General features: G+C 46.9%; 6 protein-coding genes, 1 long non-coding RNA gene and 2 pseudogenes across 16 annotated transcripts; 4 read left to right on the forward strand and 5 right to left on the reverse strand.

The window, feature by feature from the left end:
• The first annotated feature begins 23,049 nt into the window (after window positions 1–23,049).
• LOC138087712 (NADH dehydrogenase [ubiquinone] 1 beta subcomplex subunit 11, mitochondrial pseudogene) lies at window positions 23,050–23,510 on the forward strand (annotated as a pseudogene).
• A 35,155-nt stretch (window positions 23,511–58,665) lies between these two features.
• Window positions 58,666–106,598, forward strand: WDR48 (WD repeat domain 48). Of its 3 annotated transcripts, XM_068982588.1 has the most exons (19): window positions 58,666–58,700; window positions 72,234–72,374; window positions 74,424–74,502; window positions 75,236–75,318; window positions 75,437–75,566; window positions 77,627–77,715; window positions 78,112–78,213; window positions 84,185–84,409; window positions 86,093–86,167; window positions 87,878–87,980; window positions 89,770–89,867; window positions 94,080–94,187; window positions 94,505–94,601; window positions 96,684–96,779; window positions 98,882–98,987; window positions 99,927–100,014; window positions 102,373–102,449; window positions 103,861–104,053; window positions 104,635–106,598. In XM_068982588.1, the coding sequence occupies exons 3-19, from the start codon at window positions 74,445–74,447 to the stop codon at window positions 104,728–104,730; spliced, it is 1,824 nt and encodes a 607-aa protein (XP_068838689.1). In that variant the 5' UTR covers window positions 58,666–58,700; window positions 72,234–72,374; window positions 74,424–74,444; the 3' UTR covers window positions 104,731–106,598. The 3 variants fall into 3 exon arrangements, with proteins under 3 accessions (XP_068838689.1, XP_068838687.1, XP_068838688.1); XM_068982586.1 differs by lacking the exon at window positions 58,666–58,700 and having other exon boundaries at window positions 72,353–72,374; window positions 74,428–74,502; XM_068982587.1 differs by lacking the exons at window positions 58,666–58,700; window positions 74,424–74,502 and having other exon boundaries at window positions 72,353–72,374.
• Window positions 105,972–117,693, reverse strand: GORASP1 (golgi reassembly stacking protein 1). Of its 5 annotated transcripts, none has more exons than XM_068982590.1 (9): window positions 117,580–117,693; window positions 113,333–113,413; window positions 112,589–112,792; window positions 111,023–111,109; window positions 110,799–110,888; window positions 110,341–110,484; window positions 109,509–109,659; window positions 108,954–109,106; window positions 105,972–108,715 (listed from the first exon to the last, which is right to left on the reverse strand). In XM_068982590.1, the coding sequence occupies exons 1-9, from the start codon at window positions 117,640–117,642 to the stop codon at window positions 108,453–108,455; spliced, it is 1,236 nt and encodes a 411-aa protein (XP_068838691.1). In that variant the 5' UTR covers window positions 117,643–117,693; the 3' UTR covers window positions 105,972–108,452. The 5 variants fall into 5 exon arrangements, with proteins under 5 accessions (XP_068838691.1, XP_068838690.1, XP_068838693.1 ...); XM_068982589.1 differs by having other exon boundaries at window positions 110,341–110,533; window positions 110,758–110,888; XM_068982592.1 differs by lacking the exon at window positions 110,799–110,888.
• A 166-nt stretch (window positions 117,694–117,859) lies between these two features.
• Window positions 117,860–150,772, forward strand: TTC21A (tetratricopeptide repeat domain 21A). Of its 2 annotated transcripts, XM_068981970.1 has the most exons (29): window positions 117,860–117,971; window positions 119,283–119,412; window positions 120,201–120,311; window positions 120,968–121,134; window positions 122,789–122,911; window positions 126,380–126,537; window positions 130,290–130,374; window positions 132,443–132,541; window positions 133,655–133,847; window positions 137,200–137,297; window positions 137,457–137,657; window positions 138,569–138,698; window positions 140,406–140,563; window positions 140,770–140,985; window positions 141,886–142,124; window positions 143,071–143,143; window positions 143,256–143,366; window positions 143,672–143,810; window positions 143,989–144,092; window positions 145,519–145,707; window positions 146,577–146,687; window positions 147,393–147,474; window positions 148,222–148,372; window positions 148,808–148,969; window positions 149,099–149,291; window positions 149,377–149,601; window positions 150,078–150,198; window positions 150,368–150,435; window positions 150,644–150,772. In XM_068981970.1, the coding sequence occupies exons 1-29, from the start codon at window positions 117,945–117,947 to the stop codon at window positions 150,719–150,721; spliced, it is 3,942 nt and encodes a 1,313-aa protein (XP_068838071.1). In that variant the 5' UTR covers window positions 117,860–117,944; the 3' UTR covers window positions 150,722–150,772. The 2 variants fall into 2 exon arrangements, with proteins under 2 accessions (XP_068838071.1, XP_068838072.1); XM_068981971.1 differs by lacking the exon at window positions 122,789–122,911.
• Window positions 150,773–153,886: 3,114 nt separating this feature from the next.
• CSRNP1 (cysteine and serine rich nuclear protein 1) lies at window positions 153,887–167,355 on the reverse strand. 3 transcript variants are annotated; one of them, XM_068982352.1, is made up of 5 exons: window positions 167,273–167,355; window positions 159,578–159,825; window positions 156,889–157,148; window positions 156,095–156,409; window positions 153,887–155,999 (listed from the first exon to the last, which is right to left on the reverse strand). In XM_068982352.1, exons 2-5 carry the CDS (start codon window positions 159,786–159,788, stop codon window positions 155,019–155,021), a joined length of 1,767 nt encoding a protein of 588 aa, XP_068838453.1. In that variant the 5' UTR covers window positions 159,789–159,825; window positions 167,273–167,355; the 3' UTR covers window positions 153,887–155,018. The 3 variants fall into 3 exon arrangements, with proteins under 3 accessions (XP_068838453.1, XP_068838452.1, XP_068838451.1); XM_068982351.1 differs by lacking the exon at window positions 167,273–167,355 and adding an exon at window positions 166,095–166,229; XM_068982350.1 differs by lacking the exon at window positions 167,273–167,355 and adding an exon at window positions 160,074–160,093.
• A 1,640-nt stretch (window positions 167,356–168,995) lies between these two features.
• On the forward strand, window positions 168,996–172,773 carry LOC138087007 (uncharacterized). The gene is made up of 3 exons (XR_011145469.1): window positions 168,996–169,032; window positions 172,281–172,346; window positions 172,692–172,773. It is a non-coding gene; the product is annotated as an uncharacterized lncRNA (long non-coding RNA).
• Window positions 172,774–183,730: 10,957 nt separating this feature from the next.
• On the reverse strand, window positions 183,731–189,190 carry XIRP1 (xin actin binding repeat containing 1). Its single transcript, XM_068983073.1, has one exon. The coding sequence runs from the start codon at window positions 189,188–189,190 to the stop codon at window positions 183,731–183,733; it is 5,460 nt and encodes a 1,819-aa protein (XP_068839174.1).
• Window positions 189,191–248,109: 58,919 nt separating this feature from the next.
• Window positions 248,110–249,186, reverse strand: CX3CR1 (C-X3-C motif chemokine receptor 1). The gene has a single exon (XM_068983194.1). The coding sequence runs from the start codon at window positions 249,184–249,186 to the stop codon at window positions 248,110–248,112; it is 1,077 nt and encodes a 358-aa protein (XP_068839295.1).
• A 32,127-nt stretch (window positions 249,187–281,313) lies between these two features.
• On the reverse strand, window positions 281,314–282,225 carry LOC138087536 (alpha-N-acetylgalactosaminide alpha-2,6-sialyltransferase 6 pseudogene; annotated as a pseudogene).
• Between the last annotated feature and the right edge of the window lie 3,285 nt (window positions 282,226–285,510).

Consider the following 285,510-nt stretch of genomic DNA (forward strand, 5'->3'; position numbering starts at 1 on the left):
GATTCTGCCCTCCACTCATTCAGGGTCAAGCTCGTAATAGATGTGCCCAGATGATGGAACTGGCCACACTATTTAAATTACTCTCTCTTCTCTCCCTGTCCCTCCACTCCTCTCCCCGTCTATTTCTCCCCTCTCTTCTCTCTCATAAATGTGTATAGTTGAATTTATATAAATGAAGTAAGCATATATGATACTCTACTGAATTTAGCTCTAGAGCTCATAAAAGACATTTAAGACAAGCATAAAGTCCTTTGCCGTAAATATATGAATTTTACTTGATCCTATAATATGGCTGAGCCAGGTAAAGACACTTGATGACAAAAACTAGACTTTATGCTAAGTTGCAGCAAGAAATACAGCGGAGGGCTCTTGACATGATAATGAGATAATAATAATAATGACATAATAATAAATAACAAATGAAACTGACAACCCCCTGAAACTGCACACATCAAAATTTGTTACAGACGATGTAATAACTAAAGAACTACATCTTAAAGGTAACACTGGGAGGAGGGGGGAAGTATGAAACCATTAGGGAAAATGTAATCAGAAGAATTTTCTGACCAACAATAATAAATATGTATAAATTAGCATTTGCATCTATAGAGGATGATTTCTCATGAGCTTTGGAAAATAACCTGGATATAATGACACGTATTCAAGAGCTGTTCAACACAAGTTTTAGATTCAAATCTTAAGCCACAATTATTTTGGCATTCTTCTTTTAAATAACAACAATTAAACTAAACTGTCTAAAGAAGAAAAAAAAAGGTAACACTGAAAACCACAAAAACTGACCCAGGAAAAAAGAAGAGTTTATAAAAATTATCGACTCAAATCTGATAAAATAAAATCACATGCAGTAAAATTTTCTTATTAACTGAAAAAAATTGATGGACGAATCAAATACTCTCTCTTTAACAGAAGTAGACTCAGGAAAACTGGACTGTAGAAACAGAGGCTACAATGCAAAATTAATTAAGGTAATGAATTAATAAAATCAATATGGCACAAATTATAAATGATAAAATTTGGAAATATTCAAATACAAAAATATTTACTTCTGAAAATTTCTGTACAGAAAATAATTTCATTGCATAGAAAATTCATTAAAGAATTAATTTGTGTATGTGTTAGTTGCTCAGTAGTGTCCAACTCTTTACGACCCTGTGGACTGCAGCCCTCCAGGCTCGTCTGTCCATGCGATTTTCCAGGCAAGAATACTGGAGTGGGTTGCCATTTCCTTCTCCAGAGGATCTTCCTGACCCAGGGATCAAACTCGGGTCTTCTGCATTGCAGGCAGATTCTTTACCATCTGAGCCACCAGGGAAGCCCACAAAGAATTAAATTAGCTAAGTGAAATTTTTTCCTAAGCCTCATTAATACTCAAGCATGGAGGCAAATTTTTCTAGCATTAAATGATTCGTTACCCAAAAAATTGAGTATATGTTCCCAAACAGCAAAAAGAGAATCAAAAAATGGAGGATGCATGGGCTCCAAGGTATACTGTACCCAACCCAAGAGTGCAATAAAACTATTCCAGGATATCTGTACCTCAGTGGTCTTTATCCAATGAGAATTAGAAATCAGAGCACCATAAGAAAAAGTCTTCAAGAATAAAGAATAAATTCTCTCTAACAAAAATATATGATTAAGAAACTGGCTTATTAGTAAGTAAGAAAAGAAAGATAATTAGAAATTTCATGAAAATAAAATGTTCTTCAAAAAGTCATGTTTTACACATGAGGACAACTAAATGATCTGAGCAGCCAACAGATTATAAGGATAGGGGAAAAAAAGAGAGTCCATGTGACCTGACACTTAGAACATTCTCCTTCATGCAGCAGAAGGTCAGTGATATCAGAGTCCACCCCCTTCTTTAAGGGTCCAAAAATAGTACTTGGTTTTAGAGACTTGTAGCTACAAAAATCATTATATCATATTAGTTTTTTTTTATTTTTAGCAATCATCTGATACATAAAGAAAAATTAATTATAATTACAGGATAGACTTCAAAATGTTATAAATGTTATAAAATAATGTTACAAGCTGAAGTTGGAGAGAAAAGATGAAGGGAAGCTCAGAGGCACCAACTTCCTCATCCTAAACACTTAAGAGAATTAAGACATTCTATGGAAGGTCAATGCATCAAGCAGTACAAGTCTATCTCTTAAAATTACACAGGAAATTAAGCGTAAAACCAAATTAGAAATACAGGGAACAAAAACTGGAAGAAACCATGAGAAAGGCAGAAGGGTTACTGTAAGGAGTTAAATCCTTCATCGCACACAGTCACAATTCAATAATTTTTACTTAAACTTGATCAATCAAGAAGTAGACATATAAGAGAATTATTTAGAGTTAAGTGAGACAGTGACCAGAAGACTGAAAAAAAACTGAAATGGTTAAAAGTAAACTAGATATATAGGTTAAGGTGGAAACATTTCACTTTTCATGTTCAATCCTTCCCAACATTTCCTCCTCCAGAAGTATTTGAGTTATATGCATGCATGTGACTTTCATAGGATTGAAAAAAGATTGTAAAAATTCTTCAAGGGCTCAAAACATTCTCTAATTCAAAATAGAGAGTCAAAGTATCAGGTATAAAGACAGGCTCTAAATCTCCTAGAGTCAGAAAGGAAGCAAGCTTAATCTCAATTTATAGTCCTAAACCAGGAGACTGTGTGAATTATGATTTGACACAAGGCAATCCTGGAGACTGGGAGCCCCGTGAGAATGCTCTGCCAGACCCCCATCAGGTGATAGGCTAAACTGGCCAGTGAGGTGGGGAGCCGTTTGTCAGGGCCTCTGAGGGCCTGTCTGGGCTCAACAGGCTCATGGGCCCACTCCCACCAAATAGACAGAAACAAACACTCACCTAGGAAGGAGGGCAAAGGCCTCACTTCCGTTAAGCAGAGGCCCTAAATTCATCAGGAATCCGCTCTTTGTTAAGTAGCTCCAGACCTTAATTCAAATCTATAGCTTTATAGAGTTATTTAGATCTGAATTCCAATTGTTTGTTCACTCATGTGCTGGGTCTTACAAGCCCCCAGGGTCTTACAATGGTGTGGGGAATCAAGTAAGTCAAGCACGAAGGATGAAGCCACACAATGAGTGCGGCTGCAGCAGATGAAGCACCAGGGGCTTTGGGAGCCCAGAGGAAGGCAGGCATGGTTATTAAGGCTAGAAGTCAGAAGAGTATGGTGTGAAAGCACTGAGGATAGCAAAAGGCTTTTCTTTCTTGTTTATGATTTTACCTATAATTACAACAGCTACATAATCTTACTGTGCTGGCCATCTTAGTTTGCTCTACAGGTCTCTCCCCATCCTTTCCCACCCTACTCAATGTCCATGAGCTGATCTACATGGAACCCCCTTACTGGGGTCCCTTGAACTCTGGCTTCTGGTTGAGCTTGGCCACCAGCAAGAGACGCAGAGAATGGGGAGAATGGGGTCAGGGATTTCTTTCCCAACTCTCTTCCTGATGGCAGCATGTGGCACAGTTCCTGTCAGCTTCCCTTCTGGTTCTATCCACACAGCTTCACTTACAGTTCTATAGCACATTCCCCTTCCCCATCAGATGTAGAATATAATGTCACCCTACTCTCAACACACCTGAGAACAGCACTGTAACGTGTTTCTGTTACTGTAACTCTGTCTGAACTTTTATAAAATGTCTCTTCAATAAAACATCCTCGAAAATGCCCAGTTTGAATGTGCCATCTGTTTCCTGCTAGGGCTTGGGCTGATAGAATCATCCATTAAAGAAAATTTAGAAAACAAGGAAATGATCCCTCACAAACCAAAGCTACTGACCGCATGCAAGTTTTAACAGTTGGGGGGGATTTCTTTTCTGTAGTCTTCTTGTGGATATATTTACATAGCGCTCATTGCGATACATACGCCATTTCACCCTGTGAATTTTTCAATTTACATGACATTTCAAACATTTTCATAATGATAGATGTCATTTAATGATGTCTATCTTGTTCCAGGCAAAATTATTATCTCATTTAATCCTCAGAGCAATCTGATGAGATAAATATTATCCTTGGGGGATTTCTGAAAGGAAATATTCATCTGGAATTAAGCCGAATCCCTCTCTTAAGAGACAGAGATTTTAACCTTACATCTTCCTTTGACTAGTGTTTCTTGCTAGTTTTCTCTAGGAGCTCGACCCTCACACTTTTCCCTAATCAGTGAGAGGAAGTCACAAAAGGATTGCAGCTGTACAGCCAGAACCTTTTGGCATGGATCTGGTCCACACAATCTAAAATGCCAAAGGTCCACCCTGAGGTTAATAAGAGTCTGAGCCATGGGCTAAGCACTGTCAAACACTTTAAATGGATTATCTCTCATAATTTCCCAAAAGAGCTACAGGGTAGATATTATTATATCATCCACATTTTACAAAAGAAAACAGGGCTTAGAGAAATGGAGATACTTGCCTATGATCCCATAAGTGCTGGAGAATCTCAATTCATGCAATTCTACCTATCTGCCTACTTTGTTATACTTAAGCTAAGACATTCCAAGAAGGTGACAGAAGGAAGTCAGGAGAAAAAAGCCACACAGCTTCCAGCTGAGCTGGGTGGATGGCACCCTCACTGTGTGTGACGTTCTTTCCTGAACATCAGCCTCACTGCTACCATTCACATGTCACTCCCACAGGCATCCCACAGGTCCCACCATGACACCCTCCCACTCACCCAAGCCCGAGAGTCCAATGGTGACTATGCTCTACAGGATGCCCTTTCATCCATTTTGGGTGGTGGTCCCCATAACAAGTTCCAACTTTTGTGATGCATAAGTCATATTCATTAATGCGGGTTTCAAGAATATATACATAATCTTCCTCCTTCATAGATCCCATAAGAAGATCAGAAAGAAAGCGAACATGTACAGACTTTAACACAATTTGATCTCCATCCAAAGCCAATCCCAAGCTAGGTACTAGCTCTTCTAAAAAACAAAACAAAACAAAACAAAACACCCTCATGTATATCAATTTCTGATTAAGTTAACTGGCCACAGGGAATTCAGAAAATGTTTGGAGGATTTGCACCATAGCCTCAGATGGAGACCAAGACTTGAACACATCATTTCTAGAAAAGCCCAGTTTCTGACTCAAAGTCCAGGGTTGCCAGCACCTACCAGGCCAGCCAGCTGACCATCTCCTACCCCATGCCCTCTCAGAGCACTTGAAAGGAGGAAAATCACCTGATGGACCCTATTGCCTAAGCCGTGTATCCTGGTACCTGGTCTCTGCCTCTGATTTGAGCAGGAAAATGTTACAAAAGACCCGTACTTCACCCTGATGAAAAAAACAGCAAGTTCCATAGTGGCAGGTCCAGCCTTGAAAGGACAGAAGAACAGGGCTGCTCCCAGCCCGGAAGACTTACCTTCCTCCTGGTAAGGTAGCTCCAGGCAGCAGCTCCCGTGGCACCTCTTGAAGCTCTCCACAGAGCAAGTCTCTCACAGAGTCCAAGCTCCTGCTCCTGACAGTTGAAGCCCTTCTGGGAGGGGCGGCTCCAAAGCTGGGTGGAGAGCATAGAGGAAGGCAAATGGGAAGTGAGCCAAAGTGATTTTAAAGAATCGTGTAGGAAACCCTGTAACCGGAGAAGTGACTGAGATGATACTTACATTTATACTTTGGAAGCATCTGCCTTTAATCAGTGCTTAATCTAACTCTGCAGAAAGCATCATTAATAAAGAAACAGGTTGTTTTTTTTCTTTGGCCTCATCCAAGTGGGTGAGAAAATACAGAAAACTCTGTCTGAAAAGCCATGCTGTTTCTGCATTCAGCTTAGCTTGCAGATCAGCTAACTTGGGGCCGTAGGGTCTCATCTCCCAGAACCTACCAAGGTCCACAATGTGAAACTGTTCACAGGGCACCCATTCGGCTCCTCGAACTTTCTCTTCTCTTGTGCCATCAACACTGGGGTTCAGAACTATGAAAATACATGCTTGCTTATGTATTTATCATAAGGGACACCAATAAGACCCCTTGGCCACCAAAGCAACTCCACAATGGACCTGTCACCAAACTCAAACTCTCCCATGTAGGCTTCTGTTTTGTTAATTCTTGGGGGAAAATGAAATCCTGCTGGGAAGTGTCATACCATAAGCTATTTTCAGCGATTGTTACCTTTCAGAGGCCAGCTGACAGCCAACTGAGGTTAAGGACACAATATGAGTGTTTATAAGGAAGCAGGAGGTAGGAAGCAATTGTTTAAAGGAGTGTTGGATTGGAATCACAGGCAGATTTTTCATCCTGCCAGAAGAGGCACTGAATTCTGGTCAGAAGAACTAGACTCTACTATTCAAAGCTGTGTGATATTGGACAGATCACTCAATTGCTCTGAGTCCTTATTTTCTCCCTATAAAATGGGATAATCGTCCAAATCTTCTTAGCCTCAGGAAGCAAATGTGATTGTATCTGTGAAAACACTTTGCAAACACTAGATATAAGTATCTTAATTTAAGAGAGAACAGTCCTGGTTGTTTTTCTCCCCCTACTGCCTCAGCACCTAGACCCCATGGAGAGGATGAAATTGCACATGTGGGATGAGATTAGCACCGGGCCTGGCACAGTGTATATGATCGTTGTAAACCCTTGTCTGATTTTAGGGTGACTCTCAGAGTAAGAGAAGATCAAAGAATAAGAGAAGCGCTCAGAGTTAACGAGCATTTTTACATGGATAGAAATGTGCGCATTTGAAGAGGTAAAGGAGGCCTGTAAATCCATTATCTTAAGAGGCCCTGGCCTTTTTAATATAAACTCTTTGCAAATATTATTTTCCTAAGCTATTAAGTCAGATTCAGACTTCCCTGAATCTGAAGTTTCAAAGAATCTTTCTAGCTCCATCTTCAAGGAAGTGAAAATTATTCCAGGGGTAAGGACTTAATTGACTAAGAGAACTACACAAACACAGGCCGCCCAAGTAGCATGCGGCCTGCATTCAGGACTTCCCCCAGACTCACCTTCCCCGTGGGGACCTTAGGGAAGACAAACATGCATTTGAAAAATTGAGCAGAGGGACTTCCCTGATGGTCCAGTGGTTGAGACCTCACACTTCCTTGTAACATGAGATGCCAATGCAAGAGCACTCACATTTGCATACCTCGAACCATATCGCATCATCACCTCCCTCAAGTGCTAGTAGGCAGCAAGACCTTGCCAGTTTCAGTCCCACCATCTGATAAGGTGATCCACTTCAGCATCAGTGGTAAAGTATGGTGCATCAGTTTTAGCAGCAACCATGCCTCCCATCTGCTGATTTTGCAAAGATGACATTGAACCTCCACTATTTCAGAGTACTTGGAAATACTATAATGAGATGTGGGCCCTTGAGCAGTCTGCAGTCTCTTTATGAGAAAGAGACTTCATGTGTACAAAGAACTACAAAACAAGAATAGGAACATCAAAGGTCAGCAAGCAAGATGCAAACAAAGAACTTCAAAGCATAGAACAGAGAGCTACTCATTCTAGGAAGGCTTCTAAGAAGAGGTGGGATTTGAACAGAAGCTCAGAAAATGAGTAAGAATGGGCTTTTCGGGAAAAGCATAAGCCATGTCACACCATCCTGGAAGGACAAGACTGTGTAGAGAATCTCAAGTGGTTCCATGGGGATAGCTGAGGGGGAGGCTGAGATGAAGGGAAGCTTTGCATGGCCTTGCACACCAATTCAATATTGCCAAGCTTGAACAGGAACTTGTACTAGCCAAAGGCACAACTCTGGCACTGTCTTATGCTTCTGATTATTTTATGTATAACCACCAAGTCCTTTGTTTCCCTAATGTGCACCACTGCTATCTCACTGACAATAAGATATCCATGTAAATGAGTGATGCTGACAGTGTGATGTCCAGCACAGCAGAAGGTGAGAGCAGTCAAAGGGAACAGAATATTTTGTGGGGAAACTTAAAATGAGCAAACCAAGGAGAACTGGTTGTGACTAATTCTGGGGACACATGTCTGAGGAAGTCCAGAATCCATTTCCAAGGATGTACTTGCCTTTAAGGTCCTAAGGGAGATTCCCAGATATATCCCTACAGAAAACATGCTTGTTGAGGACATAGTTTCATGATCTTATTCACTGTTATGGCCATATTCTTATAACTTTATATATTTACTAGGTGCTTAATAATTATTTGCAAATGAATAAAAGAAGTATCAACCTCACAGTCCTTTCTGAAACCCAGTGCAGGCTCCTCAGTCTTATCTATCTGGCTCTGATGTGTCCGGCTCTGTACGATCTTGCTCTTCCTTTCTAGCCTTCATTTCCAGAGGTAAAGCCCTTCTAACCTCTCACTGGACTGTCACAACAGCCTTCCCAATGAACAGTCTGCCCCTGCCCTTTCCTGGGAGACTGCCCCATGCACTGACCACTGCTGCTCCAGCCATATCCCTCTTCTTTGCCCCCTGCCTCACCCAGAGTATTGCTAAAGCTGCCCTCCTCTTGCCTTTCTTCTTGCCCCTTCCCCCAGTCCCTCCATTTCTCAATTCCTGCTGCTTCCATGAAGTTTTCATGACCATGCGATCCCTCTGTGAGCTTCCTCTACATGATTCGCCATCAATATCCCAATAGCACAGTACATCACTTTGTGATTGGCTCCACATCATTTCAAGATTATTTTAGATACTACCTTTGTGTTTTAGTTTGTTTTCGTTCCTCCAAAAGCATTAGACAAGTCCTTCAGTGAAAGTTTGTTTGGGAGGTGGATCACAGGAAACAGGCATGAGGGAAAGAGAAACGGAAGGCTCAGAAGGAGGAAAAGCCAATAAAGGGTGTACACTTCAGCTGACATGGCAGATTGGAGGCTCAGCCTCTCTCAGGAGTTTCTGAGGAAATGCAGAATTTATTTGAGAATTATGAAGCTGGGCATTTGTCCTCTGGCTTATATCCCTTAGTGGCTGAGGGTTGCCCACAGGGACATTATGATAATCAGCCTCCAAAATGGCCTCAGTGACCCTTACCTCTGATATTCACATTCTTACGTGGTCCTATCCCAAATTGAGCAGGTATAACCAACATGATATTGCAGAAGTGACAATGTGTAATTTCTGAGTCTCAATCACAAAAGGCAATGTGGCTTCTCCCTGTTCTCTTGGATTGCCCCTCTGCAGGGAGCCAACAGCCACCGTGCTGTGAAGACACTCAATCAGCCCTGTGGAGACTCCACATGGGAAGGAACTGAGGTGTCTTGCCAATAACCGGCACCAACTTATCAGCCATGAGAGTAAGCCATCTTGGAAGTAGATCCTTCAGGCTCCATTGAGGTTAATTTCTCTCTGACCTCCAGTCTCTGGGTTATGCTTGCTCATGGGCTGAGAGAGCTCCTGTGGCAAACCACTGAGACAGAGAAGCCAAAAGAAGCAAGACAGAGCATGGAGGTGGGATGCTGTTAGAGCACAGGAGCTGTCCACCACATACTAGCTGAAATCGGAGGTAGTCTGAGGGAGTGTAGCATGGGTACCGAGAGCATATGCTAGGCTTGAAAACTTGCCAAAAGATGGTTCCTGTGTATTCTTCTGTCACATCCACAAGGTTTGCCAAATGGTTACATACATGTAGGTTGTGAGCAAGGCTTCAATGTCCAGCTCATGAGATCTCCTGCAACAAAACAGCAAAAACTACTCCATCCTCTAACTCCTATTATTCACTTCTTGTACCTATATTTAGCACTTAGCTCACTGCTTCCATTTTCTGATATGCATTATTGAAGATTATTTTGGTTGCAAGTAAGGAAATCCTAACCCTAGTATATTGTATAAGCAAAAAAGAGAGAAATAGATTTTATTGGTAAGGAATGGGAATGTCATACAGAATCTAAGGGAAGAGAAGCTACTGACTTTCCTGGAATAGAACCACAGAATGAAGACCTGCAGGATATTCAGGAGGTTCTGCTTCTCCTCATCTCTTGGTTCTGTTGCTGTTCCCCAGGCTCTTTGCTCTCCTATCTTACTGTACACTGGCTTCCTCTGGTCCTAGCTGAGTTGACAGAAAATGTTGTTGTTCAATCACTAAGTCAAATCCGTCCTTTTGCGACCCCATGAACTGCAGCACGCCAGGCTCCTCTGTCCTCCACTATCTCCTGGAGTTTACTCAAAATTCATGTCCATTGAGTGAGTGATGCTATCTAACCATCTCATCCTCTGCTGTCCCCTTCTCCTTTGGTCTTCAGTTTTTCCAAGCATTGGGGTATTTTCCAATGAGTCGGCTCTTCACATCAGGTGGCCAGAGTATTGCAGCTTCAGCTTCAGCATCAGTCCTTCCAATGAATATTCAGAGTTGATTTCCTTTAGGATTGGCTGATTTGAGCTTCTTGCTGTCTAAGGGACTCTAAAGAGTCTTCTCCAGCACCACAATTTAAAAGCATCATTTCTTCTGTACTCAGCCTTCTGAGTCCAGCTCTCACATCTGTACATGACTACCAGAAAAACCATACCTTTGAATAAATGGACCTTTGTCAGCAAAGTGATGTCTCTGCTTTTTAAAATGCTGTCTAGGTTTGTCACAGTTTTTCTTCCAAGGAGCACATGTCTTAATTTCATGGCTGTAGTAACTATCCGCAATGATTTTGGAGCCCAAGAAAATAAAACTCTGTCACTCTTTCCACTTTTTCCCCGTCTATCTCCATAAAGTGATGGGGCTGGATACCATGATATTTTTTGAATGCTGAGTTTTAAGCCAGCTTTTTCACTCTCCTCTTTCACCCTCATCAAGAGGCTCTTTAGCTCCTCTTCACTTTCTGCCGTTAAAGTAGTATCATCTGCATATCTGAAGTTGTTGGTATTTCTCCTGGCAATCTTGATTCCAGTTTGTGCTTCATCCAGCCTGGCATTTCACATGATGTACTAAACATTTAAGTTAAATAAGAAGAGTGACAATAATACAGCCTGTCATACTCCTTTCCCAATTTGGAACCAGTCAGTTGTTCCATGTCCGGTTTCTAACTGTTGCTTCTTTCTTGACCCTCATACAGGCTTCTAAGGAGACAAGTAGGAGGTCTGGTATTCCCTTCTCTTTAAGAATTTTCCACAGTTTGTGGAAACTGAGCCACACAAAGGCTTTTGTGCAGTCAGTGAAGCAGAAGTAGATGCTTTTCTGGAATTCCCTTGCTTTCTCCATGATCCAAAGAATGTTGACAATTTGATCTCTGGTTCCTTTGCCTTTTCTAAACCCAGCCTGTACATCTGGAAGTTCTCAGTTCACATGGTTCTGAAGCCTAGCTTGAAGGATTTTGAGCATAACCTTGCTAGCATGTGAGATGAGTGCAACCATATGGTAATTGGAACATTCTTTGGCATTGCCCTTCTTTGGGATTGAAATGAGAACTAACTTTTTCCAGTCCTGTGGCCACTGCTGAGTTTTCCAAATTTGCTGACATATTAAGTGAAGCACTTTAACAGCATCATCTTTTAGGATTTTAAAAAGCTTAGCTGGAATTCCATTACTTCCGCTGACTATGTTCATAGCAATGCTCCCTAAGCCTCACTTGACTTCACACTCCAGGATGTCCAGGTCTAGGTGAGTGACCACACCATTGTGGTTATCCAGGTCATTAAAACCTTTTTTGTATAGTTCTTCTGTGTATTCTTACCACCTCTTCTTAAACTCTTCTGCTTCTCTTAGGTCCTTACCATTATTGTCCTTTATCGTGCCCATCCTTGCATGAAATGTTCCCTTGATATCTCCAATTATCTTGAAGAGATCTGTGGTCTTTCCCATTTTGCTGTTTTCCTCTATCTCTTTGCATGTGATTGATTATGTTCTTTGCAGCCAAAGATGGAGAAGGTCTACATAGTCAGAAAAAAAAAAAAAAAAAAACAGACCTGGGCTGACCGTGGCTCAGATCATGAGCTCCTTATTGAAAAATTCAGGCTTAAACCGAAGAAAGTATGGAAAACCACTAGATCACTCAGGTACGATCTAAATCAAATCCTTATAATAATTATGTGATCAATCTCTTTGTAAAATTTCTCTGAGCCTCAGTTCCTTCACCCATAAACACCTGGGTATACAGTGATAACACTTACTGTACAGGAACCCATGAAATTTAAATGACTGGGGATAACCCTTTGCAGGGTACAAGCTAAAATAAATGTTTGTGGCTGAGGCAAGAGGCAGTGTTTACATACGTGACCTTCCACTGTGTACCAGGTTCCTGCCCCTCACATGGATACAAATACACACACATTTCAAACTCTTTATACTCACCATACTCCCAGTTACATTTAAGCCCCAGGAGGTAGTAGCTACTGAGGACTGCTGACTTAATTGTGCAGGAGGGAGGAAGAAGAGGTGGTGGCAAGGAAGGAGGGAAGGAACAAGGCAGGCAGATAGGCATGCTGCCAGCCTGAGGCTGGGATAGGTGGCCAAGTCTATATGGAAGCCCAGTGAAGGGACTGGCTGGAAGTCAAAAAGGATATAATTAACTTAAGAATTGCAATAAACTTGTAGCCACACTTAATAGGTTTCAAATATTTTCTCAATTTACCCTGGCTTCATTCTTCTCAGTTTGGTCTTGTTAGGGAGGAAGGGAAGAAAAAAGGCTAGGAAAAGTCTTAAAGTGACAGCACCATCAAGCTTGTAAAAGGGAAGGACAGGTCTAGGCTTTGAACAAAAGCTCAGTGGCCTGCATGGCATCAGATATCTGCACAGTCACTCCTTGGGGATTACAGAGGAAAGGAACTGAGCTGCAGCAACAGGAAGAGACACAGCTGACCTGACTGTGAGGCTGCCTTCCCAACCCTCTCCCTTACCATCCTCCCTTCCTTCCCCCACCCCACAACCCCTTCCCATCATCCCTGGAAGGCTGAAGGTGGTCCAGGGGCTGTAGTTCAGTATCCCTGAGATGACACTTCAGCGACTAGGCATAAAGTGGATGTTGGTATTTCTAGAGCAAATTTAAAGACATCTGGAAATGAATTCACAGTGTATATAGAAGAGAGACAATATCCACTGAGGCTTAAGTTCAGAAACAGAATGACTGTCACAGGAGAAGGAGGAAGACCTTCCTCCTCAGTTTACCACGTGGCCTCGGGTCAACTGTTTCATGTCAAAATCTAAACTGCAGGAGACTCAGTTCTCTTTCTAAAATCCCAAGCACAGAAGCTCACTGGCTACCTCTGTATAAAGTGGCCCAACCAAACTCCCCAGGCATGCTTGACCCTGTGGCCGTCCGTTACCATGAAAAGAACGTGTTCTTTGATTGGACCACAGACGTTAGCTGCCTGTATGTACCTCTCTGTGACCTGTATCCAATCCTACTGCCCCTCATTTCCGGCCCTGAGGATCTCCGTTGGCCTTCTCCGACTCCACTGGACTCAATTCTTTCTATCAACTAAATTTCCTATCTTACCTCTCAGGAATGGCAAATTTCTTTTGATGCCTTGAGCATAACAGTTTCAAAGATGTCCCCCTCTTTTTTTAACGTGCATGCCCTTGGGGTCTCACCCTTTATCTCAAGCAATTTTTCTGATTATTTTTTTAAACAAATAATATGCCATCCCCAGAAGACATTTTAGTAAAGAAGTATGTCTCCACCTCATTGGATTGCCATCATTTGGAATTAAAGACAACATTGTCTTATTTTGCTTGCTCTCAATTTCATAAATTAAAATGAAATCTTAGGGAATATTTATCCCCCCTAAGGTCTAATTTTTAAGACATTTTAGCCTGGAGATACTTTGAAGTAAGCATGTGAGGACAGGTTCCTAGATGCCTAGACAGTCAGACCATGGGGTCCCTACGTCTTCTCCTTCCAGGATGATCAGTGCCCTGGGCAGTCAAACCTGTTAGCACTTCGGCTCCTTGGGAGGCCAGTAAGACTCCTTGCCCAATATACTGATTCCTTCTGAGCAGGGGTTAGAGCACTGGGCTGGGCACTCCCAGACCATGGGACCCTCAACATGCCTCCAGAGCCCTGGGACCTTGCTCGAGAGGAGGGTGCTCCCTCAGACCCGCCAAAGGTCTAGGCTTCCCATCCTTAGTCCCATCTTCCACCATCAGGGAGCCAAACAGACCTCAGGTAGGGACAGATCTGCTCTCAGGGCCTCTGTCAGGGGCCTACGGTTTCACAGCCTCAGTGACTCAAAGCTATGGCCCCTGCTGCCCCAGCTCTGTTATTACCACCCTAGCCCCAAGTCCAGAAACACAAGTGTCTCATAGAGTTCCTGAGAGCCAAGGTGTTCATTCCTCAGCATACTCACTCACTCAAATACATATACACAGCCAAACAGAGCACAGCCATGAAAGTAAATAGACCAAGAAAACCTAAGACTTCACAGGGGCCACTGTCTGATTTATTCTGTAAGGGGCTCTCTACACCCCAGAAACCACAGGGTTAAGAAAAAGAGGCTCACAGACCAGGTGATTTCATAGAAGAGACCAACTAGCAAGCAGGCAGACAAAAGACCAAGCACTAGGCTGGTTAAGGTTCACCTCCCTGACCTCACCTCACCTGCCCTCACCCTGGTTTTTGCCCAAATCCATACCTGTGCCCACCTCCAGCCCCTGTGTGAGCTGCCCTCTCCTCTACTTTCTCACCAAATCCACACCAACATTCAGAACTGGTTTCAGTCCTTTCCTCCAGGGAGCTTTCCTTATAGCAAGGCCTTACTTGGCTGACACTGACAAATTCTGTCCCCTCCTCTGACCACTTCATGTTGGGTGAGCCTCACCCCACCCCAGTTAGGTTGAAAGCCAGTCCAGGGCGATGTCTGTATCCTTTTCCCTTGCATCTCTCAGCACCCAGCCTGGAGTTCATGCTCACATATTAACACCCAAGTTCTCTATTAAATGGGACAAGGATGCTAGATGACAGGTGGCTCAGCTGCTTCCAGAAAGACACTGGTGCTTCAGAGCTCAAGGCAGGAGGAGGGAGGGAGAGTGGGAGGGAGGGAGGAAAAGCATGCACTAAAAGCTTATGGAATACACTAAAGAGCTGAGCATCAGAACAAAGACTCATTTAAAAGGGCAAAGGAAACACGAGATGGCTGTTAATGGTGAACTGAATATGATAAATTATTACTTAAATCACTTGGTTTCACTCCTTGTTGTTATGCACAGTTAATTGGAGGAAACAAAATGCTGGGCCTGAGATGGGGAGGGGAGGTGGGAGTAGTCTCCAGCTTGTAGCTTCCCCAGGACCACAGAGCCATCATGCAGCGATGACATGCAGAGATGACTGGGCCAACTTCCCTCCCCAGCATCCCTCAGTGGCCGGGTCCCATCACCCACACTCTGAGGCTCCTTTGGCTCAGGCAGTTGGCAGCCAGGTGGCTAAGAAAGAGAGTCAGAGGGCTGGGCCGAGTGACAGGAAATCACTTGATGATGCCCTGGGCTCTGAACACTAACCTTGCCCCTGCTGGGCCCCACTCAGACATCTTGCACCCTGAAGAAAGCCCGGTGGCCTCAATAGCAGATTTAATTGCTATTCAAGCACCTGGATTTTGATTCTTTTTTTCTTATGTTTCTATTCTATTCATTATATTTCTGAGTTCTATTCATTACATTCCTGAGCTCCTATGAAATTATAAAGCACTTAGACCCAGAAATGAGTAAGACATAACTTCTACCTTCACTCATTTGGGAGTGCAGATACAAGCATATTGAACTCATTGTGGACTGCACAGACAAAAAAAAAAAAATTTCTAACACTTAAGACAAAGAATGTGTTAGAGTCTGGGAATAAATTAATAATTGCATAGAGAAAGGGAGAAGAGACAGACGATGTAAATCTAACACCAAAATCAAAGAAAGAAATTTAGAAATATACAGATCTGCCATAGAACAGAATTTCACAAGTAATGCTTATATGACAATTACTAGCAAGGCCTAGAAAGTTATAGTTACATGATATGGCAGACAGTGCTCAAAGGTGGAAATTTACATCTATAAGACAATTTAACAAACATAATGCTGTGCTTAGTCACTCAGTCATGTCCGACTTTTTGCAACCCCATGGACTGCAGCCCTCCAGGCTCCTCTGTCCACAGGGACTCTCCAGGCAAGAATACTGGAGTGGGTTGCCATGCCTTTCTCCAGGGGATCTTCCCAACCCTGGAATTGAACCCGGGTCTCCTGCACTGCAAGCGGATTCTTTACCAGCTGAGCTATCAGGGTTAGCAAAGGATATTTTTATGTTACAGAAAAAAAAGGAGTTGTAAGACATAGCACAGGTGTTAAGTTTGAAGACTATGTTCTTTTTCCTAATTTAAATTTATATTTATGTTTAAACACTATTCTCATCCTTCAGTTTTATCACAAGAAAAAGTTAGTTGCTATACACCTTTCCATGAAACTTTGTGTAAATAAATATAATCTCAAGAAAAAAAAATTTTTCACAAGCCTGTTAATTAGAGGCTCACAGGTTCTATTTGAAGTCAGGAGTCACTACTAAAAATATATATGTGTGTGTATATATATATATATATATATATATATATATATATATATATATAAAATGGTTTTTATATAAAGAAAATGTGAAGCTTGAAGAGGACTCTGGAATGACATAGAGAGGTAAATACTCTATAATTTTGCAACTGAAACAACGAAAATACTAGAAAAATATTAAAAGATGAAAAAATAAAATATTTAAAAATTCTGCTACTGCTAAGTTGCTTCAGTCATGTCCAACTCTGTGTGCCCCCACAGACGGCAGCCCACCAGGCTCCACCGTCCCTGGGATTCTCCAGACAAGAACACTGGAGTGGGCTGCCATTTCCTTCTCCAGTGCATGAAAGTGAAAAGTGAAAGTGAAGTCACTGAGTCGCATCCAGCTCTCAGCGACCCCATGGACTGCAGCCTACCAGGCTCCTCCATCCATGGGATTTTCCAGGCAAGAGTACTGGAGTGGGGTGCCATTGCCTTCTCCGAGGATGCTAGAAATAAAGAGAAAACAAACTCCTGGATGAAAGAGAGTGTTGGAATGACCTTTATTTAAAGGACCTTTGCCACATCCTCAAGACCATAATTATGCTGCCTTTTAAATGGCTGCACAGAGTGTGGAGCAGGACAGACAGTCTGGAGGTCTCTAAAGTGGGATATTTAAGAGGAGTCCACTGTGTAAAACTGAAGCACCAAAGAGCTACACCCACAAAGTAAGGTGAACAAGAAATAAAACTGCCTCTTGAAGCAGGCTAGCAAAAACAACACAAATTGCTTCTGGAGATGTTTCACTCTGATCCAGGTATTAAGCAATTCCCACAAATAAAGTTTTAATAGAAATTAGCAGTTCACAATCAAAATCACAAACATCAAAAGAAGTAAGTCACTGTCAATGAGACCCAGACAAAGCAATGGACAATACAAAGATTTTAGGTAGCAGAATTATCACACAGAAAATTTAAGAACCAACAGGGAAAAAAATATCAGGAAACAAGAGACTGTAAAGAATGATCTTGGCAAAATTTTAAATGAACAAAATAGAATGGCTACAAATTAAAATATTTAGCAACCACAAGTAGAAATGCAGTATGCAAGTTAAACAGCAGATTAGACACATAGGCAGAGAAAATTTTAAAGCTGGAAGATACATAGAAAGAACTTAAACCAAAATGCAGCAAAAAACACAAAATTATGCAAAATAAGTAAGAAGGGTTGGGAAACATGGAGGACAGACCAAGAAAGCCTAATGTAAGTCCAATTAAATGGGCATCTAAGAATACACAGAAGAACTGTACAAAAAAGATCTTCATGACCAAGATAATCATGATGGTGTGATCACTCACCTAGAGCCGGACATGCTAGAATGTGAAGTCAAGTGGGCTTTAGGAAGCATCACTAATAACAAAGCTGGTGGAGGTGATGGAATTCCAGCTGAGCTATTTCAAATCCTAAAAGATGATGTTGTGAAAGTGCTGCACTCAATATGCCAGTATATTCGGAAAACTCGGCAGTGGCCATAGGACTGGAAAATGTCAGTTTTCATTCCGAACCCAAAGAAAGGCAGTGCTAAAGAATGCTCAAACTACCATACAATTGCACTAATCTCACACGCTAGTAAAGTAATGCTCAAAATTCTCCAAGATAGGCTTCAGCAGTATGTGAACCATGAATTTCCAGATGTTCAAGCTGGTTTTAGAAAAGGCAGAGGAACCAGAGATCAAATTGCCAACATCCATTGAATCATCAAAAAAGCAAGAGAGTTCCAGAAAAACATCCATTTCTGCTTTATTGACTATACCAAAGCCTTTGACTGTGTGGATCACAATAAACTGTGGAAAATTCTGAAAGAGTTGGGAATACCAGACCACCTGACCTACCTCTTGAGAAATCTGAATGCAGGTCAAGAAGCAACAGTTAGAACTGGACATAGAACAACAGATTGGTTCCAAATAGGAAAAGGAGTATGTCAAGGCTGTATATTGTCACCCTGCTTATTTAACTTATATGCAGGGTACATCATGAGAAACACTGGGCTGGATTAAGCACAAGCTGGAATCAAGATTGCTGGGAGAAATATCAATAACCTCAGATATGCAGATGACACTACCCTGATGGCAGAAAGTGAAGAACTAAAGAGCCTCTTGATGAAAGTGAAATAGGAGAGTGAAGCTGGCTTAAAGCTCAACATTCAGAAAACTAAGATCATGGCATCTGGTCCTATCACTTCATGGCAAATAGAGGGGGAAACAGTGGCTGACTTTATTTTGGGGGGCTCCAAAATCACTGCAGATGGTGACTGCACCCATGAAATTAAAAGACGCATACTCCTTGGAAGGAAAGTTATGACCAACCTAGACAGCATATTAAAAAAGCAGAGACATTACTTTGCCAACAAAGGTCCGTCTAGTCAAAGCTATGGTTTTTCCAGTGGTCACGTATGGATGTGAGAGTTGGACTATAAGGAAAGCTGAGCACTGAAGAACTGATGCTTTTGAACTGTGGTGTTGGAGAAGACTCTTGAGAGTCCCTTGGACTGCAAAGAGATCCAACCAGTCCATCCTAAAGGAGATCAGTCCTGGGTGTTCACTGGAAGAACTGATGTTGAAGATGAAACTCCAATACTTTGGCCACCTGATGCGAAGAGCTGACTCATTTGAAAAGACCCTGATGCTGGGAAAGATTGAGGGCAGGAGGAGAAGGGGATAACAGAGGATGAGATGGTTGGATGGCATCACCAACTCAATGGACATGAGTTTGGGTAGACTTTGGGAGTTGGTGATGGACAGGGAGGCCTGGCGTGTTGCAGTCCATGGGGTCGCAAAGAGTCGGACATGACTGAGCAACTAAACTGAACTTATTTCCATATCTTGGCTATTGTAAATAAAAATATATCATCTTTTAGGCATAAAGTTGCATATTGTTAAGTATTTACATTTTTGTGAGACCAATCTGGAGAACTCTTTTCATCGTGTAAAACTGAAATTCTATACCCATTAAACAACTCAGTATTCTATCCTTCCCCTGGCCCTGGCCATTCAACTTTCTCTTTCTGAATTCACTATTCACAGGTACCTTATATAAGTGGAATAATAAAATATTTGTCGTTTTGTGACTGGCTTATTTCATTTTGCATATTCTTCAACAGGAGCTTCCCAGGTGGTGCAAGGGGGTAAAGAACCACCTGGCAATGCAGAAGACACAGGAGACACTGCTTCAATCCCTGAGTTGGGAAGATTCCCTGGAGGAGGGCATGGCAATCCACTCCAGTATTTTTGCCTAGAGAATCCCATGGACAGAGGAACCTGGTGGACTATTTCGCAGTCATAAAAAAGAGTAAGATTCTGCTATTGCAACAACATGAATAGATCTTGAAGGTATTATCTTCTAGTGAAAAAGATCAGATGGAGAAAGAAAAATTTCATATGATTTCATTCATATGTGGAATCTAAGAAAAAAAAACAAATAAAATAAAACTTGTAGATATAGAGAACATATTAGTAGTAACCTGACACCACCCTTACGGCAGAAAGTGGAGAACTAAAGAGGCTCTTGATAAAAGTGAAAGAGGAGAGTGAAAAAGTTGGCTTAAAATTTTTTCAGCATTCAGAAAACTAAGATCATGGTATCCGGTCCCATCACTTCATGGCAAATAGATGGGGAAACAATGGAAACAGTGACAGACTGTTTTTTAGGGGGCTCCAAAATCACTGCAGATGGTGACTGTAGTCATGAAATTAAAAGACGCTTGCTCCTTGGAATAAAGCTATGACCAACCTACATAGCATATTAAAAAGCAGAGATATCACTTTGCCGACAAAGGTCCATCTAGTCAAGGCTATGGTTTTTCCAGTAGTCATGTACAGATGTGAGAGTTGGACTATAAAGAAAGCTGAGCACCAAAGAATTGATGCTTTTGAACTGTGGTGTTGGAGAAGATTCTTTAGAGTCCCTTGGACTACAAGGAGATCCAACCAGTCCATCCTAAAGGAAATTGGTCCTGAATATTCATTGGAAGGACTGATGCTGAAGCTGAAACTCCAATATTTTGGCCACCTGATGCAAAGAACTGACTCATTTGAAAAGACCCTGATGCTGGGAAAGATTGAAGGTGCGGGGAGAAGGGGACAACAGAGGATGAGAAGGTTGTATGGCATCACCGATGTGATGTACATGAGTTTGAGTAAGCTCTGGGAGTTGATGATGGATGGGGGAAGCCTGGTATGCTGTAGTCCATGGCGCTCAAAGAGTCGGACACAACTGAGCGACTGAACTGAACTGAGAGGAAGGGGTATAATGAATAAAAGGGGTGAACTGTATGGTGATGGATGGTAACTAGACTTGTGATCAGCATCCACACTCCTTCCATGAGAGTTGATTCTGCTCCATGTTTGCAATTCTTGCCATTTCTGCCTACCACCTGTATGACTATTACTATTTTTATTTAAATCAAGTCAATTTTTAATTTTAAATATATATATATTTTAAATCTTTACACATTAAAAATTAATAATACTTGCCATAAATAGAAAGTAATCTTTAAAGCAATACAGCGAAGACAACATGATGTGATTAGATTTTAAACATGATAAGCAACATGATAAAGACAAGCCTCTTACCGTGGCTCACAGACCCAGAATGGTCTGGCCCTACCCACTCCAGCTGCCTGTTCCTTCTTTCTTCCCCTTGCCTTTTCCACTCCGGCCACAACAGCTTTCTTTCTGTCCTTAGTGCTCTCAATTCCTCCTGTGGCCACAAGGTATTTGCGCATGCTGTCCTCTCTGATGCCCCCTAGACCCTCTTCCTCAGCCTCTTTGCTCACTTAAACTCCTTCCAGCTTTTCAAATATCAGTGCAAGAAATTTTCTTACTTCATCAGTTCAGTTCAATTCATTTCAGTCGCTCAGTCGTGTCCGACTCTTTGCGACCCCATGAATCGCAGCACGCCAGGCCTCCCTGTCCATCACCAACTCCCAGAGTTCACTCAAACTCATATCCATCAAGTCAGTGATGCCATCCAACCATCTCATCCTCTGTTGTCCCCTTCTCCTCCTGCCCCCAATCCCTCCCAGCATCAGAGTCTTTTCCAGTGAGTCAACTCTTCCCATGAGGTGGCCAAAGTACTGGAGCTTCAGCTTCAGCATCATCCCTCCAAAGAAATCCCAGGGCTGATCTCCTTCAGAATGGACTGGTTGGATCTCCTTGCAGTCCAAGGGACTCTCAAGAGTCTTCTCCAACACCACAGTTCAAAAGCATCAATTCTTCGGTGCTCAGCTTTCTTCACAGTCCAACTCTCACATCCACACATGACCACAGGAAAAACCATAGCCTTGACTAGATGGACCTTTGTTGGCAAAGTAATGTCTCTGCTTTTCAATATGCTATCTAAGTTGGTCATAACTTTTCTTCATAGACCTCCCTGTTTGGGCCAGATTCTCCCACTCTCAGGCCTTAGAGTACCATAAGTCTCCCCTTAGCACTTTTTCCAAGGGCAGTTTTCCATTCATTCAAAGGATAGATTAACATCTGTCTTTTCCTCTGGATTCCATAAATCCCACCACAGCTATGACCACTCCTGGTTTTGCTTACCAGTGAATTTTCAGAAAGGTGCATGTTACATTGTAGGCACTCAATGGTATTTGTTGAGCAAATGAGTGGATGAATGAATGAGTGAATGCATGCTACTTGGATTTTTGAGATACAGTTCCTTGTAGGTGTAACTTTTCCTCCTTCAACTTGTTTCCAGTTTGGTAATGAGGCATGGGAGACACTGCAAGCTTTCTCCAGTGAGGACAGAACTGCTTCCTGGGACCACAGAGGCACAGCAGGGTATATGGCTCACAACTTTTGAGAATCAGAGCTTTCTGAACCTTATAGTCCTCCAGACACTGCTATTTCCATGTCCATTTTCTGCAAACCTCTGCCATGTCATTCACATGAGACCATGGCAGGCAGGGACTTCAACACATAAAAATAAATATATACCTAATAAAGTTTTAAATGGACTTCCATGAATCTTTCAATCTTCACCCTTCAGAAGAAGGCACATCTCTTTGCCAATTCTGCAAACTGTTCCTCCAAAATCTCTTCTAACTGTTTCTCCATCTCCATTGCTAGCCCTGCTCTCATCCTCTGGCATTTGGACCATCACAATAGATCCCTCCAGCCCTTGTCTTCTGTAGTCAATCTCTACACCATCAAAAAATCATATATGGGCAGGTTGCTTCTTAGCTGAGAAAGCCAAAATCTCCCAATTCCCTACAAAATTCTTCAAGAACTCCCCAGCAAACATTTCAGATCCTCCTCAGCCTGGCCCTAACCTCACCATTCAGCCTCTTTCCTTAACAAGAAAGCTATACTGTGGTCACTCTGAGATTTGACCCAGGCCTGCAGCATGCCAGTAGCCTACTTCCAGAAGCAAAGTGGTTTTTAAAACATCTTTCCAGGAAAGGAAGTTAATGGGTGAGCAGTGCAACAAAATACCCAGAATCAGTGCAAGCAACTGTGTACAGTGATCTCAGTCATTAGCAGAAGTCAGGAGTGATAGCTACTACACAGGCGCCCAGGCAGGTCACTTCCCTCTCAAAGTATGCAGTATGGAGACTACAGATAGAACACCATAAGAAAGGCAAGAGGGAGAACGATCTGTTATGGCAGCTGGGATGTTGGGTTTGTGCGGCCGCCGCCTTTTGGCAGTAGTGGCGACACAAGGGCTCCCGGCTGCCCATGTTCACTGGGAATCCAGCTCCTCCAGGGCTGTGATCGCCCTGTCCACTCTGGCGGGAAAGCGGCCATCAGAACCGACTTTACGCTGGCAGGAGGACCCAGAACCCGAGGACAAAAACCTCTATGAGAACAACCCAGACTCCACGGTTATGACAAAGACCCTGCTGTGGACGTCTGGAACATGCGGGTTGTTGTCTTCTGGTTCACCATCATCTTGGTCCTTGGCAGCACCTTTGTGGCTAATCTGCCTGACTGCAGGATGCAGGAGAGGGCCCGCCGGGAAGCTGAGAGGCTTGTGAAATACCGAGAGGCCCATGGCCTCCCCATCATGGAATCCAACTGCTTTGACCCCAGCAAGATCCAGCTGCCAGAGGATGAGGACTAACTGGTTGCCAAAAGGGCCATGAAAAGCACCACGTTCTCTACCATGCCCGCCATTCTGCCCTCTCCTCAGAGCCCCTAATTAAAGGGACTGAAAGTGGGGAAAAAAAAAAAAAAGAAAGGCAAGAGGATAAAGAGAAACATGTGAGAGGCTTCAAGTGTTTCTGAAGGCAAGAGACTTGGGAGATTTTTCAAGTTTCCAGTAGGTGGCTGTGTCTAGCAGGAAGGAGCTCATGGATGAGTCAAGTCAGACCCAGAATCTTGTCCTCAGCTTTAATGGATCAGAAATAGCTCATCTATTTAACAAAATAGATTAACAGGATTTCAGGGAAGCCAAATTAATAACCAGAACTTTACTCACTAGGGGTGGAAGTGAACCAAAGGGGATCAGGTAGTTGAAACATTTTTTTTATATAACCAAAATCTATATGAAGCCTGACATTTCTGATGCAGTACAGAGGTGGTTTACCTAGAACCCAGGGAGAGATATGCCAGAATGTCAGACACAGTGCCTTACTCTCTTGGCTGCAGCTGAACAACCTTGGAACGGTTTGTCGCCAGTCTTCCTTTGTCTGCCCTCTCTGTGGACTTCCATCCTTCTGCCTACATCTGTTTTTGTACGTCATAGTTTCCAAGGTTACAGTTCATTTTATGTGGCTTCTTATCTTCCTCATTTGGAAAAACCCTAATTTCATCAACTTCAAGGCTTCTCTGGGGTTGGACTTTCCATCTATTATGGAAATTCTTATTATCCAGGAATGTCACTTCCTGACCTGACGACAAATGCAAAGAGTGCAATCATCTCCCCTTGCACTTTAATTACGTTTCCAAGAAGCAGTTCAGAAAAACAGACCTGGAAAATGGCTTGAAGCTGGCTCCAGCAGGAAGTAGAGCTCTGTCAGCTGAGAAGGACTGAAAAAGCAGGAATCCTGGAAGCCAGGGGGAGCCAGCGCCTCCTGTGCTGGGCCCTGGGGCCATGTCCTTAGAGACCGGCCTGCAGTTTGTCTTCTGCCCTCTTCATCTGTGGCCTCTGGAAAAGGCAGCAGGCCATCTGACTTTGACAGGTTTTGAGGTCAAATGCCACAGTGGCAGTGCCAAGACAAAAGAGGGGGTAACAGAGCAACCCACAGGGAGAATTCCAGTCCAAAACCCAGGAGGGACGGAGAAGTGGCCCCATTCAACCTCAGACGTTCAAGTGAGGGCGATGAATCTGACAGGAAAGGTGAGGCAGTATTAACTCAGAGCCATGAGAACAAGCACAATTCAAAACTAGAGACTGAGGCCAGCACTGGGCCCTGTTTAGAGTTATTAGGGCCCCAAAGTCAAGTGCAGAGAAGGCAATGGCAACCCACTCCAGTGTTCTTGCCTGGAGAATCCCAGCGATGGGGGAGCCTGGTGGGCTGCCGTCTATGGGGTCTCACAGAGTTGGACACAGCTGAAGTGACTTGGCAGCAGTAGCAAAGTCAAGTGCTCATGAAGAAATGGTAGTCCTGTTGCCTGTTCTGTCGGGATCACACCTGGATCAGCTCAGGGTGCAGAATTCCTGGAACCTTTAATAAGTGTAAACAACATTTTCCACAGAGCAAGAGGAAATTAGCTTCACTCTCAACAAAGTGCGTAAATTGTCCTGGCCCATGAAGCATCGTTTTTCTTAATGGTTTAATGGTCCTGGGTAAACAGTAGGTGAGCCCTTGACTTAAAGGGAAAAGTCTGACTATGTATAATACAGGCCCTTGGAGTTAATAAAAGGGGTGGGGAGCTGATTCAAAGCTGCTATTCCTACCTGAACTTAAAGGCAGATGAAAGAACCTTGTGGATTGTTCTACTGGAACAAACTTAAAGAAAGGTTTCATTTATCAAGGGAATCAGCAGAAATACTGCGGCATTGATTTCTTTCATCAGTGTCTTATAGTTTTCTGTATACAGGTCTTTTGTCTTCTTCAATTCAGTTCAGTTCAGTTGCTCAGTCATGTTCGACTCTTTGCAACCCCATGGACTGCTGCACACCAGCCTTCCCTGTCCATCACCAACTCCCAGAGCTTACTCAAACTCATGTCCATCACGTTGGTGATGCCATCTAGCCATCTCATCCTCTGTCATCCCCTTCTCCTCCCACCTTTAATCTTTCCCAGCATCAGGGTCTTTTCCAATGAGTCACTTCTTTGCATCAGGTGGCCACAGTATTGGAGATTTAGCTTCAGCATCAATCCTTCCAATGATTATTCAGGACCAATTTCCTTTAGGATGGACAAGTTGAATCTCCTTGCAGTCCAAGGGACTCTCAAGAGTCTTCTCCAACACCACAGTTCAAAAGCATCAATTCTTCGGTGCTCAGCTTTCGTTATAGTCCAATTCTCACATCCATACTTGACCACTGGAAAAACCATAGCTTTGACTAGATGGATATTTGCTGGTAAAGTAATGTCTCTGCTTTTTAATTTGCTGTCTAGGTTGGTCATAGCTTTTCTTCCAAGGAGTAAGCGTTTTTTAGTTTCATGGCTGCAGTCACCATCTGCAGTGATTTTGGAGCCCAAAAAAATAGTCTCTCACTGTTTCCATTGTTTCCCCATCTGTTTGCCATGAAGTGATAGGACCAGATGGCATGATCTTAGTTTTCTGAATGTTGAGTTTTAAGCCAACTTTTTCACTCTCCTCTTTCACTTTTATCAACAGGCTCTTTAGTTCTTCTTCGCTTTCTGCCATAAGGGTGGTGTCATCTGCGTATCTGAGGTTATTGATATTTCTCCCAGCAATCTTGATTCCAGCTTGTGCTTCATCCAGCCAGCATTTTGCATGATGTACTCTACATATAAGTTAAATAAGCAGGGTGACAATATACAGCCTTGACATACTCTTTTCCCAGTTTGGAACCAGTCTGTTGTTCCATGTCCAGTTCTAAGTGTTGCTTCTTGATCTGCATACAGATTTCTCAGGAGACAGGTCAGGTGGTCTAATATTCCCATCTCTTTAAGAATTTTCCACAGTTTGTTGTGATCTACACAGTCAAAGGCTTTGGTGTAGTCAATAAAGCAAAAGTAGATGTTTTTCTGGAATTCTCTTGATTTTTTTGATGATCCAGTGTATGTTGTGGAGAAGGAAATGGCAACCCACTCCAGTATTCTTGCCTGGAGAATCCCAGAGACAGAGGAGTCTGGTAGGCTGCCATCTATAGGGTCGCACAGAGTCAGACTGAAGCAACTTAGCAGCAGCAGCAGCAGTATATGTTGGCAATTTGATCTCTTGTCCCTCTGCCTTATCTAAATCCAGCTTGAACATCTGGAAGTTCACAGTTCAAGTTCTGTTGAAGCCTGACTTGGAGAATTTTGAGCATTACTTTGCTTGCATGTGAGATGAGTATAATTGTGTGGTAGTTTGAACATTCTTTGGCATTGCCTTGTCTTCTTAGATAGGTTTATTCCTAGGTATTTCATTCTTTTTGTTGCAATGGTAAATGGGGTTGATCCCTTAATTTCTCTTTCTGATTTTTCATTGTTAGTATATAGGAATGCAAGTTATTTCTGTGTATTGATTTTGTATCCTGCAACTTTACTAAATTCACTGATTAGCTCTAGCAATTTTCTGATAGTATCTTTAGGGTTTTCTACATACAGTATCATGTGATCTACGAATAGTGAGAGTTTTACTTCTTCCTTACCAATCTGGATTCCTTTTCTTTCTTTCTCTTCTCTGACTGCTGTAGCTCTTTTGTCCCACTTCTTTTGTTTGTGGTACCCGAGCAGCTCTTGTAGCCTATGGGTCTGTGCCCCCTGGATTAGATGGTGTCAGTGATTTCTCCTCAATCTTGAGAGTTGCTGTTCTTTGCTCCATGTCACCCTGCCCAGAGTGGTCAGGGCATTCACCAACATTTAGGTCTCAAGCAAAGGGTCCAGGATGTTGGGCTCCCCCAGTTGAAGACTTCTAAGAAGCAGGAACATTGGGGATGGTCATTGTTCATGAATGGTCATTGTGTTCAGTAAGGTCATTGTGCCCTATGACATCGAGTTTCAGTGGACACTGGGCCCTCTGCCCTCCCTGTGCCAGGGGCTTGAGTCTACTTGAATGGAGAAAGGAAATAATGGAGACATGAACAAGGAAATTCTGAAACCCCCAGGGATGGTGCCAGGACAAACAAGGACTCACTCATCCTAGGAGCTAGACAAGGTAATTACTTAACCTCTCTGTGCCTCAATTTCCTCACCTATAAGTTAAAAATAGCTCCTACCTCTCTGGAGGATTGTGAGAAACACAGTAAGAAGCCCTCTGGGTTACTAAGGACTCTATGATGTAGTCCTTTGGCCATCATGACTCACCACTGGTTTCAGGAAAGAACAATCTATCTTTATTTAAAAAACAAAACCTGGAGAAGCAAGTGGCAACCCATTCCAGTATTCTCGCCTGGAAAAGTCCATGGACAGAGGAGCCTGGAGGGCTGCAGTCCATAAGGTTACATGACTGAGCACACATGCATGCATGAGGGTGGAGGGAGATGGGTTAGTAGCAATAAACTGGTAGAACTAAAAAAAAAAAAAACAAAACACTTTCCACTTAAGCTAAGCTTGTATTGAATTTTACCCACCAGAAAGTTAGACAGAAATTACTTAGAGATAAAATTCCACATTAGAAGTCTTTCAGTTCTACATGCTTTTTCAAATGTTCTCTTTCTAAATGGTCCTCTGGTGAAGATAATGATTGGTTCATTGATTTGTTCCCAGGAGAACTGGGTAAAATGAAGTCCTGTTCATCACATTTTTAATTATTTTTTGTCTGATTACTTTGGAAATGCTTCTATACCAGTTATCCTTCTCCAAGCTCTCCCTCTTTACCCTCGCCTATGATCCCTCCTCAACTCTCAGGCCATAGGAGGAATCATAGAGTGGTATTGCTCTATGAGGTCCATTTCAGTAAGATTTCTCTCAGACCACACTCTCCAAGTTGGTTTTACTCTTTTTTCAACTGAGGTCCCTCTACTGGGCCAGGTGGTATGTCCATCTGGAGACCAGTATATTCAGAGCTGCCTGTTATACGCCTCTTCTTGGCTCTTCAACATTGTCTTCAGTCAAATGAACCTCCCCTCAACCTCCATCTTCCCATAATTGCTATCTTTTAATTAATTAATTTACTTATTTGAGAGCTGTGCTGGGTTTTCCTCGCTGCTTATGAACTTTCTCTAGTTGCAGCGAGCAGGGGCTATTCTTCAATGTGGTGCACAGGCTTCTCATTGTGGAGGCTTCTCTTATTGTGGAGCACAGGCTGTAGGCATGTGAGCTTCAGTAGTTATGGCACATGAGCTTAGTGGTTGAAGCTTGTGGGCTCTATAGCACTAGCTTCAGCAGTTCTGGTGTGTGGGCTTAGTTGCTCCATGGCTTGCAGAATCTTCCTGGACCAGGGATCAAACCCACATTCCATGCATTGGCAGATGGATTCTTTTCTGCTGCACCACCAGGGAAGTCCCCATAACTGCTATTTTAAATAGGAAAAAGTTGGTTCCTGCTGCTTGCAACCTAAGAACCCTAGTTCCAATACAGTACCTCAGTGGTGAGAACAAGGGAATAAATGTTAAAAGGGAAGTGTTTATATCTGAATTTCAAAATGGTGACAGCAGAGCATTAAACCAAGGATGACGCCTCCTAGATGAAGGTTCCAGTGTGACTGTACAGATCGCACACACGTGAAGCCAGGCCTGTCTGCCTGTTACTTCCCCTGAGTGTACAGCCCCAATGCCTGCCATTGACATTTATGTGGCCAGTCTCCCTATATGTCCCCTCCAGCCCTGGGCAGAGCCACACATGACCCCAAAGAAACAATATTTTTCCTTGCTCATCTTACTGTCTCTCTCTCTCTTACTCTCTGAGCCTAGGAAATTTGATCTTCCCACCATCACCACACACCCCCATCCAGGCATATGTTCTGGTCTCCATCCTCAATGTTTCTGGCCTATTTTATGCCTCCTCTGAACAGTTATCTTCCTGTCTTGGGCAGCAGTGGTATCCTTGCAGCTCATGCATGACCTCTTAAATCACCGTCCAGTCTTTTCCTGTCTTGGGTGATCCTCACACACTCCTCTCACCTTAGCCTACCCCTACTCCATCTCTCACCATCGTTCTCAGGGCCTTGCCCCATTTTTCTTTCTGTTGTCATCAAGTTTCCGCCACACACGAGTTCTGCCTGCATCCTGGCAATATTTCAATCCCTTATCATAATCCTGTACACAGCTGTATAGGACAGCTATATTTTAAAGATATTTTATACAAAAAGATACATATGCCCCTTTGTTCAAAGCAGCACTATTCACAATAGGCAAGACATGGAAACAGCCTAACTGTCCACTGACAGATGAATGGATAAAGAAGATGTGGTACGTATATACAATGGATATTACTCAGCCACAAAAAATAGTGAAATAATGCCTCTTGCAGCATGATGGATGGACCTACAGATTTCTATACTAAGTGAAGTCAGTCAGAAAGATTAAAAAAAAAATACCCTATGATATCACTTACATGTGGACTCTAGAATATAGCACAAACAAACCTATCTCCTAAACAGAAACAGACTCACAAACATATAGAACAGACTTATGGTTGCCAAGGGAAGGGTTAAGGGCAGGATGAACTGGGAGTTTGGGGAGTTAGTAGATCATTGACTCAAAGGACATGAGTTTGAGCAAAGTCTGGGAGATAGTGAAGGGCAGGGAAGCCTGGTGTGCTGCAGTACATGGGGTTGCAAAGAGTTGGAACCAACACCAAAAACACCAAAAAAATGCCAACTATTGTATATAGAATGGATAAACAACAAGGTCCTACTATATAGCACAGGGATCTATATTTAATGTCCTGAGATAAACCATAATGGAAAAGAATATAAAAAAGAATGTATATCTGTATATAACTGAATCACTTTGCTGTACAGCAGAAATGAACACAACCTCAGAAATCAACTATACTTCAATAAAAAAATTTTAGAAGATATTTTACAAGTGACAAAAGATACCTAAGTGTTTATTTTATAATAAATATCTTTATCAATGAGAAAACAGAAATTTGGATGGGTGAGATAACCTTTTCCAAGGTCACACAGCTAGTTAGTGGCAAAGCCAAGGCAGGATGTTAGCACCTGCTGACTTCACAAACAACTTATATGTCATTAGGGATTCATGGAGTCATAAAGGAATGAGGACATAAAGGAATAAGACAATGTTGTGGTTTTCAAAAACAACAGCTACATATTCTTCAGCACTAGTAGGAAGTAGGGTCTGTGTTCCTTCCCTTATGACTGCTTTGACCAACAGACTGGAGTGGAAGAGATATTAGGTCTTCAGAGGTCTGCCTGGGGATTTCCCTGTTGGTCCAGTGGCTAAGACTCTGTGCTCCCAATGCAGGGGGCCTGGGTTTGATCCCTAGTCAGCGAACTAGATCCCACATGCCCCAACTAAGAGTTTGAATGCTGCAACTAAAGATTTCACATGCCACACTAAAACCCACCACAGCCAAATAAATAAAATTTGGATTCCCCCTCCCCCCAAAAAATCAAATATAAAAAATAAAAGATCTGCCTGGTTCTCTTGGGAGGTTCATTCTGGGGAAAGTCAGCCTCCATAGAGGAGTATCAAATACCCTAGGACTGTCTTGCTAGGGAAGACGCAAGAGGTGCACTGGTCTACAGCCCCAGCTGAGTTCCCAACTGACAGCCAGCATCAGCTAATGGCCATGTGATGAGCAATCCTGAATGTCCAGCCACTTGAACCCTCAGAAGACTCTAGCCTCCAGCTGTGAAGTGACTCCCTGCTATATGTCTTCCCAGCTGAGGCCCCAGACATCATGGAACAGACAAGCCATCCTCAGTGTTGCCCTGCCTGAATTCCTGATCCACACACTCTGTGAACATAATAAAATGGTTTTTGGAAGACAGTTTTGGGGTGATTTGCTATGTAGCAGTAAATGGAACAGACACATACAACTCGTGCATCTGTCCAGTGATATTTAAGTCATTAATTTCACATGACTTCCTCTAACAGCTTTTCAGAATTCTCTTAGCAGGCACTGAGAAGGTGCCACTTTCGGGGAATGTGCTTAGAGAGAACAGAGCTCCCCCGCCTCCTCATCCATACTCCTCACTCCAGTGAGGTCTGCTTTCTGAAAGTAGAAAGGCAGGGGTATTAACTCCAGTGTCATGTTAACCTCTCTTTAGTTCCATTCCTCCTCTCTCGAGAGATGGAGGGTAATTCATGGATCTGCTGGGCGACCCAGGAAAGCGAAGCTGTGAATCTGCTCTAGGAATGCTTCGGTGTACTCTAAGGATAATCATGGAGGCCACCTCTGAAGGCCTAGCCTGCTTCCCTCTCTGCCCACTCCAGAGCCCCTCCTTCTGCCTTCATGTCTGGTAGATACTGTCTGACCCTGCTGAAATAACTTTCTCAGCCCAAGCTATTAGCTCTACAGAGCCTCACACAGCTGCCATCCTTCCCTTCTTGTTTGCACCTTTCCAATAAAAGCACTGCCTCTTTTGATTACAGGAGAATTCTCCACTCTAATTGACTTCCAGGCATTAAAGTTTTACTGAGATGATCTCAGAGGCTCCCTGGGGAGAGGAGAAGTGCCGAGCATCACCGCCCTTAGGGCCCTGATGCTAGCAGAGAGCTTCTAAAACCGTATGCTCTAAATTTTGGCAAGACACCTTCTGGTGAATATAAAGAGCAGCTCAAAGCAATGGCAGCTGGGTCCCAAGGTCCCTGACTTCTCACTGACCTCTGCGACAGCTGGCAGAGTATGACACAGACCTGGAGATCCTCACACCTGTATCCCTGTCTACCTCTGTTCATGGGGGTGCCTCTGCAGAGACACAGAGAAGTGGGAGGTGTGGCGACTGCCCTAGACAGGTCAGCAACACACAGGCACACATGACCCATGCTGAGACAATGCGAGGCAATATAATTAGGTGCCAGATTCAGTGGCATCATCATCACTAAAAGAGGTAAGTTTGGGGAGGAGACAGAAGCAGGAATTAAGGATGATTGAGGAAGGTTTCCTAACAGAAAGGAAAAAAAATGTTAGGCCTTTGAGAACAATGGTAATAGTGAACACCTATAAATTACTTGTGTGTGTGTGCACGCTCAGTCATGTCTGACCCTTTGTGACACCATGAATTGTAGCCCACCAGGCTCCTCTGTCCACGGAATTCTCCAGGCAAGAACACTGGAGTGGGTAACCATTTCCTCCTTCAGGGGATCTTTCCAACCCAGGGATCGAACTCGAGTCTCTTGTGTCTCCTGCATTGGCAGGCAGATTCTCTACCACAGTGCCACTACTTGTTTGGTGCCAAATCCTGCCACGTGGACTTCAACATATTTATTTCTTGTAACAACCTTTTGAGACAGATTCTGGTTTTAATGACTTTTCTTAAACTTTTTTTTCTTTTTTTTAATGTGGGCCATTTTTAAAGTCTTTATTGAATTTGTTACAATACTGCTTCTGTTTTACTTTTGGGTTTTTTGACCACAAGGTATGTGGGATTCTAGCAACCCAATCAGGGATTGACTGCATGGAAAGCAAAGTCTCAACCACTGGACCACCAGGGAAGTCCCTAAGGCCCTTTTAATAGATTGGAAAATCATGGCATGGAAAGCCCAAGTAACTCAGCTAGAGTCAGAACTAGTAAACAAGAGAGCCAGACTGTAGAACCAGACACTCTGACTGAGATCCTGTGTTTTTCTGTACTGTGCTGCCTTTCAAGGCATTTGCATCAGGACAAAGAAGAAGAGAAAGGCCTTCCAAGCAGGAAACACTATAGACTAAAAGGCACAGAGTTGGGACTGTGCTCTCTGTCCAATGGCCAACTAGCTCCTGGGGAAAAAAAAAGAAATAAATCACATATGTGGTTTTTATATGCTTAGAAAATTTCTGGAATAACAGCCAAAAAATTTAACAGTGATTACCTCTTAGAAATGGAAACAGAGCAGAGGGCAGAAATGGGGAAATAGTTCTTACTTTTTATTTTATACTCTCCAAATGTTAGAAAATTTTGCCTCACTTAGACAATTCCATACTGTTTTGTAAAAAAAAAAAAAAAGAAGAACAAAAGAGACTCTTCTCGCATTGGCCCCACAATTCCTCTAGGGAGTAGCCGCTAAGAGAAAAAGCAGACGAAGTCAGAGCCAGTCCCTGGGCTATCGGAGTGTGCTCGGAAGATATGCCTCTGCATCCTGCCCTCCACCCAGAGGGAGGTGTGGACCTACCCTCCTGCAGTAAGAGGGTCCATCCAACAGGCCCAGGATCCCAGGCTCCCCCCAACCCTCTTCTCTCGTCTCTGAGCTTCCCTGGCTTTCCACTCATCACCACGTGTTTGCAGAGATCCCCAAGAAAGCTGCAGACCCATGTTTTGCCATTTTATTAAATTGAGGACTTTTAAAAATTGAGAAATTCCATATAAACATCAAGATTTCTTTCTTCTTTTGACCAAACCAGAAGATCTGGAAACTATAGGCCTGTTTTCTCACTGGGCTCCTTGAAGCTGAGTTGAGGCTGCTGTCCCTTTTGAAATGACACAAGCTGTTTGCCTCTGTCTTTGTTGTTGTTGTTCAGTTGCTAAGTCATGTCTGACTCTTTGCAACCCAATGAACTGCAGTGGACCATAGAGAAGGCTGAGTGCCAAAGCTTCCCTGTCCTTCACCATCGTCCAGAGTTTGCTCAAACTCATGTCCATTGAGTCAGTGATGCTATCTAACTATCTTATCCTCTGCTGACCTGCTCTCCTCTTGTACCCAATGTTTCCCAGCATCAGGGTCTTTTCCAAACGAGTCAGCTCTTCACGTCAGGTGGCCAAAGTATTAGGATCAGTCCTTCCAGTGAATATTCAGGGTTTATTCCCTTTAGAATGGACTGGTTTGATTTCCTGGCTGTCCAAGGGACTCTCAAGAGTCTTCTCCAGCACCACAGTTCAAAAGCATCAATTCTTTGGCACTCAGCCTTCTTTATGGTCCAATTTTCACATCTGTGCATGACTATGGGAAAAAACAGCTTTGACTATATGGACGTTTGTCAGCAAAGGTATATCTCTGCTTTTTAATATGCTATCTAGGTTTGTCATAGCTTACCTTCCAAGGAGCAAGCATCTTTTAATTTTATGGCTGAAGTCACCATCTGCAGTGATTTTGGAGCCCAAGAAAAAAAAAATCTGTTACAGCTTCCATTTATTCCCCATCTATTTGCCATGAAGTGATGGGACTGGATGCCATGATCTTAGCTTTTTGAATGTTGAGTTTTAAGCCAGCTTTTTCATTATCCTCTTTCACCTTCATCAAGAGGCTCTTTAGTTCCTCTTCACTTTCTGCCATAAGGGTGGTGTCATCTGCATATCTGAGGTTGTTGATATTTCTCCTGACAATCTTGATTTCAGCTTGTGCTTCATCCAGCCCAGCATTTCACATGATGTACTCTGAATATAAGTTAAATAAGCAGGGTGACAATATACTCCTTGATGTACTCCTTTCCCAATTTTGAACCAGTCCATAGTTCCATGTCTATATCTAACTGTTGCTTTCTGTCCTGCATGTAGGTTTCACAGGAGACAGGTAAGGTGGTCTGGTATTCCCATCTCTTTAAGAATTTTCTACAGTTTGTTGTGATCCACACTGTCAAAGGCTTTAGCATAGTCAATGAAGCAGAAGAGCTCTTTTGGAATTCCCTTGGTTTTTCCATGGGCTTACCTGGTAGCTCAGATGGTAAAGAATCCACCTGCAATGCAGGAGACCTGGGTTCGCTTCCTGGGTTGGGAAGATAGCCTGGAGGACTACATGGCAACCCACTCCACAAGTGATGGCAATTTGATCTCTGGTTCCTCTTTACCACTCCCTATATTCTCACATATAAGTCCACTGTCATTTATATGCATCCATACAATTGCTTTCTTGTAAGTGACAAGCTCCCTCAGGTACATCCCCTGCTCGGTCCTGGTAAGCAGCCAGATTTGCAGTCTGTAGTTTAGATTGCAAAATAATTTCCAGTTATTTCACAGTTCTGTTCCCCCCAAGATCCTTTAGTGCAGGAACCAAGTTCAACACAGCTTTTTCATTTCAAACATCCTCTCACAGTGAAGATCTCATTTCCTTTGACAGCCTGATGAACTGATACATCATAGTTAAGATACAGAATAAAGACCTGGATTGCAATCCATCCAAAACTGGCTGTAACCAAATCATTCATGCACCTCAATGCTCAATCCTCAAGAATGGGTTGTGATTTTATGCCTGGAAACATGGACAGAAACACACTGCTCTCCCCTCAGCCTGTAGTTTTACTAAAAGTAAAACTTTTATACTTTTTATAAAAGTAATCTTTATAGACAACCTGTATTGCTCTGGCTGATCTTTCTTCCCTCCTTGACAATCAACTTCCGATCACATCACTCTCCTGCTTGTACTTACTGCATGAATGATACAATGAAAAAAAGGAATCCCTTCACTTTCTATTTGATAGAAGATAAAAGTGAAAAAATAGTGGGGAAAAAAGTGAAAAAAAATACCTTTCCTGTCATGCTAAAATTCTTTCACACCTTTAACCTAACTTAATCCTTACAAAAACCATAAAAGCAGGATTTTCTGGTTTTAAAAATGGGCTTCCCCCTCCCTTAGAATTGACTCACTTTATAAAATTTTTTTAATTTATCATTTTTTTTAATGTGGCTATTCTGCTATAAAGGAAGGATGAGCAGCCAGTTATATCAGCAGCTGAATTTCTCATAGACCCCAGAGAGCGGCTTCTGTGAGCCAGTCCAGCACTTCCATGATTCAAGTCTGGAGCAAGTAGATGTAGCTGTCATGGGGAAACCTCACTCCTCTTGGAGAAAGGAACAAGGCCAATGATCTGGACCCAGGTTTGCAATCCTCACTAACCAAAACGCAGCACACCTAGAATGTCTTCATGCCTAGGGACCCTATAAGCTCTTCAATTCAGTTCACTCAGTTATGTCCGACTCTTTGTAACCCCATGGACTGCAGCATGCTGGGCTTCCCTGTCCTACACCATCTCCTGGAGCTAACTCAAACTCATGTCCATTGAATTGGTGATGCCATCCAACCGTCTCATCGTCTGTCATCCCCTCCTCCCACCTTCAATCCTTCCCAGCATCAGGGTCTTTTCCAATGAGTCAGCTCTTCACATCGGGTGGCCAAAGTATTGGTTTCAGTTTCAGCATCAGTCCTTTCAATGAACATTCAGGACTGATTTCCTTTAGGATGGACTGGTTGGATCTCTTGCTGTCCAAGAGACTCTCAGGAGTCTTCTCCAACACCACAGTTCAAAAGCATCAATTCTTCGGTGCTTAGCTCTCACAATAGTCCAACTCTCACATCCATACATGACTATTGAAAAAACCATAGCTTTGACTAGATGGAGCTTTGTCCGCAAAGTAATGTCTCTGCTTTTTAATATGCTGTCTAGGTTGATCATAGCTTTTCTTCCAAAGATGGGCACAATAAAGGACAGAAATGATATGGACCTAACAGAAGCAGAAGATATTAAGAAGAGGTGGCAAGAATATACAGAAGAACTATATAAAAAGGATCTTCATGAGCCAGATAATCACGACAGTGTGACCACTTACCCAGAGCCAGGCATCCTGGAATGTGAAGTCAAGTGGGCCTTAGGAAACATCACTATGAACAAAGCCAGTGGAGGTGATGGAATTCCAGTTGAGCTATTTCAAATCCTAAAAGATAATGCTGTGAAAGTGCTGCACTCAATATGCCAGCAAATTTGGAAAACTCAGCAGTGGCCACAGGACTGGAAAAGGTCAGTTTTCATTCCAATCCCAAAGAAAGGCAATGCCAAAGAATGCTCAAACTACTGCACAATTGAACTCATCTCACACGCTAGCAAAGTAATGCTCAAAATTCTTCAAGCCAGGCTTCAATACATGAACTGTGAACTTCCAGATGTTCAAGCTGGTTTTAGAAAAGGCAAAGGAACCAGAGATCAAATTGCCAACATCCATTAGATCATCAAAAAAGCAAGAGAATTCCAGAAAAACATCTATTTCTGCTTTATTGACTATGCCAAAGCCTTTGATTGTGTGGATCACAACAGACTGTGAAAAATTCTTAAAGACATGGGAACACCAGACCACCTGACCTGCCTTCGAGAAATCTGAATGCAGGTCAAGAAGCAAGTTAGAACTGAACATGGAACAACAGACTGGTTCCAAATTGGGAAAGGATTACGTCAAGGCTATATATTGTCACCGTGCTTATTTAACTTATATGCAGAGTACATCATGAGAAATGCTGGACTGGATGAAGCACAAGCTGGAATCAAGATTGCTGGGAGAAACATCAATAACCTCAGATATGGGCACAAAGCTCTTACAAAATAGAATTAAGGAGTTTTTAGAAAAAAGTTTCTGAGGATAATTAGTCCTAGGGAGAGGTTACTTTAAGAGAATTCACTTAAATGGGAAGCAACATTTTAGAGCGATGAGTGTGTGTAGGGGTGTGTGAATTGGGGCTTCAGCTCAAAAGGAACTAAAAATCATGACAGTAAATTTATTTTATTTTATATTTAATCACATTTTGATCATATCAGCAAAAAATAGACTAATTCTTAAAACACAAAAATGAATCAAGACTTGTTTGGGGCATGTTTTTTCTGGAAAAATATTATATGACAGCAAAATATGACATCAATCATTTCTTACTTGACTTTCACAGAAAGGCTTTTTAAAAGAGAAATTTTGTAAAATAGTCAAGGGCTTCATCACTTTTTCCCAGGACCTCTCCAGATCCTTTGAATTTCCAATCATCTCCTACTGAAGCATTATCTTCATTGATTCACTCTTTTTCAGTTGTAACCAAACTCTGCCAGACTCTCATTTCTTGGAGGTTTTCCAGCAATTATTCAATCAGTCCTCCATCATCACTTTCTTTATCTTAGTGAAACCCTGCAAACCCTCTTTTGCAAGATTGGCAATTTTCACTTTGCAGCTGGTACGCACAGTAAACACGGTGACATTCTGACACTAACGCTGGGTGTGGGGTAGAGGCTATGTGAAGCCAGAAGGAGGTGTGAATGGCGACTAGCTTTTTAAAGATCGAATTGTTCGTGAACATTTCCTGTTGGGATGACCTTTATTTCCCAACTTGTAATTATGGGTATTCCAATAGTAAGAACTCTGATAATGAAGTTCCCTTGCACTTAAAACACACATTAACATTGCAGGTTCAGGTGAAAGGACTCCACTAGGAAAAGTGTGATGAGTCTACTACTGGTCAAGGTGGTCAACTGTAAACTGTGTGATGCTGGCTGAGGGAATGACTAAGGGCCCTCCAGGCTCTGGCTTCCAGACCCAGTGTGTTTAAACCCTAAAGGTGTAGTCAACAGCTAAAGCTAAAATAACTGAAAAGAAACACAAATATCTGCTTTGTGACTACTGCCACCTACTGAAATTAAGCTTCATTTCCAATTTTATCTCTATTACTATCATCAACACTACAACTGACCCTAGGGAGCAGCACATTGCAGTCTATCACTTGGATAGGTTAGCTTAGCTCGAGATCTCTTCAAGAAAATTAGAGATACCAAGGGAACATTTCATGCAAAGATGGGCTTGATAAAGGACAGAAATGGTATGGACCTAACAGAAGCAGAAGATATTAAGAAGAGGTGGCAAGAATACACAGAACTGTACAAAAAAGATCTTCACGACCCAGATAATCCCCATGGTGTGATCACTCACCTAAAGCCAGACATCCTGGAATGTGAAGTCAAGTGGGCCTTAGAAAGCATCACTACAAACAAAGCTAGTGGAGGTGACGGAATTCCAGTTGAGCTATTTCAAATCCTGAAAGATGATGCTGTGAAAGTGCTACACTCAATATGCCAGCAAATTTTGAAAACTCAGCAGTGGCCACAGGACTGGAAAAGGTCAGTTTTCATTCCAATCCCAAAGAAAGGCAATGCCAAAGAATGCTCATGTTCAGTTCAGTTCAGTCGCTCAGTCGTGTCTGACTCTTTACGACCCCATGAATCACAGCACGCCAGGCCTCCCTGTCCATCACCAGCTCCTGGAGTTCAGACTCACGTCCATCAAGTCCGTGATGCCATCCAGCCATCTCATCCTCTGTCGTACCCTTCTCCTCCTGCCCCCAATCCCTCCCAGCATCAGAGTCTTTTCCAATGAGTCAACTCTTCGCATGAGGTGGCCAAAGTACTGGAGTTTCAGCTTCAGCATCATTCCCTCCAAAGAAATCCCAGGGCTGATCTCCTTCCGAATGGACTGTTTGGATCTCCTTGCAGTCCAGGGGACTCTCAAGAGTCTTCTCCAACAGTTCAAAAAAAGAATGCTCAAACTACTGCACAATTGCACTCATCTCGCACGCTAGAAAAGTAATGCTCAAAATTCTCCAAGCCAGGCTTCAGCAATACGTGAACTGTGAACTTCCAGATGTTCAAGCTGGTCTTAGAAAAGGCAGAGGAACCAGAGATCAAATTGCCAACATCCACTGGATCATCGAAAAGGCAAGAGAGTTCCAGAAAAACATCTATTTCTGCTTTATTGACTATGCCAAAGCCTTTGACTATGTGGATCACAATAAACTGTGGAAAATTCTGAAAAAGATGGGAATGCCAGACCACCTGACCTGCCTCTTGAAAAATCTGTATGCAGGTCAGGAAGCAACAGTTAGAATTGGACATGGAACAACAGACTGGTTCCAAATAGGAAAAGGAGTATGTCAAGGCTGTATATTGTCACCCTGCTTATTTAACTTCTATGCAGAGTACATCATGAGAAACCCTGGGCTGGAAGAAGCACAAGCTGGAATCAAGATTGCTGGGAGAAATATCAATAACCTCAGACATGCAGATGACACCACCCTTATAGCAGAAAGTGAAGAGGAACTAAAAAGCCTCTTGATGAAAGTGAAAGTGGAGAGTGAAAAAGTTGGCTTAAAGCTCAACATTCAGAAAACGAAGATCATGACATCTGGTCCCATCACTTCATGGGAAATAGATGGGGAAATAGTGGAAACAGTGTCAGACTTTATTTTTTTGGGCTCCAAAATCACTGCAGATGGTGACTGCAGCCATGAAATTAAAAGACACTTACTACCTGGAAGGAAAGTTATGACCAACCTAGATAGCATATTGAAAAGCAGAGACATTACTTTGCCAACAAAGGTCCATCTAGTCAAGGCTATGGTTTTTCCAGTAGTCATGTATGGATGTGAGAGTTGGACTGTGAAGAAAGCTGAGTGCCGAAGAATTGATGCTTTTGAACTGTGGTGTTGGAGAAGACTCTTGAGAGTCCCATGGACTGCAAGGAGATCCAACCAGTCCATTCTGAAGGAGATCACCCCTGGGATTTCTTTGGAAGGATTGATGCTAAAGCTGAAACTCCAGTACTTTGGCCACCTCATGCGAAGAGTTGACTCATTGGAAAAGACTCTGATGCTGGGAGGGATTGGGGGCAGGAGAAGGGTACGACAGAGGATGAGATGGCTGGATGGCATCACTGACTCGATGGACGTGAGTCTGAGTGAACTCCAGGAGCTGGTGATGGACAGGGAGGCCTGGCGTGTTGTGATTCATGGGGTCGCAAAGAGTCAGACACGACTGAGCGACTGAAGTGAACTGAACTGAAAGAGATCTTCTTTACATATAGGAGCTAAAGAGAAGTTCTGCAAGGTCGGGCAAGGTTTAAAATCTCTTCCTCCTATTGGGAGTCTGTTGGGAGATTCTGGATTTGCATCTGGTTTGGTCTGGACTGGGTGAAGTTTGGCTCTACAAGTCTTCCAATCGTGTGTAGTAATTGGGAAATTCATTCTTGGAATATGGTTCATTCTTTCATGTCTGACTTTGCACATAGTCAGACACTGACTTTGCACAGTTCGTTATACTGTTCTCCCTCGAGATCAAAACCCAACGTCCCTTCTAGAAAGGCTTTTTTAACCTCCCCAAAGCTTTTGTCCCTTTCCTCTGTGTTTCAGGTAAGTTTTACTCAGTTCTTTACAACACTTATCATGTGCAACTTAATTATTTAATAGCTCATTTCTTCCTCTAGACTAAAGCTTTTCAGGTATAACTGCTATTTATCTTGTTAGTATGTGTTTCTTTAACTAGTATATTGAAGATACTCACTAAACATTTTTTAAGTGAATGAATAAATACTATGATCATGCCAAATGGCTCGAGGTTGCATCAGCCTCCGAAACTTGGGAGTTTTGTTTGTCTGTTTGCTTTTGTTGAAGTATAGTTGATTTACAGCGTTGTGTTAATTTCTGCTGTCCAGCAAAGTGATTCAGTTATACATATATATATATATTCTTTTTTTTAATTGGAGGATAATTCATTTACAATGCTGCATTGCCTTCTGCTGAACACCAGTATGAATCAGCTATAAGTTTACATATATCTCCTCCCTTGTGAGCCTCCCTCCCACCAATCTTTTTCATATTCTTTTCCATTATGATTTATTACGGGATATTGACTATACTTCCCTGTGCTATACAGCAGGACCCTGTTGTTTTGGTGGAACTCTTTTGACTCTTTGAACTCTAATCGTGTAATTCTGTTAATAGAATTTAACATGTAAACAGCTAATTCTGTTAAAGGCAAAAGCTGAAAATAGAAAAAAGATAATACAGGTAGAAGTTTTAGTATTTTTTTTCCTGACCTCTAGTTTGAAAACCTTAACAATAAGCTCCTGCAGCAACAGCAGGACCTGTGCCCCTGGAGCCCAACACAGAGTCTGGGATGTGAATGTAAAGTTTTAGGAAATGAATGAAGAGAAATAGATAAAAACAAGTTACCTTAAGATAAGGTCTTTCAAGTTATCTTACTATTTGACCCCTATCATAGAGATATGATCTAATTTGTTTAGGACTGACATGGAGCTAGACAAGTTATTTCCATATCTTTCATATCAATTTTTCTGTGGAAGAAAAGAATGAAATCTAGAAAACTGGCCTTGATTTGTTCATAAGAGATAGTTTAATCTTACACATCAGAGACCACCATCACAGTTAAGTTGGGATTTTACATTTTGATTTGAGAAGTAGAAGATTATAAAATGCTGGTTTTCAACTGGGGGAGGGAATGGAAGAGAATCACAAGGGTAGAAATGCTGAGGAAGGGTACCCATAGTTTGAAGAAAAACTACCGTTCATTTAAGAACCACTAACATTTATAGGAAGCAGTGAAAATAGAGTCAAGAGGGTGGTTTGTGGTGGCTTGCCACTTACTCACCTAACCAAGTCATTTGGTCTCAATTTCCTGTTAAATGCAGAGGGCTGCTCTTGATGGTCACTAAGATTCAATTAGGTCTAAAAATTATTGTATGTTCTACCAGTATCCTAAATGGCAAAGTAGGTCAGACTGATCTAGACAAGGAAACATTTTTATCTTTAAAATAGAAATAAAAACATTTTGGAAAAGAAAATAATATTTGGTTTGGGCTTTGAAATTTACCAATTAAGTACTATATAACTCTATTTTTGAGTAAAATCAGTGTACTGGATACAGTTCCTTTACATGAAAATACCATGGTGTTTTTATCAAGGCTCTTTGCCAATAGCTTCTCTATTTCATAAATTCTATTTAAGATGCTGTTTTCTCTTTCTGATCTCTGCGTGGCTAGGAAAAAAGAAGGTATGCTTAAGTAATAAGTGATGATACTCATCTCTTACTTTTTCTCATGTTCATTTCTATGGTCTACCGCAATTATGTTTCTTTCCTGAGGATGGCTAAAAATGTACCTGCAGCAAGAGCCTGTAAATCCAAAGTAAATGCTTGATTAGCTGCAATTAGGGGCTTATAAAAATAAATACCAGGTGATAGTTTGCACTATTCATCAAAGAGCATTAATGGAGGAAAGGGATAGCATACTTTTTTCTCTTTTTAAAAATAACCAAATGAGGAAAAGTCATCTTAGAGAAAGCCCCCTTAAATAGACTGCATCATTAATAGTCTTCTAATCCTTTTCCTGGAGCTATAGCAAACAAGTGATCCAGAGACACATTTCAAAGTCTTGGCACCCACACAATCTTTCACCTACATAAAAGTCTGTATGTGCCATAGCTATCTAGGGAGGAGACACAGCCCCTGCCAGAGATGATGCCCAGAGCAGAGAGGAAGGAATTCCTTGGCTTCTTCCTTTCCTTTTTTCTCTAGACTCTTGGTAGTGCTGAAACCGACCAAAGGCTGACAAGAGTTTGGAAAATGTGGGCTCCAGGAGGCAATCCCAGTCAACCAGGGCACCGCATGAACAAGCACAGAATCAGCATCGTCCCCACACCCACCCTTATGCTACTCAGCATTCATTCCCATCCTTTAACCCATTCTTAACTCTCTGAAATGACATCATGCTTGTACCTAACACAGAATGGTAGCATAAGTGCCTGACATTAGGCTTTTGACTGTTCAGGCATCCATTTCAAAAGATAACTTAAACAAGCATGTTCAGTTCAGTTCAGTCGCTCAGTCGTGTCTGACTCTTTGCAACCCCATGAATTGCAGCACGCCAAGTTACCAGTTGTATAACACAGCTACTGGCAAATAAGGAATTAGGGTACCACCACCAACGCAGCTTCTTTCAGAAAGCCCTCAGTAACCTAGATAACTGACCACTTGAGCAACCCCACTTCTTCCCCTTGCCTGTATCCCAATTCCCACTTTTACGCTTTAAAGAGCAAATCCATGACAACACTGTAAATTGCCTATCCGCCAATAAAAATTTTTTAAAGTACAAAAAAATTTAAAGGGGGGCACAGTGCGACAGAGGATGAGATGGTTGGATGGCATCACCAACTCAATGGTATAAGTCTGAATAAGCTCCAGGAATTGGTGATTGACAGGGAAGCCTGGTATGCGCAGTGCATGGGGTTGCCAAGAGTCACAGGTGACTGAGCAACTGAACTGAACTGACAGTTCCTGAGGCAAAGAACTGTGTTCCTCCTTTGCCTGGCAAAGAAACAAAGCTACTCTTTCCTTCTCCAAAAAAAAAAAAAAGAAATAATAATGGGGAACCCGTGAAACCCTAATAAAGGGATAATATTCACAAGTGGAAGTTGGAGTACTTTTTTTCTCGACCACCACTTTGAAAACCTTAACAATAAACTCCTGCATTAATAGCCCAGTGCACTGGGCATTAATTCTTTTGAGGTATTCCTTTCCCTGGCCTCGGGTTATTTTCTCACATCTGATCAGTATTCCTGGGACTATTTGAGGAAAACCCTCTATAGGCTCCAGGTTTCTCTCTGAGTGCAATTCTCTCCTCTTGGGAAGCCTACCCTAAGCACTCTTGCTATCTTATTCTCCTCCAGATTCTCAGCTCCTCCTCAACTCAAGGAGTCCCCAGGCTCTGCCTGGTTCACTTCTTATACCAACACCTGGAAATTCTCTCAAGGAAGGGGTCAATTCCTGTTTCTCATCAGGGATCACTGTCCTCTGTTGCCTGATACTGAGTGTCTTAAAAACCACTGTTTAATGTTTTGTCTGTTTTTTACTTGTCCTAGATGCGAGGTTAAATCCATTTCCTGTTATTTCATCTTGACCTGAATTGGAAATCCTCTCTGTTGTCATTTGTCTCAGTTTCTTATTTCCATTGCCTGAGCTTAATTTGTTCTTTTTCTAACCTTCTGAGTAGAATGTTTAACTCATATAACATCACTCTGATTTATAATGATATTCTTTTTTATCACAGCTTTAGCCATAATTCATAAATTTTGCCATATAGAGTTTCTCTTATTATTGCTTTCATTCTCTCTGTAGAGAAAAATTTTAAATCCCCAAATGGTTGGGGTATTTATTGTTGGATCATTTACACCATTGTTATTATTAACATGTGGTTTTCCCACATTATGATTAAAGGCTGTGGGGAAGCATATCCCATGGTGGTTAGCAACTTGCATTCTTGAGTCAGAAGGCTGGAGTTTAAATTCCTCTCTTTTTTCTGCCTATATGACCTCGGGCAGAGTATTTAACCTAAGGCTCAATTTCTACATTTGCAAAATTGAGATAATGATAACACCTATCTCAGATGGTTGCCCTAAGCATTAAATTATAATTGAATCCACGTGCCAATGCAGGAGATGCAAGAGATGTGGGTTCAATTCCTGGGTTGGGAAGATCTCTTGGAGAAGAAAATGGCAACCCACTCCAGTGTTCTTGCCTGGAGAATCCCAGGGATGGGGGAGCCTGGTGGGCTGCTGTCAATGGGGTCGCACAGAGTCAGACACGACTGAAGCGACTTAGCAGCAGCAGCAGCAGAGTATTTAATCTAAGGCTCAATTTCTTCATTTGTAAAATTGAAATAATGGTAACACCTATCTCAGATGGTTGCCCTGAGCATTAAATTATAATAATTGAATCCACCTGCCAATGCAGGAGATGCAAGAGATGTGGGTTCAATTCCTGGGTTGGGAAGATCTCTCGGAGAAGGAAATGGCAACCCACTCCAGTATTCCTGCCTGGAAAATTCCGTGGACTGGCAGGCTACAGTCCATAGGGTCACAAAGAGTCGGACACAACTGAACAACAAAGCACACACACACAATTCAGGTAAAAACTTTAGCACATAGTAAACATTCAACAAATCTTGGTTAATTTCTGTCTGGGGGAGTTTATAGAAGGTCCTTTGTGGTCAGCTTTTAAAGTTTAAGTGGCACTGGCAAGAATTAAAAAATTATGTTCTCTGTACGCATAAAATTCATTATGGCAGCACATGCTCTCGATCCCAACTCCCTAAGCCCTTGGTCCTCTCTGCAGCTGTAGGGGACAGTAAGCTGACAGTCCCTTCAAGGATCTATGCATCTCTGCTTCTCTACTTGAAGGTACTCAGCAGGGTTTGGGACCTAAAAGCCCTCAGAGAATGTTCTCAACCAGTTAGGGATAGGTAAAATTGGACAAGTACCTTATTTTTGCTGTCCTGGAAGAATCCCCAGAGTAACTGAGCTTCAGTTACCCATGGGACAACTTACTCGTTTATGAATCCTGGCTGGGGTTTTCCTCCTTCTTGTTTTACCATCTTTGCTCTTTTTCTTGTGTTCCTGAGATTACTTCCTAAATAAACCAACTACACTAAGACCTCACATAGAATCTATCTTCTGCTGGACATGAACTAACATAGATACATATGTATTAGATTATCCTATTAATTGTATTGCTCACGACCTCTAAGGAATGGTTCTCAAATCTCATTTCATATTATAATCAAGTGGAGAAAAAAAGGTTTCTAGGGACTGTCAAAAACATCCAGATTTAGTAAAGAGAGACTTTATTCAAAAGGATTACTGGGTTAAAGCTCAGGGAACTTGGGAGAGACTCTTAACCAAAGTTTGGCTAACAAGCATTTTGTTCTGATTGGTCAACAGGGACAAGCAGTCCAGTTAATCATTTATGAAGTCAAGAATGGGAATTTAGAGGCTAGTCTTGTCATAGGTAAACAAGAAGGATGCATGAGTCTTACCTAAGTCATATGGAAGAAAATGCTTCTTTGCAGTCTTTTCCAGAACACAAAAGAGGCTCCGTCACACAGAACACACATGTGTGTACGTGTGTGTGTAGGTTTAACTATCCCTGTTTTCCATGAGTACATGGTCCAGGTAAAATTTAACATTTTCAGGATAAAGCCTGGACTTCAATACTTTCTAGAAGCTCCCTAGGTAATGTATGGATTTCAATAAGAGACTTGAAAGACACATCAACTAATCAAAATGCATGGACTTTATTCAAATCCTAATTCAAACAAAACTATTTGTAAAAATGACTTTTATAAAACAATTGGGAATTTTAATACTGAATCTTTGATGAAGTAATTACTGCTATTTTTAGGTAGTATAATGATATTGTACCTATGAATTTTTAATTTTTTTAAAAAGTGATATTGGCATTTTGGTTATTTTTTTTAAAGATCTCATATTTTAGAGATACTGCTTGTAGGAAGTGTTTATAGATCAAATGATACAGTTTCTGGGATTTGCTTCAGTATAATATAGAAGACATTACTTTGCCAACAAAGGTCTGTTTAGTCAAGGCTATGGTTTTTCCAGTGGTCATGTGTGGATGGGAGAGTTGGACTGTGAAGAAAGCTGAATGCTGAAGAATTGATGCTTTTGAACTGTGGTGTTGGAGAAGACTCTTGAGAGTCCCTTGGACTGCAAGGAGATCCAACCAGTCCACCCTAAAAGAGATCAGCCCTGGGTGTTCTTTGGAAGGAATGATGCTAAAGCTGAAACTCCAGTACTTTGGCCACCTCATGCGAAGAGTTGACTCATTGGAAAAGACTCTGATGCTGGGAGGGATTGGGGGCAGGAGGAGAAGGGTACGACAGAGGATGAGATGGCTGGATGGCATCACCGACTCCGATGGACGTGAGTTTGAGTGAACTCCGGGAGATGGTGATGGACAGGGAGGCCTGGTGTGCTGTGATTCATGGGGTCGCAAAGACTCAGACACGACTGAGCGACTGAACTGAACTAAACTGAATATAGAAGGGGAGAAAGGGGGTAGGGAAAGTTGGCCAGGAATTGGTAAATGTCAAAGTTGGGTGGTGGGTCACAAGAGTTCATTAGCAAAGGCTTTCCTAAGGAAGTTCCTCAGAGAAGGGAATGGCAACCCACTCCAGTACTCTTGCCTGGAAAATCCCATGGATGGAGGAGCCTGGTAGGCTGCAGTCCATGGGGTCGCGAAGAGTCAGACACAACTGAGCAACTTCACTTTCACTTTTCACTTTCAAGCATTGGAGAAGGAAATGGCAACCCACTCCAGCATTCTTGCCTGGAGAATCCCAGGGATGGGGGAGCCTGGTGGGCTGCCGTCTATGGGGTCGCACAGAGTTGGACATGACTGAAGCAACTTAGCAGCAGCAGCAGCAGCAAGTTCCTTGGGCTTTCCAGGTGGTGCTAGTGATAAGGAATCCACCTGCCAATGCAAGAGATGCAGGTTGGATCCCTGGGTCAGGAAGAGCCCCTGGAGTAGGAAGTGGCAACCCTTCCTACTCCTGTATTCTTGCTTGGAAAATTCCATGGATATGGGAGCTCGGAGGGCTACCATCCATGGGGCTGCAAAGAGTCAGATATAACTGAGCAACTGAGCACATACACTGAAGGAAGCTCCCTAACTGACTTTAATAGGCAGCCCATGTTGAAAACTGCTATTATTATAAGCCTTACTTATTTTTCTGTCTACTCAACTGCCAAGACTGAAAGAGGTTTGTTAAGGGCTCTGTTCCCATGGCTATTGTATTTCTATCAGTTTCTCCTTGTATTTTACGCAATGCTTCATTTATATAATTCAGTGTTTTATTAGTTGTCTCAGTAAGGTTTATGAACCTTAGGAAAGGTTCCTTTTCCTTGGGAAAAAAATGCTCATGGCAAAAGTAAAGGAAAAAAACTCAAGCAGTATAAAAAGGTATATACAATAAAAACTAGATTTCTCTTTCATCTCAGATTCCCAACTTCCAGTCCCTCTCTAGAGTGTCAGACACAATTATTAGTCTCCTCTGTCTCTATCAAGGAATAGTCAATATATATGTGAACACACATATGTATACATGTACACATACTTGGACTTCCCTGGTGGCTCAGACAGTAAAGCATCTGTCTACAATGCAGGAGACCTGGGTTTGATCCCTGGGTTGGGAAGATCGCCTGAAGAAGGAAATGGCAATCCCCTCCAGGACTATTGCCTGGAAAATCCCATGGACAGAGGAGCCTAGTAGGCTACAGTCCATGGGGTCGCAAAGAGTCAGACACGACTGAGTGACTTCACTTTCACTTTCACTTCACACATACTTGGAAGGTAGCTATGCTCACCGCTATATCACCAATGCCATACTTAGGTACATATACTTGAATGTCATGTATATGTATGTATATATATACACACTCTCAGTCCTGGGCTTCCCTGGTGGCTCAGATGGTAAAGAATCCTCTTGCAATGCGGAAGACCTGGGTTTGATGCCTGGGTTGGGAAGATCCCCTGGAGGAGGGCATGGCAAACCCACTCCAGTATTTCTGCCTGGAGAATCCCCACGGACGAAGGCACCTGGCAGGCTACAGTCCATGGGTTACAAAGAGTCGGACATGACTGAACAACTAAGCACACACATACACAAATAACATTGGGACCACAGGATTTTACACTCTGTTTGACTTGCATTTATCACTTAAATCTTGCACAGAAAATGGCTTCAGTGGAAAACTATGCACTGTGGTCAACCTTGCAGCATTACTGATCTTGTTTCTATGAGAGCTATTTTACCACTCTGTAAATTACAGATAACTGATAACAAGGCAAAATAACTCCTGCCTATAGACACGCAAGTCAATTCTGTCAGGTGCAGGGACAACCCCCCTACACACACACCTGTTGAAATCCAGTTTATCCCTCATTTGCACATCCATTTCAACCTTCCTTTATTGCATATGAATCTTTGCTTCTTGACTTCTCCTTTGAACCAGTTATGACATCTGCCTAGCCCTCCTCTGTACAAAGTCTTTCCCTGTCCCTATTTCTTGTTAGCAGGAAAAATGCTTCAGTCTCCAAGTCTTCCCCAAGTTCCAAAAAGCTGGCTCAAGCAGTTAATGATTTGGAAAAGAGAGTCACAGGACTCCTGGTTCCTTCAAAGAAATATAGATAACAATCTGATCCATATCTTTGAGCTGTTCTGCAGAAACTAAGACCCTCACCCAGATGAGGATGGGGACTACATGCTGATCACAAGCACTAGAACTCAGACTGACTGGAACCAGAATACTGAGATTCCTGAAACATCATCCTGTTACCTTGCCACCAACCAGTCAAAAGAAGGTCCACGATCTAATCAGGCATCTCACCACCCTCTCCCCTAACAGTGTCTTTTAAACCTCTTGCCTAGAAGTCACTGGGAAGTTCAGGTCTTTTGAGTGCAAGCAGCCCATTCACCTTGCTTGGCCGTTGCAATAAACCTTTCTCTGCTCTGAAAATCAACTTTTTGGTTTGTTTGACCTCAATATGTGCTAGACACATGAACTTAAGTTCAGACAAGACTGCCTTCATTTTGAGCAAAATTAAATCTTAAGCATTTGTTAATTTTACGTCTGTATGAGAGTCATGGTTTTCCTTCCTTTTTTTTTTTTTTGAGAATTATCCTCTAACAGTGTTTCGCAAATAGGCTGAACATACAACTCTGGAATTTGAGGAAAACCCAACTATATTTTTGTCTCTCATTGTCCAGTGTGTGTAACTGTCTGGATGCATCAACTCATTTAACCTGTCCCAGTCATCTGCTTCAACAATATTCTTGTACTTGTATTTTTAAGTTAAATGTAATTACATTTGTAAGATGAATTTCTAGAAGAGAAACTGCAAAGTCACTCTCCAAAGAGATTAAACCAATTTACCCTCCCACAGAAGAGTATATAAAATGATGGGTTTTCCACATTCTCTAAACACAGTACATTATCAAACTTTTAGATCTTTTCCAGTCTGGTAGGTGAAAAATGTAGTCTTACTTAAATATATATGTCCGTCATTGTGAATGAGATTAAACACATTTTCATACAATGTAAGCCATTAATTTTCTTTTTCTGTAAGCCGCCTATCTATGCCCTTTGCTCATTTTTTCCATTGCATATTGATATTGTTCATATTAACTTGTAAGCTTGGTATTTTAAGGAAATTGGTCCTTTGTCATGTGTGTTGCATTGCGGTGCTGGGGTACTATGAAGAGATGGAGCAAAACAAGCATACTACGAATCAGTGGATTGAGAATATAGCTACATCTAGAAAGGCTGCAAATCTCTTATCTCCTCCAGCCCTTCAGAAGTGACTGAGCTGTTACCTTCTCATTCACAACCGCTCAGCAATGAAGATCTAATTGAAGTGCAAGAAAAAAGGTGCACTGAAAAGTTACCATGGAAACTGCCCCTCCCACAGCATTTACCATTCAAAGGCTTCTGCAGGCATTCATGTACAACAAATTAGCAAAGAAAGATTTCCAGACTCACGACCCTAATTTTGAATGCAGTTTAAAGGTGTTTGGAGGCACAAAGAATACCTGTGGTTTCTATAAGGAGATTACCAGGAAAAGAATTGTCTTGGGTTCAGCTTCTGTGGACTATAATTTGTTGAGACATTAGAGGGTATTTTGTTTTTGCTGCAATTTTCCCTCCTTCCCCCACCTTCTCTGCTGATGGTTGCCAGTTCATAGTGCTTGCTGATCTCAGGAGTGGTTTATAATACCAGGCCTGAAGTTTAACAATTCCCTCTTGTCTTGCCTTTAGTGAAAGCCCAAGCTCACTGAAGAGGTTAAGCTGTGAATCCAGGTGGGAAATGGTGTGCAGAGGAAAAATCCACACTCTCTGTGGGGCAGAGAAGGCAATGAAAGCTGGAAGAGAGGTTGCACAAGGAGTAAAGACCTGTGCATTCATGCTCAGGCACTTCAGTTACGCCTGACTCTTTGCAACCCTATGGACTGTAGCCCGCCAGGCTCCTCTCGTCCATGGGATTCTCCAGGCAAGAGTACTGGAGTGGGTTGCTGTGTCCCGCTCCAGGGGATCTTCCCAACCCAGGAATCAAACCATGTCTCCTGCATCTCCTGCATTGCGGGTGGCCTATTTACCGCTGAGCCACCCGGGAAGCCCTGAAGACCTGTGACCAACGTTGAAAGTATCCTGGTTGGTGTGAGATTCTGGGCAATGATGGCTGGGTATCTTAGGTGGATAGGGCCCTGGGCACTGGGATTTCTAGCTATAACAAAAAAACCTATTTAGTCCCAATGCAGGAAAAGAACAGAGGCCTGGACACTTTCAAAGGACACTGGGCATTTCAGCTCTAATCATTGTGGCCTGAGGATTGTTGGTGCCTCCCCATATATGACTCCTGGTCATTTGTAAGTGACCTAATGCTGGATCAGGGAGGCAGGGGAGGCTTAACAAGGACTGAGGTTGATTTTTTTTCTGTCATTTTGGCCGTCTGGGACCTCAGAACTATAAATAATTTCAATAATCTAATTTGATACACTTATATATCAGAATTTTGGAGTAAGATTCACATCCACTGTACTTTTTTGGACTAGGATTTTAAGAAGCCTTAGCCAGTTTAGTTACTGTACAAAAATCCCACCACAAAAAAAGCATATTTGTGATGTAGTTTTAATTTTTTTGTTCACTTAAGAAATACATATAACTGCATAAATTTTGCTTTATTTCCTTTTATTCTAACAATAAATTTTTTTATGGGCGTGAACAGGCTTTCTGAAAATGTACTTTGATTATGACTTTTTATCAGTAGGAAATGTGTATCATGGATTTTAAGGTCTGACTTGTCACATTAAAGCCAGAGAGATTTAAAATCAGGGATGGCCTGGATGGTTCTCTGCTGCCCTCCAGTGGGAAAGCCAGACGAGGGCAAACATTTTTGGAAAGGAGACTGGTTTCTATTTCTAATATTGGCATGTTAAAATATAGACAGAAAAGAGAAGAAGAAAACTAAAAGATACTTTTTTCCTAGTGTGTTTAGAAATAAGTTAATGTTGAATAATGAGCTACTTTAGTACCATGGCTTCTAAGACTAATTAAAACAGGATTTGCTGACAATCTACAATCTAACCTACAACTTTTGAAATAAACCTACAACTTCTGACATAACTACTGTAAACATTCTGAGTCTCTATGTTTACTTATATAATATCATTTCACTTATGGATATGTGTTTAATTACGACCTTGTAGTCTATCATGACACCCTATTTCTTTAGGAAAGCATTCTTTTAAAGAATCATTAAACAATTATAAGGAAATAATGAAACTTCTCACTTTCTCCATGAATCTGGTTGATATAATGACAGGCTTACATTAAAAAGTTTATTAGGTACTTCTGCATTAACTGCATGAGGGTTGAAGTTCTAGTCTTTTTAAAATTCATCTTTAAAATATCCACATTAAAGCAATAAGCACTAGCAGACAATATTAGCTGCAAACCAAGGCACTCATGATTGTGTAGCTTTAAACAAGTTTTCAAAACACATTAATTCCTCTAAAACACTTAAAACAAAAAACAAGAAAACATTCATGTTTGTCTCCTGATGACGGCAAGAAGTCTAGGGTATGGTTTAAAGACATACCTGGTCACCTTCACTTCCTTCAGTAAATGGATTATGGAGCCAGAAAACAGGCATTTAAGCATGTGGACAAATATGTAAAAAGGCCTTATCATTTCATGAATCTTTTTCCGGGCTGTTGAAAATAAGAAAGTAGATAAGAACAAAAGATTATAGTTCAAGCTTGTTTGAAAATTTTAAAAAGTGATAGAGCCTACAGTACATAAAAATCTATCCTAGGAAATTACAACACTTTGGTAATGTTATTATAACACTTTGGCATAGTTTCCCGAGCAGTATACCTAAAGTATACTGAATATTTCCTACCTACCAGGTACTGTGTAAAGATTATTTCATAAGAACTATATGAAATAGTACTGCTGTTATTCCACTTAACAGATTTTTTAAAAACTGAAGATGTAAGAAGTTAATTAACTTGCTCAAGTAACGACAGAGGGAAGGGTCACCCTCCAGAGCAAGATTTAACAACTGTGGTTTATTTGGAAATAGAACCCTTCTAGAACTCTTTTACTCTTTTTTAATGGATTGTATTTTAATTTAATACACAGGTAGATTTTTTTTCAGGATGTTAAAGTTTTCATGTTGTCTGGGAGTTTAAACCGAGGTCTCAAAATCTAAGAACAGTAATAGTAGGTGTCAAGTCTTCTTACATTTTGTATAAAGGTACCAATCTCCCTATGTATAAAATTCTGAGATTGATAAGGGAATTCTGCCATGATAAGCCTCCTGAGAGTTATACAAGAGAAGACAAAGAATTAAATGGAGAGTGATGAAGCTCATGGTGAATATATCTTTGTAAAGTTGTGAAAGTTCTGTGACACTTCCCCTCCTCATGGAGAAGGGAGAGTAATTAGTTATCTATTGCTGCATAACAAATTATCCCACAACAACAAATATTTATTATCTCACAGAGTTTCTGTAGCGGGAAGAACTTGGGCATTTAGCTGAATAGTGCTGGCTCAGAAATTCTCATCAAGTTGCAGTCAAGATGTCCTCTGATTAATCAAGCTGAGTTCCCATGCACACACTCTTGCTACAAGATGTCTAGAAAAACTGAGTAACTGTCTTTCTCACTTTCTGTAAGCAGTGCTCACTACCACTAAGACACACAGTGGGGAATTTCTCAGACACAGAACGAAAACTCAAATGATGGACAGCAGAAAATAAAGCCACAAAACTATCAAATGTAAAGTCATCACTTTGGCTGCCCTACACCAAATAACCATTGCTTTCAATGATTATACTTCAAAAAAGGTTGCTATTTAAAATACTGCAACTATTCTTTACACAGTCAAGGATGCACTCACTCTGTCACTCTTCAAGAGTCAACCCAATGTTTCATCAGTTACGACATCCACTTCTAAGTCTAGAACCTCTAGTTGCTATCTATTCCTCTACACTTTACTAAATAATGAAGTTTACCAACGATACCACACCTCATATATAATATTGAAGTAAAGGGTAAAGAAAGAAAAGTTAAAACACATAACAGTATACATCAAGGACTTCTCCTGTAGTCCAAAGGTTAAGACTCTACCTTCCAATGCAGGGAACACGGATTCCATCCCTGACCAGGGGACTAAGATCCTACCTGCAGCAGAATCCAGCCAAAAATAAATTTTATTTAAAAAGTATACATCATACACCAAGAAAGGAAATGAAAGATAACTGCTCTTGTTTCTTCCCCTGACTATGAGAACTTCATTTTTCTTTATGACTTTCTTTTTCCACCAGCCATTCTACTTTTCCTTTACCTTCAACCAATACCTTGATTTCTAAGAGATCTGAGTCTTTGATGGACCTATCTGTTTTATACCAGCAAACCTATTTTTGCTTCATGATCAAGATTAATTACTGCCACCAAAACCCTGAACTTGTTCTTCTCCTTCTCTTGCCTATTCAGTGACACAAGACATGTAAAATGATTAGGTGGCTGTCCCAGCTCCAAATCAATGGAACCATTGTTCAGTCTTGTTGGAAAAAGTCCTTTCTTTGGTTAAAAAAACAAAAGAAAACAAAACAAACAAACAAACAAAAACCCTAAACCAGCTTATACCCTCAGAGAATGGCAGTTAAAAAAAAATTGTAATTGGGGTCCATTAGATATAACATCTCTTTGTTCTTAAACCCACTAATTTTGCCTTTGGAAATGTAGTGGTTTTAAAACATATCCACAGATTCCTTGACATTTCTTCCATTTAAAAAAGGAGTCTCCAAGAAGCTCAAATCAGTGCTCATGACACCCTAGAGGAGCAGGATGGGGTAGGAGGTGGAAGAAAGGTTCAGGAGAGAGGGGACATATTTATACCTATGGCTGATCCATGTTGAAGTGTGGCAGAAACAAACATAATATTGTACAACAATTATCCTTCAATTTAAAATAAATGAATTAAATTAAAAAAAATTTTTTTAGATATAAACAGCCTTAGCAACTAAGTTCTATGAACCAAATGTGGTTTGAAGTCACTATAGTGGAATAAGGACTTCCACTGTTAGTTTAGAAAAGGCATTACAGTTCCTACCTGGATTTCTCTCTCTTGGGATGCTTGCCCTTGGAATCCAGCTACTATGTTGTGAGAAACCAAACAGCACTATGGAAAGGCCATGAGTAGGTGTTCTGGCCACAGATTCAGCATCAGTCACCAGACATGGAGTGGGCCTTTAGATGATTCCAGCTCCCAACTTATTGCTGCCCCAACTGGCATCAAGTAGAGAATGGAACACAGATAAGCTGTCTCCACTGAGCTCAACAAAAGTTACAAATCACAAATCTGTAAGCAAAGTAAATTTGAAGATGCTTTAAACAACTAAGTTTTAGGGTAGTTATACAGAAATAGATAACAAGAACAAGAAAAAAGAGTATCAAACATTGGACACTAGTTCAAAGCATAAACTTCATCCTATAACACAGCATCAGAAAGGGTTGCTTCCCAGAAAGCACCATAACTAGGTCTTCAGTAAGACAAGCATATTTAAACTTAAAGTAAGTGTATTTCAGATAGGACAAACAAGTATCGCTTCCTCAATGGTGGGGAGGGCCAATGAAATCCACTTGCCTCCAAGTGGACTGGTCTTCCTGGAGCATGAGGTCTATCACCACCTCAGGACTGGTCTCTGCTGCTAGCAAACTGAACACTCAGCAGTGGCTCGGTGATCCCATGCATAGCTCTAACCTTGTCATCACTGCCATTTCATTCATGAGAAGCATGAACAACCACTGAGCCTGGAAAAGGAGGCTAAGTTTCATCCACAAAGTGGTTCATTTCATCCAGATGATTCTTAACATTCATTCTGTAAAGTCCATCACCATATTCCTTCCCAAGTCTTCCTTGTTATCAGTTCTCCAATCATGCTCTTTTCATGTCCTTGACCAACTAACTGGCCAAATAATTAGCCTTGTACAATGACTTATTACCTAAGACTTAGAGTGAGTATCAGAATTCCCTCAGGTCAAATCTTCAGTCAGAAAGGTCTAACTGTCCCAGAATAAGAGATGCTTTACACCAGACACTAGTGTGAGGCCCAGTTGCTTCAGGATTTGGAACTTTATGGTCACTGTAAACAATTTTAAATAGTGTATTTCTTTGCCTTCTTATGACAATTTCTCTCTTGTTTTTCAGCCTCCTGGCTTGCAGAATCTTAGTTCCCCACCAGGGATCAAACCTTGGCCTCAGCAGTGAAAGCCCTGAGTCCCAACCACTGGACCAGATTGAGGCCTACCTGCCCCAAGGCCTGCACCACAGAAGCAGAGCCCAGAGCCAAGGTCACCGCAGAAGCTGACCGAGCCCTTTGTAACTACTGCCAAAAGCTGCTGATAATCACTAACAAGCTTCCTGACTCCCAATTAGGCAAAGATGCCCATTTGAGTAAATACTCTATAGCGCCCCAACCAACCACCTAATAACTCCAACCATCCAGCAGGACTTTTGTCTTGAGTGTATAAAAATTAGCTATTAACCCACAAAAACTGCCAGCATTCCCTGGTCTGTCAGGAGGTCAGCCCCTCTGCACTCACAGTCCCTATGTTATCTCTGTTCTTTGTTCTTAACAAATTCACTCTCTTCCTGAAATGCTCTATGTCTGGAAATTCTTTTCCAACCATTGCTCAGACTGCCTCAACAGACCACCACGGAATTCCCTCTCTCTTATTTAATCAGGTACTTGGAGCCTCCTGAAGATGGGACGACCCTCTTTGCCAAACCTTCTACTTCACCTCCTTTCAGAGCAGTTTATAATTCTCCGTCCTTTTAGGTACTTCATGGTAAATATACCGGATCCCCTAGCTGCCAACAAACGTTTGAAACGGGTAGGTGCTACTACTGCTAAGTCACTTCAGTCGTGTCCAACTTTGAGCGACCCCAGAGACGGCAGGCCACCAGGCTCCCCCGTCCCTGGGATTCTCCAGGCAAGGACACTGGCTGCTGCTGCTGCTAAGTCGCTTCAGTCGTGTCCGAATCTGTGTGACCCCAGAGACGGCAGCCCACCAGGCTCCCCCGTCCCTGGGATTCTCCAGGCTAGAACACTGCAGTGGGTTGCCATTTCCTTCTCCAATGCACGAAAGTGAAAAGTGAAAGTGAAGTCGCTCAGTCGTGTCCGACCCTCAGCCACCCCATGGACTGCAGCGTTCCAGGCTCCTCCGTCCCTGGGATTTTCCAGGCAAGAGTACTGGAGTGGGGTGCCCTTGCCTCCTCCGTGAAAGGGGTAGAGGTGCCATCAAAGGCCCCATTTCCAGCATTAATTCTGTCAGCATTTTTCTTCTACTTGGGCCTGAGGAGGCACTAGAGAACAGTGCAAGCCGGAGTGCAGGCCCACAGAGAGCCAGTTTCGGATAGCTTCCTCAGCTCACAAAATGACTCTCTCTCCGGCAGCATTATATGCACGCAACAGTTTTTAAGTGTTTCTCTCATACCACAGGACCGCCACTGGGACACCAGCCTCAGCTACAAGCAGCCCTTGAGGTGAACACCACCAGCCAGGCCTCGAGAAGAGGCGGGAAGAGGCGGGACATCCGCCCGGTACTTGCCACTTCCGGAAGTGACGTAGGACTGTCAACATGCAAGATGGCGGCCCATCACCGGCAGAACACGGCAGGGCGGAGGAAAGTGCAGGTAGGAAAGGCTAGCTCGTTGACCTCCCGGGCGTGGCTGGCAGCCCCGGTCCCACATCCAGCAAGCAGATGCCTCGGGCCGCGGTCGGCCAGGGTAGCGGCTTGGGGCAAGCAGGACGGGGCGCGGCTGGCGGCGAGGGGTGGGGCCGCGGCGCTAACGGCTTGAAGAAGGGGCGGGGGGCGGCCGGCTGGACCCGCGAAGGCCCAGTCCCGGGATCCTTGGACGCGCAGTTGGGAGCTCGGTGTTGTAGGTCATCCGCTGTCTCTTAGGCTAGTGCTTGTGGTGTCGGGCTGGGCTTGTTCCCCGCCCACCTGCTTCCCCCTTCCCTCGTCTGGTCTCCCAAGCCCTGTGCCCAGCGGCGTCGGAGCGGAGGCCTTGGGACTGTTGCCCGCCGGACGGGCAGCTGAGTGAGTGGGCCCGTGCGGGGGCGTGGCGTGGCTGCTGAGCCCTGCCCGGTTTTTGAGAAGGTTCTGCACTTGGGAACCCCCAGCCGCCTTTTATGCGTGAACCTTCTCCCCCGCGAGGTGGAAACGACGTGGGAGTGTGCCGGTGTTTGTGGGAGAATTGTAATTTTCATTGTTTTGGAATTTAATAATTTCACCGTTTCTTCATCTTTAGTGTGCAATGCATCCTTGAATTTTTCTCTCTCTCTAACGTATAATATTATTTAGAAGCAAAGAGTTACCTAAGCCTCCCGTGTGTGCTTTATGCCTTCATGAGTACAGTGTTGTTTTGGGTACTTTTGAGTTATTGCTACCTATTGTTTTCGACGACCTGAGGAGTAAAAGCCTTATTACAGGTGTTTACCTGCAGTTCAGTTCAGCTCAGTCCTGTCCGACTCTGCGACCCCCTGAACCGCAGCATGCCAGGCCTCCTTGTCCATCACCAACTCCCGGAGTCCACCCAGACCCATGTCCATTGAGTCGGTGATGCCATCCAGCCACATCCAACCATCTCATCCTCTGTCGTCCCCTTCTCCTTCTGCCCTCAATCTTTCCCAGCATCAGGGTCTTTTCAAATGAGTCAGCTCTTTGCATCAGGTGGCCAGAATACTGGAGTTGCAGCTTCAAAATCAGTATTACTGATTACCTGCAGTATGTTGTTTGTAATGGGGATAGTATGGTGCACTTACTCGTTAAACATTTACTGAACCTTAGTTTGGACCCCAAAATGTGTAAAGAATTGAAAGAGTGCAGGAATAAGTAGCACCCAAGCTTTCTTTATAAAACGCAGTCGTGTATGTAGTGCTACATATAAGTCAGTGAATATTTGGTAATCTGGACAAGGGATTCCTGCATTGAGGTAAGCCCAGGAAATGGCTGTTGGCCATAAAATCTTCTGACCAGTTCACTTCTTTCTTTTATTGATCTCATTGATCAAGTACAGTGTCCTCAGCACTCATTAGATGTTTGTTGAATTGAGTGACATTAACAAGAATCTAAAATAGCATACCCTGTAAGGTGATTTTTAAGTGCATAAGGCAGGTGGTGAGAATGTATGCTCCTGACTAAAACGTGAGCTTACTTATAACTTAATTGTTTTCTGGTGTTTAGAAAACTTTCCTTACTGCCCTAAGGTAGGGCAGTGCTGCCCTACATTCCTTAGGGTAGTAAGGAGAGTTAATCAAGGGTCTTAGTTTCTTGGATTTAGACTTAAAAGGTAATATAAAACTACAGGATGGGGAAAGTATAAGTTAGCTGCAGCATGTGTGGTAAAACTGAATGTTTTAATAAGCTGAATATGAGCCATTGTATGCAGAATGAGGGAGAATGATCAGAGTGCAAAACTGGAACTTGGGAATCAGTACTTAGCGCTTTGTTCTTAATAGGTATAGCAGTCAGATTGGTGAAGTGACTTGAAACTGATTCCTAGGAAGAGCATTCAAAAGAACTTTCTACTATCAGTTGGCTGCCGAGAAAATTCAGTGAGTCTTGTTTCAGAATTTGTCCCTAAGGTATAGAACCAATATGAGAAGGCGCAGAGAAGGATTTTAATGTAAATACAAGGGTGAACTTTCGATCATGAAAGTGTTTTTTAAACCAGTGCATGTTCGTTGCAAAACAAAACAAAAGCCACAAACAGTACAAAAGTATAAATGATTATTGTGCTCCACTCTTCACAGAAAACTGTTTTGGAGAGTGTGAGATATAATCTAGGCCCAGGGTTTTTCACTCTGAGTGCTATTGACCTCCTGGGCCAGATAATTCTTGATTGTGGGAGGGCTGTTGTTTTGCATCATCCTGCCTTCCCACTAGACACTGGCACCTTCCCAGCTGTGACAACCAAAACTGACTCTAGTCATTTTCAGATGTCCTCTGGAGGACAGAGCTGTTGGTTGAGAATTGTGTTCCATACTTCTTCGTAAATGTGTACTCAGCTTAGGTGGTTTTTTTTCACTCTAACATGGAGTCATGGTATTCACTGCTTTGTCTTTTGCTGCTTGTTCAAAACTTTAAATACGCATTCCCTTTATTCAGCGATTCCTTGTCTGAAAAATTGTTTTATGAAAGTACATATGCATCTATCTTTTGTCATGCGAGGATGTTTGTTATAGAATGCTGTCCTTGTGAAAAACAAAAATCAGAATGTCTATCAGTAGTCAATTGGCAGATAAGTTAGATACTTTCGTATAGTAGATTACTTTGCAATTAGAAAGATAGGCTAGATTTATATTAAAGAAAAGATGTCCAGAGGTAAGAATAGGAAATCAACATAGCATGGTCCCATTTCCACACAGGAAATAATGCATTTTCAAAGTCTGCAAGGATATTAACAGTGATTATCTCTGGGATATTAGATTATGTGATTATTGGTAAGGCAGGAAACAAGATACCTTTTACCTTAACATATATGAACCTTTTTATTTTTTAACATTTTTATGATATTCTTTGCTCTTAAAAAAAAAAAACTTTCCATTTTGGAAAATACATATATGGCTACAGAAATATTTTTTGCCTCTTGGCTCTCTTTCTTCTACCAAGAGGCAGTAGCCCCAAGCTCCATTATCAAATAGTAGGCCAGAAAGAACCATTGAGACTTATAATATTGATAAATAACCAATGGAGAAGGGCCCAGACATACTGCTTATCAATTATAGACATAGTGAAGAGTGAGCACAAGTCCTACTCTCTTCAGCTTCTGAGGAAGCTGGAGGTGAGTATGAGGAGCAGGGGTGGATTTGTGATTGTCTGAAACATGAGCAGACAAATGTGTGAATTCAGATATATGATGGAGCTTCCAGTAATCAATGTCAAAGCAAATCTTTTCAGTCCCTAGTGTTCCCTTTAATGTTAGGATTTTCCAGCAGCACGGGTCAGTTGGTTGGCTCTCTGTCTCCATCTTCCCTTGTGGCTCTTTCCTTATTTGCTTCAGAGCTCTTGGCACGACGTTCAACAAAAGTTACCAGTATTCCTGGTATAGGAGCAGTAACCGTGCCCCAGTACTCATTGTTGGTTCAAGAATATACATACTTGGTCTTTCATAACCAGAGGAATTTTTTTTTTTTTTTGGTTGGAAATGACCCTCAATCCAACATAACCAGGTTCACATAGTAAACTTATGTGTTGACTTATGTAAATGATAACTCAAGAGGTGGTGCTAGTTTCATGGAAATCTTGAACCAGTAGGCTCTCTGTGACCCTAACCTGAGAAGTGATGTATAATCAGCTTTAACCTTAGGCTGCCTACAGGTTTGGGTTTCCCAGGTGGCTGAGTGGTGAAGAATCCACATGCCAATGCAGAAGACGAGGGTTTGATCCCTGGGTTGGAAAGATTCCCTGGAGGAGGAAATGGCAGCCTACTCCTGTATTCTTGCCTAGAAAATCCCATGGACAGAGGAGCCTGGTGATCTCCATGGGGTCCCAAAGAGCCGGCACAACTGAGCACTCAGGCGCACCTACTCGTTGTCCTTACTGTTTCCACACTCCTGGATCAGGCCTTCCCTCTTGGTCCATGGTGGCCACTCCTGTCCTGACTTCATGTCCTTTCACCATCCTATCCACAGAACAGAAAGTCTCTTAAATACTCTCTGCAGTTTCTCCTAAGATGCACTTGCCTTGAGGAAAACATTGAAAAGAAGCGGCGGATAGAGAGGCCACCAACAAATGTCTTTTCTACCAATACTAACCCCCTTTCCCTGTCAAATATTTAGTTGTGCTAGACCTAGTAAGAGCTCAGCATTATCTTTACACCTGATTCTGAGCCCCAATTCTGGGTTGTTTAATTTTCGAGACTTTCTTAAGGTTGTAGAATGATGGCAAATCCTAGTTTCTCAAGGAAAGACCCTTATAAATTAGCCATATGTCCAAGGTGAGTTACTTTTTATATAGGATAGGTAATAAAAATTTCAGTGCCAGTATGACATCCAGTAGAACAGAGGTCAGTAAACTTTTTCTGTGAAGAGCCAGATATTAATATTTTAGGCTTTATAGGCCTAAAATATGAAGAAAGCAGTGGCACCCCACTCCAGTACTCTTGCCTGGAAAATCCCATGGATGGAGGAGCCTGGTGGGCTGCAGTCCATGGGGTCGCTAAGAGTTGGGCACGACTGAGCATCTTCACTTTCACTTTTATGCACTGGAGAAGGAAATGGCAACCCACTCCAGTGTTCTTGCCTGGAGGATCCCAGGGACAGGAGAGCCTGGTGGGCTGCCGTCTGTGGGGTTGCACAGAGTTGGACACAACTGAAGTGACTTAGCAGTGACTTAGCAAGCTTAAAATATGCAGGTGTCATAACCGCTCAACTCTGCCATTATAACATGAAAACGGCAATAGAACACTACCCAAAGGAGTAGGTTTGGCTATGCTCCAAAAAAACTTTGTTTTCAAAACAGGCTTTGGCCTGGATTTGGCCCTTAGGTGGTTTTTTGCTAACCTCAGTAGGAGCGTTTTACTAACTCATGACTAGAAGTTAGGCTAGAAAATGTCCTATTTATATTTGCAAGACTGAGTTTTAGAATACTTCTTAAAATCAACACTCTTGAAACATAGATACAAGCAGAAAATTGTGGTCCACAAGATTGAACAGGAAAAACACATGTAAGAGTTATTCATATTCGGCCGATTTGGGGGCCAGATTTAGCCTGAGAGCTGGAAGTAGCCTTAAGCAAAAGAGCTGTGTGGTTCCATTTATAAGGTGTTGTAGAACAGGCAAAACTAATCTCTGGTGAAAAAAGTCAGTTCTAGGTTGTCTGGGAGTTGGGTGTCGAGGTTGAGAAGAGGATGAGGGAACTTTCTAGTGTGGTGATGTATATATCTTGGTAGGGTTTTGTACTATACAGGCGTATTAATTTGTTCAGAAGTATTTTTGTATACTTCAGGTTTGTCCATTTCACTGAATGTAACTTTTACGTTCAAAAAATCCATAAATGAATAATGAACTCTGGTAGATGATACACATTTAGGAAGAATCGTTATTGATGATGTGCAACTTAATGTGAAAGCTATCGAAAAATAACGTGTCAAATGGATGGCTGGGTACGAGATAAAACAAATATAGAAAATGTTAGTTGTAAAATATGTCTGTGTTGGTATATCGATGTTTGCTGTGTCATTCCTTCAACTTTTATATATGCTCTAAATTTTTTCATAATATTACATTGAGGCGAAAATAATCTTTAAATGTCAAAAATGGTTAGATAGTGAAAAGCAGCAGAGGAGGGGACGTGAAATCTTGTTTGTGGTGGTCAGAGAAGGCCTTACTGAGCAGCTAACTTTTGTTTAAGTATCTGAAGGAAATGAGATTTGCTACCTGGGAGAAGAGCATTCCAGTGAGAATATCAAATGCATAGGTCCTAAGGTAGGAAAGTAGCTGGCCTATTTGCAGAATAATAAATTTGCCATTGTGACTGCCACGGAGGGAAAAAGGAGAAGAGGAGTTAGAGCCAAAATCAGAGAGGTGACTGCTGGCCCGGTCATGCAGAGAACTTGCAGGCCGTGGTTGGGGCTTTGACTTTTAGGTGAGGTAGGAAGCATTTGATGGATTTATAGCAGAAGAAGTGTGTTTTCTTACGATTATCTGACTGCCGGTGAACAAGGGTAGAGAAGAGAAATCAGTAGCTGTTTAAGATATCCAGGTGCTATGTGATAGTGGCTCCACCCAGTATGATGAGAAGTGGTTGAATTCTGGATGACAAAACTTGCTGGCAGGATGTGAGATGAGAGAAGTTGAAGTAAGGCTAGCACTAAGGTTTCGTGCCTGAGCAGCTGGAAGAATGGAGTTGCCATTAACTTCATCAGTGAGGAAGTCACAGGAAAAGCTCCTTTGGAGAGGACTGTGATGAGCTCAATTTGAAACATGCAATGATTAAAGGTGTCTGTTAGACATGCAAGTAGAAATGAGTTAATGACACCTCAGGAAAGCCTGGGGAATAGCCCAGAGTGTCCTCTTTGTGAGCCTGAAATGCTTTTAGGTCTCCTTTCTTTTCTTAAAAATACTGGGATTTAGTACTCATTCTGTAATATGTCCACATTTATTTTCATACAAAAAAAAATTTGTTTAGTTACTATAGTAACAGAATCCGCTCCCCTTCCACCCCCAAATGCCCATGCTCTAATCCCTGGAATTTGGGAATATGTTATGGTTACATGATAAAAAAGGATTTTGCAAATGTAATTAAGGTTACAGACCTTAAAATAGGAGGATTATCCTGGATTATCCCAGTGGGCCCAGTCTAATCATGTGAACTCTTAAAAAGCAGAGAACTTTCTTTGCTGGAGGCAGAAGTCAGAGAGAGATGAGGTGTGAGAGGGCCCTTCTGTTGCAGGAGAGGGCACATAAAAAGCATGAGAAGGGTTACAGGCAGCCTCCAGGAGCAAGCGTGGATCCTTGGCTAAAAGCCAGCAAGGAAACAGGGCCCTCCAGCCTACATCTCCAGGGAGCTGAATTCAGCCACTGAATGAGCTTGGAAGCAGGCTTTCCTAGTGTAACCTACCTGGAGATTGCTGCTGTGGGAATACCCTGTTTTCTTCCTGTCAGTCCTTTTAACTCTCTCTTCCAAATATATGCTTCCTACTGAAGGGCTGGCCTCCCATCCCTTGTAGAGTTCTTAAATCTCCTTCCTTTTTTTTTTTTTCTTTTCTTTTTTTTAAGTCAATCAAGACAGATATATGCTCATCTTCTCTGCCTTTGCCTGTACTCTTGACTTTGCCTAAATGAAGTTTTTCTGGGACTTCATTCACTCATTTATTGCTTCTGTCTCCAGAATTTTGTACTTTTCTTTTTCTTTTACTTCCATCTCTTCTGCCTGCAAAGCTTGCCTATATCTTGAAAAGAAAAAGCCTCACTTAACTTGCTGAAACTGTCTTTCTCTCACTAGAATGTTCTTCCCCCATTAGAATGAAAGTTCCAGGAGGGCTTCTGTGCTCAGTACTGTATCCTCAGCTGCTCTATCCTAACTACTCTATCCTTTATTTTATTTTATTTTATTTTTTGTACTCCATCCTTTAGAATAGAGCCTGGCAGCTGATGGATGCTTAAATCAGTATTTGTTGGAAGACTTGAATCCTGTTTTTCTTCTGTCTACAGCCAATATTTTTTGTCTTTAACAACAAGTTTTACATATCATTGTTTGTAGTTCTTTCTTTCATGACTACATGGAATGAATGGACCGTAATTGATCTAGTCATTTCCTTACTGAAGATACTGTTTCTGTTTTGTCTACCATACTAAAATTTACTAAAAAAAAAATTAATAGCAGAGTTATGAAATAGTAAAGGAAATCTTACAAAAGTAAGTAAAAAGACAGATAATATAGGATGCATAAAAGATGAATGGTCAGTTTCAAAGTTCGAAACATCTGACTGATGAAGTTTATGAAGGAGCAAAGAAAACAGAGATAGTTATTGACAAATTTATATAAGACGATTTCCTAGAGCTAAAAATGTCTAGATTGAAAGGGTTTTTCAAAATACATAGCAAAATTAATGATAAAAGGACCAAAAATGATCTTGATTAAAAAAAAAATAATAATAATAATAATACCCCACCAAGTGAAAAGAGAGATCCTAAAATCTTGGAGTGTTCAGGTTGTGGTACCAGAGAGAATGAAAATGAGATCACCTTAAAGTTAAATGAAACAGTGGCATTGAATTTAGTGGCAGCACTGAATGCTAGAGGAAGTTAGAGTAGCATCAGCTTCTCTTCAGCATCAACAACTGACTTTTTCCTACATGGACTTTTTTATCCTGCCAAATCAAATGTAAAAATAAGGACCTTTTCAGACATTCAACGGCTAAGTCGCCTCCCATGTACCTTTTTCTGTATTAGTTTCTTAAGGCCCTGGAGATGTACTTCTGGGAAAGTGAACAAAGAAAGGAGACACTGAAATTCAGGAAACAGTGGCTCTAACTCAGAAAAGCAGGAAAGGGAAGCACTGGAGGTGACAACTGTATCAGCAGACTGAGAGGGCAGCCAGGCCAGATTGAAGCGAGACTGTGGGGAGAGGGTGGGGGAAGCCTTCTGGGAAAGAGGGTGTTAAAGGTGGGTTCTTGCTGGGTAGAACCAGCAGTTAAAGAAAATTGAAGTTAAAGCAGTGGAAACCACTGAAGGAAAGGAGGAACTCTAGGGAAAATGAAGAACTCTCTGAGGAAGGAAATGTATTTATAATATAGTACTTGGCTAGTGAGTAGACATCAGTTACAGTCCAACAGTGTTGCACTGATTATTTATTCAACTCAAATTAATGGTGGATCTATCTATATTGCAAGAGCAGAAGGAAGAAGTATTGGGGGAAGTTCCAGAGCTACATCCTGATCTACCATGGCTTGAATAAATAGGCAGTGTCTAAAATGGATAAGTCAGAAAGTTGTAGGATAAGCACAGTATTTCAAGAAATGGCAGTAGCTATCTAACAGAAACAACCAAAAGTTGAAATTAATTACCTCTGAATATTAAGACTGGATGTGGGGAGTCTTACCCAAACAACAGGGAGACGGTTTTTCATTATTGTCTTTCAGTACTATTTGATTTTCTGAATACAGGCAAGAATTAGTTGGATAAGAATTGTTATACATTCAAAAAACTAAGTAATATATGCCTGTTATAAAACATTTATACTAAACTAAAAAGGCATGAGTGAATGACAGTCACAGTAGTTCCATTTCTCAGAAGTAACTACTGGTCGTTTTCTATATGCATAGCCTTCTAAACTTGTGTGTTTATTTATAAACATATATTGAATATTCTGCAACATTTTTACAGTAATGATTATTATACACTAATATGTTGGGCCATGCGTGTGTCGCTTAAATATATCATGGTTTTCTTTGTGTGTCATTCAGTCTAGAGTGCACCACTGTTTTTAATGATTAAATAGTGTTCACTTTTATAGATGCCAGAATTTATCCAACTTGGAGACTTCTAGTTCTTCACTGTTTTTAATCACACGTCTATAATAGATGCCCTTAAAGAGGTTGGCCCGGGCTTGTTGTGTTAAGAATTCCTTTCCAGCTGGGACGAGGACCTGACAGCCATGGGGTTATTCTCTGACTCTTTCCCACTGGGCCAATCAGATCGTCTCCCAGAAATCTGAAAATAAAAATTCATACATGCTCTTCCATCTCCATTAAAGGAAGTGTGCTGAGAAACGGAGGTGAGGGGCCTTGAAGGCCCAGAGAAAGACACCTCAGGAGAGACTGACACTCACACTGAAGCCAACTTGCTTCCTGATGGTTTTTCAATATCTAATTCATGCAGCAAACATTGGTGAAATGCCTTTTATATGCCAAATACTTAAGGATACAGTGATGGGAGAAACAAGGTAGACAAGTTCCTTGCCCTCTTGTAGCTTTTTTCTAATGGAGAAGATATGGCAAAAAATACAAATATGCCACATGGTAAGAACTGCCAAGTAAGTAGAGGAAGTGATAGGGGAAGGAAATCAAGGAAAGCCTTTTAGAGATTACTTTTCTGGGAGGGCTTCCCTGGTGACTCAGTGATAAAAGAATCCACCTGCAATGCAGGAGAACCGGTTCAATCCCTGGGTTGGGAAGATCCCCTGGAGAAGGAAATGGCAGTCCACTGCAGCATTCTTGCCTGGGAAATCCCATGGACAGAGGAGCCTGGAAGGCTACAGTCCGTGGGGTCGCATAGAGTTGGATATGACTGAGCGACTAAACAACAGCAGCTTTTCTGCCAAGACCTGGCGAGTGACACGTAAGCCAGACAAGGTAAAAGCTAGGAAAAGAGTGTTGTTTTGGACATGAGAAATGAGACATGGGAAATCGTGGCACATGGAGAAGTAAATCTGAAGGCCCTAGGATGAGAAAGAGCTTGCTGTGTTTGAGGAACAGGGAAGGAATTTGGTGTGGTGGTTGTGCAAGAGCGTGGGGGGACTTAGTTTGAGGTGAGTGTGAAGATGCAGGGGAGAACCAAAGCATGTGAGGAATTTGGACTCGACTTTAAATGCAGTGAAAAGCTTCAGTAGAGAAGTGCCATGATTTTATTTTTAAAACGTCTCTTATGAGTCATGACTGTATTTCCTGCCCTTGGGCTCTGTTAGATATTGTTGTTAAATTCATCTTGAATTCTCTTTTAAAAAAAAAAAACTTAAGCTGGTTTGAGTAGATTTCAGTTACAGTTACTTGCACCCAAAAGGCTGGGTTAAGACATCTTCCTTGTCTTTGCGTATACAACCCTGACCCATTTCACAGCTTTCGTTATTTTTGTTTGTTGGCTGTTTTCTTTGCTTTTTAAAAAATTTCCTCTTTGTGACCTTCCTTGGTCTTTCTCCTGGAGAGTCTGACTTTTTATTATTGTTATCTAAGGAATCTTTGTATGTTGTCAAGAGTAAACTTTTGTCTTTTGTATTCATTTTCCCCCCAGTTAAGTGTTTGCCTTGTAACTTTGTTCCTGTTAATTTTTGACGCTCAGAACTTCATTTTGTTTTAAATAACAGCTTTAGTAAGATAAAATTCACATGAATTTACCTTCTAAAGTATACAACTCACTGATTCTTAATATATTCACAAAGTAAATTGATCACTTAATTCCAGAACACCTTCATCCTGAAAAAGAAATCCTGTACCCAATAGTAGTCATTCCCCGTCCTCCTCTCATCCAAGCCCCTGGAAACCGTTAATCTACTTTCTGTCTCTCTGGATTTATGGAACCTATTCTGGACGTTTCATGTAAATAAATTCATAAAATTTGTGGCCTTGGCATAATGTCTTTGTCATAGCATATTTCAGTACTTCACTCCTTTTTTATAGTTAAGTAACATTACATTGTGTGGACATACCACATTCTGTTTATCCTTTGTCAGTTGATGAGCATTTGGGTTATTTCCATTTGTTGGCTATTGCGTTTAATGCTGCTGTGAACATTTGTCTGTACAGAAAGTTTTGGCTTGTAGTTTGGTTTGGATCAGTGTTCCTCTTTTCTTTTGCAAAGAGTGCCATCTTTCTAAAGTATTTTCATGATTAGATTATTAAATTTCAATCTTTAGTCCTTATGAAAATTCATTTTGGTTTAAGATTTAGAAAAAGAATATTATTTTTCCCAATAGATGTTCCTAGATTATTTAGGTCTAACTGGTCTGTTGTTCATCTTTTTCTCAAGTGCACACAGGACCTAATTGATAATTTATTAAATAATTTATCCTGCCCCCATTGGTTCAAAATCTGTTTATATCAAAATTAAAAGTGTATAATGGGAAAATATGTTTCTGAATTTTTTTTTTATTCCATTGATCCTTTAATGTCATATTGTGGTCTTCCTTTGTAGTTCTGGTAGCTTTGTAATACCTTTTAAGATCTTTAAAGAGTATATTTTCATTTTCAAAAGTGACATGGTTAGCCCCTCAAGGCATTGGTGCTATATATTAATACTTTTGTCAACTTCTAGGAAAAAAATCCAGTGAACTCTGACCACAATCAGGTTAAAGTCACAAGGTTAGGAAAAAATTGTTTATTTTGAATCACCCGGAGCTACAATACAGCATGTCTCCTTTATTCAGATGTTTCTTTTATGTACCTTATCCTGTGGATTGAGCCTCCCTGGTGGCTCAGACAGTAAAGAATCTGCCTGCAATGCAGGAGACCTGGGTTTGATGCCTGGGTTGGAAAGATCCCCTGGAGGAGGGCTTGGCAACCCACTCCAATATTCTGGCCTGGAGAATCCCATGGACAGAGGAGTCTGGTGGGCTACAGTCCTTGGGGTCGCAAAGAATCAGACACAGCTAAGCCCAGCACAGCATGTATCTTCTTTGCAAAATGAATTTCTAGATATTTATTTTTGTTGCTGTTGTAAGTGAAGTTCCCTGCCCCGTTTATATCCTTACTGGTTATTTCATTAATACAAAGTTTTGCTTTTGGCTGTCACCCAGTTTGTTGAGTTTTTCTTAATTGTACTGGCTTTTGGTTGGTTCTCTTGGGTTTTCTCGTGGAGCAGAGTGTTATTGTTACCAACAATAATAAAGTCGGGGAAAGTAGTCTGAAGGAAAAAGTTTAGTGTGTTAATGGAGAGCAAAACCTTATTTTTGCTTAGCAGGTCAGAGAAGGCCTTTTTGAGGAAGCATCATTTCCACAGAAATCTTAAGACTGCAATGGTAGTCAGCCAGACAGTGGGAGGAAGAGCTTGTAGGCAGAGGGGATCAGCACGTGTGCCGTCTGGAGGAACAATGTGTGTGGGGCATGGGAGCGGTGAGCAAGGGTGAGGGCTGGAGAGGTGCTTGAGAACTTCAGACCCAATCCTGAGTCTAGTGGAGTAAGCACCCAGAGAGGTTTCTGAACGGAAAAATGTTCACATTTTTTAAAAAGACATTTCTGTCTACATGTTTTAAAGAGTCAACCAGTTACCATATGTAAAATAGATAGCCAATGGGAATTTGCTGTATGACTCAGGGAACTCCAACTGGGGCTCTGTAACAACCTAGAGGGGTGGGATGGGGAGGGAGGTTCTTGAGTGAGGGGATATAGGTATGCCTGTGGCTGATTTGTGTTGGTCTTTGGCGGAAACCAACACTGTACTGTAAAGCAATTATCCTTCAATTAAAATAAATAAATTTAATTATGTATAAAGAAGATTCATCCAGCTGCTTTGTGGAAAATGGATTAAAGACAAACAGGGTAGGAAAGGAGTCAAGTTAGGAGGCATTTGCAGTATTTAGCCTCAGACTTGCTTATCTTGGTCTAAACTAATGTCACTCTTCTCTGCTCAGCCCTTCCGTCTCTATGTTGTTGTTTAGTTGCCAAGTCGTGTCCGATTCTTTGAGACCCCATGGGCTGTAGCCCTCTATGCTCCTCTGTCCGTGGGATTTCCCAAGTCAGAATTCTGGAGTGGGTTGCCATATCCTTTTCCAGGGGATCTTCCCGACCCAGGGATTGAACCCGCGACTCCAGCATTGCAGGAGGATTCTTTACCACTGAGCGTCTGGGGGAGCCTTCAGTCTCTATAGAATAAAATAAAAATTTTATCGAATTGGGAAATAAGTTTTATATTAGAAGTTTGAATTTCAGATTGGCCACTAGAAGGCTACATTTTATAATCACATGTCTTATAGCTTCATAAACAGCCAATCTTGATGTATTTGTCAGGTTTCCTATGTTATTCGAGATGAAGTGGAGAAGTACAACCGAAATGGGGTCAATGCCCTGCAGCTGGACCCAGCACTTAACAGACTTTTCACGGCCGGTCGAGACTCCATCATAAGAATATGGAGTGTCAATCAGCACAAGGTAAGGCAGGGATTGAGTTTATATTTTCAATCTATGCTCAGTAAATTTTGGTCTGTCTAATATGGTGCCTTTCACAGTTTCAGATTTAATCTCTTTGAGCACTCAGTTATTTGGTACACTCTATAAATAAAGACATTGCAACCAGAATTCAGTAAGCCTCTGAGAAAAACACCCCAGGGGAGTTTTAGAAGTGTTTTAGCTAAGGCAAGGACTCCATAAACTAGGTTTGTGATAACAGCTCTTTGCTGCAAAGGAGCTTAGAGATTTTTCTGGTAGGGGAATTCTTTTCAGGAATTTATTTTTCTGTTTTAAATATGTTCCCAAAAAGCTTTCTTGGCATCCCTTTTCAGTGCTACTAAAAAAAAGATTGAATATGCTTTTACATTTATAATTAACCTTGAACAAATATTTTCTTCATTTAAAAGTGATTAGGGTGGGGATTTCCCTGGCCATCCAGTGGTTAAAATGCCACACTCCCAATGTGTGTGTGAGGGGGATTCAATCCCCAGTTGGGGGAACTAAGATCTTTCATGGTGACAGTACAGCCAAAAAAAAATGTGGTTACTATACCCACAAAGACCCACAGGGTCTTACTATATAGCATAAAGTTGATGTAAAAATATGAAAACAGAAAACAGGACTTAGTGATATGTCAAGATAAGGCCCCAGTCAGATGGAAAGGCGCTCTTTTTGTATTTTGTGTGAATGCCTATATTATGAATAACATAGAAAGGAAGATTCCAGGAAGAAGGAGGAGCATTTCTTGAACTCCTAGCATTGTACCAGAGCAGTTTCCCAGATTATTTCTCACAATAATCCTTCAAGGCAGATCCACTTTCCCCTTATGATGGGAAAACAGGCTAAGAGAAACCATGGTTGAATAACTGGTTCATGACAGAGAGTTAGAGCCCAATCTAACCTTGAAACCCCGAGGTTAGACTTTGTCATTTTAAAAGGCTGTGTGTTTTATCAAGCTCTGCGAGTCTGATATTCCATCTGAAAAAGAACAACTACTTTGCACAGTTTGGATAGTTTCTTTAAATGGACTTTGGCCCAGTGAGTTTTGAATTCTTTGATCAGTGTAAATAGTGGAGGTCCCATATTAAAAACATAGAAAATAAGAAAGTTGTGGCTCTGAAGTGCTTTTCAGAACCTACTTTTGAATTGGAATGTCACCTTCCTAGAGATTTACAACATTTCAAACAAATTAAGGAAAACACAAGAATTAACCAGGAAGAGTTAGAAAGCTGCCTCTTCAGCGCTCAGACGTCTCTCTCTGGTTCTCATTTTATGACAAGATTGAATAGCATCAGCTCTCAAATAGACTTGTAGAGAGCTATTCTCTTTGCCCATGAAGCATCTTGAACTTGCCTGTCTTAGATATAGGGTGTAACTAAATACTCTTCTTTAAAAGGCCTCTCCTGGTAATTGAGCCAAGGGAGAGCAGTAGAAAAATCTTGAGTTACTGAATTGAAATGGTGATCCTTGAGCCATTGGCTTCCATTTCTTCTCTGAAGGACTGTAGATTCTGTGAGGAAATGTTCAGTTCACAGGTAAAAACAACAGCAGGAAGCTAAGAGCGGAAGTGGACATCTTCGTCTGCCATCCGGCTAGGCTTCTAACCACTCTGAGCAGCTGCTTTTCTGTCCCCGCTGTCTGCTTTGAGCCTTCACCGCTGCTGAGGCAGATCCCCCCAGATCTGGTCATGTCTAATCCTTTATAGTGAAGGCCTTCCCATTGCACTCGTGTCTCACGCAGTGCCTAGCCCAGGCCTCGTTGCCTTCCCTAACTTCAGGGCATTTGTCCTGGAACCCGAGGCTTATGTCAGTAGTAAAACTGTTCTAAAAGAAAACTTCTGTTTATATCTGCCATATGGAAGCGTCAGTCATTTGGTGAAATTCTACTCTGAATTCAGCTGTAAATTTGAAGACCTTAGAGAAGTGTGTCACATTAATTGAAGAATCTAAACATAATCGTGTTTTTGTGATATATTTATGACATATTTTATCCTCTAATATACTAAAAGACATTTTTATCTTGTAATTTCAGCAAGATCCATATATAGCATCTATGGAACACCATACTGATTGGGTGAATGACATTGTACTCTGTTGTAATGGGAAAACATGTAAGTATTTCTTTGGATTGTTGAGCTTCTGGATGATTTTAATTCATTTATTTTTCTCTTTATTTTATTTTTTCATTGTTATGTAAGCCTCTTTCTTGAAGTGTAACATACATACAGAAAAGTACACATATCCTGAGAGTACAGCTCAATAAAATTTTACAAAGTGAACACCCATATCAAGAAACAGATTACCGAGATCCCTCTTAGGCCACCCTTCCAGGCACTGTCCCTGTTCCAGGATAACTGCTCTCGTGTCCTCTAAGCACTGTTGATTAGTTTGCCTGCATTGTCACTGTATATAAATAGACTCAGGCGATATGTATTTTTCTTTTAACCTGATTAGTCTCTTTTTGTTCACTTTATGGTAAGATCCATTTCTTGGTTTTGCAGTCTGTCTTAGAGAAATTTTTTGTAGTCAAATTAGTTGCACCTTCAGCTGGAACATTGAAGAGTTTGTCTTGCTTATTTAAAAAAATATTTGAGACAAAATATAAAAAGTTCTAAAAAGAACTTTTAGATACATAAGTGTATGTGTGAGTATGTGAATGTTAAGATGTTTGAATTAACATTAGGAATATTATAAATATTCAACATACATAAATATTCAAATATTTATGTATGAACATTTTGTATATATGAAAGTTTGAGACAGTGTTAATTTTTTTAAGTTAACTCTTTAAAATGGTGTTAAAACACACTACTAAGGGGTTTGTTCATTCTTTGCCTCTTCTAGTAATATCTGCTTCTTCTGATACAACAGTAAAAGTATGGAACGCACATAAGGGATTTTGCATGTCAACATTAAGGACGCATAAGGTAAGACAACTAACACAGTTTCAGTGTCTTTAGTGCAGTACTAGGATCTCAGTACTTTATATGGCTCATTTGCTTATTGGTCTACAGAGTAGATCATAATATATATGTTTTGTTACAGGATTATGTAAAGGCCTTAGCGTATGCCAAGGATAAGGAACTCGTAGCATCAGCTGGATTGGACCGACAAATATTCCTTTGGGATGTGAATACTCTAACAGCACTGACTGCCTCAAATAACACCGTCACAAGTAAGGTGTTTGAAAATTTTTCTTTGAAAGTGATCCAAGTTGACATAAATAAAGAATGGTTTATAAAACAAATTTGATAAGTTTGCATCAAGACAGTGGTTCTGCCTGTAGCGTTCTAGTCCCTGAGAGTGTGATTAGAAGTTAGTTCCTCACTGTGGTCTAAAAATGGTAACTTCTCCAGGTGTAACCTGGCCATTTTTGTATGTAGCATGTTAGCTCCCTAGCTAACATATAAGCTTCCAGAGCGCAGAAGTGTCTGTCTTATTACTTTTTATTAATATATCCTACAGCTTTACCTGGCCCAGGGCCACACTCTAGGCAGATATTACTGATGAAAGTAGTGACTACCTGGCCAAAAGTAGGCAACTCTTGACTTTTAGAAGTGTTGTGCTTAGTTGTGTCCGACTCCTCTCTGTGTCCCCTGGAGAATCCCAGGGATAGGGGAGCCTGGTGGGCTGCCATCTATGGGGTCGCACAGAGTCAGAGATGACTGAAGTGACTTAGCAGCAGTAGCAGCAGGCTCCTCTGTCCATGAGACTTTCCAGGCAAGAATCCTGGAGTGGGTTGCCATTTTCCTACCCCAGGAAAAGTGTTACTGGATATTAACAGCCTTCAAGTTAATAACCACATAGGAAAATACCCAAAGGAAAGAAAGAGGGCTTTTAGTGCCAATACTGTAGGACCCTTTCAGAGCAGCTTTAAGAATTCAACCAATTCCAGAAGAGTGCAGGAAGGCTGACCCTAGCTTCTAGAGACAATTCAGAAACCTTCACAGCGAGTTAATAGCATGGATGGGCTTATCAACAAAGATCTCAGTTACCCAGTTAGACCCAGACAGGTTAGACTTGAGTCCTAGGAGCATATTTTTGGCTAAGCCTGGCTTAGAAGATCTGTGTTCATGATGTGGGCCTGAACTATCTGGATCCCTGCATGACAGATCCAGTTTGTCATGACTGTGTAATACTCATGTTGACATAGCTAGCAATTCTAATGTAATCTAGTATGTGTCAAGAAGAGCAGGTTGGGAGACTGGTGTTTATAATTTCTTAAATATTATTTTGCCCTTTTTTCTCAGGAAATATGTAAAGGTTTAAACACTATTCTTCCCTTGTTCTCTGTGATTAATGTACACAGTCTCAGGGATTCAGCAGCTGGTCCCTACTGGGGCTGTCATAATGCATCATTTAATTCTCTCTAATGTAAGGCCTGCCTGAAAGAGACACTAACAAGAGGGAATGAAGCCAAAAAAAGAGGATTGTCTCAAGGTCAGAGATGAGGCTTAGTGGTATAGATTCAGCAACAAGTATATTCTACTTAGAACTGTTTAGAGAGGATATCAGACACACTTTTTATCATTATGGAAATAATGATAATAGCTAACATTTATTGAGCATTCAATAGAAGCAGTTACTTTTCTAAATACTTTATATGTATTTATTCCTTTACTCACAATCAGTATTTTTGTTTATACTTATTCCTGTTGTAAAGTTGGAATCATACTGTATGGACAGTTTTATGTATGTGCTTCAGTGGTATTGACTTCTGAATCAGAGAGCATGAATGCAATTCTTGCCACATAGTGGCTAATTTCCTTCCAGAAGAGTTGTACCAAATTATCCTTCCACAGGTAATGTATGAGAGTGCCATTTCAACTATGTTTTTTGAGAACCAAGTATATTGCCTTGTTTTTTACTGATTTTGTCAGTGAAAATAGTATTTTGTTTTGATTTGTGTTTTCTGGTAAAAATGAGTTTAGCTATAGTTTTCATTTTTATTGGCTCATGTGTATCTTTGAAAATGTTACGTGAATAGCTTTTTAAGTGGCAGTTCAGTTCAATTTAGTAAATATTTATTGAGCATTTGTGTATGCTCAAATCCAGAAGGGATGTAAATTTTAATAGTATTATTTAGAACTATCTCCATAATAGGTAAATTTCTCTTCCTTAAGAGTCCTCATAAAGATAAGATTTTCTAAATCAAATAATTAAACTTGCAGTTTGTGCTGTCTAGCTACTAAACAGTTGATGATTTTAACCTTTAGCTCTATTTATCCTTAATAGCTTCTTCTTTAAGTGGGAACAAAGATTCCATTTATAGCCTGGCAATGAATCAACTGGGAACAATCATTGTATCAGGGTCCACTGAGAAGGTAAGGGGGAACTTAAAGGGTATATTTTAACACTAGAAAACAAAGAAACCAAAATAATTTGATCTTTGTAATTACAAAATATATAGACAGTGGTTTTGCCTGGTGGATACTAAAAATAAAGGCTTTATTTGAACAAATAAGGGTATAACTATATAATTACTGTCATGTGTGTGGTGCCAGGGTTGGAGGGTGAAGTGGGGAGGCCTGTGCATTTTTTTTTTTTACATTAAAGAGGCTTCCTCCCGCTTAAAAAATTTGGGAGCCTTGGACACTGGAACACTGTCTGTTGGCTGAAGTAATACTACCATCACAGAACTTAGTGGTTACCATTTGATTTATAGAATCCATCTACTATTTAAATTTGATCATTTGTATGATACGTTGTATGATTCACAGGTTTTGAGAGTATGGGATCCGAGAACATGTGCAAAACTAATGAAGCTAAAAGGGCACACAGATAATGTTAAAGCATTGCTGTTGAACAGAGATGGCACACAGGTATGCAGTTAACACGAGCATTTACCTACTGACCTTGTCAGAAATTTCATACAGCAGAAGCTCCCCCACTTGCTATATTGTTGCATAGTTGGTTTAAACCAAAAGCTACACACATTATAAACTGTGGTCTCAAATCCTTAAAATACTCAGTTGTGCATATAATAATCCACATTTTGAAATTATCTTGTTTGCATAACTTTTAAAGAAAGGCCAAGCAAAGGATATCCTAAGAATAATTCTCCTGCAGGTGAGCATACACAATTATGTATAGACTAAAATAAGGGCTTCCCAGGTGGCTCAGTGGTAAAGGATTGCTTGCCAATGCGGGAACTACAGGAGACGTGGGTTTGATCCTTGAGTCGGAAAGATCTCCTGGAGGAGAAAATGGCAACCCACTCCAGTATTCTTGCCTGGAAAATCCCATGGATAGAGGAACCTGGCAGGCTGCTGTCTGAGGTCTCAAAAAGTCAGACAGAACTGAGCATCCATCCATAAATACACACATATATATAGGCTAAAATAATTTAAAATGCTTTCTTTTTTGAAGCAGAAGGAATCTTTGGTATTGAGTGCTTTCTGGCAGTGGAAAATATCCTCACAGTGGGTCTGGTTTCTTAGGCAGATCTTGTCAGTTGACTATGTAGATATGGACTGTAGTTTTGTTATCTAACATAGAACTTAAAGTCAGCATTTCAAAGAAAAACATTTTGGTAATGTTTGAACAGGTATTAATATTCAGCCACATAATTTGTGAATTATAAATCACAATTCTATCTGTTCTATAGCAGTAGAAAAGTGATCTTTCATAATATAGACAGTAAAAAACAAAAATGAGCACCGTTTTATGTTATGACACACCTCTCCCGGGTACTGCTGCCGTTTTTTTCATAGGCAGGGATCATTGGAATTGATTGTGATGGGGCTGGAAAAGGGAGAGTACGAATGTGACTGGATGAGAAACACCATCGGTCCATTACGCCCATGAAATAACATCAGGGAAGTTGCCTCATCCATGAATCAGTGAAGCCTTTGTTTCCAGAGGTGAAAGGAAAGTTGAAAAACTGGCCAAGGGAAGGAAATCACTTTTCAGAACCAGGTAGAGAGGCTGGAAGATGCCCATAGAGGTCTTTGGAGACATGGAAGGATCTTGATACTCATGTATGTGTGTCCTTGAGCAGAGAACTCTTCTTTACCTGTCCTTAGTTTTCTTGTCTGCAAAGTGGGAATCATAGTCTTTAGTTAGTATAGTTGGTGAGAAAAGTAGAAATAATAGGTACGTTCTTGTCTGCAAACCATGGCATTTTCTAGGACTCTTGAGTTTCTTTGTAGTAGCATTTTCACTTGAGTCTAAAAAGCCCAGTGCAGTCAGCTCCTCACTGTTTTGCAGTAGCTGCTAGGTGGCACTTGATATGGTTGTCCAAGCCTTCTTCTGTTAGCTTTGTCCAGGGTCAAACTGGATTGTATGGGCTCCATGGGACTGCCCTTAACTAGAGGCGGTAGACTAGATGGTTTTCAGAAGGGGGCTCTGGGCCTGGTGGACTTCCTGAGATCTCCTCCTTTCTGCTTCACTCCATGCCTTGTTTCTTCTGTAGATAATTATGAATGTGCTTTTAACTAAAACGATAAAAGTAGCATCAGTTCAGTTCAGTCACTCAGTTGTGTCCGACTCTTTGCAGCTCCATGGACTGCAGCACACCAGGCCTCCTTGTCCATCACCAACTCCCGGGCTTTACTCAAACTCATGTCTATCACATCAGTGATGCCATCCAACCATCTCATCCTCTGTTGTCCCCTTCTCCCACCTTCAGTCTTTCCCAGCATCAAGCTCTTCAGATGAGTCAGTTCTTCGCATGAAGTGGCCAAAGTATTGGAGTTTCAGCTTCAGCATCAGTCCTTCCAATGAATACTCAGGACTGATCTCCTTTAGGATGGACAGGTTGCATCTCCTTGCAGTCGAAGGGACTCTCTGGACTCTCAAGTCTCCTCCAACACCATAGTTCAAAAGCATCAATTCTTCGGTGCTCAGCTGTCTTTATAGTCCAACTCTCACATCCATACATGACTATTGGAAAAACCATAGCTTTGACTAGATAGACCTTTGTTGGTAAAGTAATGTCTCTGCTTTTTAATATGCTGTCTAGGTTTGTCATAGCTTTTCTACCAAGGAGCAAGCGTCTTTTAATTTCATGGCTGCAGTCACCATCTCCAGTGATTTTGGAGCCCAAGAAAATAAAATCTGTCACTGTTTCCATTGTTTCCCCATCTGTTTGCCACGAAGTGATGGGACCAGAGGCCATGATCTTCGTTTTCTGAATGTTGAGGTTTAAGCCAACTTTTTCACTCTCCTCTTTCACTTTCATCAACAGGCTCTTTAGTTCTTCTTCGCTTTCTGCTATAAGGGTGGTGTCATCTTTGTATCTGAGGTTATTGATATTTCTCCCAGAAATCTTGATTCCAGCTTGTGCTTCATCCTGCCAGCATTTTGCATGATGTACTCTACATATAAGTTAAATAAGCAAGGTGACAGTATACAGCCTTGACATATTCCTTCCCTATTTGGAAGCAATCTATTGTTCCATGTCCAGTTCTAACTGTTGCTTCCTGACCTGCATACAGATTTCTTAGGAGACAGGTCAGGTGGTCTGGTATTTCCACCTCTTTAAGAATTTTCCACAGTTTGTTGTGATCCACATAGTCAAGGGCTTTGGCATAAGTCAATAAAGCAGAAGTAGATGTTTTCCTGGCACTCTCTTGGTTTTTCGATGATCCAGCGGATGTTGACAATCTGACCTCTGGTTCCTCTACCTTTTCTGTATTCACCTGGAACATCTGTTCACAGTTCACATACTGTTGAAGCCTGGCTTGGAGAATTGTGAGCATTACTTTACTGGCGTGTGAGATGAGTGCAGTTGTGTGTCAGTTTGAGCATTCTTTGGGATTGGAATGAAAACTGACCTTTTCCAGTCCTGTGGCCACTGCTCAGTTTTCCAAATATGCTGGCATATGCAGCATCATCTTTTAGGATTTGAAATAGCTCAACTGGAATTCCATCACCTCCACTAGCTTTGTTTATAGTGATGCTTCCTAAGACCCACTTGACTTCACATTCCAGGATGTCTGGCTCTAGGTGAGTGATCACACCATTGTGATTATCTGGGTCATGCAGATCTTTTTTGTATAGTTTTTCTGTGTATTATTCCTCCTCTTCTTAATATCTTCTGCTTCTGTTAGGTCCATACCATTTCTGTCCTTTATTGTGCCCATCTTTGCATGAAATGTTCAGTTGGTAACTAATTTTCTTGAAGAGATCTCTAGTCTTTCCCATTCTATTCTTTTCCTCTATTTCTTTGCATTGGTATCTCAGAAAGGCTTTCTTATTTATGGTTATAAATGCACTTCACCTCAAGTCAGCTTCCCTTACTGAAAGCACAGATGGTGATATGGTACTACTTTAAAAGCTGCCTGTCTGCCTTAGAGTGCAGAATTAAGCCAGTAGTTTTTCTCCTCTAGTTCTCCCTTTATCCATTTTCCTTATTGGCAATGAGAAACTAAATGTAAATTTAGCCACCAACAACATGGCATCTTTACATTAGGGAATTGATCAAGAAAACACCTAGAATAGCCACTTATCTGGCAAAAAGAGAGAAGGGAAAAGAAACGTTAACTTGCTGATTCTTGAACTCTTGCAACATGGAAGAGAAGGTTATTGGTTACTGGACCAGAGTATATATTAAATCCTGTAGAGTTGCCCTGCAGCTTCTCATGTAGGGTCCCTGGTGGCGTAAGTCAGGGACTTGTGATGATACGTATAGTAGGCCAATGAATCCCATCAGTGTCAGCCTATTGCCGCACTTCCTTTGTTGTCATAGGATATTTAGCAAATCTTACTATTTGAGGTCTCTCTTCACTAAAGTTTTGATTGGTGCCAGCATTCCTGGGCCAAGCCAGCTGACTTTGTATTCCTTGCACTTGCTCAGTCAGTTGCTTGAGGAGACTGGGGCAAGCTGCTATCTTGTTCTGAGGTGGTCATGTCCTTGTGTGTCACTCACAGGATTTTCCTTGCTGATACAAATCTTGCTGAACCTAACCTATAGGCCCAGGGGCTCCTTGAGCATTAGGCCACTGCTTGCTCCTGACTTGCCCACTGGGCTGCTCTCTTTTGGCAGTTACAACTGTGTATAAGTGACCATCCCAGAAACACCGTGTGTTGATCAACAGCAGTCTTGCCGCAGTACACTGATACTTCTCATCTCTATTGGCAAAAGCACAGAGCACCTGATCAGGCTATAGGATCTGATCCCCTGAGTCTGACTTAGCAGAGCCACTTGGGGCATTCTGTCCTAGTCCCAGAAACCACCTCGATGAAGGGGTCTTCATGTTTATCCAGTGGAAGGTTGGGGTCAGTGGGAAATGTTTAGATGAACCCTCTAGGTCCTAAAGGACACCAGGCACTAGAATTCCTGTAAAATAGGCATATCTTCTAACCATACTGCTGAATACTACAAACTCATTTGCCAGCTTGGTGCTTTAAAAGTGATTGCTGTCTATTTGGGGGCCTGCTTTTTAACAGTCTTAGAATACTGATTACTATCAAAGATTATTTTATATTCTATATCTGGGTGGATGTAGAACTCTAATATACTCTGTGTTTCCTCAGCTGCTTTCAGCTGTGCATTCTTGGTTTGGAATTTACCTTTTTACTGTTGTAAGTTACCCAGCCTGTGAGGACTTCCAACCCATCACCTTTGCCTTCCTTATCCTAAAGTTGTCAGACCTTATTCCCTGTAGATCTGTGGCCTAGGAGCTGAGTGATCACAGCTTCGCTAACAGCTTCGCCACCTCAGTGAAGCACCTCATCCTGGAGTGGGGGACTCCTCCCTGCCTGCCCCCCATTACACTGCCACAGTGCTCCTACACACGTGATGAAGGTCTCCTAACAGCCTTACTGCTGACAGTCTCTTTACTGGTTAGTCTCTGGGTTCTCTTGCAAACTAGTTATAATCAATGATTCAAACACTGATGCTCCTGACAGCTTATGGGGGAGTCTGTTAGTAAGATGTTTGTTTAATTAAACATGCCAGCGTTCAGAAAGCCTTTCGAGTCACAGACCAGGCCAGTTAATCCTTAATATTCCTGAAGGCCTCACCTGTTCAAACACTATCCAGGTCTCCCAGCCCACAACTATCTTCTCTTCTTTGAAGTTCTTTGCCTGCTTGATTTCACATACCAGCACCAGCAGTTGCTTTCTCCTCAGGGCTATTTTTTCCCCAGAAAAATAAGCTTTTCTCCCTTTCCTCAGGTGACCACAGTAACTGGTAGAGAATACCAGGCATGCTGAATGCAAATGTGGGGTGGCTGGTTCTCCCTGTTTCTGTCACACTCCGTGTGCTCAGCTCTGATAAGAGTACCAGCAATTCGCATGCAGTTGAGCCTTCAGAAATGTCAGAATTGCCAACGTTAACTCTGAATGGGGAGGGTTTTGTGGCAAGCTGAATTTTGCATTTGAGTCTTGTCAGTAAAATCCAGGAGACCTGGCAAGTCATCATGAATCCAGAGCAGTGAGGGAGAGGACAAAACAGAGCTGTGACCCAGGGCTCTGGGCTAGTGCAATGCTTGTCAAACTTGGCGTACCAGACAGAATGACCTGGAGAGCCTGTCAAAACACAGATTGCTGCCCCCACCAGAGTTTCTGCCTCACTGGGTGTGGAATGGGACACAAGATGGTGATGCTGCAGGGGGCCAGGTACCAAGGAAGCTTTCCTCAGAGGGTTCCCTACTTGAGCCTGTGTTGTTGCCTTTGGTCATCCCAGCCTGTGATGGATGCTTATCAGAAGTCTTTTATCAGAGGCAGGAATGCAGGTTATTAGAGACACATTTTGACAATACAGAGTCAGGAGAGAAGCCAAGAGCAGAGCACAAGAAAGCAGAATCTTTTTGGCAGGTTTCTAACCTTAGCTTTCTCCATCCCCAGTGCCTTTCCGGCAGTTCAGATGGGACAATCCGCCTTTGGTCCCTTGGCCAGCAGAGATGTATAGCAACGTATCGAGTGCATGATGAAGGTGTGTGGGCTCTGCAGGTCAACGATGCCTTCACACACGTGTATTCTGGAGGAAGGGACAGGAAGATTTATTGCACAGACCTAAGAAACCCTGATATTCGGGTCCTAATTTGTGAAGAAAAAGCGCCAGTTCTCAAGGTATGTCATATGTTTTAGTTTTATGATTTAGATTGTTACATGCGCTAGCCAAATACATCAAAATCAATATTAAAACCTGAGTCACCTGTTAGGTTGTGAAAAAGATACTTCTTAGCCAACCGTAGAAGAAATGGTGACTTCCTGGGAACATCAGGGGTGGATGACTGTCACACTGGCGAATCCTGTGAACTGACCCACAGTGCTCCTGGGCTCTGCTGGCTTTCCTAACCTGTCCTTAGAGGAGGAATAGAGGAGTTCAGGTATCTGTGAGTGGACAGCAAAGCAGAAATGTGTCCAGTGTGTCACGTGGGGAATGTTGAGTGCTCCTGAAGAAGGGGGAGAGGCAGGTTCAAATTGCAAACCATCACTGGCTCAGAATAGTCCTGGGAGGTGGGTACTTGAGAAGCCATCTGTGTTGACACCTGCTAAAAGTGAAGTCTAGCCTGAAAAAATGGACAGTCATCATTGACAAGGTGTTCAGTCTCACTGATATTCACAGAATTGCACATTAAAACGATGGTGAGGAGATTTCCAGATTTAAAATGGAGGCATAAAGACAGCACTCTCCCCCTCTGCCAAGCACCCTCCCCCCCCCCCCCCCCGGCCAATCCCTTCTCAGAGATCATCTGAAAACAGAACTTCAAATAGCCATCATCTGCAAAACGAAGTGACATCTGACACTCAGACCACAGTATAGGAGGAAGAGCTGAGACAGACTACAGGTCAGATGAGACACTTGAGAGGATGCCTGTGGTCTGAGAGCTCACGTAATACTGGCCAAGTACAGTTCGTTAAAGCAGATGCCACAGCCTAATGGACAGAAGCCATAATCCTTTAGAGAAGCAAGAGAGTTGAGGCCAAAGTCACAGAGACACAGCATGTGTGCAGGAAGCACGCTGATGGGGAGAGACAGGTGTGGAGGGGAAACTGCACTGCAAGGCCTGCAGCTGCCAGGATCTCTGGGCCGTGGAGAAAAAGACGAGGGATTTAGCCCAGGCATAAACGTAAGGAGCATCAGTCTGAACTAAAGAGGATTCCTGGTTGCCAGTGTTCCAGCCCTGTCCTCATGTCTCAAAACCTGCAGTTTCCTGGTGCAGGAAGAAGAGTGGGCAGATCACATTATTTGCATAATGTGTGCATAGGTGTGTATTTATTTTCATATGTGCAGTATTTTAAAAATACGGGAAGAGACAGTAAACGGTCCCCACTGTGCAGACTGTTTCTGGTGCGGAGTAGGCATGGTGCATGGCAGGAGTAGCGTTTACTTTCACTGTCTCATTAGAACGGTTATTTTGTTTCTTGCTACACTCATTTCCAAAGAAAAAAGAAACTTATTTTCTTGTTATTAAGAACATAAAAAGAGAAGAGTGGTAAAACCAGGAAGGAAGGGTAAGTCATCCTTTTCACTGTTCCCATTTAGAAGCCTTAAATTAACCACACTTGAAACTTGAAGCCCTCGTTTTTAGTAAGATGTCACCCCATTCCCCTTATGTAGGGCTCTAAATTCCATTATCAGAGAGACCCTTTCATTCTTCTGTGCATCCCTGGCTTTTAACACATGCCTGTGGTATCATCACCATACAGTATTGAATGGAGGAGTTGGTATTTAATACTGTTTAGCTGGTCCTGGCGGTTCGGAAGAATCAATATTCCATACAGCGGTATTTTTGTGCCTTGTTTCAGATGGAACTTGACAGATCAGCTGACCCCCCTCCTGCAATTTGGGTTGCAACAACAAAGTCTACAGTAAATAAATGGGTAAGTGAGCCACTGTACCAAATGCTGGCAAAGTAACAAATGCTCAGTGTGAGCATGACTGTCAGTCAATTCAGTCACTCAGTCAAGTCTGACTCTTTGCAACCCCATGGACTGCAGCACACCCGGCTTCCCTGTCCATCACCAACTCCCAGAGCTTACTCAAACTCATATCCATCGAGTCAGTGACGCCATCCAATCATCTCATCCTCCGTCGTCCCTGTCTCCTCCTGCCTTCAATCTTGCCCAGCTTCAGGGTCTTTTCTAAGGAGTTAGCGCTTCACATCAGGTGGCCAAAGTTTTGGAGCTTCAGCTTCAGCAGCAGTCCTTCCAATGAATGTTTAAGACTGATTTTTTTTAGGATGGACTGGTTTGATCTGGAGGGACTCTCAAGAGTCTTCTCCAACACCACAGTTCAAAAGCATCAATTCTTCGGTGCTCAGCTTTCTTTATGGTCCAACTCTCATATCCATATATGACTACTGGAAAAACCATAGCTACTGGAAAAACCATAGCTTTGACTAGACAGACCTTTGTCAGCAAAGTAACGTCTCTGCTTTTTAATATGCTGTCTAGGTTTATATTGGAGAGGGAAATGGCAACCCACTCCAGTGTTCTTGCCTGGAGAGTCCCAGAGACGGGGGAGCCTGCTGGGCTGCCGTCTCTGGGGTCACACAGAGTCGGACATGACTGAAGCAACTTAGCAGCAGCAGCAGGTTTGTCATGGTGTTTCTTCCAAGGAGCAAGCATCTTTTAATTTCATGGCTGCAGTCACCATCTGCAGTGATTTTGGACCCCAAGAAAATAAAATCTGTCACTGTTTCCATTGTTTCCCCATCTATTTGGCATGAAGTGATGGGACCGGATGCCATGACTTTCAGTAGCAGGACAAAAATCCAAAATTTAGACAGTGGCAAAAATCTGAACACCCCTGTGAATGCAGGTGTGATCCTAAGGATTGTATAAAAATTAAGGTCATAGTCAAAATACAGCTTCTGCCCTCTTTGTTAGGAGCCAGGATATACATTTAATGTGTATGCATAGGCGCTGTGCCCTGACACAGCCAGTAAAGGTCACTACAACTTCTGACCTTACGGACGTGTACTTCAAGAGAGGCAGTCCAAGTACCAGTGCAGCAGGGAAGCTCATTACAGTTCTGTTTCCCTAAACATAAGAGAAAGCAGAATTGTTTTTTCAAATTCATTTCCTTTTTCTTCATAGCATAAAGAACAAGGATCGAAATAAAGGGTAAGCAGAGTGAAGTAAAAAAAGTACTTTTAATTAAGATTTAAGAATAAATAGTTAAGTTTTAAATTAAGATGTCCATTTTCTTGCTTACCAGACTGTTTGTGGATAACAAAAGAGAAAGTGTTTGCCTTTATTCTTATTTTATATGTAGGTCAGGTCATATTTCTTTGTACTTATAAAAAAAAACATATATCTTGTCTAAGTTTCTTTGTGCCAATTTGAGATCAACATAGCTTTACCCAGAAGAGTGCCTAGTGTTCTCTCCAAAAAGACAACTCTCCCTTCTTAATTTTCGTTTTGTATTTTTTTACTCACAGTAGATAAGAGTACTTTGTGTCTAAGTATTTTTTGGTTGATGTTATTGTTGGGTTTTTCTCATTTGCTCTTTGTTTTTCTTGGCACTTTAAACCTATTGAAAAGCTTATAAAGTATAAAATGATTAAATAATGAATTTTATTCCTTTAGACATTGAAGGGAATTCATAATTTCAGAGCCTCTGGAGATTATGACAATGACTGTACAAATCCTATAACACCTCTTTGTACACAACCTGACCAGGTTATTAAAGGTAAGTAAGGCTATTGGAAGGTATTATACCTTTTATTGAGGTTAACCATAGTCACTAAGCGGAGAAGGCAATGGCACCCCACTCCAGTACTTTTGCCTGGAAAATCCCATGGACAGAGGAGCCTGGTGGGCTGCAGTCTGTGGGGTTGCTAGGAGTTGGACACGACTGAGCGACTTCATTTTCACTTTTCACTTTCATGCATTGGAGAAGGAAATGGCAACCCACTCCAGTGTTCTTGCCTGGAGAATCCCAGGGACGGGGGAGCCTGGTGGGCTGCCGTCTCTGGGGTCGCAGAGAGTCAGACATGACTGAAGCGACTTAGCAGCAGCAGCATAGTCACTAAGAAATTGACAAAAATAAAGGAAATGACTTTCCTTTAAATGTAGTTCTGATGTCAAGAAAAGGCTAATCGTATATTGACTTATTTTTAATAAAAGAAAAAATGTTTTTTAAATGCTATTTCGGTTCAGTTCAGTCGCTCAGTCTGACTCTTTGCGACCCCATGAATCGCAGCATGCCAGGCCTCCTGTCCATCACCAACTCCCAGAGTTGACTCAGACTCACGTCCATCGAGTCAGTGATGCCATCCAGCCATCTCATCCTCTGTCGTCCCCTTCTCCTCCTGCCCCCAATCCCTCCCAGCATCAGAGTCTTTTCCAATGAGTCAACTCTTCGCATGAGGTGGCCAAAGTACTGGAGTTTCAGCTTTAGCATCATTCCTTCCAAAGAAATCCCAGGGCTGATCTCCTTCAGAATGGACTGATTGGATCTCCTTGCAGTCCAAGGGACTCTCAAGAGTCTTCTCCAACACCACAGTTCAAAAGCATCAATTCTTCGGTGCTCAGCCTTCTTCACAGTCCAACTCTCACATCCATACATGACCACTGGAAAAACCATAGCCTTGACTAGACGGACCTTTGTTGGCAAAGTAATGTCTCTGCTTTTGAATATGCTGTCTAGGTTGGTCATAACTTTTCTTCCAAGGAGTAAGCGTCTTTTAATTTCATGGCTGCAGTCACCATCTGCAGTGATTTTGGAGCCCCCCAAAATAAAGTCTGACACTGTTTCCACTGTTTCCCCATCTATTTCCCATGAAGTGATGGGACCGGATGCCATGATCTTCGTTTTCTGAATGTTGAGCTTTAAGCCAACTTTCTCACTCTCCTCTAGTGACTTTAAAAATTGGGCTTTCTTGAATTCATCTTTTCGCCAAGCATTAGACTAATAATCATGGTATTGGTGAAGCCAACAGCCGCTCTGTAAAAGATACAATGTTGTTTTTGGCACAAGCCAGAATGGGTCAGATCTGGCCTCTGGATTCTACATTCTACAACTGGAAGTGGCAGCTCTGATTTCAAGGTCAGAGTTTGGGGCTAGGGTTAGATGTCCCTGCCGCTACCATTAGGATAGGATCTTCATTCAGGAGGCATAAAAGAGAAGTAAGATAGGAAGCAAACGTTAGTAAGAGATGAAACTAATTCAGAGATGTCCTGTCGTCATTTTGACTTGTTCCCAGTGGGTAAAAAAAATTGTTAAGGTGTTTGCTCTGTAACAGTTTTCCACTAGTAGTCCCTTGACGTGAATAAAGAGTCTTTTCATCTATAATCTATACTTAAAATCAGACAGTTTTTCTTTGGTTAGCTTTAAATTGCCTTAGACATAATTATATGGTCTCCTTTCTGGGGGCTACTGTGATTTACACTTTGTTACATGTCACTTAACATCATTGCTGTACTGTGAATTTAAATACAGGATTGTTTTACTAATTGTGTGGATTTTTTCCCTTTAGGGGGTGCTAGTATTATTCAGTGTCACATTCTTAATGATAAGAGACATATATTAACCAAAGATACCAATAATAACGTGGCATATTGGGATGTCTTGAAGGTGAGTATCTTTGTAATTTAATATAGGTTACTGGATTCTATATTCTGTATTTTTTATTGTAGTTTGTATGTATATGTGTATATGTTGTTTGTATGTGTGTGTGTGTATATATAAAATAACCAAGATAATAAATATATAAATAAAGATTTAGGTACAGCCTTATTTTGGAGTATATATTCTCATGTGAATATTAGATAAGGCCATAGTTAATCTTTTTAAGTACCCAGAATTTGAATGGAACCATTTTCTCTGTTTAGTGTATTACCAACTGTGTTATGCTGCCTTCCCTGAAAATGAATACTTCAGAGTTCCATATCCTTGATGCTCTTGGCATTTGGGGCCCAAAAAATCTGTTGCAGGACTGAGAGGGAGGATCTGTCCTTGTGTTGTAGGGTGCTTAGGAGCATCCCTCATCCTCTACTCAGTAGGTGCCAGTAACCGCCTTCATCCCCATCCCCCATTTCAGTTGTGACGACCAAAAATGCCTCTAGACATTGCCAGGTGTTCAGAGGGTGGGAGGAAGAAGAAGGATGCAGACTCGCCCTAGGTTGAGAACCACTGGAGTACACAGAATAATTTTGACCATTTCTTAGGATTTATAGCCATCTCTGTGAGCATCAGTTATGACTTTGAGTCATGTTACAGTGAATTTTTGGGTAATTGAGATGTATTAAGCTGTCCAGCCACATTCTAAATAGCACTAAAGAATTTATAGATAAATTGAACTTTGCTTTTAGGATCCTGACAAATGGCCCTTCTTAGTGTTGTTGGGATATTTGTTCTACAAATATTTCTGGATTAAATGAATACTCAGTTCAGTTCAACACAGTGCAAAGAACTGTGTTGAGGGTCATAAATGATGAAAAATGATCCCTTCTGGTTGGAGGGACAGCAGAACGCAGGATGGCCTGCAAACAAACGTGGTTACTTACAGCTGGAAAACCAGGAGGACTCCACGTGGAGAGATCACTGGAGCAGGGCCTTGAAGGCTTCCAGCAGATGGATTGTGGGAGGGCACCTGGCATTCAGGGCCAGGTGAGCAGTTTTGTATAATTGGAGATCTAAGTGAATATAAAGGAGTAGTAGGGGTTTAAGGTGGAGAAGGCAGTGGCACCCCACTCCAGTACTCTTGCCTGGAAAATACCGTGGACAGGGGAACCTGGTGGGCTGCAGTCCATGGGGTCGCTAAGAGTCGGACACGACTGAGCGACTTCACTTTCACTTTTCACTTTCATGCATTGGAGAAGGAAATGGTAACCCACTCCAATGTTCTTGCCTGGAGAATCCCAGGGACGGAGGAGCCTGGTGGGCTGCCATCTCTGGAGTCGCACAGAGTCGGACACGACTGAGGCGACTTAGCAGCAGCAGCAGCAGCAGCAAGGGTTTAAAGACGAAAAGTGAGATTTATTTCCCACAGAGTCATGAGTTGTGGCTCCAGACTTGGCCAGTTTTTTTTTTAGCACTTACTAAAGATTCTTTTTTTTTTTTTACTAAAGATTTAGATGAGTTTAGAGCAGCTGAACTGTCTAACCAGCTGAAGTCCTGGTAGAGTCCTGCTCTCTGAATGGGAGGTGGTTCTACTCAAATGGGGCCCTATGCTGACATGCACCATCACTGCCATTTTTGTGTCCCTGGCAGTGTCCCATATCCAGATATTAGATCTTGAGGTTTTAAGATCGAGTGATCAGGCAAAATAGACATGACATTAAATAAAGGTATGGAAATCAAGAGTGCTTTTAGGACCATAGGCTCAAGAGTTGAACAGAGCTGCATTCTGACCTTGGCTCTGCCACCTGCCAGCCAAATGATCTCCAGAATATTCTTACCTTTGTCTTTATTCCTAAAATCTGGGTCTTACCTATTTCTTGGTAATATCAAGGGGATGTTTGAGAAGTATTTATTGTAATGACTGACACATTATAGTTAGGAGGTTGTTGCACTAATACGGTGAAATATCATATTCCTCTAGAGTAGGGTGGGAACAAGCAGGGGTTAAAAAAAATAGAATAATTAGATATTTAGGCCTGTGGATAAGAGTGATGCTTTCTTGATGGCTCAGTGGGTAAAGAGTCCGCCTTCAGTGCAGGAGACACATAGGTGCGGGTTCGATCCCTGGGTCAGGAAGATCGCCTAGAGGAGGAGATGGCAACCCACTCCAATATTCTTGCCTGAAAAATCCCATGGACAGAGGAGCCTGGTGGGCTTCAGTCCAAGGGGTTGCACAGAGTCAGACATGACTGAGCGACTACACACACAGGAAGAAAGGGAAGGGCCAGAGATGGGTGCTCGGCTTCCGGATTAGTGTGGAAGTGTTACAGGGAGCATAAGAGGAAAAAGGTCACTGGGGGAAAGGGACATGGTGAGAAAGTAACAGATCTGAGTTTCTGTGGGATGTCTGGGTAGAGATGTTTGCTGGGCAGAGAGCTGTACAACCTAATGTACATATGAGAAAGCTGGGCTGGAGAAATGGGCTCGGCTGTCATCGTCTGTGGATTATAATTGGATCCATGAGAAGGTCAGTTTCCAAGAGATACATCTATACTGAAAATGGAAGAAACCAAATCATCTCCATTTCAAGAATTTTTAGAAAAAGAAGCCAAAAAGATGTGTAACAAAAAAGGGGTAAGAACGCTCAGAGCCAGTGGCAGCTCAAGGGCTAATTGTCTCAGAAGGGAGCTTGTGGTAAGCTGAGCTCGCCTGCTGAGAGTTTGCGTGAGATAACAGAATGGAGTATACATGTGGGTCTAGTCAGTGAAGAGGATGGTGTCTGGGAAGAACAGTTCCTGCCAGATGGAGGGGGTTGACTAGTGTTCGGGAGGTGAAGAAACAGTATTTGAATAGAGGCAATCTTTGATGATGTTTGACTGGTGAGATAGGCAGAAGAGGCAGTGACGAGAAGATTTAGAGGTGAAAAGGTCAAGGGAGGGTTTTGTTTGGGTGTTAAGGTATTTTTAAGATGGGAGAAATTTGATCATGGTTCACTGTTTATGGGGAAAGCCAGTAAGACATGAGAGGGTAGACGATGGTACAAGGCCCCCAAGACGCAAGAGATCAGGCGGTCCAGGTCCAGCAAGAAGAGGCACCTTTTTCCTTGCACCAGGAAGAACAGTAGCAGAAAGTTAAGGGAATTTTGTTGAGGCTTCTCTTTTTTAAGGAGTAGAGGTCAGAGTCATCTGCTGAGGGCAGTAAGAGGTGGTGGTGGCAAGGTCAGAAATATGAGGAAAGGAGAGATTTAAAAAGGATGTCGTGGGAAACTGTGGAAACAAGTTCCAGGTAGCATGAGTAACTGTCCCATTTATAGTAGGAATACTGTCAAGGATTCCAGAGGCCGCGATGACCTGCCTGTGTGTTGTCCACGTGAATGTTGATGTTGTCCAGGAAACAAGCAAGATCACAAGATGGGTTGCAAGACGTTGAGCCAGGCTCAAGTTGCCAGTGAATGAGGGACAGTAAACACAGAGGTTACTAGATGGCAGTGAGGAAAAGGGGGTACAGTTTACTGCAGCTAAATGATAATGGGCTCAAAGAAAGAGTTTTTACACAGTCATGGTGGAATCATAGTCTCTATATGCCATTAGGGAGTTATGGGATATAGAAGAAGACATGGAGTAGTCACCCTTTGAGAAGATGGCTGGTGAGTTGGGACCCTCAGGAACGAGCCAGGTTGCTGTTAGCAAGAAGAGGTAGAGGGAACATTCTGTCATGTGGTTCAGAATTGAGATGAGCTGATGGGAAATGCTCCATGGCACCAGATGAAGTTTGGAACATACTTTTGGGGAGCATATGTATTTAGGGAATGAATAAAAAAGGGTAACTTAAGATTGCTGCCTATATTATACCTGTTATCTGAAGGTAGCTTCATAGCTCTCCTAAAGTGTTTACAAACTGCTTTTTGTTCCTTCAAGATTTTTTTCCCCTTCTTTTGACATTGGTTACAGATAACTGTGGTGGTATGTTATATCAATATCAGCAAAATTAAATTACAGTTTCAAAAAAAAGAACATTTTGTGGTTCTTAAATTTAAAATTTTACTAAGAGGTAGTTATTTAAAGGTAAACGCCTTAAGATAAAAATGTTTGGTGACGTTCTTTCTGAAACATATTTTAATCTCCATTTTATTTAGGCAAATGTGTAAAATTTGAGTAACTAAGTCAGTCAAATCAATTGACCACTTAATAGTAATAATTATCATACTTTCTTTTTGATGTATAGGCATGTAAAGTTGAAGATTTGGGCAAAGTGGATTTTGAAGATGAAATTAAGAAAAGATTTAAGATGGTATATGTACCAAATTGGTTCTCAGTAGACTTAAAAACAGGGGTAAGTTAGCAGTTGATATTTGTGCAATTTGGGATAGTTGAAAATTTCCTGTATAGCTGAGAATTAAGTATTATTAGTTTTGGAGTCCTGTGTTTTTACGTTTGAAAGGAGAAGGTTTTATGCAGTTTAAATGCCTTTTCATATCCCAGTATATTAAATTGTAGTTGCATTGAATCACACGAAACACATTTTGATTTTGATTCTGAATCTGTGGCTTAGCACTGTAGTCAAATAGTGCAAATAAATAAGGATTTAGAGACTTACTTGAAGAGTGTATTCAAATAGAATGCCACTAAGCAATTTTTCTCTTTTGACAGATGTTGACAATTACTTTGGATGAGAGTGACTGCTTTGCTGCTTGGGTTTCTGCAAAAGATGCTGGCTTCAGCAGCCCTGATGGGTCGGATCCAAAACGTGAGTTTGTGTCCTTCCTTCCCCGCCTCCTTCCGAAAGAGTAGGTAGATCTGTGCTGTTTTTTTGCTTTATGCTCATCTTTCTTGTTTACAATATTTGGGTTTTTAAAAAATTATTTTTCAAGAAATCTATATTATTCTCTCATATGGAAATGGAAAATATTCCATTTTAAGTGTTTTGGGATCTTGAGTTTTCTCACAATGTACGACTTATCTTTAACAATTAAACACGCAGCATACTCTCTACCCTTAAAACATTCTGGAAATCTGTTAGGTAAGGATAACTGAAGCTAGGAAACAGTTTTCCCCCCTCCAATCAGAGAATTACTGAAGTATAATTGACATATCATATGTTGGTTTCAGATGTACAGGATAATGATTCAGTATTTGTATATATTGCAAAATAATCACAACAGTAAATCTAGTTAGTAGTTAACATCTGTTGCCATGTATAGAAGTTTTTTCTCTTGAGACTTTTTAAGATCTACTCTCTTAGCAACTCTAAAATGTGCAATGCAGTATTAGTAAATATAGTCACCATGCCGTAGGTCACATCCCCGTGACGAATATCTTTTATAACTGGAGTTCATACTTTTTGACTCCCTTCACCCACTTTGCCCATTCCGTTACGCCTACCCCTCAACATCCGGCAACCACCAGTCTGTTCTTTGTTTCTATGAGCTCTGGGGTTTTTTGCTTTTTTGGTTTCAGATTCCACGTGTAAGTGAGATCATATGGCTTTTGTCTGTGTCTGACATATTTCGCTTAACCTTATGGCCTTCAGGGTTCATCCTTGTTGTCACAAATGGCAAGACTTCATTTTCTTTATGACTGAATAATATTTCTTTGTGTGTATATCACATTTTCTTTATCCATTCATCCATCAGTGGACAATGAGGTTTTCTGTAAATAGCACTGCAATGAACATGGGGGTGCATATATCTTTTTAAATGAGTGTTATCCCTTTCTTCAGATAAATTCTCGGAAGTAGCATACTAGATATGATAGTTTTGTTTTTGAGGGACCGCCATGCTGTTTTCCACGGTGTCTGCACCAACTTAGGTCCCGTCAGTAGTGCGCAGGGGTTCCTGTTTCTCCTCATACTGTCAGACATTTGTTGTTTATCATCTTTTTGATTAACAGCCATCCTCACAGGTGTGAGGTGATAGCTCATTGTGGTTTTGATTTGCCTTTCCCTGGTGATTAGTGATGTTGAGCATGTTTTCATGTACCTGTTGGCCATCTGTATGTCTTCTTTGGAAAAATGTCTATTCAGCTCTTCTGCCCAATTTTTTGGTCAGATTTTTCCATTTTTTTGCTATTGAGTTGTATGAATTTTTTATATATTTTGGATATTAACCCATTTCAGATAAATAATTTGCAAATATTTTCTCCTGTTACGTAGGTTGCCTTTTCATTTTGTTGATGATTTCCTTTGCTCTGTAAAAGCTTGTTAGTTTGATATAGTTCCACTTACTTACTTTTGCCTTCATTGCCTTTGCTTTTGGTGTAAGTTCCAAAAAAAATCATCCACCAATATCATTGTCAGCAAGCTTATTGCCTGTGTTTTCTTCTGGGAGTATTGTGGTTTCAAGTCTTACATTCATCTTTTTAGTCCCTGTTGAGGTAATTTTTGTGTATGTTGAGAAGAGACTTATCTTCATAAGAGTCTATTATATTTTATTAATTATATCTTTGATCAGTATTCTTCTAAGATTGTAGCCTGTAGAAATAACTGATATATATACAAAATATAGTGGCTTTATATGGAAATAGCCCTTTAAAGAATACAATTTCTGTTGTTGTTTATTCATTTTCAAAGAACAGCTATATCTGAATAACCAAATAGAATATCTGTTTGCTTGATATTATCACTGCTTTAAACATTGTAAGATGAAATTTTAATAGACTTTGTGAAATACGTAAAGTCTTGCTTTTAGACATCCTTGGCATTGGGTTAAGAATGTAACATCAGAATATGTGGAAGCTTTTCATTTTTATTGCTTTCTCTCTATTTTTAAGTTAAAACTAATGTTTCTCTTTTCTGTTTTTTTTGTTTCTATTTTAATTGACTCTCTTGCAGTGAACTTAGGAGGACTTTTACTCCAGGCACTCCTAGAATATTGGCCTAGGACACATGTGAATCCAATAGATGAAGAAGAAAATGAAGTAAATCATGGTTCGTATTTTTATATTAGGATAATTGGTTTTAAAATTACTCTGAAGTTAAGGATATTTAGATTGTTATCCTGAGAATTTTTAAAAAAAATTTTTTTAAGCATTTGCTAAAGTATGACATAATAAATAGTTGGGGTATGCTCAATTTATTGCCCTCCCTTCTACATAAAGAACGTCCATCCAGTCTTAACTGAGATATCGAAGAACTTTTAATTAATGAGACTACGCAAGGTATATGGAATCAATCCTGTGTATTCAGGTGACCTTTGTCCTTGAAAGTAGGCAGCTTAGCAGGTTCATTCTAACAGTATTTCTCAAGGTATCCGTGGACCTGCTGGATTTACCTCCAAAGCTAGCTATTTAGCTGCATTGGAAAGCCAGGTTTGTTGTTGTGAGGCATGCCTCACATTGGCCTGAAAGGTAGATATTCCCTAGTCTGATGATCTACCTGATATTGGCTCAAAAAACCAGCTCCCAATTCAGAAGTGCCAGGGTAAGTGACTGAGTATGTGTAAAGAATTAATGTCACTGAGGACATTCCAAAGCTGTGTGTGCCACAGGCAGCAGCAGTAACTCACTGTGCAGCCCGGGAGAATTTGGAACATATGAGTTTGGCTCAGTCTGATTAAAGAAAGGAGGGGAAAAACTTAAAATATCACAGCTGATACATAACCTTGAGTCCCCCCACTGAGGACTTGCTCTGCTAAAGATTCTCTGAAGATTGCCTATTTGTGGTGGTCAGCAGTGATGAAGCCCTCCTGCCAGAGAGTTTGTTGTGGCTGACTGATTCATCCAGAATAATTTTTGGAGTTTAAATCTGTTTTGCAATGATGGCATGCCTCTCTGTAAGCCAGTGTCCTGATGTCCCTGTCTAAGAGAGAGCACTGACCCCACACATGATGGCGTTTCTTCTGTCACCTGGCTCGCTTCATTCCCCTTCTGAATTGTACAGTGAACTGTGAGCCAGAGTCAGTGGAAAGATCTGCTCACAGGGTCGAGAAAGCTAGGTTCTGCTATGGGCTCTGCCGTTTTATCAGCTGTGTAGCTGTGGGCATGCCATTTCCTGTTCTTGACTTGTCTTTCTCCATCTATAACCTGACGGTGCCCTCGGAGGCCCAAGGAGCCAATAAAGACCAAGTAATCAAAACAAAGGGCCACAGGCAGCATCTCTTGAAGGCAGACTTCGGTTGGGGGAGTAAAGAATAAGTCACAGGAAACGTCAAATCATCCTTAAAATCAAATTGGCATAGTGAAGGCAGGGCAGGACTGAGCCAAGCTCAGGACACGGCACGCACTACCTGGCTGGTAATCCTGCTGGACCTGCACGACACACAGTGGACCCTCAAGCTGCTTGGGTTATACGAGGTGGGCAGCTCGAGTATTCGGAGGCCTATAGAGAGTTGTGAGGATAATAGAGATAGATGGACATGGATCCCTCCATTCAGGGACTAGCATTCTGGTTGGACAAAGCACCGCTTACATCTGCATTGTGTGATCAGAGTTGGTGCTGTGAGAGAGTGCTGTTGGGTTGCAGAGGGCGAGATTGCTTCCAGATTCCTTCAGAAAGTAGTTATGAACAAGGGGGAGTCAGCTGCAGAGAGCTGACTGAAATAAAATCTGACTAAAATGAAATCTGCAGAGAGCAATAAAAATGAGTTTATGACCTCTTTGAGATTTTGTTTTTCACTAATACCATTAGTTGTGGCTGCCATTAAATATAAACTTTTTTTCTGATACAAATTTCTCTGTGCTTGGTGTTTTACCAATCCCCACCCCACCAGCACCAAAGAAAAGAGCAGATCATCATTTATAGACTGTTCTAGACTTCCCTGTGGCTGAAGTAGATGGTTGTTTTTGTTTTAAATCTCAAACATTAATCTCCTCTAAAATGTAATCATTTCTCATGAGGTATATCGCACATTGCCGTATTTCTTATTTTCAGGAACTTCACTTTGTTTTTTACCTTTATTTCCATCTCTAGCTGACTTACAGGACTTTTTGACTTAAAAGTCTTGCAATGGTTGGGTCCTGTGGAAACAAAACGTTTAGAATCCATGTTGTTAGCGCTGACTGGATACTGACGCCATCTGTGTCTTTTCCTAGTAAATGGGGAGCAGGAGAACCGAGTACAGAAAGGAAATGGCTACTTTCAAGTGCCCCCACACACCCCTGTGATCTTTGGTGAAGCTGGAGGTCGCACCCTCTTCAGGTATGGGTAAGAAGGGCTAAGAGTGCACCCTGTTTGCCCTGAAGTTTTGATTCAAGCAAATGTCTATTAATTTCTAGGGCTGTCTGGGTTTTGGTTTTTCACCTCCCTGAAATAGTTAAGTGTCTGATGCTGTTAGACCCCATCTTAATTGAGAGCTGAGCCTCTAGTGGTAAAATGAGGTTGATAGCTTGTGCAGGTTGATAACCTTGCCTCAAGGCAGCTTCTTAGCAGTTTCTGCAGGAAGTGCTTTTTCTCACTTAACCAGCCAGACTGTCAGGGACAGATGACTTCACCAGAAGTCCCCACCCACAGGACAACATCTGAGTAGATAACTTCCCTCAGACCAGGCCAGGGGAGATGGACTGGGCTGCTCCTGGGAACTGTCATGCCCAACAATGGCTCGACCTGAGGCGCAAGGCAGTCCTTCGTGAGGGCCTACAGGCAAGTGCTAGGCTGGCTTCACCTCCAAGTTGCCAGCCAAGGCCCAGGAAATGTCATGGGAGAAAGCCATGGGCCAGAAGTAAGAAAGCTATTTGTCTTGCCCTTGAGAGCAGAATTCTCTTCCTTGATGGTGATTTCCTGAGAGTGTGGTCACTGAAAACCTCCTGACCCCATGTTGTGCATGGACCGCCGTGCACTGTAGCTCTGCTGAGCGACCTCAAGTGCCTTGCCTACACCCAGCTTCCTGTCCTCACCCAGGGGCCCCAACAGGCAGCCACAGTGTCCGTCTGGCCTCGAATCTGGGAGCCTGAGTTTGACAGCTTGCTTTCACTCTTAGCAGAGTGAGTCATTCTGCCTGCCTTCTACTTTATTTCCTTAGCTGTCAGTTGGGGGTGATCCTGAATGAACTCTATAAGCTCCCTCCCTCTAACATTTAATGACAGTGATATTGGGATCCGTGCTTATTTTGTCACTTACCACATGATGGATTATGTTTAGGCTGCTCTGCCGAGATTCTGGGGGTGAGACTGAGTCCATGCTTCTTAATGAGACGGTGCCACAATGGGTAATTGACATCACTGTGGATGTAAGTGTCCTCCACTCCCACTTTGTCCTCTTATTTTTTTCCAAATCATGAAGAAAATTTACTGTATTAAATTGTATAATCTTTGATTGAAACTAGACTGCCAAGTGGAATCCTCTTCTGCTTCTGTGCAGTTCCAAAGCTGCAGAGAAATATTATAATTATGTCTCTTTCTATCTTTATTTTTAATATATAAAATGTGCTTATCAAAGAAAATAATAAATGAATAAGGTGAAATTCCCATCCTTTTCCAAACACTGTCTTCCATTCACTTCCTGTTCTTCTTCCCAGAGGTAGTAAATATTAATAGCTTAATGCCTTCAGGACCTTCTTCTGTGCATACACAAGTATGTATTTGTGTCTATATATGTGTGTCTAGATATATGTGATCCATATATAGATCATTTTATTTTGCACAGAATCTGCTGTTCTGTACTGTTCTACAACTTGGGTGTGTTTTTTTGTTTTGTTTTTCACTTAAAAATATATTTTGGACATTTTTTTCATATTAGTGTATGGATCACTTCTTTTTAATGACTGCATAGTATTTTGTTGTATAAATGTACCATGGTTTATTTAGCCAGTCCCTATTAATGAACATTTAGGTTGTACCCAATGTTTTCTGTTAAAAACAATGCTTCAGTGAACATCCTTGTATATATATCTTTGTGTACTTTTTAGGGTAAATTCCTAGAAGTGGAATTGCTGGATCAAAGGGTATGCACATTTTAAATTTCAATGGATACTGCCAAATTGCACTCCACTAAGGGTATACCAGTTTACACTCTCACCAACAGTGTGTGAGTGCCCAGAACCCCGCACCCTCACCAATGCTGGATACTTAGAATCTTTGCTGAAAGATAGACATATTATCTCATTGTTCTAAATTTTTTTAACTTACAGTGAGGTTAAGCATCTTTTCATAGTGGCCATTTTTATTTCTTCTGTAAGTTGCCTGTTTGTATTCTTTACTCGACTTTCTGTTGGGTTATTTGTCTTTCTTATTGACTTGTAATAGTTCTTCATACTGAATATTAACCCTTTGACCATTCTCTTGACTCTTGATTGAATTTTTGCTTTGCTCATGATGTCCTTTGGCAGGCAAAAAGTTTTAATTTTTATATGACCAGATTAATCCTTTACGGCTGTGAGTTTCATGTCTTGCTTAGGTATTTTGCACTCCAGAGTAGCAAAAATATTTTCTTGTGTTCTCTTCTAGTATGTTTATGATAATAGTTTGTATCTAGATCATTAAAGTATTAGAATTTATTCTATTTGGTGAATTTATTCTGTTTGGTGTGAAGTGAGGTAAGATGCTAACTTTCTCCAAATGGGTAGCCAGTGTGTCAGCACAATTTATTGAATCATTTAAACTTTTCCTACTAATTTGAAATGCTGTTTTATCATATACTAAATTTCTATACACACATAGGTCTGTTTCTAGTTATGTGCTATTGACCAATTTTATGTCTATTTAAAGCCTCATGAAAAGAGATTTAATCTCTAGAACCTTCTAGAAAATTTGTTTTCTGTCCCGGATAAACTTCCAAGAACTTAAAGCCAGTCTGACACCTGATGGATATTCCAGTCTTCTCTAAATTTGAGCTCCCCATGAACCACTACTTCCTTTGAGTGTGAAACTCACTCGGATGCATTGCTGACTTTAGGCCTGTGGCTTATTCCCTGGAGGAAACATCCAAAGAGGATATGACATGGAGGCTCAAAGGGGATTAATCCCCATAGCAAAGATGACCAGTTAATTTTATCCTTTATCTAAGTGTATGGTTTACATCATATGGACATCTAGGTGGTTGGCTGAACTTTCCACTCTTATTTGAAACCTCAGACAGACCTCACTCTGATGTCAGAGGTAAAGCAAGTTAGGAGGACTTGATTGACCTTTAGAGGTGGATAATGGACCTTACCAGCATAGAGTGTATGGTTTTGCTCAAAAGTGAATGTTGTGGGTTTCTCTCAAGACACTTAAATTTTTGTTCTGGCATTTGAATGTAGACTTGAGATTTTGGTTTGTATGGCTTAAAGGATTAAAATAAAGTTTGTTTCCCTTTAATACCTTGAATTATTATTTGAGAAGAGCCATGCTGCCATTTTATATTGCTACTGACACTGCATATAATTTGTCTTTATATATGTTTTATTACAAAATTAAACTTTATACTTTTCTGATACCCTTTCTCTAAGGCTGACATAATTTGAGAGCTTACTATAAATTTCATAGAAAGTCACTTCTAAATGTACAGTAGCAATTAACTTATGAATCATGTTTTCACAAATATTGACATCATTTTAGTTTATCAATTAATAGAAACTATTTTACTTTTTTCACTTTTAATATTTCAGAAAAATATGCCCAAATTCAACAAAATTCCTTTCTACCTCCAACCTCATGCATCTTCAGGAGCAAAAACCTTAAAAAAGTAAGTAAATGGAGTGTCGTGCAATACTTTGATCTGATTAATTACCAGAGACTTTTTTATTCCTTATGATTACATTCATAGCACAGGAGGCAAGTACTAGATCTCAGGCTATTCCATAAAACTGAAGTCTTATACAATTTAACCATTTACAAAGCATGGGCTTCCCTGGCAGCTCAGCTGATTAAAGAATCCACTTGTGATGCAGGAGAGCCTGGTTTGATTCCTGAGTCGGGAAGATCCACTGGAGAAGGGATAGGCTACCCACTCTAGTATTCTTGAGCTTCCCAGGTGGCTCAGCTGGTAAAGACTCCACCTGCAATCCGTGAAAGCTGGGTTTGATCCCTGGGTTGGATTTAATTAATTTAATTATTTGTTAGGATTACATTTAGAGCACAGAAGGCAAGTACTAGATCTTAGGCTAATTTCATAATATTGAAAGTTTATATAATTTAACTGTTTACAGAGTACCTACTGTGGCCTTGCAGATGTTCAAAATAAGACATGGATTTTGTCTCTTGCCATATTCATAGTTTAGGACACAATCTGTATATAATAACTGCTTTTATGGATCCTTAGAGAAAGACAAGTGTAGGGGAAAGAAATAAATCTATGACTATAGCTTTCCAGAAAGGTTTCTTGAAGGACATGGAATTTGAGCTGGACATGTAAGGTTGGTCAAAAGAAAGATATTTCAGGTCCAGGAATCGTTTGATCAGGGATGTGGAAGTAGGAGGTCACACACACACACACGCACGCACACACGCACGCACGCACGCATGATGATCTTAAAGCAAGTTCTGGATAGCACTTCAGCAGTGTTTAATGATTGAAGTTCAAGATGGCTTTTAAAGTATGAGCCTGAGCTACTTGATTTGACCATTATTAACTGATGTCAGAGATACAGAAGTAGGTTTGGGGATAAGGAAGTTGCTGAATCTAGTTTTGGACATGTAGAGTTTGCAATGCCTTTGGGACATTGGCGGGAGCTATTGGGTTGGTGGGTTTGGAGATCAGACAGGCAGTTGAAACTCAGAGTCTTGACTATAGGAGGAAGCCCTGGGAGAAATGGGTACATCCATCATCGGAGCCTAATAAGCAACAGGGGCTGCCTTCCCTTTCAGGAGCATTCAGTTTGCCCATGCTCTGGGAAAGTCTTTAAGGGAATAGAACCTAGAAGGCTACTCTTTATGTATATAATCTCACTTATTTGCACATAATCTGTTTTAGGAGAGGACACTATAAGAAATCTGTTGGGAATTCTGAAAATGGATTAAAGCAATGCCTGAGAACATGTATTGGTTTATGTTTCTGTGGTATGATTTAGCCTTATCAGATGTTAATCACCAAAGAAAATGGGAGAGAGAATATCCAGTGATTTCCTGATGTCACCATCTGCCCTTGCCTTTTTCAGGGACCGACTTTCTGCTAGTGACATGCTTCAAGTCCGGAAAGTAATGGAACACGTCTATGAGAAAATCATCAACTTGGATAATGAGTCTCAAACCACTAGCTCTTCTAATAATGAAAAACCAGGAGAACAGGAGAAAGAGGAGGATATTGCTGTATTGGCAGAGGAGAAAATTGAGCTTTTGTGCCAGGACCAGGTAAATGGATTGAGGACACCGCCCCCTTGTTTCCAGTGCTGGTGCTCAGACTTTGCTAATGTGGTAGGATTGTGGTTTCCAGATCTGTTGCCTTGCGGGGGTCGGGGGAGGGCTTCTGCTTTTAGAGAGACCGTAAGGAGTGCCGGGTCTCCCACCCATTTGTGAGGCCCTTAGCTTCCATTTACCCTGGGGGCAGTTTTCAGGAAAGGAACAGGAGATTGAAACGTACGCGCAGACAGATGTGGATGTGCTGGTGGATTTTTTTTTCTGAAAAGGAAGCCACATGCTCATCTTGATGTGCAGAGCAGCATCTGCTGTGTTAGTTTAAGATCTGAAGAGGAGGTGAGTGGAGCATCTGTGGAAATGCTGTAAATGAGGATTCACTCGAGGCATTTCTTCAGAAGAACGGCTCACCGTGTTGAGTCTGCCCTAGCCACACGAGTTGCACGTCTCCCGTGCCCAGATTCATGCCTGCATGCAGCAAGAGCAGGCCACCAAGCATGGGCAAGGAGAGTTCGGCATTAGCAATAACAGCATAAGGTACTGGATGCCTTTTTCATTATTTATTTTTTGCTGTTCAGGTTTTGGATCCAAATATGGACCTTCGGACAGTGAAACACTTCATATGGAAGAGTGGTGGTGACCTCACCCTCCATTACCGTCAGAAGTCCACGTGAAGGGCGGGCCAGCACTCCTGGGTATTCATTTACTGACCTTCCTCTATGGCCCCAAGAGTAGTCCTAGGAAGCCCAGAGCCCCAGTGGGAACAAGACTTCTAACGACTGATTTGGTATGGACCGAGATTATCTTTCCATTGAAGTGACTAATCAAGATGTAATATAGAAACCAGTCTCCATGTGTAGATTAAGCTGTCCCCAGCGAGGCAGAGTGCCAGAGAAGAGCCCCAAGCAGGCTGTGTGTTGCGAGATGTACTGAGGACTGAAGAGAGGCCAGCACAGATTTTGCTTCCTCCTCTTGTTTCAAAGGACCTTATCTTGATCTGTTAGCACTTGTCAAAGACACATGGTAGGGCCACGTCTGTCACTGTGTTCCAACTCCAATCCCATACACTCGGGAGCTTTTCTAAGTACATTCCATCTACGCAGTACCTATGAAGGCTTTTTCCAAGTTTGTCATTAAAAAAAAAAAGTTGTTTTCACCATTTAAGACAGTTATTTTTAATAGGAATTGGCTGTTGCACAATTCAAGAGCCAGCCCATTTCATAATAGATGATTACTGTTGGGCTTGTTTTTAATACTGCATCTCAGATGTGTTGTAGGCAGATCTGTCGAAACCCCAGGTGCTGGGTCACAGTGCTTGGACTGCCAGCCTGGAGTGCGGCCAGCCCGTGCCCAGCTAGGACGCCTGGACTGCGCGGCGGCCGCAAGGAGGTGCAGCTCTCTCACGCCTTCCTCCACTGTGTTTTCTTTATGGGCAAAACCAAGTGACACCACAGGGTCTTGCCCCGGGTGAGCAGCATGACACCATCAAAACTAAAGACCATGATGAGATCCTGACTTCATTTCAATGCTACCTAATATTTCTGGTGTCAGAGTAAAAGGGTGTCGTAAGGAGTTAATTTGATATTCATGTCCTGGAAGTACACGTTTTTCCAGTTTTATATGCAGGGGTGTTGTACCTGTATCCAGATTTCTTTTCACTGTTCTTTCTAACAATCTAAAGCTTTCATAGAATCATTTGGATCTTGTACAGAATATAACTTATTGGGGATAAACGCTTCCAACTTTTGGCAGAAAAAAACATACTTTGGATCCTCCCCAAGGTCATTTGTACTCGGAATAGAACAATGGTCCACCCTTATAAAACTACATAAGACAAGCCTCCTGTGTGAAGCCAGAAGCACAAGTGCCTTCAGAGGGCAGTTTATTCCAGTCCAGTTGCCTCCCCAGCTTGTGTGTGGCCCATCCCTATAATAGCAGGGACTGTGGAGGGGGTGGGGAAGTTTTCTTTTCTATATCTTCACAGGTTCAGCAGGAGGCAGCTGATGGGCCTGGGTCCAGACTTAACCATTTGAGATACTCTGATCCGCACAACTGTAGAGACAGGGTTCACTCACTGCTGGTCAGCCTCCTTTGGAAAGTGGAGCGGTCATTGCCTCCAGCACTTTGAAGAAGTGAGCAAAGACACGCCACGTTTCCAATGAGTCTGTCTCCCTTATGCAGAGAGCAACGGCTTTTTTAAAAACAAAAATCCTTTCTATCTTGAATACAACGGTGCACTTTCGGTGCACATTTTTTAGCAATAGTTGTGAATTAATGGCTAAAAGAAAAAAAAAAAAACTCATTTCCCAGCCCTCAGCTTTGTTTGCACGAAGGGCCCTTGGGCTGAAGGAATGGGTCTCGCTGGGCCATGCTGCCCCGTGTGCTGAGTCCTGAGGGGCGGCTGTGCTCCCTTCCCATCTTAGATCTGACCCCTCTGCCCCAGCATGGTTGTGTTTTTTTGTTGTTCCAGTCAAACCTGTAATAGTTTCCAGAAGATTTGACAGTCTGCAATGCCAAAAGGGTAAAAATCTGTATTTCACAGTTGTATAGAATAAAGGCTTTAGTTAAATTATTTCAAAGTGTATAGTACACATTTATTTCCACTTGTCATTTTCCTTCATAGCAGATTACAGAGAAAGTAAGAAACTTGTGGTTTTGTGTTTACCCTGGAAATAATTAGCACTGATACTATTTTATCCCCCAGTTTGGGGAAGGGAGCGTGTTAACGTGAGGGTGGGAAGAACCAGGTCCCTTGGGTGAGGGTGACCCTGGGTCAGGCCACCAGGTTAGTGAAGGGAAACTGGCTTCAGAACAGGCCTGGCATGATTCTGCTTCCTGGATTCCTGCAGGCAGACACTGGGCTCCCAGACAACCCAGGAACCAGGTTCTGGCACTGGCTCTGGACACAGTGCCTCCCTATTCTGCAGGCTTATCAGGTGCTCTGGTAGACCTGACAAAGCTTTGCTTTTTACATGCAGTCACAGTGCAGGAAACTCGAAGTGGTTGCTGATATGGGGCCCTCCCTCCATATCTTTGGTCTCTGCCCCCCAGAGCAGACTCCCTCCATATCTTTGGTCTGGGCCCCTCTATGAGCCTAACAGAGCTCTGAATTCCCTGTAAGGGCACACACTCCAAATCAAATGGTAAAGGTGGGACTTTCAACTGGACTGAGGCTAGACGGCCAGGCCGGAGGCAGCTTTCATGGTAATCAGCAAGGGCTGTGGGAAGGTGAGGGACTCTGGCCAGAGAGGAGAGGACAAGTGATAAGGATCACCCCTCCACGGAGCCCTCCTCGTGCTGTGGGACCTAGGCAGAGCAAGACACACAACCCAGTCTCAGCCTCCTGAGGCACTGGGGGAGAGGGGAACAGCCCTCTCCTGTACTGTGGGAAGTAGCAGCGGGCCCTGACTCACTCTTGTCCGGGCGCCTCATCCCTGCTTGGGGTGGGAGCTGTGTGTAAAGTGCTCCAGGTGGGAGGACGGGCTCTGAGAGCCTGCCTAGGATGGTGAACTTGAATTTGTTAACTATCATTCACCTCTAGGGTGGCTAGATGACTCGTATATTTAAAAGAGGTGGTTGTAAAAGTTTGGGAGCTGACAGGTGTCCCAGCTGGTTACGCTAGGTCCGCGGGATGTAGATGCTGGGCAAGCATCACGCCCCAAGCACAGGTGAGTCTCTGCTGTGGGGCCCAGGATTTCCAACCCTCCCTCAGGAGAAGGGGCCAGGTTCACTGGACTCTGTGGTCAGCCTGAGCCAACTGTGCAGACGAGCACAGGGGAAGACGGCAAAGGGGGCGGCAGGGGTCCCCAGGGCTTGGGGGGTGCCCTCCATTACAGATAGGCTGTCAGTAATGGAAAGAATCGAGGCAAGCCCCTGGAACGATTGGACAACCACTCTACAGCGACCCCTTCTCCCTCACCCCGTCTTCACACCTGCTGGTGCCTGGACTCTGCTGCCTGCCGTGCGGCCACAGTGACTGGAGCAGGAACACGCAGTGGGCCCAAGGCCCGAAGATGCCCTTCCCCAAGGCCCACAGCCTCTACCGATGGAAGCTCCATGCCCGACCCAAGCAGCAGAGTCCTCTCCTCCCCCAGCTTCTGGAAAACTGAATCTGGTGCTGTTCCCAGGCCCCTGCTACGCCAAAAGTACTTGTTTGAGATTCTTAGACAAGTGCCCAATTCCCCAAAGCCAGGACCACCAGGCAGAATGACTGCTGGCAGGTTTTCTCTTGGAGACCAGTAGGGTCTGAGTGGACACAAAAGCCCCCGCATTGGCAAAAGACACTGCACAGCCCTCGGCCTCAGCCCAGGAAGCACTAACTCAGGCCACCCAACACAGCACGGCCTGAGCTGCCTCCCACTGCCAGGCCTCGTGAGACGCCGTCAGAGGGCCTGGTTCACAGCCCAGAGTGGTCAGGAGTGGAGAGGGCCTGACTAGGAGCAGCCCCAGCCTCCACCCCGCAGTCTGGGCTCTCTGGGCTTGCTGGCTCCTCCTCCGCCTGGGCTTCGAGCAGCTCAGCAGACAGCCCATCTTCAGGTGAGGCGGTAGAAGTGAGGCTGTCGGGAAGGGTCAGCTGAGGCAGGTGGTCTGGCTGGGCCTGGGCGCTGGGGCTGTCTGGGAAGGAGACCTCAAACTCGGACCCAGACCAGGTGGCCTCACCTGAAACACACAGGGTGGAGGTGAGGAGGCCCACAGAACCAGGGCCAGTGTGGCCTGGGGCAGTCACCCCACTGACCCCCAGCTCCCACCCCCCCGGGTTGACGGGATGGGAGCGCCGGCGTACGAGCGCCTTGATGTGGCTGCCCTCCCCCACAGGCAAGCCTCTAACCCGGCTAAGAGACTCAGGGCCGCCTTCGCCACAACCCAGGGTCCCCCCGCAGAGGCGCCAGCCCCTCACCACCACGCTCGTGAGAACCGCTGCTGGAGCAGACATCCTCCAGCCCTGAGGCAGAGACCGCAGGGGGATTCATCTCTGTGGAAGAGGGCAGGCCAGGCCAGACACTGGCGTTGCTGCTGTCTAAGAGGGAGAGGCCAGACACGTCCAGGAAGCCTGGGAGAGACACACGATTCTCTGTTGGCACAGAACCCTGACCGCTGGAAGGCCAGCGCCTCAGGCTCACTGTGCCCAGTCTCTGGGGCATCTGGCCTGGCCTGAGAGTGAAGCCTCGGCTGTTTGTGAAGCCCCCAGCCAGCCCCAGAGGCTCCCCACAGCTGCTTTCTGAGGAAAGAAAGGGGACTGGGGTGGGTGATCACAGGAATAGCCAGCCCAGTGACAGAGGGCCCGGGCCCTGCCCTGTGCCCAGTGTGCTGTGTGACCTTGAGCAGGCCCCCTCTCGCCTCTGGAAGGCAGCCTCCCCATCCGCACGCTGATCACATCGTCTGCGACTAGCCCGGCAGGTACGAGATAGCTGCCAATGCCCAGCCCTCAGCTTGCTCTCAGCCTGCTCTGTACCTGGGTCCATGACTCGCTGCAGTGGAGGCGGAGGCTGCAGAGGAATCTCCATGGAACGGGGCGGGTCTCCAAGGTCTTGAGTGCCCTGGCCAGGACTTTCAGGCCCAGGGGGCTGTTCCTCCGTGGAGGAGTCAGGTGCCTGCAGCAAGGCCTAAGGGGAGCCAGGGGAAAAGAGGCATCAGAGGGCCCTGTCAGGACAGGGCTAGTCCAGCCCAACCCCTAGCCCACACCTACCCCAGGAGCACCACTCAGCTCACAGGAGCAAAGAGCCTTGGGGGTCTATTGCTTGCTCCACAGCAGATGTGCAGTCAGGCAAGAGGGGCCCAGCTGGCCTCCCCTGAGGTGCCAACATGGACTTGGGGTCCCCTTCCCACTCTGCTGAGCAGCCCTGTCTGTGACCCCCTGGCATAGTCCATGCCTGGAGAGTAGTCCCCGAGTGCCCGCATGCAGACCCCAGGCACCAGCCTGATGCCCAGAGGCACTTGGACGAGACACACAGTCCCTGGCCTAACTTTCCAATAGACTCAGGGAGGCACAAGACAAGGCCCTGCCCACCCCGAGCCTCAGTTTCCCAGTCGTGAAATGAAAATGACAACCAGTGCCTCGCACTCCCCTCACCTGCAGACCCAAGTAGCAGGAAAACCGACGCAGGTTGCACGGTCCCAGGACCGGCCCCATCTGCTCCCCCTGGGTCCCACAGGCCAGGGGGCTTCCCAAGGGCTCCACAGATAGGCTCCCGGTGAGGACAGCCCCAGTCTCCTTTCCCAGCTGCAGGCCCCTCTGCCCACGTGAAACTCCCTTCTTGCCCAGCTGGCCAGTGCTCCCCACGTACCTCCACGTAGTCACCCTGTTTGGAGCCTGTCTCCAGGCCAAAAGGGGCAGGAGAGTCCTGGGGGCCGGGTCCAGGCGGTGGGGCACCAGGTGGTGGGGCACTGGGTGGTGGGCCACCAGGCGGCTTCTTGTGGTGGCTGGGGGGCTGGGTTGGGATCCGGTGCAGATACCCGTAACCAATACCACACCCCAGGCTGCCAAAGGTCAGAAACGCCTTCCTGGGCTTGTCCCACAGTCCTTTCTACCCCTGCCACCCCCACCTGCCAGCAATGAGAGGGTCTCCTAGAGGAACATCAGCCTCAGGACCCCAGGGCCCAGGGCCCAGCCCTCCAACCCCACCGTGGGACTCAAGGTCCATGCCCACTGGCCAGGCGCCCCCCAGAGCCCCACCCCGCAGCCCTCCAATCCCAGGAAGTACCTGCCCTCTCCACCCCAGGCTGCATTCGGGGTGACAGTCACCTCCCGGCAGGAGTCAGACTCAGAATTGTAAACCATCAGCTTCAAGGGCTTCCCCTCGTGGGACTCGATGAGCGAGAAGAAGTCCTCGGACTACGACAGACACACAGCGCCTAAGCCCTGTTCCCACTCTGGGATGGGAAGCCTCACAAGACAAGACACTTCTCACGGACAGCACCCTATCCAGGGGGCCGGGGGAGCGGGGAGGAAAGGCCGCCCTTCCTCACCTCCTGGAGGATCTGGTCTGAGCCCACGACGTAGTCTGTGTAGGGGCGCAGGCCTGCGAGGGCGGCAGGTGAAGAGGGTTCCACATCCTGAGGAAAAAGAATCACGAATTATCCAACTGTCAGCCTTGCTACTGGGGGGCAGCGGGTGGACAGCTGTGTCTTCAGGTGGTGAGTAGTATACCTGTCCTCCGTCCCCAGGCCAAGACCTCAAGCCGCCCCGCCACGCACCGCCCAGCCCCTTGTTCCCCTGCCTCCCCCAGTCCACAGTCTGCCCAGCAGAGGGCAGCACTGCGTCACGGCTCACCTTACAGCTCCCGCATCTGACCACCCGAACCAACTCCAGCCTCCCCCCGCTGCTAGCTGGGGTGCTGAAGACAGATACTTTACTCCTCTGCCCCAGTTTCCCCACAGTTAAAAGTAGGATATATAGTACTTAGGCAAAAGGTTGCTGAGAAGACCAAAAAAAAAAATACATGTACAGAATGAAAACCACACCTTGTCCCACAGTAAACGCCCCACTTTATTGCTGTTACTGCTGCAGGCATAGGGCTGAAAACCTCAGGGTAGGGGGGAGGTTAAAGGCAAGGGTGGTGAGAAGCAGGTGCAAGGATTGCCTTCTCCCTTGGAAAGCTCCACTGCCCCCTCCCACTCTCCCAAGAAACGTGGAAGGATTTGCATCACCACCCCCGCATTGCACTCATGGACAAACTGAGTAAGGCCAGCTGAAAAGGTTGAGAAGACTCCCGCAAGGAGTCAGGGAGCAACAGAACCAACTAGAAACTAAATCAGCCCGTTCCTAGCTCAGGGCTCCTTCCATCCATCAAGCTGCAGGACTGCGCATTCGAGAACCTGGGCACAATCAGTGACTGTGCATGTTACGTGTGCATGTATGTCTCTGAACGAACACTAACAGCAACAGCTGTGACAACTCAGGCACAGAGATTCACTAAGGTTCAGACCCCAGGCACCAGTCGAGTGCCCGAAGGGGCTCTCAGGGGACCTGCCCCAAAAAACATATTACTGGTACACCCTAGAGTATACCAGAAAAAAACACCCTTTTTAGATAAGGACTAAAGCAGCAGCAGGATTTCCCAGGTGGCACAGCGGTAAAGAATCTGCCTGCCAACGCAGGAGACACAGGTTCAGTCCCGGGGTAGGGAAGATCCCCTGGAAGAGGGCATGGCAGCTCACTCCGGTGTTCTTGCCTGGAGAATCCCATGGACAGAGGAGTCTGGTGGGCTACAGTCAACGGGGTTGCAGAATCAGACACGACTTAGCCACTGAACAATGCAAAGCAGTAATAGCAGCATTCTGGCAGCACAACCACCCTTCCAGCAGATGGCGGCCCCATCTTTCCAAAGAAGAAAGCAAGGTCTAGCGTGTAAGAAATCCCCCAAAGTCAGAGGTCCCTGCTCAGGGGATGAGGAGTTCCCCTCTCTGGGACCCTGGATCAGGGAGCCCACACCCTGCCCTCAGAACCCCCTGACAGGCCCACTGGCTGCTGGCCTTTCCTAGGGGGTCTCCCCACACCCACCCCCAGGGACCCCCCGCCACGCCTCCACTCACCAGCACGTGCCACACGTGCTCGCTGGCGCGGCGGCAGCTGCAGAAGCGGACGCTGGCACCCAGCAGGCCCTGGCCGCCCCACATGTTGCTGGGGACCACTTCCACCTCACGCACTCTCATGGTCTTCATGCTGAACACCTCCAGCTTCACAGGCTTCTCCACGTTGGCCCTCAGCAGGGCCTTGAGCGTGTCATTCTCCTTGTTCTGCAAGGGCAGGAGGGCTGACCCCTGGAGCCCCCCGCCAACGCCCAGCCAGACGCCCCAGACAAGTCTGGCTCTGATATAGGGCGAGGGCCCTGGTGGCCAGCTGCCCCCAAGAGACCTGGTGCAGGGCTGGGTCCACAGGTCAGGGCTGGGCCTGCAGCCACTGGACCCCCAGCATCCCTAAGCCCTGCTAAACCTTCCTCCCTCGGGGCCCCCAGAAAACACCACAAAGTAAGCAAAGAGCCCCCTGAGTCCAGAGCACTGCTGCACGGCCCACTCTGAGAGGCCCCTTCCAGAGCCCTCACCCCTCTGGGCAGGCCTGGAGGCTTTGTGGACAGTGCCAGGAGTCCCCCTGCCTCCGGCCCACCCCAGAGGGACCAAGGGCTAAACTCCAGGCAGGGCCCCCATCAGGCTCACTGTTGCCCTGGAAGAAGGGGAGATGGGGTTTGGTCTCCAGGGCTGGGGTTCCCAAGTGACAGCAGGATGAACGGACGGGCAGATACACACACACACATGGCAGAGGCAGGAGGGGGGCCTCACCAGTCTTGAGTGCCCGATGGTGATGATGAAGTCGAAGTAGGGCTCCAGGCCTGCCTGCTGGGCAGGGGAGTTCTCCTGCACCTGTGCAGCACAGAGGCTACGGTCACTGCGCTGACCCCAGGGCTCTCCCAGAAACCCCCAGCCCTCAGTTCTAGAAACCGCCCCACTCCCCCTGTCCCAGAGAGGACACAGACCCCAGCGTGAACTGGGCCAGGCGGGCCGCACATGGGCACAGCCAAGGCTGACGCCATCCTCTCTCACTGCTTTCCTGGGCTTATGTTTTCCTCTTTTAGAAAACGACTCTTTTCAGGTCGTGATCCACAGACTACGCCTCCAGACAGCCTCACAGAAAGAGCCCAGGGCAGGAGGCCACAGGGAGGCTGGGTGACTCAGACGCTGCCCCAGAGGCCTGCGCTGGGGCCACTGGAGAGCCAGAAAGGTTTACCAGAAAGGTTCAGATGTGGACAGGAACGGAGTGCCCTGGGGTCGTGCCCAGAAAGACAGGAGTGGGGAAGGCAGCCTGCGGCCAGATCCAGAGGGCCCCTGCCCTGTGGTGACAGATCCAGGCAGGGTTGAGGAGGGCTGGTGGAGGAGAACAGACCCCGGGGTCGGGCATGAGCCTGAGCCAGGAAGCCTGGTGAGCAGCACACAGTTCCCTTTGCCATCCAACCTCCCCACAGCACACCAGCCCCTCCAGCAGCGAGTCCCAGCCCGAGGCTGACCCTGTGCTGCCTCGCACTCCCAGACTCCCCACAGTCTCCAAAAACACAACAGCCAGGCTTGCCGCTCTGGTGGAAATCCGTCTCAAAGGCACCATTCACAGAGCCTCGCTCAGACAATGCAGCCTTTATCCCCAGTTTTGGACCGCAGGTGGGCCGCAGGCCCTCCAGCCTTTGGCTGTGAGCACTTGAAGCCCAGTGTCAACCAGGCCCCCAAGCCCTGGGACTCAGGTGGCCTCAGGTTCTGGATGCCTGCTTGAGGGGAAGGCCCCGTGGCTTCTGCCACTCCCCAGGCCCTCCAATCGCACCGTCCCCAGACTGAAGGAACCCTCAGCGCTGAGGCTGTGGATCCAGGCCAGTTTGCCCCTGGGATTAGGGCTCCCTCCTCACAGCAGTACCAACAGAGCCTCTCCTTGCCACTTCTAGAAGCTGCCACAGCTTCTACTGAGAATGAGCCCAGAAACCCAACTCCACCCTAGTTGGCCTTGCCCAGAGGGCTGCTCCTGGGAGCCTGCTTCGCCATCCCTTCAGGGGAAAGTCTGGGAAGAGGTAGCTTTTCAGCAGAGGGCAGTTCATCCAGGAAAGCTGCTCCTCCCTGCTGTGGGCCACTCCACCCCACTTCTGCCGGGTAAGGCCCTGGCTCCAGAGCAGGCTGGTCGCCCTGTACCCTCCTCCACCCAATGTCAGCTGCTCTCCGTCATCAATGAGGCCCCGAGGCTCAGGCCCCCAGTGCGCAGGCTCTCCTCCCAGCCCACCCTGCGCCTCCACCTCCTCACTCCTGTGGCCTTGCCCTTGGTCTGGTGGCACTTCCCCTGCCTCTGCCCTGGGCCTTGCCGTCGCCCACTATGGCTCCACAGCAGAAAGCATCTGGGATGCTGCCCGCCGCACCTCCAGTCCCGCAGCAAGTGCCCCCCTCTGTCTGGCTTTCTCCGGGGGTTCCTGACACCCCCAACCCCACCGCCCTACATGTGTGCTGCTTTCCTAACCCACTCCCCAACTCCCATCAGCGCACCTAGAGCAGTTAACCGCACGATGGCAGCTTACACCTTCTGAGGACTGGCTGGGTGCCAGGCAAGTGCACAACCTGCTTCTCCCGTCTCACTAACCCCAACTGACAGCGGAGGAAAAGCACTCAGTTATTCAACAACTGCCTGACCCCAGGAAATCCGACCCAGAGCTTGTTCCTGCCCACAGCCCTGTAACAGCTCGCCGAAGGCAGCGACTTCTCCACCGTGCTCTGCATATGTGGGAAGGCCAATAGTCAGAGAAAGCAGCCCAGTTGTTCTTTGTCTGGTTTTCTTTTTACTATTAAGGAGGCAACATGACACTTCTACTTAAAACCTCCTGATGGTACCATACCTCACCATTAAATCCTAAATCCCCAGGACAACACACAAGGCCCCACGCAATGTGGCCTCATCCTTTCCCTCACAAGGGCCTGGCCATTCAAGCACACCAGTCCCAGCTCCTCACTGCTGAAGCTCAGTAAGCATAATCCTACCTCAGCGTCTCCCTTCGCCCTGAACGCTCTTCCCCCACATATCTATGTGTGTGTGTGTATATATATATATATATATATATACACACATATATATATAAAACAGGAAAAAACTTACCGTGGAACTATTAAAGACCAATGATTTGAAGAAGGAAAGAAAATGATCAAGCAGATTAAAAAGCTATGTAGGGGTAGTTAATTGCAAGAGTGACCAGATAAACTTCACTTAGCCTACTGTCCACTCCTTATTTCTGAGTGTCGGCTCAAACGTGACTTGATCAGAGGCCTTTCCTGACCCCTCTATCCAAAACAGCACCCACTCATCACTCTGGACCCCTTACCCTGCTTTATTTTTCTCTCTAGCAATGGTCACCACCTACCATACATTTCCATTTCTAGGCTGCTCCCTTCTCTCCTGGCTGGCACCCAAATGTAAACTCCATAAGAAAAGGGACAATGTCTCTTCTGCTCACTGCTTCATCTCCAGTGCCCGGAAATCTACATGCCATAGCGTATGTGCTCAAAGTCACTGTTTTTGGCTCTAAGGCTATACTGTACAACACAGGGCACATAGCAAATATTTTTATATAATAACTATAAATAGAGCACAGCCTTTTAAAATTGTGTATCTCTGTATTGTATGCATATGTAAAATTGTACATCAACTATACTTCAATTAAAAAAATAAAGCTGCATGTATGAAATGAAAAAAATAAATGTTTTGTAAATGAAGACCCAGTTCCTCAAACTATCCACTCTGTCCCTCTCCAACCGGCCCTTCTTGTCTTCACTCCTAGCATCCAACCCCACCCCCTGTCAACAGCCTTAATTTGCTTTCCATCAAACCTGTTGGAAGACCCTTCTGGCTGCATGAATTTCACTGTCGACTTTTTCTGCTTGGTACCACATCATGGTGTCCACTTGGGAAAGCCCATCAGCAAGCACAAATCCTGTTACCTCCGGGTCCTGGAGCCATCCTGCCTTTCCTTTTAGCAAATCTCTTCTTTGGTCCCCACTCTTATTCCCCAACCCTCCGCCGCCTCGTTGTCAACACAGCCTCCTATGATAACAGTAAAGACCACTCAAAAGTAAGGCGTCAAACTGACAAGCTACGCCCATCTCTGCAGCCATCCACCTGCGCACAAGCCAAAAGGGAGTCTGGCCCACCTGCGCTCCGGAGACAAGAGACCCGCCTGCCCCTCTCACCTCTGTTACAGCCCCGCCCTCTCCGAGGTACTAATCACCCCAGATCTCCATCTGGCCGCGGACCCCTCTCCCCGCTTTCAGGCCCTGGAACTCACTCCATCTCTCCACTGTCCTCGCGACTGCTCATCAGGCTTCTTTGTGGCAACACGGATGACACACTCTCTGCTGCGGCCCTACGGCGCTTCTCCGCGGTGTTCCACTTGGGGACCCTCCCCCTGCAGCAAATCTATCCCCGAGCCCTCTGCCGCATTCTCTCTGCTCTCCCGCTCCCACTTTCCCTGTCTGGTTCTCACTGGTCTTCGACCTCTCGAAGCCTTTCGACCCCGAGAAGCGTGGGATGAGAGCCAGTGGACTCCCCGGCAGTTGGCGACCCCCTGGATCCAAGAGCGCAGACGGCCGGGGACTGGGCTTAGCTGGCTCTTTCCTCAGGCCCAACATGGAGCGCAGTGCACAACAGGCGATCACAAGTGTGTTCATACAAGTGCACAATTTCTTCCTGACTGAACCTGGCGCGCTCACTCTCCCCCTGGGAGAAGTGCCATTCCGGAGCGGCCCGACTCCACCAGGAAACTCTCCCGCTTCCTGCAGAGCTGGCACTTGGGGCTGGCGCCGGGCCGACCGCGGCCGCAGGCGGGCCGGGACCCAGGGGTGCCACGGCGCCTTCTCTCGGCGACGGCTCCCACCGGGAAGGGGTACCACCCTCCCCCGGGAGGCCACCCAGCGCCGAGACCCCGCGGCTGCCGCCTCCGGGCCGGCGATCCGGCGTTCCCGAGCGTCGGAGCGGGTGCCGCGCCAAGCCCTCCGGCGCCGCAGGGGCGACTCACCCCGTGCAGGTGGAAGCCCTCGGCGCCGCCCGCGGGCTGCTCGGCGCTGGCGCCCAGGCCCATGGCCACGGTCAGCTCGGGCGACAGTGCCCGGGGACCGCGACGCCTACCCGGGAGGCCCAACCAGGCGCCCCCAGCGCGGACTCGCCCTCTCGGCGCTCGACTACCCGCGCCTTGTCACGTGGGCGCATGGCCACGCCCACCCCTAACTCTGACGCCCTTAGAGAGCAGCCAGCTGCTCCGTTTCCAAGGACGCGCAGGCCTCCGACTTCCGGCCGCGAGAGGCGTACCCAGGACCCTGACTTGAGAATCTGACTCCCGGCGGCACCACGAGACCCCGACTCTAGAGCCGCGGGCGTCCAGAGATGAGCAGCAATGACTCCTCCCTTACGGTGCGTGACCCGGGCACTGCTCCCTCCGGGACTCCTCCTCTGGCCCATCAGCCCCGCGACCTGCATCTCCCCTGTTACTTCTCTGACCGCCACCCGGCTTTCGCTGTCCCCGGCCTCTCCAGACGGTCTTGGTGCCTTCTCGCCTCTCTTTCCGTGGCGAGCACATCCTGTCTAGTGTTCTCTGTGTACCCTGAGCCCCTAGCCATCATCCCCACCCAGTCTTATCTCCGAGCTCCCCCAAACCAAAGCATAAAAATCCATCACCTTGCCATTATCCGACCCCCACCCTCGGCTCCAACCGCCTGGGCCTCTTCTGTGTCTTTCACCCTAGTGGATGGCACCACCGTTTGACGCCCGCAGCCGCTACTCTTCCCCATACCTATCTCCAGCTCCTGTCTATCAGCGGAAAATATCAGCTCCTTATTTTATCTCCTAGCCCAGTATCACCACCATCTCTCCCCCTCTGGGCACCTGCAACAGTCCCCCTCCCAGCTGGTTTCTCTATTTCATCTCTTCTCAGCAGTGTCCCTACCTCCACCACCACCAACAGCAGCTACCCCAACACACACACACACACACAGAGACACACACACACGAGCCAGAGAGGTTTTTGCAAAAACACACATCTGAACACTTTCCCTACCCCCCCCACCACGCACACCCCCACCCCCACCCCATGCATAAAACCATTCCAGCTGCTTCCTATTACCCTCAGGATGATGTCTGAGCTCTTTCATATAGCCCACAAGGCTGTTTACAATCCAACCGCATCTATCCCCAACCCCAGCACCCACAAACCTTAGGGGAAGTGAGACTTCACTTTGAAATCTCAGCCTCTCTTATTGCATGACGTTTGTCAAGCCACAGCCTCCATGGGCTTTGGCTTCCTTAATTGTGAAGAATATGGAGAGAATAATGCATAAGATAATAGGCGTAAAGCCCTTGATCCCCTTCACCACAGGTGGTTAGCCCACAATAACTTGCAGTTCTAACTATTGGTGTTGTGATCCTTATTACTGGTCCTCCTTCTTCCCCCTTATTCCCTTCATAAGGCAAAACCTGAGCTGAATTTCTCATCAACTTTTGAACCAGAGTCTGTGGTTAATTCCAAAACAAGCCATGTCCAAACTCTTTCCTAAGGAAACGGTATGGAGCTGTTTCTGTGGCTGGGGAGGAACAAGATGAGGCCAGAATATTCTTTCCCTTCTCTTTACAGAACTGGAGGAGGAGCAGGGGATAGGGGAGGGAGAAGATCAGAACAGAAGCAGAAAGGGGCCCAAGACTATTGCGATTTTGCCTTCCTCCTCACAGGCTGAGATCATTTACTACAGCAAAGAAAAGTACTTCCGCCACGTGCAGCAGGCCGCAGCTGTGGGCCTGGAAAAATTCAACAATGACCCGGTGCTGCAGTTCTTTAAAGCCTATGGAGCCCTCAGGGAAGGTGAGGACCCATCAGTGTTGCCTCCTGACCTTAGGCACTCACCCAGCACTAACGCACTGGCTCCACCTGGATGCCTGCTTCTACCCCAGTCATGTTCCCCTTGAAACAGTCTTACAGAGTGGCTAGACTTCCAGGATAATCCACAGAAATCTGTGTAATCTATATCTAGTTGACTTGGGAGACCTGAGAGCTCACTCCCCCTGTTCTGCACCTCAGTTTCCCTGTCTATGAAATGAGTTGGGGAGCAGGGAGAAATGACCACAGGATTATTGAACCAACCCCAGGCTTGATTACTGAACCAACTTCAGGTAATGCAGGAAAAGGAGGAAGTGGTAGGTGTGGACACAGTCATGTGTGGGACAGAAGCAGAGAGAGGAGTAGGGCCCCTGCAGCACCAATCCACTGACATTCAGAAGGTGGTCCTGGGCCGCCCATGGCCAGTGTCAGTGGACATGGAAGGATAAATATCATCAGTGGCTCTGGGGTTATATTTTATAGCTAGCTGGGAATGCACAGAGGTCCTTCTTCAGAACCAATACAGGGTATCCTTGCAAGTACTCACAGGAAGATCTCTCAGCTCCAAGTCCTCCATCCCCTGGCCACACGAACCATGGTGCCAGCAGTCCTTTCAGGAAGCTTCAGTCTTCAGGGAACTTGGGCCATTACGGACCTATGGACCAGTTAGTCCAAGCCTTGGGTCAGATCGCACCAAGCCCTGAGTCAGCCCTGGGTCTGCTGTGGAGCCTCCTGCCCTCTGAGCATAATAACCACGTGGGCTCTCTTCACAGAGCACATCCAGGATGCCATTGGCAGCCTGGAGAGCATCCGGAATCACCCAGACGTGTCCCTGTGCTCCATCATGGCCCTCATTTATGCTCACAAGTGCTGCGAAACCATTGGTGAGTGCAGGCGTGCTCAGCCAAGCCTGGCCCAGTGGGGAAAAGAGAGCCCTGCTTCAGACACTGCCCCTCTTGGGCGGCTGCAGGAAGTGTGTGCACCTGTGGCCTCAGATGCTATGAGGAGTGGCTGCCAGTGCCATCCCCACAGAGACCTCAGAGAAGACCCCAGGCCCAGGCCCAGTTGAATGGGAGCCACAGGCAGAACGCCTGACAGTGGGAGGGGTCCTCCTTTCACATCCCAAGAACTGGGGAGACACCCTGCTTGGCTTTGCCAAGATCTTGTCAAGAAAAACCAAGCCAAAATAAAAAATTTCTACCCCTAAATCTCCACCTCTCTAGGGTCAGGGAGAGATTCCACAAAACTACGTACAAACTATTTCCCCATCTGGAATGGACTATGGGCCTGAGGTGGGAGATTCCGGTTTGATCTGTCTGCCCAGAAAACTCCTGGGCACAGAGGAGAAAAGACACATCTCAACCAGCAAACCCAAGTCCAGGGCTGGGCCTCTCCTGTGGCCTGGCGTGGCTGGTTCCCAGGCCCTGGGCTGCCGTGTGGTCAGCTGCATGTGTTGTGGGAGGCTCAGAGTGTCCAGGGGAAGGACCAGACAGACCTCCCCATCCTAACTTGCCCTCTTCCCCCTCTCACGAATTCCCAGACCGAGAAGCAATTCAGGAGCTTGAGAGCAGCCTGAAGGAAGTCCGCAAGACAGCCAGTGGGACTGCCCTCTACTATGCTGGACTCTTCCTCTGGCTCATGGGCCGCCACGACAAGGCCAAGGAGTACATTGACCGCACGTTGAAGGTTTCCAGCAGCTCCAGAGAGGTACAGGCCCCTGGCATCGTGGGGGCAACAGCCAAAGAAAGCAGCATCCAAACACGTCATACAGAGTGGCTCTGACTCCCATAGAGGGCACTAGGGCTGGGGGAGGGTCACACCCAGGCACCAACAAGGCCCATGCTGGCTCAGGGTTTAGCCGACTACAAACTGGACTTTGTCCATAGAGTCCAATCTGCAGATAGGTGTTTTATGGCCTGTGCTATATAGTTTTAAAATCTTGAATTAGTTGCTAGCATTTCGAAATCAGAACATTTTTACCTAAAAGTCCCAGATTTCTTGGTTCTTTTGAAAAACTAGATGAGCTGGCTTCACTGGGCCTGCACTCCCTCCGTGCAGAGATCTGCTCGGTGTCTCTGCTCGGCTCACACAGTAGATCTCACCTGTGGTGGTCTCATGGGCTGAAGGACTGTAGAATTGGAAGCCTCAGTCTAGGCCGTGCATCTCAGCAGGGCGTGTATCACCCCCAGCCCCCCAGTCAGTCAATCAGTTCAGTCGCAGACTCTTTGCGACCCCGTGAACTGCAGCACGCCAGGACTCCCTGCCCATCACCAACTCCCGGAGTTTACCCAAACTCATGTCCATTGAGTCGGTGATGCCATCCAGCCATCTCATCCTCTGTTGTCCCCTTCTCCTCCAGTCCTCAATCTTTCCCAGCATCAGGGTCTTTTCAAGGGGGCGGAAATTGCTTCTTGAAGGAGAGGGTGAAAAATCTCATTGATTGGATGTAAAACACAAATATACGCACAGAACGTAAAATCAGTCAGTGTACACGTGATACTTAATTCTCTTGGAGGGGCAGAGAATGACTAGGTGGGAAACGTCTAAAAAGGCTCCTTTGTTGTTGTTCCGTTGCTCAGTCGTGTCCAACTCTTTGCGACCCCATGCACTGTAGCTCACCAGGCGCCTCTATCCATGGGATTCTCCAGGCAGAAATACTGGAGTGGGTAGCCATTTCCTTCTCCAGGGGAAAAAGGCTCATTAGAAGGGCAATAATGGAAAAGAATTGAGAAACCTTCTCTAGGCCATGAGTGGTGCTTTGGGACAGGGTCTTCCAGGTGCCCCTCTGATCTTGCCTCCCAGGCCTGGCCTGCCACACGTGCCGGGCAAGGTGGGGTAAAGGCTGGAGAGGAGCCGGCAAGGCCCATGAACTCAGAGTGGCCACCCGCCCACTCAGAAGGCATTCCCAGCTTTCCGTCCAGGCCAAGCCCTTACGCTGGTCTAAGGAGCAGAGGCAGCAGGAGTGGTCCCGCCATGGTACTCTGACCCCAGTGTAAACAGACAGTGACAACACAGGGCAAGAGAACCATGGGGGTTACAGCGAGAGCCTCACCCCAGCCTGCAGGGTCAAGGAAGGTCTCCTATGGGACGGGCCTCCTCCACTGAGTTTTAAAGACTGGGGGCGGTTAACCAGGTGAAGGGACCTGGTTAGGGGGTGCATGCTGGGAAGGGCTTTCCAGGTGAAGGAACAAGAGGTAGGAAGGCCCGCGAGAGAGAGCAGGGCTGCCCTGGGATCTGGGAGCAGCGGTGCCTGGCAGGCCTCAGAAAATGGAGTGACAAAGGGGGACGTGGGGCAGGAGAGGCAGTCGAATGGAGGCGATGCAGGAGCGAGGACTTACCTTTCCCCTTGTTCTCATGCCAGGCCCATGTGCTCAGAGGCTGGGTGGACCTCAGCTCAGACAAACCCCACACGGTGAAGAAGTCCATCAAGTACCTGGAGCATGGCATCCAGGACACCAGAGACGTCCTGGGGCTGATGGGAAAGGTAGGCAGTGGGGAGGCGAGGGGCGGGAATGTCCCCAGCCAGGGGCCTCCATCTCTAGGGCCCCACCTGGTGGATGAAGAGCAGAGTCCCGGAGAGGGCCAGGGCCACAGAGCAGCGCTGGGCCCGCCCCAGTCCTTCCTGTCTGAGTTTCTGTCTGTCTCCTGCCTAAGATCTCCTCAGGACCTATGCTCTCTGGGCTCTGGTGGGCTTTTTTCTCTCTATCCCTTTTTTTTTCACCCACTGTCCCTTTTCTCTACGTTTTCCTTTCTCATCTCACCTGTTAAACTCACTCACATGGTCATAAGAGAAAGAAGGTATGTGTTTTGTATTTTCTGATCTTAAATTGGTGCCTTTTTCTGATGTGACCCTCGCTGAATCAATCTATGAGAGGAAAAATCATCCTCTTACCTGCTTCTGTTTGTATATACCTATCTTATAAAATGAATACGTTTGCACGCATGCTCAGTCGTGTCCGATTCTTGCAACCCCGTGGACTGTAGTCTGCCAGGCTCCTCTCTCCATGGAATTTCCCAGGCAAGAATACCAAAGTGGGTTGCCATTTCCTCCTGCAGGGGACCTTCCCAGCCCAGGGATCGAACCCACATCTCTGGTGTCTTCTGCATTGACAGACAGATTTTTTTTTACCACTAGCGCCACCTGAAATGAATGCGTGCTCATTGAAAAACCAGAAGTCTAAAAAAGTCAAAATGGCCTCCTTTTAGACCTGCCACCCCCAAACAACCCACGGCAATATTTTAGGGCCGTGTCTCCTCGTCTCTCTGCTGCGCGTTGTTTCAGGGTGCACCTTCAGTGGTTCGTAGGGGAGCAGAAGCCATGAGGTTATCACACAGGAGGATTATCAGGTTGTGCCCTCAGAACCGACATGTGTAAGGAAAGGGAAAGAAGGAGGAGGGAGGGCTTGGACTGTGCAGCAGCGCTAGTGGCAGCCTCAGCCAGCTCTGCTTGGAACTGTGGAGCTGGGGTGGCCCTGCCCTGACCCCCTCCCTGACAAGATGTTGGCTGTAGGCTGCCCCTCGGGGATGGGGGCAACCTGGTACTTGGGGGCTCCCTGAAGCCACAGGGGAGCCCAGGAGGGAGGCTCCTCCAAGAGATATCAACAGCCACTCCCACCCCCTGGTCCTGAAGGGGGTCACACACAGCACCTGCTACAGGACAGCAGACAGGGGGATTTCCTATGGTTATTATCATAGGGCACCTTGCCATTTGGTCTCTTCATGTAGGGTTGTGTCATAAGCACATGTCGTTTTGACATAAAGTCAGGCCACGACTGCGTGGACCTAATATAATTTGCCAGCTTTGCCTCCTAGTGTTTGTATATTAAGGTTGTTTTTAGTTGTACATGTAGAAAGAAAGCTTCAGTGAACACGTCTATACGTAAGTTTTTATTTAGAATACTCCTCTTCTTGTTTTCAGTAAGTCTTAATGGAAGGTGGCCGTAGGCCAAAGCCAGCCTTTTGGAGTCCAGTTTCAAGCCTTTGGGAAGCATTGCCCTCTGCCCCTTCAGGCATGTGTCATGACTTGCCCAGGAGAGCTAGTGGCTGGCGCCTGCAGAGACCGTGACCCCAGCCTGGTGAGCCTTAACAGAGGAAAAGTCCCACAGACTTGATATGTGGGAAGAGGGTTACCTGCAAACTGTTGCCGACCCGCGGCGGCGGCACGGGCCACAGTGAGCAGTTTTCAGCAGTGAATTTTAGGAAAGTGAATGGGAAATGATGGGCCTTATCTGGAAATTGAAAGTGCTGAACCTCCCCACTAGGGGGTGCCATCCCATGACTTTGTCCCAGGCCTGCAGGGGCTCAGCTATCTCAGCTATCTCCTGTAGTCCCTGCCTTGTTCAGTTGCTCAGTCGTGTCCATCTCTTTGCGATCCCATGGATTGCAGCACGCCAGACTTCCCTGTCCTTCACCATCTCTCAGAGCTTGCTCAAACTCAGGTCCATTGAACTGGTGATTCAATCCAACCATCTCATCCTCTGTTGTCCCTTTCTCCTCCTGCCTTCAATTTTTCCCAGCATCTGGGAAATGAGTCAGCTCATTTGCATCACGTGGCCAAAGTATTGGCGCTTCAGCTTCAGCATCAGTCCTTACAATGAATATTCAGGACTGATTTCCTTTAGGATTGACTGGTTTGATCTCCTTGCAGTCCAAAGGACTCTCAAAGAGTCTTACCCAACACCACAGTTTGAAAGCATCAGTTCTTCAGCGCTCAGCCTTCTTTATGGCCCAACTCTCACATCCACACATGACTACTGGAAAAACCATACCTTTGATGAGATGGATCTTTGTTGGCAAAGTAATGTCTCTGCTTGTTAATATGCTGTCTAGGTTTGTCATAGCTTTTCTTCCAAGGAACAAGCATCTTTTCATTTTGTGGCTGCAGTCACCATCTTCTGGAGCCCAAGAAAATTAAGTCTGTCACTGTTTCCATTGTTTCACCATCTATTTGGCATGAAGTGATGGGACCAGATGCCATGATCTTGGTTTTTTGTATGTTGAGTTTTAAGCCAGCTTTTTCACTCTCCTCTTTCGCCTTCATCAAGAGGCTCTTTAATTCCTCTTTGCTTTCTGCTATAAGGGTGGTGTCATCTGCATATCTGAGGTTATTGATATTTCTCCCAGTTGATATTTCTGGCAATCTTGATTCCAACTTTTGCTTCATCCAGCCCAATATTTCTCATGATGTACTCTGCATATAAGTTAAACAAGCAGGGTGACAATATACAGCCCTAACGTACTCCTTTCCCAATTTGGAACCAGTCTGTTGTTCCATGTCTAGTTCTAACTGTTGCTTCTTGACGTGCATACAGGTTTCACAGGAGGAAGGTAAGGTGGTCTGGTATTCCCATCTCTTGAAGAATTGTCCATAGTTTGTTGTGATCCACATAGTCAAAGGCTTTAGCATAGTCAGTGAAGCAGAAGTAGATGTTTTTCTGGAATTCTCTGGCTTCTATGAACCAATGCATGTTGGCAATTTGATCTCTGGTTCCTCTGCCTTTTCTAAATCCACCTTGTGCAACTGGAAGTTCTCAGTTCCCATACTATTGAAACCTAGTTTGCAGGATTTTGAGCATTACTTTGCTAGCATGTGAAATGAGTGCAATTGTACAATAGTTTGAACATTCTTTGGCATTGCTCTTCTTTGGAATTGAAATGTAAATTGACCTTTTCAAGTCGTGTGGCCACTGCTGAGTTTTCCAAATTTGCTGGCATATTGAGTGCAGCACTTTAACAGCATCATCTTTTAGGATTTGAAATAACTCAGCTGGAATTCCATTCCCCTGCCTTGCCTGTCAGAAAACCCCAAGACTGCTGTGGACCCGATTTGTCACTCTGAATGATGGCTCCCACCCACGTGTCAGGCTCTGCTCCTGTCTTGGTGGGGACACTGACACCCACCGCTCATTTTTGGTGGGCACTGATGAAGGCTCTTCTGTTTGGCTTTCAACAGGTGATGTACTTCACGATGCTGCAGAACTACTCGGGGGCCCTTGAGGTGGTAAACCAGATCACCGTCACCTGCGGGAGCTTCCTGCCCGCTTTGGTCCTAAAGATGCAGCTGTTCCTGGCTCGGCAGGACTGGGAGCAGACGGTCGAAATGGGACACAGGTGAGGGGGCGCTGACCTGATGCTTCCTTCCTTTGCTGGTTCAGTTCAGTTGTCGCTCAGTCGTGTCTGACTCTTTGCGACCTCATGAACCACAGCATGCCAGGCCTCCCTGTCCATCACCAACTCCCGGAGTCCACCCAAACCCATGTCCATTGAGTCGGTTATGCCTTCCAACCATCTCATCCTCTGTTGTCCCCTTCTCCTCCCACCTTCAATCCCTCCCAGCATCAGGGTCTTTTCAGATGAATCAGCTCTTCGCATCAGGTGGCCAAAGTATTGGAGTTTCAGCTTCAGCATCAGTCCCTCCAATGAATATTCAGAACTGATCTCCTTTAGGATAGACTGGTTGCATCTCCTTGCAGTCCAAGGGACTCTCAAGGGTCTTCTCCAACACCACAGTTCAAAAGCATCAATTTTTCGGTGCTCAGCTTTCTTTATAGTCCAACTCTCACATCCATACATGACCACTGGAAAAACCACAGCCTTGACTAGACTTCCTTTGCCAGTGGAGGGGACTAATTGGTCCCCTCTTACACAGTGGCAGGGTGGGAGATACTATGTGTTTGATGGAACAAGCCATAAAAGTCAGCATTGTCAGTGGGAGTTATGAATAGTGATATGGTCACATTGAGGGTTGGGGAGCAGAGGGAGGTTGGACGTGAACTAGGCACTCACTTGTCATAGCAGGAAGCCAGCAGTGGAGGCCTATGGTGGGAAGATCAAGAAACAGGCCTCTTGGGGCTTCCCTGGTGGTCCACTGGTTAAGACTTTGCCTTTCAGTGCAGGGTGTACGGGTTCGATCCCTGGTCAGGGAACTAGATCCCACATGCCTTGTGGCCAAGAAACCAAAAAACGTGGAACAGATCAGTACTGTAGCAGATTCAATAAAGACATTAAAAATGGTCTACATCAAAAAAAAAATCTTTAAAAAAAAAATTGGAAAAGAAATAGCCCTATCCAGTGATCTAAGTATAGTGTTTAGGAGAGAGACAGAACTACCAAAGGAACCCAAGGCAACAAGAGTTAGAGGTAAACAGCAGTTATGTCTGAGGAGTAGGCAGGGAGGGAAGAAAAAAGGCAGAAAGGGACTATTGTAGTATGTAATTTTTAAAACTGTGGGTGATAAAGGCCATTGCCTGAGAGAAGACTTTAGTAGCAAGCTGAGTGCACCAGGAAGACAGCAGAGGGAGGATTCAGGAGTTATGGGGACTTGCGGAAGCCCAGTTCCAGGTAGAGGGTGATCCTGAAGCACTCTCACTGTGAACAGAGATAAAGATGGCTTCAGGGGAGGGATGTTTGATGGAGGGTTTTCGAAAATGGAATTTTCCAGATAACTGAAGCTTATCTCTTTAAACTCTACCGCTTTAACCATTTTTATCACAGTAATCATAAAACATATAGTACTAATTTTCTTCCTAAAAAGAGTTCATGGACTGTTTTTCCCTGAGTGATCATGAGTCACCAGTACAGTTCAGTTTAATTCAATTGCCCAGTCGTGTCTGAGTCTGTGCGACCCCGTGGACTGCAGCACGCCAGGCCTCCCTGTCCATCTCCAACTCTCAGAGCCTGCTCAAACCCATGTCCATCGAGTTGGTGATGCCATCCGACCATCTATCTCATCCTCTGTCGTCCCCTTCTCCTCCTCCCTTCAGTCTTTCCCAGCATCAGGGTCTTTTCAAATGAGTCAGCTCTTCGCATCAGGTGGCCAAAGTATTGGGAGTTTCAGCTTCAGCATCAGTCCTTCTAATGAACATTCAGGACTGATTTCCTTTAGGATGGACTGGTTTGATCTCCTTGCAGTCCAAATTGTCTGTGTGTGTGAGGGGGTGGAATACAAACATACCTTTTCCTTCCCTATGGAAGGGTGCTAACTGGAATCGGAGTCTCATACAGAGGCCCTGGTAGGAAACTGGAAGTGATTCCAGCCTGTGCCAGGCCTGGGCTGGCCCTCCACGGCCTCTCTCACAGCTGGCTGGTGTCCTGGGCAGGAACTTCTGGATTAAGAGCTTGCTTTGGAGGCTCCACTTTGGGCCCACAGGATACCTGGAAGCCCGTATGTTTCATTAGTTTCATGTAGTTGATAGTGTCAACATTAGAATGAATTACAGAGTTGTAACCACTGGAGCACCAGGGCAGTCCCTCCCCTATTGCTCTTTAAGTTTCTGCTCTCTGTAGATGTTTTTCTCTTTCCAGCCCTAATATTGTTCATTTTTTCCTTCTCTTTTAGTTCTCTCCACCAACGTTAAAATAATGTGTTTCTTCCATTAGTCTTGTTAAACAACCAGCTTTGAGTTTTGTTGAGGCTATGATATCCTTGTTTCCTAACTGATTAATTCTGCTGTTTATTATTTCCCGCTAACTACCTTCTGTGGAGGTACTCTGTTGTTATTGTCTAACTCTTGAGTTGGATGCCTGGCCATTCTAAATCTTCTTTTAGAAGATAAGCATTTAAGTCTATAGACGTCCCTTGAGGTACCATTTAACAGTGTCTACACATCTGGATATTTCAGTAGTATCTTCAGTATCATTTGGTTCTGCGACTTCTCTAACATTGGTTCTGATTCGTTTTTAGTCCATACGTCATTTTAAAAGTGTTTTTTTTTTAATTTCTAAATTATGAAATTCACAGTGCCTTCAAAATCATCATAAATGCCTAGAACTCTTTGCATGTTGACTCTGCCTAGTTGTGTTGAAAGTTGATATGTCAATTAGAGGAATTGTTAAGCAGAAGGACCATTCCCTAATCCGGCTGAAAAATATGAAATTTCCTATAAAGAAACAAAATAGTGAAAATTCCAGGGAATTCCCTGGTGGCTCAGTGGTAAAGAATCTGCCAGCCAGTGCAGGAGACATGAGTTCGATCCCTGGTCCAGGAAGATCCCACATGCCCCACAGCAGCTAAGCCCGTGCACCGCAAGCTCTGAGCCTGTGTTCTAGAGCTCCCCACCCCCAACTACTGAAGCCCGAGTGCTCCAGAGCCCATGCTCTGCAACAGAAGAAGCCACCACGATGAGGAGCCCACACACCACAACTAGAGAGTGGCCTGTGCTCGCCACAACTAGGGAAAAGCCCCTGTGGCAACAAAGACCCAGCACAGTCAAAAATAAATAAATAACTAAAAAAAAGAAAACTCTGTAGTGTGGTCAGGAGCCGCGCCTCCCCAGTGACACATGATGGAAACCAAAATTTCCATTGTACAGCTGCAGACTTGACCCCCTGCCCCCTGACCCTGGTACCACAGTCATGCCTATGTAATTTGGGATATAAATAGGTTTCTGTCATGAAGACACCCCCAAATAAGGGACTTAACATGAAAGGTTATTCCTCTCTCAGGGAAAAGTTTGGATGGTGGGCCAAGACAAGGATGACAGCTTAACTCTCTAGGGCCCCACGCCCCCTTCTCCCTACTGTCCTATTCCTAGGATGTGGCTCACATGGCCCACGTTCCAGCCAGCAAGAAGGAGGAAAGAGAATAAATGGAAGTCATGCAGTAGGGATACCGCTGGATATACCCTGGGTACTTTCACTTGCATCCTATTGGTCAGAACTTAGTCACATGGTCACACATGAGCTGCAGAGGGAAGCTGGGAAATGTAGTGTTTATCGCAGTAGCCACATGCCCCAGCAGTTCAGCAGGTTCTATTAAAAGAAGGGGAGGATAGATGTTAGGAGACAATCACAAGATGCCACCACACCATCCTAACCTTGCCTCTGAACTCTCTCAATTCACAAGGGTCCTCTTCCTGTTTCAGAATCCTCGAAAAAGACCAAAGCAATATCGATGCTTGTCAAATTCTAGCTGTGCATGAGCTCGCAAGAGAAGGAAACATGACTGTGGTGAGTTCTTTCAAGACTCAGAAGTTGAACCTTGAAACCAACCCAGCCAAGGAGGTACCCTTCACAGCACCTCCACCCCCAAGGCCTTGGAGGGGGCTCCCTGGGACTCAGCTCCCTACGCCCATCCACACCCTCGGGGCTCTGGTTTGGTCTTTGAGCCACACAGTTCCAAAGGCTGGCAGTGAGGCTGATACACTGCTCTGGTTCTGCCTCATGTTCCCTGTGCGACCCAGGCAGGTGTCGCCACCTGGATGAGCCCCAAGATGCTCATCTGTGAAAATGGAGCTAATTCCACCCACTCTGTATGGTTGTTATAAGGTCCAATTACAGGACACGTAGGACGACTGGGAACAGTGCCCAGTGCGCTACAATAACTTGCTCCATTTCAACTGATGGAAGTCATGATTGTGGTTTGCTGCTGGTTTGGGTTTTGTTTTTGTTTTTGCCACGCTGCCTGGCTCGCGGGATCTTAGTTTTGTGACCACGGATTGAACCCAAGCCCACAGCAGGGAAAGTGCTGAGTCCTAACCACTGGACCACCAAGGAATTCCCATGGTTGTGTTCATGTTTCGGGAAATGCCTTTTTTTAAGGGAATGGTTAGCATTGTTCAGATATTGACCAGGCAGTACCTGGCCCCATGGGCTTCCCAGGTTGCCCAGTGGTAAAGAATCCACTTGTCAATGCAGGAGACATGGGTTTGGTCTCTGGGTCCCCTGGGTCAGGAAGGTCCCCTGGGGGAGTAAATGGCAACCCACTCCAGTATGAGAATCACATGGACAGAGGAGCATGGCTGGCTACAGTCTGTGGGGTCACAAAGAGTCAGACACAACTGAGCAACTTAGCATGCACCTGGCCATCAACTTGCTCCTAAGACTTGTAGTTTTCCAGAGAAACTCCAAAGAGTCCTCAGATGCAGTCAGAAGCACCTCTAATTCCTAATGAAAACCTCCATGCCCAGACACGTTCTTATTTTCAAAAAGAGTTTGTGTCTTCAGTGAAAACCCTGCCTTCTTAATAAAGACTGCTTCTGCGGAGAGTGTGACCAGTCAAGAGGCCCTAAGGGGTCATGGCAAGAAAAGGAAGTTTCTGGTTCCTTTTGCCCAGCTCTGAGGTTATGGATTTTATAGAGTGGGGTGAGGTGGAGGGCATGGTCTGTATTTGGTAGGAACCCTCAAAAAGGGCCCTAGCCCTGTCTCTGGTTAGAAACAAGGGAATAGGCCTGTCCTCAGCTCCCTGAGAACCTGGAGCCCTGAGCAAGCCTCCCAAGGGCCTGGCCTCATGGTTAGGCCCAAGGGCAGTTAGCATTTAATGCCCCTCCTTTGCCCCCATCTCAAACCCTGGGATCTGCCCCTCACCCCAGCCCAGGCTGCATAGTCCTAAGCTTGCAGAGAAGGTCACCCCACCCCATATTCTCTCCTGGTACTTCTTTGCAGCTGTGGACTAAGAACTCCCTACCCTACATAGTGAATGGGCAGAAGAGTCCACGAAAGAACACAGGCTTTGGACTCAGTCAGCCATCTAGATGGCTGAGTAACCTTGGTCAGATGAACTTAACCTTTCTGACCCTTAGTCTGCTAGACTGGAAAAGTCAGTTACACTGACTGTCAGAGTCCCTGGGAGGGTTCACTGGAATGACAGAGAGGGATCAATGTGGTGACTCAGGTCAAAATGGAACAGAAGTTTGGGGCCAGAGACCCACCCTGACGGTTTGCTCCTGGGCCAGCCCAGGTGGTTTGGAACTGGCCTGGGCGGGAGTGGGGGGGACTGCTGTGTGTGCATCATACAGCTGGCTTCTGGCACTGTTTGGGGCCGTCTCAAAGGGCAGCTGCTCTTCCCAAATTCGTGAATAAAGGGGCAGTGCCAGCTCTGGGGAGAAAGCCCCTGCGGGCCCCCAAAGTGGTACTGAAGCCTGGGCACACCCAAGGCCAGTTAACTGAATCTCTGGCATTGGTGCGGAGGCCCAATTGTGTTTAAGATCTCTCAGCTGGTGCTCCGGGCAGCCACCCTTGAGAACCTTTGCCCCACTCCCCTTTTACCTACTGCCTTTGACGTGTTCTGTTCTTGCAGGCTGCCGAGCACGTTAGGAATCTGATTAAGGCACTGGAAACAAGAGAGCCCCAAAATCCAAGCCTCCATCTTAAGAAAATTCTTGTGGTGAGCAGACTGGTAAGAAAGCCCCTCCCTGGTTTCTGAGCTAGCGCATCTTGTCTTATTCCCAGGGGAGATCGGTGGTTCCCCCAGAAGCCCCCTCAGGACCCCGCCCCACCCTCTCCGGCTTAAACTTGGTCTCTCAGTCTAGAGGGCCAGGCCCTGGGGCCCCTGCCTGCCTCCATCCTACCACGGTATCAGGTGGCCTCTGTCTCCTGTGCCCACATGCCCTTCAGAGATGCTGTGAAGACCACGGAAGTGAGATCTGGAAGTGCTTTCAGAGTGGGAGGCGCCCTGTTTGGGGAAAGAGGGCAGCAACACAGCTGTGGAAGAGCAGGGTGCTGGAGCCCCCGACTCCCATATTCTTTTTGTGAAAGAGTCCCAGGGAGGCTGCCTGCCTAACCCTCTCTGACGCCAGGCTCAGTGCAAACAGAGCAGGCTGCCAAACAGCCTGTCTCTGTCACAACCTTCAGCCCCAGAGCAAAATTTACTAGAAGGAGGACTTCCCAGGTGCTGGCATGGCTAAGACTCTACTCTCCCAATGCAGGAGGCCCGGGTTCCATCCCAGGTCAGGGAACTATATCCCACAGGCTGCAACTAAGAGTTCACATGCCACAGCTAGAGATCCTGTGTGCCCCAACTAAGAAAAGAAAGATTTACCATAAGGAATTGTCATAAGGGCAGGGGCAGCTCTGGGGAGTCGAATTCCACTGGGATACCCTCTCTCCCTCCACCTCTGTGTCTGATTCTCTCTGCTCATTCTCCACGCACAGCAGGCAATGGGGCTGCTCACAGCCCTCAGGGCCACTTCCCATCAGTGCGACACCAAGAGTTCCCCTCATGCAGCTTCAGTTTGTGAAGAACCTCCTGGTGACTTGTTGGACCAGTGACGATGGCCAGACACGGGGCTGGGTCCCTTCGAGGGCTCCATGCCTGGAGGCGGGTCCACACATGTGGCCACCGGGGTGGGGGGGATTCTTTGCGAGCTGGACAGCTACCTGGACACACGGTACTTCTGGGGCTCTCCTGAACACCCCCGAGTCCTGCCAAAGTGTCCCCCATTTGCAACATGGCCTTGTTGAGGCAGGTTGGAGTGACTGGTTTCCCCGTCCCTGTGTCTGTTCCTTCCAGTGTGGGAGGCACCAGGGGATTCTGCAGCTGGTGTGTAGCTTCATTGAACGGACCTTCATGGCCACGTCCTCCGACGCCCACATGGCCACCGAGCTGGGCTACCTCTTCATCCTGCAGGACCAAGTGAAGGAGGCATCTCTGTGGTACTCAAAGGCCATGAAGCTGGACGAGAGCAGCGTGGCTGCCTTGACAGGTCTGTGCAGGCTGGGCAGGGAGCGGGGCGGCAGGCTGGGGGGTGGAAGCCAAGCAGGGTGACCTCCATGAATCCAGAAGAGAGGGGTTGGCAAGCATTCTTCCCAGATGGTATGTGAGTTTGGGGGTACATTGTAGGATGGGGTGCCTTTCGAGGCATCTACATATATAGATGCAAGAGGCACAGGAATTCTTGAAAGCAGTCAAAGCCATTCTCATCTCCTTCAGACCTCTGATAGCCACACTCTGCTTGACATGCTGGGTCAGCCCTGCCTCCTCTCAGGCCCCACCAGGCCAGCGGCCCCCCTGCCCCACAGCCGCTCACCTCACCTCTGTGGACCCTTCCTCTTCAGGCCCCCATGCTGAAAGGCCCCCAGAGTGAGTAGTTTTGAGAGTTTTGCTTCCTCATGTGTCCCAGGGCTTCCCTCCCACTTTATACAAATGTCAAGTGAATTTTCCAAAGCCCAGTTTTCATTTTTACACAAAGCTCTCAAATCTGTGGTCTCTAGCGAATCCTGAGACAGAGGTATTTGATTTTAGTGGAGGCAGCCTGGTGATCAGTGCTCCAGGCAAGCCAGCTTCCTGCCCCGGCTCTGAGGAGTTGTGTCTTTTGGGGGCAAAGTCACTTCTCGCTAAACTCTAGGTGCATCTGTGTGGCACAGTCAAAAAACAATCCAAGTGTTTAGTCTTGATTTCTGTTTCAATGCATCAGGCTGACTCCTCAGTCATCGCTTCTTCCTCCCTCCCCAAAACCCCCCCAAAGTCACAGGCAACATTTTAAAAAGATGGTGAGTCCCCGTAGCAGCCCCAGAAACAGGGTAAGGTGCCTTTGGTAGACCAGGAACTCTGAAGAACTTCACATTTCTAGAAGTTATTAAGCAAATTGCATTCAATCTGGAAGCTCTGAGCAAGTCTAGAAACCTATAAGCCAACATGGGCAGAGATGGGGCAGCTAAAGAAATGAGTAGATCAGCTTTCCCCAGAGGGCTCTAGGAAAAAGGAAAATTAAAAAAAACACACACAAGCTTGGGGTCCCCAGAGGCTGGGAGCAAAATATATCATGGGGTCATCATCAAGATAACAGGAGGGTTATTGGAAGCCCAAGAATGGGATCAAGGAGACTCTTAGCAAGGGTGGGACAGGACAGAGCAAAACAAAGCCCCCCATGATGTCCCACCACCAGCAGGGACATGAAGGGCAAAAAACTTGAATGCCCAACACACAGGCAAAATTCCCTGAAACGTTCCTCCACCAGTCTGAGTCCTTGCCCACTTCCTCAGTTCAAGGGAGAGCCCCTGCTGGTCAGCCAGCAGGGAAGCCCACACACTCCAGCCAAGCCTGAGTCTACACACATGTGTCCTTGACTCATCCGTCTTACCTGGCCCGTCCGGGAAAATCAGGGGCCTTAGCAATTTAAGACATCTGCCCCGGTTGCTAATAGTCATCACTCTAGTCCATTTATAAATCTGCTAGCAGTTTGGAAGAGGGGCCAAGTGAAACATGCAAAGCAGTGGCCCTCTGAGGAACAAAGTTAAGGCCAGATACAGAAAAGACTTTGTCCCCAAAACACCTCCTGTGTTGGCTGACTCTAGAGTCTATTAGGTCCGTGAGTAAAGAACATGCCACTAGGAAAAAAATACAGATAACAAAAAAAGAGTTGCTGAAAATTAAAAATATGATTTTTGCAAAGTAAAAATGTCCATAGATGAGCCAAATAGTGGGACGGATATGACTGAAAACCAAGATGGTGGTGAGGAAGACAGTCAGAAATAAATGTACCCAAATGGTCAAGGAATAAATTGTAAAAAAAAGAAGAGTAGGAACAGAAGGGATTTGTCCTCCCAACATCAAAACACATCAAAACAAGAGTAGTTAAGGATCTCCTTGGTGGCTCAGTTGTAAATAATCCACCTGCCAATGCAGGAGACACAGGTTCGATCCCTGATCCAGGAAAACCCTGCGTGCCTCGGAGCAGCTAAGCTCGTGCACCACAGCATTGGGCCTGTGCTCTAGAGCCTGCGAGCCACTTCCTGAAGCCTGTGTGCACTAGAGCCCATGCTCTGCAACAAGAGAAGCCACCACAGTGAGAAACCAGGGCACCGCAGCTATAGAAAATCCCACAGCAGCAGACACAGAACAGCCAAAATATATATATATTTTTTTAAAAAAGAGAAGTCCGTTTGAGGCCATTCCTGGAATACACAAAACAGATCAACAGGATAGAAACAAGCCTTATGATAAAAATGACATTTCAAACCAATAGAGTTTCAATAACTCGTGGTCGAATACCTGACTATTCTTTATGAAAAAAAATAAAGGTAAATGCCCATTTCACATTATCCTCAAAAATAAATTCTAGATGACTTAGATATTTAAACATAAAAGTTAAATTGGACTTGGGTTGCCCAGGGAATTCTAAGCATAACTACAAACTCAGAAGTTCTAAAGGAAAATATTTGACCAATTTATGTAAAAATTTAAAACTACTGGATGGCAAAAAGGCAGAGGGAAAATAGTTAAAAGGTAAAAGGCAAACTAATGGAAAATGTTGGTAACAAGGATTATATATGAAGAGAATAGAGAGCAATAAAAATCCATCCAAAGAAAAACAGGAAAAAGCTATAAACAGGAAAGTTACAGTAGAAAAGGCCACTAAATATATAAAAAGATGTCCATTCTCCCTAAAAAATTTTTTTTAAAAAGTAAATTAAAACATGTTATTCACTCTTTAGCACGGTAAAGAGTAAATAAAGCATGTTTGTGAGGTCGTGGGGAAAGAAAAAAATACTTCCAAATTCTTGACAGTAATATTAATTCAAATATCCTTGGAGGGCAAGCTGGCCTTATCTATCAAGGTTTTAGATGTACATGCCCTTTGACATCATCTCTACATAAGGAGTTAGAACCCACAAAAAATGTAGACCATGGCATTGTAATATTTAAACACTGAAAACCAACGAAATGTGAAACGAGGAGTCCTTTGATAGTGCAGTAGTTAAATAAATGGTTACATCGGCAGTGAAATATATGTCACCATTGAAGAGAATGGGGTAATTTATATGAACGGATGGAAAAATACACTGTCCACTAATAACATGCAAATACTTTGCAAGATGTTTGAAGAAATACAGTCCAATCTGTTCATATTGATTCTCTCTAGAGAAAGACACGCTGAAAGCAGAATGTGAGCTGGGGATGTTTTCCTTGCCCTACGATTTGAACGCTTCCCCATGAGCACATACCACTCTTTGAGCTTATGAAGACACGGGAAAGGGTCCCTGCTGTCCACTGTCCCTTGGCCTGCTGGCTCTGCCACAGAGCTGGCTGTTCATCCCATTTCTGTCCCCTCCCAGGGATCATCTGGTGCCAGATCTTAGATGGCCACCTGGAGGAGGCCGAACACCAGCTGGAATTCCTGAAGGAGGTGCAGCAGTCCCTGGGGAAGTCCGAGGTCAGAGCTCTGTGGGGGCCGAGGCTGTCCTGGGATCCTGCCCCCGCCACACCCCCTCCCTTTTCCCACCCCCAGTTGCCCCTTGGACTTCCGCTGCTCCTTGGCCGTCCATCTCTGCCTAGTGGGCACTGCCTCCAAGACCCGAGCCTGCTCCCACAGGTGCTGGTTTTCCTCCAAGCCCTCCTGGCGTCCAAGAAGCATAGAGGGGAGCAGGAGGCCACGACACTGCTAAAGGAGGCCGCCGAGCTGCACTTCTCCAGCATGCAGGCCCTCCCCATGAGCTCCGAATACTTGGAACGGCTCGACCCCACCTTCCTGGTCTGCATTGCCAAGGAGTACCTGGTCTTTTGCCCTAAGCAGGTTAGAGGAGGGCGCTTCTTCATGGGGCGGGCAGTGGGGGTTGGACTGGTGAACAGGTCTGGGCAGAGGCAGGACCTACCTGGCCAGTCACTAGGTTGCCTGAGCCTCGGGCAGTCGGGGAGCCCAGTGCTTTTCACATTTGCACGTGCAACATGCCAGTCACCCAGGAAGTGGGGCACAAGCCCTGCGTCTCCCAGGTGATGCTCATGCTGCTGGTCCAGGGACTGCGCGTGAGGAGCGGGGCACTGGCCTCTGTTCATCCCAGGGAGGAACTGGGCTCCCTCTCCTCCCAATGTCTTCTAAGAAGTATTTTGGTCTTTTCTTGTTTGTCCGGCCTTCCCAGACAATTGAGATTCCCTGTGGGCAAGAATTGTATCTTACATGCCTTAATATCCCCCAAGTGCCTCGTAATGCCATCCCACAAATATCTACTGAGGGTACCACCATAAGCCAGATGCCATGCTTGATGGGGGGCTCAGAGGTGAACAAATAAAGTCCCCATTCTCCGCTCTTGGACAGAGTAGTACAGAGTGGATGGTAAATATGTGTGTGAAACATGAAAGTGTTAGTTACTCAGTCATGTCTGACCCTTTGCTACCCCATGGACTGTAGCCCACCAAGCTCCTCTGTCTATGGGATTCTCTTGGCAAGAATACTGGGGTGGGCTGCCATTCCCTTCTCCAGGGGATCTTCCTAACCCAGGGAATTGAACCTGGATCTCCTGCGTTGCAAGCAGATTCTTTACCATCTGAGCTACCAGGGTAAAATAAAGTAAATAAAAATGAGCAAAGTAACTACAGTAAGTAAAAATAAAGTAGGATAAAGTAAAACACATGTGGAATAAAATCCCTTCACTGAGAGTGTTTTCTGAGTGCTCCAGGAGAATAGGGCAAACCTTTGTGTTCCTGCAGCCCCGGTCTCCAGGCCAGATCGTGTCTCCTCTTCTTAAGCAAGTCGCTGCGATCCTCAATCCTGTGGTCAAGGTGGCACCAGCCCTGACTGAGCCGCTGTATGTGATGGCCCAGGTCAAGTATCTCTCAGGTGAGCCAGTGCGTCCCTGCGGCTGGCGGGGAGCCCCGGGTGAGTGTCTGCAGGCTCCCTGCCTGGGATGCTCCACACACACACCTTCACCCTCAGTCACCAGGTGTGCCCACTGTCCCCAGCCTCCAACACCCCTGACTGCTCACCAGCAGGGGTCTCTCCCAGCCTCCCTTTTGCTGATTGCTTGCTTGATCTGTACCAGCTGACAGTCACTGAACCCGACGATGCACCAGCACTGCTCTGATCCTAGGGGACAGCAGTGCTCAGAACAAGAGAAACTCCACCCTGGAGTTTGTGTTCTGGTAAGGGTACGTGGACATAAAGCGCAGTGTTATTGTTAGGACATGACCGTGCGATGGAGAAAATGAAAGCCAGGGAGGGGATGTAGGGGTGGCAGTTCTTAAAAGGCAGTCAGGAAGGCCCCGAGGGAGGCCTGGAGAGCCTCATGGGCCAGAACAGTCCCCATCCAGCCTCTCCTAAATCAACTCCTGGATCCTAGAGAAAGAGGGAAGGATGGGGAGAACCCTTGGTGGGGGCCTGTTGTGCTCTCGGAAGTCTTTGCTCCCCATGACCTTTCACCCCCATCAGCTTGAAAGTCAAGCTGATCTCTGGTGTCCAGAGGCTTCAGAATGCCACAGCACGTCTGTGTGCTCTGCATTATATGGGTTGCACTCTGCCTAGAGCTCCTGGTCTTCATCCTCAGTCCTCCCAGTGTTCATCAGAGTGCCAGGTTTACCCACTGCTCCAAGGTCTCCTGGGTACAAGGTGAGGGCAGGCCCTCCCTCCCCTGCCAAACACACACACACACACACACACACACAAGGATGCTGGCAGATACCAGCGCTTTAGGGACAAAGCAAGGTCTCCAGCTGCTCAGGTTGTCATGGTGACACCTTCATATTTCTGCAGCACAACTGAAGGCTCAGGGAGTTTGGGACCCGGAAGCAAGTGCTCTCCACCCACTGGTTGATGGACCCCAAGCAGGAGCTGTTGGGGGACCTGGCAGCAGAGGAAGGAGGGTCTCCCACCAGCTCTCTATACCCTGCCCCTGAGTTGCCACTGCCTCCCACTTAGGGTCAGCCTGGCACAGGAAGGCCTCTGGGCCCCAACGTGCCAAGGCATTCAGAGCGCAGTCTCAGGAGCCCACGGCCCTGGACATAAATACTGACTTTGTCCCTTCAGAGCTGAGTGACTTAGATCACTAAAGTTCCAGTCCTGCATCTGAAAGACAGGCATGATAATACCAACTTGGTGGGGGAGGGGGGTGGGGGCAGACATTAAACCAGCCTTTCTAAAGTACTTTGCCTGTGTTGGCACAGAGTGGGTGCTTCTCAGGTTGTGGCTGTCATGGTTGCGGCTATTATTAGGTTTTGTTCTGCTCTTAGGTATGGAAATTGAGACTTCAGTGTTCCCCTGAGCCTCCAGACGGAGCAGTGAAGTGACTTAGCCATCTCCCTGAGGGTACAGAGGGAAGGGAGGTGTCACACCAAGGTTTGCATCTCCTGGCTGTTGTCTGGGTCAAGGCAAAAACTAATACTAGTTCTAATTTTAGGAAGAGACCTCTGAGTCAAGCTGAACAGACACGGGATAAAAATGCCCAGCATATTTCTGGGAAACAGGACACGTAAAATTCCTTCTGACTTTACGTGGTGGGTCCTGAGAGTCCCCAAGGATCCCTGGATGTAGGGATTTGTTTCCTGTTTCTAGGGGAGTTAGAGCATGCCCAGAGCACCCTGCAGCGTTGCCTGGAGTTGGACCCCACCTCCGTGGACGCCTACCTCCTCATGGCTCAGATCTACCTGGCTCAGGGCAACTTTGCCATGTGTTCCCACTCCTTGGAGCTGGGCGTCAGCCACAACTTCCAGGTGGGGTCCCCGATGCCCTGTCGCTGCTCAGCATCCTACAGCCCCACTAGCTTCAGCCCCTACTCGCCTTGGGAGAATAGCCCCAGGAGCTGCCAGAATCCCTCAGCCCCTTCTGCTGGCCCAAAGGCAGGGACTGGCTCCGTGGGATCCTGTGGCTTTCTCCCCTCCGGGAGCTGGAGCCCCATACTCTGCTGACGTTCCTCTAGGTCCGAGACCACCCCCTTTACCACTTCATCAAGGCCAAGGCCCTCAACAAGTCTGGGGACTATCCAGAAGCCATAAAGGCACTGAAGATGATCATAAAATTACCAACTCTGAGGACGGAAGAGAACAAGAAGTTCCGTGGGCCCTGCGTGCGCCCCAGTGAGCGGGTGTCCATCTTACTGGAGCTGGCAGATGCCCTCCGGATGAATGGGGAGCTGGTGAGAAATGCCTTGCTCTGTTCTCTTGCTGCTGGCGCATGCTGGAGGGCCAGGGTAGGCCTGGGAACCAGGCTCTTTGATTCTGGCTGATGTTTCCTTGCACTCTAGTTTAGCTTTTATTCATTTGGGAGTATCCCTCTCCCCTACTTTAAAGGCTTCAGTGGCTCCCACACCCTCAAGATAAACTCCAAACGCTCCTGAGTCCTGCATGATCTGTCCCCTGCCAACCTCACTGTCCCCAGAAGGATGTCAGGGAGGCAGAGCACAAGGCCCGCCAGGGCCACCACACGTGGTTGTGCAGTTGGGCAGTGCACCTCTCCAGTGGATGCCGCTTACATCACCTTGGAGTTTTGCAGTGAGCAACCTGCTCAGCTGTATGGGGCGGCCCTGGGACCTTGGAAGGTCTGGCTGGGCAAAGGCATAAAGGACCAAAATGGGCAAAGAGAGTAACTTTGTTAGAATAATCAAGAGTACAAATGCAATGAAGATACAATTCAAATATACCCTTATGTGCCCAATTCCATGGATAGGGAAGCCTGGCAGGCTACAGACCATGGGGTCGCAGAGTCAGACGCAACTGAGTGCCTAACACTAACTAACCATAACACAAAAATACCTTTGACTGAAAGCAGGAAGGTATAAGGAGATGCGTCCATAGGTCTCTCATAGGAAGAAATTACCTTCAGACTTTGAGGCGCTCAGGAACAAGTTCTCACAGTCAGAGATTTCATGTCCCCCAGCTGGCCCTGCCCTCCAGGAACAGTGGCCCTCAACCCTGAGAGGCTCTCTCTCTCTGTCTCCTTCCTGCCACTCTAAAGTGAGGATGGGCCATCCTCTCCCTGGCTTCCAGGTATGGTGGGTGAGAGCAAATGGAAGGTCTGTTGGGTTTCCTTGTCTTAGCACGAGGCCACCAAGGTCATGCAGGACGCCATCAACGAGTTCAGTGGCACGCCGGAGGAAATGCGCGTCACCATCGCCAACGTGGACTTGGCCCTGAGCAAGGGCAACGTGGACCTGGCGCTGAGTGTGTTGCAGAGCATCACGCCCAAGCAGCCCTGCTACATGGACGCCAAGGAGAAGATGGCCAGCATCTACCTGCAGACCCACAAGGACGCCCGCCTCTATATCGGGTGCTACCGGTGAGCCCCGGGCGGCGCACTGACCGCCCCGGTCCCAGTGGCGTGTCAGGAGTGTTTTCTCCAGATCGTCTTCTTTGCCCCAAGGCTTCACAACGTGTTCTCAGAGTGTGTTTGACAAAAGTAGGGAATTTCCCCTGGTGAGAATCTGAGTGTGATCCATCGGTCAGTCAGGCCAACCTGCTGCTGAGTTGTAAGGACACAGGAGTGAGTCTTCCCTGAGTTCTGCTTGCCCCTCATTATGGTTCACATCCTGGTGGGAACCATGGTTCTGCCCCAGCCCCTGGCGTGGGGAAATTTCCATGGGGAAATGTTCAGCGGCTTGGATGTAACCAATGTGAGTGAAGGAGGATGGAGAGCCGGGATTGGGAGCCCTCAGCAATTTTCTGTACAATTAGACGTTGGGACCTCAAGGGTACCTTTCCTGTTCCCTTCCTCCAAGACTCCATCTAGGCAATTCGGGAGGAAGGGGAGGTGATGCCACGAGCAGTGAGAAACCAATAAACAGTGAGATGACATGGTCTCATTGAAGGTTTAGAAAAAGTAGGCTGGGACTTCCCTGGTGGTTCAGTGGTTAAGACTCAGTGCTTCCAATGCAGGGCCCAGTGGGTTCAATCCCTGGTCAGGGAATTAAGATCCCCACATGCCATGTGAGGCTTGGCTGGGGAAAAAAAAAAAAAAAACAGGCTGCCTCATGAAGAAGGTTCTAGGCATTTGGGGTGGAGGCCAGAGGAGTGGGTGGAAGTCCTGGCCATGGTCCAGATAACAGACGAGGAGAGCCTGAACCAAGGGAGCTAGCACCACGTCCCATCTGAGCTGAGAAGCACTGGGTGGTGAATAAGTGGGTGAATGTATGGGTGTCGGACAGAATGAGGGAGAAAGAGAAGAGACGGATCCAGGAATAGGAAGGATGCACAGAGCTGAGCTAAGGTTTTGGTTACTTTTGCAGGGAGCTCTGTGAACATCTGCCTGGCTCCCATACCAGTCTGCTTCTGGGTAATGCTTTCATGAACATTCAGGAGGTGAGTGAAGGTGTCGTGACCTCACTAAGTGGCTGCACCCCGCACCCACCCTGTCCAATCTCGCTTCTCCAGTAAGGGAGAAGAGAGAGATGGCAGACACTTTCCCCACCAGCCAGAGAAGGCCCTGGAGGTCTACGACGAGGCCTACAGAAAGAACCCACATGACGCGTCCCTGATCAGCCGGATTGGGCAGGCTTATGTGAAGACCCACCAGTACACCAAGGTCAGGCCATGCTGGGGTAGGAAGGGGCAGGGAGGGCCAGCCCAGCAGGGGAGATGGAGGAGGCGAGGGGAGACCCCCCTGAACAGGGTGCCAAGGAGAGGGCTCAGCAACTCCCCACCACCCCCTAACACCTGCTGAGGCTGAGGCTCGAGCCCTGTGCCAGGCAGGAGGCCATTGCATCTGAGGCTTCTGTGTTCTGGAGGGGTACACAGGCATGGTGACTGCATGGTTGGGGGGAGGGGCACAGTGTGAGGTGCCCACGTGCAAACTCAGACCTGATGCCCCTATTTCCTGTGTGCACGAAGGCAATTAATTATTATGAGGCCGCCCAGAAGATTAGCGGACAGGACTTTGTGTGCTGCGATCTGGCCGAACTGCTCCTGAAGTTAAAGAAGTTCAACAAAGCAGAAAAAGTTTTGAAGCAGGCACTGGATCATGACTTTGGTGAGTGCACCCCAACTGTCTTCCCTAGCCTGCCTTCGAGCAGACATACTCCCTCTTCTCCTGCAGGATGGGGCAGGGGACAGGCACTGGCTGGGGCTCTGAACCCAGCCCCCATCCTCCCCCAACCCCCCAACTCCCCAGGGGCCAGGAAACACTACTTTGAGTTTCCATTTTGCAGTCAAAGACATCCCATCCATGATGAATGATGTCAAGTGCTTACTTTCGCTGGCCAAGGTTTACAAGAGTCATAAAAAAGAAGATGTGACGGAAACTTTGAACAAGGTAATTGACAAGTAGACTCAAGCTGTCTATCTGCCATTTCCTGATGGAAGCTGAAGATAGGACTGCAGGTCTGGAAGGCTCCAGGCCTGGTCCTCTAAAGAGGATCTAGGTTACACCTCTGACATCCACCTTCCATTTATGCCCCCACCCTTGCTCTTTTATTGATTGTGCACGGATGTGCTCAAAACCCGCCTGGGCTGGACTGGAGAAGGCAGGGAGGAAGACAGTGCCTTTGTCCTCAAGGATGCTTGTGCTGTTATTAATAGACAATGCCAGCAGCTCTCATGCATTGAACGCTCTGTGCTGAGTTCTGTACTAGGCTTTTTGCCTTATTTAATTCTCACAGTAGCCCTTTGAGCTAAGCACTGTGACATTCCTGTTTAACAGATAAGGCTCAAAGAGGTTAAGAAATGTACCCAAAGTCACACTGCTAGTAAGTGGTGGAGCTGAGATTTGAACCAGCTGTGGGCCGTCCCAACCCATAGTCTCCTGCTGGGAGTGCTGTGTGCTCGCCAAGTCGCTTCATTCGCGTCCGCCTCTTTGCAACCCTCTGGACCATAGCCCACCAGGCTCCTCTGTCCATGGGATTTTCTAGGCAACGATAGTGGAGTGGGTTGCATGCCCTCCTCCAGGGGATCTTCCCAACGTAGGGATTGAACCTGCATCTCTTACGTCTGCTGCGCTGGCAGGCAGGTTCTTTACCACTAGCACCACTGAGAAGCCCCTGCTAGGAGACTCCTAGCCATTTTTTTGCTTCCTCTTCACTCTTCGTACCCAAGGGTGTGGCCTGGCACTTGCCCCTGGGGCATGTCTCTGTGGTTGTAGACTATCTCTGACTGCTTGATGTGACTTATCCTCGGGGTTTCCCACTGGATTTCCATTCCTCAGTCTGGCCTTCAGGGAACCCAGGGCTGATCTGTGCCCACTACCCACTGGCCTCATTGTTTCCTCTGGCCCCAGTGCTCTCTGGCTACTCACTTAATCACTGTTATGTCGTGGCTATTTGTGGGGGCTGCCTCAAATTCCCAGCAGGACACTTCAAAACAAATGCACCCAACAAAACCCAGCCTGTGCTGAACACCTACTGTGTGCCTGCTCTGGCCTATTGGACAGCTGAGGTAGAGCAGACACAGCAAGTGCCAGATGTGATGGAAACAGGTGAATGAGCAGAGGACAGTGGAGTGTTTTGTTGTTTGAGAGCCTTTGCTCCTGCTCCTGCCCCCGCGGCAGTGCCAGTTTGCCTCCTGGGTACTCAGCCAGCAGCCTTGCCTGTCCAGAGTGACCCAGATTTGCTCAAGGGGAGCTGAGATGCCCTTGCTTAGACAGCTAGCTCTGAGATGAGAGCTTGGAGGCTTGCTGTGAATTGGCCTGAGACCTGGCACGTCAGGCTCTGGGTTGCTCACGCGGAGTTTCCTGGTTTCCCTAGGCCATGGACCTCCAGTCTCGGATCTTGAAGCGTGTTCCCCTGGAGCAACCGGAAATGATCCCCTCCCAGAAGCAACTGGCAGCCTCCATCTGCATCCAGTTTGGGGAATACTACCTGGCAGAGAAGGAGTATGCCAAGGCAGTGCAGTCTTATAAAGATGCCCTCTCCTACACGCCTATTGACAATAAGGTGGGGTCCTTGGAGTGAGATCCTTGTCCTTGCCTTGAGACACAAAGCCTTGCAGAGCTCCCTGACTATGGATGGAGGCTGGTTCCTTCTCTGTGGTTCCCTGCAAAGGGCACAGACCCCTGGTGTAGGCAGGCCTGCCTGCTGATCCCAGGGCCCTCACCCACTGCAGCCCTTGGTGGCAAGTGTAGCATTTTCAGGTCCCCCTTGCAGGTGGGGAGAGGACATTGTGGCTGCCAGGGGCTTTTCTGGGCATAAAGCCCAGGCTAAGCTTGCAGGGAGGTTTAGGGTCATGTGAGAGGCATGGCTGCAGGTAGGAAATGGTGGCTGGTGTTCACTCGAGCAGAGGAGATGAAGAGCTTAGTGACAGACCCATTCATTTATTTAACGTGTTCTCATTTAACAAATTCCCAATATGTGCAAGCCAGGTACTGGGCCAGGACTTAGAGACACATTGGGGCAAGACAAGGTCCCTGCCCCGGGCACTGGGTACAGACAAGTACATAGGCAGTTCTAACAGCATGTGATACCCACAGAGGGGTCAGGACACTTGCGAACTCAGATGAGGGGTACCTGTTCCAGAGCCTGGGGCGCAGAGGGCTTCTCAGAGGAGACGAGATCAGAGCCGAAGCCGAAGGATCAATATGAGCTCAGTGGGCCCTGCCTCTCAGCGGTTAGTTAGGAAAAGTCATGACAGTACAGTACTGGGTGGGAGAGGGGGAGAGCCAGAGACATCATCCCAGCGGGTCAGAGACGTGCTTTCATGCTTTGAAGGCAGAGCTGACAGAGCGTGGGCGTGCGAGGACGAGGCCTGGGTGCCCGAGCCTTCCCATGACGCGCGGTGGTTGCTCACCGTCTCGGGGCCTGTCCAGGTGGCGCTGGAGCTGGCGAGGCTCTACCTGCTGCAGGGACAGCTGGACCTGTGTGAGCAACACTGCGCCGGCCTCCTGCAGACTGAGAAGGACCACGAGACAGCCGCCGTGGTGAGAGGCTGCGGCCCGGGCCCCCATGGCCACGGGGTGGGAAGCTGTGGCCTGGGCCCCTATGGCCACGGGGCGGGAGGCTGCAGACCGAGCCCCCACAGCCACAGGGTTGGCTGCTTCCTAGCCCAGTGACCCGCTCCGCGGGGCTGTGGGGCAGCAGGGGATTCAGCACTGGATCCATCACCCCGGACGGGAGGGGTGGGCTGGCAGCAGGGGGCAGCAGCGTCTTCCCTCCCAGGCCACATCCGAGGGGAGAGGGTGAGGCTCATTCACTCCAGGGGAAACCACACCCACTGGTAAAGGCCAGGCGAGGACAGGTTCCTGGGGCTTCTGGAAGTATGAGGAAACAGCTCTCCCCAGTCCTACCCTCTCTGCCCTGTCACCCAGACCACCTCCAGGGCTGTCTCCAGCAGAGGTGGGCAACCCCCATTCCACGCCGCTGCCCACATCTGGCAGTTCTCAGACATGGGTGGAGGGGCTGGCCCCGCGGTGTCCACCCTCGGCTTTTCCTGCCTCCTTCCATCCTCACGCCCACCCCTCTCCCCAGGCTGTCCCACCTCCTGTGGGACCTTCTCCCAGTGCCCAGAGACGCTCCCTAGGAAGTTCTTTCCTGCCTCCCCTCCTTTCCCGTCCCCCCCTTCCCACCATAGCCTCCCCTCCGTGCCCATGCAAGCTGCTATCCTAGCATCGTGTGCATTCTGACAGGTGATGGCCGACCTGATGTTTAGAAGACAGAAATACGAAGCTGCCATCGACCTCTACCACCAAGTCCTGGAGAAAGCACCAGGTAATTAACTGGCTGCATCAAGCCTGCCCACCATGAGTGCCTCTGGCAGTTCCCACCCAGCAAGGTCTGCTCTCGCCCAGAAGGGTGGGCCCTCTCCCCTCCTTCCTGACCGGGCAGAGGAAGCCCCTTCCTCTCTGATTGTTCCCAGAGAGGCAGGAAACTGATAAAGTCCCAGTGGAACGTGCTGGCCCTTTCCCAGTCCAAGGGGCCAGTTCCTGGTCTCAGGCAGGGCAGTGCTTGGTCCTGCCTGTCTGTCCCCAAACCCCAGACACCTCCCCTTGGGAGGTCACAGTCTCCTGGAGGTGGCTAGAAATTCTCCCCTGAAAATGTAGCTCTCTTCCCACTCACTGTACCATAAAACCACCCTGCCTTGCTGAGGAAGGGGCCAGACATGAATAAGAGGCTTAGGCTAGAGCTCCAGCCAGGCCCATGTCAGTGACCCAGAGGCCCAGCAGATCACAGCTATTAGGAATGCAGGTCTTGGAGCCAGACCTTCTAGGTCTAAATCCTGGTCTTCCACTTACCTGATGTGTAACCTTTGGCAGATTACTCAAATTCTTTGTGCCTCAGTCTCCTCATCTATAAAATGGGGGCAATAAGAGTGACTACTTCATTGTGTCTCAGTGGAGCTGCTGGGGTGGCCATGTTCAGCCCAGACCAATAGTATCTCCTGGTCCTCTCTGCTTCCCCCTACCTGATTCAGCTACTGGTTATCACAGCCTGGAGGTTTCTGCTCTCTTATTTTAGACAATTTTCCCGTATTGAACAAACTAATCGATCTGCTACGAAGAAGTGGCAAACTTGAGGACGCCCCAGCCTTCTTTGAATTGGCCAAGAAGATGTCCAGCCGGGTGCCTTTGGAGCCAGGGTTCAATTACTGCAGAGGCATCTACTGCTGGTGGGTTGGGGTGGGTGTCTTGGCAGGTGTGTGTACGTGTGTTTAGTCACTCAGTCATGTCTGACTCTTTGCAACCCCATGGACTGTAGCCCACCAGAGCCTCTGTCCATGGGATTCTCCAGGCAAGAATACTGGAGTGAGTTGCCATTTCCTTCTCCGGGGATCTTCCTGACCCAGGGATTGAATCCAGGTCTCCTGCATTGCAGGCAGATTTTCTACCATCTGAACCACTAGAATGTAGGAGGCTCTCCCCAACAGACATGCTGGGCTTTTTTGCCAGGGAAGCTGAAGCTCAGCTTCCACATCGGGAAATGGGGAGACCAGAGATCCTGCCCTTGCTTTGCGCAGATTCTCGGAGTGACCCCTGAGTGTTCCTGTTCTCCCTGGGCCTCAGTGACTTTATCTGATTCTTGGGGTTACTCTTCTCCACTACAGGCACATAGGACAGCCCAACGAAGCCCTGAAGTTCCTAAACAAAGCGCGCAAGGACCGCGCTTGGGGCCAGAGCGCCACCTACCACATGGTGCAGATCTGTCTGAACCCAGACAACGAGATCGTGGGCGGAGAGGCTTTCCAGAACCTGGTGACTGAGAGCAAGTGAGGGCCCAGATGGCTGGGGATAGGGAGGGAAGGCAGGGAGAGCCCTCAGCCTCTGGATTGAGGTCTGGTGAGGGCCTCGTGGGCAGGCCAGGCCAGCACCCTCATGCTCAGCCTCAACGCCCGCAGCCTCACCAGCAGGAAGGAGTTGGAGCAACATGGCGTGCGCACCGCCGAGAAGCTGCTGCAGGAGTTCTACCCACACTCGGCCGGGGGCCATACCCAGCTGCGGCTTCTGCAGAGCCTGTGCCTGCTGGCGACCAGGGAGAAGGCCAACGTGGAGGTGGCCCTGAGCACCTTCGTTGAGATGGCGCAGGCTGAGGTGCGCTGGCTCCCGGGATGGGCGGGCGGGCGGCATGTTGAGGCGGAGGGCCGGGCGCCAAGATGCCTGCTTCCCGCCTGCACAGAAGGACAGCGTCCCCGCCCTGCTGGCCATGGCGCAGGCCTGCTCCCTGCTGAAGCAGATCCCCAAGGCACGCACGCAGCTGAAGCGCCTGGCCAAGGCCCCGTGGGCACTGGCTGAGGCCGATGACCTGGAGAGGAGCTGGCTCCTGCTGGCCGATATCTACTGCCAGGGCGGCAAGTTTGACCTGGCCTCGGAGCTGCTGCAGCGCTGCGTGAAATACAACAAGGCGAGGGGTGCATCGCCGTTGGGGCTGTTGTGGGGGTGGTGTGTGTGTGAGAGGCACTGGGGCTTTGTGGGCAGAGATGCAGGGATAGCAATGAGATGAGAAGAGGCAGGACAGGAGGGGTCCCGTGGACCACAGAGCAGGACGGGAAAGCAAGGCAAGAGGAAGCCAACAGGGTCAAGCCACCTGCAACAGGGACGCAGAATGGGGAGGAGAGATGAGAAGGTTCAGGAAATGGAAGGGTGGCATGCAAGGAGGGTTTGGTTGGGTCAGCAGGGGCCTTGGCAGGTCAGAGCAGGAGGGCTGTGAAGGCAGGGGTCATTCTGGTGTAGGAATAGCTGAGAAGAGGGCACCCAGTCCACCCTCTTGCCAGGGCAGGAGGTACTGCCGGAGTCCCTGAGTGGTTTGGGTTACTTCACCCACTGCCCAGCCCTTGCCCCAACTGGGTCCCACGCTGCTCTGACCGGCTTTCCCTGCAGTCCTGCTGTAAGGCCTACGAATACATGGGCTTCATCATGGAGAGGGAGCAGTCATACAAGGACGCAGCCACCAACTACGAGCTGGCCTGGAAGTACAGCCATTACACCAGCCCTGCCATCGGTACAGCAGTCGGGCAGGCACGCGTGCATGGAGGAGGGACCAGGGCCGGGGGACCACCCTCCCAACCCCACAGCACAGGGCCTGTGATCTGTTTGTGGTGGGGAACCAGAGGGGTTCTCGGGTTATCAGAGTGCCACCCACTGTCTTTATCCTCCCTACACCTGGACAGGCTTCAGGCTCGCTTTCAACTACTTGAAAGACAGGAGATTCGTGGAAGCCATCGATGTCTGCCGTGATGTGAGCCCCTGACAGTGGTGGGAAGGGGCGGGGGGAGCCACTGCAGTCAGCCGTGATGTGACCCCTGACAGTGGGGGACAGGGCGGGGGAAGCCCCTAAAGTCTGCCGTGATATGAGCCCCTGACAGTGGGGGGATGGGGCGAGGGGGCTTGGTGCAGTGGCAGGGAGCCCTGTCTGGTGTCTCATACCCCTTCTTTCTCTGTCCCAGGTCCTCAGGGAACACCCCAACTACCCTAAAATCAGAGAAGAAATTTTGGAAAAGGCCCAAGTGTCTCTGAGGCCCTAGCTGTGGTCAGTGGGAACCAGGGAGGGTGGAAACTCTCAACCTACAGAAGTTTCATGGAGGGGGGGTAGGGAAGTGGGTCAATGGAGAAGAGAGTCAGAAAATAACATACTCTTCCCCATTTCTGTGTGTGTGTGTGTTTGTGATTTGAATCAAGCCTAATCTGGTCTAAAGGACATCCCAAAGCTTTAGGTTTTTAAGGCGCAAGGAGCAATTTGACTCTGAAGAAGAAAGATGTCAACCAGCTTAGCTTCCCCCTGGGTTCACTGGGCGACTTCTAATGGACCCCACTTTTATCCCAGACTTTCAGGGGCCAAAAGGGAACAAAGAGGTGGTTCAAAAAATACCCTACAGCTCCTTTAATATTTTTCGGTCAGCCCATACCAGCCTCCCCTCTCCTCTGTGGTCCCCAGAGTCCTGAATTACAGAAGCAACCGCTCCTCCCTACCAAGCCACCCACTGGCAGGGTCCCACACAGGCCCTCTCTGTCCATACATTCTGCCTTCTCCTCAAGGCTTCAGCAGGCCTCTGCTGGTCCTTACCAATTTGGGAGTTTGGGACAGACCTCATCACTCTTGCTTCGGGCAGGAAAAATACATCCCAAGAAAAACTAGATCTGCGCTTCAGCTTCAGTAAAAGACAGTGGCCAACTAATTCATCTTCCAGGAACCCTTTAACACCCAAGGGGACAAAAGCAGGGGTCTCTTTGCAGATGAATAATGTTAACTGTAGCTGGCAAGAGGGTGACAGAGGTCACCTTTGCTATGCTCCCAGTACTTCTCTGCCTGTTTTTCAGGATGGCAGTAAAGGGCCAGGCTCACCGCAGGGGAAGGAGCTCTGAACTGAAGTCAGGAGGCCTAGAATCTCCCCGTGTGACCTTCCCCTCTGGGTATGTGTCCCCATCTGTGGCAGGAAATTAGACTAGATCTCTGTGTTCTCAAATCACGGTGCAAATCCGTGCCAACGATATACAGCAAACATCTGAAAGTTTCATAACTGGGCTTAAATATCATCCTTATATAATAGAGAAAAATAGCACACGAACTCATGAATTTGTAAGTACTGTTACATAGACTACTTCTCACTTTTAAGCATATTGATATAATCGATAACAAGTAGAATATTTCATGGGCTTCCCTGGTGGCTCAGTGGTAAAGAATCCACCTGCCAGTGCAGGAGACACAGGTTCAATCCCTGGGTCGGGAAGATCCCCTGGAGGAGGAAATGGCAACCTACTCCAGTATTCTTGCCTGGGAAATCCCATGGACAGAGGAGCCTGATAGGATACAGTCCTTAGGGTTGCAAAGAGTCAGACCTGACTGACGAAACAACAACAAAATATACTTAGTATGAGTAGAACACAGATACGGCATAGTTTTTAAGCTGTCCAGTGACTAAGGTTTGGGAACAGTGAACAGGTCAGGGTCCCTTCTAGAACAGCCTAAGTCATCCCTCATGACTGCGAGCCTTGTTTTTATAACATACTGATGATCACGTGCATGGCCTTTTGGTATGAGTCAATGGTCTGGAACACCTTCCCCAGGTTACCACCATCATTCCATATGGGAAGCCAGGTGCCTTTATTATGATCTGTTTTACAAGCTAGTTTCTAGGGGTGGATTATGTTGAGAGGTACCCCCCTGTGGCCCTAGCTGGGAAATGGGTGGCTTAGTCCAACCATGGGCTGTGGCCATGGGATAGGAACCTGCAGAGGCTTCCAACCAGAGTATTGGAGCTGTGGGGAGCTGCCACCCAGACCCCCAGGCTGGTCCAAGCACAGCCTCAGCACCATTGGAGAGACCCAGGTTTTGGATCATGCACACTGGAGCAATCACAAGCGCGTCGGGCTTCCAGGGTACACAAGGTAACTTAATGAACTAGGGTACTCCACCCTGAGATGCCTAAGACCTGGCTGTCCCTCCCTAAGCTGGTTCTGGGGACAGGTGGCCCCACTGCAGGCCAGACTCCAAACCATGAGTTCTCTAATGGCCACCCCACTGAAGATAGGACTGCGTGACCATGTCCACACATCCTGAGGCAAGAGATACATACCTAGAGGGTCACACAACTGGCAGAAGAGGAGGATAAAACCTACAGAAAGAGAGGCAGACACTTGAAAACAGAATCGGAAGTCACAAATATGCACCAGAGACTTGCACATTCCAGGCGCTCCTGTGAGCACCGGTTTATGCATGAACTGAAGAAGCTTGTGAGGTGAGTAACGTTACTATTTAGACAGTTCAGGAGACATCCAGGCACACAGACAGGAAGTAATTTGCATGTCACCTCACTAGTTAGTATAACAGCAGGGTTTCAAACCCTGGCACTTGGGGTCCATAGTCTTAACCTGTAAGCCATAGAGAGGAAATAAGGGGAGCCCAACACAGGCCAGAGGCAGAGGATGAGAGCAAGAAAAAGGAAACCCAAGTCAGGTCTCTTTGGTGCCCCCTCCTAGCACTTACATGTTGTTGTTCAGCCGCTAGGTCCAACTCTTTGTGGCCCCATGGACTGCAGCACGCTAGGCTCCTCTGTCCAGCTCTTGTATAAATCATCATTATTCCTAGAGCTGAGGTCAGCCTTGCTCCTCCAGCCCCCAGACTGGGGCTCCTTGGGGCAGGGTGCAGCCTGCTCATCTGGCCTTTGGCCTGGGCTTCCAGGGACAGGTCAGACAGGTCTGGCTGGTGCAGATGGGTGTTTTGCAGCTTCCGGTGCTCAAGTCCCTGGGGACCTCTGCCACTTAGTCCCACACAGGGCCTGCGCCAGCCACATCCCACTACCCACCCTCACCTAGAGTGGATGACTTCACCCTCAGGGCCTGGCCGCAGCCTGGTGTGGGCGAGTGTCTGTCCCCAAGCAGACAGCCTGGTCCCCAAAGACTGCTCTGCTGCTGCTCCCCACCACCACCCAGGGGACCCCTCAGACGGTTTCATCTGCCTGGCCAGCCTCTTCTAGCTAGCTTTCCATCTCTGAGTTGACTGGCTGGCCTGGAAAGAGGGCCTGTGTGTCCCCCATGTCTGTCCCCGATGCAGCCTCCGTGTGCATACTGCTGGGCAGGGCCTGTCTCCCTCACCATCTCCTGTGTACCTGTACTCCCAGCTCCACAAATGCAGACCACGCTGTTAAAAATAGAGCCTCTTTATTGGTACCTATAAGCTCAGGTACAAGGTGTTCCCACAAGCTCGCAGGCTGGCAAGGCCTCCTGGGCAGGAGGGCAGGCCCAGAACCTGGGCTTCTTGGCACAGACACAGAGGAAAAATGAATAAATTATAGTTCTAATACTTGGGGACAATACAGAAATTATGATGCAAAATCCAACATCAGCAAACAAAGGGCATGAAAGCCATAAGGAGCCCCCCTTGCCCTTGGCCAACTGGCCGTAGGGTGTGGGCAGGTGGACCAGGCTGGGGTGCAGTGCCCGGAAAGTCCTGAGTGGTCCAGGGCCTACTGTGGGCCCTGAGGGAGCCCCTTACCCTCTCTGGGCCTCCTGCTTCCCCCTCCTACATTTATAGCCTTGGAATAAAAGCTGCGGCCTTTGCCGGGGGAGGGGGAGAGATGGGCAGAGGACAGGAAGGAGGGGGGGATGTGTGGAGCAGAACAGGGTTTTGATCACGGTTGATCAGCCCAGCCCAGCCCAGCCCCTGCCCCTACTTGCTTAGCCATCCAGAGCAGGGCTGCTGCACGTTAGACAGAGGGCGCAAACCCATGCCTGGTCTACACCGAAGCCCCAGCAAGGGCATGGTTGCAGGACTATCAGGCAAAGGGACTTTGTGGGTGGTGGGGAGGGTCCTGTGCCCCATCCCCGACCCCAGTATTGCTTGCCAGCCACCTAGTCTCCAAATAAATTATAGGAAATAAATTATAGTCTTCACAGTCCAGAGGATCCAGTCACCCATGAGTCTAGAACTCAGAGTGGCAGAAGAAACCATAAAAGGTGGCTGATTTCAGCCTAGTGTGGCTGTCTTCGGGCTTAGGAACATCATACAAGATGGAAAAGGAGTCTGCAAAGCTCCAGGGAAGCCACATTTCTTCCCACTCCTGGCATGCGCCATGGATGTGGAAGAGAAGGTGTGGGCGTAGGGGGACCAGGCAACTGAAAGGGGAAGTACGACCCCCACCCCCACTTCAGCATAGAAAATTACAAAAATAAATAAGTCAATCCAGAGTGTTGCATGAAAATTAGTAGGAGTGCCCACATGGGAGCCAGCCAACAGGGGACCATTACATACAGACCTTGGGGAGCCCCCAAATTACAACAAAGCAGCAACAGGGTTCTTGGGGCCGGGAAAAGGCACCCTAACCCTCACACAGGCACAGGTTCCACCAGTGATGCCGGGGTGGTGTCCTCAAACAACTGGCCGTCCACAAAGGGAGCCAGGGCCTCGGCAGCGGGCTCAGTCAAGCCCATGATGGACTCCAGGAAGCAAGTGCTGGCGTCCGCAGGGGGAGAGAAGGCAGGCAAAGTGAAGTGTGGCACCTCAAGGTGGTCCAGGCTGTCAGACACCTTCCGGGAGGTGTAATGGGGCCCCAGACTATAGTCTGGCAGGGCCTGGAGCAGCTCGAAGGAGTCACAAGAGGACAAGCTGAGGTCCACTGAGCTGCTCTGGCCAGCGTCCGTGCTGGCTGGCACCAAGGGGCCAGGGAGGCTGCCCTCGCCCAAGCCTTCAAGGCCACTATTGAGGAAGCAGCTGGCATCCAGGTTGGCGTTTTCATCCAGGATGCCTGACGTGAGGCTAGAACTGGAATAGCTGTGGGTCCAGCTGGCCAGGCCAGTGAGGTCACCAGTACCAAATATGTCAGCTGGGTGGAAGCAGCTGAGATTGTCCAGGCCGCCCACACCTCCATCCTCCTCCTCCTCCTCGCGTCCACCTAGTTCAGAGTCACTGAAGCTCAGGATACGAGCCAGGCCATCATCATCCACACCAGGCTGGAAGCCAGGGCTGGGCAGGGCCAGGTGGGCAGGGTCATCCGGGGCTTCGCTGGTGCCTGAGGCTGTGGACGAATCGGTCATGTCGCTGCTGCAGCTGTTGTCTCCCAGTTCACTGCTCACAGGGGGCTTGGCTAGGGGGAACGCAGAGGCCAGGACCTGCTCGCCCAGGCTGGGAGCGCCACCCTGGGCCGGGGCCTCCAGCTCCCCGAGGCTCTCGGCCCCCTGCTCGAGCTGCAGGCGGGTGAGCGTGTGAATGAAATGGGTCTGAACTCGAGCCTGATTAAATTCCACACGGCCCTTCGGATTCTCACAGCCCTCCCTGCAGCAACCACAGGGGAACGCTGTGTGATCCATCTGTAAAGAAAACAGAGGTGCCAGTGAGGATCCGGTGGAACACGGAGAAGTCCCTGACCCAGGCTTGCCTTCCCAGCCCTGCCGAGCCCCAGTACCTGGCACTTGATGCCCGCCAGGCTGCAGCTACAGGTCTCAGGATCACAGACCCTGTCGCAGCGACAGCCGCAGTCCTCCCGGGACTGGCGCAGGGCCTGCAGCTCTCGCTTCTCCTCGCGATCGATCCTCCGCACGCCTGAGGCCCGCAGCAGAGCCCGTCGCTTCCGGGCCGGGAAGGGCTGGAGGAAGGTCATTTCCTCCAACCGGCCGCCTGCCACTGCCAGTGCCAAGTCCTCCTCCACAGAGGCGTCATCGATGGTGTCCACAGTGAGCGGCAGGCCGGCCTCTGTCTTGGGCACCCCAGTCTCCGAAAGCTGTGTCCAGGGGAATGAGGAGGGACGTGAGAGGCTGACATGACCCCACAGCTTCGGTCACTTAATAAATGCCCCCAAGTATTTATTCTGGGCTGGGCATTGTGGATGCCGTAGTGAATGGGACAGCCAAGAACACGCCCTCAGGCCATTCAGAAAGAGGTCTATTTGCCTCATTCCCCACTTCATGGACAAACCCCTTCCCCGAGACAGACAGATACACTGACGCCACCATGTCCCATCTACTCCACCTCCCCAGTAAGGTCAGGCAGATTGAGGCTCCACGCCCCCTGGCCCTGCAATAGGAGCCCTTCTATACCCATCTGCCTCCAGAAAATACGGCAGCAGACTCTCATCAAACCAGTCAGCCCCATGGGCCTCCCAATCCAGAAGTAAGATGGCAACCACCATGACCCTTATCCCCCCAAGGCTAGGAGTTTACAGCAGCCCGAGGGCAAGGGCCACGGAGAGAGTCTCCCCACCTTCCATCTCAGCGCCTCCAGCTTCTCCTCCTTCAAGCGTAGGCGCAGCTTCTCTTGCCGTGCCCGGGCTTGCTCCTGGGTAAACTCGGCCAGGGAGAAGCGGCGGCAGGCACTGTGGCGGGAGGCCATACCCAGGGTGCAGCCGCCACGGCTGGGCACGCTGGTGAAGCCCTGGCACCGCGGGAAGTAGAAGACGGTGATGCCATCGAAGGCCACTCGGCCTCGGCGCTTCCGGGGAGCCCGCTTCAGAATGGACAGGGCTGGAAGACAGGCAGGGGAGGGGCAGGCGTTAGTTCTCCGTGAAGCAGGGCCTAACCCCCAGGAAGTGATGCTGAACTACCTCTGCTCACAACCCTCGCACCCCACCCAGAAGAGAAATGGATCTGAGTTTAGGAGCCAGCCTGGCTGACGCTGGTGCTGGTAAGAGTCCAGCGTCACCCTGTGTCGACACTGGCTCGTTATTTACTAGTCCAAATGAGAGCATGTGTCAAGATTAAACGTCTTTCCCATCTTTAGAAGCCATTTACAGGTCCCCTTTTTTGGGGGAGTGTGGGGGTTGCTGTGCTGCAAGGCATGCAGGATCTTAGCCCCAGACCAGGGATCGAACGTGTGCCCCTGCAGTGGAAGCTCAGAGTTTTTACCACTGGACCACCACGGAAGTCCCTCTATAGTTCTTAAAGTATTGATTTGTAGGAGCTTTGTATATATATTAGACATTAATCACCAGTCTAACCTATCTGTACAAATATTTTAGTTCTTTATTTTTACTTGTGGGGTTTTACAAAATAATTTCTAAAGTTTATGAAATCAAAAGTATATTGACCTTTTCCCTTATCACTTCTGCATTTTGCAACAAGCTCAGAAAGGTCTGCTGCTGCTGCTGCTAAATCGCTTCAGTTGTGTCCGACTCTGTGCGACCCCACAGATGGCAGCCCACCAGGCTCCCCCATCCCTGGGGATTCTCCAGGCAAGAACACTGGAGTGGGTTGCCATTTCCTTCTCCAACGCATGAAAGTGAAAAGTGAAAGTGAAGTCGCTTAGTCGTGTCCGACTCTTCATGACCCCATGAACTGTAGCCCACCAGGCTCCTCCCCCCATGGGATTTTCCAGGCAAGAGTACTGGAGTGGGGTGCCATTGCCTTCTCCGCAGAAAGGTCTACTACCCTTTATAAGTTATTAAGTATGTCAATTAGTAAGCTATGTATTGGCATATTCAATACATATATTTGTATACTACTGATTTTATTAGTTTGAACCATAAGAAGTTACCATAAAATAATTAAACCTTGGCGATGCTGTATATTTTGACTTAATATATTAATTTTGTACCAAGCTACCTGAGGGAATTCCCTAATAGGTTTTCTATATACCTGTTCTTGAATTTATCATGTAGTCGACCACCTGCAAATCATGGCAATTTTGCCTGTTCTAATCAAGTGCATTTAATTATCTTTTTTCTTTGCTAACTGAATTGGCTAGCACTTCCTGAATGATGTTAACAAACAGTGGTGACAGACAGTGCCCCCAGCTGGCTCCTGACTTAGTGGGACTGTTTCCAGTGTTTCCTCAGCAATCCTAATACCAGGTTTTGGGTTGAAACATGTATTTTTTATCATTTAGGGTAGAATTTACTTATTCTTATCACACTAAGGGTCTTATCTAGAAGAAATATTGTTGCTGTAGTTGTTGTTCAGTCACTAAGCCGTGTCCAGCTCTCTGCAACTCCATGGACTGCAATATGCCAAGCTCCCCTGTCCTCTTACCTCCCGGAGTTTGCTCAAATTCATGTCCACTGACTCAGTGATGCTATCTAACCATCTCATCCTCTGCTATCCTCTTCTCCTTTTGCCAGAAGGAATATTACATGTTATCAAACAGCAGCTCTCATATTTTTCCTCCTCTGACATAGTCATTTGGTAAATTTATATGAATAGATTTTACAGTATTAAACCATCCTTGTATTTCTACAGTAAACCCACAGTACTTTAGTTAATGTACTATTAGACTGTATCTGCTAAAAATTGTACTTTTTCATGTATAATGCACAGCTCTGCATATAGTCCATAAATAGACATATCTATGGCATTAAGACATCATGGTGGGATCATCAGAGAAAAAATGCCTGCATGTGCTCCCTGGTGTTGAGGGGGTGCAATAATGAAAAATGAGGTGGAGAAACACTCTAGGGCCTCTTTGTCAGTTTGAAATCAGAATCATGAAAACTTAAAACTAACTGGGGGAAAAAACCTTCTCACTGCATTCAAGCAAAGCCAAACAGCATTTTGCCAGGTGAGGGACCGGCCCGACAGGCCCCGCAGCACAGAAGCATGGGGTGTGGGACTTGGGCAGGGCAGCTGGTAGAGGACAGGGAGCCAGTTGGGAGAAACGAAACTGGAAATGAGGGGCAGAGCTGGGCGGGAAGGCCCCGGGGCCACCAAGGAGCCCTGCCCTGAACGTGATGACTCCAAGCTGGAGAGTCCCAAGGTCAAAGGTGAATGTCGCTGGAGCCGGCATTCCCGAGTGACCTCTGTAGGACAGGAAGTGGACGAGCTGGGGAGCCAAGCAGGGAAGCTGAAGCCGGGGGGACACAACCTCCAGAGGCCGGGACGACTTCATCAGGGCCCCCCCCCATTTCATCTTGAGGAAGGAGAGAGGGGTGCGATGGGGTTCCCAGGGCAGAGAGACTCACGAGTGAAGCTTCGGGGGCCACAGATGTCACGGTCAGGCAAGGACAGCTGATCCCAAGGGTTCTCCTCATCCAAGTCCCAGGCCGGGGAGACCGAGGAGCTGGGGGAGCAGGAGGGGGAGCGGTGGCCCGAGGAGGACAAGGAGGAGGACGAGCAGAGCGAGGACGAGTCCTCATCCAGCTGGTCAAACTTCCGCTTTAGCAGCCCGGTCATGGTGTCGAGGGTGCTCTGGGGCCCTGGCACAGCCGGCCTGGAATGAGAACGGGAGAGCTCTAGGTGGCAGGCCTGAGGGCAGGAGGTGGGCAACCCAGGCCCAGTCATTGCCTCTCCCACCACCCCCCCAAGGATGCCCAGGACTCCAGGGGCTGCCTTGCACTGGATGGAGGTTTGAACCCTCACCCTGGCACTTGCAGACTTGCACCACCACCGTTTTCCCACTACTTACTGTAACCCACCTACACACACGCACACACCAGACCAACAGATGGGCCGACAGACCTCAGCCTGGCCTCGCTCATTCCCCTGCAGGAATCCCGGGGGCTGACTCACTGGCTGGGTGATTCACACGGCTGCATCTGTGTGCCTTTGTGTGTGTGAGGCCGGGTGCATGCTGACAGCCTGCATGGCCCTCGTAGTGGCTGCTTCCTCCTCCTCCCTCCTAGCACACCCACAGACACGCCGCCCTGCACACACTGGTGACAGGCCCTTGCTCAGGGCCAGGCTGACCAGGGCACTCCGGGGAACAGGCTGGCTTGGACACCACCCCGGATTTCCAACACACAACTTTCCCATGATGGAGCTGCTCAGACTTTCCCTTAGAAACCCCCGCCCACAGGAGAAGTCCCCTGCCTCCAGGCCTGACTGTGGGACCAGAGCCACCTGGGCTTCGTGGCTCTTTAATATCTCCTGTTTGATCTTCAAAATTCACCTTCATCTGGCCTTCCGCTCCAATTTCTAACCCTGTTTGAATTAACTTTCAAGGGAAAGTATGCTCTCCCCTTAAAAAACAAAAACCCTCTTGGAGTGCAACTGACCAGCCACGCTGAGGTTCCATGTTCCTCCTGTCTGCAGTCAGGTGACCTGGAGCACCCCAGGACACACCGTTTGCTGTGTCTCCCCTTTAAGGGTCTCAGCCCTCCTCAGTAGAACAACCAGAGGTTCTCACAGCCTGGCTGGCCTCACCCAAGGGAAGGGGACTTGGGGTTCCTCCTCCTAACAGCCTCTTCCACTGTTCGAGAATCCCCAAAGGACTCGGTCCTTAGGGCTGAGCCCAGCTACCCAGAGCACTCAGGGCTGGGCCCCAGGAGGCCACCAGGAGGAAGGGGAAACGGCGCGGAGGGCCCCGTGCTGGGAGCCCCTCCCCCACTGCAGCACAGGAAGCGAGAGTGAACAGGAAAAGCCAACCAGAAGGCTGGCAATCTCCCCTGCTCAGGTGTCCTTTCGAAACACCCCTTGGCCTAGCCTCCCACGAAGTCCCTGGATCCCAGACTTAGGCGGTGTGCTGTCAAACCAACTTACTGGGTAAAATTCATCCCAGGGACAGCCTCTCCTCACAGGCACCAGAGCAGCAAGAGAAGCTCCACGACTTGCCAACCCTCCAACAATGCTGAGCCCAGGGGAAGAGGACGCACAGGTGTTTCCGGGGGTTTCTCAGCAGATAGTTTCTCAGGCCTGGCACCCCCCCACCTCTCCCAGGGTCAAACCACAAACAAAAACAACCCAGCTCTCAGCTGACCTGAAGACTCTCCCAGGAGATGGGGGAACTCATGGCCCAGAGGTAGATGTATGCACACACGTGTGCACACACACACACACACTAGTGCACGTGCAGAGCCCAGAGGCACCCAGACACAGAAACACACGACAAACCACACCCAAGGATCTTGTCCTTATCACAACCCCACTGGGAGATCCCGTCTCTTCCCCAACTCCAGATGCTGCCTAAAGGGTGCTGAATGTCTTCCCAGTCACACACCTAAGCCAAAGACTCCCTCAAGCCAAATGCTCACTTGGTCTCTGCCTGGCCACCCCTTAGAAACGTAAAATTCTGCAGGCCCCATATCGAACCCCTTGTCTCTATTCCCCACCTCCCCACGCCATCTGTTCCTCTTCCTGTGTTCCCTATCTTAGTAACAGCACTGCCACCCACCCAGTTACTCAAGCCAGAAACCTGCAGTCATCCTCAACTCCTTCCTGCCGTCCTCCATCCACATCCAGTCGCCCAGTCCTGCAAGTACACATTAGCTCACTCGGTCCACACAAGGCCAGGCACCGACACAGCAGGCATCACAGAGGCTGCCTGGAAGTGTGAAGAGAACCTCGGCTCCAGAACCATACTGCTCACATCTGAACCCTGGCGTGGCTTAGTTGGCTGGGTGATGTTGGGCAAGTTCCTTAACTTCTCTGGGTTTTCAATTTGTCTTACAACCGAATAGGGTTGGGATGTTTACGTGAATCAATCCATGTCAGGTTCTTAGAACAGTGGTAAATGCTTGCTGAATGTGTCATTCTACACCGGGGGAAACGAGCTCCTGGATACACACGACACAGATGGTTCTCACTGATAGCATGGTGAGTGACAGAAGCCAGACACACGATTACATGTGAATGAAGCTGAAGAAAGGGCAAACCCAATCGGTGATGACAAAAGTCAGAATCATGATTACCCAGGGGGTGGAAAAGGGCATCAGCTGGAGACAGTCATGAGGGAATTTTCCCAGGGCCGGGAGGGGGTAGTAGTGTCTGGAAATGTTCTGTGTTGTCTGGGTGGTGGTTCCACAGGTGTCTAAAACATCTCACTGCACACATAAGATTCATCTACTTTGTGCATCTTACACACGTCGCCTTCAGTTCTGAAAGTCTGTCGCCCTTACGTCTCTGTCCCACTGATACTGTGGGCATCTCCTGCCCTCTCCTTGCAGCCACTCTTTACCCTGCAGCTAGAATGATCTTATTACACCATCTCCCTGCAGAGAATCATTCCCGAAGGGGCACCCCTTTAGGATCAAGTCCACAATTCCAAGAGGCTGAAGTATGCCTAGCCCCCAGACTCATCATGCAAGACTCTTCCCACCCCCTTCACTTTATACTCCAGCTGAACTTGCAGTTGCCCCAACAGGCATGACCTTCTCACTCCTGGCCTTTGCCCAAGTTGGAACCCAGCCTCACTCCCCTTAAGAAGTCATCTCCCAGAGGGCCTCCCTGACACCCTTCCTCCTCCCCACTACATGCCTCTCTGGGCCTCCGTGAGCCATGGGATTCCCCCATCACAGCCCTTACGGCTCCTTCCCGTGACCGCCCCACTGCTCATCTCCCTTGCGCCGGGCTGAAGGCCTCTCTGCTGGTCCGCACTGTGCCTGTGCCTGTGCCGGGAGTAGTCTGGCACAGAGAAGGCTCCTGAGGACCATCGGAGGTAGGCAGGCTGGCGCTGCAGTACACACAGAGGGACGATCTAGGCACATGGGGTTTCTGGGGGCCACTGGTCAGTGTGCCCTTCTCCTGCTCGGGTCACAGCTAGTTGGGGCAGGGATGAGGGCGGACATGCCCATCCCCCAGCCTGTGCCTGAGGGTTTAGCAAGAATAGCACCCAGGAGGGGGTAGCTCTGAGGGCAGGAAAAGGAAGCTCTGGCGAGTGCCAACACAGGCATCTCAGGAGGTTCCCCAATAGTAAACAAGCAGGAGTGTTAGGGAAGCCCGTTCAAGCCAGACACCCTGGCTCTGGCTCAGGGATGTCTACAGAATGGGAGCTTAAGGGGAGAGGGTTGTAAACTCCAGGGACGCAGACGGGGACACAGGGGAGCCATGGCCACGACGCACCTCCTAGAGAGGAGCACCTAGCGAAATCTGCAGACCTGGCAATGGGGACTCACGTCCTCCCTGACCCGGCGTGGCGGCGAGGAGGAGCCCCTGGATCTTGTGCTTGGCAGCCCCACCTGGGAATCCAAAGGCTGAGAGAGGCAGAGGCAGATGAGACCAAAAGACTCAGCCAGAGACAAGGAGAGGCCAAGTCAGAAAAGGAATGAAAGATAGTGGAAGAGTCCAAGAAAAGTGTCAGACAGTGAGTCAGAGGGTGGGGGAGGGGCCCTCCACAGCTACCCAGGAATCAAGATCCCTACCGACCGTGGCACTGTTCCCAGGGTGAGCACAGCCCCCTCCAAGGGTCCTGGAGGAAGGAAAAGCAATTCCCAGGAGCTGGCCCAGACAGAAATACCACACCCCCGAGGAGCCCCGGAGACAGGCCCTGAATCAAAGAGAACCAGGCTTCTTCCGGGATCTGCCTGGGCCCTGAGAATCAGGCCCTCCCTGCTGTCACCACTCACAGGAGCTGACAGTCCAGGACGAGGAGGGGGGGTGCCTCCCTCCCTCCTCGCCACAATTATCTACATACTCAGGCCACACTGTGTGAACTGAGGGAAGGCCACCTCACCCTGGATACCAAGCAAACAAAGGCTGTTTAAGGAGCGGGAATCCCCAGGCCTCTGAAAAGTCACACCAACTCCTCTTCGACCTCAGCAGTCCCAATGCCCCAGTCCCATGTCAGAGCTGGTATTGGAAAAGGGGCACCTTCAGCTGCCTCCACCCTCTGTCAGGAATCTGAAGAATGTGTCTTTTAACCTCAGAGCCCAAGGCCTTGGCCAGGCCAGGCCAGCTCTCCCCAATACCTGGGGTCATATGACCCCAGGCCCCCAGAAACTACTTCTTGGGAGAAGAGGAGGACACCTTTGAGCACCTCACACCCCCATGGGTATTGGCTAGAACAGCCATGGCAGCCTAGAGGGGGCAAGCAGAAGGCCCTGGTACATCCCCACCCCTCCCAACCCATCCCCCAGGGGGAGAGGACAGTTCCTCAGCCTTGGCCTCCAGGGCCTGGCACTGGGGAGGCGGCGCCAAACGTTTGCTGGCTACATGAGGCAACTGCTCCTGCAGAAGGGAAATTGCACCTGACAGAGACTGCTTCCTCCACCTAAGTAAGGCCCCCTTCACTGCCATTCACTCATTCATTCATTCATTCATTCTTTCTTTCAACAAATATTTATTGAGTGCCTATGACATGCCAAGCACTGTGTCACGCACGGGGAATACAGGGAGCAAGACACAGACAATAGTGCCCCCCTGGAAGCTTTGAGTTTACTAGGGAATAGAATAATGAGTTATGAACCCTGTTGAGTGCTGGAATGGAGGGCAGGAAGGGGTACAGCTGGGAGTGAAGACAGGAAAGGGTGGGATGGAGTAAAAGTTCCAGAGAGAGAGGGGGGCACAGGAACCCTGAGGGACTTGAGGAGCAAGAGGCAGAGAGATGGAGGGGACAGGGCTGCCTGGGAGGGGACTTTGGGAGCCAGGGCTGACAGAGCAGGCTTTAGCCTAAGGGCACAGGAAGCCACTGAAGGGTTGAAGTAGGGAGTGACAGTAGCAGATTTGCATTTTAAAAAGATGGCTCAGCACGAGACTGGAGGGGGTGGGACAGGAGGGGGTGTGACGGGTTGGCCGGAGCTGCCAGAGGTGGGTGAGAGTAGACAAGCCAAAGGCTTAGGAGAAAGGGGAAGGGACCCTGGTGACTTCTGGAGGTGGGGACCAGAAAAGGCAGTGATGTTGAGGATTTGGGAATAAGGGATGAGCTCTGCTCGAGAGGGCTGTGAGACATCTGAGTGGAGGTGTCGGGTGGGCAGTGGAGCCAGGGAAGGACCCTCTTGTGTCAGGAGTGTGGGCTGTGTGTGTGACGCGCTGGGGAGCCGGAGTGACTAAGTGTGTGACGGCTGCCACACTTAGTGGTGTGGGCATCTCAACAGTGTCCTGCCAGTGGAAGGGCCCCCGGGGAGGGGAAACTGAGGACCAGGAGGAAGTAGGTGCTGGGGAGGGAGACTTGCGTGGGAGAAGCCTACGTGTGCCCGAGGGTGCCCGCGGCTAGCTGCGCCCATGACTCACAGCGGTGGCCTCTGCGTGTGACGGTGACTGACAAACAGGTGAGCGTACGACACAATCCCTTCTCCTCCCCCTCCCCCCCTGCCGGGGTCCGTGACTCACGGAGCCTCATTCCTCGATCATCCCTCCAACTCCCTCCCTGACGAGCGACGGCACTCGCCGCAGCCCTGGCACCCGCCCCCGGGGGTTGCCCGAGGAGGAAGGCGACAAATGTCACCTGCTCCGGCCACGCGAGGAACTTCTGAAAAGTTCTCAGGCAACTGGGTCAAAAGGGAACTCACCCGCGGACGCGCGCCCGCCGCCACCCCGCCACCCGCGCGCAACCCCGGCTCTGCCGCCACCCGCCCGGCGTTCGGAGCGCCGGGACCGCCTGGGGTCCCGGCGACGGGGCGGGGGGAGGGCAGCAGAGAACCTGCGATTGTCGTCTCCCGGGCTCCGGACTCCGGCCGCGGCGCGCCGTCCGGGACCGGGCTGTCCCCGCCCCGGTGCCCTCTCAAAGTGGCGAGGGGGAAATGTCAGGGGCTGGAGGGCAGCGCCCTCCATGCGGGACGCCCCCTCCCCAAAGTCCAGTCCCACCGGCCCGGAGCCCCTGGTGCTGACCTGAGGTACGGACGCTGGGCAAGGGCAACGCCGCGACCCAAGTCCTGGTCGGGAACGCCCCCTGCGCCGCGACCCCGCGCTCGCTCGCTCTCTCGCTAGCTCCCTCGGTGGGCAGCACTCGGCCCAGCTGCCCCCCACTCTGCGCGTCCGGCAGCGGCGGCGGCGGCGGGAGACTGGCTGAGCCCGGCCCCGCCCGCCGCTCCGCCCTCCTCGTCAGTGGAAAACTCCGGGACTCACGGCGCTGACGCACGCCGGGCCTCCCGCCCGCCGCCCCGCCCCGCCCCGCCCCCAGGGGCCCCGCCCCGCCCCCAGGGGCCCCGCCCCTCCCCGCCCCAGAGGCCCCGCCCCTCCCCGCTCCAGCCCGAGCCGGCGCGGCGGTCGCCGGCCGCCCTGCGGACTCTGACCCTGGGCCGGCGCCGCGGACGCTCTCGGCCCCCAGCCCCCTCCGCTGCCCTCCTCCGGGCCTTCTCCCGCAAAGGTTCCAAGAGTCGCCGACGCTCCCCGCCGGCGGAGCAGGATCGGGAAGGTCCATACCTTTCCCTGCGGCCCCTGTTTACAGATCGGTAGACTGAGGCCCAGAACGGCGCGCAGCGTCTGTCAGGCCACCGGGCGGTGGCACAGCCCTGGGCCCCTTACACGCCCTGACCCCAACCTCGCCCGAGGCAGTTGACTGTAATCCCGTCAAAAGTTCCTTCCTCACCCTCCTTCCTACCACCTCCCCCTACCCCCGCTCCCCGCAGATCCGCCTGGAAAGTATAACCTGGAGAAGAACCAGAGGTGGGTGAGGTGGGTGAGTAGAGATAATGGGGTGGGGGAGAAGGTCATCCTTGGTCCTGACCTTCACCTCTGCTCAGGAGCCAGAGACTCTGCAGAAGCCCTGAGCTAGGGGTTTCTGGAACCAGCCTACACTATCCCCACCGCTACCAGATCCCTTTCTTGAAAAAAAAAAAAGAAAAGAAAAAATTCTAGTTTCTTCTGAGCCAGACCCTGGCCACTTAAAATGGCCCACTGCCTGTTCTGCTCCCGCCAAGGCCTTTCCTGACTTGGGGCCAACTCTCACAGTATTACTGCACCGGGGAAAGCTTGTGCGTGCCCGGGCAGCAAGTTCTGGGCCAGAAGGACACCCGCTGTGGTCAGGCCCTACCCACCACGCCTGCCCTGAGCGTCTCCCCTCGCACCTTTGCTGCAGGTGTTGCTCTCGCCTGGAACGCCTTCCGGCCCTCTTGCTGCTTACCAGAATCCCATCTTTAAGGTCTCTCAGCTCGCACTGCCTCCTCCAGGGAGCCTTCTGTGGGAGCCTGACCCTCCCCCTCCCAGTCTGGCTCCCGCTGCATTCTGGGTTCTTCTCTGACTGTCCTAGATGAATGTTGTCTGGGACTAGCCCAGCCCTCAGGATTCCTTTCTACCTAACTGCAGGTGGGGGGTGGGGGTGACCTGTGCCGACTGCATGGCATCTGAGGTAGAGGTGGTGGCAGGGCCCCTGTAGCCACAGATGTGAATGTAGAGGGGGTCAGGAGGGGTCTGCCCACCCTTTACCTTGCCAAGAAAGAATGGAGTTTGGGGGAAGCTGCGGCCCCTGTTCTTCCTGGATGCCTTGAATGTGCCTACCTGGGGGGCTTGCAGGGGGAAATGTCTGGATGGCTGGAGCCCACCCTCCAGTGACGTCCCAGTGCCTTCTGGATGAAGTCTTAACTCCGCGGGGCCTACAAAGCTGGAATAAGCAGGCCTTTGCCCCACCTTTGCAGCCTCACCTCTTTCTCTTCAAACTCCCATCCCCCACTCCCTTCCCTGCGCCTCCATTTTCATGTCTTTAATGTGTGTCTTTTTATTTGTGACATCCGTACAACCACACAGTAGTTTAATTTACACACGCGGTGTTCTGTTCTATACCTTCTTAAGTTTGTCCTGCCCTTACCTCTGCACTCCCAACCCACACCCTTGATAACCGCACTCCAGCCCTGATTGCCAGCAGTCAGTTCTTGGGGTGTGTCCTGATTTAAACTTCCAAAGATGCTAATCTCCAGTCTGGTTTGACCCACTTATCATTTATCTCTATGGCTTCTTTATGCATTTCCATGTGAGTTGTCTGTGAGCACTGGGAGGGCAGGGACCATACCTGACTATCCGTTCTGCTTGTGCTGCTTAAGAACAAAAAAGGTATTGAATAAAGTGTCCATGGGGTAAATGTCTGTCAAGAGCTGGGGCTCAAGGAGAGGTCAAGGCTGGAAGTGGGGATGGAAGACACCCGGTAAGTTGAAGCTCTGGGTGTGGCTGAGACAGCCCTGGAAGGAGTTGAAAAGCTACAGAGCTGAGTGTCCTTTGCTGGAGGTGACTCAGCCCTTAGGGCTTCTAGGCAGGTGGCCACCCACCCACTCCCACCCCCCTCAAATATTTAGCTGCACTGTCTCCTCTGTCTGCTAGGTTGTAGACCTTGCTGGTCCCAAGGAATTGTTTCTTCCAGGAGTTCTCCTTTCCTGTGTGTGTCTATCTGTCTCTCTCTCTCAAGTCTTCCAGTTTGTGAAGTGGGGGATTAGACCTGAGAATGCCATCACCTTCAACATTCCTTGAGTTAGTTTCTAGAAGACGCTGCCTGCTGATCAGGGAACTGGGCAAGGTTGAGCCCTAGGGTTAATGAGGGTCTCTGGCTGTCTCAGTTTGCATCTGCTGGACTGTGTATGAGGGAAACCAGACAGAACAGAGACCAGGGCAGGGAGTTGGCAAGGGCTGGAGTCAGGGCTTAGAGCAGGGAGCCCAGTGGTTGATAGGATTTGGGAGGCAGGAAGAGAAGGAAAAAATAAGGGAAAATATAGGAGAATAAAAAGAATCAAATAAGTGATGTGTTTTCTCTAGAAAAGCATCTCCCTGTCCTGGGATGGGCTCACCAGATGTTCCCCAGATGTTTGCTGATGATGAGAAACATCTTCCTCTGGGATCACAAGTAAGTTCTTCCTGTTGGTAGGGAAATGAAGGGTCTGTTCCAAGGCAAGAAGGGTGGGGTCTGGAGCAGCATCCATTTGTGACTATGGCATATGCATAGACAGAAACATACCCACACATCCTCAGGGAGTTTCTGAATACTTGGGGGAGTCCCATGAGTTTCTCAAACATACAGCATCCACAGACCACCCAATTTTAGGTAAATAAAAAACAACCTCATCTTAAATATTTTTTTAAATAAAAAATTGATTCATTTCCATCGGAAAGATGAAGATTAAAAGGATAATGTTTGGGGGCACTCCCTGTCCCCCTTCTGATGTCTATGTTAGAAGCTTTCTGTGTCCTTTTTCACTGTAATAAAACTTCTGCCACACAAAAGCTCTGAGTGATCAAGCCTTGTCCCTGATCCTGAAGCTAAATCTTCTTTGGAGACCACAAATCTGACATCATTCACCATAAGCTATCAACAGCTTTGTTAAGTTTTAATAATAATATGAAAGTGTTAGTCGCTCAAAAAAAAAAAAAAGACAATTTTTTAAAAAGTATCAAATGTGGGAAGATTGAAATTTCACCAGATTTGCCATACCTCATTTGTGTGATAGTGAATTGATACAATCAGTTTGGAAAATAATTTGGCAATACCTACTAAAACTAAACTATATGATCTTGTAATTCTACTGCTCCATCTATTCCCAAGAGGAAAAAGCACTTCTGTCCACTGAAAGACACAAGAGTGTTACAGCAGCTTTGTCCGTAATAGCTTGAAAATGGAAATAACACAGATGTCCAGTAGGTGAGTGAAAACAATTACAGTTTCTCATACAGTGAAATAGTACACAGCAATGAATCAAACAATGGCCTCGTAGAACGATAGGGATGAATCTTAAAAACAGTATGTCTAGTAAAAGAAACCAAGCACAAAGAAGAAAAGCTATGATGCCATTTATTTATGGGAAGTTAAGAACCAGGCAGAATGAAAGCACAGAGATAGATAACATTACCTTCAGGAGTAACAGGCTAAAGGTGTGACTCCCAGGCCAGCAGCCACCAGCATCACCTGAGAACTTGTTAAGAATGCAGATTCCTGGGTCCTCCCCAGACCCACTGCATCAGAAACTCGGACAGCGGGGACCCAGCAACCTATGTTCTATGTTCTAACTATCCCTCCATTGATTCTGATGCACATCAAAGATTGAGACCCACTGAGCTAAGGTTGTAGAAAGTGAAACCCAGGAAAAGGGGACTGTCTTCAAGCACATTTCTCCAACATTCTTGTTTATTTAAACAGGAAGACTTTTTAGTTTAGATCTGTGGATTGAAAGTCTGAGCAGTTGAGTTCTGGGTCAAAGGGTTTTGACAGATGCTGCCAAATCGCCTTCCCCAAAGTTGCACCAATTTTTCTCTCAACCAATAGTATTTGAGCATGCCTGTTTCCCAACACCCTCCCTGGCACCCTCCCTGGTTATCAGACTTATTGATCTCTGCCAATTTGATGAGAGAAACCAACAAGAGATCTTACTGTTTTAATTGCATTGCTCTAATTTGAGTGAAATTGAGGTTCTTATAAGCCATTTGTGTTTCCCTCTAAATCACGGGTTTATATTCTTTACTTGTATTGTTGTTTTCTGTCTTTGAGGATTAGGGAAAGAAGCCCTTCTGTCTGTCACACATGTGGCACTTAATCCTGGTTTGCTGTTTAACTGGGTTGACAGTATATTTTATCATACAGAAGTTTTACATGTTTCTGTAGTCAAATTTCTTAAATACTTACTTTGGGCATCCTGGTGTTGGTGTATTACATTCCCTTGTCGTAATATTACAGATAAATTCACCTATTTTTTTCTCTAGAGTTTTATGATCCTATTTTAAATTTATAAATCCTTTATCTTTTTGGAATTTACTTTAAGGAATTGTATAGGGTTTCCATTTTCTTTTTTCCCCCAATTGATAAATTTTCCTACTACCTTTTTCTTTTAATATAAATGTCACCTTAAACAGAAATTGAATTCTCATATGTTCTGGAATCAGTTTCTGGTTCTCTACTCTGGTCCACTAGGTTGTCTGTTTCCTCTTTGGGTACCAAACTGCTTTATGAAGTAAAATTTCATAATGTGTTTTATCGTGTGATAGATGTAGCTCCATTGTATTACATTTCTTTTTCAGGGCTTTCCAGGCTCCTTATTTAATTCCTCATTTGAGTTTCATATCATTTTTAGACAAACTCGCCCCTAAGAAAAGTCCTGTATTTTAGTTAGAATCACATTGAATTGACACATTAATTGAACATTGACATTTTTATAACATTGGGTTTTGCTATGTATAGTATAGAGCTCAGTATAGTATAAAGCTCAGTACAGAATGTTCCCTGCATAATATTCATAAAGGCCCTTATATGTCTTTTAAATATTGTTCTGAATATTTTATCTTTTTGATTGCCGTTGTAATTTCTATTATATTTTCTGATAAATTGTATTTTTTTAATGTATGTAAAGAAAGGCTACTGAGTTTTGGATATTAACCTCTGTAAACTGCTATCACCGTGAGTTCTCTCGTCTGTAATAGTAGTACATTTTTCAGTCACATCATCTATATGTAATTCAGCTATTCGGTTATGGTTTTGTTATTTTTTTGTTTGGCCACATTGTGTGACTTGTGGGATCTTACCTCCCTGAGGAATTGAACCCAGGCAGAGCAGTGAAAGCATGGAGTCCTAACCACTGGACCACCAGGGAATTCCCAAGGTTTGGTTTGTTTTAAGCAGGAATTGATACGGGACATTTTTCAAATGCCTTTTTTGGCACGTATTGAGATGTTACGCAGTTTTCGTTTGATGTATTTTTTTTTTTTCCATAATAGTGGTTAACACTTAACAGCCAGTTGCTTTTGTTATTTTTATAGTTTCATTTATTCTTGGCTGTGCTGGGTCTTTGTTGCTGCACAGGCCTTTCTCTAGCTGCAGCAAGTGGGGGCTACTCTCAGCTGCGCTGCGTGGGCTTCTCATTGTGGTGGCTTCTCCTGTTGCTGAGCGCGGGCTCTGGGGCACTCAGGCTTCAGTACTTGTGGCTCCCTGGGCTCTAGTGCGCAGGCTCAGTAATTGTGGCGCATGGGCTCGGTTGCTCTGCGGCATGTGAGATCTTCCCAGATTAGGCTTTGAACCTGTGTCTCCTGCATTGGCGGGTGGATTCTTTACCAGTGAGCCACCAGGGAAGCCCATTCTTTGATTTGTTAATATGGTCAATTTTATTATAGATTCCCTAATATTGAACCACCTGCACTTCTAGAATGAACTTGGATACAATGGATGATTCTTTCAAGGTATTGTTAATTTATATTTGGTAGTATTTTATTTGAGATTTTTGTACCTCATGTTCTATCATATTTAATTACTAGTTAATATTCAGATTCCCCACATTTCTCTTTATCTTTTGTTTCTTACTAGGTCATGAGCTGATGAAATCGATTAAAATGTACTTGTGTCTTATCCAAATTTCTGTTTGCATTTGCTGTATGTATATTGTTATACATCAGCATTTGTATGTATAATATACATATGCTCATATCCTATTCTTGATTTTGAAGCTATGCTATTTGGTGCCTGGAGATTTCCAGAAACTAGATTCTTAATGTCTCTCATGTTTAACTTCCTTTTCTCTCATTTAGCAATTTTGTTTTGAATCTGACCTTCTGGTTCCTCTGGAGGAAGAAATGGCAACGCACTCCAGTATTCTTGCCTGGGAAGTCCCATGGATGGAGGAGTCAGGCGGGCTGCAGTCCATGGGACTGTAAAGAGTCAGACACGGCTGAGCCACTGAGCACACACGCCTGATGGTCATGCTGTAGTCTCAGCTCAGTATTTTCTTGTATACCTTGGTTTATATTTTAACTTTTCTGAGTTACTTTGGTAAAGATGTCTCTCTTCTATAGAACGCTGTTTTATGATCTGATGAGAGAATCTTTTTTTTAAGGTTAGGTTTATCCTTGTTTACATTTCTTGATATAACATGTATCATGCTTATGTTTATCTTCCGCTGTATTTCCTACTTTAATGCTTCCTCTGTTTTCTATGTTTTACATGTGTATTTTTTTTTGTTTTCCTTGATGTGTGTGTGAGCACACATGTGTTTGTATTTTGGTCTGATGATTTGAAGGTTTATAGTCTGTCTTTAATTTTTCCACTGCTTGCCTTTATATTGATTTATTTCTCTGCCAAGAGAAGAAAACCTTCAAATGTAGGGAAAGAGTCATATTCTCAAAGGGCTGAGCCTTGCCACCATACTTCTGTCTTCGAATTCTTGATATCCCCAGAAACAAACAAAAAACCAAAAAAAATTCTTAATATTCTCAACATGAAAATGGTTATAGTCTCGCCCTGAAGCCAAAGGTTCAGGATAATCAAGATCTGAATGTGCCACTGAGATGCTTCTTGAGTGAGGCAGCCACCTACAGCAAAGAGCTATCGGCGCCACAAAGGGATGCTGTATCTCATCTCTTATTTCAGAACCTCATGTGAATATCTTACCCTCAACAGCCAGCATACTTAGTTCAACAGTGTCTTTTACTTTCTGTCCATGTCTCCGCAGTCTTCTGAAAAGGCACAGTTGGAGAGGCATGAATGGAGGGCATTGACTCTTCTTGCTATTTGTTTCTGCACATATCGAGATCAGGAGCCAGATTGTTGCCTGACAGCTGGTCTTTGTGAATATAGTCGTGTGTGGTTGGTGTTCAGATGCAAGTTGTGTGTGTGTATTTTCTTTTAAATCTCATCAGTGTACCAAGAGATAATGGCACACTCAAAACAGTATCATTTTAGCAAAGCTCATTTACATAGGGACTACTTACAAACATGTGGGTATAGGAGCACCCAAGGGATGGTGCAGTAACCTGGATGAGCAGCAGCATCGAATAGGCCTGAAGGTGGGGTCCAGGGGCTTACTATAAGGGAGAGAACTGGGTAGGGTGGCTGCCTTGGGAAGACCAGTGGCCCCCACTAGAGGATACATCCAACCCACAGAGACTCACAGGCAGGAAACCAAAGGACTAAATACCTTGATCTTGTTCTCTTCCCTCTCCTTTCTCCGCTGGGCCTCACCATGGCTGAACCCAACTGGAAGCCAGAAGCTCAGTCATTTAATCTTGCAAAGGAATTCAGTAAGAAATAGAACAAAAAGTCAGTAGGTACATTTCCCTCCTGTGTTTTTGGAAAATATGTGGTGAGCCTGAAACATTAGTAGTGCACCCAGTAGGAATGCTTTCAATGATCAATAATCCAATACCATTTACTTGTGTATTGTAATGGGAAGGTTGGAAGGTGGAGAAGGCAATGGCACCCCACTCCAGTACGCTTGCCTGGAAAATTCCATGGGCGGAGGAGCCTGGTAGGCTGCAGTCCACGACGTTGGTAAGAGTCAGACACGACTGAGCGACTTCACTTTCACTTTTCACTTTCATGCATTGGAGAAGGAAACGGCAACCCACTCCAGTGTTCTTGCCTGGAGAATCCGAGGGACGGTGGAGCCTGGTGGGCTGCCATCTGTGGGGTCGCACAGAGTCGGACACGACTGAAGCGACTTAGCAGCAGTAGCAGCAGCAGTCACTGACATAATGTCAGTAGTGGTGTCTCTAGAATTCTCTCAGCTTTTACCTTATTCTGGTTGCTTCGTATCTGCAAGACGGCTGCCCAAACATCATGACCATGGTTAAGTTAGGAAGAAGGGGGAAGACGGGGGATTCCAGCATGTATATCCATTTTCTGAAAAAACAAAACCAAAACTTTTTATAGAAATACCCTCAGCAGACTTGTCATATTTCATTGACTAGAACTGGATCTCATGTAACAAACAGCAAGGGAGACTGGGAGAGTGGAAAATGGGCTGGTCATGATTGATTTATACCACTTGTAATTAATTGCCTGAGACTGGAGACCTTGGTGCATGGATCAAAATCAGGAATCTGTTATTAGGAAAGAAGGGGTGGAATACATTTCTGGATCAACAATGAACAAAGCTTGCCACAAGTGGTTTGTATTCAACAATAAAGCCCATTGTCTGCTAGCACTCACTCCGGACAGCCATTGCTCTTTCACACTATGTGCCATTGATTTTATGTGACATCCAAAAATGTTGTTTGATCAAGTAATTTTGCCAGGAGCTTGCTCTGCTTTTCCTCAGTAGCCTACGACTCAGTTTACAAGTCATGGTTTGAATTGTGTTCGTTTTCACTGTAAGGTAGACAACTTTAATGATGCCTCTCTGGGTTTGATCTTTTCTCTGTCTTTAGTGACAAAATGTATCCTTACTACACTGGACATTTTACCCATATTACGAAAGACTTGATTGGTTTGCTATCTAGCTTACAGGATCTGATGTGAAGAGGATGCAAAAAATTTCAGTGGGCTTCCTGCCACTATTTGACAAAGTTTCATAAGAGATGATGCCTCTGGAACTAAAGAAGATGATTACCAACTAACAAAATTCCATTTTCAGGTATTCGTTACCATATCTGAGTCACACTTTTTCTTTTTTTCTGTTTGTATAAAATTATCTCATCCTACACACTCATTTACCCTGGAATATGTGGTCATAATTTATACTGCAGTATTTTTGTTGCTATTTTCAATACTATTTTTATGCTTTAGTGAGCCTCCTTTAAACTACTGATCCATTTTTATGATTTGGGGATATACTACCATATAATAGTAACAATAAAATGGAAATATAACACATGAAAACAATCACATGTAAAAGATGTGAAAATCTTTTAACCAAGTTGAACTAGAGTCAGTGGCATTCTCTTTACTATGAACTGAGCTGAACTGGCCGACTCACTTCTAGTGGTACAGGTGCTCGTACAAAACCATGATGATGACTATAAAGATAATGGGATTTCTGTGGAAATGATCACTGACCTCACATTTATGCAATGTATGGGAACAAAATTGCTTGTCTGTGTAGCAGACCCTGCCATGTGACACTCATATCCCCCTCACACAATTCTCACATGTGTTCATGCTGGTTTCTGTAGGGCTAGCAGAGATGGCATCCGATGGAACTGGAGCACAATGTCCAGGGCCAGCTCCTGCAAGAGGAAATTCACTTCTGTACCATCTATGGAGATCTGCAGTGAACCAGGGCCCTAGGTTCATTCAGGAGCGGAGGGGGCGGGATCTTAATGAATCCAGTGAATCTCTGCCCGCCCACGTGGAGTTGATAGATATGACGTGAGATAATTTACTTGCTGGAAAACACAAGTATACTAAGGGCCACAGTAGTAACATCTGTGATGGTTTAAAAACATGGCTGCAAATTCTTTCACACTTATCAAAACAAGGATACCTCTCGCCTCTAATATGGGCCGGTTTTAATGACCTGTCATGAGCAAACTGTGGAAGAAGTGATACTGTACAGTTTCCAAGGTAAGTCAGTAGGTGACAGAGCTACGCGCAACTGTTAGGTCGAAGGACATTTTCATTTAAAATTCTGATCCGATTGCCAAGTTGTTCTCCACTTCTCTCCCATCCTTCCACCCCCGCCCCCCACCCCCAACAGTGGATAAATACTCCTTTTGGATCAGTATACTGGTTTCAGTTGGCATTTCTTTACTGCGGGAGAAGTGAAGCATCTTTTTCCTTGGAACATCGCCTGGGGTCAGAAGACCCAGCTGGAGGCAAGAGCGGGACTCAGCGGAGCCAGGCGGCCCTGCCGACAACACCCACGGCTCCACTCACTCCCCTGGCTCCTCTGTTTTCGGCGCTTTCCTTCCTCCCCCACAATATTCAGATTCCTGGAACCAGGCTCGGTGACCTCACGCCGGTGACTTCACATCCGGGACCTTCTGGGAATTCTCAGCAGCACTGTTTCGTTAGAAAACTAACGAGGGAGGAGGAAGGGGGTGCGTCCGGGGAGGGCCGCCGGAGCTTCTGGGGCAGGAGGGAGGGAGCCGCGCAGAGGCCTCTTCCTCCTTCCGGTCGGGGGTGGGTGGGGCTGGCAGCGGCGCGCCGCCCGGCTGCCGCCGCGAGACCTGAGGCCCCGCCCCCTGCCTCTCCCTCCCCCGCCCCCTCAGATGGTCGCGCGCGCCTCCCACGGGACGTGGATCCCGGCGCCTGTCGCTGCAGGTTTGGGACCCGGGGCCCCAAGCTGAGCCTCTGCCAGTTTTCCTCCGAAGTTAGGTCACCGTCTTACTTGGCAGCTCTGCCACAGGTGGGGAGCGGGTTTTTCTCATGGGGGAAAAAATTATGTGTGTGTCACTGACTGGCAGGTACCAGTGGGGGCGGGGTACGGGGAACGCAACAAATCGAAAGTTTACAGTGGCGTTTTCCAAGCTACAAAACTGCATAAGGTTGAGAGGTCGGAGAAGGACAACCTCCATGGCTTTTGTTTCCTTGAAGGGGTTGCCTCAGAGCTGAGTCTTCAATACAGAGCTATCCAGAAATGACAGGAGGGCGAAATGAGGGGGCTGCTGCTTCCATTTAAAAAAAAAAATTTTTTTTTTTAGAATATATCTTACAACTGTGGTGGTTAAAGATGAAGATACTAATGTTATATATTAAACTGTTCTCTATAACTTCAAAGTTGTTTTTTTCCTTCTTCTTTTGAAAGAGGTTAGAATATTTTCATGTACCCCTCAAGTACTGTGGGCCTGAGGCCCCATCCATGCCTGCTGTGCCCAGTGGGTAAGCTGGCCCTGGACAAAGGCTGGGGAGCATGACAAAGCCTGGATGGAACATTAAAGGACCTGGAAGGTCTGATTCTCTTGGGGGAATGAGAGAGGCTATGAACACAGGTGGCAGCTGCACAAGAAGGGCCTTGAATGACCTGAGGAGTGTGGATTTTATGGTGGAGGTGGTGAGGAGCCACTGCTGGGCCTGACTGGAGGGTTGACCCTGGGATGGGACTGGAGGTGGGCTGGCTATTGCCTTAATGACATCCAAATTTGCTGCGCCACATTTGAGATGGAAGGGAGGGGAAGGGGAAGCCACAGATTGATGTGAGGGGGCTGGAGAAGCCTGGGCTGACTTCTTTGGGTCATCCCTCCTGGAAAGGAGAAAGCAAGAGGAGAAACTGCACTGGTTCCAGGACTTTGGAAAGATCAAATGAAAGGTCCTTCACCAGTCACAAAGCAGGGAGAGTTTGCCTACCTTAATAGATGTTCAGGGGGCTTCAGGGCCACCTCTTGCCCAGATCTCTGTGGTGGTTCCTACTAGCTATTCCATCCCTCTCTCTCTTGCCCAAGGCACCTCTCCAAAGCTCCATTCCCATTGGGCTGTTTTCCTGCTCCCCATGGGCCAGAGGACAAAACCACAGCCCTCACCTGGGCATTTCCAGAGTTCAGAATGAGAAAAAACAGACTGGGTTTTCAACACCCCTACAGTAGATCACTGTTCCAGAATCTCATTTGGCTACATGTTTCTCAGTCCCCAATAACTGCCCTTTCTCCCCCACCCTCCACTCCCTGCCAGAAAACAAAAAAACAAACCAAAAACTATGCTTGACTCCCACCTTCCAATGCAAACACTGGGCTTCCTCCAGAGCAGGCCAGACCAAAATCAAGGGCGGGAAAGGAACTGCAAGGGAGAAGAACTGGGCTCAAATGACTCATTGAAAGACAAGTCTTCATTTATTCACCATAAACCATGGATTGAGCTCCTACTATGTGCTTTTGTACCATTCTAGATACTGGAGATACAGAAATAAGCAAAGAAGAAGTGGTTGGCATGGAGATGAGATTCCAGTGGAGGAAGACTTGGCTGTGGAGATGGCACTTTCCAAGGACGATCACATAGAACGTTACCTCTTCCTCATCAAAAGGTATTCAGTCTACGCAGGCTTGTGACTCATTTGTAACCAACAGAATGCAGCCCAAGTGATTTTGTGTGACTTCTGTGGCCAGATCATAAAAGGTGATGCAACTTCTACCTTGTTAGTTGGGACACATGCCTTTGGAAACTTGAAATAAAATGCAAGAAATCCAGCCACTCTGAGAATGCCATACTTTGAGGAGGCCCAGGCCACATGGAGAGGCCATGCATATGTGGTTTGTCTGACATCCCAGCTAAGGTCCCAGCCAGTAGCCAGCATCAATTGCCAGGCATTTGAGTGAGAGTTTTCAGACCCTAACTGTCCAATTACCCCCAGCCTTAGACTGAGGCTAAGTTGAGGCCCCACACATCATAGCAGAGAGACAAGCCATGTCCAGTGTGTTCTATCCAAATTGCTGACCCACAGAATTCATGAGCATCATAAAATGGTTTTTTAGACCACTAAACTTGGGGTGGTTTGCTATGCAGGAATAGTATCCAGAACACTGACATTAAACAAGCAAATATGTGAACAAAGATAATGTTATATTGTAATAGGTCCTCAGGAAAACAAAACTAACTCAGCATGTTAACTTGGAGGAAGGCCTCTATAGATGGGGAAGGGGGCAGCATAAGTGGGGGAGGCAAGGGAGGTATAGATCAAGAAAGGTCTTTTTGGAGAGACATTTGAACTGGAATGTGAGTGAGAAAGAGCCCAACCACTAAAGATCTGGGAGAAGAGACTTCTGGGCAGAGGATACAGCAGGTGCAAAGGCCCTGAGGCAGGAATCAGCTTGGTGTTCTGTGAAACCCAGGAAGGCCAGTGTAACTAGGGAGATGTGGTGAGGAGGAGAGTGGGGCAAAGAAGTTGGAGAGGAAGCTTGAGAGGCAAATCATTCTAGTCTTACAGGCTGCTGAGAAGAGTTAGATTTCAGACTGAGCGAGCTGAAAGCTTGCAGAGGGTATTATGCAGGAGTGACTTGGTCTGGTAAATTCTTAATAAGGGCTTTAGGTGCCAGGTAGATGACAGTCTGTAAAGACAGGGCAAAGGGAAGACCACTTGGGAGGCTATGGCAGTGGTCCAGTAAAGGGGGGGATGGATGGTGTCCTGAGGATGATAGCGGTGAAGATGAGGACTGTTGGGTAAACTCGGAACAGAGGGAGTGAGAGTAATGAGAAGGGAGGAGGCGCCCGGCCGGCAGGAAGGTCCCGGGCGGGGCCGCAACGTGGGTGAGGACCGGAACCCGCATCCTTCTGGAATCTGGGAGGGAGACTCTGAGCTGGGGCCGGCCAGGACGGCGCGTACTGGCGTCCGGCGTCTGCCGCGCGGAGCCTGCCCCTGGCTGCGCGCCTGCCTGCCGGGTGTTTCCCAGCAACCGCTACAGCCGCCCAAAACGTTCCGAACCCAGCGGCCCTGGTGATGTCATCGTCACCTTGGAGACAGGGGATGGGAACACGCCCCCTCCAGGCACGGGGCGGGGTCTGGGCACCAACGCTCAGCTTTAGAGCCGCATCTCCTCTCGGGCAGGAAGGGAGTTGGTGCTTCGAGCTCCGCGGCAGGTGTGACGGGAGGTGTGCAGGGCCCTGGGCGAGGCCTCAACGAATAGCTGCTGCTTTTCTTGGTGTGCGCTGCCACCAGTGTGCTCACCACCTACCCACCAACCTCTCCTGTCTCTTCCCCATAGGCCGCCCCCTTTAGCTGTTAGGGCTGGCTCCTCTTGTCATTCAGGTCACTTCCTCAGAGATGCCTTCCCCAACCACCCAAGCTAAAGTAACTGCCAACCTTCTTGTGGGCTACTTGTTTTATTTCCTTTGCTCCCTTCTAAAATTACCTTCTGTGTTTTGTAATATATCTTCCCATAAGGTCAGGGATAAATTCTGTCATGCTCATCTGTATTCCCTGGAAGGAATCTGGCATGAAGTAGGTGCTCAATAAATGCTAGTTGGCTGAATCAGTGAATTCGCTCAATCATTTCATTTCACACACGGGTGCATTTATTCGACATCTGTGCAGTGCCTTCTAGGCAATCGTGATAAGCAGTAAGGATACTGAGATGAACAAGACAGGGACTCCACCTGGAGGTGAGAAAGAGAGATAGATTAAAACTAATTATATGAAAAGTGAACTTCCTTGAGTTCCAGACGCTGGGCCTATCTCCAAGCACTTTATGCATATTAATTCACTTAATCTTCACAATAGTAGGCACTATAATCATCCCCACTTAACAAATGAGAACGCTGAGAGCAGGCTTGCCTTAAGCTTCTGGGTCCTGTAATCAAGTGAGACCAACAGAGGGCAGTGGAGGGAAACACCTGGTAAAGGGGAGTTATAGTAAGATGTGTAGCCAGCCCAGGTAGGTAGATTTGCTGTCTTAATTGCTCACATACACCAGTCTTCCAGGGGGCAGGCTGCTTCCAGCTCAGAGCTCTGCTGCCTCAGGGGAACATCTGTCAGTGGGCCAGGCAATGATGAATCTTGGAGGACTGAGCCCTGGGCTGGTGGTAAGATGAGAGCCTACCTGTTCAAGAAAAGCAAACTGTGGAAAAGTTCCTACCTAACGTTGTTGAGGGCAGGATGTGTGTGTGTGTGTGTGTGTATGTAGGGGTGGACAATTGTTGATAAAGCCCCTTTCTGTTCAGAAGGGTAAACTCAATATTCAAAAAACTAAGATCATGGCATCTAGTCCCATAACTTCATGGTATATAGAAGGGGGAAAAGTGGAAGCAGTGACAGATTTTATTTTCTTGGGCTCCAAAATCGCTACGGACTGTGACTGCAGGCACGAAATTAAAAAAACACTTCCCTCTTGGAAAAAAAAGCTGTGACAAACCTGGACAATGTATTAAAAAGCAGGAATATCACTTTGCCGATAAAGGTCTGTATAGTCAAAGCTATGGTTTTTCCAGTAGTCATGTACAGGTGTGAGAGTTGGACCATAAAGAAGGCTGAGTGCCGAAAAATTGATGCTTTGGAACTGTGATGTTGGAGAAGACTCTTGAGAGTCCCTTGGACAGCAAGGAGATCAAACCAGTCAATTCTAGAGGAAATCTACGCTGAATATTCACTGGAAGGACTGAGGCTGAAGTTGAAACTCCAGTATTTTGGCCACGTGATGCGAAGAGCTGACTCATTGGAAAAGACCCTGATCTTGGGAAAGACTGAAGGCAGGAGGAGAAGGGGACGGCAGAGGATGAGGTGGTTAGAAGGCATCACTGAGTCAGCAGACGTGAATTTGAGCAAACTCTGGGAGATAGTGAAGGGCAGGAAAACCTGGCATGCTGCAATCCATGGAGTCACAAAGAGCTGGACACAACTGAGCAACTGAACAACATACCAAAGGGTATTTAGGAAATGCAGAAATTATACTCACTCCCACCTCTGGGTTTTTGTGTGTGCTCATCCACCTAACCGGCACTCCCCACTCCTGCCCATTGCCCGGTAACTGGCTTTTTGTGACTGAGGTCTCAGTTGAAAACTTTCCCGCCTTGGGGAGATCTGCCTTGGCCACTTTCTCTAAGGCAATCACCTGTCACTGTCACATGACATGTTTTATAATTCCTACCCCACAGTGGGAGAGTGGCCTAGTCAGGTGCATCACTCTTATTCCTTATCTGGTATTTCCTATTTATTCATAGTCTCCCTGCCTTCTCATTCTAGAGAGTCAGTTCCTTGAATGTGTTGGAGTCTAATGATCCCATTAGACCTTACCTCTGGATCCATGCTGCCCAGAACAGGTCTGGCAAGCAGCAGTTGCTCAGTGCTTTTTGAAAGTATGGAAAGGGTCCTTTACCAAATCATCCTGGTTTTCCAGGCTGGGATCTGCACCCACCCCTTCCCAGGAACCTCTGCACATTGTGCCTGGTCTGACCCGGAGGAAGTGGCCCAGCAATCTTGGCCATTGGAGTTCTCCTGGCTTGTGGCCCTCCCTCCTTGCTGGGCCTGACTGGGCCATTCTTCCACCCTCGGCAGATTCCACTCCAGGGAGATGTCCAAGAACCTCTAGGTGGGGAAGCCAGAGGTGTGGGGCCAGCAGTTTATGTATGTGTGGGGGCGTGGGGAGTAAGGAGAGTGGGGGTGGGCGGGCCTCTCTGGTTCCCAGCCGAGATGGTAGAAGAAGGGGGTGGCTTTTCAGAGCCTTCCAACACTGCTGCTTTCAGGGAAACAGGGCAGCTAGACATGTGGCCTCTTTTCCCCTAGACTGAGAGCCCAGACTCTGTGTACAGACAGACGTGGAGAGAAGGGAATAAAACTTTGCTTTATTAGACTGTATCCTTCCTCTTTGGGGTACAAAGTGAGAGGCCGTGGGGGTGGAGAGAATCTTTGGCTTCTAGGGGCATTGGTGATCGTGGACTTTGTGTGAACTTTGTGCTGCCAGGATGACCCGCTGAATGAGGGAGATGCTGATGACGGGGCCCTTCTGGGGCCCTAGTCAACATGTAACAGAGACCAATCCGGCTGGCCCTGTCTTCTGTAGGAATTAAAGAGCAGAAGGCTGAGAACATTTGATTCGTATTAAAGAAATAAAGGCTGATAAAGTGGAAGGTCACTCAGGGGGTCTCTCAATCGCAGGCAGTGGCATGCAGACTCACTTGTGTTGGCGTGCGGTCCAGACCTGTGTGAGAAGCGTGTGTTTCTGTACACATTATATCCTCCACAAGCAGCCACAAGCCCCCATTCTGTTGCTGGGCTTGGGCTACTCCGGAAGGCTTCTTCCCTATCATCCCTCCTCCTGCCGTTTGCAAGAACCTGGCCCATGGATGCTACTGATGAAAGGGAAACTGCCCCTGGATATCAGAACATGCCCTTTCTTTTTGGTTGTTTCCTCGTGCGTGCAGGAGGTGAGCACCCACCTCCGTCCCGGGTCCCTAGAGATGGGTGGAAGACTGTGGTAGCAGACGGAGGGGCTCACTGTGCAGCTGGTGTGGGGTGGCCACAGGGCACACGCAGCATGTCAGCTTCTGCCAGGCCCGTGCTGAGCTCAGTTGGGCTGTGCAGAAACTGCCTCATCAAGGCGGAAGTGTGGTGCCCGAGGTGGGGGCCTGGGCCCCTGGGTGGCTTGGCGGGCTCAGTGACCGTGGTGGGGGACATGAGTGTTGTGATCCTGCACTGGTCCACCCTCTCAGTCCCTGCTCCTGAGGCTCCGTAGTGCCGGGAGCCACCCGGCGCCGTCTGCAGCTCCAGAGCACTCTTCTGCCTAGTGGGCAGGGCGCTGGCTGCAGCATGGCCAGGTGGTGGCGGTCCAGAGAGCTGGGGGGCCTCTTTCTTTCCAGCCTTGTGCTGGATATCTTTCTGGTGGGGCTGAGTCTGGCATTCATCCTGGGTGAAATGTGCCCTCTTCAGAGAGATCTCAGGGTTGCCCCTGGGGCTGGCCTCCTCCGGAAGCTCCCTTGTGGCTGACTCCATGGAGATAAAAGTTGGGGAGAAGGGTGACTCTCTGCTGAGAGGTAACACTTGGGGAAGGTGTGAGTCTTCTCTCAAGGTCTCCAGCTTCCTTGTGGAAGGGGTGGCCAGGGCTGCTTGGCTTCTGGCCTCTGAGTGATTTCTGTCCTTGGCTTGACTCTGGACCTCAGTATGGCTCATAACCTCAGTTTGGCTCTTGACTAGAGTTTGACTTTTGACCTCCTGGCCTGAGCAGTTGGGCCTGACTCTCCCGCTGTCTGTGAGACTGACCTCGTGGGCACTGTGTTCCTTTGGGGGTCCCTGGGAATGGCCCCTGGTGTTAGTCCCAGGCTGGAGGCTAGACATGGAGCTGAGCGCCTTGTGCACGGCCTCCTCGATGTCCAGCAGCCTGGCCAGGGTCTGTTCCTTCAGCCGGGCCACTTCCGTGCTAACCCTTGTCAGCTCCCCAAAGGCCTGCTCCACCGAGGCCTCAGGCTTGTGGGGGGTAGCGGGAGCGGGAGGGGCTCCTGGCAGCTGGGGCACAGCCTCAAAGAGCCTCCGCAGTGCCCGCACGTCCACAGTGCTTTCGGCCTCCTTCTCCAGAGCTTGCACCTGGCTCAGGAGGCCCTGGAGCTCTTGCTGGCCTCCCTGCAGAATCTCAGGGCTCTCAGGGGCCCCTTGCTGGGAACTGTCCATGCCCTTCTCTCCTGGGAGTCTAGGGTCCCGCTGCAGTGAGATGGGGTGGCTGCTGAGAGCTGAGAGCCCGAGGGGGTCAGGGCTGTGGTTGTTGCTGCCCATTGCCTGGCTGGGGGCCACAGTGCTGGGGCCATGCTGGGGGCTGGGCTGGCTCTGTCCAGCAGGACCCTGGAGCAGAGATACTCGGGCCTGGTCTGCAGCAATGGAGACCTTGTTTGGCCGAGGGTCGTGGTCGGCTGTAGCAGTCTCACCTTGTTTGTATTTTCCTTGCCACACCTCCTCAGCGGCGCTGTGAGCCAGGGCTGAGGGCTTGGACAGCCAGCGAGGAAGGGGGAGCTGGCTTAGGTGTGCAGGTTTGGGGGGCAACTGGGGCTTCTCTCTCAGGTGTGTGGGAGGCTCCGGTTTCAGGGTCTTTGTCTGTGACTCCCCAGCGCTTTTCTGGCCAGCAGGGCTGCTGTGGGAGTGGAGAAGGGGGTCCTGCGTGGGCTTGGAGGCCTGCCGGATGGAATTCTCATCATGCCTGGGTTGGGCTGGGAAGTCCGGTCCCGTCACAGCAGCTGGGAGAGGAGGAGGAGGAGGAACAGAGGCATTACGGGAGTGGAGACTGGCACCTGCCGCCCGCGGCCCGGAGGCCTGAGTGTGGTGGGCTAAAGGGGCAGCCTTCAGGGTGGTCTCTGCAGCTTGGAGGCCCCCCAGGCTGAGTCCTGCCATCACCTTCTCTGGAGGCGCCCAGGCCTTCTGTGTGTGGGCCCCTGGCTCCTCTTGCCTGGGCCCGAGACTCTGACCCAGGCCTTCCAGGAGTGGAAGGGGTCCTTGCTCAGATGGCCGGACATCCCTTTGACCTGGTAGGTCAAAGGTCCTGACGGGATGAGCAGTGTAGATGCCATCCTGAATAGTCTCCCACCCCCCAGGCAGCCCTCCAGGCAGTGCTTTCTGTTCCCCACTGACCTTGCTGGGGGCTGCTGGGATCCTGGGGTTGCCTCCCACCAGAGGACTGCTGTTGCTCTGGGCAGCCCCTGTGGCCGGTGCTTGCAGAAGCCCATCCTGGGTGGGCATAGAGGCGGCCCCAGGAATGGGGCCCGGCTTGTGCTTGCTCCGAGCTTGCTGCTGCAGGCTTTGGGCTTCAGCTGTTGCTGTCCTTCGACTCTGCATGGTGACCTGGAGGTCTGGAAACCTCGGTCGTGGGGGCATAGTCATGGCTCCCTCTGACTTTCCTAAAGCTGTCATCCCTTTCTGCCCAGTGCACCTGCTTTCCTGCTTTTCTTCCCCAGCCAGAGAGACTGCCTTTCCAGTGGCCTGTGGGGCACAGGGGGTGGACCCCAGCCCTCTCAGATGCCCCATCCCCACGCCAGGGTCCAGTGGGGGAATGTGGATGATGCTCTCAGCCGGGGGCAGCTTCTGGGCCCCCTCACTGGCCGGCACTGGACTTGAGTCAGCCGGCGGCTCCCACCGCAGACTATGCAGGCCACTCAGGTCTCCTTTGTTTATGCAGCCGGCCAGCAGCTGCACACTGCTCCGTTCGGGGCCCCTGCTGGCTGGCCGGGGTTGCAGGGAGTAGGCGGTCAACGCCACCAGGCCCTGCTCTGTCTCCTGCATCACCAGCCCTGTCCTCCCCGCCGAGGTCCCGAGGCCACAAGCCAGCAACTGCTGGAACTCAGGGTCCATGTCTTCGATGCTCCCGCTGCTGCCTGGTGCTGGCAGCTTCAGCGGCTTGAGGTGAAGCTGGCCTGCGGGGTCCTCCTGCACCAGCAGCCCCTGCTGGTCCACGTCTGCCCGGCGCAGCACTTGGCGGACGATCCTGGGAAGCTCCCCAGACACCAGCTCCTCCTTCCGAACGTGGGGGCTGCCCTGCCCTGGGCCTGGGAGCACGTACCTGACAAGGCAGAGCTCCCCTGGCCCTCGGGCCTCCATGAGGATGCCTCCATGGTGCAGGACACCAGGCGTGGCTTGCAGCGTCCGCAGGGTCCCCTCGGCTGCAGTCTCTTGCCTCTCCGGCACCCCCTTGCCCGAGGGACCCACGGGCTGTTCTTCCTGGAAGTTGCCCCCTCGGATGCTCTCAGCTGCCAGGGAGCCCATGGGGCAGTTCTCAAAGAGCCAGGTGAACTTGTGCACTGAGCCCGCTGGAATGGGCTCAGGGATTTCCCTGGGTCCCTGGTCTTCTCTCTCGCCTGCCTCCAGAGCCTGGAAAACCTCCTTCTGACGAGACACCTGCCCGGAGGGGATGTCCACTCTGCTGCAGTACCGCACAGGCCCCCTTCCACACGGGTGGCCTGAGGCCTGCAGAGGCTCAGTCTCAAAGACGTGTCTCTCCGTCTGTCTTTCCCCAGCCTGGACCTGGCTCACCTCAAGGTGCTGCTCCTTGGAGCCTTCTGGCCAGTCCGGGGATTGGGGCGCGAACATCCAGGTGCACGACCGTGCCTTGCTTGTGGGGTCTGTGACCTCCGACCCTTGCCTCTCGGCCAGCTCACTCATCGGGCACGTCTCGAACAACCAGCGGATGGTCTTCACGTCACCCTTGTGGGGTGCTTCGGGCTGAGGGCCTCCCTGAGGCTTTCCTTCTTCTTCCTGTCGTTCCTGCTGCTCCCGTTGGTGGATTACCTCCAGGGGCTGTGTCTCAAACAGCCACCGGGCAGTGCCCACATCTCCAGCCACCACTTCCTGCCGGGTGATGCCCCGCACCACATCGACGGTACTGGGGCTTCGGCCTAGTCGGTCTAGGGGCTGTGTCTCAAACATCCACTTGTAACCCTGCACGTCACCTCCGACTACCTGTTCTCTGCTGACGGAGGTCAGGGCATGGAGGTGACCTTTGGCATCCTGCATGGCGTACACTGGGGACCCTGTGTCCTGGGACTGCCCAGCGGAATTGCTTCCTTCTGCTCTGTGTAAGCTCCCAGGGGCCAGAGCTTCCCCCTGCCCGATACTGTCCAGGGGAAGGGTCTCAAAAAGGTTCTTGAAGGTCTTCACATCTCCCTTCACCCCATCCCTCTCGGGGGCACCCTGAGAGAGGGTTGGTGCTGAGGGGTCAGCATTGGATAGACGCTCATTTGTGAACCTCTTGCCCTCCTGGGGACCCACCCGCTGCAGGTGACCCACTTGAACATTGTCTCTGAGGGTGTCCAGGGGCTTTGTCTCAAATAGCCACAGGGTGGAGCGGACGTCCCCGGGGACCACCGCCTCTTTGGGTGGGACCTCTGCTCCGTCTTCCCCTTCCCCCTTGAGAGTGTCTAATGCTCGGGTCTCAAACAGACGCCGCTGCTGCTGAACATCCGGACCAGGAGGGATAAGGTCCGGGGATGGCTGGAAGTCCTGCTCATCCACTAAGATCTCCCGGATGGCATCCAGGGGCTGTGTCTCAAAGATCCAGCGAGTCGCGCTGACATCAGGCCGGGCCGCCTCCTCCAGGGAGATCCCGCGGATCACCCGCACCTGGCTGGGGTCCCGGTTGATGGCGTCCAGAGGCTTGGTCTCGAAGAGCCAACGGCCAGACCTCACTGCGTTGCTTTGGATCTCCTCCCGGTAGGCGGCCTTGACCTCGTGGATGGCGCCCTCTGAGTCCTGGATGGCACACAGTGGCTCTGTTTGGAACAGCTTCACCGTCTTCTTCACATCGCCTTTCAGCTCCTGGATCTCTGAGCGCAGCTCCAAGGGGCTCTGCTCCTGGGTGGAGGGGCGGGAGCCAAGGCGGTCCAGTGGCCGTGTCTCAAAGAGCATCCTGGTACCCTGGACGTCTCCGCTGGCTGCAGGCTCCCTCATTGTAGCCTCTGGTGCTTCAGCACGAACCGTCAGCGCGTCCAGCGGCTTCGTCTCAAACAGCTGGCGGGCTGCACGCACATCCCCTCCGGATGGCCGAGGTCCGGCCGGCTCCTGGTTTACGCTGTTAGCAAAGGAGCCTTCCTCAAACTTGCGGGAGGTGGCCTGGACGTTGCCACCGGGCACGGACTCCTTGGCAGCTGGCTTCTCATGGTCCCCAATGGCATCCAGCCGCCAGTTCTCAAAGATCCAGCGCATGCACTGGACATCGCCCTCGGTGGGCTCCTCGGAACCCAGGACCTCAGCCAAGTCTTCGGCCACGGCCTCAGCCAGATTCTTGCGGAGCTCGGGGTGGATGTGCTTGTAGAGGCGGCGGAGCTCGCTGGCTTGCCGCTGCTGGTGGAACTTGGAGAAGGACTCCTTGGGTGGCGGCGGCGGTAGGTCCTCCAGGGCAGGTGGTGGAGGGAGGGGCAGGTCCTCTGTAGCTGCCATCGGGATGGTTGGGGTGGGAGCCACCTGCATCTGGGCATTGGCCATCCTTCTGAAGAGAGGGGGCAGAGATGAGGATGGGGTTGGGGGATTTCAGTGAGATGGGGGTTGGTTGCAGAGTAGCCCTAGGTGGCGTGTGCTTAGAGGCCACCCCTCCCCCTTTCCAGACCTCCCCGGGGTCTCACCCTGCTACCTGAATGGTTGCTGTGTGACTAGTCTTGAACTTAAGGCCTATAGAGCCATCCATCAGGTGGGTCCCTGCTCCCCCAGAATCACCTGGGTTGTCACGGAGCCAGCAGGGCACTACAGGCTTTGAAACTCTGTCTTCCAGTTAAGGGGTGCCCAACCCCACAGTGGGAAAACTGTTCCTGTCCTGTCCCATCCTTGCCTGCTTTTGCCAAAATCAGTTTTTCCCTGGTAGACTCCCAGGTGAGTGGCCTGGGGGAATTCTAATTTTTAAGGGATCCCAGCCAGGGAGAAGCAGGTCCCTACACTGGTGACTGGGCTTCCCTGGTGGCTCAGACGGTAAAGAATCCGCTTGTAATGAGGGAGGCCTAGGTTTGATCCCTGGGGTGGGAAGATCCCCTGGAGGAGGGCTTGATCTCCAGTATTCTTGCCTGGAGAATCCCATGGACAGCGGAGCCTGGCGGGCTACAGTCCATGGAGTCACAAAGGTTTGGACATGGACACGACTAAGTGAGCACACAAACTGGTGACTCTCATGGAGAGAACTAGTTATCAGTCACGTTTCCTTTCTCACCACCAGAGGGCGCACTTGTCCCTTTCACTGGGGGGCTGTCCTGCCTTTAGCTCTTGGCTCTCCTTTCTCAGGCCAGGGAGGCCAAGCAGGGGCCGGCAGCTCTTGCTGCAGCAGAAGCAGTAAGGCTGAGTGAGTGTCCACCAGTTGTCTCGCAGTTAGGCAGAACCCAATTCTGAATCCTAGCTAGGGGTTTTCTGAGCTAGGGGGACCTCTAGGATCTTCTGGCCCAACCACTCTTGATTAAAGATGAGGAAACTGGGGTCCAGAGTCAGATCTCGGTGAATGAGGCGCAAACAGTGCTGGATCGGGGTCTTGAAACACTTTAGGTAGGAAGTGTGAAGCTTTCTCAGTGGCTGTGGTGGCCCTCTGTTCCCAGCAGACACCCCAGGAGGGGAGGCAGTGAGACTTGAGGGCCTTCCTGCAGCGATAGCCTCACCCCTTGCTCACGGATTCCCGTCCCCAACTGTGTGCAGCACGAATCTCCTGTGCACGCCTTCTTTCTCCCTCTTCGTGCCCATCAGCTTCCGCCAAGGCACTGCCCCCCACGCCCCTGGCCCACCTTCTCTGGCCTCTGTCCTCGCTGTCTTATCTGTCTTGTGACAGGTGTGCTAACAGTCCCCAGAGGCCAGTAGGGAAAGAATGAGAAGCACGTCCCCCCCTCACTGCCCCTGACCCACAGCTCTGCTCCACGCTCAGTGCTAAATATAGCCGAGGTGCTGGCCTCCACACAGCGGCCCTGGGCTGGGGAGAGGTCAGGCTCAGCCAGTGGGACCCTGGGAGCCTGACCCCCCTTGGTTCCTTCTCTGCCCTGGGCTCGCTGATCCTGCCTGCTGAGCTGGTGTTCAGCCCCTGGCTGCAGGATGACCAGTGCTTCTGGCCACAGGAACCTGGGGGTGGGGGAGGGACTTCCTTCTCTCGACTACCTCAGCAGTGGGGAGACTAAGCCCTGCTTGCTCCACCCACACCCCAGCCTGTCCTCTGAAGACATCCAAGGAGTATGACCTCTAAAGTCGACAGTCCAAGTCTCATCACGCTCTCTAGGTGCTTCCTTTAGCCTGGGTTCTCATGAGGACCCCCCTGACCAAAGGCAAACCTTGATGGTCCCCACGCCCTCCCTGCCCTGTCACCAGTGTGGCCTGAGCAGATGGCAGGTACGGGCCACCAGCTCCACCCCACCCCCACCGCCTCCCCCAGGAATCTCCAGAATCCCTGCTGTGGTCACATATGATCAGAATCAGAGTCCAGAGGGGGCAGAGCTGAGGACCTGCCGAGGTCACTGAGCCCAATCCCCTCATTGTTTGGAAGGGGAAACCGGCCCCAAGAGGGGAAGGAGCTGACCCCGGCGGCTCCACCAGGCGGTAGCAAGGCCTTCCCACCTCGTTTCTCAAGGATGGGGACCGGGCGCAGTGAAGGCCCGAATTCAGAACTGATACCAGACTTTGGGTAAGGCCTGAACCCTAGGGGTGCCCCTGAGCTTGGCCTCTCAGGACTGGGCCAGCCTCTCCAGGTGACCCCCGCTTTTGCCTCCAAGTCTGCTCTTTCTTGGCCCAGACCCCTTCACACATCTCTATACTTGGGCAGTATACTCTAGCGCTCAGACCTGGTCACCCACCTTTACCCCCAGGTCTTCCTTAAGGCTGTCCTACTGGGCACGCTGATGGCCCACATCACACCCAGGCCCTAGGCCATGTGGGGTGCTGGGCTCAGGCCAGCCCTGGGGAGACATTCCCGAGCCAGTTATGCCAAGACTTCTACCCACAGCAGCTGAGCACAGGGCTTGTCCTGGCAGCACAGTCCCCCATGTCCTCCCCGACCTCTTCTGTCCAGACACTGGGCCTAGCTGGGGCTCCTTGGAAAGAAAGCCTGAAGCCTGAGGAGCTCCGTACCTGATTTTAAAAATCACAACTCCAGACCACCTCCTCCAGCAAGCCTTTCTGGATTACGCCAGACTGGCTGGAACCTGCCCCTCTGTAGGCCTCAGGCCTGTGGCAGCCAGGCTGAACGCTACCATGGGGCTCACAATAACTCTCTGGCAACTTCCTTGTGGAATCTTCATATCAGACCCCTCCACTCACCTGCTCCAGACGTGTGGCCCCACCTTCCTCCCCTCACTCAGAACTTTCACTAATACACACTGCCCTGAGAGGGGCTGGAGGGGGTCCCGGCCTGGAAAGTCAGCCCCGCTGGTGTGGTGAGGAAAGGAACGGCTCACTCACCTGCGGGCTCTGCCTGGCTGCTGGGGTTTGGGGTCTTCGGCAGGTGTGGTCCACGGCTTTGTCGTGCCTCTGGTTTGGGCTGCTCTCGCTCTGCTGGCCCCGTCGGACGCCTTCTCGCTGCCCTGGCTCGGGGTCTGTGTCCCCTGCCAGCCTCAGCAGCTGCCTTTATCTGGCTGGTTAGGGGGTGGGCCGAGGTGGGGGGGATGGGGGGAGGCTAAGGTCAGAGTATGAAGTGGTTCAGTTATTTTTAGGGCTCTGGAAGTTATTCTCCATCTCGGGCATCAGTTACATGTCCTTTCTGCTAGGGAGGGGAAGAGGAGTGAGCGGGGGAGAGCTTCATTCATCCAAGTCTCCTCTGAGGATTGGGGTCAGTGACTCAGCTGCGGTGTGGGGTGCGGACATCCCAGACTATTCTGGGGGAATGAATAAGGAGGCGCATCTGACACCTGGTCAGCTTGGCCCCCCGCCTTGTGATCCCCCAGGTCCCTACCCCAGCCTCTGACTATGTCTGACGTGTGGCGTGACTATGTCCCACCCTGCCAGGAGACTGGAGGCCCCCTGAGGGCAGGCCTAGGCCCTTGCTCCCCGGTTCTCAGCCCGGATACCCCTGAGAGTAAGGCCCTTCTCCCCACTCCTGCACTAGACCTTTCCGCTGTCTCTTCCATCCCTCCCTGCGTCCCACCGCACAGGTGTATACAGCCCTGAGTGCACACAGCTGGATTTGGGGGAAAGACCTCTGGCCCCAGTTCTCCACGGGGTCCAGGTCTGGCAGAGAGCTCCGCAGCATGGTCTGCGATGTTCCCAGCAGATTATCTGGGTCGTTGTTTACTCTCAGCCTCTGGCCTCTGACTCAGGGCCCAGGCTTTCTGGGAACAGAGAGGAGGGGAGGGGCAGCACACGGGGAGCTGACTCTGGGGTTATTTCTGACCCGGAGTCATCAGCTTCCAGTCACAGAAGGAGTGTGTGTGTGTGTTTGTGTGTGGGGGTCACGGCTGCCCCTCCTTGGCTGCCCAGAGCCCAAGGGGCTTCGTAGGCTCCAGAGATCCTGGCATTTAGGCTGGGAAGGGCAGTGTGGCGAGGGGCATCAGGAGACCACGCAGAGCCCAAGCGACGCAGGCATTTTGCCCGGTTTCATGTCGAAGTTGTGTTCTGCTACCTGGCAGAACAAGGTCTTTCTTCTGACATCCTGGGGGCCCTCTGGTGCCAGGAAGTGATGCCAGGCACTGCTCACTCTTTCCGTTGAGTCAGTGTCAGGCAGGCAGCATTGGCCTGGGGTGAGAAGAGGGGCAACGGGGAGCCCTCCTCCCTGGCCTAATCTGATTCCGGCCTTTTTGCCCTTTGCTGCCCTAGCACCTATTTCCCGGATCCTGTCTCTCCCTGGGAAGGGCAGGAAGATACCCATCCTCTCGGGCCAAGGGAAGAGGAGCCTTAGTGCCTGCCCTCTGGGGTGGTTTTGAGACTTGAATGAATTCACATATTAGAGGGTTTTGTGAGAGTGCTCAGCACATGGCCTGTGTTATCCAAGGGCCTGATGCACAGGTTATTACAAACGTAAGAAAAGGAACGTACCTGGTTGGAATCCTCTTTTGTACTCACTGTAACTATGATAAACTCATGGTAGAAATTTCCCATGCCTGGTTTGTTTTTATCTAATACAATTGTACTGTCCAATACAACTTCCACTAACCCCATGAGACTATTTAAACAGGTTAAAACGAAACAAAATGAAAAATTGTGTTCCTGTATCCCTTTAGCCACATTTTAAGTGCTCCCTGGAGCAGAGTACAAAATGTTTCCAACATTGTGGAAGTGTGATAGCACTATCACAGACACTGAAACTCTCATTGAGGGTGGTGTTTCCTTCTTTGCCTTGGCTCCAAGGACACTCTGAGCTAAATGTTTAGACTTTCAGCAGGTAGACGCTGTGGGTTGTATCCTGTGTCATGGGGGTAAACAACTGGCCCTGTTGCCTGTCTCTGAGGGGTTTCCCAGAACAAGGGACTTTCAATTTTAAAACTGGGAAAGTTCGAAGAAAAACAGGCTGAGCTGGTCACCCTATGTATAATGATCTAACAAAATCACATCATCAGGGTGTCAGTGATATGGCCATTAAGGCAGTGGTCAGGCATTATTTATCAGAGTATCTTTGGTGGTGGGGATGCTGGGCAGTTATCTTTTTAAAAGCCCCCTCAAATCATTTTGGGAAGGGGGCTGGGAGTAAATGGTTATCCTGAGGTCGAATGGCTGTGCTGGTTAATTGATCTCTCAGAAGGCAGAAGGGCAGGGAGGGAATGGAGAGGGAAGGCGGAGAGGGAAGGCGGCGTTTTTCAGTGATTACAACCTGCCCCCCGCCCCCACTGCTGCTGGAGCTTAGTGTTTCCTGGTCTTGAGGGCACATTCCTCTGTCAGTCCATCCCTCTTCAGTGGGGCTCTGCTGAAGTTGGGGATTAGTCAGAAGCCCCTGCCTGTCTCCCAGGAAAACGGGTCCTCTGGCAGGGCTCAGAGTGAGCAGCTGGCAGTAGACTCACCTGATGTTTCAGGAGAGGCAGGACGCAGGGAAGGTTCAGAGCCAGGCTGCCTACGTGAGTTTGAATCCTGTCTGTGACACTTACTAGCTGTGTGACGTTGGCAAGTTACTCACCCTGTCTGTTCGCCAGTTCCCTCACCTATAAAATGGGCATAAGAATAGTGTATACCTCAAAAGGCTGCTGTGAGGAGCACACGTCTGTTACACACACACACACCACATCGGGTACAGTGCCCAGCATATGTAAACTCAACTGATGATTAAGCTCAATACATTCTCCCCTGGGTCCCCACCACCGGCAACTTTCCCTGGTCCCAGATCCCAGTGTATCCTCTGGGTCTGAAGGCAAGTGTCCTTCAAAGCCCTGGCTGGCAGTGCTGGCCTCCCTCCAGCTGGGAAGCAGACACGGGTGTCTGTTCTGGGCCGGCCAGGGCGTGTCTGTTCCAGGGCTGTAGGACAGGTCAGCTCAGCCTCTTGACAAAATCCTCTGAACCTGCAGAGGAACTTTCTGCGCTGCTCAGGGGGCAGCTCAAAGGTGGGTAGATTTGAGGGAAGAGTGTCCGCCTCCTGCCGTGGGAGTCTGGTGGCCGTGCCGTGAGGGTCGTGTGGGCCCTGGTGCCAGAACGCTCTCACCAGCCTGTCTTCCTAGTTCTATGACCTCTGAGAGTCTGCCTGCTTTCTGTATTCTAGTGTGTTAGTTTGGGATCTTCCAAGAGCAGACTCCAAGAAGAGCATTTGGGTGCAAGTGGTTTCACTGGGAGGGGAGGAAGGGGGTGAGGGGCTAAAAGTGAGGAGGAGAAGGAAGGCAGATTACTTCTGTGGACCGCTGGGGCTGGATCCCTCTGGAGACTTCGGGAGCTGCTGTGGAACACGCCTCACCCGGGGTCGGGGGTGGTGGTAAGGGAGCCGGGGTATTCATCCGCCCTCCTCACTCCCCTGGATGAGGATTGCTCCCGGAAGCACTGGCTCCCGCAGATTCCCTGTCTCCCCCTCAGGCAGAGAGATCCAAGGGATTGAGGCTAGGACCCTGGGAGCCTGTATGGGGACTGCCCACTGAGGCTGCTGGTGACCCCAGGGAGACGTGAGGGATCCAGGGGCGCTGGCAACAGCTGCTGCATTAACTTCTCCCGCCTGTGAGACGAGCACTCATGTCATAGGACTGTTTTGAAGATTTAGACCAGTATACTGGCCAGTGGAAGGGCTTCCCAGGTGGCGCTGGTGGTAGAGAATCCTCCTGCCGCAGGAGATGCCAGACACACTGGCTCAACCCCTGGGTTGGGAAGATCCCCTGGAGGAGGAAATGCCAACTCCAATATTCTTGCCTGGGAAATCCCATGGACAGAGGAGCCTGGAGGGCTACAGTCCATGGGCCACAGAGTCAGACACAGCTGACCACAAGAACAGTTATATGTATGTGTACATCCAGGAGAAACCCAGGGGAAGCCCCACAGGACGCTTAAAATGTTCTGGTAGCCACATTGTGAAAAGCAAAAAGTGACATTAATTTAAAAAATATATATTTTATTTCACTCAAGTTTCTAAAATGTTATATGTACATATATCAATAAAGGAGAAGGCAATGGCACCCCACTCCAGAACTCTCGCCTGGAAATCCCATGGACGGAAGAGCCTGGTGGGCTGCAGTCCATGGGGTCGCTAAGAGTCGGACACGACTGAACGGCTTCTCTTTCACTTTTCACTTTCCTGCATTGGAGAAGGAAATGGCAACCCACTCCAGTGTTCTTGCCTGGAGAATCCCAGGGACGGGGGAGCCTGGTGGGCTGCCATCTATGGGGTCGCACAGAGTTGGACACGACTGAAGCGGCTTAGCAGTACCTTCAGCATATCCATAAAAATTGTTCATGAGATACTTTTACATTCTTTATGCCTCCTGTGGCAGTGTGTATTTTTTTTTCTCTTCAATAGACTTTTTTGGGAAACTTTTCTTTAGGTTTGCCTTGAAATTGAGCAGAAAGTAGAGTTCTGATATACCCTTTGCCTCTAGATAAATGCACAGCCTCCTCCGCTATCAGGATCCCCCACCAGATGGTACGTTTGTTACAATCGATGAACCTGCATTGACACATCATTGTCACTCAAAGTGCATAGTTTACGTTAGGGTTCATTCTCGGAACTGTACGTTCTGTGGGCTTGGGCGAATATACAATGACATGCATCCATCATTACGGAACCATTCAGTGTCACTTCACTCTGTGCTTGCTCCTCCTATGCATCCCTTCCTCCTCTCTGACTACTGGCAGCCACTGATCATTTTACTGTTTGCATAGTAAGTAAGTAAAGTCACTCAGTCGTGTCCGACTCTTTGTGACCCCGTGGACTGCAGCCCACCAGGCTCCTCAGTCCATGGGATTCTCTGTTTGCATAGTTTTGCCCTTTTAAAGACGGCATACAGTTAGACTCATATAGTACATATCCTTTTTGAATTGTCTTCCTTCACTTAGTAATATGCATTTAAGGTTCTTCCATGACTTTTCAGGGCTTGATAACTCATTTGTTTTCAGAGTTAAGTAATAATTCATTGTCTGGATGTACCACAGTTTCATTGATTCACCTACTGAAGGATGTCTTGGCTGCCTTGAAGTTTTCGCAGTTAGGAATACGGTTGCAATAAACATCTGTGTGTAGGTTTTTGTGTGCATATAAGTTTTTAGCTCCTCTGGGTAAATACCACGGAGTGCACTTGGTGGATAGAATGGGAAGAGTGTATTTAGTTTCCTAAGATGCAGCCCAGCTGTCTTCCAAAGTGGCCGCACCAGTCTTGCCTTCCCACCAGCAATGAATGAGGGTTCATGTTGCTCTGCTTCCTTGCCAGCATTTGGTGTTGTCAGTGTTCTGGATTTTGGCCGTTTTAGGAGGCATGAGCGATATCTCGTTGTTTTCATTTGCATTTTCCTGATGATACATGATGTGGATCACCATTTCATATGCTTATTTGCCATCTATGTATCTTTGATGAGATGCCTGACAAGGTCTTTGACTCATTTTCAAAATGGGGTTGTTTTCTTACTGTTGAGTTTTAAGAGTTCTTTGCATATTTTTATGCAAACAGTCTTTATCTGTTATGCCTTTTGCAAATGTTTTCTCCAGACTGTGGCTTGTCTTCTGACTCTCTTGACATTGTCACACAGCAGAAGTTTTTAATTTTGATTCTGTCACCAACCCACATGAGTCTGGAGCAGGAGTTTGGTGTAGTTTCCAGATGGAGACTAGTTTCAGCCTTAGGGTTCCCTGAGCAGAGAGACCAGCCCTCCTGTGGCAGACTTCTGACCTACAGAATTGTAGGCTAACAAATGGGTATTGTTTAAGCCGCAGTTTGTTATATTTTGCTACACGGCTACAGAAAACCAAGAGAGTGGAAACTGGAGCCGATGAGGGCGAGAGGGCTGGAGACTATATCTGTTTACTTGTAGCATCGCCCTGTCAGCCCAGAGCTTGGCCCAAACATTCTCTACCAAGTGGCCGGCTAAGGAATCCTAGGCTGTGCTCAGCCCCCAGCATCTCTGAATCAAGAAATCCTGCTGAGGGAAAAATCAGAGCAGGAAGAGCGCCTAGTCTTTCCTTCCTCCCATTTTGCATGTGGGGACTTGGGCAGAGCCTGATGCTGTGGAGCAAAAGGAGACGGTCTCACAGCCCTTTGGAAGCCCAGCTCCGCCACTTGCCAGCTCTATAACCTCGGACAAGGTCTGTCGATGCTCCGTGCCTCAGTTTCCCTGTCTGTGCAGTGGGGGTGGGGTGCTTCAGACACAGGCAGATGAGAGAAGAGTATTTGAGGCAGAGGAAGAGAGTGGGCAGAGGGTGGAGGCTGGTCTCAGGTGGCAGATGGGGATGAGATGTAGGTGCCAGACAAGTTTGGGCCCTAAGGAACGGGGTTTTCGCCAGAGCAGTTTGTGTCTCAGGAGGCTGGTGACAAAGGCCTGTCACAGCAACCCAGGTTCTGAATGGCGAAGTTCCCGGAGGTTGCAGTGGGGAGGGGCTGGTCTGAGGGGTGCTGAGGGTGTAGACTAGACAAAACCTAAAAGAGCTGAGAGGTGCCTGAGTGCCTGCATGGTTTGAGGGAACAGACTGACAGCCATGCAGAGAACTCAGCCGCGAGGAAAGGAAGCACTCAGGGGTGGTCCCCAGACGTCTGGCGTGGGGAAGTGAGTGAGTGGGGATGCCACGCTGGGCCGTGGGGGTGCGGAGGGAAGGATGGGGTGGCGGGCAGAGCGCGGAGGCCGCAGTTGACTTTGGACAAGGTGAGCGTGAGGTGCAGGGTCTCCAGGCAGAGCCCATCTTCAGGGCCCGGATGATCTGGTCCGGAGCTGGGAGAGAAGACTGGGCTGGCGACAGACCTGATGGCCCATCTGTGTGCAGGTGAAGATCGAGGCAGCCAGGGAGGCAGGGGCAAGTCAGCCAGGAGTGAGTCATGGGAGGTGTTGAGGGAAGAAAGTACTTAGAGGAGGGAAGAGACTGACCGTGTCCAGTGCTGCAGAGCGAGAAAAGGAAGGCAAGGGGCTGCTGGATTCCACAGGGGGGCCCTTGAGGGCTTTGATCAGAGGAGCCACCATGCGGGGGAGGAAGCTGCGCCAGGCTTGGGAAGGCTAAGGGCTGGCTAGGGGTGAGCGTGTCTACACCAGGGAGAGAGGATTCTGGTAAATAACTCCCCCAGTCCTCACGGATCTTACTGGTCAGATGGGCATCAATATAGGAGTCAGGGCTGCTGTTAAAACCCAAACCGATCAGCCGTCACGAAAGCACCCTGTAAACTGAAGTATGAGTGCATTCTTCCAAAGGCATGTGGGGAAATGGAACGCTGTAAATTGTTGGCAGTACCTTCAGTGACCAGAAGGTGGCAGCACCTCACCAATGACTTCATTTCGCAAGTCCAAGCCCTGCATTTCATCATTTCATTTATTTATTCTGCAGGAATTTTTTTCTGCTATGTACTGGGTTCTGGGCTAACACTGAAGAATCTACCTACGTAGATGATCTCACAGAGCCTGCATTTTAGTTAAAGAGTCAGATTACACAGATAAGTGAATTATCCTGATAACTGATCATCTCTCTTTATCAACAAAGCTTTATGTTCTCCAAGTTGCAGGATAAACTTTCTAGAATGTGTGACATGTATTCCTTCCTCTTTGAACAACAAGTACTGGGTAGAACTTGAGTTCATATACTGGGTCCTCCACTCTGGGATGTGTTTATTTATTCATGGGACAGATTGAACATATTTTCCAAAGACGGTTGGTCCATTGTCTCCCGTCCCGTGTGAATGCCTTATACTGTGAATGTGGCATTCCTCCAGTTGAGAAGAAGCAGTCTCTGTGTCATCCCCTAGTGGAAGGGTACATTGTGACTTCTGAGGCTGGGTCATAAAAGACAATCCAGCTTCCACCTGTATCTCTTCTCCTGCCTTGCTTCAGCACTTAGTCTGGAAGAGTCGGAACACTTGCTGGGCAGGCAGGGGAGTGAGGTGGGGGGGCCCGGCAGGCTGCCCTGGCTCAGCATGGAAACTCAGTGGCAAGGGAAGTGTGGCTGGCTTCACTATTTCCTCCCCTTGCTTACCCCAGCCTCATTTAGGGTGAGGGGAGGAGAGGGAGGAGAGATAAAGGGGCAGAGAGGGTGTTGGTGGTGCCATCTGGGGGGCTGTGAGATGCCCAGATGCCGCCTCTTCCTCTTGTGGGTGGCTCAGCATTGGAGACGCCACCTGAGGGCGCACCACGCCTTGACCAGGGCGACGTGACCTCAGGTCGGCCCTTTGTGACACCTCCCCTCTGCCCTGCCAGCGGTGGGGCTCGCAGTGGACCTGAGTGGCCGCCTCACACGTGCACCGCAGTCAGCTCCAGGGAGCTCAGGTCATGCTTCCTTGAAGCCCCCCTGTCAGACTTGAGGCCAGAGAAGGAAAAACCCTTTCCTTTAAGAAACATCTTTCCAGTTTCACTCCTGGTCCCAGGCCCCCGCCTGGTAGCAGGTGGTGGGCTGAAGTTCAGGAACCAGTTTGGTAGCCATTCTTCTGCACATCCTACACTTCACTCCTGACCGTGGGGCACTTGTTTTTCTTACCGCCGGTGCTTTGCCCAAAATCTGTGGGATAGAAAATGCCCTTTGAAAAATTCTACTACATGAAGAATAGTTTTGCACCTGTAGAGATTCAAAATGCACCTCAATCACAATGAAGATTATTCTAAAATAATCTTTTTCATGTTTCTATTATTTTATTTACATTGTATTTATATATTATGTTCATTTATTTTATCTGTAATTTTAGCTTAAGCTAAAAACGTCTGAACAAGCAGCCGCCACAGGGATAAACTTTATCTCAACTCCTTTTGTGGATTTAAGTAGGACCTCCTAGAAAATACAGTTGCTATAAATCCTCTCTGGCAGGTTTACGGCCAGAAAAGAGACTAACCGCTATCACAGGGATGAGTGATTGCTTAAACAAACTTTATGTGAAACTGTCCTACCTTCCATTTATTCTTCCACAGAAGCCCTTTCTCCTCCTTAAGTATGTTGATAAACCTTTATCTTTGGTTGTCCAGGGAGCCAATTCATCTGAAGCCTCCTTGGTAAATAAGCTTTGTCTTCTCTCCTATTAATTTGTCTGTTGTTCGTTAACTCACAGGCCTCCAACCACTGAACCTAGCCTGGTAGGTTGGCGGAGGGAAATTTTTTCTTCCTAACACATTCTTCTCCCCATCCCTCCACCTTTTTTTGTCTTTTTTGCTGCTTCATACAGCTTGTGGGATCTTAGATCCCCAACCAGGGATCGAACCTGAGCCCTCGGCAGTGAAAGTGCGGTGGAGTCCTAACCACTGAACTACCAGGAAATTCCCAACAGCACATTCTTCTTTTGACAACAACAGTGTGGGTGAAAGTTAAAGATTTCCTCTCTGGTCCTGGAAGGCGTTCTCCCGCTCGGGCAGCGTCACTGTGTAGCACAGGGTTCTCTCCTCTCTCCCTCATGCATGTTAATTGGATTAAAAGAAGGGATGGGAAAAAGAGAACATGAGAAAGAGGGTACTGCTAAATTTATTACTTATCAATAGAAATCACTGTACTTCCGGTTTAGTGACCTCCAGTAAAGGGCTGATATGTTTTGGGAACAGCCACACAAGAGGAATACTTTCTTGGTTCCAAAGAAGTAAAGGCCAGGAGAGTGGGTGAACGCCGCTGTTTCCGTTCAGTCCTGTGTAACTGCATTTGCGTGGGATGTAAAATGTTACCACGTGGCTGAGTACCCAGTGACTGGACCCCACACCCCCCAAAAAATCACCATCTTCTGTATGAGTCAACTGGGCTGCCATTAATGAAATACCATGGACCAGGTGACCTAGACAACAAGAATTCATTTCTCTAGGTTCCAGAGGCTGGAAGTCCAAGGTTAAGGAGCCTGCTGATTTGGTTCTTTGGTGAAAGCTGCTTCCTAGGTTGTCAGCCTTCTCACCGTGTCCTCACTTGGTGAGGGGGAGAGAGAGCGAGCTTGGCTCTCCTTACCTCTTCTTATGTGAACACTAATCCTATCAATAGGATTATGAGGGTCCTAAAAGTGGAGAGTGAAAAAAAGTTGGCTTAAAGTTCAACATTCAGAAAATGAAGATCATGGCATCCGGTCCCATCACTTCATGGGAAATAGATGGGGAAACAGTGGAAACAGTGTCAGACTTTATTTTTTGGGCTCCAAAATCACTGCAGATGGTGACTGCAGTCATGAAATTAAAAGACGTTTACTCCTTGGAAGAAAAGTTATGACCAACCTAGATAGCATATTCAAAAGCAGAGACATTACTTTGCCGACTAAGGTCCGTCTAGTCAAGGCTATGGTTTTTCCAGGAGTCATGTATGGATGTGAGAGTTGGACTGTGAAGAAGGCTGAGCGCCAAAGAATTGATGCTTTTGAACTGTGGTGTTGGAGAAGACTTTTGAGAGTCCCTTGGACTGCAAGGAGATCCATTCTGAAGGAGATCAGCCCTGGGAGTTCTTTGAAAGGACTGATGTTGAAGCTGAAACTCCAGTACTTTGGCCACCTCATGCAAAGAGTTGACTCATTGGAAAAGACTCTGATGCTGGGAGGGATTGGGGGCAGGAGGAGAAGGGGATGACAGAGGATGAGATGGCTGGATGGCATCATTGACTCGATGGACATGAGTCTGAGTGAACTCTGGGAGTTGGTGATGGACAGGGAGGCCTGGCATGCTGCAATTCATGGGGTCGCAAAGAGTCCAACACGACTGAGCGACTGAACTGAACTGAATCCTCATGACCTCATCTAAACCTAATCACTCCTGGATGCCGTCACATTGGGGTTAGGTCTTCAACAAATTTGGGGAGACACGAATATTAGAGTGTAACAACTTCTCTACAAAGAAAAACTAACCAGTCAAAAAGTATTATAATGAATCCAGTGCAAAATGTTTGTGGTAAAATGTGTCATTTCTGGTTTTATTCCTGCTGTCTTTTGTCGACTCTTGATTGCATCAAATCCACCTTCTCATTCTGCTACTGCCAGAAACTCAACCCACCCTCCCTGGGACTTACATGTTGAGTGCTCAGATAGAAGAATCATGTGTAGAAAAAGTTCTGTATTTCAGTAGGTAACTCTGCATACAGAGTAAAGGTGTCTCTACAATACACCTTTCTGGGTCTTCAGGTTCTAGCCCTGTTCAGTTTTGTCCCCATTTGCAATTCATCTCAACATTCCTTTACCATATAAATTTGTGCTGTGTTGAGCTTTCCTTAGATTCAGTCATAACATCTGCCTGGTTTTCTCAGATCATATGAGTAAAATGAATTCCTCATCACACGTTCATTTTTACTTCCATAAAGAGAGTCATGGTTTTGCCTTCGTCTGAAAAGTATCTTCTAACACAGGGAAGCCTTTGTGGGGAGAAATCATCAGGACTCAGCTTCCAAAGAACCAACTAAATCTTTGAGCCTGTGTCTTGCTGATCTTGGGTCCTGACCACCCATTCTTCCAGATACTCCAGCCCCCAAACACTGAGGTCATTCTCCACTTTTCTTTTGCTGGCACCTACCACGTCCTACCCTGTGGTAGGCTTAACAGTGGCCCTCTGAAGATGTCCATGCCGTAATCCTGGAACTTGTGAACATGTTCCCTTACATGGCAAAAGGGACTTTGCAGATGTGATTGAAGTAAGGATTCTGAGGCGGGGAGATTATCCTAGATTATTGAAATGGTTCCAGTAACACCAGGAGGATCAAAGGCAGACAGGGGAGATGTGAGGTTGGGAGAAGGTGGAGTGATATGCTTTGAAGATGGAGGAAGGGGCCACGAGCCAGAAAACCCAGGCAGCCTCTCAGAGCTGGAAGAGGTCAGGGAACAGACTCGCACGCAGTGCCTCCAGAAGGAAGAGGCCTCACAGCATCTGGACTTCAGTGCCCAGAGACTCTGTTCAGACCTCCGACCTTCAGACCTCTATGGAAACAAATCTGTGTTAAGTCAGTAAATTTGTGTTGATTTGTTATACAAGCAATAGGAAATTAATGCAAACACCATAGCAAATTATGTTGGTTTTATTTTCAAAATACAGCCAAGATTGACCACTTCCCAATTGTGCCACTGGCATCCTGGGTCAAGCCAGCTCCTTCCCTGGCCTGGATTGAGTCAAAGGCCTGCTTACTGTTTTCCCTGTCGACTGGCCCTCCAGCCTTTTCTACCCTCTAGATACAGAATGTGACATTATCCAGAAGACCAGCAGACCCAGGAGATGGTGGGCTTATGCGTCAAAGAACCGTCATGTCTGAGTTAGGATTCAGAGCCCGTTTATACTAAAGAGAAAGGAGGAAACTCAGACACTTCTGGGTTCCCATCAGCCTCCAGGAGAACAGGTTAATTTCTTCCACCTTCTTCAGGCACTCACAGGTGGGCCTCATCAGGAGGATTCTTGGGAGCTAAACAAAGGTGTTTTAGCTTAATGCTCACTACCTGGGAGGCAAGGGCCCCTGAGATGGCCACTGTGTAGAATTTAGGCTGACAAGCTGTGTCCCTTTAGTGACTAACCTGTAATGGGGATGAAGGTTCTTCCCTGTTCACTTCCTGGCGTTGCTTCCTGACAAAGTTTCACACCTACTGGTCATGTGGTGCTGCCTTATTTACTATTAAACAAAATCGAGGGATAAAAGGACCATCCCCCAAACCTGTGTGTTTCACACCTACTGGTCATGTGGTGCTGCCTTATTTACTATTAAACAAAATCGAGGGATAAAAGGACCATCCCCCAAACCTGTGTGGTTCAAAGGTCAACTGTATATCTTAATTAACTGCTATTTAAAAATGGCTGCACACCGAAGAATTGATGCCAAAGAATTGATGCCTTTGAACTGTGGTGCTGGAGAAGACTCCTTGGACTGCAAGGAGACCAAACCAGTCCATCCTAAAGGAAATCAACCCTGAATAGTCATTGGAAAGACTGATGCTGAAGCTGAAGTGCCAATCCTTTGAACACCTGACTTGAAGAGCCGACTCATGGGAAAAGACCCTGATGCTGGGAAAGATTGGGGGCAGGAGGAGAGGGGGTCAACAAAAGATAAAAGTTGGGTGGCATCATTGACTCAATGGACATGAATTTGAGCAACGGCTGGGAGACAGTGAAGGGCAGGGAAGCCTGACGTGCTGCAGTCCATGGGATCGCAGAGTCGGACACGACTGAGCGACTGAACAGGAAGATACAGAATGTGAGATTTCGATGTGCTGCCCTCTGGTGTTCGCCGTTGGCATTGTCTTTCTCTGATGCTTCAGTGGCTCACACAGCAGCATTCATTTTCACCGTCACTCGAATTCTCCAGACAAGAATGCTGGAGTGGGCTGCCATTCCCTTCTCCGGGGGATCTTCCTGACCCAGGGATTGAACCCTGGTCTCCTGCACTGCAGGCGGATTCTTTACCCCTGAGCCACGAGGGAAGCCCATGGTGACTAATATATACTTGCTAAAGGCCTGATACGTTGTACCGGTCAGGTGCGATGTGTCTCTTTTCTTCCACATATCATCCCAGTTCACCACCAGTGACAGTATTTTTTAAGGGTCAAGGAGGCTTATCAGCCCATGGCAAGATACAAAATGATCAGTGATGATAACAGCCATATTCTGTGAGGCAAGTGCCACTTTGCACTGTGGCAGTATACCCCACGGGACATGCCTGGTTCCCCAGGGACAGCTTTGCTTTTGCATTGCTGCGGCTTGCCAGGGGCTATGCATCCGTAATTTCCAACTGGCAATGGGATTCTCGCTGCCAGCCTGCTGAAAGATAATTAACCCCAGGGATCCCATGTCCACAGTCTGCTTCCTCAGATGGCTCCTGACATCAGCTGTTGCAGGTCAGGTTCCCTGGGACTCAGGCTGTGAGAGGCAGACGTGCATGCAGGCAGTTTTGGGGGAGTGCTCATGGGTGCATTAAGAGAGGGATGGGAGGAGATGACCTCCTATGAGGGGTGGAGCTGACAGTCGAATTGTAGGGCAGTTGCCTCAAAGGCTGCAGCCGCCACATGGATCACAGCTGCCAGTCCTCTAAGGTGCGCCGTAGCCGGGGTGGCTCTCCCGAGTTGTCTGCACGTGGGGCAAGAGGGGCCTTTACGCCCCTACATTGGCGAGTCATTGGATGTGGTTGGCTCCAGGAAGAGAGTGGCACCTTGGGCAAGGTGGTTTTCTTCAGCCCTGAGCAACCCTTAAAGGAAGACTCACCTGAGAGCTTTCAGCTGCTGCTGCTGCTGCTAAGTCGCTTCAGTCGTGTCCGACTCTGTGCGACCCCATAGACGGCAGCCCACCAGGCTCCCCCATCCCTGGGATTCTCCAGGCAAGAACACTGGAGTGGGTTGCCATTGCCTTCTCCGCCTGAGAGCTTTCAGCCACCAACATCCTTGACAGTTGGGTGAATGAGTTCTGAAAGGGGTGAAGGGGCAGAATTGGATGCCGTCTATCACAGAGACCTTTAATAAAAGCTGTGTCTGATTTGATCACTGCCCCGCTTAAATCCCCCCAGTAACTTACAATTCATGTGCAGTATGCCCCAGATTTCCTGGCCACCAGGAGCCTCTGACATCAACCATGCTCTCGGGCTCAACATGCTGTCCCATTAGCGCTCTTTGTCTTTACCCACCCAATAAGTATCTATTGAATATTTACTATGGACTAAGCAATGTTCTAAATCAGGGGTGTGCACACTATGGCCCGCAGGCTAAATTATGCAGCTGCTTATTTCTATGAAAACAGTTTTCTTGAAACACAGCCTCATGTATTTATTTAAATATTATCTATGGCTACATTTGTGCTACTGTGCCAGAGCTGAACAGAGGCCATATAGCCACAAAGCCTAGAATATTTACTACTTGATAACTTTACAAAAAATGTTGGCTAATGTGTCTTCTATATCTATATAAAAATATATATCAAATAATAAAATTTCTTCTTCCTCCTCTCTCTCTCTCCTGTTCTCTCTATGTACACACACAAAATGAGACTCAGATCGCAGCCACGTATATAATTCTGTAAGTTTTCTAGCTACATTGAATAAGTTTACAAAATAGAAACAGGTGAAATAAATTTTAATAGTATATTTTATGTAATCCAGTATGTCCCCAATATATTTCAACTTAGAACCAACATAATTAAGTATCAGTGAAATTCTTTCCATGCTTTTTTGAATACGATGGCTTTAAAAGTCAGTGTGTAGTTTACCCTTAACCTGGACTAGTGACTAGTCAGGTACTCACTTGCCATGTGTGGCTGGTGGTTCCTGTATTGGAGGCCGCGGTTCTAGAAGCGGGTGAGGCAGCAGTGAATAGAGCACACCAAATTGCCACCTGACATTCTTACTGGAGAGGAGAGACAATGAAATAATCAGGTAAAATAAACTTTATGCCTGATGGTGATAAGTGGTGATGTGGATTCTTGGGGCAGAAGTTGCGTGTTTAAATTGGGGAAGATCACAGTGAGAGAAGTGTGTGGTGAAGAATCAACCTCACTAGGAGGAAGGTGGGGGGGGTGGTTCAGGATGGGGAACACATGTACACCCATGGCTGATTCATGTCAGTGTATGACAAAAACCACTACAGTATTGTCATGAGCCTCCAATTAAAATACATAAAATTTTAAAAAAGAATTGACCTCACCAAAGGTGACTCTAGCCTTTGCCTCGCGTCCTGGTTGGTGTCTTTGTTTGCCTGGGGCATTTGGCCACTGGACAGTCTTAGCAGTGTGACTTGTGATGGGGATTTTGGGTCGTGCTATGACAGTTCTGCCTCCAGAGGAGCTGGAGCCGAAAGGTATAAGCCGCCCTCTGGGAGGGGTTGGGGCTGCAGGTCAGCCACGCAGGCAGCATGTGACCCAAACCCTGTTAGTACTCCGGGCACCAGCGCTCTGCGTGTTGTCACATTCTGTGGCTGGGAGGAGGTCACACATCACCCACGGCTCCACAGAGGGAACAAGGAGCATCTCTTTGGACCCCTCGTGGGCTCTGCCCTGTGCACTCCCCTTGGCTGGTTTCATCTGTATCCCTTTCCTGTGATAAACCCTTCTCTGGGGGAACTTCCCCATCCAGGGATCGAACCCAGGTCCCCACATTGCAGGCGGATTCTTTACCAGCTGAGCTGCCAGGGAAGCCCAAGAGTACTGGGGTGGGTAGCCTCTCCCTTCTCCAGCGGATCTTCCCCACCCAGGGATTGAACCAGGTTCTCCTGCATTACAGGCGGATTCTTTACCAGCTGAGCTGCCAGGGAAGCGCTGTAATAAACCCTAACCATGATTATATCTGCTTCCTCTGAGTTCTGTGAGTCCTTCTAGCAAATTATCGAGGTGATTTAGGGGTGACCCTGAACTTGCAGTTGTTGTCAGAAGTGAGGGTGCTGTTCTGGGGTACTGTTCTAACTGTACAGTTGGTCCTAAACGCTTTATAGACAGTGACATCTGAGTAAAGACCTGAAAGAAATGAGGGGACAGTGGGAGGCGGGGGCTGGACCAGGGTGGGCAACAGGGAGAGTGGAAGGAGATTCCTTCTTTACTCACTATTTTTTTTTTAATCTTTAAATTATGTAAGTGCAATACGCATTTACAGGAGACTTAGAAAATACAGAACAAAGTTACATACAGTTCCACTCTATATTACAATTTTTTAAGTAGATAAATTTTTAGTTGGAGTTTCAATATCAAACTCTCAAAAATTAATAGAATGAATAGAAAAGTAGAAGGATATAGTAGACCTGAAAAGCACAATGAACCAGTTCAGCATAGTTAAGATTTATACAATTTTCACACAGCAGTTCAGTTCAGTTCAGTCGCTCAGTCGTGTCCGACTCTTTGCAACCCCATGAATCACAGCACGCCAGGCCCCCCTGTCCATCACCAACTCCCAGAGTTCACACAGCAGCAGGATACAAATCATTTTCAACTTCCCATAGACTATAAACCCAGACAGTAGACGATATCCAGGGACGTAAAACAAGATGCCAAAATTTCATGGTCTAAAGGTATTAAAATTATACAGAAGCTGTTCTCCTGTCACTGTGGAATTATGTTAGGAATCAATATCAAAAGACATTTGAGAATAACCCACATATTTTCAAGTCCAATGTGACTTTTACCAAGAGAGATCTTTGACATAGCCATTGAAAGCCTCAGCAATGTTAAAATACTGAAAAAAAGCACAGAAGGTGATTGCAGAGAAGAAAATATTTAAAAGAGAAATTAATATCAAAATGAGAAATTAATATCAAGGATGTTTTTTTAAAAAAACCCATGTGTTTGGAAATTAAATGTGCATTTTTAAATGATGGGTGTATCTAAGAAACCATAATGAGGAAAATTTGAAAATATTTGTAACAGAATAAAAATGATAAGTCTACTCACTATTTTGATAAATCACTGCATGAGTACCCAGATCTCCTGTTTTAAAGGTTCAGCGTTGGGATTAAGGCTTCAGTTAAGATTTAGGTTAAATTAGGGTATTGGGATTAGGGTGAGTTGCTGTGGTTTGCTTTGTTTAGTCTAGGATTGGAGTTGCAAATACGACTAGGGTTTAGGCTTCAGTGTTTAGTATTCTGTGTTAGGATATTTACGGTTATAGTTAAGATTAGTGCTCTGATGGAGTGGAGCTCTTGGAATTCTCTGTGGCCAGTGACATTTAAGTTCCTGGGGTGTGCATTTGTATGAATTGTACTAAACAGCCAAAATATATACACCCTCTTTTAATTTAATAATAGAAGTCAGCTGAGCATTGTTTTAGAGCTAGGATGCAGAAAACATGCAACTTTGGAAATTATACCATATAAATCATCCCAGTGAAAAATGAAATGAGGCCAGCATCTACAATAAAGAGGCATTTATGTATGGAACAATGATGCACAGTGAAACTGGTTGTAAATAGGTAAGTCTAAATGCTTTTGATAGTTAGAAAAAGGAAGAGGTTTGGTGTGGAAGAAAAAAAGAATATGAAAGTAAGCACACATATTTTTCCAACACACAAAGCCTTGTGGGAAAAGAAAGGGGAGAAGTTTCAGGGTTTGGAAGTTTGATGATTTGCGAGGCAAACAGTAAGTAGTTGTTTATACAAAAAGAATTTTAAGAGTGATAAACGCACAAAGACACTCAAACCTAAGGAAAGGTGTACAACTAGGAGTAATTAAAAGTAAGCCTTACGGGAGCTCCCTGATGGCCTAATGGTTAGGACTGTAGACTTTCCCTGCCTTGGCCCTGGGTTCAGTCCCTGCTCAGAGAATTGAGATCCTGCAAGCCGAGAGGGGCAGCCAAAATGAAACAAAAGTAAGTAAGCCTCTGTCCTAGAACCTTCTCTGCTTATTCCCTTGTTTTGTTGAAGTACATTCTGAGCGTAATGAAGGGTGCATCTATTCTACCCTCATGCAGCAGCAGCAGCATGCTGCGTTGGTAATTGGGCTGGGTCAGGAATTCTGGAACTTTGCAAGTTCAGTTTTTGTCTTCTAGCCCTTGGCGTTGCTGATGACCTTCTGATTCTGTTTCCTTTGCAGGTGACAACTTTGACTGCTGTTACTGTTTATGTTTTCATACCAAAGCCTCTTCATTCACGTGACCACGAGAAGTGCCTGGTTGTGGACCTTTTTTCATTTAGTCAAGTTAGCTCTGGAGGATGCTTTCCATTGGAAGAGGGGTGTCTTCCGTCCCCTCCATTAATTAACTCAGCCCCTCCTTTCAAGTATGAACAGACAGCATTTTGCAGATGTTTCTGCAAAATCAACAGCAAAATTAAGAAGGACCAAGATGAACAAACAAGGGGGAAAAAATACAGATATAATTCAGGGAACTGAAAGTGCTGACTGGTCTCCTCTCAGCCCATGTGCCTACTGAAACCCCAAGTGAATGCTGGTCAGAGATCATCCTTCTTTTCTCTCTCCCGCTCATGCCCTTCCTCCCCTCGATGATGATTTTTTTTGTCTCTTCCTCTCTTTTTGGACCTTGAGTTGGCCTCCCCCACCTTCCCCCTCAGCTGATTCCCTTGGCTTACCGAGAATTAGAAGGTTTCGATGAGAATTCTCATAAATTCCCACCACCCGAACTACCCAGTTACCTGAGCCATAGCCTGCACATACTGTCTTCCTTCCTGTTGTATATGGAGTAACTGTGCCTACTCTTGCCTAAGCCCAGCTCCTTCCCCTCCCTGTGTAGGTGACCTTCTTGAACATCTTGTCTACACTTGTTGCCCCCGTTTCTTTACCTCCCATCCTCTCTTTATCACAGTTTTGCCCCCGTCATTTTACCGAAACAAATCTTGTCTTCAGGACCCACTCCTTGAGCTTCTCTCTTTAATCTACACTCCTCATGAATTTCTTTTCTTTTTTTAGAGGCCATCTGTAGACAATATATAATATCTACATCCCTGACTTCTCCCTCTGATCTCTGGATATGTGTATTTAAATACCCATCTAACATCTCCTTTTGGATGTCAGATAGACACCTTATGCTCAGCAAGTCCAAAGTTGAGCTCCTGATTCCTATCCCCCCTCCAAATGGCTCCTCCCATAGTCCCCCTCCTTCCCCAGTAAATGATAATTCAGATCTTCTAGTATTCCAAGGACACAAGAATCCTTTTTTCCTCGCAAGATAGATCTCATACGTTCTATATTATATACCCATTACCTATCCAGAATATGACATCTGATAATCACCTCCTCCTGGCTCTTGCTATGTTTATTTCACACCTGGGCTTTCTGGAATAACCTCCTAACTAGGATATCTGGTTTCCTTGGTACTTTTCCAATTTTTGGTTTTCAGTTTTTGCAATGAAAATTCTGTCTCAGGAAATTCCCCAGCCCTGGGGTAAACCAGGAGAGTTTTTCACCCTGCTTCTACCCAGGCTATTTCTTCCATGGCCTCCCTACAGTGTATTCCCAGTGGCTCTAGGGTGATCTGTTTGAAAGGCAAAGTTTATCATGTGGCATCTCTGCTCAGAACCCTTCAGTGGCTCCTCATACTACTCAGAAAAGCTATTGCTTTCAGTGGCCTATTGTTTGCAGGGTCCACAGGCTTTTGTGAACAGAGATGGAGAGTTGGTTTTGAGCAGGCTGATGTTGAGGTACCCATGAAATGCTCAATTAGCAATGCCAGCACTGAAGGAAGGATTGAGAGCGTATTTTGTTGGTAAAACAAGAACAGATGGTTCTAGAAAAAGTTGCAGAAAAGAATTCTAGGAACTTACAAATATTAGTTAAATTGAAAACAAAAGTCTATAATAGGACTGAGAGATAAAATTGCAGAATCTCTGGGGATAGTCATAATAAATAAGATTTGTTTATATATTATTTAAAATATAAAAAAATATAAATATCTATTTGCAGCAGATGTTCCAAACTCCCCAGATCTTCTTTGTGTATCTTTCCAAACCAAGGACAGTCCTGCATAACCAGCATGCAACCCTCCAGATCAGGAAATCAGAAATCAGCTTTGGTGTAACACTGATACCTGACCCAAATGTTTCAGTCAAATTTCACCAATTATCCCAACAATGTCTCTTTTCTGTTTGGCCCAGGATCACACTTTGCACTTAATAATTGTGCCTCTTTAGTCTCCTTCAACCTGGAACAGATGCTTAGTCTCTCCTTGTGTTCGCAACGTTATAGTTCGAAGGAGTACAGGCTTTTCATTCTGTCGGCTAGAGCTCAGCCTGGTTTCGTCAGTGTTGCCTCAGGATGGGGCTCAGACATGTGTTCTTGCGAGAAATAGACAGAGGTGATGCTGTGCTCTCCTCACTGCATCGAATCAGGAGGCTCAGGACATTGGCCGGTGATACTGCTGGTAACAGCAGTCTCCATCTCTCGGTCAGTTTGGTGGGTTCAGGTTTCTCCACGTTAAGTCATTATTTTCCTCTTCATAATTAATAAGTATTTCATAGTAAGATGCTCTCAAACTATGACAATATCCTGCATTTCATTAGACCCCATCCATTTGATTTGGTGTGTGTGTGAGTTGCTCAGTCGTGTCCGACTCTTTGAGACCCCATGGACTGTGGCCCACCAGGCTTCTCTGTCCATGAAGTTCTCCAGGCAAGAATACTGGAGTGGGTTACCATGCCCAAATCCAGAGGATCTTCCTGACCCAGGGATCAAACGTGGGTTTCCCACATTGGAGGCGGATTCTTTACCGTCTGAGCCACAGGGAAGACCATTTGACTTAGTAAACATTGATGATTCTTGTCTAAATTAACCACAATTATAGTGGTTACCAAATGGCTATTTTCTGTTACCATCACTCCTGCTGTGTTTATTAGCTGGCATTCTACATAAGGAAGAAATGTCTTTTTTTCTCTCATTTGTTTATCTCAGTGTAGGCCCATGGATTCCTGTTTTATTCAGTGAATTTAACCCATTATTATCATTATTAATTTTTATATAAAATCATTCTAGATTTGGCTAGCAGGAGAGCCTCACCAAAGTTGACTCCTGTTGTGGGGAAGGGATAACTTGGGAATTTGGGATTAACAGATACAAATGACTATATATAAAATAGAGAAACAACAAAACCTACTGTATAGCATAGGGAACTATATTCAATATTTTGTAATAATCTATAATGGAAAAAATCTGAAAAAAAATATAACTGAATAACTTTGCTGTACCACTGAATCCTTGTAAATTGTGCTTCAAAAAAATGTTAAAAAAAAAAAGCCAAAATTAGCCCCTTTGAGCTTTAAGCTATGTCCCTGTAATTTTTTGAGCAATTCTTTACTTTCTGGCACAAGAAAATGTTCCCAGCTCATCTTGTAACTTTCCTGCCTCATCCTGAATACCAGCTGTTTCTCTAAGGGGTTCTAGAGAGGAGAGTGATATTTGAAAACTAAAATCTGAATATTTCCTTGCTTACTGCTTCTGGGCCGTCGTCATTTGCAGGCCTTCTCGTGTGCAGAGGTGGAACATATATACATGTAAACGTGTGTGTGTGTTTGTGTGTGTCTGTGTACCCTGACTACTACTCTTTCTATCTCTGTTTATATTTTTAAGGTTCATGAATTTGCACTGGTACCTCCATTCCATCAGAACCTCAAGGTTATTTTTAGCCTTTCCCCTTTCCTTATATGTAACTTCCTTCTCTGTGGACAAGGAAGCCTTCCTCCATTACTTTCGGTATGTTATTTGTGTGCTCCATCTCTCCTCCTGTAAGTAATCTCTCTACTGTGCTGATCACATCCTTGGCTCCCACATGCCTTTTCCACTGCCTCTGTGGTCACTACCACCCCCCGGAGAAACGGAGGAAAGGGCTGGGGAGGAAAGGAGAGGGAAGAGAAGAGGAAACTAACTTATTCAGGATGGAGGGAAGGAATATCCTTTCCTTTTTTTAAGTTCTCTCTTTTTTTAAAAGAATTACTTATTAATTTTTGCTCTGCTGGGTTTTTGTTGCTGTGTGGCTGCTCTCTGGTTGCGGAGCATGGCTTCTCGTTGCAGTGGCTTCTCTTACTGCGGAGCACGGGCTCTAGGGTGCGCAGGCTCAGGGGTTCTGGCGCACGGCTCGGTAGCTGAGTCTCCTGGGCTCTGGAGCACAGGCTCAGGGGTTCTGGCGCACGGCTCGGTAGCTGAGTCTCCTGGGCCCTGGAGCACAGGCTCAGGGGTTCTGGCGCACGGCTCGGTAGCTGAGTCTCCTGGGCCCTGGAGCACAGGCTCAGGGGTTCTGGCGCACGGCTCGGTAGCTGAGTCTCCTGAGCTCTGGAGCACAGGCTCCGGGGTTGTGGCGCACGGCTCGGTAGCTGAGTCTCCCGGGCTCTAGAGTGCACAGGCTCAGGGGTTCTGGCGCACGGCTCGGTAGCTGAGTCTCCTGGGCCCTGGAGCACAGGCTCAGGGGTTCTGGCGCACGGCTCGGTAGCTGAGTCTCCTGAGCTCTGGAGCACAGGCTCCGGGGTTGTGGCGCACGGCTCGGTAGCTGAGTCTCCTGGGCTCTGGAGCACAGGCTCAGGGGTTGTGGCAGTTGTGTGGGCTCCGTGTGCGCAGTTGCTCCATGGCCTGTGGGATCTTCTTGGACCAGCGGTTGAACACACATCTCCTGCACTGGCAAGCAGATTCTTTACTACTGCGCCACCAGGGAAGTCCTGAATGTTCTCTCTTAAGCATCATTTTTAAAAATTCCTTCTGAAAATTTTTCTTTACAGTATGAGGCAGAATCTTTCTCCGTCTTCTCTGGAGCACAGCAGTTAGTTATATTTATTGAAGAATCACCTGCCCTTTCCTCAGCTGGAGTCACAGTTCCTTTGACAGTAGTTTGTGTGAGGGCACACTCAAGAATACAAGGATAGTTCACGCTTCATGTTGGCCGCAGTACGGGAAAGTAAAGAGCGAGACATTCTCCCTCTCTCACGAGCTGAGTCGCTTCTCATCGCTCATGAGCCACAGGACCTGCTTGTCCTGCTGCTTCTCTCCGCCACCTCCTTCTTTCCAGCTGCTTCTCGAATGTGGGCCCTGCGTGCGGGCCCCATGGCCACCAGCCTGTGTGTCTGACTTGACCACTGGGCTGCGTACCTTTATTAGCTATAGAGTGTCTATGATGCCCAGGTTTTGAGAGGAATAATCGGCTTGTCTCCATGCAGACTATAGCTGGCTCATCTTGGGTCTGGGGTCTGCCTCTGGTCCAGTTACCTTTGGTCAGGATGGAAAGCAAAGTTACAGTAGTTTCTGGGGAGGTATCTGCAGGGCTATATGTAAAATGAAACAGTTTCTTTAAGAGAATTGGGTCATATGGAGAACATACCACTTATATTCTGTAGTCATACATGAAGTTCTCGTGTGCTGTGCTTAGTCACTCAGTCCTGTGTGACTCTTTGTGACCCCATGGACTGTAGCCCGCCAGGCTCCTCTGTCCATGGGATTCTCCAGGTAAGAATACTGGAGTGGGTAGCCATGCCTCCTCAAGGGGATCTTCCCAACCCAAGGATTGAACCGAGGTCTCCTGCATTGCAGGTGGATTTTTTACAGTCTGAGCAGCCAGAGAAACCCGAAGATCTCATAGGGTAGTTGTTTTTTGTTTTTTTTTTTTTTAATTGGTTTATAGATTTTAAGAAATGGGGACTTTGGAAAAGGCTATGTGAATCGGAAGATTAAGGATCAGTTTGGGTCCATGGGTCATTATGGGGAAGCACTATTCTAGATCCAGCCCTTCAGCTTCTCAGATGAGTAAACTAAGGCCCAGAGAGGCCAAGGGATTGTCCTTGTGGACATGGCCTGTCAGTGGCAGAGCTGGCACTAGGGAGAGGTAAGGGAAGGGCCTTGGGTGCACAGTTTAAGGGGACTTCCTAGGTGGCTCAGTAGGTAAAGAATTCACCTGCAGTACAGAAGACACAGGAGGCGTGGGTTCGATCCCTGGGTCGGGAAGATCCCTTGGAGAAGGGCACAGCAACCCACTCCAGTATTCTTGCCTGAAAAATCCCATGGGCAGAGGAGCCTGGCGGGCTGTAGTCCGTAGTGTTGCAAAGAGGCAGACACGACTGAAAGAACTGAGGTGACTGTGACTCACTCCCCACATCAGGTGAGTGCCCAGGGTACTCCCCTTGTCTCATCCGGGGCTCAGCCCATTTTAGAACACAACACAGAGTTCCTGCTCACCAGGAGAGAGAGAGATCCTATTTGGCCTGGGGGGATTGAGTAAGGGGGACTTCTGGGAAGTTTTCCTGTATTGCTACCTTCAGGGAGACGTAAGTTCCTGGGGAAGGCTGGTGAAGCAAATTTCCCCAAGGTGAAGAGTCTGTTAGCTTGGGATGGTCGCTCACTGGAGAAGCCTAAATTATCCTATATACTCAGAGCACTGATGGCCTCCAGGTCTGGCACAAAGTTCCTTGCCTGGGTTATCTTTAGCTGGTTGCTGAGGTTTGCAGCCTTTCTAAAACCTGGTGATGGATACTTCTCTTTTTCCTCCTCATAAAAATAATCCTTCCGTCCGACCAGGCTTGTACGGTCTGCTCTTGCAGAAATGGGACATGTAGGATTGGGGTTTTTTTAGTCTCCTGTCTGGTGCCTGCTTCCTTCATGTGGATTTTTTTTTTTTTAATCACAAGATTTTTTAAAAGTTGGCATACTGGCTTTGTGGTTGGTTGAGGCAAAAAAATCACCACGATGGTCAGTAAGACAAAGAAGAAAAAATTAAGGCGAGAAAGACTAAGGAGAAACACCCTGAAGTACTTTGTGACTTTTTTTTTGCTTCCACCTAGTCCAAGGCACAATCCTTTCATATCTGACTCTTGTCCACTTTTGATCCTCATCTGACTTGTAAGGCAGTCAGAGAAGTTTGTTCAAACCTAAATCAGGCAAGAAGTGAAAGATAAGGCATTGAGATTGGAAAAGAAAAACTGTCTCTACTTCTGAATGCAATGATCTTGTATATAGGAACTTCTAAGAAATCTTAAAAAACTATTAGAACTAATTAATGATTTCAGTGAGGTTACAGGATATGAAATCAATCTATAAAAACAAATTTGCCTTTCTACATACTTGCAATGAATGATCCAAAAATGGAATTAAGAAAATAATTTCATTTATAATAGCATCAACATGAATAAATGCTTAGGAATAGATTTAACAAAGCAAGTGTAAAACTTATATTCTGAAAACTACCAAACATTGTTGAAAGAAATTAAAGATCTTAAAAATGGAAAAACATCCTCTGTAGATCAGAAGACTGAATATTGTTAAGGTAGCAGTACTCCCCAAATTGACCTGTGGACTTAATGCAGTCCCTATTAGACTACATCCCATCTGGCTTCTTTGTACAAATTAACAAACTGATCTAAAATTAGTTTGGAAACACAAGAAACCCAGAATAGCCAAAACAACCTTGGAAAAGAAGAAAAAGTTGGAAGACTCATACTTTCCAGTTTCAAAACTTACAAGGCAACAATAACCAAGACTGTGTAGTACTGGCATAGAGATAGACATATAGATCAATGGAGTAGAATTGAGTTCATAAGTAAATCCGTGTTTCTGTAGTTAATTGATTTTTGACAAGGATGCAGAGCCCATTCAGTGGGGAAAGAATAGTCTTTTCAACATATGATATTAAGACAACCAGATGGCAACGTGTAAAAGACGTAGCTGGATCTCCCACCTCACATCACGTATAAAAATTAAATAAAAATGGGGGCTTCCCTGGCAATCCAGTGGTTAAGAATCTGCCCTGCAATGCAGGGGATGCATGTTTGATCCCTGGTTGGGTAATTAAGATCCCACACGCCCCGGAGCAGAGCAGCTAAGCCTGCACACTGCAACTAGAGAGTCCCAGCTGTGCGCCACAGTGAAAGATCCCATGTGCTGCCACTAAGACCCCAGACATCCAAATAAATACATGTTTTTAAAAATTAAATAAAAATGGCTCAAAGACCTAAACATAAAAGTCATAATTCCAGACTCTTAAAGCATAGGTGTATATTTCCATTACCTTAGATTTGACAATGGATCTTTTGCTATGACACCAAAAACACAAGCTTCAAAAGAGACAGATCAGTTGGACTTCATGAAAATTAAATAATTCTGCTTCAAAAGACACTATCAAAGAAGCAAAAACAACCCACAGAATGGGAGAAAATTTGCAAATCTAGGATGTGTAAAGAATGCTTACAACCAATAATAAGATAACCTGGGGACTTATGGCAACCCAGTCGTTAAGACTGCGCTCTCACTGCTGGGGGTGTGGGCTCCATCCCTGGTCTGGGAACTAAGACTCCACATGCTGTGTGGTGCGGCCAAAAAAAAAAAAAAAAGGACAACCTAATAAAAATAGACCAAGTATCTGAATAGATATTTCTCCAAAAGAGGGATGTAAATGGCCATTAAGCACATCAAAAGATGACCAACATCATTAGTCATCGGGGAAATGAAAATGAAAACCAGTGAGATAACAACTTCACACCCACTGTGATGACTAGAATCAAAATAAGAAATAAGTGTTAACAAGAATGTGAAGTAAGAACCCTCACTGGGTTCCACATTGCCACTGGGTATGTAAAATGGTGTAGCCATTTTGGAAAACAGTCAGCAGTTCCATAAAAAGTGAAACATAAAGTTACCATTTGACCCAGCAATTCCATTCCTAGGTATATACGCAGGAGTACCCAAGAGAAAGGAAACTATATGTGGAAATAGAATTTTGTATATGAGTGTTCATAACATTATTCATAATAGTCAGAAGTGGAAACAACCCCAAAGTCCATTAACTGACGAATAGATAAACTAAATTGAATAGATAACCAAAATGTAGTCAGTCCATAGAATGGGAAATTATCCAGTCATAAAAAGGAATGAAGTACTGATAGTGCTTCATTCTTGGAAGAAAAGCTATGACGAACATAGACAGCATATTAAAATGTAGAGACATTACTTTGCCAACACAGCTCTGTATAGTCAAAGCTATGGTTTTTCCAGTAGTCATGTATGGATGTGAGAGTTGGACCATAAAGAAAGCTGAGCGCCGAAAAATTGATGCTTTCAAACTGTGGTGTTGGAAAAGACTCTTGAGAGTCCCTTGCACTGCAAGGAGATCCAACCAGTCAATCCTAAAGGAAATCAGTCCTGAATATTCATTGGAAGGACTAATGCTGAAGCTGAAGCTCCAATACTTTGGCCACCTGATGCGAAGAGTTGACTCCTTAGAAAAGACCCTGATACTGGGGAAGATTGAAGGCAGAAGGAGAAGGGGACGACAGAGGACAAGATGGTTGGATGGCATCACCGACTCGATCGACATGAGTTTGAGCAGGCTCTGGGAGACGGTGAAGGACAGTGGCGTGCTGCAGTCATGAGACTGTACGGACTGAACAACGACAACTGATACTGCATGCTGCAACATGATCAATCTTGAAAACATATTGAGTGAAAGAAGATAGTCAAAAAAGAACACAGATAAGATCTCATGTATATGAAATTTCCAGCATAGGCAAACAAACTCCAATACTTTGGCCACCTGATGCAGAGCCGAATCATTGGAAAAGACACTGATGCTGGGAAAGATTGAAGGCAAAAGAAGGGGGTGGAGTGACAAACGAGATGGTTAGATAGCATCACCAACTCAATGGACATGAATTTGAGCAAACTCCAGGAGACAGTGGCAGACAGAGGAACCTGGCAGTGCTGGGGTCCATGGAGTTGCAAAGAGTCACACACAGCTTAGCGACTGAACAACAACAGGCAACTGCACAGAGACAGAAAGTAGATTAGTGGTTATTTAGGCCTAGGGTGGAGGTTGATGAGAAGATTGGAGAGTGATGGCTAAATGGGAATGGGTTTCTTTTTGAGGTGACGAAAATGTTCTAAAATTGCCGGTGTTAATGGTTGCACAACTCAGTGAATATGCTATGAAACAATGAATTATATGATACATGAAATGTATCTAAATAAAGTTATCCTTATCTTGTTCCATGTTAATATCTAAATCTATAACGTCATGAGCACCTGCAAGGACTCCTGTTTCACTCAGAAGAGAAAGAGAGGAGTCTAGGATGGTCTGGACTTGGGGACTGGGTGAGTAGAAGGATCAGTATGCTGTAAGCCAAAAAGGGGAATACTGAGAAGGAGCAGGTTTTGCGTGGAAGTCAGGAGGTTAGTTTTATTCACAATACTTCGAGAAATTTATTAATACACACACAGAGGGAGATGTTGGGGAAACAATAGGACATTACAAATCTGCAGTTTGGGAGAGATATCCAGGCTGGGAATATAAATTTCAGAGTCATCAGCAGATGGAGAATGTTTACATCCATAAAGCTGAATAAGCTCCTAAATATAGACAGATCATAGAAAAATCAGGACAGAGCTTTGGGATGCCAAAACATTAGGAAATTGTGGAGACAGAAAAGGAAACGGAGAAAGAACATCCAGTGAGATAAGAGAAAAACCAAGAAAATGAGCAGTTCTGGAAGCAGCCCAAAAGCGTGAGTCTAGGAGCAGAAAGATCAGTTGTGTCAAATGCGGACTATAGGTTAAGATGGGAACTGAGGCTTGACCATGGGGGTTAACAGTGTTGTCAGTAACTTTGGCCACAGCTATTTTGGTGAAATCATGTGGGCAGAAGTTTGATTGGAGTACATTTCAGAGAAAATTAAAAGAGAGGAATTAAGTAGACAAGAAAACTGTTTTTTAAAAAGAGTTTTCCTGTGAAGGAGAACAGAGAAATGGAATTGTGTTATAGAAGGGGAAGTGGTATCAAGAGGCACTTTTAATTTTTTAGAAAATTTATTTTTGGCTTCATCCTGCAGCTTACAAGTTCTTAGTTCCTTGACCGGGAATTGAACCCAATCCCCCAGCAGTGAAAGCACAGAGTCCTAACCACCAGGGAATTCCCAAGAGTTGTTTTTTTAAATTAAGGCTTCACAACTTATTTTTCTGCCAGTATTTTTTTTAATTGAAATTTTTATTTGGAGTTAATAGTAGATTCATGTGCAGTTGTAAGAAATAGTACAGAAGAGATCCTGTCTAACCTTCTACCTGGTTTCCACAAATGGCAGTGTCTTACAAACCATGGTTCCAACTAGAAGAGTGACATTGACAGAGACAGGATACAAAGCATTTTCATCACCACAAGGATCCCTGATGTTGTCCTTAAGGGCCACACCCTCTCCTTAACCACAGCAACCACTAACCTGTTATCCATTTCTGTAATTTAAAAAAAAACTTAATTGAAATATAGTTGATTTACAGTGTTGTGTTGGTTTCAGGTATATAGCAAACTGATTTAGTTGTTCACGGCTATATATAAACATATTCTTTTTTTGCATTCTCTTCCTTTATAGCTTATTATAAGACACTGAGTATAGTTTCTTGTGCTATACAGTAGGTTTTTGTTGGTTATCTATTTTATATATAAGCTAAGCTAATTCACTTCAGTTGTGTACGACTCTGTGCAACCCCATAGACGGCAGCCCGCCAGGCTCTCCCATCCCTGGGATTCTCCAGGCAAGAACGCTGGAGTGGGTTGCCATTTCCTTCTCCAATGCATGAAAGTGAAAAGTGAAAGGGAAGTCGCTCGGTCGTGTCCGACTCTTAGCGACCCCATGGACTGCAGCCCACCAGGCTCCTCCATTGTGGGATTTTCCAGGCAAGAGTACTGGAGTGGGGTGCCATTGCCTTCTCTGATTTTATATGTAGCAGTGTATATATTTTAATCCCAGACTCCTCATTTGTCGCCCTCTCATTTCTATAATTTTTTTATTTCCAGAATAGTATTATATGATAGAATCATAGACTTTTGGTATTGTTTTGTTTTTCACTAGGCGTGATTCTCTGGGGATTCTTCCAGGTTGCTGCGTGTTTCAATACTTCTTTTCTTTCTACTGCTGAGTAGTAGCCCATGGTATTGAAGTGCCACAGTTGGTTTAATCATTCATCTGTTGAAAAACACCTGGATTGTTTCCAGTTTGGGAGCTACCACAAGTACAGCTGCTTTGAACATTTGTATACAGATATTTTGTAACATAAATTTTCATTTCTCTGGGATAAATTCCCAGGAGTACAATTGCTGGGCCATATGATAGCTGCATATTTAGTTTTTAAAGAAATCGCAGACTGCTTATGGGTGATCTAATTTACCCATATCCTTGCAAGCCTTTGGGGATGTTTCTTATTTTAGCCATTCTGGTAGATGTCTAATAGTACCTCATTGTGGTTTTAATTCACATTTTCCTACTGGCTAACAATGTAAAACATTTTTTCATGTGCTTCTTTGCTTTCTATGCGTCTTTAGTGAAATGTCGTTTCATATATTCTGCCCATTTTCTAATTGAATTGTTTCCTTTTCTGCTGTTAAGTATTTTAGAGCTTAAAAAATTATATTATTAATGTTAGTCCTTTGTTGAATATGCTGTGTGCAAATATTTTCTCCCTCTGTGTAGCTTGTCTTATCTTCACAGAGACTTTACATATATATTTTTTTAATAGAAGGATGTTTGCTTCACAGTAGTGTGTTGATTTCTGCGATACATCAACATGAATTGTCTGTAGGTATACATATATCCCCTCCCTCTTGATCCTCCCTCCCATCTCCCGCCCCATCCCACCCATCTAGGTTGTCACAGAGCCCTGGTTTGAGTTCCCTGAGTCATACAGCAAATTCCCACCTCATAGAGTCTTTTACAGAGCAAAAATTTTATATATGATGATGTTCAGTATGTAGGATTGATTTTTCATTCTATGGATTGTATCACATTTGGTATCAAATCTGAGAACTCTTTGCTTAACCTTAGATCCTAAAGATGCTATCCTAGGCTTTTTCCTAAAAATCTTATAGTTTCATGCTTTACATTTAAATTTGTGATCTGTTTTGAGCTAAGTTTTGCATAAGATGTAAGACTTAGGTTATATTTGAAGTGAATTTCTTGTAGATGAAATATGGTTTAGTCATGTTTTAAAATCCCCTCTGCCAATCATCTTTTAATTTGTATTTTTAGTCCGTTTTCATTTAATGTAATTATTGATATGCCAGGACTTAGGTCTGCAATTGTATCTTTGTTTTCTTTCTCTTTTTCTCTCTATTTTTTTTTGGTTTCTGTTTACTGTCTTCCTGTGGAAATTGGTTACTTAACACTTTTTAGAAATCAATTTTGATTTATTTATAATGTTTTGAGTTTATCTTTTGGCAAAGTCTTTTTAGTGGTTTCTTTGGGTGTTACCTTGTTTATCTAATTTTTCACAGTCAGCTAATGTTGACATTCACCAGTTTAAGTGAAAAATAGAAAATTGGTCTCCCTCTACATCCTTTTGTCCTCCCCCCATTTACAATATAATTGCTTTAAATATTTTTTCTACATTCATTTAGAACCACATGTGACAGCGTTCTAATTTTTGTTTCAGTTATTACACCTGATTTAGAAAACTCAAAGAGGATAAGAAAAATGTACTATATTTACCCCTATTTTTGCTTGCTGTGTTTTTTCTTCCATTTTGATGCCCCAGAGATCTTTCTTTTGTTGCTTCTTTTCCATTTAGAGAACTTCCCTTAATCATTCTTCAGGGTGGGTGTGCAAGCAGCGGGGTCTTAGGTAATCTTCAGTTGACAATGTCTTGATTTCCTATTCATTTCTGACGGATATTTTCATCCGGTGTAGAATTCTGGGTTGAGTTCTTTTCCTTCAGCCCTTTCCTTCTGGCCTTTGGTGTCTGGTGGGGACACTCAGAAATCCACTGTCATTTGAATTGTTTCTCTCATCTCTAAGCTGTCATTTCTCTTTTTTGCTGCTTTTGAGATTTTTTTTTCTTTGCTTGTAGTTTTTAGAAGTTTGACTATTATGTGTTGATGTGAATTTCTTTGGTTCTCCCATTTGGAGTTTACTCGGCTTCTTGAATCTGTAGGTTTGTATCTTTTCCCAAACGTGGGAAGCTTTCAGCCATTCAGGTACTTTTCAGACCTGCTCTCTTTTTCCTTTCCTTCTGAGGAAGAAGGCCTGAATGTTAGATCTCTTATAGTCTTGAATGTCCCTAGGGCTCTTTTTTTTTTTCAGTTAATTTTTTCTCTGTTGTTTACTCTTCAGATTCACTGATTCTTCTATCATCCCTTCCATTCTTCAGTTTAACTCATCTGCTGAGCTTTGTTTTTGTCTATTGTATTTTTCAGTTCTAAAATTTCCATTTGTTTCTTCTTTATAATTGTAATGCATTTGCTGAGACTGCATATTTCCTTGCTGAGGACTTCTGTTTTTTTCATTTGTTTCAAGCTTGCTTGAAATTGTCTGTTCCAGCATTTTTATGATGGTTGCTTTAAATCATCATCAGACAAAGATGTCTAATATCTTTGACATCTTGGTGTTGGCATCCATTGATAATTTTTTTATGCAGTTTGAGATTTTCCTGGTTCTTGATAAGGTAAATTTTTATTTGGCTACACTGGGTCTTAGTTGTGGCTTGTGGGATCTAGTTTCCTGACCGTGGATCCAACCTGGGTCCCCTGCATTTGGAGCATGGAGTCTTAGCTGCTGGACCCCCAGGGAAGACCCCTAATGAATGATTTTTAGTTGAAACCTGGACGTTTCGGATACTGTAAGACTCCGGATCTTATTCAAACCTTCTATTTTGGCTGACTTGCTTTGATATCACTCAAGCAGGAGAAGGAGTGGTGTTGCCTCCTTACTGCTGGTGAAGGAAGTCATTCAGGTTCCCCACTTTTCAACACCTGAGGAAAGAAACCCCCTGTTACTGATGGGTGTATGTGAAGTTTTTGGCTCCCACCCAACCTCTGCTGATAACCTCCTTGTCCAGAAGGAGGGAAGAGGTAGAAGGGCTTTGTTACTGCGCCCCATGTGACCGCCACTGACACAACAGAGAGCGAGTGGCCTCGTGATCACTAGACAGTGGTAAACGTCCTGACTGTCTGGCAGGCCTCCGTGGACATCACTGCAGTGGGGAGGGGGAGGCAGGCCTTGCTACCTCCTGGCGGGAGTAACCATCCCGGCTCCCCTGTGGTCTCTACCAACACCATGGGGCGTGGGGATTGGAGGTAGGAGTTATTTCAACCTTAGAAAAGTCAAACTCTAGAGCCTCCAGTGTACCCATATTCCCTCCTTACCTGGGTCACGACTCTGCTCCTAGAAGTTGCAAGCCTTCAGACTCCTCCATCTTTGGAAACTGTTTAGTCTTTGACTAGTCTCCGTTCTCCCCTCTCCCTCCCTAGACCATTGGAAAGTGGATGCAGGGAGAGGCTTTCCGTGTTGAGGAAAGGGAGGAAGGCTTTCCTTTTCTTTCTTTTCTTTTGGCCAAACCATGCCGCTTGCAGGATCCTAGTTCCTGAACCAGGGATCAGACCTGCACCACTGCATTGAAAGTGCAGCGTCTTAACTGCTGGACTGCCGGGGAAGTCCCGGTTTCCCTTTGCTGCAGTTCTACCTTTTTCTTTAAAAGGTGGGCATCTTTCACCACTTGGATTGGTCTTCTGTTATGATGCCTGAAAAAGATTCAACATGCTTGATAATCTCCCTGGCTAGTATAACCTTTTGACTTTATGCTAAGAGATTTAATGCTGTGTCTCCTGCATCCGCTTTGGTTTACCTAACAAATCCCTTCTGTTAATACCCCTTAGTGTTGCCTGGCAGAAACCCCTTCCCCACTCTGGATTCACTCATCCACATCAACGGGAGGGAGACTAAGGGCCTTCCAGATATAAGTTCATTTTTCATGTTAGTTTCCCCAGGTAGATGGTGAGCTCATCGAAGGCAGGGTCTTTCACTAGCCCTGCCTCCAGTCCTCAGTCAAACCGCATGGGATCCTCGGAAATTATTTTGTAATCTGCATGCCTGTTCCTCCCCATCCAGGGGAATCTCAGATCGAGGAGGCAGGGAACTCTGGTCTAGGATTTGGAGAAGGAGCAGAGCATGCTCTGAGATGAGGAGGCTCTGAGGGGCGGCAGCTGGACACCTGCATTCTCAGAGTTTCCTTCTCTCTCCTGGCAGGAAGTGTGACTCATGTCAGGCAAGTAAGTGAAGGGCATGTGAGGACCACAGAACTTGTGCTGGAGAAAAATGAGCCAAAAAACTGGGGAAAGCTGTTAACCTTAGGAGGTACTGAGAGAGAACTCAGTGATAACTGCAGGGCAGTGTCCTCCACCTTGAAGAGTCTGGGTTTACGTTTCCCTGTAAAGGGGCCGAGGGAGGGAGTGGTTCTACTTCCTGCCCGGGACTGTGTACACAGTCCGGAGAGACTCCAGCAACAAGTGGGTGTCTTCAGCTGAGAAGTGAGAAGAACACACCCCATGCTGGGAACTCTCCAGGGCAGTGCTGGCTCCTCCCTCCTGGGTTAGTGCAGCTGACCCGGTGGGTCATGCTTGTTCTGGGTGCAGAGGCTCTAAGCTGAAAGGACTTCAGCTCAAGTGATGGTTACAGATGTACCTTCCTGGGGGAGCTTCCACAACCTAGGAGAAAAGGCATCAGTAGTGACTGATCGATCAGAGAAACGACATTTAAGGCTGTTCTTGTTAGACATTGCAAGGGAGTTGACAACACTTGAGCAGTGTCTTCCATGGAGAGCCTGGTGGAAATGTTGGGAAGCCAGGTCTCCATTTTCTTCGCTTCTGCATCTTCCAGGCAAGATCCTCGTCTAACCTTGCACTAAGAAATAGGCAAATATAGTAAGTCTTGCCTCCTTCATTTATGAGTGGATAGATGGTATATGTGCCAAGCTAGTCATGCAGAAGTACACTTTATTTTCTCTTTTACCCACCAGGCAGGAATGATTACCTGGAGATGAATTTTATCTGGCTCTCAGTGTTTTTTAAAATATTTATTTATTTAGTTATATATATATATATATATATATATATATTCGGCCGTGCTGGGTCTTCATTATTTGTCTCTAGTTGCGGCGAGCAGGGGCTGCCCTCAGCTGCGGTGCTCAGGATTCTCATTGCGGTGGCTTCTCTTGTGGAACACAGGCTCTAGGTATGGGGTTTCAGTGCCTGTGGCCCCGGGCCCTGGAGTGCAGGCTCAGTGGTTCTGGCTCACAGGCTTAGTTGCTCCACAGCACGTGGGGTCTTCCCAGACCAGGGTGGAACCCGTATCTCCTGCATTGGCAGGCGGATTTTTATCCACTGTGCCCCCAGGAAGCCCCCTTGTAGTGTTTTTAAAAAACAATTTGAATTGACTGCCAGTTTAAATCAGGCTATTTCATTTAAAATCCCTATTTCCACATATTAGAAGTCCTAAGCTACCCAAAGTCACTGTGTCTTGGAGATGCATTGTAGCTGTAGTCTTGTGATGGGATATGCTTGCTCCAGTTCGCTGAAGACCCCCGTTGCCCTACCAGCTTCCTCACTCCCGTTAAGTCACTTACCTGGCCTTTGTCAGCATTTGGGTCTGTGTCTCCTGCTTTAGTGGCTAGCAGGTCAGATAAGGAAATTCTGGGCAGGAAGAAGCCTAAATTCCTGGGCTCTGGGGATCACCTGAGGCATATCAAGGCCCCCAGGGTAAAAGAAAAAGGGTACTCCTCATCTAACAGGAAAACGAAAATTAAGTAACTAATCTGTAGATGTGAGATAATTGTTAACATAGTCCAAGACACAGGTAATAAAGGGATGGACACCAAACATCCAACTTCTTTACTGGAACCAAAGCAAGGACACAGGGGCCTCTGTCCTCCCTTTGCCTTCCTATCCGTGCAGCTGTCACGGGAGACTGCAGTGAGCTGTTAATGGGTTTGCCTCCCACTAAACCTCATGTTTTTCCTCTGTAAAGAGGCCAGTAATCCCTCCTGCCGCACCCTGGCACCCAGTCTCCTGCAAAGGAATCCTATATAAGAAAGGGCTCTTCCACCTGTAAAGTGCTCTGTTGTTAATTACCAAATAATGGTTAAGGTACCCTTCAAAGCATCGGGGGCTTCCCTGGTGGCTCAGAGTTTAAAGCGTCTGCCTCTGATGCGGGAGACCCGGGTTCGATCCCTAGGTTGGGAAGATACCCTGGAGAAGGAAATGGTAACCCACTCCAGTATTCTTGCCTAGAGAATTCCATGGACAGAGAAGCCTGGTAGGCTACATAGGTCCACGGGGTCGCAAAAAGTCGGACACGACTGAGCGACTTCACTTTCACTTTCACTTTCAAAGCATACCCTAAGACTGCTGCTGAGTTTGTTGGGAGAAACTGAATTCACTTCAAATCAACCAACCTGTATTAGAATGTCTACATTGCACTGGGTCCTGTAATGGTTAATTTTATGTCAATTTGGCCAGGCTGTGGTATCCAGTTGTTTGGTCAAAAACCAGTTTAAATGTTGCTATAAAGGTATTTTTTTAAAAGATGATATCCTTGTTGTTTAGTCACCAAGTCCTGTCCAATTCTTTGTGACTTCATGGACTGTAGCCCCTACAGGCTCCTCTGTCCATGGGATTTCCCAGACAAGAATACTGAAGTATGTTCCCGGGCCCTTTTCCAGGTGATCTTCCCAACTCAGTGATTGAACCTGTGTCTCTTGCATTGGCGGGTGGATTCTTTACTGCTGAGCCACGAGGGAAGCCCCTTTTAAGTTGTTATTGACATTTAAGTCAGTGGGTTTTGAGTAAAGCAGATTACTCTCCATAATGTGAGTGGGTCTCATCCAGTCATTTGAAGACCTTTAACAAGAACACTGACTTCTGCTGAAGAAGAGGGAATTTTGTCTCCAGACTGAACTGCAGATTTCAGACTTGCCAGTTTCTACAATCACATGAACCAATGTCTTAAATCTCATATGCGTGTGTGTGTGTGTGTGTATAACTAATAGGATATGTATGTATATCTCCTGTCTGGTTCTCTCCAGAGAACTCTAAGATGAAAGTCAGAGTATGCTTTCACATAACATAATTTTCTTATTTAATGTTCACAACATTCTCTCAGAAGTAGGTATTGCTGGCTTCACTGTGCATTTTCTTTTGAGAATGCTGAAAGGACAGAGAGAGATTAAGAAATCTGCCCAGGTCATAGGGAAAACAAATGTCTGAAAGGCAGACATGTCTGGATGAAGAACACACGGAGTCGGAGCTGAGACAAGTCCAAAGTGGGGGCAGGAGAATTGGGCTCTTTACCCTCCAGATCCTTCTGTCTTGTCATTCTCTGTCATGCTGTCCTTGCTTTCCCTCCAAATAACTGTCATCTGGAGACCACTGGGGAGCCACGCTGAGCTGGACAATGACAGTATCGAAAGCAGGCAGAGACCCTCTATAGGGTGTGTGTATGCAGCCTGGACATAGGCCTTGGAGGCAGAGGTGGTGGGAAAGTCCTCCTTTCAGGGTGAGACTACATCTCATTTTCTTCATTGCCCTTTTTTTTTTTTTTTTTCACTTTTGGCTATGCTGCATGGTATCTGGGGTTTTAGTTCTCTGACCAGAGATTAACCTCCAGGGAAGTCCCCATTGCCCAATTCTTAAAGTTGCAAGTGATGGAAACTTAAATCAAATTGAGGTAAATATGAAAGGGAATTTACTGCCTTATGTAATGAAAAGGCCACAAGTTTGGGTGTGATGGGATCTGGGTTCCTGAGCTATATCATCAGGAGTGTTTGTGTTTCATCATCAGTGGGTTCTGCTTTGTGTTGGCTTTATTGTCCAGCAGATTCTTCCTAATGGTTACAAGACAGCAATGTACATATCTACATTTCCAACCCGCCAACTGAAGCTCTGAGAGAGAGGGGACACCTGCTGTCAGCAGTGACCACAGTGTCCTGAAACTGACTCTTACTGGGCCATCTTAGAACAGATGTTTGCTCATGACCAATCTTTGGGGCCAGAGGTGTGGAATATGATGTGTTCCCCACAGCCTAGAATAGATCAAAGTCTTTCCTGACTTTCTGACATCAAAGAATTCACAAAGGTAGTAGTTAATAGGTTTACCTAACTGAAAATTAGGAGTTTAGATGTCAACATGCATGATAAACAAAAGTGAAAACAGGAAATGGGACAAAAGTATTTGCCAATTCATGGGTCATAGTCTTAGTGTAGTCTTAAAATAGAAAGAGCACACATATTGATAGGAAAAACACTGGCCCAATGACTTAGAAAAATGGACATTTGGCAGTCCCACTTAGGCATCCCAAAGGCACCTCTCTCAACCTCTCTTTGCCTCCATAGAGATCAAACAAATGCGGCAGGTGGTTAAAATGGGTGAATCCCGGTAAAGGTTATATGATGTTTACTACTCATTTAACTTCTTAGCTTTGAGATTTTTCCAAAATAAAGAGTTGGGGGAAGCAAGTGAAAGATACTTTCTTAATTTTAGTTCTTAATCTAGTTAAATATTCTGGCTTTTTCAAAATCTGAAGATGAAAAAATCTGAAGTGAATTTTCCCAGAGTTCCTCTGACATTTTCTTCCTATTTCTATAGATAGAACAACAATTCTTGTCTGAGACAGGGACAGCTGGGTGTTTTCAACCTGGGTAAAGCCCAAACAACACTAACCAGCAGGTTGAAAGAGAAGGCTGTCATAACTCTAAAACATCCAGTTACTTGCTAATAACTCAAGGGAGAAAGTACCCTCTTTTTACTTTAAAGGATGGAAGTCCCCAAATTAAAAGCAACCTCCTGGAAAGAGGGTGGCTGAGTAGTAACGTGATTCTGTGCTCATTTCCCAGCCTGGCCGTTTTCTGCTCGAGTATGCGTGCTAAGTTGCTCAGTCGTGTCTCTTTGCAACCCTATGGACTATAGCCCGCCAGGCCCCTCTGGCCGTGGGATTTTTGAGGGAAGACTACTTCAGTGGGTTGCCGTTCCCTCCTCCAGGGAATCTTCCTGACCCAGGGATCAAACTTGAGTCTCTTATGTCTCCTTCATCGGCAGGTGGGTTCTTCATGACCAGCGCCACCTGGGAAGCCCTTCTGCTCCTGGGACGCAGCCAGTAATGATCGTCACCGCCCCCACCACAATGAATATTCATGGAGCACCGGTTATGCGCCAGGTCCAGATCTGCGAACTTTGCAGCTACGAATGCATATTCATTTCTTTAATTTAATTCATTCATGTCATTCAGTTAATTATGAGGTGAGCTATTATTGTCACACTCACTTTATAGAGGAATAGATTGAGTCTAAAAGTGCTGAGAACTTGCCCCAGATCTTACAGCCGGTAGGTGAAAGAGATGATGTTTGCACTGGGCTGTGGCCCTCTGGAGCTCCCCCTTGTCACGGTTACATGGTATGTTCTTTCAGACACGGCCTTTGGAATAGAGTTACAGCAAAAGGCAGCTGGCCGGCAGTTTAGTTTTGAGGAGGGACTGGTCCGTGTGCATGTGAACCTTTAAAACCCTCAGCAGAGCAAACAGGAGGTTAATCACGAGGTTACCCTTATGACTGGGCCGTTCTAGGGGTGGTGTCTGCAGGGGAACCAACCTCAGTCCACAAAATGGAAGCTCCTTTATAAAGAACAGGTGAAGTTCCGTCCAAGTAAGTTCTGGGTGGCAGGTGGATCAGCCAGCAAGTTCCGGGGGGCCAACCATCCCATTGTGGGTATGTGTCTGAACGTCATCCTCCTTGTGAAAACCCGAGGGCCTGTGCACCTCTTGGCCAGGCTCTCTCACCTTTCTCCATGGGTAGCGGAAGAGGCGCCCATGGTGGATTTCACATCAGCTCAGCTAGAAAGACTCCCCGGGGCAGGAACCAGTCACAGATCCTCTCAGGGAAGGGGGGAAGCGAGCTTGGGAAAGATTAGGCACTTGGCTTTGTCAACCTGACATTGTACCTCAAACCCTGTTAGGCCTTTTGCAGGTAGCAGCCAGCACAGTGGTGTGATTCTAACTCAGACGGACACTGTGAGTGATCTCTCAGACTTTCAGGGCTGCCTTGTGGTGAGTGCCAATCAGGCCAGTGGTGTGGAGGGCTGCAGACAGCCTTGCCACCATCCTCTAGCTCAGTGCCTCAGTGCAGCAGACACACACGCAATGGTAGTTCTCTCTTTCAGTCGATTTGTGCTATGATGTTGGCAGTTCCCTTGGTGGGAGGATGCCACTCTTTGGGGTGTAAATGTTTCCCAGACTGCTCTACCTAGGCCGGTTCCTCAAATGAGAAGCACAGGGAGGAAGTCAGCCCGTCCTGCAGAGTGAAAGGCTCGTGGCACCTCTCTTGTCCCCTCAAGCAGAGAGGGGCCCCTGCTGGAGTAGCCTCTCTTAGCCTCGCCTCCCAGGGCCTTGGACTGCTTTCAGGATAAGTCATGGCTATCTTCTGTCCAGTTTTAGAAAGATGCTATTTGGATTTTTCTCATAGCTGTGAAAATAAATACAGGATTCATAATGCTGGGGATTGAGGAAGGGTTTTGCAACTCACACCCCAAAGGAGAAGTCTTCGCTTCCTTAGCTTCCCCCTGACAGTGGAGATTAATGTCCCTCCACCGCACTGATGACTAACAGGCAGGGGGACTGAAATAGATCTCTATCATGCCGGGAGGGGAATGAGGGCGCCCAGCTCCCCCTGCTTCTTGGCTGGCAGGGGTAGGCAGGATGCTGCCTGCAAAGTCTCCCTGTGAAGCAAGCCAGGCACAAGTCCTGTGGGTGGGGGCAGTATATGGCCACGATTCGGGGGGCAGCGTCCTGCATGGACCGCACTGCACCAGAGGTCCCGCCTGGGGAGGAGGGGTGTGGAGCAGCTGGCCCAAAGCTTCCCTCCTCACATCAGGAGCCTCCAAGCCCTTCCTGCCGTGCCTCTCCCCCTTACCTCTGCAGCTTTTCTGGCTGGGCTTGTGGCTGGAGGGCAGAACTGGAAAGAGAAGAGGGGGAAAAGAAAAACACCAGGGGGGCTGTTCAAGTAGACGGAGCCCAGAGAGTGGGGAGAAGGAAAGTGGTCCCAGAGGGTGGGAAGCTGGGGGCGTTTGTGGAAGCTCAACCCAGGTCTATTAGAGGCACTTCCACAAGAATCGAGCAAATTCTTAAACTCTTATGACAGCGATTGTGGCATGAGAAGGTGCCCCGAAACCTCCAACTGTGGGGATGTAATTGACCGCTGTGCTCCGAGACGGCTCCCCGCTCAGGTGATGAGCATGGCATGGACATTGGGCAGGCCCATCTTCAGCAGAGGGGGCTCCTCTGGCAAGGACTTTGGCGCCATGACACCCCAGTGCCCTTGCCAAAGTCGTCGTTTCCTCTTTCCAACCGAGGGGACACACTGCATGATGGTCTGAACGCTCTCTCAGCCCCCCTGGCTCCCCCACCTCCCTTGCAGCCATTTCCTCTAACACATAGCTCTCCTATCCAGTTCCTTCCCGTCTTGGCATCTGCTTCTGTGACCCCCTTAGCTATTAATAGCAGAAAACCCTAACACTAAGTACTAGTGTTATGTTATTTTACACCCGAGAAAACCAAGGCACAAAAAGGTACAGTGAATTGCTTCAAGTTTTGCAGCTAGTATGTGGCAGAGCTGAGACTTGAACCCACCCGCTAAACCACCGCACTACTCTGTTACCATCTCACTCACGGGGCAGCCGATCCCGAGTCATGTTCAGAGATGAACTCATGGTCACTTGGCTAGCGTGGCCCAGAGGCCCTAAGGAACACACGAGAACTAAGGACACCAACCCTCAGTGGCCTGTGTCCCAGGTGCCCTGGGGGAGGATGGCATCTTCCTATGGCTTCCTGGAGTCACGGGGGCATCTCCCAGGTGTCAGGGATAAGACTGCTCCCTGATGGCATTCCCCATGTTAGCCAGACATTGTCAACCACTTCCGGGCGTCCATGTCTTCCAGGGGCTGTCAGGAATGAGCTCTGAGGCTTCACACAGACCAGCCTTGCTTGCTTCAGGATCTGGGCCAATGGTCTTGCTCCTGAGAGGGTCTGGCAGGTTCTCTGGAAGCACTGGGGCCTGACGCCTGTTTTTCCTTCTCCATACCTTTCACATCTCGGGGCCCAGGAACCTCTGCACAGAGGCAGCTCCCTGATAGGTCATGCCGTCTTTCTTCACCCTCCTGTTACTAGGGAAGAAAAAGGTAGCAAATTGTGGTTTTTGATTTAAGAAATAAATTTAATTCATGCAAGTGATCCATCCTCAAAAAAAATGAGTCATAAATATAGAAGTGCATATACTTCTCTAGATATGTTTAAATATAGTACACAATATCAAGCTAACTGTAGCTACTTCCACGACTGAAGCTACTCAGTGCCACACACACACACACACACACACACACACACACACACACACAACTTCACGTTGCCTCCTGGTCAGCCACACGTCAATAGTTTGTCAGTGGGAACTTGGTCACTGTTTTTCTTTTATCCCCTAGCTTTATTGAGATATAATCTACATATAAGCTTGTGCGAGTTTACAGTATTCAGCATGATAATTTGATACCCATATATATTTGCAAAGTGATCAGCACAGTAAGATTAGTTAACCCGTCCATCACCTCACATAATTACCTTTGCATGTGTGGTGAGAATGTTTAAGGTCTATTTTCCAGTATACAATGCAGTATTGTTCACTCTCATCAGCAGGCTGTACCTTAGATCCTTAGAACTTACTCATAGCCGGAAGCCTCTGCAATTTGACCGGCGTCTCCCCATCACCCCCATCCATCAGGCCGTGGCAGCCACCATTCTACTCTCTGTTTCTATGAGTTCAGCTTTTTAAGATTTCGCATAAAGCTGAGATCACACAGTACTTGTTGTCCTCTGGTCTGACTTACTTCACTTGGCGTAATATCCTCAAGGTTCATCCGTATTGTTGCAGATGTTGGATTTCCTTCTTTTTTAAGGTGGAAGAATATGCCACTGAACACACATCCCACATCTTCTTTATACATTCATCCACCTATGGTCTCTTGTTTGTTTCCCCACCTTGGCTGTTGTAGATAAGGCTGCAGTGAGCATGGAGGTGCACGTATTTCTTCAAGATATTGATTTCTTATGCATATATATCCAGAAGTGGAATTGCTGGATCATATGGTGGTTCTATTGTTAAGTTTTTGAGGAAACTTCATAACATTTTCTTTTACCACCAACAGTACAAAAAGGTTCCCTTTTCTCCATATCCTTGCTAGCACTTAATCTCTTGTCTATTGACAATAACCATTTTAACATATGTCCAGTGATATCTCATTGTGATTTTGATTTGCATTTCCCTGATGATGAACCTTTTCACATACTTGGCCATTTGTATGTCTTCTTTAGAACAATGTCTGTTCGGGTCCTTTGCCCATTTTTTAAGCAGCTAATCACTATTTTTCTTGCTGTATTCATTTTACTACAGTAAACCTTTCCTATGTGCCGTGCTATGCTTTGTCACTCAGCCATGTCCGACTCTTTGCGACCCCATGGACTGTAGCCCACCAGGCTCCTCTGTGCTTAGGGATTCTCCAGGCAAGAATACTAGAGTGGGTTGCCATGCCCTCCTCCAGGGCATCTTCCCAACCCAGGGATGGAATCCATCTCCTGCATTGCAGGTGGATTCTTTACCATTTGAGTCCCCAGAGAAGCCCATAAACCTTTCCCACTTTATTAATATTTTTCACATTCTGAATAGCAGCTGCTGACATCATGCAACATATGTCACTGAACACAAAAGTCGTATATTTCCAAGGATTCACTCATGTTAACTACAGAGCAGAATAACATCTCTTGCATCCTCACCCTCTTCCACCCTTCATATCTTGATAAACAAAACTGGATTCATGAAGATGCCTGTAAAACTTCAGGTCCCATGTAGGTCCCATGGTGGGTCTAAACCTGCATATGCGGCTCTGGCACTTTGGGAATCACTATGGGTTACTTGGAATACCTGTGCATGTGAGGTCTCAAGGTAATGCATCTTCACCCCTTTCCACTAATGAAGAGGGACGAGAACTGAGGGGCACATGAGCAAGTTTCTAGACAATGATGTTAAGGCCAGTGGAGTTTGGGAGAAGGGGACTTTAAACTCTGGGGCAGGGCTTCCCTGGTGGCTCAGTGGTAAAGACTCCATCTGCCAGAGCAGGAGACCCGGGTTTGATCCCCGATCTGAGAAGATCTCATATGCCATGAAGCAACTAAACCCACCACCACAACTATTGAGCCTGTGCTCTAGAGCCTGGGAGCCACAGTTACTGAAGCCTGAGCACCCTAGAACCCATGCTCCACAAGAGAAGCCCCCACAGCGAGAAGCCCTTGCACCTCAACTGGAGAGTAGCCCCTGCTTGCCGCAACGAGAGAAAGCCCGCACAGCAGCGAAGACCCAGCACGGCCAAAAGCTAAATAAACGAATAAGTAAACTGGGGCAGCTGAGGACAAGGGCTGTGAGCCTGGCTTGAGGCCCTGCCTGCGCTAGACACCATCACAGCTACTTTTACCGCTGTCTCTTTTCTCCTCTGAACACAGGTATCACCACCCCATTTTTTGATGAATAAACTAAGCCCCAAAGCATTTAAGTAATATCCAAAAACCAACACTCTCAGAATAGAAAGTGCCTAACCTCCAAGTCCAGGTTCATTGGGGAGGAGGGTGGATCTTCACAGACAAGAGAGAAGCAAGATGGCCTTGGCATCCTTCTGGCATCGTTGGAGACTCCGTGAAGCCAGAGATGCCAGGCCCTGTGACTGGATGTCTGTAATGCTTGGAAGGAGGGGGAGTCTGTGTGGCGGGTGTTCTGTTAGCCTGGAGTGATCAAAGTGACCAGGGCGACAAATAGAACTTTCCCGAAAGACCAAGCTTGATGACCTGGGCTCCTCATGTCTCCTGAATTTGCTCTGATGTCGTATTTGGAGTCTGTACATAGTGTTTTCGGCTCTCCTCATTTGCTGGTGAAGGCACGGGAGATTTCAGACACAATCCGCATTCTTCACTGCTGCTGTGTATCATCTCCAGACCAAGCATTTCAAAAATCCTTCCTCCTCTAAGGATCTGGTACCGTCTTACTGGTTCATACCTCTTTGGGTAATATACCTGGATGCCTTTAGAAAGCAGCCAAGTCGAATGTGGTAAAAACTCCAAAGAATTGGCGTTGGCATCAGCTGCCTATGATTTCCCCCAGCCTGTGAGCTTCTGTCTGTTAACTTTGAGTAATGATGGATTAATGCAGTGTCATTTCTGCTCCCTCTGAGCAATTTATATTAATGACCTTGATAAATATATTGTAGCTAAGGAATGATGCTAAAGCTGAAACTCTAGTACTTTGGCCACCTCATGCAAAGAGTTGACTCATTGGAAAAGACTCTGATGCTGGGAGGGATTGGGGGCAGGAGGAGAAGGGGACGACAGAGGATGAGATGGCTGGATGGCATCACTGACTCGATGGATGCGAGTCTGAGTGAACTCTGGGAGCTGGTGATGGACAGGGAGGCCTGGCGTGCTGCGATTCACGGGGTCGCAAAGAGTCGGACACGACTGAGTGACTGAACTGAACTGAAGAGTCATTTTCTTGATTTGCGGGTTAAAAAGCATCTGGCTATGCACTCTACTATATATAAAATAGATAAACAACAGGAACCTACCGTGTAGCACAAGGCACTGTATTCAATGTCTTTGAATAACCTCCCAGTAGATAGTTTGGGCTCACTATAAGGGAGGAGGCAGGGAGATGGGAGCCACTGGGTAGCCTCTAGAGGTGAAGGGACATAATCTGATTGGATATTAAGAGGACACCCCGGGATGTGGTGTAAGGAATGGACCATGGAGTGGAAGCAGAGAGGACTGTGGAGTTGTCTGGGAGAAGGAAGGTAATACGCTGGATGGAGGACAGTGGGGGAAGTGATGGGGAGAAATCTGCAGCATTGGTTTTGCAGAAGATGCTGTCTGTCTGGGACCTGCTGATGTGTTGGAAAGAAGGGCATCCAGGATGACTCTGAGCTTTCTGAGCAGAGCAACTGGAAGAACGGGAGTTGTCCTTTACTGAGACGGCAGAGAGTGCATGGCTTTGCAGTGATGCTGGAAGATGCTCTTGTCCAAGGGAAGCTGTTAAGGAACTGAATGTTCACGTCTGGCCTCGGGAGGAGTCTGGGCTGGAGGAAAATGTTTGGGCATCATCAGCGTGGAGAGATGGTGTCTAAAGCTGGCGACGAACTGAGATCTCCAGGGGAGTGAATGTAGATGGAGAACAGAAGAGATCTGGGGACCTGACCTTGGGGACCTTGATGTTTTGAGGCCAGGGAGGTGGAAAGAACCTGTGAAGGAGACTGTGAAAGAAAAGGCAGTGAGGTGGTCAGAGAACTGAGAGAGAGTGGTATCTCCAGCGCCAAGTGGAGGAGGAAGCGATCTATGTTGTCAAATGCTCTGGTGGGTTGATAAGGTGGGGCCTGACTGTGGCCCACAGGATTGAGCCACATGGAGAGCACTGGTGATTTTGACAAGAGTGTGTCTGAAGGGGTGGGAAGAAGAAAGGCAAGGAGAGAATAAGGCCCAGGGAACAGGAAACAACTCTTAAGTATCTCTGAGTGGAGAAGAGATTTGAGGCAAGAGCTGGAGGAGATATGGAATCAAGAGGAGGGCTCTGAAAGTGAGAGGTATCTGGCCTCCTGGTATTATCCAGCAGAGAGAAGAGATGCCCTGTGCGGGAGAAACAAGACAAATGCAGGAAGACACTCCTTGGGGAAGCAGGAGGGAAGGGGTCTCTTACACAGTGAAGAGTTTGGCTTTAGATAAGGGCAGGGTGATTCCTCCATGTTACCTGGAGGCGAGGAAGAGTACACGGGCACATCTGCAGGTCGGTGGGAAGATGTGGTCTTGGGAACCTGTGGAAACTCTTCTATTTCTCAGTGGAGTAATAGGCACTTTTGAAATAGGCACTTTAAACGATGGAAGTGTTCATTAGCCTTTTGTTATTAGGCTTCTCACCTTGGCAGCCGGGCATCCTCTTGCCCCCAAACAGTGCTGCCTGGGTAGGCCAAGGAGTCCTTAGGGTTGTAATGATGGAGCTCCCTGACTGATTGGAGCACCACCTCTGCTAGCCAAAGCCCAAGATACAGAGGGCCTGCAAGTTATTGTGGTATGGATTTCTAATCAACTCACCTCCATATAAGATGTAAATAATTTGTGAGATGCAACCCATAAAGAATTCATTGGAGAATTTCTTTTTCTTTTCCACTTTAATTGTTTTTTAGTTGAAGGATAATTGCTTTACAGAATTTTGTTGTTTTTTGTCAAACATCAACAAGAAACAGCCATAGGTATACACATGAATATTTAAATAAGGTTGCTTATGTTTTTTTTTCTTTTTTTCTTTCATTTTGCAAGTACCAAGCTCTACATTATATTCAGATGGCTGCAACCCAGTGTATCTAAAATGATGATGGATGCATTGAAAGTTAACCTTCCTGCAACCAACTGTGCTAAACCTTGAATTAATTCTTTCTTTGTTGCTGCTTGCAGATTGTTTATATTTCATATAGAAGCCGATATTTTAAGCATTCAAATTACAGAAGGACTTCAGGGGTACCTAGTTCATCTCAATGTCTTCTCCCTCCAAAACACCCTTCCCTTCTTAGAGTGTCATTACCTTCTTCTCTTCCTAGATTTTGTTGGGATTTTTTTTCCCCCTAATTTTAAAATTGTGGCAAAATACACATAAAATTTACTATCTTAAATTTTAGGTGTACAAATCAGAAATATTAAATACACTCATATGGGTTATACACCATCACCACCATCCCTCCCCATAACTCTTGTGACACTGAAACTCTATACCCATTCAGCAATAACTTCCTATGACCCCTTCCGGTAGACTTTGCATGTCTCAGATGGCCTCTCCTTAACGCAAATGCTAAGTCATCTCTGTTTCCTTAAAATAATTTCTTTTGTGATGTTATCGGTCACTTTTGTGTATTTGGCTTTCAATTAAAGAATAGTTGATTTACAATGTTGTGTGAATCTGCTCTACAGCAAAGTGATCCGGTTGTACCTATGAACACATTCTTTTTTAAATCTGCGCTTCCGTTATGGTTCATCATGGAATAGTGAACAGAGTTCTCTGTGCTATGCAGTGAGGCCTTGCTGTTCGCCCTTCCGAGTGTGATAGCTTGCATCTGCTAGCCCAGTCTCCCAGCCCACCCCTCCTGCAGCCTCCACCTCCTCGGCAGCCACAAGTCTGTGCTCTGTGTCCGTGATTCTGCTTCTGTTTCATAGAGAGGCTCACTTGGGTCGTATTTTAGATTCCATGTATAAGTGATGGGACATGGTATTTGTCTTTCTCTTTCTAATTTACTTTCCTTAGTATGCCAGTTCTAGTTGCATCCCTGTTGCTGCAAGTGGCATGATTTCCTTCTTTCTAATGGCCGAGTAGTATCCCACTGTCTATCTGTTCCTCTGTTGATGGACAGTTAGGTTGTCTCCATGCCTTGGCTATTGTGAATAGTGCTGTAATGAGCATAGGGAGGGGTGCATGTATCTTTTTGGATTAGCATTTTCTCTGGCTATGCGCCCAGGAATGGGATTGCTGGATCATGTGTGTGTGTGCTTAGCCGTGGGGCTCCTCCTCTTTGCAGCCCAATGGACTGTAGCCTGCCAGGCTCCTCTGTCTGTGGAATTTTCCTGGCAAGAATCCTGGAGTGGGTTCCATGCTGGGCCATGTGGCAGCTCTGCTTTTGGTTTTCTGAAGAAGCTCCACACTATTTTCCATAGTGGCTCTACTAACTTTCATTCCTCCTAACAGTGTAGAAGGGTTCCCTTTTCTCCACACCCTCTCCAGCATTTGTTATTTAAGGAGATTTTATTGATGGCCATTCTGACCAGTGTGAGGTGATACCTCATTGTATTTTTGATTTACATTTCTCATTTGCATTTCTCTAATAGTTACCAATGTTGAGCAGTTAGGTCTATTGAGGTCTTCTGCCCATTTTTCAATTGAATTGTTTGTTTTGTTGTTGAATTGTGTAAGCTGTTTGTATATTTCAGAAATTAATTAAGCCCTTGTTGGTCACATCATTTGCCAATACTTTCTCCCATCCTATAAGCTGTCTTTCTTTTGTGGGTTCCTTTACTGTGCAAAAGCTTATACATTTGATTAGGTTCCATTTGCTTACTTATACTTTTATTTCTATTGCCTTGGGAGTTTGATTCAGTTCAGTTCAGTCTCTCAGTCGTATCTGACACTTTGCAGCCCCACAGACTGCAGCATGCCAGGCCTCCCTGTCCATCATCAACTCCTGGAGCTTGCTCAAACTCATGTCCATTGAGTCGGTGATGCCATCCAACCATCTCATCCTCTGTCATCTCCTTCCTCTCCTGACTTCAGTCTTTCCCTGAATCAGGGTCTCTTCCAATGAGTCAGTTCTTTGCATCAGGTGGCCAAAATATTGGAGCTTCAGCTTCAGCATTAGTCCTTCCAATGAATATTCAGGACTGATCTCCTTTAGGATGGACTGGTTGGATCTCCTTGCAGTCCAAGGGACTCTCAAGAGTTTTCTCCAACACCACAGTTCAAAAGCATCAATTCTTCGGTGCTCAGCTTTCTTTATAGTCCAACTTTCACATCCATACATAACTACTGAAAAAACCATAGCTTTGACTAGATGGACTTTTGTCCACAAAGTAATGTCTCTGCTTTTTAATATACTGTCTAGGTTTGGGCACAGAGCTCCTGAACCCTTTAAAATTTCCTAAGTGATAAGAACACTAGGAGCATCTTTTATTTCGTGAGATACTCTGAGTGGGCTGCTAGGTGGCTCCTGGGTGGTCACTGAAGACCAGCCTTAGAATTTGCTTGATTTGGTGCTTGAAATGTTCAGCTCTCCCTCCTATCCTCCAGAGAGAGGAGGGGTACTGGAAAAGAAATGGAGTTAATAATTGATCATGCAAAGTGAAGAAGCTTCCACAAACTCCCAGGAGTATGGGGTTCAGGGAGCTTCTGGATTGGTGAAATCCATATACCAGAAGGGTGACACCGCCCAGCTCCCCAGAAACAGAAACTCCTGCACGAGGGACCCTCTCAGGCCTCGCCCTATGTACATCTTCATCTGACTGTTCCTCTGTATCCTTCATCATATTCTTTAATAAACTGGTAAACATAAGGAAGTGTTTTCTGAGTTTGGTGAGCTACTCCAGCAAATTAATCCAACCTGAGGAGGGATTGTGGGAACCTCTGATTCACAGTCAACTGAGACAGGAGTCGCAGGTAACCTGGAGACCTACCACTTGTGATCGGCCTCTGAAGTGGAGTGGAGAGGTCCCGTGGGACTTAGCCCTTAACCCGTGGGATCTCTAGGTAAATGGTGTCAGGACTAAGTTATTCAGTAAATTGTAAGATACCCAGTTGGTGTCACAGAGATGTGGAGAAAACACCACATATATTTGGTGATCAGAAGTGTCAGAAATGAAGTGTTCTGTGTAAGTACTGGAGGAGACACACGGGAGAGAAACCCAGTAGGAAAGAGCTGGATTTTTCCTGCACAGAAGGAGGAAGAATCCATGCTTTTCCTTTATACATTCATGTCCATTATATGGACTTCTGTGCAATCATTAAAATCATGATTGAGTTTAATACATGGGAAAATGCTAATACTATAATGCTAAGTGGAAAAAATATCTAAAACTGTATGTATGTATGGTCTCAAAGCTTTTATTTAAAAAATTGTATCTGCAGAGAAGGACATGGTAGAAACTACCTCAGTGTTAAACAATGTTTTATCTATAGGAGGTGGGAATGTTGTGTAATGTAAAAATTGTATACACTTTTTCATTCTTTGTATTTTCTGATTGTCCATCTCTTTGATAATCAGGAAAAGACAAAGAGTATAAAGGAAGCACATTAAAAATTGAACAGTCTTCCTCATTAGTCAAAGAAATGTGAAGTAAAAGTTTTTTTGGATCTGCCTAAATAAATGAGAAAACATGGGGTAAAAGAGTCATTCTTCTGCTGAGTGTGTGTTGTAGTTTCTAGAGATGTCTAGGATGTGCCTCTGGGAGGAACTTTGGCTGTTGCCCAGTGGGATGTGTCATATAGCAGAAACAAATGTGGCACCATGCATCCTCAAGAAAACATCCCAACCCTCCTCAAGATAGAGGGCCTCTTGAAGAGAGACAGGCTGTTTCCACATTTGTGAAGACCTCCTCCTCTCACTTGGTCTTGGGTAGCTCAGAATATGGTTGCAAACTCAGCACATTAAGCAAACAATATTACAGTCATGTTGAAACTGATGTGGTCCTCATGGGCCGGGAAAATAGGATGCAGGTAGAAAAGAAAATTTGCTTTTTGCTTCTGAGTTGGGATAGATTGCCCCAATTTTGAGGGCACTAATGGGACTTTATCTAGGGGTGAAGTGGTACCCAACGTGGACCTTTCAGAGTTGGGTTGCCAAGTTGCCAGGTGTGGTTGTTGGCCTTTTGAAGCCAGAAGAGAATTCTCCCCCTGGGCGCTCAGGGGCAGTGTTGCAGAGAGAGAGATTACGGAAAGCCCGCCAGATGCAGTGGATTATAAGAGATGATAGCTCTTCTCAGTAACCAAAAGCATGCATTCTCCATCTGTCTTGGTAGCAAAGTTCCTGGGAAACCACCTTCTTCCTCAGATGGTCATTTAATGAGCATGTTGTTTTTCAGTCACTAGGTCGTGTCTGACACTTTCTGACGGCGTGGATAATAGCACCCCAGGCTTTCCTTTCTTTCACTATCTCCAGAGCTTACTCAATTTATGTGCATGAGTCAGTTATGCCATCCAACCATCTCATCCTCTGTCACCCCCTTCATATCTGGGCTATTGTAAATTTATTCCTAGGTATTATATTCTTTTTGATGTAATTATTAATGGAATTATTTTCTTAATTTCTCTTCCAGATAGTTTATCATTAGTGGAAAGAATTACAACAGATTTCTGTGTTTCGATTTTGTGTCCTGCAATTTTACTGAATTTATTAATTCTCACAGTTTTTTGATGAAATCTTCATGGTTTTCTGTGTATACTTATATATGTATATATTGTAAAGTGATTATGAAATAAGGTTAATTAATACATCTATCACTTCACATAGTTACTGTTTTTTCATGTGTGGTGAGAACTTTTAAAATCTACTCTTTTAGGAACTTCCCTGACAGTCCATTGGTTAAGACTCTGCGCTCCCAATGCAGGGGGCAGAGTTTTGATCCTTGGTCAGGGAACTAAGATCCTGTATGCCATGCACAGCCTGGTCTAAGACATAAAATAAATAAATAAAGATGCAAAAGTTTCTTAAATATTAAAATCAAGTATTTTAGGAACTTTCAAATATACAGCACAGTTTGTTAACTGTAGTCACCGTAGGATTGGTCTATATTTTTATTAGGAAGAGGAAGTCAGTAAACTGAGAGTTAAGGGATCTGCCTCTTTGATTAACCCACTGTTTGGTCTTGGGCCAGTCTCTGACCCTCTCTGAACATCCTTTCTCTAACCTGCAAAGTGTGGGTTTGTACTCAACTATTTCTGACCACCCACCATTCTGTGATTCTGGGAAAAAGCAAGATGGCATGGGCAACATAGTATGAGTTTCCTCACTGGGAAAGATTGAATCTAATAATAATAATAATAAAAGAAAGTAGTTGCCATCATTTGACCTTGCTTTCCAAGCTTGTGTTGTGAACTTTGGGAAGGTAACCTTACTAAATCCTCATCATCTTTCTAGGAAGTTGGCACTGTTTTTATTCTTATTTGCCAGCTGAGGAAACTGAACCTTAGAGATGTCAAATACCTCGCCCAGGGTCACAGAGTCAGTCTGCTGGGACGCAGTCACAGACGTCTATCTGTATTTGGAATTCCCTTCCTCTTTGGGGAAGCCCAGAGCCCAGCAGCCGTGGTGGATCTGATTCAGCTGTGTTCTTAGGGTCAACTGTCCTTTTCAGATGTGCCTTCCTTTCCTTAGACACCAGCATCACAGCTATTCAGGGTTTTTCAACGACCTTCCTTATTTTCTCCTATTCTGTCTTAGCAAAATGAATGAACGTTTCTTATGATACAAATCTAATTGTCTTCTAGAAATGAAAGTGTTTGTTTGTCTCCTTTGTTTCTCAAGACAAAAGAATTGTTTCCTCTTTTCTTAGGAGTCCACTAATAAGTTAAAATTTTAATGAAAAATTTCCTGATTCAACAGTTGGGACAAGGATCAGGTGACAAGGGAGGAAATCGTGAACACCCTGAGAACACCTTCTTCCACTGGTTGTCTGAGCCAGAGCTCCAGCACCTTCCCACCACATATTCTGTTCCCAATGCCTTTCACTGTTCTCAGACTTTTCTCTTAAAATCTCAAGATCTTAAGACTCAGGTAAGATGTTCTAGGGGACGACAGAGGATGAGATGGCTGGATGGCATCACCAACTCGATGGACATGAGTCTGAGTGAACTCCGGGAGTTGGTGATGGACAGGGAGGCCTGGCGTGGTGCAATTCATGGGGTCACAAAGAGTCGGACATGACTGAGCAACTGAACTGAACTGAAGATGTTCTAAGATCCTTAACCACTCAGGTCAGGAGTGCTTGTTCTTCTACTGCCAAATAATGTAAGAGTATGCTTTTTTTTTAAACTTCTGAGTTCTGCATTTAAATGTTAAGTGCCTCTTAAGCATTGAGGGCAGAGGCCTTATCACACTCATCTTTGGAACAGCTCTGGATCTGAGCTCACATGTTATATATAATACATGCTCAGTAAAGGTTTTGCAGTTTATTAGTTTCATATGTATGCGTCAAAAGCTAAAAAGTACCCATGCCCTTTGCCCCAGCTAGCCCCATGGCAAGGAATTTATCCAAAGGAAGTAATTGAAGAGAAGAAAGGAAACTACACAGAAAAGTGCTATAAAATATGTATTTGCTAAATATTAGAAACACATGAAGTGCTTATTAACAGGGTAATGATAAGTTGCAGTACACGATCTTAATGGAATGTAATTCATTCTGTCACTAGATAAACAAATACATTGACTTCCAAGGAGTGAGAAATAGAGCAGTGAGTCAGATGCCTTCAGTGAGAACACAACCTGGCAGAGTCTTCTAAAATGATCATTACAAAACTGTGCAGAAACAGAGCGTTATCTGCAGCCTAATGTTAAGAGAGAGAAAAAAAAGAAGATTATAAAACTGTCCGTACACTATGATTGCAACTTGAAACATGTGAGGCTGTGAATAAGGTCCAGTGGGCACATGAAGATATTGCGTGATTAGATTATAGGTGATATTTTCTTTAGCATCATCACAATTGTTTTTCAAGCTTTAAAGTTTCAGACTATCTCAAACGTTAACTAAGAAAGGGAAAGCTGTTCCTGGGACTCGGGCTGTTCAGGTTGGCAGTGGCATGAACGATGAGGTTCTCTCCAGATAGGGCTGTCACCAGTTGATTGGGAGGAAATGGTCCAGGCAGCCTGGGAGGACTGAGTCAGGAAAGCCTATCCATCTGTATATTTAGGAGTGTCCATTGAGCACCACCGTGGGAGCCAGCCTGCTCCGTGTCAAGGGCTGCATCACAAGCAGAGCCTGTGAGGCCCTTCCAAGCTCTGTCAACAGCACCACTTCAGCACGGTGCCAGGTGGGGGAAAGGCTGAAGTCTGGGAACCTGACAGGAGGGTTGGAATCTGTGAGAGCTGGAGGCTGGCTCCTCATGCTGCACTTCCTACATGGAAAGAGCTATTGTTTCCATCCTACAGATGAGGAAACTAAGCTCAGTTGGCCCCGTTACCCAGTGGATAAGTGATGGAGTTGAGATTAGAAGCCATGCCTTCTCAGTTTGGGCCAGCACTTTTTTCTGTTTATTCCCCTGGGTTCTGGATCAGGTGGTGATGCACGCGACCAGATGGTAGAGACCTGCCTGAGTGGGGAGCTGGAGTCCTTTGAGAAAAGAAGGCACTGGGGAATCTGTTATTGGGACTGCATGATGGAATATCTTGGAGGCCAGGCATTTGAGTTTGGACTTGATACAGTGTACGCTAGGGGAACCTTTGTAGGTTGGGGGATATGACAGAGAGGGTTTAATGAAGAAGAGTCTGGCAGTGTGTGCTGGCCAGTGTGATCAGGAGGGAGTCTGGGCCAGACACCCAGTACAGTTTGTGAGCAACTCTTGTTTGGTCTGATCAAAGAGGCACCCACACCTTCAGCTCTTTGGAAATACATCTTCCTGCAACTCCAACCACAATATTGGAATGGAAGCTGCCATCTTGTTTTCCTCTTCCCTGTGGATACCACCTCGTGGTCCAGGGATGAAGATCTGATACAAACTTGGCCAATCAGAGCCCTTCCCTGGGGATTTCGACCTTGGCCTCAGAGGGGGATTGGTCTCACTCCCTCTCGGATGACAAAGATGTGAGTCTGGGATCTCTCTTACCACTCAGAGAACTGAGAGTCAGAGGACATGCTAGCTAGATTCAGTCTCTAGTTTTCTCTCACTGAGGACTCACCACGCATTGCCCATGCCACAGGGTGAAAGTTACTGCCTCTTTTCAGGCTAAGTTAGTCTGAGTTGAATTCCGGTCATTTATAAACAAGCAAGTCCTGACATTGGCGGTAAGACCCACGTCTACTCTTTATCATTCAAATTTTGAGCACAGGTCTCAAAGATACTTTAGGATTGTTTTGGGAGCTTTGGATCCATTGTTTCTTGCATGTAAGAAGTTTTAAAATCTGTCCTCATTATTCAGTGTCAACTCAGAAACTCCAGCCTTGCTGGAGGGACACAGCTTTGGGATCCCTTCAGAGAACGATGGACGTATCTCCTTCACTGGTGTAATGAGTAAAATTGCTGCTCAGAACACTTTCCCGCCTGCTCCTTTGTGATTCAGACAGAGACGAAGAGAAAGTGATGTGGACAGGACGGCAACACAGGACAGCCAGGCATTTCCTGTACAGATGGTAAAGGTATCGTCTGAACTTCTCTCCAGCAAATGCATAGATAAGGGGATTGAGGCAACAGTGGCTAAACGCAATTGTCTCCGTCACACTGATGGCCAACTTCAGATCCCTCTTCACGTCACACTTGGGAAAGAAGTCATAGAGATTGAGCGTCTGCAAGAAAATCATGACATTATAGGGTGTCCAGAAGAGGAAAAACACGACAACCACCAGAAAGATCAGCCTAATGGCTTTAGCTTTCTTGTGGTTCTTGCAGGAAAACAATGTCCGCATGATTCTGAAGTAACAGTAACTCATAATGAGCAGGGGGAGCAGGAAGCCAAGAAAATTTATTTCCACATTGAGGATCACAGGCCAGATTTCCCGCAGGATCTCAGGGTAGTCACCAAAGCATTCATTTTCTTTCTCTTTGGTGAACATGAACTGCGGTGTGGCCATCAAGATGGCGGCTGCCCAGACGCCGAGGCTGATGGTGACGCCATGCTGCACGGTCCTGTTGTTCATGGAGTTGGCAGCCAGGACAATGGCCAGGAACCTGTCGATGCTGATGACGGTGATGAAGAATATGCCTCCAAAAAGCCCAATGAAGAAGAAGGCAGTGGTGAGTTTGCACGTGGCATGGTGAAGGCCTTGCTCGTTTATCACATAGTGAGTCCAGAAGGGCAAGGTGGCTACAAAGAGCAGATCAGACAAGGCCAGGTTCAGGAGGTAAATGTCAGTAATACTTTTGGACCTCTGGCTGTTGATGAGGGCAAACACCACCAGCAAATTTCCCACCAGGCCAAAGGCAAAGACGAGGGAGTAGAGTGTGGCCACGAAGACAGTTCCCATGGCCACGATGTCCCCCATATCACAGGCTTCTGCAAGGTCATAATACTCCAAGTTTTCTGAAGTTGATTCAGGGAGGGTGGTGTGCATGGTGAGCACCTGGATGAGAAAGGAAGACAAGTAATGGCATGAGTTCTCAGAGAAACCAAGTTGGAATTTCACTCCTTACATACAAAGGCAGACTGGAAGAAAAAAACTTTTGGTTGGGCGTCTGACCAGTACATTTCCCAGGGTCCTGTGTGCTGTCTTATTTAATCTCTGTGATGGAGGCTATAACAGACCCCTCTGACAGAGAGGACACCAGGCTCTGAGATGCTCAGTGACTTGCCAGGGATGACACAGTAAATGACTCAGTTAGCATTTGAACGTCAGTCTTTTGAAGCTTGAGACAGATACTTTTTTCTTTGATTTTCAAAAGTCTATCTGAAAGGTAGCCAGCTTAACCAGGGTGTGGATAGGTGAGAGAGGACCATGAGCAAGGAGGGAGGAGAGGGATGGGGTGGTGTGTATATTAGTTGCTCAGTCCTGTCCTACTCTTTGGGACCCCATAGACTATAGCCTGCCATATATCCTCTGTCCATGGGGATTGTCCAGGCAAGAATACTGGAGTGGGTTGCCATGCCCTCCTCCAGGAATTCTTCCCAACCCAGGGATCAAACCCAGGTCTCTTGCATTGCAGGCAGATTCTTTACCAACTGAGCCACCAGGGAAGCCCAGAAATACTGGTGTGGGTAGCCTAACCCTTCTTCAGGGGATCTTTCCAACCCAGGAATCGAACTGGGGTCTCCTGCATTGCAGGCGGATTCTTTACCAGCTGAGCTAGTGCCGTAATTCACACTTCCATTTCAAACTTCCCCAGTGCCATTCTCCACCCTCTTCCTTTCTTCCACCTCTCTACCCTCTGGACTCCTGTTTCTCCTGCTTGAAGACTGGAGAGAGGTCTCAGATTATCGCAGAGCCCTGGGCAGACCTGCACCCAGAGGCCTGTCTTGGTTTTTGCGGGCCATTTCTTTTCCTCTTCCTCTATGAACCAAGTCTTTCTCTTCCTTAATGAATAATTGTTAAGGATTATTATTCCTTCCTTAAGGAATAATCCTAGAGTCAGACACTCTAGGGTGATTACCTTGCCTTGATTTGCCCAGGACTCTTCTGGTTTTAGCACTGAAAGTCTCACATTTCAGAAACCCCTAAGTTCTAAGCCAACTGGGATGGTCAGTCACCCTACAAGTGCAGAGGGTGTGCCAGCGTCACCCAGGCCTCTGCAGTCACGAAGGGGCCAACGGATCCCAGGTGGAGGGCGGGCTCGGTTAGCCTGTGGCCTCGGGTCCCAGGGGCTAATTAATAATTACCAGTCCTGCACTTCACTGTGGCCTACCCTCCCCCACAGTTCTTTTTCTGTTCCTTTCTGAACAGGAATGGAAAGGCAAGACATTTCTGCTCAGGCTGGGCAGTGACACATGCCCATCCTCCCTTCTCCCAGCCAGGACTCACTCCAGAGTCTGCAAGGGGAGTCCTTTCGCCATGGGCCTTTGGGGCCCCTCCTCTTCCTTGTGATACCACAAGACAAGCTCTCAGAAACCTCAGCACACACCTCCTGCTTGTCACTGCCCGTCTCCCAGCACAGCTCAAACCAAAGCTCACACTTCTCTAACCAAGGGAGTTTCCACACCTCGCTACACCCTTTTCATGCTGGTTATACCAAGATGATGTCTCTGCCATGGTGAGGACCCACCCTTCGCTTCTCCCTTCCCAGCCTCAGCTTGGTATGCTGGTCCACTTCTCTGGCTCACCCAGACTGCCGGCGAAGTGGCCCAAGGCCTTCTGACCTGGGCCGTCTCAGGCTGGGATGGAGTCCTCAGCCCCAGGAAAGTGTGTGCTCTCTTTGCTCTTGGCTACAATGCCCTTTTCTCAGAGAGGATCCTCTAGCCATGACTTTAATCAATAAAAGTTAAGTTGAACCGTATAAAGTGGCTGATGTTCAACCATTTTTAAGTGACAGAAATGTCAGATGCTCAGCTGAAATGTGGGGAGGCAGGGAGCAGCCGCGTGGTGCGGGTGGCTTGCGGCTGGAGCCCGTCTTCCTGGACTTGCAGCTTGTAGGGTAGCAAACAGTCAAGTCTTTGTTGGGGCTAGCTCCCCTCTTCCTCCTCCTCCTCCCCCCAGTGTCAGGAGCTGGCAGTGTTGACCTAGAGAGGAGTCCAAGGACAACAAAATCATTTTATAACTCTTTGGAGCCTGTATTCAGTCCTAAAGCCCAGGAATTTGGTGCTTTTAGATTGACTTGATTTCTTTTTTGAAACTAAACACATTTTAATAGAAAACAAAATACAAAATAACTTTTCAGAAAACAGAAATGTTTAATCCTTTTCCCAAAAATTAGAAGTCGCTTCATCCTCAGAGCATAGTTTTTGATGCGTGTGTTCGTCCTTAAGATTTGTTTCACAGACTGTTCATTAAACTGCTATTGCAAAGCAGGTGGGAGGGATGGCCTCAAGAGGAAAAGATGCTGGAAAAGCCACACCTCAGAATCATTTGGAAAGTCAGCACTGTTTAATTCTTTCTTTTGACTTTTCACTTCTAATTATTTTCATTTCTTTACCACAGTCCGTCCTTTCAGGGGAGAGAATTGTTAATAAAGTGCAATAGAAGTGCAATCACAGAAAGAATCTTTCCCACCGTTGCTGCAAGAGCCCAAGACTCTCGCAGTCAAATCCGCCCACCCACTTCCAGAAACGTGTCAGCTGGAGTGACCCAAATGTCCCCCAGGAGTTTTCCCTTTCTCCCAATACACTGTGTGACCAAGTTCTCTGAATTCCCTGAACCTCAAAATTCCAAGTAGCACAGCCAGTGCCAGGAGTAAAACCTGAAAGATGAGAGCAGAGAAGGCCCCCTCTGTCAGTGCTAGGTTTCCTCTTCTCAATAATAATTATAATAACAATAATAAAAAGCCCTGGTTCTCTGTAATCAGAAAAGGAAAGACGTCTGCCAGGATGACCCTGCCCCCTTTCCTAATTCTTACCCCCGCATTCCTCCCTGGCTAGAGTGCCTTCCACCCAGTGACCCTGCAGCACTGCTCCTGGGGAGGGCGCCTGGCCACCACCCTCAGGTCAAGGGCAGCCCCAGTGAGGCAAGGGCACCTTGGTGCCAGAGATAGGGAGGGGCCACATGAGGACACGGTGGGATCTCTGTGATTCCTGTCTCACGTTTGTTCCGCGTCACCACCCTTCCTGCCCCGTCCTTCCACACTTGGGGGCTGAGTGGAGAGTGGTGGGCCACATGAGGACACGGTGGGATCTCTGTGATTCCTGTCTCACGTTTGTTCCGCGTCACCACCCTTCCTGCCCCGTCCTTCCACACTTGGGGGCTGAGTGGAGAGTGGTGGGTTGGGGGCATCTGCAGGGCAAGGAGGACACGGGGAGTCTTTCACAGTCAGTCAGTGATTCCACCTGTCTCTCCTAAGACTTGCCGTCTGGAGCTCTTCACACGCCCCAGTCTGAGGTTGACTTGATTTTTGCCAGATATGCACGTGCTGGGTTTGATGTTCTCTTGGCACTGTGTCGCATACACAGGGACCTCCTACTAATCTTCAGGCAGGTGTCTCTGGATCACTGAAGAGCAAGGAGAAGGTGAGAAGGGCATGGGCACACACATGGCAGCCCTGAGCCAGGGGCCCAGCAAGGAGAGAGGAGGACCAGACACCTCCTTGCCCCCTGCCCCCAGTTTGTTTCAGACATCCTGGCCTTTCCCAAGCTCTCGCTGCACCTTCCCTGACCTCTCGTCACAAATATCCCTGGAGCCCTTCAGCAGGGCAGTGAATTAAATACAGAATTTTCCTTTCAGAACTGCAGTAAGGCTTAAATAAAACCAAGTGTCCAGAACTTAATAGTTTTATCCAGGTACCTTTTCAGGAAAGGTGAGCCCAAGCAGGACCTTCTATTTCTAGGTCCTCTGAGATGTTCCAGCCCTGGGCCAGGAACCTGAAGATAGGACTCTTGGCAGCAGATGAGAGTGGGGCCAATGCCTGGGGGTCAGAGGGCTGTCAGGGATCTAACTGGCTTTCACTCAGGCTGGACACTGGCCTCCTGGCCCCCCAGGCACCAGAAATCAAGTGCAAGAATCCAATGCAATAAGCCCTTGCAGCATGTAGTAAGTGAGGTCCATGTAGATGGGGTTGCAAGGGGAAGGATGGGTGCTGGAATGAAGCATTAGCATAGGTCCCACCACACTAACCTAGGCTGCACACACACATCCCCCCAACTATACTTGGGCCTCCTCACCCTCTGCTCTGTTAAGTCAACGTTTTACTAAATAATGCTGGGCTAGGAGAGTCTGGGCTGAACCTAGAAGCTGAGCTTTGAGTACACATGGCTGTCTTAGTCAAGTAAAAATGAATTTTGTAGAACCTGCTCTAAAAAACACCCAGCCAGCTCTATGGCTGATCCTGTCCTACTTCCTCTGGTCACTTCCTTTTCTTTGGCCTGCTCACTTATTTTTTAACCTTTCTTTTTTTTTTTTTTCGGTCATCATTACCCACTTTTTCTAATCAGCTTCCCTTTTCTATACTTCCTTCTCATTAGGTGGCCTCCATCCCCTTTCTTCTCCTCAACGTCTTTTTCATGTTGCTTCCCCATCTCTTTTGGCTTCACGTCCTGCTTACCGTTTTCTAGATCCAATATGCCTTGTTTGTTAACCTCCCTTGCTCTCATACAGAAGGGTTTGAGGTTAAGTCTAATGCCAATTGTTAGGCTTAATATTTTTCCTTTGGACCAAACAAAACTCAGGAATTGCATGATCCTGGATCCCGACTTTCCCCATGTGGTGCCACTGTCTCTTGACATTCCAGAACCTGAGGTTATCCTCTGAAAGCCCCAGGTGAGAAGGAGAGAAGGCTTTCGTTCCTGGGGACCCGCTAAGTGTCATGCTACAGACACAAGACCCTATTTAATTCTTGCCACAACACCTCGTGGCAAATGACGGCAAAATAACCACCAGCAAGCAGAGAGACTTCAGTAACTTATCAAGGGCACAGCAGAGCCAGGATTTTAAGCCAGATGCATCTCTTCACAAAGCCATGCTTCCTGCCCTGCACCAGGTTTCTCCTCTTGGAGGGAAATTCTGCAGGTTACTGCAGGCCACATCTCTAGAACAAGAGCTGGAAAATAGTAGAGGTGACCCCCCCACACCTTTAAAGGATAAAATTCATGATGTGACCCTGAGCACTGTTCCTGGGTTTAGACTCAGGACCCAGAAGGCTGACCCTCAGTGAAGTAGCAGGTGGGGAATGGAGGGGGAGGAGATATTATTTGCCTCTCCAGCCGTGACCAGGTGGGGGTCCTCACTGCCAGACCCTCAGAATCTAACTCTCAGTAATGTGGTGAGAAAATTCAGATCCTTTTCTCTGGAGAAGAAAAGGCTGAAAACTAAAGGATCAGCTTCTTTCCTGCCTTCAGATACGCAGAGTTGCTCTTCAGAGCTGCGTACTTCACAGGGGTCCACACGCCCCGAGATCAGCTGGCAGACCCTGAGCATCTCCCTCCCACCTGTGCCTCAGTGCCTTGATGTGGGTAATGCAAGCCCTGGACTGGACCATCTCTGAGAGCCCAGTCAGCTCTGGATAATCAGTTTTCCAAGGACCGAACAGAAGGAAACAGTCTTAAAAGAGCAGCATGGGTCCTGGGTTGGCGAAGTGTGGCCTCGTGTCCACAGAGTGACTGCCCAGCAACCTGCAAAGCTTCTGGGCTCACAGGCACCCAGCATTCAGATGAGGTTCTGCTTGGAGACAGAGAGCTGAGTCAGTTAATTTGGGGTTCTGACAAATCTGGGGTTCACCACGGGCTACGTGGGAAGGTGCTCAGTCTGACTCCAAGTCCGCACCCCTGGCTCTTTGCCCCCCTGTGTTTTCAGAACCTGGTGGTTTTCCAGTTTACAATGATGGTTATTTTTATAAGAGACCTCTCCTTAGGATTCAGAGAGAGCTAAGGCTAAGAAGGCAAAAAACAGGCAGATGGAGGGGCCTTGAATTCCATGCTGAGGGGCGGCGGCCACATTTTACAACTTACACCACATCCTCCTTGCAGTACATTGAGTGACTCTATTCGTGCAGCAAGTCTTCAGCCTAGAACGACTTGGCATGACCACCCATCAGCATTTTATACAAGCTAAATGCACACCCCAAGCCAAGACCAGTAACAGGAAAAGACCGTACGTGGGGGAGCTGCCCCTGCACAGAACCAGCCTCTGTTCTGGGCCACGCCTCCCGCTGCTTTCCTCTGCAGCGTCCTTACTGCTATTTATCTCTGTCAAAGTAAACTGTGAAATATAGAAAAGAAATGCTTTATGATTTTCCTTTCTTAATAACTTAAGACATGGACTCGCTTATTAATTAATTGTGGATAAGTCAATATCTATTAAGTATCTTTACCATACACTGGCATAAGGACAAGTAAAAATTAAAAGTAAGAGGCTTAATTCTCCCTGTTGAAAATAAGGGACAAGAGTCCCCTTGTCTCCTTTTTCTTAGAGCATTTACTTTAGAAGACGTATAGTTGTGAGTACCTTCTCCCTTCTTGGACATGTGATCATTTCCTCTGCAGCTTTCAAGCTGGGAGCCATCTCTTTGAAATGCGCATGTTGGTGCCCAGACTCCCAGTGCCGGGGGCAGGAGAGGAGCCTGACTTGGGCAGGAACCTGGCTCCAAGTTACACAACTACCTCTGATCATAAAGAGATGAGAAGCTTGTTTCTCCTCTGGATGGATGAAGCCAGCTAATACAGATGACCATGCTGAACTTGGGATGAACTGTGTGTGACTGTCAGGTTCCCTGACTTGAGCACTAGTTGTTGAAGTTTCCCTGGTGGTGCAGAGGTTAAAGCATCTGCCTGCAATGTGGGAGACCTGGGTTCGATCCCTGGGTTGGGAAGATCTGGAGAAGGAAATGGCAACCCACCCCAGTATTCTTGCCTGGAGAATCCTGTGGACGGAGGAGCTTGGTGGGCTACAGTCCACAGGTCGCAAGGAGTCGGACACAACTGAACGACTTCACTTTCACTTTGACTTGTTGAGTGTCTTGAGAACACGTGTCTAAGGGGTTGTGTCTGAAGTGAGATTTTTTTGTGTATCTTTACTACCTCGTAGCAGTTTGCCTGTGACGCATATGATGTTTAATTCTTATTCAATAATGACAGAGTTCTTCTAAACGGACATTTTTCCAAAGAAGACATACAGATGGCTAACAAACACATGGAAAAATGCTCAACATCCCACATTATCAGAGAAATGCAAATCAAAACCGCAAGGAGGTACCATCTCACACCGGTCAGAATGGCTGCTATCAAAAAGTCTATAAACAATAAATGCTGGAGAGGGTACAGAGAAAAAGGAACCCTCTTACACTGTTGGTGGGAATGCAAACTAGTACAGCCACTATGAAGAACAGTGTGGAGATTCCTTAAAAAACTGGAAATAGAACTGCCTTATGACCCAGCAATCCCACTGCTGGGCATACACACCGAGGAAACCAGAATTGAAAGAGACATGTGTACCCCAGTGTTCATCGCAGCACTGTTTATAATAGCCAGGACATGGAAGCAACCTAGATGTCCATCAGCGGACGAATGGATAAGAAAGCTGTGGTACATATACACAATGGGGTATTACTCAGCCATTAAAAAGAATACATTTGAATCAGTAGTAATGAGGTAGATGAAGCTGGAGCCTATTATACAGAGTGAAGTAAGCCAGAAAGAAAAACACCAATACAGTATGTTAATGCATATATATGGAATTTAGAAAGATGTTAACGATGACCCTATATGCGAGGCAGCAAAAGAGAAACAGACGTAAAGAATGGAGAGAATAGCATTGAAACATGTATATTATCATGTGAAACAGATTGCCAGTCTAGGTTCGATGCATGAGGCAGGGTGCTTGGGGCTGGTGCACTGGGATGACCCTGAGGGATGGGATGGGGAGGGAGGTGGGAGGGGGGTTCAGGATGGGGAACACATGTATACCCAGGGCCGATTCCTGTGAATGTATTGCAAAACCCACCACAATATGGTAAAGTAATTAGCCTCCAATTAAAACAAACAAAAAATAATGAGAGCGTTCTTTCTCTACTGTCTTCATGGAGAGGTTTTTCTGGGTCAGATATTTTGCTTTTCATTCTGTTTCCCCAACAATAGGCACTGTGCTTGTTTCTGTGGAGGTAAAAAGGTCTAAGATACAGTCTGTGTGAATTTTTTACTATTGTTTCATAACAAGAGTGTAAGAAAAGTGATGGGGTGCATTTGATAAGTGCCCTGTGAATATGGGCCAATTTTGCATTTATCTATAAATTCATCTAAGTGTTTCTGGTTGTATTTCACCCATGTTATTGCGGTGGCTGCGGTCTGTTCATTGTCGCTGCTGAATAGGGTTGCACCACGTGAGTGTCCCACGGTCATCATCTGTTTTATGCTGGTGCACCCTTCAGTGGCTTTCAGTTTGAGACCTTGGTGAACATTGCTGTCATAAACATTTTTGTGTATTTATCTACAGCCCCTATAGTATGAATGCTTTTATTTTTTGGCTAGGAAAAGGAGTACATCAAGGCTGTATGTTGTCACCCTGCTTATTTAACTTCTATGCAGAGTACATCATGAGAAATGCTGGGTGGAAGAAGCACAAGCTGGAATCAAGATTGCCAGGAGAAATATCAGTAACTTCAGATATGCAGATGACACCACCCTTATGGCAGAAAGTGAAGAGGAACTAAAAAGCCTCTTGATGAAAGTGAAAGTGGAGAGTGAAAAAGTTGGCTTAAATCTCAACATTCAGAAAACGAAGATCATGGCATCTGGTCCCATCACTTCATGGGAAATAGGTGGGGAAACAGTGGAAACAATGTCAGACTTTATTTTTTTGGGCTCCAAAATCACTGCAGATGGTGACTGCAGCCATGAAATTAAAAGACGCTTACTCCTTGGAAGGAAAGTTATGACCAACCTATATAGCACATTCAAAAGCAGAGACATTACTTTGCCAGCAAAGGTCCATCTAGTCAAGGCTATGGTTTTTCCTGTGGTCATGTATGGATGTGAGAATTGGACTGTGAAGAAGGCTGAGCGCCGAAGAATTGATGCTTTTGAACTGTGGTGTTGGAGAAGACTCCTGAGAGTCCCTTGGACTGCAAGGAGATCCAACCAGTCCATTCTGAAGGAGATCAACCCTGGGATTTCTTTGGAAGGAATGATGCTAAAGCTGAAACTCCAGTACTTCGGACACCTCATGCGAAGAGTTGACTCATTGAAAAAGACCCTGATGCTGGGAGGGATTGGGGGCAGGAGGAGAGGGGGACGACAGAGGATGAGATGCTGGATGGCATCACTGACTCGATGGACTCGAGTCTGAGTGAACTCCGGGAGTTGGTGATGGACAGGGAGGCCTAGCATGCTGTGATTCATGGGGTCGCAAACAGTTGTACATGACTGAGCGACGGAACTGATGCAACACGTGGGACCTGAGTTCCCTGACCATGGATTGATTCCATGCAACCTGCATTGGGAACATGGAGTCTTAAACACTGGACCACCAGGGAAGCCCCAGTATGAATGCATTTTTAAAATACAAACCAAAAAAATAGATCTACTGTATGAACTCACATACGTGAGGGTGAGAAACAGGCAAGGATAATCCATGGAAAGCTTTAAAACCCTTGTAAAGCTACAAGGACAAGGAGGGAATCAGTGACCATAAAGCTGAGGCTTGGGGTGATTTCTGGGAGGGCAGGGGTGGTGATCCAGGGAGGCCTGATGGAGCTGCTGGGGGCTGGTCAGGTTCTCTGCTGCTGCCTGGATGATGGTTAGGTTAGGAAGTTGTTGACCTGCACACTGTCCTTTGAGTGTATTATGTTTTCAGATGAACACAGGTTTAGGGAAAAGACAAAGGGCACAGGAACATATTTAAAGAGATGTTGTATAGATTTTCTTCCCTACCAAGAGTCACAATTCACCCACATGTGTGTCCACTCAGACTTTCTTTCTGAAGATGATGTTTTCCAATGACACAAACCTTCTGAGCCCGAATGTCCTCACAGTGATTATAAAAGCATACATCAATGTTGAACATCAAAGTCTGTCAGCAATTTATTACTAAAATGGTTTTCATTATAAATGCAGTAGATGCTCATTATAAAAAATGCAGATGGTGCAAAAAAGCATGGAAGAAAAAGGAAAGAAAAAACTCAAGAAAGAAAGAAAAAATACATTTTTTTTAAGTTATAGGAAAAAAACCAAATACCTAGACAAGGAAAAGACATGTCACTTTCGAACAGAAAGTCAAGAATAAGGTAGTGCCAGAAGGAAAGATCATAAAAAGGCTTGCTGTCCATTTTACTTATTTTGTTCCTAAAAATACAAATAGTATGTATATACTTCAGACTCTACAGCGGATTCTTATTGCTCCTATTTAAAAAAATCTTTCTAGGAGTACATAGAGAAAGAGCATGAAACAGATGTGGAAAGTTAACAATAATAATAATAATGGGAGTTCCGCGGTGGTCCTAGTTGCTGGGACTCCACGACTTTATTGCCCTGTGTGTTGAATCCCCAGTTAGGGAACTAAGATCTTGCAACGCTTGCAGTACGGCCAGAAAAAAAAAAAAAAAATGATGATGATAATAATTACTTTGATGCTGTTTCTTACCTTTGAAAGTTAACAGTAATTCCTCAATATCATCCAGATACAATCTTACCTTTTAATTTTTTCTTTTATTGTAGTTGATTCATAAAGTGTTAATTCTGCTATAGAACAGTGATTCATATATGTATATATTCTTTTCCATTATGGTTTATTGCAGGATATTGAATATAGCTCCCTTGGCTGTAGTGTAGAACCTTGTTTTTTATCCACCCTGTATATAATAACTTGCAGATGCAATTTTAAATGATGCTTTTTTATGGGCATTTCTCCATGTCCCTGAAATGTAATTACTAATGCTTCTAATCATATTTCACCATGTTAAGCACATCATAAGTGATCTAATCAGTCACTGTCTTCCCCTACCAAGCCCCCTAGTACATTTAGGCTATAAGATCCTCTGGAAAATGGTGTCCCTTGTTGGCAAGCAAAGCAAACCAGCCTCATTAACCCACTTTGACCTCTGACCACAGTGCCTCACCCAGCACGCCCACAGGTGCTAAACGAGCCCTCTGCTCCTACCTGGGCTGGGTCTGGGGAGGGAACCTCGAGAGGTGGCGATGTGCCGGTCAGCCTTCCTGTCCCACGCACAGTCTGTCAGAGAGTATCTCCCTCTCCTCTGAAGGCATCTTTATTTGCAAAGTTAGCCAATAGTATCTGGTTTCCTGTGAGGAAGACTATCTTTAGAGGCTGCTGCAGTCTCAGAAGCTCCAGGCTGGAGGCCAGCTGAGATGGGAGGGTCTGAACTCAGGGACTCGGAAGAGCCTGGGGCAGACCCAGCGGGGCCAGGAGGGAGTGTGTTTACTTGGGGACTGTGTTACCTCTCTCACTGGGCAGCGGGTGGGAAGTAGAGTAGCTCTCTTTAGTGATGTGCCTTCAGGCAGGCCCAAAAATGGAGTCTCAGTTTTCCTGCTAATAAAAGGGAGCCCATAATACTCACCAGACAGCACTGGGGTGCAGATTAAATAAGCTACAGCTTTTCTTCTCAAAGTGTGATCCCAGCTGGGAGCTTCTCAGAGATGTAGCGCCTTAGGCCGCCGCCACCCCAGACCTCTTGAATCAGACTCTGCATTTTTTTGATGCCTTCTAAGCATTTTTTGCAAATAAAGAAAAGTCATTTGTATTTTTTGTATTTTTTCATGTGACTCACTTTATTGTGACTTTTCTTTATTGTAGTGGTCTGGGACCAAACTCACAATATTTCTAAGGTATGCTTACATTGTTTTATTTAAAAAAATTTTTTTCTATCAAAGTGTATTTGACTTATAGCATTTCAGGTATACAGCAAAGTGATTCAGTTACGCATCCATCCATCCATATATATATATTCTTTTTCAGATTTTTTTCCATTATAGGTTATTATAAGATATGAAACATAGAGACTGCATTTTAATGAAATTTTTAGGAGTTTGATATAAACACAATGAATCTGAGAGGCATTGATACAGAAAGCACCTACTGAATGCCTGGCTCCTGGTGGATGCTTAATAATTATGGTTCTCCTCACCTCCCTCAGGGCACTTGGTGGTTCTCTGTGCCCTGCAGTCAAGCCCAAGTCCTGTATCTGAAGGGCAATGGCCCAGGCTGCTCCCGCGGGATATGGTACCCAGCTAGGCCCTGATGTCTGGGCCGTGCCACAGCTCCCTGCCCTGGCCAGCTGGTTCTCTGACTTAATCTCAGCCACCTCGGCTGCACTGCTGTCCCGCTACTCCCTTACTTGCCTAAGGCATGCTTAAGGCCAAGCCTCCTTCTGGTCTGTCTTTATCCCAGGATCTAACCAGGTTCTGGCACCAGTGGGCCTTCAGCACACATGTTCATTGAGTGGTCAGTGACACGACCCCCCGCAAGGCCTTCCCTGGCTGCCACTGTCCTCACAGCCTGCGCCCAGCACGCCCTTGGGTCTCCTGTGGTCTCTGGAAGGTGGGGTTACCCCGTCAGCTTCCACCTCGCCTTCTCCTCGTCCAGAACCAGCCGTGGTGGGACGGCAGTGCCCCAGGCTGGGTGGCAGCTGGTGTTTGAGGAAGTCCGTTGCCCAGTCTCCTTTCTCAGTCTCTCCCTGGCTGCAGTCTCAGGCCACCTCTCCCTGCCTTCGGCCAGGCTGAAATGTGTGCCAGAAATAATCCAGAGACTGCTGCTAGACACCCTCAGGTGGGAACGCAGTATAGAGGAGCTGGTCCCACTGAGAACTGGCAGATAGACTTCACTCAAACGCCTCAAGCTGCAGGAAACTTTGGATACTTGTTAGCATTTGTGGACACTTTTTCTTTTCCGATTTTTGGCTGCACCACACACAGCAGGCAGGATATTAGTTCCCTGACTAGGGATTGAACCCAGGTCCCCAGCAGTAGAAGCATGGAGCCCTAACCACTGTACCACTAGGGAATTCCCTATGGACACCTTTTCAGAATGCGTGGAAGCATATTCCACCCAGACAGAGAAAACCTATGAAGTAGTTAAAACCTTCCTAAAGGGACTCTTTCTCCAAGTTAGATTGCCTACACCCTTCAAAGTGACAATGAGCCTGCTTCGGTCTCCAGTACAACCCACCAGGTATCTAAAAGCATTGCATATTGTTGGCAACTATATTCACCCTGAAGACTACAATCAACAGGGAAAACTGAGGAAATGAATCACATATTGAAAGAGACCACTGCTTGCCGGGGTCCAGCCCCAGTGGATTCAGGGAATTCGAAGTGGGGACGGAGTCGGTGATTAAAGAGGGATTAATTAGAAATTTAAAGGGAGATTAGGGAAGAATAATATCGTGAAAAAAATAGAGGAGAAAAGAGGCTGATAATCCTTGGTTTACACAGAAAGCTAATAAAGTCTCAAGACAAGAAACTTGCACCGTCTACGTAGGCCACTGGCACCCTCTTGAATGGCGGAGGGTGCCCCGCCTTGCGTTCCCTCTCACATGGGTCTTAGAAGCCTGGGCAAATAAGTAGACACTGAGAGCCTCTGTGTTCCAAGGGATCAGCCTGAAAAAGAGAGGGAGGGAGAGGGAGAAGGAGAGAGAGAGTCGACATGGGGGGAGCCAGATTTCTGAGAGACTGGTCTGAGAAACTGGTCCGTCCTTTATTTTCCAGAAAAGCTTTTATACTTTTAGTTGTACATAGGGATCAATGGATAATACAAAGTTATGCAGGGTCAGCAGCCCTGACCCTCATCAAGACCAGGTTTTCTTTCTGCAAATCTCTCCATATACAAAAGGTCTCAGGTGATTTACATTATCTTCTGGCCAAGAGACCTGTTAACATTTTATGGCTCTCTTCCTTAATGAATGTTAATCTCATTTTCCCTGAAGTGTTTTTCTTTAATCTGCATCACCCTCAAAGTACTAAATAAAGTTACATTAAAAGATATGAAAACTTGGCAGCAAGTATTGGCTCAACAATGAAACCATTAATCAGTTTTATTATAATGATTTTTAACTCCTCAAAAGGCTCTACATTCCTAGAATTTTTTAAGCTTTTTGTATCTTTCACGGTTGGGAGGCTGCAAACAATCATATGCATAGTTGTAAAAATCCAGGCGGATCTGTCAGGCAAGTTAGAAAGCTATCAGCGGGGTTTGAGCTGAGACACTCCTTTTATGCCCAGGAGACTTATTAACTAGAACTCTAAGTTAATTTTCTTTAGAGAAAGGTGGTCGGGGATAGCCCCCCTGTAATGTTAGAAGAGTAGGTAGAAAGCATAACACAGTAAAGCAGGCAGGCTCTGGTTTGGGGGGTAGATGCTCGAGAAAGTCTGGTTGGGGGGGAGGGCAGGCCCTGAGGCCTGATCCCGCCTTTGTGTTTTGTGAGGCCCCTTTCCTCATGACTTTTGCCATGGGCGGGATTCCCCATGCTGGCTCCCAGCAACTGCTGAAATAAGTCAGGAGACTAACTTGGAGTAAGGCCTTGCCTGTTGCCCTGCAATGGATTAGAGTGGCTTCCAGAAGTAAGCCCTCAGGAATATTTTCTGGTAGGCTGTTCCAGGTGTCTGCCTGGGCAGGAGAATCTGTAGAGGTCTTAAGGAACCTAGCAGTTGCCAACTAGCTTAAGACTTAGGTGCTATATGAACTTCTGTTCAAGAGTTTGCTTCCAATACATCCACCTACCCAACTAAGATGGTACAGCCCCCTTTCCAGCCTGGGGATCGAGTCCTCCTCGAAACCTGGAGAGAACAAGGGCCTGGGCATCGACTTGCTGCTAAGTGGACAGGACCATACAAGGCGCTACAGAACGCTTACTCCTCTGATAAGTCAGCCAGGATAAGGCCATGGATTCCCCACACCTGAGTAGAACTCACTCCTCCAGAGACTGGATGGGATGCAGAAGAGCAGACTTGGCTGGTGAGTCAGGCAATATTGAGCTGCTGTTTGGAGTCAAGCCTCTTGCCAGATAATTGATGACGACCTTGCTCTTCTCTTTGGTTTCACTACACTGGTGACAGCCACCTGTTGGAAAGGAAATGCTTTAATAAAGCTATCTCAAGGGTGGCCAAAGGGGAAAAATAACGCTCTTTTTGAAATATAAAGTTCATAGGCAGAGCATCATGGGCAGCCTTATTCCAAGTTTATGTGTATGTTCAAGAGCTTGTCCAAGTGTTGTGACCGGGCCGTAAAAAGGGTATCCACATCCCCACGATTCAGACTGTTCGTGCCCAGCCTGGGACTCGGGAATACTTCCAGCCCCAAGTTGACCATTTGCATTACACGATCACCCCGTCTTCACACCAGCTTGGTAGGAAGTGGCCAGAGTGGCCCCCTCCCCTTCTCCTGCAGGACTGTGGAATGGACACTCACAGCGGGGAGCTGGAACAGAGAACACACCTGGCGCCACACTGGACCCAGGCCTCCCGCTCTCAGCGCCGTGCTGTTTGCTGGCTTAGCTCTGCTGGCTCTGTACCTTGTAAAAGAATGATGCCTACAGCCAGAAATATACATAGCAGCCCTTTCTCAAGGCTCCGCCTCTCAGGCTTGACCTTTAAGGGTGTAACGCTTTTCCATTCATATAGAGATAAAAAGATGCAGGACAGAGAATAACAGCTGTCCTGGAGGAGCACTGTGACAAGACTTACCTGGCCAGCTGTAAGAGCCAAGGACTATCACATCCCTTCCAGGGCCTGGCCGGCACCAAGCAGTCTGCAATAATCAGCCACACTCCATCTGCTTTTAGTATAAAAGGACTCTTGAGTTCTCACTCAGGTCAGAGGGTTCTTTGGGACACTGGTCACCCATCTTCTTGGCTTTCCAAATGAAGCCGTTATTCCTTGTCTCCACAATTCATCTCTCAACTTATTGGCCTTTCATGTGGGGAACGGGTTTCCCTGGTGACTCAGATGGTAAAGAATCTGCCTGCAATGCCAGAGACGTGGGGTCGATCCCTGGGTTTGGAAGATCCCCTGGAGAAGGGAATGGCAGCCCACTCCAGTATTCTTGCCTGGAGAATCCCATGGACAGAGGCTACAGTCTGTGGGGTCACAAAGAGTTGAACATGACTGAGTGACTAACACTTTCACTTTTTTTTCACTTTCATGTGGGGAACAGTATAAACTTGGGCTCAGGAACAGGGTAAAGGAAGCTTTAACTAACTTTATTGTGGTAAATATTTTACAATCTATACATGTATCAAATCATCACACAGTAAGAGTAACTTACACATTAACACTTAAACTTAGGTAATATTATATGTCAGTTATATCCAATAAAGCTGGAAATAAATATTGGGAAAAAAGTTTTTAAGCAAAAAGAAAACGTGTCTGTCATTCTCCAGGAGACTCCTTTGGGTTGAAATATTTCTAAACCTCAAGAGAATCAGGCAGAAGTTCTACAGGCTCATTTGCAAATTGAAGCACACGTGTCCCTTTATTCCAAAATGAATTTTCATTTGCAGGCTAACTCTTAACTAGTGTTTGGTAACCACCGCTGTTGTAGTTTTTGTACCTGTGCCACACATCACCAGCCTGACTCGCTTGTTTGCGCACTGATTTATTAGGTATTTATTTATTAATTAAGTTTGTTTTTTTATTTTTGCGCAGTGTTGGGTTTTTGTTGCTGGACTCGGGCTTTTCTCTAGTTTTGGAGCACAGGCTCTAGGGCTCAGACGCTTCAGGACCTGTGGTGCCCGGGCTTAGCTGTTCCGCGGCATGTGGGATCTTCCTGGACCAGGGATCAAATCTGGGTCCTCTGCTTTGGCAGGCAAATTCTTAACCGCTGGACCTCCAGAGAGTGCCTCAGTTATTCATTAAGCACATCCTGCATGCCATACCCTGTGCACAGGGCTGGCTATTTGTAACATAGACATGAACAGGGCAGGGTCTCTACCCAGTCTCTCCGTGGTCTTGATCTGGGTTTGCCTTCCACACTTCAAGGTTGCAAAAAGAGAGCGCTCTGGGAACACTGAGAGATCAGTCATTATCCAAAGGACAGGGGAGTGGTCTGTCTTGCCTCTGTCCACCTAGTGCTGTCTTCCCCCTCCTGGTGTCTCCATCTCTCCCCAGCACTCCCCGAGGCCCAGAGCTTCAAGCTGGACAGCCAGTCAGCACACATAGCCCAGCCCATCAGGCAACCTCTGGCTGTGGGATACCCCTCAGTTTTACTCAAAGAGCATGGCTTTGATAACCAAAGAAATGCAGTAGCTGCGTTCTTGGGAGGGAGTGGTATGTACAGGTGAAACTGGCAAGCCTTTAAGCTACAGTTTGGTGAAGAGCTTGCAAACCCACAATGACTCGGAATCTCATTGTCCTAGTTCAGATCCTGACCCTGCCACTCGAGCTGTCTGACTTTGGTAAAGTTATTTCTCTGAGCCTGAGTTTCCTTATTGTGAAAAATTAGGCTAATGACCTATAAGTCAAAGATAGTGTGAGGATTAGCAACGACGTATCTAAAGCAGTCATATGGTGCTTGGAGCATTGCCGGCCCTCAGGAAATGAAGAATTACTATTCAAGGCAAGAAGGCCCCAAACAGGGTGATAAAAAATCTGCATTCAGGGGACTCGTGGAGGAGGGAACATTCTCTTTCTAAGAGGCTCTGGTGGAAGCTTTCATCTGGGAGGACAGGCCGGAAGGACCAAGTTTTATAGAGTCAAGAGGGTGGGTGACGGGCCTCACATACTGGGGCGGCCGCTCAACGTGCCACCTTCTCTTGGGGTCTCTGGGACTTTGAACACTAATGCCTGCTGCTGCTGCTGCTGCTGCTAAGTCGCTTCAGTCGTGTCCAACTCTGTGCGATCCCATAGACGGCAGCCCACCAGGCTTCCCCGTCCCTGGGATTCTCCAGGCAAGAATACTGGAGTGGGTTGCCATTTCCTTCTCCAAGGCATGAAAGTGAAAAGTGAAAGTGAAGTCGCTCAGTCATGTCTATGCCCTTAAAATTGGCAATCCTGTCTTCACTGCCTGTGATCCTGTTCCATCCCAGCTGCTCCCTTGAGAAGGATTCTTGAGTGAGAGTGGGTTGGGAGGGACTTACAGGATCTGGGCCTGGGCTGGTTGAGTCTGTGCAGGGATCCAGGAGGCAGAGTCAGTTCTGGATTGGCTGCTGCCAAGAAGCAGGGGAATTCGGTGATTTGGAATCTAATAAATTTTACTTGGGACGTGGGAGTATGGAAATGGGCTAGAGCTGTCCCTGGTAACGGGGCAACAGTCACCAACATTGGTCCAGAGGTACATGTGGGAGGGTGGGGCTAGTCTTTTCGTTATTGGGGAGTGACCCTGTCTGAGCAGCTTTGATGTTCAGGTGAGAACTTAACGGTCAGGCAGCCAACAGGGGAGCTGCCCCTTTTGTATTAGGGAATCCAGTACGGTGGAGCCCACAGAATGGGGACAATGAGAAGAAGGGCCGTGACTGCACGTGCAGCTCCATCCACGGTGTACAAAGCTCTCCCACAGGAATTCCCTTTCAGGGCAGGAGCTGAAATCCACAGAGGTTAGAATAACTCCAGGCTTTCAGCTGGTAGGTTGAGGGGTAGTGGGCAGGAAGTCCACCCCAGGTCAGAAATTTGCTTACATGCAGTATCTTGACCGTTTCTCTGCAGATTACCAAACCCAGAGTGACACCTGTGGGCAGACTCAGAGTGGAGAACCATCACTCCTTCCTAAAGGGCTTTCCTCCTGGCCTTGAGAGAACAGCAGGTGAGGGGGGAATGGAAAATGGAGGGGTTGCTGATGGAGCGGGAGGAGCGGGTTGGCGAATTGTGTGCTCTGTGGCTCAGGCATGTCCAACTCTTTGCAGCTCCATGAACTGTAGCCCACCAGGCTCCTATGCTCCTTGAAATTTTCCAGGCAAGAATACTGGAATGAGATGCCATTTCCTACGCTAAGGGATCTTCCCGATCCAGGGGTCGAACCTGGGTCTCCTGCATTGGCAAGCGGATTCTTTACAATTAACACCTGCTGGGCAGGTTGGTGAATCATTTCCTAAATGAAAGCCTTGGGGCTCCACCTTGTGGTTGTCACATGAACTGCTGGCCCCAGCCTGGCTGAGGCAAGTGTGGGCAGCAAGGTCCCCTGCGGGGCTCTGAGTCAGGCAGGCCCTCTGCCAGGCACATCATAGTCAGGAGCTCATTTGGTACTCAGCCCGTTGACCTGAGAGCTGTGTGTGCTCAGCCCATCGTATAGATGATAATACAGAGCTGAAGTCAGAGTTTACCCAGGAAAAGAGTGTTGAAGCTGGGCCTTTAGGCCTTGCCTTGTCCAGTCATGGAGCTGTGGGTACAGCATAGACTCCCTTTCCCAATGATGAATTTGTAGGGGCTGTTTACAGTCAGACCACTGGCTAGGCTGTGAAACTGAGGAGTCATTTTTGGACTTGATAAAGGGCTTCCTAATTTCATAAAGTGCTTTCACACTGCCTCTGTAGGCCTCCCGGAACCCCAGAAAGCAGGTTCATGAGGCATGTTTATCTCCACTTTCCAACCAAGGAAGCAGAGGTGCAGAGATCATAACAGGCGAGACATCATCATCATCATCCTAGCTATTAATGTGCACCCCGAGCCAAGCCCTGTGCTGAGTGCTTTGTGGTGGTTACCTTGTCTGTACGCAAAGAGCAGGTCCTGTTCCCATTTTACAGAGGAGGATGCAAAGGCCCAGAAAAGGGCGTACGTCAGGACCCAGAGCTGCAGTCTGACTGGACTCCGAGTGCTTGCTTAGCGCCCTGCACCGACTCGTGGCTCTCTTTGGGCCTCCGGTCTGCTAAAAGATGAGCGGGAACTGGATTCTCTCTTCCCTGAGGCCCTGTGCAGCATTCTTTCCGCTGCACCACACTGGCCCTGATGTCCTCTTTCAGCATCTGCAGGTGATAATACACTTGGACACTTAAGAAAAGACCAGTTACATTCAGTTCTTTGGGGAGAAAAAAATGTCGGCAAGATGAATGAGGGCAGGTTCAAGGTCCTGGGGACGGGTGTTTGATGGGTGCGTTGCCAGAGGTGGAGGTCAAGGCTGCACTCCAGGCCAGGCTCACAACTTGGCCTGATCGCGTGTCCTGAGGATTCTTCTAAAGCTTCTCTGGCAGGTGGCAAAAGCCTGTGCTGGTGGGTCAGTCTCTCCTGGGAGTCGTGGTTTCAAAACTGCAGTGTCTGGAGCTGCACTGTCTGGGGCAGTGGTCATGGGCCACAGGTAGCTATGGACCGCTGGAGATGTGGCTCGTCCTAATTGCACTAGCATGTAAGTATGAAATATTTACCACGCTTTTGAACACTTAGCATGAAAAAAAAAAAGAATGTTCTCTATCTCATTCATAATTTTTATATTAATTGCATGTTCAAATAATAATATTTTAGAGGTATGGGGTTTAATAAAATGTTTTAATAGCAGTGATTTTACCTGTTTCTCCTTACTTTTGAAATCACTACTAGGAAATTATGTAGGTGGCTATCGCTGTTGGGCACTACTGCAAGGCACTGATCTAAAGCTTTTGGTCCCTCACGACATACAGTGGAAGCCAGACACCCCTCGGAGCTGTCCCGCGGTGTGGCCCGCTCATCCGACTCTCGGCAAGGTTTAGCAGTTGGCCAGTGGTGGAGTGGGAGGGAGGGAGAGGTGACCTCACGGCTTTGTCTCTCTGCCAAATGGGCACAAGGAAAAGTTTCTGCAGCCTGGTGACAGGGAAACAGAAAAGCGGCCCATTTTCTATGTGAACCACACTTCTTACTTTGGCCAGGATCCCTTGGTTTAAACTCCTGCTACACTACACTTCAGCAGCTATGAATTCACTTCAGTTCCTCAGGCTCCAAGGTTTTTCTGGTCTTGGCCCTTTCCTTCCATTCCTCCCTCCCTCCTCTCTCCCCTCTCCTTGCTCCCCTCCTCTCCTTCCTTGGCTATCTCTCTTTAGATGGCAAGTGGGTTCCACAAAGAGGTCTCCCCAGCCCTCTCAACTGTTCTAGATGCCCCACCCTGTCAGTTCAGTCCTTGATTTTGTCTTCAGAGAACTGGTCCCACTTTACCAGCACCCTCTAGAATGTGGAGCATGTTTGATGTCTGTCTCCTCATTAAACAGAGACATCATGAGGGCAGGGACTGTGCTTATCTACTGCTGTGTCCTGGTGCCAACATGATCCCTTTGTAGTAGGGAAGAACAAATCTGACTCCGTATCAGATCTGTTTCGCCTAACCTTTGTATTCTAACCAGTTAAGAATGTTGCCTATAGCCTGAAATACGCAGAAGAGCCCATTCTCAAGGTTCTGACCTTAAAGACATAACACTTTGCCATTCCTATAGAGGTAAAAAGTTGCAGAACATAGAGTCACATTTGTCTGGTTGGAGGTTTACAGGAACCTTGTGTCCTGATCTGTGCCCACAGCTGCACATTTACTTCCTGCGGCAGCCGCCGCCAGAGGGCGCCGCAATCACGAGGCCCACTTGGAAGGGCCTCCACCGCCCATAGCCACCAGATGGTGAGTGCCTCAGGGGCAGAGGCTGGGCCTGCAGAGCCCCCACACCTGGGGCCTTCCTCCTCACCGAGGGCTGGCCCCCTCTTCCAGGGTCTGTCTCAGAGGGGCTGTGGTCACCCAGGCAAGCCCGGCTCAGCCCTCTTCTTTGGGAGATCCCAGGCTTCTCGGGAAACAGTATCCAAGCCCTAAAAATCTCAGAGTATTTGTGCTTGTCTTGGGGACCCCCCCCCACAGGGTGAAGAGTAAATGATGAAAGGGGCCAGATGGCTGGTGGGCGCAGGCACTGGGTGCAGGGAACTCCCCCTCGGGGCTCCTTCCCCCCAGATGAAAGAGTATTAGCAGAAGCAGTTCTGCCCGGAAAGGTCCAGAAACTGGGCAGGGCCAGGCGGACTCAGCAGTCACCCAGCAGATGTCACCGTCCCTCCTCTCCAGGCCGAGTCCCGGGGGCTGCACCCTGTTCTGAGTCCCCACTCACCTCCCCCTCTTCTCAGGGAGAAGGAGCCAGTGGGGAGCATGGAGACAGGTGTGGAGACAGACACACAGACAGACAGGCTGGCAGAAGTAAGTGTGCCGGGCGGGAGTGAGGAGAGAAGGCCCGGCATCAGGAGAGAACGCTTGGCTTGAAAGACTGAAAAAGATGGTCTGAGGGAGCATTCAGAACAGGTAATGTACTCACTGAGCACCCCTCCTGCCCCCCACACTCAGAAGCCTTTTGCAGGCAGACCTGAGCCATGCGCCTCTTTTACCCTGATGGACGTGCACCTCAAGGCCTGCTTAGCTAGGCTTCTGCCTCACATAAAAACACACAGAAATGACAGTGACATCGACTCACCAAGTTTACCAAAAACAAGGACAGTGGTAAAGCACAAGAGTGAACAAGGAATCTGCTGAAGACATGGGCGGGGCGGGGTGGGGATGAGAGAGGAGGGACACAGAAGTTAAAAGGCCCGGTGGGGAGGAGAAGGATGAGGTCATGAGGCCCGCCAGGCCACTCTCTGAGGCCCTAGGGAACATCCAGAGGTCACCCACATTCAGGGCAAGAGGCGAAGCCTCTGGACAAGGGGGCCAGGTCTCAATCCTGTAACTGAATGGATTTTTCCCTGGAGGCCACCATGGAAAAGCTGCCTGGTTCACTTCAAGAGTTCCTCGAATTCAGCTGTGCACCTGGGTCCCCCATCGCCAGGGTGGTCTTTGGAGACACCACACTGTGGTGTCAGAAGGGTTTCTGCTCAGGTAACACCTGGGCTGGGGGAACCGTCAGGCAGACCTTCAGAAAGGCAGGCAGCTGGCACACAGAGCGTTCGTGAAACTGCCCATTCTTCTCTGTGACCATTGGCAGCTGCTTTTCCACTGACCTTTCATTTGCCGGGTGGCCGATTCTGAACAACACGTCTGGGGTGCACGGGCTGATGGCTACATCTCACGGATGATGTCATCTGGGCCCTTGCTGTGACCAAAGGGCGCCCACTGCGTGCTCCCTGCTCAGTGAGTCAGAGCCATATGTAAGTTGACCGTCGGGGGCCGTGGACAGCTATTTTCGAAATGCTTTTGAGTCATTCTTTCAGCCCCGCCTCTGTGTGAGAAGCAGGGGTGGCGGGGGGGCTGAGCCCACACGTGTGTGCCCGTTTCCCACTCAGCACGATGAAAGGGCGAGTCTGCATCTCCCTAGGGCCTCTGCAGGCTGTACATGGAGTGTGCTTGCCTGCTTTTTGCCTGTTCCAGCAGATTCATGGAGCCCTGAGCTGAGCCTGGGGTAGGACCGGGGTGCAGAGTCTCTGCCTTCCAGAGACTATGCCTAACCAAATCCTGGAAGGGATGAAAGACAGTGGGCTGAGGAAAAGAAAGAAAAAAGTAGAGCAGAAATACAAAATAGAAAGAGGGTTTCCAGGTAATACAGTCAATGAGAAAGTCTAGGGGCACCCTTCTGGTTCAGACTACCCAAGAAACTGGGTGATTATTTTAAAACACCTTTTAAAATAAATGACTGATGCAGCAGAAAAGCACAAAAAGATCTCAGAACCGGGGATGCAAATTCAGAGAAGTGAGGAAAGCCGGAGCCTGCGTCACCCTGGGCACCCTGGGGTCCCTCAGGTCGGGAGCCTGGTCTTCATGCGCTGTGCCCCTGCAGTGAGGAGACAAGGAGACAAAGGCTGGGCTGGGAAGGAGGGAGTCTGTCTGAGGCCCACACAGAGCCAGATTCCTCAAAGGACAGCCGCCTCAATGCCTGCCTTAGCTCCGTCCCTAGAAAGCAGAGGCTGACGCAAAAAGCCTGTGTAGTAATTGCCATACTGGGATGTGTGAGTCAAGGGAACCAAGTGAAGGGAAAGGGGGAGTGAGGCTAGGAGAGGAGGAACAGTACACAGAGGTTTACTCCTGAGCTGGCCACAGCTTCGTGAGAGAGCGCTCTGGTCACCAGCTCCCAGAGCCACTGCCTCTTAGAACAGTCACCTGCAGGGCCAAAGGGCAAGCAGTTTAATCCTCTCTTTCTCTTGAGTCTCTCTGGTCCACGTTTCGCCCGTGGGGCGTTCACTTCCCTGCATTTCTGGCTTGTGTAACCTGGGCTCTCTGGGCAGCCACTGGGACAGCCAGAGGCTCCGCGGATACAGGCAGGTCAGACCTAGAAGCACAGCTGTCACCTCTGTGGGTGCAGTGGGCATGACAGAGGCTGCCCTACAGCCATCACCTAATCCCTGGGGATGCTGACACACTGGGGCACTCCAACTGGGAAGCAGTCAGTGTTCGGAAGGCCAGCAGGGCTGAGCAGTCTGGGAAGGTACATAAGCTGGGTCAAGTATGGAATCTCTATCAAATCAGGTAGTTGATTTATAAAGGGCTATTTAGAGACATCCCCGGTGGTCCTGTGGCTAAGACTCCACGCTCCCAACACAAGGGGCCCGGCTTGGATCCCTGGTCAGAGAACTAGATCCCCTGTGCCTCAACTAAAGGTCCCGTGTGCCCCAACGAAGATCTGGTGCAGCCAAAAATTTTTTTAAAAGGTGGGGCTATTTACAAAGAGCAAATAGCAGCTCCACAGGGACGAATGCAGCAACCTCTTCCCCACAGCATAATGGCAAAATGAACTGCTACTTCTTTAGGCTTAAAAGGACCAAGGGAAGGAGAGGTTTCCAGAACTGGAAGCAGAGAGTCGGGTACAGCAGATTAGGGATCTTGTTGGGAGAACCCTAGTCAAGCTGAGGCAACGTCACGGGAAGGGATACAGAGGGCTACGTACCTGATATGGGGAAAATAGTTCCAAATATGCAAAGCAGGGTGGAAAAGGTAGAATTTTAGGTAAAATTCCAAGTAATATGAGTTCACAGTCCAAAATCCAAACAAATGGAAAATCAAAACATACAGGGAACTGAGCCAGAAATGATCAGAATTAACCAAAAACATCAAACCTTGAGACCAAACCCATGAGGACTTTGGATACAGAAATTATAAATAAAGACTAAAACTAATGTATTAATGTATTTCAAAAAGTAGTGGAATATGATGAAATAACAAGGCTGTGGAAATTAGTTTGTGTGATATAGAAAACAGTAGATATTCTGGAAATAAGAAATACAAAATGGCTAAAAGTGCAAAATGCAACAGATGAATTAAGGTTAAACTCAGGAGAAGAAGAATTTGTGACTTTTAAGAAAGCTCTGAAGATACTACCAGAATGCACTGCAAGACAAGAGGGTAGAAAAAATTAAGGAAGGTTAGGAGGCAGGGATCACAGGATGAGGAGGTATGAGCCTGTGTCTAACCAGTCTCAGAAGACTGTGATGGGTAAACTGAAGGATGTGCCAATGATCCTCTCCTCCTGAACTGGGCAGGACCAGCAACTCAATTCTAACCATGGAATGTGGACACGATAAAGGTGATGGCGTATCATTTCTGTGAGTTACATCACGTTCGATTGTCTTCTTGCTAGCAGATTCTCAATAGGCTCTTTACTCACAGGGTCTTGTCAGGAACAGAGGATGGTGCGTCTTGGAAACTGGTCATAGTCTGTGGTTGAAAGAAGTTCAAGGACAGGAGAAGGTGAAGATAGCCTCAATTTAAAGATGTGAGGTAGCTGGTTCTCAGTGGGGAGGGGCAGCACAAGACGTGGGATGTCCCATGCCATCTGTAGAATGTTTAGGAGCCACGAGCAAGTAACTGAAAAGGACAGAAAGGTCATCCTCTGAAATAGGGTCTGAAGAGCAACAGGACACGGTGCTAGGCCTGAGGTTTCCAAGGCGAGGCGCGCACACAAACTTTCACTCTCTGGTATGAAAATTAATGTAGTGATGAGTTGACACCTTAGTAACTGGTGGGATTCCACTCCATCCAGAGACGGCAGATGTTAATATCATTATGGTAGAGTGCCATTGTTGAGATCTTACGGAACCAAACTTAGGTCTGCTTGCCCATCTACTGACACTGAGTTGTAGTGAAGGAAACTTCAGAGTTTATTTTAAGGTGCCAGACAAGGAGTCTGGGTAAGCTAATGCTCAAATAAACCCACTGAACTCCATGATGGGTTTCAGGGAGGGCATTTTTATAGGCCAGATGAGGGAAGGGAATTGAAGTGCCTGTGTTCAGCTCTTGCACAATTTGCTGATTGGCTGATGGTGAGGTAACAGGGCAGTGTTAACATTATCAGGGCAGGGGCTAACATTATCAATCCTCAGGCTCCAGAAAGTCTGGGGGCTACACGTTCATGGTCATCAAGCAGTTAACTTTTCCCATTTGGTGGAGGTTTAAGCATCTGTAAAACAACTCAGGAAATTTGCAGCAGATACTGTTATCTAGGTACTTCAGAGGGTAACTATAGCAGAGGGCTTGGGGGAGGGGTCTGTCCTGGAAAGGCCCCACAGGGTCCTGCTTGGTTACAGAAAGAATATTGTTTAAAAAAGCAAAATCTCCCAGCCCAGAAAACCTCTCCACAAAGCAGCAGAGGAAGAAAACACTTTTTATTATTGACTATATATACTATATTAAACCAGAATGTGCATTTATACTATATATATACTATATTAAATCAGAATGTGATCACATCGCAGGCAGTCTGCTCAGAGATGGCAAAGATGGAATGTAATTGCACACCCTTATTTAGCCAAGCAGATACAGCCCCTTACATACACATTCTCGAGGTGAACAATAACTGCTCCCCGGGTAAGAGGACTCAGCAGCACCTTTCGTCACACGTAGTTGACTCCACATTTACCCAAGTACTTGGGGAGACCCCTTGTGTTGGCCTTAATCAGAGGAGAAACAAGCTTCTCGTAGTACAAACAAGGGGCCACCGGTTAGGCTCTTATCCTTCCATGCAAACTGGGATACAGTTTGCTCTTTAGAAAGATGGCTCCCAGGTCCTCAGGAAATGATCCTCAGTTATGAGGTCATTATAAAGATTTATGCACATTTGAGTAGGACAGAAATTCTGAAACAAAAAGGGAGCGGGGAGAAAAGCCTTTTCCCTTCTTTGAGACAAGGAGGATTAACTCTATTTTTATTCTGTATTTGCTCTTATACCATCCAGTGTATTTTCTGGGGCCATTTTCCCCTCACAGTTGACAACATATATTTTGATTTATTAATTGATCATCTAAGAATCCTTAGGAGATGTTTAAATGTGTTTTTAAAATGCATTTTCAAGTATTTTGGTTTTTTTTACACTATTTACAGTGGAAGAAAGTTGAAATCAACCCAAATTCCAAAATAAGGAAGCAGTTGAAAAAAAATTATAAACTTCTGTATGATGAGGTGCTATGCATCAAGTGGCAGTTAAGAGGAAATTTTCAATGGGATGAAAAAACACCCTCGGACTTAGAAGTCTGCATACAGTGTGTTGTCAACTATGCGGACCTAGGAACCATCTTTCCGGAATGTTATGTGAGGTTAAATGAGTCAGGAGGGGAAGAGGACCAAATCCTCAACCTTCTCAACAGCAGATCAACAGGAAATAAAAGCTATAAATTGAGAAGTGGTAGGATAAGCCTTTGTGACCCCAAGGTCCATGGCCCACCAGGTTTCTCTGTCCATGGGATTTTCCAGTCGAGAATACTGGAGCGGGTTGTTGGCTCCTTCTCCCCAGGATCATCCTGACCCGGGGATCAAACCTGGGTCTCCCACATTGCAGGCAGATTCTTTACTATCTGAGCCACCCAGGAAGCCCCAGGATAGGCCTACTATTTAGAAATTTTGAAGGAAATACCAGAAGGGGAAAGGAACTAAAAGTATTTTTTGTGATCTTTTTCTGGAGTGTGGGGCTAGTATGTAGGTTGGGGACAAAGGACAGCTATATGTACAGCTATATTTTGTATAAATTTTGAATATTGCTTACATTTTTGGCATTATTACAGTGCTAAAGGGGCTTCCCAGGTGGTACAGTGGCAAAGAATCCTCCTGCAATGCAGGAGACACAAGAAATGCAGGTTCAGTCCCTGAGTCAGGAAGATCCCCTGGAGTAGAAAATGGCAACCCACGCCAGTATCCTGCGGGTCTCAAAGAGTCAGACATGACTTGGTGTGTGTGCACACACACTCATACACACACACAGAGCTAAAAATAAAAATTAAGTACAATTTTAAAATCTCTTGCATACCACTCTTCCCACCCCACCCTAGAAAGAAGCATATGAACGTTTCCATATTTCATAGGTCAAATAACTATTTTTATATCTGTTCTAATGTTTATCTGGAAATAAAACTATTTTGATGTCCTCAATGAACCCTCTGACTCATACCAAGACAGGTATTAGCATTTATGACCTCAGAGATTTCTACATCTCTCCCGCTCATGCGAAGGGCTTTGTGGTCCTTCTCTCCCTTTGAATTTCCCACCTCCTGGCAGTTATCAGGGGCTGGAGAGAAAGCCTATTTCACGCCAGATGGTGGGCAGTGTTTTGGTAAGGCTGTGGAGATATGACTTAAAGGGGTTGGTTAGGTAGGGTTGTCATCTGTGGCAGGTTCCCAGGTGTTCCCTGAAACCAGACATTTTCACAGAGTTCTGGTGCCTCAATTTAGCCGATTTTGTCATTTATTAGCTCTGAGACCTCAGTCAAGCTATTTAGCTGATGTAAGCTTCTGTTGCTGCATTACTAAAATGGGAATAATAATAGAAACTCTCTTTCTTAGAGTTTTGGTGGGAATTTAATGGGATACTGTATGTGCCCATGTATGTAGTGTACTGACGTGGAGTGGTCAGTACATTAGATTTAACAGCAATGTTCCCTGCAAGCCGTAAGTTAGCATAAATGGTGCTAAGGATAACTCAATTCACTGTGTGTGTATTTGTGTGTATTTGATCTCTCTCGAGACTTTCTCTGATTCAGGGGTTAATCAGAAGTGTGTTGTTTCCTTTCCAAGTATCTGGAAATTTTTCTTTTACCGATTTCTAGTTAAGTTCCATTATGGTCAGAGAGTACAGTGTATATGGTTTAAATCCTTTTAAATTTGTTGAGGTTTATTTTATTCACGAGGCTATAGCCTCTGTTAGTATTTGACCTCCGAACTTTTAAAAAGAATGTGTATCCTGTTGTTGCTGGGTGCTCTGTAAATGTCAGTGAGTTCTGTTAGTTGGTGGTGGAGCTGAGCTCTTATAGATCCTGATTTTCCGTCTAGTTGCTTTATCTGTTGTTGAGGGAGGGTTGTTAGAGTCCGCAGTGATCATTGTTGTTTCTTAAAAGATTTATTTACTGTTTTTGGCTGCGCTGGGTCTTCGTCGCTGCACAGGCTTTTCGATCCAGTTGCTGAGAGCGAGGCCTCATCTGCAGTTGCGGTGCGCCGGCTTCTCTCCGCGGAGGCTTCTCCTGCTGCAGAGCACAGGCTCTCGGGCGTATGGGCTTCTCTAGCTGTGGCTCGCGGGCTCAGCAATTGTGGTTCCCAGGCTCTAGAGCACGGGTCCAATGATTATGGCACATGGGTTTAGTAGCTCCAAAGCGTATGGGATCTTCTGAGCCGGAGATCGAACCTGTGTCTCCTGCATTGGCAGGCAGATTCTTCACGGCTGAGCCACCAGGGAGGCCCCACAATTATCACTGTTGATATGTCTTTTTCTCCTTTAGTTCTGTCAGGTTTTGCTTTCTATGTCTTTCAGCTCTGTTCACTGGCACAGACACATTTACAGATGCGATGTGTTCTTGGTGGATTGACCCTTTTATCATAGCATCACAGTAAATTAGAATTTAGAAGAGCTCAACTCTTTTACAGTAACAGGAAGTGTGAAGTGAAAGCCTCTCAGTCATGTCCAACTCTTTGTGACCCCATGGACTATACCGTCCATGGAATTCTCCAGGCCAGAATACTGGAGTGGGTAGCCTTTCCCTTCTCCAGAGGATCTTCCCAACCCAAGGATCAAACCCAGGTCTCCCGCGTTGCAGGCGAATTCTTTACCAGCTGAGCCACAAGGGAAGTCCATAATAACAGGAAGAAGACCCTAAGGGAGAAGGATGGTTAATAAGCAGTGGCTGCTTTCTATGTACCCAGCTGCCTAAAGATACAGCTGTGAACTCATTTTACAGGTAAGGAACCTGTGTACTGGGTCCAAGTTCCACAGGTGGGATGCGGCTGAGTTGGGATTCAAGCCCAGGCGGAGGGCACCCAAAGCTACCATTGTTCATTCCCATCTCTTCTTTTCCACTTGTCTCTCTCCTGTCACTCATTTCTGGTGACACCTGTGTCCTTTCAAGGCCTGTCCTTTGGCAGCTGTTTCACAGCGAGACCGTGGAAGGTGGAAGTCAGAGGGACCCACGCTGGAGCCACAAATCCTGTCTGGATTAGCCAGGTGACCTCAGCATGTTATGTTACTCAGCTTCTTCCGTTTATTCTTCACTTATAAAATGGGCATAATACCGGACTTGCTTCATAGAGCTGCTAGAAAATTGAGTAAGCTGGCATTTATAAAGCTGCTAGAACAATGCCTGATACAATAAGTATTCATTAAGTCCTTGCTGTTATTCCTCCCACACCATTACATAAATGGTCTCTTTTCATGGAACTGTCTTTCCCCATTGTCAACTGTATTCAAGATTTTTTTTTTTTTAACATTAACCTTGTGGCTTAGAATGCCCCTGGCCCGCTGTCACTTGCCTCCAGGTATGTGTGTGTCCAATTTAAAAAACAGGAATGTGTACCGGACTGAGCAGGAAGCCTGGGTTATCACAGGTGCTTAGTAAACAAGTGCAATTTTGAGCTGTTAGGGGAGAGGACCCCCTTTAACCCTCAGAAGAGTTCTATCAGCCAAATCCATATTTGTTATTCCTCCTTTACAAGTAAGAAATGTGAGGAAAGAGGAGGTTGAGTAATTTTGCCCCAGGGCGCATGGCTAATCACAGATGGGTTTTAAAATGTTTATTTATTTATTCATTTATTAGCGGCCCTGCTGGGCCTTCGCTGCTACGCAGGCTTTCCTCTGGTCGTGGTGAGTGGAGGCTACTCTCGTTTCGCTGTGTGAGCTCCTCACTGTGGCGGCTTCTCTTGTTGCGGAGCATCGGCTCCACCCCGCGGCCTTCAGTACTTGCAGCTAGGCTCAGTAGTTCTGGCTCCGGCAGGGCTTGGGCTTAGCTGCTCCACGGCATGTCGGATCTTCCCAGATCAGGGATCGAACCCTTGTCCCCTGCGCTGGCAGGCAGATTGTTTACCACTGAGCCACCAGGGAAGCCCGGAGGTAGGGTTTTGAATCAGGCTGTTGCCCCAGTGTGTGTCCCTTCACCTCTGCCTCACTCTTCTCCCAGGAAAACAGCTTGTGCAGGACGGACCAGGAAATGGACAGTGTCGCCCGAGTGGGGGTTGTTCAAGGAGTGAGTGACAGGAGAGAGCAGCTAAGCTATTACTGTAGTTCCAGTGGGCATGCTGTGGAGTCAGATATATTTTGAAGGTTGAAACAACAAGACGTGCTAGTGGATTGGATGTGCAGGGTGAGGCAAAGAGAGGAGTTAATGGATTATGATTCTTCTTGTCTTGTTTTTATGGACTATAATTGCTTTACAATCTGTGTTAGTTTCTGCTGCACAGTGAAGTGAAACAGCCATATGTACACATATAGGCCCTCCCTCTGGGGCCTCCCTCCCATCACTTCCCCCCATAGAATATTACTCCACCCCTTAAAGGAACGAAATAGAGTCATTTGCAGAGAAAATAGATCCTGTTTTTCACTTGAGCATGGGAGATGCAGATGTCATTTGTGCAGAGACGAATCCCAGGGAGATTACCAAGATACCAGTCCCCAGCCTCACCCCTGGAGATCCCCAACCCCACAGATGCCCCAGCCTGGCCTCCTACCCACCACACAACCTCTCTTTAGCTCTGGAAAGTGAGGGGGCAACACAAAATCCTCAGCTTCTTGGAACAGGACCCCACCGTCCAGCCAATAGGAAGTGATTTGGGGGTCTACCCTGGGCTCTGAACCAAGGCCTCATGGGAAAGGACATAACCTTAGCCTCAGATTACTCTGGTTGACTGTGCTCAGACCCTGAATGGACAGGAAATACCCTTGACACCCATTAACCACATAGAAGCCAAATCCCTGTTTGGCCAAGAGATTCCTCCAGGCCCTGAATGGCTGGAGGATACACCCTCTTCAAGGTCTGATGGGTCGGAAGACACTCTTGGAGGCCACGATTGGTCAGGAGATGGCCTGCGTGGACTCCCACTTCTCCTTTCTCCCTCGTGAGAGCCCCACAGGCAGGGTGGCCTAGGTCCAGGAGGGGTAGGAGAAGGTGATTCCGTACAGCTGGGCCCAGGAAGAGAAGCCCCTCTTCTTCCTGATGAAGTGCTGGTGGTTGCCCTTCTCATTCTGAATGGTGGTGACACGCTTGTCCAGCGCCTTAGGCTCGTGGTAGTGGTAGGGCACGTGCTGTAGGCGGGGCCGCTGCAGTAGTCGGGGGGGCACCATGCCATAGATGTGCACGTGGTCACACTACGCCACCAGTCACCATGGTGAACCAGCCTGTGCTCAACCATGAGTAGGACTCTTCCCTGTCCTTGCCTGTCTCACTCCGGAAGAGGTCATCAGACTGGCTCATGCAGCCAAGAGAGATGGCGTAAGCTTCCATGTTGGGGAACACCAGGCCTGCCCGCTGGATGACATGCACCAGCCTGTCCTGGGGCATCTGCATCTTGTTTGGGAGACCCCAGGAGGTGAACAGGGTTTCAGAGGTCTGGTTGATGAACTCCTAGAGTCTCCGCAGCGCATGGAATGCACTGGAATGGGCTGCTACACGGAAGGTGGTCTAGTTACCCACAAGGTGGTCTGAGTAGCCCATGGTGGGGGTGTGCAGATTGTGCACTCGGCCTGCTTGACCTCAGGGCCCAGTTTGGTTCCTAGCAGGTGGCTGGAGCTGATGACAATCACATTGGTGGCACCGGGTGGGCAGTGTCTTGTGGGCGAGAATGGGGATGTAGCCATCAGTGATGCTCCACTTCTTGAGGTTGACCAGCTGGCGGATCTGGCTCCACTTCTTGAGGTTGACCAGCTGGCGGATCTGGCCCCACAGGGAGCTGTAATGAGAGACCTCACTGGCACTGAGCTACCGAGGGCGAGGATGGTGATGAGAGCAAAGAGGATCACACACACTGCTGACCACTGGTGTTTGTTGTTACTCATCTCTCTCTGGCGACTGCTGTGGGGCAGAGGCCGGCATCCTGCAGATGGCCCAGGGGGGAGGGGTGTGGGGTCACACCTCCCCTGGGGGGCGCCAGCTCCTCTCCGTCCCCAAGCCCCCTCACATGGTGCCTGGAGCCCAGAGTTGAGGTCTGCGCTGCTCTGGCTGCCCAGGCCCCGCTGCCAAAACAGCTGTTTTGACTGATTCTGGTTTTTCAGTGGAATAAGGGTGTACAGGGCATGCTCAGTTGCACAGTCATTTCCGACTTTTTGAGACTTCATGGACTGTACCCTGCCAGGTTCCTCTGTCCAATGGATTCTCTAGGCAAGAATACTGGAGTGGGTAGCCATGCCCTCCTCCAGGGGATCTTCCCAACCCAGGGATCAGATCCCAAATGGCATCTCCTGTGTCTCCTGCATTGTAGGCAAATTCTTTACCGCTGAGCCACAGGGGAAGCCAAGAAGCAAGGCAGTTGGCTGAGAATGAGGACAGAGAGTGGGGTGAAATGGCTGTTTTGGAGGCTGGGAGGCTGAGTGTATGGGGGACATTGAGTAGAATAACCTGGTAATGAGGAAAGCCTGCTTGAGTCTTGTCTTCAGGAGCCAAGTGCAATTAAGCAGGTGCTCATGTGGCTGCTCAGCCGTGTCTGACTCTTCGCAACCCCACGGACTGCAGCCCGCCAGGCTCCACTGTCCATGAGATCCTCCCGACAAGAAATACTGGAGTGAGGTGCCGTTTCCTCCTCCAGGGGACCTTCCCAACCCAGGGTTCAAACCTGTGTCTCCCGCACTGGCAGGCAGATTCTTACCACTGAGCCACTTATCCCCTCCTCCCACGCAGGAGATAATACACACTTCAACCAGGAGCCACTGTGTGCAACACACAGGTGGGCTTAGGAGTGCTGAGGCTCGGTTAGGCAAGTGTGAGGAAGATGGCAGGAGGGCCCCTGATCCAGCCTCCTTCTTACTCCTCAGACCTTGGTCCTGTTTCTGATGCTGGTCTTGTTTTTACTGATGCCTTCCTGGTCTCTTTGCCCCCATCTACCTTCCTGCCCTTCACCCCTCTGGGCCTCAGCCATCCTCCTCCTCTTTCTTCCCTACCCCTCCTTCAATTTCTCATCCTGAGAAAACGAGGCCCACAAGCCAGCTCAGCCAGAAGTGGAACTGGTACTTCAAAACGGCACAGTAATAGTGACTTTCTCTGTTTGACAAAGACTCCTACCTACCTGCCAGCACCAGAGCTGATTTTCTTAGAATGCAGGCTCCTTGAAATTGGAGGAAGCAGCTCGTCCACCCATCAATAAGTGTGGCCCAAGGTGTAATTATTGTTAGGCCTGTTGTGAGAGGTGAAGGTGGTCCCTGAGCTTCCCCTCTGCTGTGTTCCATAACGAGCTTGTCTGGTGGAGGAGATGGACCCAGGCCCAAAGGACTCAGCTGGGATGTGTCCTGGTCTCCCTTCAGACTGAAGGACTTATTCCCCCAGCTTCTGGGAATGCTGTGGGCAGGTGGCCCCCTGCTGTCAGCAGTCTCAGGAATTGTTTAGCTAAGGTCCAGCCTGCATCCAGTGACTGGTCTATACCAGGTTATAAAGGCCTGACTTTCTCAACCCAAGTTGAGGTGTCTCAGAAGGGTCATTCCAGTGACAGAGCTCCTGGGGGAGGTGGCAGGGAGGTGAGCTGAGGCTTTCACAGCTTCACCTCTCCATCTCCTCAATTCTTGCCTCCCTCCTCTCCCTCCGACAGCTGTTGACCTCAAGGGCACCCCTTAATCAACGTAATCACCCTTATCTCCCTCTCAGAGATTCTTCTGGGGAACCCAACTTGCAACAGTTGAGGCTGATAATGACCCAAGAAATCAGACACTAAGGTGAAATTGGTTTTCTTGGCATAGCACTAACATCACACCTGAACTCTAAAATGATCCCTTCCCTGGATTCCTCCTATTCTACAAAATCATAATTGCATGTGTGTTTTGCTGAAAGTTTTCACTTTCGTCTCAGGTTCAAAGGATTTGTTAACAAAATAAGCCACTCATTCTGTATAAATAAATAATACAAATGTTTGTTAGAGGATTATCTAGCTTACTTTCAATATACTAACATTAAAAGAAAAGATAAATAGAAACAACAGAAGATACATATGCAAGGAGATCAAACCAGTCAATCCTAAAGGAAACCAGTCCTGAACAGAAGGACTGATGCTGAAGCTGAAACGCCAGTACTTTGGCCACCAGATGTGAAGAGCTGATTCACTGGAAAAGACCCTGATGCTGGGAAAGATTGAAGGCAGGAGGAGAAGGGGATGACAGAGGATGAGATGGTTGGATGGCATCACTGACTTGATGGGCATGAGTTTGAGCAAGCTCTGGGGGTTGGTGATGGACAGGGAGGCCTGGCGTGCTGCAGTCTGTGGGGTCGCAGAGTCAGACACGATTGAGCGACTGAACTGAACTGAACTGAGAGGATACATCACCAAATTGGGTTTTGACGAGCATCCAGACTCAAACAGCAGTGGGAAGTCCCTGTGACACAGCACGTCTGGAGCCCCAATTGGGAAAAAAGACCCAGGCATCGCATCCGCTCCTTGGGTGAGACTTCAAAGACTGCACCTCAGGGTTCCCGCTTTTAATCCCATGACGCAAACTGATATCATTAATCTGTGAGCAAATAGCAGCTCTGGTTTCCTGTTAATGCTGTTTGCTTTGTCTTATAAAACTTGGAATGTTGTTAACCCCAGGACTTGGTTGGCCAGGGCACCTCCAGGGGCTCAACAGTCTCCAGATTCATCCTCTACCTATGGTGCTTACAATGCTTCCACTCACAGCAAGCAGTCACTCACAGTCAGGGCAGTGTCCAGGCAGGTTAGAAGCAAGGTCAGAGGCCTGCTCTGCTCCGTCTGTGGAGCCTAAACAAGACTATTTAATTTCCCTAACAAGGTGTCACCTTCTAGGCCCCAAGCCCACTTCCTTCCTCAAGTATAAGTTGTTCCCACGCTTTCTCCTCTGCTCCCCTAGCCTCCAGACCATGGCCCTGTTTCATGCATCAACGTGGGGACACAGGGGGATGTGCCTACTTCTGTCACGCTGCCATGCCGTATTCTGGGCAGGTCAGAACCTGAGGCTGCCAGAGCGACTGGAAAGTGGGAGCTGAAATGCCAGGAAGGAGGAAAGGCAGAGAGCCCTGAAATCTGAGTGAAAACTCTCCTCCCGGTCTCTACCCTCATCTCCATTGTCAGCTTCTTCCTTTTTAAAAAAAAAAAATCTTTGTATCATTTAATATGTTATGAAAAT

The sequence above is a fragment of the Capricornis sumatraensis genome, chromosome 10 (genome assembly GCF_032405125.1).
Source record: "Capricornis sumatraensis isolate serow.1 chromosome 10, serow.2, whole genome shotgun sequence".
Classification (NCBI taxonomy): domain Eukaryota; kingdom Metazoa; phylum Chordata; class Mammalia; order Artiodactyla; family Bovidae; genus Capricornis; species Capricornis sumatraensis.

Excerpts from the sequence above, each read along its gene's own strand:
- WDR48 (XM_068982586.1), top strand. The coding sequence starts at position 72,353 with ATGGAGTGTCAATCAGCACAAG. Across the intron at positions 75,319-75,436 it reads CAACATTAAGGACGCATAAG|GATTATGTAAAGGCCTTAGC; the intron begins GTAAGACAACTA and ends GTTTTGTTACAG. Across the intron at positions 87,981-89,769 it reads ACCTGACCAGGTTATTAAAG|GGGGTGCTAGTATTATTCAG; the intron begins GTAAGTAAGGCT and ends TTTTCCCTTTAG.
- GORASP1 (XM_068982589.1), bottom strand. The coding sequence starts at position 117,642 with ATGGGCCTGGGCGCCAGCGCCGAGCAGCCCGCGGGCGGCGCCGAGGGC. Across the intron at positions 113,414-117,579 it reads AGGGCTTCCACCTGCACGGG|GTGCAGGAGAACTCCCCTGC; the intron begins GTGAGTCGCCCC and ends TGTGCTGCACAG. Across the intron at positions 108,716-108,953 it reads CGGTTCTCACGAGCGTGGTG|GTGAGGCCACCTGGTCTGGG; the intron begins GTGAGGGGCTGG and ends TGTGTGTTTCAG.
- TTC21A (XM_068981970.1), top strand. The coding sequence starts at position 117,945 with ATGAGCAGCAATGACTCCTCCCTTACG. Across the intron at positions 140,986-141,885 it reads TCCGGATGAATGGGGAGCTG|CACGAGGCCACCAAGGTCAT; the intron begins GTGAGAAATGCC and ends TCCTTGTCTTAG. Across the intron at positions 150,436-150,643 it reads CCATCGATGTCTGCCGTGAT|GTCCTCAGGGAACACCCCAA; the intron begins GTGAGCCCCTGA and ends TCTCTGTCCCAG.
- CSRNP1 (XM_068982350.1), bottom strand. The coding sequence starts at position 160,093 with ATGAGCGAGGCCAGGCTGAG. Across the intron at positions 156,410-156,888 it reads TGGAGGCGCTGAGATGGAAG|CTTTCGGAGACTGGGGTGCC; the intron begins GTGGGGAGACTC and ends CCCTGGACACAG. Across the intron at positions 156,000-156,094 it reads TGGCGGGCATCAAGTGCCAG|ATGGATCACACAGCGTTCCC; the intron begins GTACTGGGGCTC and ends TTTTCTTTACAG.
- XIRP1 (XM_068983073.1), bottom strand. The coding sequence starts at position 189,190 with ATGGCCAATGCCCAGATGCAGGTGGCTCCCACCCCAACCATCCCGATG.
- CX3CR1 (XM_068983194.1), bottom strand. The coding sequence starts at position 249,186 with ATGCACACCACCCTCCCTGAATCAACTTCAGAAAACTTGGAGTATTAT.